A 288,358-nucleotide genomic window follows, 5' to 3' on the forward strand; every position below is an offset into this window, starting at 1 on the left:
CATACAAATGCAGAGTTATGAAAACACGTAATGCTCAAATAATCAGCCAAAAAAATCACTCTGTATGGCAAGCTATAGAGCATAGCTACAGGACATCTCCCTTCGCTCACAGGTGATTGGTGGTTTTGGGTAAGGCAGGTGTTATAAGTAAATGAGACGCCCTCTATGTCTTTTGTATTACAGCTTTAGAACCATTTCGGAGACCAGGCTGCTTTTTTGCTGGAAGTTATTGCAGATTCCTTATCCACTTTTTTTGTTTTCTAGCTACTAGAGCAGGGAGAAAAGGCATTGCTATGGGCAGCACATTGGCGTAGTGGCTAGCACTTCTACCTTGCAGTGCAAGGGTCCTCCATTCGAGTTCCAGCCAGGATATTATCTGCTTGGAGTTTTGTTTGTTCTTTCTGTGCTTGCGTTGGTTTCCTCCCACACTCCAAAGAAATGCTTGTAGATGAATTGGCTCCTGTATAAATTGTCCCTAGTATGTGTATGTATGAATGTGAGATATGAACTTTAGATTGTAAGCTCCTTGAGGACAGAGACTGATGTGAATGTACAGTATGTAAAGACTGCGAGTTGTCAGTGCTACATAGATACCTATGGATCCTGAATCGGGACTTCCCTTGTCGATGCTTAATAGATTGGTGCCCTATTACACTGTTCATCTAAGAGAACATTTGAGGAGGAAATTGCAGGTTGTGCTGTAATTGACTTTCAAAGGAAAAGCTCCAGGGTGGTCATTTTGACCATAGCTTCCCTACTTGGTGATTCATTGACCTGGATCAAGTGTCCAACCAGTGAAGTCACCTTTTACCCTGCATATTTCATGGTCACCATCACTTGACATTGATCACGTATAATAGCAGTGTTGCCTGAAAACTTTGTAGCTTAACCAGAATCCCCTCCTACTGCCTTTTACATTCAAGTAGCAGTGAGAAATCTTGTATTAATAGAAACCCTGCAAAGGTGACACATATCCCTTGTCTGATAGAGATGGATAGGATCTCAGAGGTGAGATTATTTACACAGCTAAGCCAGACTCCACCAATCCTTGCAGAGTGGAGGTACCCTAAGGCAGGCCACAGACAGTGAGAGTTTCTTTCCTGCAACCAAGATAGTGCTGACAGGGAAGTCTCTCCTGCCAAGCAATTGAAGACAGTGATTTTTGCTAGCCGCTATACCAGCCACTAGCGATAATCACAAGTGAATCCATCAGGTTGGTTGTACCCAAGCTGATTGATCGATCAACTTGGTACATTTCTTGCTGAACCTACCAAGATTTAAACTGTCTATAACCAGCCTTAAGATGAATTATGATAAATTGCATGTATATATGAAATACATTGATTATACTGGGTGTGAGGAAATGCCAAAGCCAAAAAAAGGTGTATTGCGCTTGTTTAGTCCATGTATGTGACATATGTGCATCTCAAGTATTGTACAGTACAGTGCTCAAATATATACGGTCATCATAAACACCTAATTCTGTATATCCAATAGAAAGCTGCTCATGTTTGATTAGGTCATATCACAGATTATTCTACAGAAATTCTGGATATTGAATAAAATAAATCCCTTTAAAGATTTTGCATACTTATGTTCTGCAGCAAGAGATTACATTTCTGTCGTTAAGGTTGCCATAGATGGATCGAAATTTTGGATTGGGCAATGGCCACAGATTAATCGAAATTCAGCCGGTGTTAACCAACCTGAGAAGTCGATCTAATCATTTCCTTTGATCATCATTGATCGACAGTGTATTCTGACAGTGGAGGAGGATTCCTCCATCCACTGCACTTGCGTGGATGGGGGAAATCAGCCCATTAGCTGATCCAAAAAAGATTAAAAAAAAAACTGATCCATGTATGGGCCAACGTAAGACCAGTGAAAGCCAATTGGCTCTCAAATGGCATGTGACTTAGCGTTGTCATACTAGTAATCTGCATTTTGCAATAATTATTTTTCCTTCTTTATTATGTAGACATAGATGTATTTGAAGCCACAACATTGAGTCTTTTCATATATATATATATATATATATATATATATATATAAAATGCAGTCTCTTCTGTTTACCTGGATAAGCAGGAAAGCAACGTTTCATCTGCTCAGGATAATTTGTCGAGTTGGTCATCTTCAGGGCTTATCGTGTCATAGGTTTCTATGAGCCCTTTTTCAGCTTGGTATGATGGGGAAGAAACAAATAGTCATCTTCAAGTATGGCTGTGATTTCATTATAAAAAGCCTCTACAAACATTGGAACACAGTGTCCTATAATCCATGTCAGATTCGCAGTACAGCTTCTCTGCTGCAACCAGGGGTCCCCCCTTTTCTAGTAAAACCCCACATCTCTTCCATCCGAGTCATGGTTGGTGCAAAAACCTTCACAGAGACAAAGTGTAGGAACCAGCATACATACTTGTGCCATGATGTTGCTCACTAACAGTTGTCACAAGCTGAATGAAAACGCTGCTTGCCTTTAGCAACTCCTATATCACATGTGCCAGCCCTGAGTGTTCTCTAATGTGTTGAGGTAGAAGTGTATGGTTGTCAGCACCTCTGACCAATTGGTAGCCTTTTTGGCCCTTCCCCAGTTTGATGGAATAAAAGGTTTTAATATCCAACTGCTGGTACCATTGTTTTGAGTCATGTTGTTACATGAAACTGCTTCAGGTTGTCCTTTGACAATTCACTCCATGATACAATTGACCAGGGGCGGACTGACAACTCATGGGGCCCCCGGGCAATAGGGAATCAGGAGACCCCTGTGTCCTTGCCCAAACTCAAAAAAGCCTATGAAAAAGGTACCAGGAGCATCTCATGGGGCCCCCTACTGACCTCGGGCAGTGCTTGAGTTTCCAAATGGTCAGTCCGCCCCTGCAATTGACAGAACTCATTTCCACTCGTGAGCTTCTTGGAAATTCAACAAGCTCGCAAATGATTCAACTTGGTGGCTTCAATCAAACTACCCACTTTAGGTTGACTGTTTCAATGCCAGTTTGTAACTTTGTTGTGTAAGTTGCAGGAGAAAGAGACCTCATTCACACTGGCACTGTCTGTGTTTTATATACATTGAGATTTTCTAAACACATTTAAATGCTGTAATGATTTTCAGTGGTGACATTCACACTATGCAGTCAGTTTAGCTGCACTTAGAGAAAATAGGATTCTGCAGGTCCCAGATCAGATTGGGTACTCTAAAGGCAGGTAAAGCAGGAAAATCTATATGCAGGAAAACCTGATTAAGGCTGGCCATACATTATACAATTATCTGCAGATTTTTGGTTTAGATTTACCAAAAACCATATAATAGGAGGACAAACCTAAACAACACTTTCAGTTGTATCCAATTAGGCAGGCCCTTGCACTACATAGTTGAAGGTAAATCTAAAGGAAATTGGGCAGAAAATCTGCAGATAATTGTATAATGTATGGCCAGCCTTAGGAGACGCAAAAGTTTTTACTTTCTGGATCACCAGTGTGAATGAGGCCTTAGAACTTTGTTTCGTCATAGTCTACTTAGGCTCATCCTAAGTGTACAGTTATTTGTGATATAAAGTATCAGTTGCTTCAGCGTTTGCTAGAAAAGCATTATTGTCCAGTTAAATTATAGGAATAGAAGTTAACAAAAGAAAAGTGTCAGAAATCTTGATCTGTTCTTCTTTTAAAAGTCAAAAAGAAGGTGTTGGGTAAAATTAGAGGCTTACAAGTGTTGGGTGAGGAACACGGAAATTAAGGTCTTGATTTTTGTAACGGTCCCAGGCCACACTGCCAACCAAGCAAGCTTTAAGAGAAAAGAGAGCATTATGGGGACCACTTAATGCAGAACTATACTCCTCTCCAATCCCTAGACGTGCTGTCCTGGAGCTCCCTGCCTGGCCACTGACACCTTTGGGCGGCTGGCTTCCAGGTCCCGAACGTCAGCTGCTGTCATTGGCCGGGCAGGGATGATGTCATTCCCGCGCATGCATGGGAGTTCCCTCAAATTCAAATTTGTACAGTGGGCCCTGCCTGTGCAGCTCACTGTACAGGGGTGGGCAAACAGGTAGGTAACTTTTAATGTAAAAGAGACATGCTCTGTCTCTTCATTAAAGTCCTGCCTGTCTGCCCATTTTTAATTTTTTTTATTTAAAGTTCCACTTATACCTAAAGGACTCCATTGATCCTCTCCTGCCGAGCCTTTAATAGGAAGTCACGTTGTGTATTTCTGAGAGACAAAGATAAAAACAGGACCTTTGTGCACAGACCTAACTCCTTACCATTCAGCATATTCACAACCTTCCTTCCTTGTAGACTGCCACCTCTTGACTATTTAGGAAAGAAATTTGGAAGGGTAATGCTGGAACCTTACAATTATCCTATTGTTATTGGGGGGCATAGACCGTATTTGACCAGGATGTCTGGAGTCTTGGGGCTGGCAGCTCTCCATGTCCAAAGGACTTCCACTGTCTCCTTGGATCTGAAGTTGAAGTGCCACAACAAAACTTATTCATCATAGTATATTTATTCCAATGTAAGATATAAGGCTTTGTCATAAAGCTAACACGTTTCAGTGGTCGGTGCCCCCTTCATCAGGGCTTGAAGTGAGACATAATAGATCCTGGACTGAATACAAACATGTGCACCTTTTATAACCAACTTGTTGAAGTGCAGAATCTGGTTTACACCCTGATGAAGGGGGTGCTCCCTGATCCTAAAACATGTTGGCTTTGTGAATAAATCTATATCTGGACAATTAAAGTGTGGTGCATCAGTCTCAGATTTTTTCAGTCTCATGCTTATTTCAGCCAAAAAATGGCTACCTTCACGTTTTTTTTTTTGGCTCTCTCTCATGAGCTGAACTATAATGGTTCATTTTTAGACAATCCAAATAGAATGTTTTAAGCGTTCACCCGTTAAACTACAATCAAACCCCTTTTTCCTTTTCTAAATGTTTTATTTGCCTTTCCCCTTTTTTGTAAATGTTAAACCTTTGCCTATAACTGTATAACAGAGAGATCTGTTCCAGTAAAACAGTACTTCAGCCATTTGTGGCCCTAGCGAGTCGGTGTGTTATTGTATGTTTTGTTCATGTAAATAAAGCTCTTTCAATTGTCATGTTCAAGGCCCGAAGCAAGGTTCTAGGAAGGAAATTTCAATAGGAATAGACTATTTTGATATTGTTCTTTAAGAGGTTGATATATGTGTACATATCTATATTGTATATATGTGATGAAAATGGATTTGGCTCGTTTTTGTTTTACTTTAAATGTTTTTTGTTTTTTCCTTTTTTTGTGCAACACTACCTTTCTCCCTGTACTGCTGTTTTACAGTCAGTGTTTTAATGTTTATACTTTTTTGTTATTGCACGGTTTAATACATTTGCTGAATAAGACACAGCACAGGCGCTTGTTAAACTGCAGTGCTGTCAGATTATTAAGTGTCAATGGGATTGTTGCTAACAGACCTGATATGCATGAAGGGCACTTAAAAAAAAAAAATAATAATAAAAAAAACTTGCTAACAGCCTCCTTCATATACTGACATCTGACTGTTTTGTTCATCATTCTATGTTTATGATCCTGAATATAAGCATATTGCCTAAGATGGTCACATTTTTACTGCTGTTCCCCATTTCCATTATTGTGTACAAATGTGTGTATACTCCTTCTAGTGGTTATCTGTATATTGGAGCATGGGATGAGCATCCTGCTTCAATACAACTGTCACAAACCGAAAAAAAAAGCATCAACATAGGTTACTCTTCCATGAAAATCCCAATGCATGGATTTCTTCTGGGTGCTCCACTTTCCTCCCACAATCCAAAGACATGAGGGTAGGTTAAGAAAAAACTCTCAAAGTTTTGGCCATGCTCTTCTTTTTTTGAGCACTCTCCAAATAAATGTGAAAAAATAGAAAATGTGTAATCATAAATACATCAATAGATTGTCCATATAAATCTTCATAAAGTTCATATTGTGAGCAGTGCAAATATAATCCCTACAAAGGGAGATAAATGTGTGCCAACATAAAAGGGTGATAAATGTGTGCCAACATAATCCGTGCTTCTCCTCTCCACCACTCAGAGGCACACCGCTCACCACAGGGTATTGACTTCCTTAACTAAAAAGTTACCATTCGCTTTCCCAGTATCAACTGGTCATCTCCAGGGACAGCTGTTGTGCTCCAATCGACCTCCAACACACTTGTACAGATTTATAAAGGTAAGGACCACATGATTTAAACTGTGCTCTTGTGTCTTAAAGAGGACTGAGTAATATGCCCAGCTCATGTCTGTAATTGTGGATGTGATTGGAACAGACCTCTTTGTTGCAGTGCTTTTCCTACTCTTGCTTACTTTCCAAGCAATGATGGTAGGTTGATTGGCCATGGTACGTGTGTATGTTTGTGAGCTAGGGACCTTAGAGTGTAAATCGCTACGTAAATTGTCAGAACTATATAAAGACTAATCATGTCAAATGATCTGTAGATTCAGACACACAAGCATACAGTTGTGCTCAAAAGTTTGCATACCCTTGGAGAATTGGTAATAAGTATAGAGTATGTACCATTTTTAAAGAAACCATGAGTGAGCCGGCAAAACACATTTCTTTTTATTATTAACCACTTGCCCGCCAAAGGATTTACCCCCCCCCCCCACCTTCCTGACCAGGCCATTTTTTGCGATATGGCGATGCGTTACTTTAACTGACACGGTCATGAAACGCTGTATAATTATTATTATTATACAGGATTTATATAGCGCCAACAGTTTGCGCAGCACTTTACAATATAATGAAATTTGTCATTTTTTTCCACACAAATAGAGCTTTCTTTCGGTGGTATTTGATCATCTGTTTTTAATTTTTTTTGCTCTGTAAACAAAAAAAAGACAATTTTGAAAAACAAAATAATATTTTTGAATTTTTGCTATAAAACATATAGTATCTCACAGAAGTGAATACAACCCTCACATTTTTGTAAATATTTTATTCTATCTTTTCATGTGACAACACTGAAAAAATGTCACTTTACTACAATGTGACGTAGTGAGTGTATAGCTTGTATAACAGTGTAAATTTGCTGTCCCCTCAAAATAACTCAACACACAGCCATTAATGTCTAAACTGCTGGCAACAAAAGTGAGTCCACCCCTAAGTGAAAAGGTGTTGTCGGGCATATTGTAACCGGGCTTTTTTTTTTTTTTTTCCGAGCCTTTGGCTCAGTAAAGGCTTCTTTCTGGGAACTCAGCCATGCAGCTCAATTTTGTCCAAGTAGTGTCATATTGTGCTCCTTGAAACAACAGCACCATCCTTCTTGACAGTTCTTTTCTGTTCCCCGTGGCTCAGTATCCAGCCTGCTTAGTACAACCATGGGAGAGCTAACAGACTTATTGACTATTTATACACAGACACTACTTGCAATTTAATAATCCACAGATGTGGAAAATTAACCTTTAATTGCCATTTTAACCTGTGTGTGTCACCTTGTGTGTCTGTACGAAGCCCAAACATTCTAGGGGATGGAAACTTTGGTCATGGCCATTTGGGGGATTTCTGTTATTAGGTTTTAAAAAGAAGCCAGATGACTGTGTGATAAATGGCTTCATATGATCACTATCCTTAAATAAAAGACAGATTTTTAATATCAATGCCAACATTTCACAATTTCTGCCAGGGTATGCATACTCTTGTGCACAACTGTTTTATTTATTTTTTTTTTTTTACTTTTCCTGTAACTGTTTCCTGAGCTATTCTATTGGTCAGTGAGGCCACTATCACATCCAGGGCCCATTCACACCAGTCTGCTGGGGTGTGTCAAATGAATTCTATTTGTGACTTTTCAAATTATCAGTAATATTTGCAAATACCATACAGCGCTGCATAATATATATCTGTATCCACATTAGGATTTTATATGTGTTTTCCTTGAATGTTCCGCTGCTGATTTTTAGGAGCGCTCACTGTAGCATCTTTTTTCTATACAAATGCATGCATGTTGCACTAAGCCAGCCTATTCCTTTGAGAGTGCTGCCCAATGTACCAAAAAAGACAAAAAAATAAATAAATCATTCATGCATTTTCAGCAGTGCATCACAATGCACATTGGTGTATTGGTGCACTACAACACCATTCAGAATGCTTTGCACTACAGCACACCTACACAGTGGGGTAAGTGGGCCTGCAAGGACTGACACCAGAGCTGGTCCAAGGTCAACTTTTTGGCACCTTGTACATGAGGGTGTCTCGCTGCTGTTTGCCCTCCGAGCACTTTAGTACACCCAGGAGGGCCACGTCTGGCTTCCAGACTCTCTGACTGCAGCATATCAAGGTGTAAAGTAAAAAAACAAATGGCTTTCCATATTTCAGCAGCATCCATGCATGAAAGACACCCAAAATTGGAGGTGGTTTATTCTTACACAGCAAATACACTTTTGCATGTTGGTTACGGACTAGTAGTCCAGCATTTCTTCTCCCTCATTTTCTCTCCCCCACGAGGCTAATGTGATGGGGGGGGATCAAACAAGGATGCTGTGCAGGTGCTCGATGTCCTCCTTATCAACCAATGATGTCAGCAGTTGTTAGGCTGCAGGCGGCTGGCCTGCTCAGTGTCCAAGATTGTAATTTTGCACAATGAAACCCTGTGGTTTTGTGTGACAAAAAATGCAGGCATGATCCACCCGCTGGTTTGTACACACTTCTAGGGCAATTTCTGCATTTTGCCAAGGTGCCCTTAAATTAGCCAGAGGGCAGCCTGATTGAAAAAGGCTGACTTATTAAAGCAAAACTAAACCTGCCAATATGTACCTCTGCTCCAACAATTCCACATCAGGGGGATCCCTTGCTTGTGCCAACATTTTCTCCTCGACTTCTTCCAGGTTTGGGTCTTCAGCTGTCTTGATTGGCCATGCTGAGAATGCCTTGGTGTGCATACACGCCGTGTACATTCCAAAGAAGATCATGAATAGTGAGTTTTGTTTCATTGTGTCCCCTCTAGAAGAGAGTCTGTCAGTTTTTGCATTCCACTTTGAGAACTATTAGGATATTCTTATTTTAGCCTTTTAGAAAGTCTGTTTTCTTTCAAGTCACACCTAAGCCATAGACTTGCTACCATTCACAGCCAATGGAGGTTAGAATGATCACATGGCTGGAAATAATAAATGCCCAACTCTAAGTAAAAATGTACATAGTCCTTTGTGCATCGATTACCTTACTTCCCATTCTGGATTGCAAACATCCTTCAGTGTCATGGATTCAAGTCTCAGTCACTATGAGCAAAGCTAACATCTTGTCCTGGGGACCAGACCTTTTTCCCATGTGGGTTGTCCTCTTTCACACCAGTTCCCTTACCACCCCTGAGTTCTCCTGCCTCTGAACCTATGACAGAAGGCTCAGCCACTGGAAGTGTTGCCTCCACCGATAGGAGATGTCCATAGCAAGTGGGTAGTGAGGTTCTCCATACCAGCACTTAAGCAGGCCATAGACTGGTTGTTTATCAGTATCAATATTCACGCCGTTAGTGGGGCAATGCCGTCGGCCGTTTTTCGCGGATCTTCACGTTTATTTTTTATCGGTCATGCTGGAAAATCCACAAAAAAGGCTGTTTTTCGTAGACATTGGTGGCAGCATCGGCAATGGCAACAACCGATTTTTTGTTTATCAGCCAACAATTCGGCCAATGAAACGGCCCGTCTATGGCCAGCCTTAGTTGGAGAGGTACTAATATCCTCAACATATAAGCCTCAGATATGAAAACGATGTTTTTAAACTTTATCACTAACTGATAAAATTCTTTAAAGCCAAGGTAAGTGAACTGCCTAAAGTGTAGTACACACAATCAGAAAATCGCATGAAAAATACCGCTTTCTAAGCAATTGTATAATCTGATTGTTAGTACACAGCTTTCGCCTGAAATTATTGGAAGGGACAAGCATGAAAATGTTTCTCATACGATACCAGATCATACAATTTTCATTTGTTCAGTGCAGTTTTCATCCGAAAATACAATACAAATACATTAAGTCACTTCCGAATTTTCTGAGAATTTTCTTTCTATGATATTTTTTGGAACATAAGGCAACCGTTTCACTTTCGAAATGAGACTAGCATGCAAACAAAAACTGGATGATCATTTGTCCAATATTCTCATCATGTGTATGGGGCGTTAGTCTAGGGTTCCCTATTGAGGGTGCAACTCGCAAGCATTCCTGCATCCAAAATGTGCTGTTCTGTAGCAAATCCACAGGGGTGCCATGAATTCTTAATGGTACCCCACACATCTGCAAATGCAGCACTGTTTCAGGTGCCCTGTGGGTGCATTTGGAAAACAGTTCAGGGACTTTTTCCTCTTTGTTTTGCACAGATACAGCAGCCCATTCAATTGAAAGGGCTGATCTGCCCACACAACGAGGCATGAAGGACCTGCAATGGTGTGGACCTAGCCTGAAAGGATACGTTCATCTTACATAACATGTTACACCAGGGGTGGACTGACAACTCATGGGGCCCCCGGGCAATAGGGGATCATGGGGCCCCTGTGTCCTTGCCCAAACTCAAAAAAGCCTATGAAATAGGTACCAGGGGGCCCCCTACTGACCCCAGGCCCACGGGCAGTGCCCGAGTTTCCAAATGGTCAGTCCACCCCTGTGTTACACCCATATTCAGGGTGTAACATGTTCTGAAGGGACTGGTTCCCACTCCCCCTGCTAGCTGTCAAAATCTGAAAAAAAAAATACACAGCTATGCGGGGCTCCACTCACCTGGCCGCGTCACTCATTCATAGTATTCTGTGAATGAGAAAGCTACAAGTCCTGAAAGCCTTTGCGGCTGTCGCCTTGTAGTTCTCAATGAACTTCCAGGGTGCTGTGATAGTTCATTGATTCTTCCTGCCAGTAAGTATTGGCTTTCCTGAGCACACTTATATACTGACAGGTCTGCAGGGGACCTGCATAGCACCAGTGATCTGCTGATTGCTGGTGCAATGCTTTTTGGACTCCTAGCACAAAAATTAGTGAATGCACATTTTTTTTATCTGCAAAAAATGTGAATTTATTATTTTTTGTGAAAAGGCTACATAGTCTGGCTGAAAAAAGACAAAAGTTCATCCAGTTCAACCATTAAAATAAATAAATAAAGTTATAATCCTATACCCACAGTTGATCCAGAGGAAGGCAAAAACCCAGCAAAGCATGATCCAATTTGCTCCTGCAGGGAAAAAAAAAATTCCTTCCTGATCCCCCGAGAGGCAATCAGATATTCCCTGGATGAACTTTACCTATAAATATTAGTATCCAGTTATATTCTGTGTATCCAAGAAAGAATCCAGGACTTTTTTTTTTTTTTTTTTAAAGTAATCCACTGAGCTGGCCAGAACCAACTCTTGAGGGAATCTATTCCACATTTTCACAGGTGAACTTATCCTTTAACCACTTGCCTAGAGGGCACTTATACCCCCTTCCTGCCCAGGCAAATTTTCAGCTTTCAGCGCTGTTGCACTTTGAATGACAATTGCGCGGTCATGCAACACTGTACCCATATGAAATTTTTATAATTTTTTGGAGACAGAGCTTTCTTTTGGTGGTATTTAATCACCTCTGGGTTTTTTATTTTTTGCCAAACCAAAAACTGAAAATTTTGAAAAAAAAAGTTTTTTCTTAGTTCTTGTTTTAAAATTTTGTAAATAAGTGATTTTTCTCCTTCACTGATGTGCGCTAATGAGGCTGCAGCGATGGGCACTGAAAGGCAGCACTCATATATGGCACTAATAGGTGACACTGAAAGGCAGCTCAGATGGGCACTGATATGTTACATTGATGTGCACTGATACATTGACAGGTGGCACTGCTGGGGCTACACTGATCATCAGTCCCCTGATGATTAGTGTACATGTCCCCTCCGAGGAATGTCGATTACCGGCTCTCCTCTTGAGCTGTCAGCGTGACAGCTCGTGAGGAGAGAAACGCCGATAACCGGCATTTCCCAATTTACATGCGATCAGCTGTGATTGGACACAGCTGATCACATGACCGAGCCAGAATCTTTGGCTCGTTCCATTGATCGGTGATCCGTTCTGTCCAAGGGACACAGTGCACTACCGATCGCCGCGCTGCCAGAGCTGCGCACATGCAGTTAGAGTGGGAGGACATCATATGACGTCCTCCCAGAACGAGAGAACTGCCTTGCCTTTTCTATGCTTGTGTTCATATATGTGTATTTCATAAACCATATTCTCTACCATCTTCATGTACATCTTCCAACTGAAGGACCTGGCCAGTTACCTTTCTTCCTTGTTCCAGATTGACCACACAAAGTACAGAAGCTGATCTGTGTTCATGTGGTCAGTTTTCTTCATTTGGCTGACCATTCAGAGGTCAGGAAAAGAGGGATGCCTGTATTAGGTAGTTTGTTCAGCCACCACGCCCCCCAACCAATCACAGCCTGCCTCATGAACACACCCTGTGCTCACATGCATCCTGAACACACCCGTGACCCTGCTGTCTGGGCTTTATAGCCTGTTTTTCTAAATGTGAATAATTTTTATTAAATAAACCCTTTTTATAAATATTGCACTATGGGGAATTCTATGTTTTCCATGAGCCTACTGTAGGGATAGGGATTGCACCCCAGGAGAATTTAAACCAGCGGAGATATGAACCCCAGAACCAGAAACTGCAGGAGTCTTAAAGGGGAATTACCAAAGGAATCCCACATAAGGGAAAAAGGCGCATAAGACCTGTAAGTGACCAGGTCCACGTATGGGGGTGAGCACGGTGGTGGACACAACCTGCAGTGTGCTGATTAACAAGTTCCCGCCCGGCTGCCATCTGGCTATAGAAGCTCGTCCCGCCGGGTGGACGCCATATGGTGTCCTTTCAGTCATGCGCAGTTTGCCTGCCGGCAGAGCCACGCAGCCTGTCACCGGCCGTGTACCTCGGACACGGCCAATGACAGATCTGTGTACCGGCCCTGTTGCCAGTACTATGTGGACTGCTGTGTCCAATCACAGCAAGTCACATGACAGTTGTATACAATGGATGGCTTTGTTTCATGCCATCCATTGTATACAAGTGTGATTAGCTGTGAATGGTCCCAGCGATCACATGCACAAGCTGGGCCAATCACAGCCCAGCTGTGTTATGTGATTAGCCGTGGCCAAATCACAGCTAAGCACAAAAAAAAAAAACGCTGAATGAATCGATTTCATTCAGGTAAATGCTTGCTTATAGCAAAGAAATTATTTGCTGTAAGAAAATTGTTTAAAAAAAAAAATACTGATCACTTCCCCATAGTACAATGTTACTATGGTAACACTATACTACTTTGGTCATAGTGAAATATGAAAAAAAAAGTCAGTGTCCCTGATCACCGCCATGCCAGTTATATGATGGCGCTGTACTGCACTGGTGACAGTATGTAAAAAAAAAAAAAAAAAAATAGTGAAAATTATTTTTTTTATTCATTTCTGAAAAATTATGACAAAAAATGACAACTTAAAAAAACTCACCATGCCTGTTATGCAATACATCGGACTGTCTACTTTGCAAAAAGGGGTCATTTGGGGGATATCTGTACTGTTCTGACATTCTTGGACCTCAAGAAATTAGACTGGCTGTCAGTACTTCAGGATTGATCAATTTTCAGATATATCCCATAGTTTGTGAACTCTATAACATTCCTACAGACTAAATAATACATCCTAATTTGGGTTATTTTCACCAAAGACATGTAGCAGAATACATTTTGGCCTAAATTTATGAAGAACAATTATTTATTTGCAAAATGTTATAATGGAAACAAAGAAAAACGTGTTTTTTTTTTCAAACTTTTTGGTCTTTTTTTTCTTAATTTAGCAAAAAATAAAAACCCCAGCAGTGATTACCATCTAAAGAAAGCTCTAGTTGTGTGAAGAAAATGATAAACATTTAGTTTGGGTACAATGTTGTATGACCGCGCAATTGTCATTCAACGAGTGAGAGCGCAGAAAGCCAAAATTGTCCTGGGCAGGAAGGGGGTAAACACAGGAGGCGCTATATAGATTATGTGGTGAAGGTCACATCTTTTGCAGCCACAAGATTATTGTGATATCTGAAGAGACTTTTTATGTTTATTTACTTACCTATTCCTTCTGTACTGAAATGTATTGTTGCTGTATTGTCTCCCTTATATTGTAAAGTGCTGCGCAAACTGTTGGCGCTATATAAATCCTGTATAATAATAATAATTTACTTACAAGGACACTGTAAGAATACGTTTCTATTGGTAGAGTGTTGTATATTTATTTAGATTGATATTGATTTACACACTATGTTAAATTGCTATGTTGACGTGCATATGGATTATGTATTTATGGAGTAGGAGGGAGGCGCAGCATTCCTGTTTAATGTTGTTACACGGTCAGAACACTTTGCTGCTTGCAGCCACCCTATAGATTACACCTTATTGTGCAGCGTCATCAGTGCCTCCTCATCAATTCCCATCAGTGCGGCCTATCAGTGCCTCCTCATCCATGCATATCAGTGAAGGAGAACAATTACCTGTTTGCAAAATTTTATAATAGACACAAAGAACATTTTTTTTTTTTTAATTTTTGCTCTTTTTCTTGTTTACAATGCCAAAAATAAAAACCCTGTGGCGATTAACTTCTTCCCGTCCATCCTATAATAGAATTACTGCTACAGGGTGTAAAATGGGACTGGGTGAGCGCTCAACATAGAAAGCAGCTGATACACGAAAAAGGAAACCATATACCTTCTAAAAGCAATATAAATGTAAAACATGCAGCGCTAATAATAGAAATAGGGATATAAATATATAATTACTCCCCAAGTAAGTAACGTGCTTAGTTAATACAATAGATACTCAGTAGATAATCATTCAGTGATTAATCATCATATTGGGTAGTTTATAATAATGTCCAGATGTGCAATGACTAGAATATATGCATAAAAAAAAATAAATAATAGTCCCAATAAAGTTCAGGAAATACAAATGTGAACACACTCTTGTGATCTCAGTAGTATCAATGGAATATTCCGGTGACCTGCGGGTATGGTAAAAATGCACACTCACTGGATGCACATTTTAAATGCACAGTGTGTAAGTATATTGCAGTCAGCCCAAGTCCCCTCGTGGATGGAATGGAATATCGCCCGGTCTGGAAATTTCTCGTCTGGGGTAATTAGGAGTCAGCCAGAGGTCCCCTTTAGGGGGGATAGAATGCAGCCTAGTATTCCTTTTTACTGGCTTCCAGAATAGAGTAAAACAGGAAAGCTGAGCCAGACTCTGGTGAAAAGAGAGAGGAGAGGAAAAGAAAAAAAACCTTTCAGAGATCCAAAAACCCCCTTTCTCCTCCTACCTCTGCTACAGCGTGGCATGGGTGCACAAAACCATATGTATGTGATTTTGCACTTCCGGGTAGCGAGCACGTGTGTGGCCATCAATCACTGGGTCCCGGCCAGTGATTGCCGAGGATCTCCACCGGGAAGGAGAACTGTTTGTAAACTTCTTGTGCACACTACTTTGCATGGCTGTACACAGCACATCCATACAAAGCAGTGTGCTTACAGTGAAGCACAAACACACAGCCCCCCAGTAAAACACACCAAGCACACAGTTAACCCTTTGATTGCCCCCTCATGTTAACCCCTTCCTGCCCAGTGCCATTAGTACAATGTCGGTGCTTTTTTTTTTTTTTTTGTAGCACTGATCACTGTATTGGTGTCACTGGGGATGTCAGTGACACCAAGTCAGTTCCCCCCCAGTGTCAGAATGCCCGCCGCAGTCCCGCTATAAGTCGCTGATCGCTGCCATTACTAGTAAAAATAAAAAAATAAGTTCCAGTAACTATTCTGCCATTTGTAGACACTATAACTCATGTAAACCAATTAATTTACATGTATTGGGATTATTTGTAGCAGACATGGAGCAGAATACCTTTTGCCCTAAATTTATGATGAAATTTGATTTTTTTACTGGCTATGTTTATTAGCAAAAAGTCAAAAATATTGTTTTTTTTTCTCAAAATTGTCTTTTTTTTATAGTGCAAAAATGAGTGCACAGGCGATCAAATACCACTGAAAGAAAGCTCTATTCCTGGGGAAAAAAAGATGTAATTTTCACTTGGGGGCAACGCTGCATGACTGCGCAATTATCAGTTACATTAACGCAGCGCCGTAATGCAAAAATGGCCTGGTCAGGAAGGGGGGTAAATCCCCTGGAGAGCAAGTAGTTAAATACCACCAAAAGGAAACTCTGTGTGAAAAAATAATAAACATTTCATATGGGTACAGTGTTGCATGACCGCACAATTGTCATTCAAAGTGCGACAGCGCTGAAAGCTGAAAATTGGCCTGGGCGGGAAGGGGGTGAAAGTGCCCGGTAGGCAAGTGATTAAGGAGGAATTGCACTCCATATCCCTATTGGCTGCCTTTAGCAATCACTGCACTGCCTTCCCTTACACATTGACAGTACTGGCATTTGCCCGAATCAAGTATGGCGGCCGGGAAGCCCGGTCACGCCGGAAGTGATGCAGAACCCGGCAGTAGCGCCTTGGAAGGTGACAGCTCCGCAGGGCAGGACTCATCATGGTGGAGCAGCTCCGGCGGGACTTCGCACCCCCACAGGTCGATGTGGAAGAGGCGGGCCGGATTATGGAGACGTTCTCCCGGGGACACAGCTCGGAGGGGCGGCGGGTGGTGCTCATCACCTCGGGGGGTACGAAGGTTCCTCTGGAGTCCCGCACCGTGCGATTCCTGGATAACTTCAGCAGCGGCCGGAGAGGAGCCGCCTCAGCCGAGTACTTCCTCAGGGCCGACTACGCCGTCATCTTCCTGCACCGGCACCGCTCCCTCTTCCCGTACAGCCGCCGCTACAGCAACCAGAACTGGCTGGACAGTCTCCGCCTACTGCCCGTTCCCGCAGGGGAAGAGCCCCGGGTGGAGGCGGAGCCGAATTGTCTGCCCGGCATAGTGCCAGTCCTGGAGGAGTATGAGAGGATGAAGGGGGCGCGACGGATGTTGAGTCTGGAATACCACACCCTCTCCGACTACCTGCACCTCCTGCTGGCCGCCGCCAGGGCACTCAGCCCGCTAGGTGAGAGGGGACCCCAAACACAACACTGCACCCAGGGTCACCCCCAACACCCAGGACATGACTTCAGATACCTATCTGGGAGAGACAGTCCACCTGCTAGGGAAGAGGGTGACCCCAAATACCTACCTGCCCAGGGGATGACCCCCAATTGCTTACCTGTCTTAGGGGCATGGAGCCAGTCGGCCCGCCTGGTGGTCATTAAACCCACGGGGTGACCCCAAACACCCGCCTGCTCCTGTCTGGAGAGGGAAAGGGCACTCAGCCCCTTGGGTGGGGTGACCCTGTTCACCTACCGCCTCTTCTTGTCCATACAGATATGGGTCCTCAGTCTGCTAGGTGGGCATTATACCCAGGGTGACCCAAAGCACCCGCCTCACCTTCCTGTCTGGGGGGCATAGAGGTCCTCAACACAGCATGTATGTATTTTACTTGAAAGGTAACCCCAACCAACTGCACCTACCTGTCCAGGTGTTATTGGGGTCCTCAGCCTGCTAGGTGCTCACTATACTTAAAGGGTGACGCCAACCAACTGCACCTACCTGTCCATGTATTATTGGGGTCCTCAGCCTGCTACGTGGGCATTATACCTATGGTGACCCCAAACGCCCATCTTCCCTTCTTATCTGGGAAGAATATAGTGGTCCTCAGCCTGCTAGGTAGGCAGTACAGTCAGGGTGACCCCAAGCAAACACCTACCTGCTCCTTTCTTTCCAGATAGTATAGAGGTACTCTGCCTGCTAGGTGGTCACTATACTTAAAGGGTTATACTTAAAGGGTGTTCTAACCAACTGCACCTACCTGTCTGGGTGGTATTGAGGTCCTCAGCCTGCTAGGCAGACATTATACCTATGGCTACCCCAAACACCCATCTTCCCTTCTTATCTGGGAAGAATATGAGGTCCTCATCCTACTAGGTGGGCATTACACTTAGAGTGACCCCAAACACTCTGCTCCCCTTCCTGTCCAGGTGGTGTAGAGGTCCTCAGCCTGTTGGGTGAACATTACACCCGGAGTGACCCCAGACACCCACTTCCCCTACCTATCCAGGAGTTGAGAGGTCTTTAGCCCCTAGGTGTGCAATATATTTAGAAGATGACCCCCAAAAATCCACCTTCTCTTCCTGTCTGGTTGTAAAGGCTGATATAGAGGTCCACAACCCTCCAGTGAGGCATTACACTGGGGGTGACCAGTCAAGGCTTAGTCTTCCTTCCCTTAGCCTGCTAGGTGGGAATTATTATACAAAAAGGTTGACCCCAACCAAATACCCCTCCTCTGTCCAGGTGGTATAGAGGTCCTCAGCCCACTAGGCAAGAATTATACTTGAAGGGTGGCCAAAAGTCCTCAGGTGGAAGGTACATTAAGGTGGCGCCAGCCACCTACCTGACTATACCTGTCTAGGTGGTATAGAGGTCCTTATCCTCCTAGATGTAGATCACCCAGGTTGACCAAATCAACTCCCCTTTTCTTGTCTGGGTGTAAAGACTGGTGAAGAGGTCCTCAGACCACTAGGTAGGCATTACACCCGGGGTGGCCAGCCAAAGCTTAGTCTGCCTTCCCTCAACCAGCTAGATTACACCCAACAAACTGCACCTTCCTGTCTTTGCCTGTGTCCTGTAGAAGCCCTCAGCCCACAAAGTGGTATTACACCCAGGGGTGGCTTACAAGATGTAGTATTACATATTTCAACCTGCGAAGTGAGCTTTGCACCTGGGACGACCCCAAACACATACCTGCCCCTTCCTGCCTGGGTCTAAGGACTTGGAGAGAAACCCTTAGCCTGCTAGGTGGGCATTATATGTTATACCTTTCCCCTCCTGTGTGCAGGCTGTAGAAGTCCTTAGCCCACTAGGTGGGCATTACACCCGAGGGTGACCTGCTAAGGTGTAGTTTTCCTTCACTCAGTCCCTTAGGTGAGCAACACACCTTTGGTGATCCCAACCACCTACCTGCCCCTTTCTGCTTGAGTCTAATTAGGATTTTAGAGGTTCTCAGCAAGCTGGGCATTATGTATGGTGGATGACCCCAACCACTTGCCCCTTCCTGCCTGGGTATAAGTGCTATAGAGACCCCTAGCCCTCTAGGTGGACATTACCCCCAGGGCTTACTTGTCCTCCTTGCCTGTGTGTGCTATGTGGGGGGGGGGGGGGGGCACAGAGTAGACATTATTATTAGTGCTGTAGAGGTCCTCAGCCGTCCAGTTGGACATTACATTGGGGGGACATCTATTACCTCCTGCCTGGGTGTCTGCACCATAGTGGGCACATGTCAGGGATGATTCATAGTACATCTTCCAGGTTTATCACTTCCTGAATGCTGGTGTGTAGTATAGAAGTCTCCAGCCCTGTAGGTGGGTGTAGTGGTGGGTTGTCACCTCCTGCTCGGGGGGTGTGCAGTATAGTGGGCACAGCTCGGGGGAAGGGACAGATGTAATACTCTCTGATTTGTGCTCCTTATAATGCAACAGGTGAATGCCAATCCCCAGTGCTCTGCCCACCTAGCGGGCTATGGACAGGACATCCATCAGGACAAAGAAGGTGAGGGGGTGTCAAACCCCAGTAGTGTGATGCCTACCTGTCTGGGTGTCTGCATTGTAAGAAGCACAGATCTGGATGTGCAAGGAGTGATCAGACACAGGTAAGTATGCATCTGTCAGTCCCAGTGTTTTCTGTGTACCAGTGAGTAGTAGTACTTCTGAGTGTCAGCCTTGGCGGTAGCGGTAGCTTTCCCTTTGTGACTAAATGTGTGATAAGGGGCGCATGGCTTAGTATACAGGGGTGATCACACACTGCCTGCCTGCCAGTCTCAGTATGTCTTCCATGCCATGGAGTAGTGTTGCAGTTTCCAGATTAGCGGCATAGTATTGAAAGCCGGAGGTAGCCAGGCATTTGGCCTTTTTTTGTAGAAAGAAAGTCATTATTGACAGCGTCTTCCCTTTAGGGGCCTCAGAGCCAGATTCCAGGGAGCACTCCAGCTGACTGCGCCAGCAGCCGGAGATCGTCGTGTATGGCAGAAATGTATAGTATGCAACGGAGATCAGAGACAGGCAGTGCATTAGGAGAGCTGCCCATCTAGACTGGTGATTGATGGAGAAAAGGTCTTCTCCATATCCTGGTGATAGGCAGTAGGGCCAACGCTGGCAGCTTGCTTAGGAACAAAATCTTAAATTGTGGTTATTTTGTTTTTTAAATATTTTTTGTATACATCTAATTTCCGTTGTTTTTTTTCCAGGATCAAACGCCATGTTCTACTTGGCTGCAGCAGTGTCAGACTTCTACATCCCAGCATCAGAGATGCCAGAACATAAAATCCAGTCATCTAGTGGTCCATTGCAGGTACCCTCTACACTCACAGTACACCAGAATTGATCAGCACTTACATTGTCTGAAGCACTTTACTGAGTCCCTTGACTTCAGTGACAGTACATGTATACAGTGCAGCCAGCTTGTTCCCTCAGTACCAGTTTTCTTTTCCCCAGTGGAACCAGCTAACCTAGCTGCACATTTTTGGATGACACCCAAAATGATTGTATTTAAGTGGGACCTGCCCTGATAGACCATGCAGGCTGCCATGTTGGACCTCTTCTGAAAACACTGGACAAAGCAGGGTTTGGCAATCTGTCAGGTTTTTACGGCTGTCTTTGTTCCCAATGAAAGGAACACAGCACATTTTAGTGGCGTGAGGAAGGGTTAGAACTCCTGACAATATTTTAAAGGTGAACTCCAGCCTTCTCTTCTGTCTTGCATAGTGGTACAGGCTCATCTCATCTGTAGCAAGTTAGAGAGCCCACCTCACTTTACGGCTGGATGACGTTGAGCATCATCTTTTTCTTGCCCAGCCTGACTGTCCCTGACCCTCACCTGAGTTCAGGATGGTCTGGAGCGGGGAGAGCCTGCACTTGGGTAGGCCGGTGAGAAGAGAATTACAGTAGTCAAGGCGTGAGATGATGAGGGAGTGTACTAGACATTTGGTGGTGTCAAGGGTGAGGAAGGTACGTATCTTGGCAATGTTGCGAAGATGGAGCCTGCATGTGTTTGTGAGTGATTTGACATGCGGTTGGAAGGAGAGGTTCGAGTCAAGAATGACGCCAAGGACTTTGGCTTGCGGGGCAGGAGTGATAGTGGAGTTGTTGGTGATGATGGATAGGATGGGGGGGGGGGTGTTGGCAGGGGGAAAGACGAGGAGCTCGGTTTTGGAGAGGTTGAGCTTGAGGAAATGTAGCGACATCCAGTCTGAGATGTCATTTAGGAGGTGAGTGATGCGGGCGGAGATAGTGGGGGTGAGGAGAGGGGTGGAGAGGTAGATTTGGGTGTCGTCGGTATAGAGGTGTTAGTTGAAGCCGTGAGAGTGTATGAGTTTGCCCAGGGAGGAGGTGTAGATGGAGAAGAGAAGGGGTCCAAGGACAGAGCCTTGGGGGACCCCAACAGAGAGGGGGAGGGAGGGGGAGGTGGCACCATTGTAGGTGACACTGAAGGAGCGTCGGGATAGGTAGGATGAGAACCAAGAGAGAGCAGTATCTCTGATGCCAAGGGAGAGTAGTTTATTAAGGAGGAGGGGGTGGTCAACTGTGTCGAAGGCCGCAGAGAGGTCCAGGAGAAGGAGGACAGAGTAGTCGCCCTTGGCTTTGGCGTTTAGTAGGTCGTTAGTGATTTTGGGGAGGGCAGTTTCAGTGGAGTGTAGGGGACGGAAGCAGGACTGTAGAGGGTCAAGGAGGTTATTGTCTGTAAGGTGGGAGCTTACTTCTCATAACTTTTGCCACATTTTATTATGTTACAGCCTTATTCCAAAATGGATTAAATTAATTTTTTTCCTCAACATTCTACAAACAATATCTCATGACAACATGAAAGAAGTTCGTTTTGAAATCTTTGCAATTTATTAAACATAAAAAACGAAATAAAAAAAAACACATGTACATAAGTACAGCCTTTGCCATGACACTCAAAGTTGAGCTCTGGTGCATCCTGTTCCCACTGATCATCCTTGAGATGTATCCACAACTTGATTGGAGTCCACCTGTGGGAAATTCAGTTGATTGGACATGATTAGGAAAGGCATAAACCTGTCTATATAAGGTCCCACAGTTAACAGTGCATGTCAGAGCACAAACCAAGCCATGAAGTCCAAGGAATTGTCCGTAGACCTCCGAGACAGGATTGTATCAAGGCACAGATCTGGGGAGGGGTACAGAAAAATTTCTGCAGCATTGATTGTCCCAATGAGCACAGTGGCCTCTGTCATCCATAAATGGAAGACGTTTGGAACCACCAGGAATCTTCCTAGAGCGAGCCTCCTGGCCATAATGAGCGATCGAGGGAGAAGGGCCTTCGCCAAGGAGGTAACCAAGCACCCGATGGTCACTCTGAAAGAGCTCCAGCGTTTCTCTGTGGAGAGAAGAAAACCTTCCAGAAGAACAACCATCTCTGCAGCACTCCATCAATCAGGCCTGTATGGTAGAATGGCGAGACGGAAGCCACTCCTCAGTAAAGGGCAAATGGCAGCCCACCTGGAGTTTGCCAAAAGGCACTTGAGGGACTCTCAGACCATGAGGAACAAAACTCTCTGGTCTGATGAAACAAAGATTGAACTCTGGGCTGCATGCCAAGCGTCATGTCTGGAGGAAATCAGGCACCGCTCACCACCTGGCCAATACCATCCCTACAGTGAAGCATGTGGTGGCAGCATCATGCTGTGGGGATGTTTTTCAGCTGCAGGAACTGGGAGACTAGTTGGGCTTGCAGGACAGATGAATGCAGCAATGCACAGAGATATCCTTGATGAAAACTTGTTCCAGAACGCTCTGGATCTTAGATTGGGGCGACCGTTCATCTTTTAACAGGACAACAACCCTAAGCACACAATGGAGTGGCTATGGGCCAACTCTGTGAATGTCCTGGAGTGGCCCAGCCAGAGTCCAGGCTTGAATCCGATTGAACATCTCTGGAGAGATCCGAAAATGTCTGTGCACCGACGCTCCCCATCCAACCTGATGGAGCTTGAGAGGTACTGCAAGGAAGAATGGGGGAAATTGCCCAAAAATAGGCGTGCCAAGCTTGTAGCATCATACTCCAAACGACTAGAGGCTGTAATTGATGCTAAAGGGGCTTCAACAAAGTATTGAGCAAACGCTGTGAATACTTATGTACATGGGGTTTTTTCTTTTTAATAAAAGTGCAAAGATTTCAAAATGAACTTCTTTCACATTGCCATTATGGGTTGTTTGTAGAATGTTTGAGGGGAAAAAATGAATTTAATCCATTTTGGAATAAAGCTGTAACATAACAAAATGTGGCAAAAGTTAAGCGCTGTGAATACTTACTGTATGCACTCCCGAGATGGGGGTGGGGGGTTCTCAGACTGGAGTAAAGTTAGGGTAGGGATGTAATCCTGCTTCATTTTGCTGCAACAAAAAGTTGTCCATTTTGAATTATTTCAGATTACAATGAAGATGGTTCCTAAAATGCTGTCGCCATTGGTGAAAGACTGGGCCCCCAAAGCCTTTGTGATTTCTTTTAAACTGGAAACTGATCCAGAGATATTAATCGAGAGAGCTCGGAAAGCCCTGGAAACCTACCGCCACCAGGTTGTAGTGGCCAATGTGCTGGATACACGGAGGTCCTATGTAATGGTTGTGACCAACACAGAAGACACTAAGCTATTCGTGTCTGACAAAGAAGAGAGCTTGGGCATAGAGATTGAGGATAAGATTATCAATGACTTGACCTCCCGTCATACAAATTTCATTAAGCAGACCAGCACATACTCTCAATCCAATCAGGGGTTGTGATGATTCTCCATGGGTCATGGCACTCTACTACATCTCAAGATTACGAAGGTGTCATATATTATGATGTACTATGCAACCCCCTTTACAAATATTTCACAAGTTTGCTCAGCAACTTGTCTATTCCGTCCATGATGAGGCATTTGTACCTGTTATACTGCCTGTCAGTTTCTGGAAAGCACAGAATGTCTCTGCTAATTTAGCTAACAGGAGAGAGATGGCAGAGATACCAGCAGGGAGATGAAAAGAAAGCAAATTCTAGTAGACAGTCTAGGAGGCTAAATCTGACCTTGGGGAATCATGATATGAATTTGCTCATACCTGTGTATGCTGTGTACATCTGTATAAAATTATTGTAAATATTACAACTAAAATATCAAAATCCGTATTTTTGTAATGTTTGTGTTGTGGATCAGAACCGGTTCTATTTCCAGTACAGACCAACCAAGAAGTAAGAGCCACCTGTATTGCCTGAAGTGGCTCTCCTTCCCTTTCATTATTTAGGCTGCTGTGGACAGCAGATATTTCTTCATGGTTTAGGCCACCAACTTTTACACCCATGTTTAACGTGTAGAATGTAAAATGCACCCCCCCCATGTGACAGCAGAGAAAGGAATCTTCTCTCTGCACAGGCTGTCACTCTTTGAAAACAGCATGGATATCAGCTTGTAATTTTCAATGACCTGCGAGGGTGCTGGTGAGCGCTCTTGTAGTTCAATGATTCTTCCTACAACTCAGCAACTGTCTGCTCATAAGGGAGGGTACGGGAAGACAGCTGAGTCTTTGGGATTCCTGCCTGTGGTTTCCTGATAGTGGGTGCAATTCTTTACAGGCTGCAGTGTTAAAAAAAAAAAAATATATATATATATATACACACACACACAAAAACCTTAGCCTTTAAAACACCACTGTCATTGTATTAGTTTTACTTAACAGGTGAAACTCAAAAAATTTTAATATTTTTGCAAAAGTTCATTTTTCAGTAATGCAACTTAAAAAGTGAAACTAATATATGAGAGACTCATTACATGCAAAGCAAGATAGTTCAAGCCGTGATTTGTCATAATTGTGATGATTATGGCTTACAGCTCATGAAAACCCCAAATCCACAATCTCAGAAAATTAGAATATTACATGCAATCAATAAAACAAGGATTGTACATAGAACAATATCGGACCTCTGAAAAGTATAAGCATGCATATGTACTCAGTACTTGGTTTGGGCCCCTTTTGCAGCAATTACTGTCTCAATGCGGCGTGGCATGGAAGCTATCAGCCTGTGGCACTGCTGAGGTGTTATGGAAGACCAGGATGCTTCAGTAGAGGTCTTCAGCATTGTTCGGCCTCATGTCTGTCATCTTTCTCTTGGCAATGCCCCATAGATTCTCTATGGGGTTCAGGTCAGGAGAGTTTGCTGTCCAATCAAGCACAGTAATCCCACGGTCATTGAACCAGGTTTTGGTGCTTTTGGCAGTGTGGGCAGGTGCCAAGCCCTGCTGGAAAATGAAGTCAGCATCCCCATGAAGCTCATCTGCGGAAGGAAGCATGAAGTGCTCCAAAATCTCCTGGTAGATGGCTGCGTTGACCCTGGACTTAATGAAGCACAGTGGATCAACACCAGCAGATGACATGGCTCCCCAAATCAACACAGACTGTGGAAACTTCACACTGGACTTCAAGCATCTTGCAGTGTGTGCCTCTCCATTCTTCCTCCATACTCTGGGTCCTTGGTTTCCAAATGAGATGCAAAAGTTGCTCTCATCAGAAAAGAGGACTTTGGACCACTGAGCAACAGACCAGGTCTGTTTTTCTTTAGCCCAGGTAAGAAGCTTCTGACGTTGTTTGTTGTTCAGGAGCGGCTTGACAAGAGGAATACGACATTTGAAGCCCATGTCCAGGATCTGTCTGTGTGTGGTGGATCTTGATGCACTGACTCCAGCCTCAGTCCACTCCTTGTGAAAGTCCCCAACACTTTTGAATAGCCTTTTCCTGATAATCCTCTCCAGGCTGCGGTCATCCCTGCTGCTTGTGCACCTTTTTCTTCCACATAACTTTCTATTAATCTGCTTTGATACAGCACTTTGGGAACATCCAACTTCTTTTGCAATTACCTTTTGAGGCTTTCCCTCCTTATGGATGGTGCCAATGAAGGTTTTCTGCACAACTGTCAGGGTCAGCAGTCTTTTCCATGGTTGTGATTCCTACTGAAGCAGACTGAGAGACCATTTAAAGGCTCAGGAACCCTTTGCATGTGTTATGGCTTAATTAGCTGATTAGAGTGGGACACTTTGAGCCGAGAATATTGCACCTTTTCACAATATTCTAATATTCTGAGATTGTGGATTTGGGGTTTTCATGAGCTGTAAGCCATAATCATCACAATTATGACAAATCACGGCTTGAACTATCTTGCTTTGCATGTAATGAGTCTATCTCATATATTAGTTTCACCTTTTAAGTTGCATTACTGAAATAAATGAACTTTTGCACAATATTCTAATTTTTTGAGTTTCACCTGTATGTAAGAGGAGTGTACACATTAGCTTTTCCCATAGCTGGAATGGCAAAACTGCTGCAATCCTGAGAAATCTTCAGAGAAAGACAATTCTGGGAGTATCAATCAACATGGTTCCCCCCAACAGCTGTCAATAGTTTTGATTCCTCCTGCTGCCCTCCATACATTAAAGCAGGGGGCCGGATGTGGCTCTTGGGACACTAACCCACTTCCTCCAAGTGACAATAATGGGACATAATGCCTACAACTGACCCCAACGCTGGGGCAGCTTTCCTTTACCTGACACCAACAACAGTGCACTATTCCTCCTAACGCCACTGATGAGGTATTTACTCCTATTGCCACCAGAGATATGTCTAGGCACAATGGCCACAGTCTGCCCCTTCAAAATCTGATGGACAGTGAACTGGCCCTTTGTTTTGAAATTTTGAAGACTCCTGCATTAGAGGATAACAAAGATCCCAGCTACAATCAGCCATAGGGGCAGAAGAAAAGGTGAGTGTTTACATTCTGCATGTGTCAGATGGCTGCTTCCCCTGGTGCACACTTTGGTATCACCCACCAATTTCTACACCTACCGTGGCATATAAGCTCAACTCATGGTGGGGGATGTAAGCATTCAGCACACCTGAACATGTTGGATAAGAAAATTCTGTTATAGGCTCTGCACTACAGGGTACAGGTAATGCTTATTCCTCTTCTTTTGCAGGGTACTTTTTAAATTCAGGCCTTGCCCATACAGCCTGCAGCAACTTAACAGTAATTTGAATGGCAGTGTGTACAGCAAATATCATGCAGATTTCCTGGAAATCCAACATCAGCTACAACTACACACATCTTATGGAGATTCCTGGCCACCATTTTAAACACTACAAACAGACTGCAGCACCCCATGAAGCTGGTCTCACTCCTAACAGTACATACCCAACTGTATAACCATCAATCCATATATTCTTCAGTCAAATACAAAAATTTTCAAAAGCATGTAAACAACCCAAAAGAGCCACTTACAAATAGAAGACAATTTTAATATAAAATATAGTGCAATATAATCCACAAATGTGTTATTTAAGCTTGATACTCTTCTTAACCCCCGCACGGATTCCAGATATCTCTCCGGAGTACCTGACCTCCTCCTTGCGAACCTCTCGAACCTGGAAGATGAATTGAAGAAAGGATTAGCCGTAGACACAGGCATTTGGATGGAAAGCAGGAATAAAATGGCCTGCTGCCTACATGCAAGGAGATTAAAGCGGAAATTCATTCCTACCCCCTCTCAGGTGCAACCATTATGGCACATGCCAACTTGTCCAGCTTTTGAGTCCTGGCAGAGCCACACTCTGTAGCTGATTTACAACACATGCAACGAGAGGGAAGGTTTTGGACTTCTCTGGTAGCAGTCATTGTGCATGCACTGCTGCACATGAGCAGATGGCCAGGAAAGCTGGCACATGCACAAATGTGGCACATGGCTTCTTGAGACCAGAGTCCTGCAGCACATCTGCACAGAGGGCAGGGAAAAATTCTCACCTAGGCAGACATACTGCTTTGCAGCACAAATTAAGCACATTACAAAAGGAAAAAAAAAAATCCCATTTTTATGGAGGGGGAGGCAGGCCAGCACAACATGCTTTTTAGTGTGAAGGTCCACTTTTTAAAAAAGAGATCTGTGCTGACAGAAATATATCAAACGGCTATTGACTCAACCTTCTGAAAATTCTAGCTGTCATACTGATCCCATGCCTTCCATCTAAGTTGCAACTTTACCAATTGCATATTTGTTTCAATCAGCGACTCAAAAAAGCTAAAGATGACCAGACAACGAGCATTTTCAGAAGGGAGTCCTTAAAAGAGTAGTACAGCCAAAGCTTGTTTGCACTCCTGTGATCCACAGGAGAAGTACAGCCAGTTTGTTCTGCAGCCGTGACCCATTTTTAGCTGTCGGCTTACGTCACAGAGCCGGTCTAGGCTGGGGAAAAATTGTAACCTTATGGTTGGGACCCACCCGGGAGCCTGGGCAAGCACCTGGCTTCTCTGAGAGCCTGAGGCAGAAGCTCCCACCCCTTCCACAGCTTGGCGCTCCAGTGAGCGCTGGGGTCGGCAAAGCAGACAGCAGTGACTTACAGTCACACTCTCTGCTCAGAGCATCAGGGAGAGCTGAGCGATCAGCAGTGTTTGATCGCTCAGTTCTCACTCTTAGGGCTGGCGAGAGACAGATTCAGCATTGTATCGATACTGCATCCACCGAAGTAGGATTTAGAAAAAAGAAAAAAAAAATACTACTCTTAACATAAGCCTAAATATTTTTTAGTCTGTTTCCTTTTAGAATGGCTTCATTCTAAATACGCCAGTTACCATTAAAGTGTATGTCAACCCTAACAATGAACTTCCCTTATTGCTGTTAGTTACAGTATTTAAATGAGGTTTGCTATACCAAGAGCATGAAAAAAAGAAAAAACACCTAGTGGATTGCCAGAAATCCAGTGCATTCTTTGAGGCCTTGTCTAGGTCATCCCTCCACCTACAGATTTCTCCCCCCTGCCTCCATATTAAAGAGGAGAGGGGTAGTTGTTCTGTAGTCTTCACACGTCCTGTCCTAGGGTGACAGCTCCTCTATGGATACAGTACAGTAACAGCATTGTCACCCCAGAACAGGAAGTGTTACTGCCAGGATCCGCAGATGAAAATAAAGGGGGGGGAGGAAAAACCAATGCAGCCACCATCTAAGAAATAGTAAGATATCTTTAGTTCTTGGGTTAAGATACATTTTAAGGCTGTCAAGAAAGGGTTAAATCTCAGGCCAGTAAGACATTAAAGGGAATCAGTGATATTGTTTGTTTTTTTTTAAGTGTGAAAAAGGTGCTGGAAGAGGTTGCAAGGAATAGATTTTACAGGTGCGGGCTCCATGGCTGCCACCCTGGATTTATGACCCAATAAAATATTGCAGACAGTAAAATCTAAACTTATCCATCCTAAGTGAATCATTCAGTAGTGATGACAGCCCCAGAGTCAACATTGGCAGCCTCAAGGTATCACTTTACGGTCTGACGTGCAGTTGAGTCTGTGGAAGTCTGGAGGACAGCTCTGAACTGGGTAGACAATGAATATATTTTCCCATGACTTGACGGTAGCCATGAAAAGGGCCCCCCCTAACATGAGATGATCATTGCCATGGCCAGCTGAGGACTGATCTCTTCAGGAGCCTGGTCAACATTAATTAGGGGAGGAAACTAATCTGAGATTTTCCTGCATGATCATTTTCACATTATAAGGACCTGTGTTGAGGGGGTTTTGTTTGCATCAAACCTGCATCTCTCCCTATGCACACCTATGGGACTATAAAATCAACATGAAGCAGGTCAAGCGCACCTGTCAAATCCTGACGAATCTCAGAAGCATCTCAAACTAATGTCACAAAGGGCTGCATGTGCTCATTGACACAAAGTCAAAGCTTGTTAACTCAGGCCTTTCAGCTGGAGTCAGCACAAATGTTCTACAATGATCACACAAAAGAACCTGTTACTGGACCCTAGAGGAGAGAAACTGGCCAGCGGATCACAGGTGATGTTCAAAATTGCTGACATTTGTGGTCACATTAACACTTGAGCCGTGAATCATTTACACTTCAGGCAAACACTGATGGCTGTAATTATCCTTTAATCTGCACTCAGGCAACCATCTCTGTTAATCTTTCAGTAATGTATTTATTACGTCCTAATAAGCTTAGTGTTGAGGATGGAACACTTAAATACGTGATGCAAAGAGCACACATAACTAGATTACATCTAATAAAAAAGAAGGAAACTCTATAGAGTTTTTAAAGTAAAACAGTAATATTTTAGGCAGTTTGGCTTCATCGAAGTACAGTAGGAGGTGAAAGGAGAATGAGAGTCAGTCCCCCGAGCAGTTTTAAAATACTATTCTGTGCAAAGCTATATAGGACAGCCACATAGTATGCAACATTACCTTGGGCAACAAAGCACTTCAGTTCTGGCACTGAGCCCTCATAGGTTTGTATGGGAGTGTTCCAGAACAAAGGGGCTGCTTCCCAGGATGCAACATAAATGTTCACCAGCACACCACAAATCTTCAATTAAGTGAATGTTTTTTAATTGAAGATCGATCACAGTGTAGTGCAACGTTTCGGAGCCGCAAAGGACCCCTTTGTCAGGCATGTGATGACATTGCATGCCTGACAAAGGGGTCCTGTGTGGCTCCAAAATGTTGCACTACACAATGTGATGTGATCGATCTTCAATAAAAAACATTTGGATTTAATTGAAGATTTGCGGTGTGCTGGCGAATATATATACTTTGTATCAAGTATGCTCCAGTATCCAGCTGGTGATCACTTCAGCACCCAGTACTTTTAAGAGCCCATTCCAGGAACGTGTGATGGGAATATGGACTGTTATCTGCTTCCCAGGATGGCCCCATACAAATCTATGCAGCCACAGCAGATTCCTGCCCGAGATAAAGTTAATAAGTTAATATTGAACAGGAAATGGTTCTGCTATCCAGATCATGGGCAGGGGGGGGGGGGGGGGGTTTGGGCAGGTTAATTCAGGAGGGGTGGGGGGAGATTAGAGAGGATAAAAGTGTGGTAGTCCTGGAATACATCTGATGGACCATAAACTCGTAGTATAGACCCTTAAGACTAGGGCCCTAAACAGGGTCGCTAATGGTCAGACATAATATATTTGATGAGGTTTATCAAGCAGCACATTGATAGAGTCCTGAAACAATGAAAAATTGACAACTAGTGGTCCAGGACTGGACCTTGGTCGAGCCTCTGGTTTAGACTATAAGTGGTTTACTTGATAGGAACCCTGCCGTAGCACATGTACACATGGCTGTCAAACATACCTGGCCCTTTCTGCGGATTTTGGCACGCCTGAACTTCTCTCTGTGTTTAACCCTGGGGTTTCTGTCAATCTTCTTCCTTTTAGGTGTAAGTCCTTTATTTTTCGCAATCTGAAATTATCAACAGCAACAGATCAACAAATCTTACCTTGTTTTCCTCAGGTTTTATGCCACAAACATATACAGAAACACTATACTGAATACTATGGTCATCTTGCAAAGGATTACTACATCCAACAGTGATATTTCATCTATAAGTGGAATCTGGTTGGCTTAGCTGCCTGCTAGTTTCCAACAGACCATGAAGCCAACATGTACTGCAGGGCATTATGCTCTAGCCTGATTATGGATAATCCAGTTATCCTGCAAACTGTCTTAGTATTGTTACCTGGTAAGTAATAGCTCTCTTTGCATTGGGATCCATTTCTTCTGCTGGCACCTCATCACTAGAAAAACATAAGTAAATCTTAGAAGATGAAGCTGTCAATTATAAAATACATCACAGTACACCAATAATACATACACTGCCTCTTTTTTCCCACGCTTCCTTTTTTCTAGTAGTTTCCTCTCCATCATCCTGTAATAACTCAGAGCATCTTCTTCATCCAGATCTGAGTCAATGTCTTTCGGCTCCTCTAGAGGACGCTGTGTAAAACAGAAGTATGGAATGAGTAGCACTTACCAGGTATTCTATACAAACAATAGCATCTGATTTTTAACAAATGCATTTGAAACAAGAGCTCGCTTCTCAAGGCAAAGTGATATGTTTAGGGCACGTACACTATGGAGCCAACAGTTTGTGAACTCCTGATCATCACACCTACACTATAGAATGATTTGGGTTCAGGTGTTCTAGGGAAAGGGACTGTTTAAAACTACAGCATACAAAAAACATTTTAGACAGTTCTGCCCTTCCAAGTTTGTGGTAACAGTTTGGAGAAGGTCCTTTTTTCCAGCATTACAGTGCCCCGTGTACACAACCTGCTCCATAAAGACATGGTTTGGTGTCAAGGAGCTTGAGTGCCCTGCACAGAGCATTTACTTTATGCTCGTAAAGGATAAATTCACCAAAGTTCAAATTTTGGAACATGCTCCACATGTCAGTGTGACAGAGGGCAGGCGATCTTCCCCTCGGACCCCCTGTAACGTCTTGAAGAGTGCAGTCATGCAGGGCTCCACCCACACAGCTGTGTCATTCATTTACAGTTTCCTGTGAATGAATGAACTACAAGTACCATCAGCCACCACTGCTGACAGCTTGTAATTCTGAATGAACTGTGAGGGAGCTGATGAGTGCTTTCATAGTTTATTCACAAGCCCTGCAGCTTTCAACAGATAGCCCGTATGAATGTGCAGGCAGAAAGCTGCAGGGCCTGTCTACAAAAGCTTGACATTACACAACTGACCCACTGATCATGGATGCAATGTTTTCCAGGCGCCTGCAAGAAAAAAAAATAATAAATGTAATAAATTCATTTTTATTTCTGCAAAAATATCTGCATTTATTATTTTTATTGGACCTTATCCTTTAGGCCTACTGAACACCTTTGGCATGAACTGAAACACTGGATGGGAGCCAGGGCTTCTCATCCAACATCAGTGCCTGACCTCACAAATATTTATTTGGCTGAATGGACACCAATTCCCACAGACATGCTCTGCAATCCTGTGGAAGCCTAGCCACAAAGCATGGAGAGGGTAGGGTCAACTCAATATTCCGACAGTTTTGGAATGGGACATCCAACAAGATCATGCACGTGTCATGGTCAGGTGTTCATAAACATTTAGCCATATTGTCTACTCAATATATTCAGAAACCGTTCAAATAAACAGAGAGAAGTGTTATAGAAACAACTAAATAGTGCTTTAGATCTAAAGCTAAACACAAAATACATGATTACTGCCAAATGAGTTGTAGGTCTGTCCATCCAGTCTTGTGATACACATACATCTCTTCATTAGCAAGATCACTCTACAACTTCCTAGTTTACTAGTTCCCCTAATGTCTCATGGGTGGTGATAATGCTAATTCATTGTGTAATAAGCAGGCTGGGGATAGAGAGCTGACACAGAAAGTTGTATTTCTGAAGCAGGAAGTGTGTGTTAACTGCCTGACTGTGCAGTGCTCAGAGGGGAGTAAATCACAAGACTGGCTCAGCAGATTCACAAATCATTTGGCAATCAAAATCTATAGATTTCTACTTTTTATTAGCAGTTTGCCTATTGCTAAATTTGTCATTCACCAATTCTGCAATTTACCTTGACAGCTGCTTTCTTGGAAGCTTTTGGTTGACCTTTTTGGAATTTAAATGCACCAGTATTTTTCCGGAAATCTTCACTTAGAAGCAAACGTATTTGTGCAGATAATGTCTGATCCACAACCGCCAATTTGTTTATCAGCTGAATGAGAAAAGTATATGGTGTAAAGCTTTGCAAACACATTGATAGAAATGATAAATTACAGTAGAATGCCAGGCTATACCTACCTAACCTTGAAAACAACCCCCCCCCCCCCCCAACACATATGTCAGCGGCAGCTGCAAGGGAGAGAGCGCTCAACAAAGGATAATTATACCAGGGAGTGTTGATGTTACCCATAGGCTCTTATGGCCCATCCATTGTCGGCACTCCCTCCTCTCCCCTGCAGCTGTCTCTGTCTGACAAGGGGAGCTGGGTCATGTGGCCAGACTAGAGTGGTGTGAAAACAGGCAAGTACATAAATCCATCTTTCAAAGGTCAGTCAACATAGCTGTTAGGAGGGGAGAGGGAGCATTTTTAAGATTAGTTAGGTATAGTCTGGATTTCCACTTAAACACAAATGCAACAACTTCATATGTATCAGAAAAAAAAGAAGACTAAACATTCCCTTTGAAGAATGGGATACTAGATTAAAGAAGCCTTGAAATAAAAATGGTGCAGTGGGAAAAAGGTCATTACTGAACTAAAACAATATACCAGAGGAGGTAATGAGGATACGATATGTGGTACACTCACATTTCTGTATGTAACCAGTCTTTCTATGACAGGGTGCCCAGTGATAGGCAGTCTCTTGGCTTTCAGAAACAGGTAATAGCTGATATTTGTGCAATAACTAGAAAAAGGAATAAGATATAAATTACAAGTTGTGCACAGAGAAAGATAAAATCACTAAATAGAAGCCCATTAGGGTACTTACTTCATATAAAGCTGGAATTTTGACTTCAGGTAGGCACTACCCTGAAAAACACAATTATGTCACTCGTTTTATCACATTGCATCAAATAGAAATAAACAGACATGCCATGTAGTGATTGTCCATTACTGTTCCTCCCCCCTCCTTCAGTAAAGGTCTATCAGTTTGATTAGGCTTATCATAGAAAATTATAGGAGCTTGGAGTCAGTTTTCTACTTTATTAATTTTTTAAACGCATAATGTAACTTCTAGAAGTTAGGATTTAGGATGATTTATTAGCTAACTAGACTGTAGCGCAAGCTTTCGAAGCACGTTTGCCTCTTCTTAAGGCCTCATCATGCACACAGGACATTTTACCAACTCTTAACAAGTGCCAAGCATTTTTTTTTTTCTGATAAAATGTTGCTGCCAGGAGAAAAGAAGTTAATGCATGAGACACATTAAGGAGCTTCAAGCACTTGGGATTTAATTAGTTTCATTGACCAGAAAATTAATTTAACGTATTCTGGCCACTAAAACGAATGCTCAAGCATTAAACGAGTCTAGCGTTTTAGGCATGTCAAGCATTTTTTTTCCTGCCAAAATGCCACTGCTCCTGGACGTGCTGGAAATTTGTTTTTTCTCCTCCATCTAAATGCCTGTGTGTGCGTGGATGCAAAGGCTAACGTGCAGGGGCATTTAGAGGCAGGAAAAAAAGAAAGATCAAAAAAATGCCAGAAGCTCCAAGGAGCAGCATTAAAAACATCCACTGTGCATGAGGCCTTAGGCAATATGAACTGATAGTGAGAAGCATACATTTTATATATGTAATAACAAAGAGATGCAGATGTATTCCACCTCGTACACAAATGGCAGTGGGTGCTTAAACAAATGATACTATGTATATAATGTATGCTTCTTATGGTTATACAGGATTTACATAGCACCAACAGTTTGCGCAGAGCTTAACAAAATGACTTCGTACTTACTGCCTGAAGAGGCTACTGTGCTCTGATAATTTACTTTTCAATGTAGCCAATAAATGAAATCCCCCTAAATCCAAACTTTTACTTTTGTTGATGGCTGCCATAACACTGTGCTGCTAAGATTTTTGTACTAGTTATATAAAATCTTTATTTTACAAAATGTAAAATAAAGGCTGCACCAAGCTTTTTAGCTATTCAGCTCTATAAACCTGACGTGTTTCAACAAAGCATACAAAGACCAACTTGGAAAAAAATATGTAATATTCATTGCCTGAACCCGAAATTAAAAAAAAACAAAAAAAACAAAAAACATTAATTTGGACTTGGATACTATTAAATTTCTAACTTTTGTATTTCTTCAAGTTTACGACTTCCTTTCAGAATCCCTGCCTCTCTTTGATTTAAACATCACATACCTTTCCTTTGGGGATGGTCCCGTTTCTCACCATCTGCAACAACGGTTGCAATTCATCTTTCACTTCTCCTAACTAAAAAAAAAAAAAGGAAGAAGAAAGAAGGATTGGCGCCATAGTATACCAAATGCTGCAGACAACAAAATGCCACCTAATGATTAATGAAAACTGGAGCACAAGAGAATGAGGGAAGGGTAGGCACAATCTTATTTTCAATGACTATATTGTCCAACTGCGATTGTTACGTATACTTTTTATAATCTCTTGCTGTTCATCAAAATATAAGAAACTGGGCAGCACAATGGCTAAATGGTTAGCACTTCCGCCTGGCAGTACTCAGGTCGTTGGTTCGATTCCCAGCTGCGGCACCTCCTGCCTGGAGTTTGAATGTTCTCCCTGTGCCTGCGTGGGTTTTCTCCAGGTACTCTGGTTTCCTCCCACACTCTAAAGACATGCTGGTAGGTTAATTGGCTCCTGTCTAAATTGTCCCTAGTATGTATGAATGTGAGTTAGGGACCTTAGATTATACACCCCTTGAGGGTAAGGGACTGATGTGAATGTACAATATATATGTAAAGCGCTGCGTAAATTGACAGCACTATATAAGTACCTGAAATAAATAAATAATAAATATAAAGTGGAACTAAGCCCATTGATTTAAGTGTTTAAAAAAACAGTTACATTCCTGGCATGCTGGGAATATTAACAGTCACATTTGCTTGTGATCTCAACTAAACTGTCAAACCATCAAGTGGCAGGTGTCATAACTGATCACATGTGCAGCACCAGTTGCAGATCAAGCAGAAGCTAAGATGGCAGCTTCCTTGGCTGAAAAGGATAGAAGGGTTTATTTCTGCTTTAGTGCAAACTGCCGAATTTCAGTTAAAAACAAAAGTGTCTGCTTTATCTGCCAATAGGCTTGAGAAGAAGGCCTAAGCCAGGGATAGGCAACCTTGGGATTCATGCCTGTAACTGTCAGAGTGCTGCAATGCCTGTTGGGACTTCGAGTTCCTGACGTGCCAAGCTTTCTTACCCCTGGCCTATTCAGTTAGATGGGTTCTGTAACCCAATAGTGGTGGGAAGATACAAGCAGAACAATGCTCAAGGTGGGCTTCAGTGTGGGGAATAGCAGAGCAAGCTAGCATAGTTAAGTATATTTAAAATATTGTTTAGCAATATGCTAAAAAAATGACACATAAAAAGTATTATGATATGTGCATATAAATCATTTCTTAAAGGTGGCTAGAATGTCAGTAACCTCACTGCTATAGCTGGTCTTCCAGCTGGGAGAAAATTGCATGTTGTACACCTAGCTCCCAACAGTGTGTGTCCTCATCAGACCCATTTCAGGGGTCGCCTGTCAATGTGGTGACATCCAGCAGAAGCCCAAAGAGCAAACAGGAGGCATGGCAGTAGTACAGAGGCTGCAGATTCTGAATAATGTTGTCAGCCTCCTAATGCTTTGAAGCCATATAAGAAAAGCAGCTGTGATTATCGTATAAATGTTGGGGACAATTCGATCCAACTACCAGTCTCTACGGGGCAGACCAAAGTGACTCCTTCAAGCAATGGTAGTGATAAGAGAGAGACAGTCTGTTTTTACTCCTACACTTACAAGGATAAGTTCACCTTTTAGAAAAAAATAATGCAAATTTTTTTGCAGGTAAAAAAATGTGCATTTATTATTTTTGTCCAAAGGAGCCTGGAAAGCGTTGCAGATGCAATCAGTAGATCACTGATGCCATGCAGGTCTCCTGCAGACCTGTCAGAATATCTGCTTGCCATACAGGATGTATGGTCAAGCAGATTTTCTGACAGGAAGCTTTAATGAACTACCAGGGCACTCCACAGCACCATGGCAGTTAATTGAAGACTACAAGCCAACAGCTGCTAAGGCGGCCGGTACTTGTAAGCACTCATCCGCAGAACTCTGTAAATGAGCGACACGGCCATGTGGGCGAGACCTTGCATGGCCATGCTGTTTTCAAAACCGACAGATAGTACGGGGAGGATCCTCTCTGTCTGGGGGGGGTGGGGGCAGGCGCTGCTGTGGCTATGGAAACATGTTACATGTTCCACCCTGAAACCGGGTGAAACATGTTCCAAAGGTGAACTTATCCTTTAACATGATGTCAGTACTTTACCTTAAGCTTCAGATCCTGAATAAGTTCCAGCAGCTCTGGAGATTCCTTTTTCAGCAATTTGCGTTTTTCCTTATCAGACATTTTCTGCAAATCTTTTACAATCTTTTCTTCTGACAGCTTCTCATCGCTTGGTTTTTCACCGAATTCCTGCAGGAAAATGAGAGATAAGAAAATCCTAAAAAGATACTTGGAAGGTCTATTTATATAGATTTACTTCCATACAAGATATACTTTCAGCCAGGGTTCAGAGTTCACATGAAGATCTACAGTAGGCAAAAAAAATCTGCATCAAACACTTCTGACATGTCAGATGCCTGATTCCCCACTGCATTCTGCTAGCCCCTACTTCACTGGAGAACATAATAGTGACAGAGGGAGCTGGCAGATGGGACCAGGCATCTGACACTCCCAGAAGTGTGTCAGGCGCAAAAGACTAGTGGCGTGGCAGTGCAACAAGCAAGTACGGAGTCATCTTTATAGGCAGAAAGAAAAATCGAGTCTTGCATTAACGAGTCCTGTCTCTGCAACTAGGGATGCAAAATACTCACTGCTTTCATATCACTTGAAAGAGGCTCCCAGATTATATATGCCAATGTTTTCCCTATACACACAGAAATACAAATTGACCTGCATAAACGGTTGTGTAGGCAAACATTGTGCTTTCAGATTCATAGCAGCTGAATTGTCTTCTATTGCTCCAGTTATAATATCCACTTTGCAGGGATTCCATACCCAATCTGGCATTCAGCCTTCTTGAGCCCTGGATACAGAGATATTTTCTATCGTGAAATGTAGGCATCATCATTTTACCTGTATAAAATCCAGGCCATAATCTTCCTCACTGAGGGTCTTTGCCAACCGTTGCTGGATATTTTGTGCTTCCTCTTCCTCTTCTTCAGCTTCCACCTCTAGCTCCTCTTTGCTTTTTTTATTTTCTTTATAAATGAAACAATTTTTTTTTTGACAATGTTAACTTTATAAAACTGAAAAAAATTCAGACACTCACCTATTGCTACTCTAAATCTGGCCATGTACTGACTGATAACATGGACTGGACAGATATCGATCAGTGTTTGGCAGGAATCAATTGATCAACTTTTGGGACATACTGGAAAACTATTTTGGATCAGCAGCTACACCAAGGTCTGGTGGAAGGGGAGACCGTGGATGTCCTGCTACATGTAATCTTTTGTGAAAAGCATTTTATGACTAACTTGTTAATAAGGGGGCATAACTATCCAGTATGCCTTTTACCTATCCTGGAAAAATTGAGCATGGCGGTAGAAAGACTGTCAGATTGTTTAGCTAAGAAATATAGACTTTATATTTTATTACATGGACAATTTATCACGGATATCTATACTGGATTCACTATATTTTTGGTTGTCTATTTTGCACTAGTCTAGTCTTCGCACTAATGTAGTTGTGTGATTGGTTTATGATTTTTGTCACAAATGCAAGCAGTGTTAACCCTTTGAGGACCAAGGGACATCCCATGTTTGTAATTGCGTGTATCATCTGATTAAGAACTTAAAACTCTTTTTTTTTGGTTTGAGTCAAAATATTAGTTCTTATCAACAAACAACAAATGGATCTAGCTTTTTGCCAATTATTTCATGAAATGGCTTAGTTACAGCAACTGAAGTGTACAAACTTTAAAAACAAAAAAATTGATTCTTTTGGCGTTCCAAAACTTTACGGTCCTCAAAGGGTTAAGCCACAGTAATAAAAGACCATCTGTGGTCACCAAGTGTTTTCTTCACATTGGATGGACTTACTATTTAATGGGACATAAACAACCTAGAAGTGGATTAAGAGATATTCCTCAAACAGCAGAAATGTTACAGCAACATATTAACATACATATCTGTTATCTGGAAGACCAGAGTCAAATGGGTGTGACCACCTAAATCAATCCAAAATTCATTAGAGTGGTGATCAGTGAAAAATACAAAAGATGTTTGCCTTTGTGTCTACACAAGTGCTTCAGCAACTCCTGACACTAACAGAAACATACATACTTTTACTGTATTCCTTGTAGTCTGTGTCATAGTACAGTTTCTTCTTCTGTCCCCAGGCCAAAGCATCCGGCAGACCTGAAACCACAGATCAGATTATATTGTAAGATAAAATATTCAGTCGTGTGTTATTGTTATACTTGGAGCCAAGTTGATGTCACCAAATCTAAAATAAGATATACACTGAAAACAGAAAAGTTTAATTTAATAGTTTCATTAGCATGATGATAAAGAGGGGGGTGGAAGGAAGCAAAATATAAGCAGCTTAAACATCAGTTTTAAGTTTACACGTATAGATTTGCTCTAAGACACCTTTCACACTTACATATTGGGAACTGACTATCATTCTCTTAATAAAAGATTTCCTTTCTGAAGAGTTCTTTCATTTATTATTAAATCACAATTGCCCATTGTTAGGCTGTGGGGTAAAAGACACCACAGAAAATGCAATCAATACATATCATGCTTTATTACAGTATAATATTATGAATGGGCCCTTATGCAACTCTACAAATGTCAGATCCTTGCAAATCACAGAAGCTCTGAGGGCAATACAAATAATTTGTATAGTTGGACCAACCATCATTTGAACGATCTTCTAGGTCACTTCCCATTGAAATACGATCATCTTCATCCTCTGCCTCGTCTTCGTCATCCTCTTCATCATCTTCCTCCTCTTCAGGAATATCAAGAGGCATAACCTCATCCTACAGTGAATTAATTGAAAAACTGTGAGAGACTGTATAAGAGCACAACAAATGGCATCTCAGCTTAAAACAATATAATTCTAAAGTGCACCTGTCACCTACATTTTGAGGGCTAACAAATTATTAATGTAAAAGCAGCCTATCCATTCAATACATATACTATATTGCCAAAAGTAGTGGGTCACCCCTCCAAATCATTGGATTCAGGTGTTCCACTCACATTCATGGCCACAGGTGTATACAATCAAGCAGCTAGGCATGCAGACTGCTTCTACACACATTTGTGAAAGAATGGGTCGCTCTCATGAGCTCAGTGAATTCAAGCGTGGTACCGCGATAGGTTGTCACCTGTGCAACAAGTCCATGCGAGAAATTTCCTTGCTACTAAATATTCCACAGTCAACGGTTAGTGGCATTATAACATAGTGGAAGCAACTGGGAACATAGCCTTCATATTAACAACTGGGCCTTCATATTAGCACAACAATAATGCGTAGAGAGTTTTATGGAACGGATTTCCATGGACAAGCAGCTGCATCCAAGCCTTACATCACCAAGTGCAATGCAAAGCGTTGGATGCAGTGGTGTAAAGCACGCCGCCACTGGACTCAAGAGCAGTGGAGACATGTTCTCTGGAGTGATGAATCACGTTTCCCTGTCTGGCAATCCAACTGAAGTGTCTGGATTTGGCAGTTGGCAGGAGAAAAGTACTTGCCTGACTGCATTGTGCAAGTGTAAAGTTTGCTGGAGGGGGGATTATGGTGTGGGGTTGTTTTTCAGGGGTTGGGTCCTTAGTTCCAGTGAAGGGAACTCTTAAGGTGTCAGCATACCAACACATTTTGGACAATTTCATGCTCCCAAATGAGTCTCCATAGTTTTACTTTATTAGAACTTGATATTTAAAGGCTACGTTCACCTTTAGGACCAGGTTACAACCATATTTAGAATATAACATGCTTGTATGCACCCACCTCCTGCCCCCAGCACTCCCCTCTCTGGGACAGTGGGCAGGGGATCTTCTCCCTGCATTGGCTGTCACAATTTGACAACAGCACAACTGTGTGGGGCTCCACTCACACAGCCATATTGTTCGTTCACAGGTTCTTGTGAATGATTAGACTACAAGTACCATCAGCCATTGTAGCTGATGGCTTAAAAGGTGAAGTTATCCTTTAATACTTCAACATCCCTATGTATGCTTTTCCACATTTACCTCGCTGTCGTATTCTTCATCAGCGTTGTCAAATTTGACTCCTTTTTCCATCAGACTCTGAAAGCACCATTAAAAGTTTGAATTACATGAAAGTACAGAAATCACAGCAAAAGTTTATCATGTCTTTTTTTAGTAATAACATCCTATGCTGACAAAAGTAAAGAACATTTGAAAAAGGTTCTACACGATTTACAACAGAAGATACTAATCCTGTTTGACCAAATGGGATGCTGTCCTTTCACTCTGGCCACTGAGCAGCCTGCAAGATCACTGGATCTGGTATCCGATATGAAACAGCAGTTTCTACACAGACCTGAATGTAATGATGTTCCCATGAAGCCTATTATCTCCATAATAAAAAGTAAAACTTCATATTTATAGGATTCAGGTTATCATGTTACTGCTAGACTAAATTTAACTCCTTTTGTGTGAGGTTTGTTTTCTAGCAAGGGATGTGCAGACAGTCTGAGCCCAGCAAATCTCATATCAGAAAAATGTATGAAAGTTTTTCCTGCCTCAATGAGTCAATAAAACAGCATTTCTGTGACTAGAAGTAGAAAAGTCATAGATGTGCCCAACTGCTTTTAAATTTATTATACTCCATGCAGCCATGCCATTTACAGCATAGCTTCCAGTGTATTTAGCACCGTTTTTTATACTTGATTTTTATGTTTTCAGGCTGGGCATCAGTTAACCTGGAAGACTGAAAACATCTGGAAAAGACTTAAACATGGTGGAAAAGAATTACTGGGGAAGGGACAACATTGGAGAAAAGGCGAGTATTGCAGCTAGGAGAGTATTTAAGCACCCTTCTGGTGGCCTTTTAATTTTGGCTTAGGTTGGGCTGTGCGCAAAACCTTTTCTTAGACCTGTTGCCACTGTTAACAACCTATACCACTAAACAGCTCATCCACTCCCTCATCATATCACGACTCGACTACTGCAACTCCCTCCTCACTGGCCTGCCTCTCCGCTGGCTATCCCCGCTTCAGTCGATCCTGAATACGGCTGCCAGACTCATTCACCGCTTTTCCAACATTTCCAACCGCTCTGTCTCCGCCACCCCCCTCTGCCAATCCCTCCACTGGCTTCCGATTGCGCAACGGATCAAATTCAAAATCCTAACACTGACGTACAAAGCTGTCCACCATACTGCCCCAAACTACATCACTGACCTAATATCCAAGTACCGCCCAGCACGCACACTCCGCTTCTCACAAGACCTCCTTCTCTCTAGTTCCCTGGTCTCCTCCTCCCATGCCCGCCTCCAGGACTTCTCCAGGGTGTCACCCATCCTCTGGAACTCCCTGCCCCAACCCATCAGATTATCACCTACTCTCCTCTCCTTTAGGTGCACCCTGAAAACCCATCTCTTCAGGGAAGCCTACCCCACCCCCTGCTAACTTGCCGACCTCCACTCTTCCTACCACTCCATCCCCCACAGCTATCTCCTCCTGTGCCATCATCCCCTCCCTCCTAGACTGTAAGCTCGAAAGAGCAGGGCCCTCAATCCCCTCATGTTTTGCATTGTATTGGTATTGTTCTGTCACATGTTCTGTCCCCCTTTGTAATGTACAGCGCTGAGCGAACTATTGGCGCTTTATAAATACTGTATAATAATAATAAATAATAATATACTGAACCTCTGGCTCAATGATTTGGGTCACTTCCTGTGGGGAGCAGAATTCAATTTTGGAGTGAAGATCCATTCTAATATATTAAAGCTACAAGGTCAGCAAGACATCCAGTCAACTAGCATTGGCAGAGTGACATAAACCTTACAGACTGCATATGAGTTTACAGAACCTCATTACTACATACAGACTTACCTTAAACTTCCCCTCGTGGTAATCATCAATTTCATCATTATAGTACTTTGAGGAGAGCTGCAATAGGACAAAACCAAAATTATTTTACCAGAATACAAATCCACATTACAGACAATAATGACAGACTGGTTGGTAGGTTTTACCTCCTTCGTGGAAGGGATATCTGCTTTGGACAAGGATTCATCATACACAAGTTCATCTACTTGGGCTTTTTTGGGCCTCTGATTCCTGCAAGATGATTAAACATTCTCTTTAAACAATAGATTGATCAGATATTAAGAGAATAAAACATTGACTGCATTCTATGTTTACAGTCCAGCCATAATAGAGCTGATAGAGCAGAAGCTCTGATGAAGATGATCCTTCCACAGCCGGACAAAGATCTAAGCACACTACAGATGAGTGTCCTCAGGAGTACCCAGGGCTGAAGGAAAGTGCATGGATGGGGCATAGCTGTGCACATTTTATTTGCTCTCACTAGGTAAATATAAAAGCCATGATCATTGGGAATTTGCTTGAAGTAGGGATTGCATTTTAGTGAGTGGACACATAGGGCCAATGGCCAGAACCCCCAGTGTAAGGGCTCACTGACAACAGCAGTAATTTTGTAAGCTGTTCTCGGTCACTGCAGTGCTACATGTCACAATACCCAGTCTAGCAGTGACCACATGCAGTTGTAATACTGTGTATCTGCTACTCCACTCAGACCTCTGTGTCTGGAATTGCTTCTATGGTTTCTTTTCACCTCTATCAAGTGATTTGTCATGAGAGTCGAGGGTGAGTAAATGCTTCTAGAATTCTGCCAAAAGCCAGACACACAGGTGTGAACTAAAACGACTAAAAATAATAATTTTGTTTTCTAAAATAACAAACGTGTTATACTCACTTGCTCTGTGCAATGGTTTTGCAGTCAGCAGCCCCAATCCTCCTCTTCTTGGTTCCCCCGCCGGCGATCCTGGCTCCTCCTCTTCTCTGAGTGCCTCCACAGCAAGCCGCTTGCTATGGGGGCACTCATGTGGGCTCGATCAAAGTGTGCATCTACTGACACACAAAATGTGGCTCAGCCCGGCCCCCTGCTCTCTTTGATTAACAGCTGCTGCTGTTGAGCATACTTTGGGAAGAGGGGAGAGGAGAGCAGATTTGCTGCAGACAGGCATAGTGCTGAATCAAGAATAAGCTCAGGTAAATATTTCAGGGCGGGCTGGGGGAGTTGACAAGGAAAAGTTTTGCTACCTTATTGCAGAGAATGCAGTAAGGTAAGGGAAAAAAAAACAAAAAAAAAAAAAACTTACCTTTACAACCACTTTAAGGTAGCAGTATTTTGTAATTCAACACACCACTGTACCCCTATATAAATGTATATATGTATGAATAAAAAAATCATTGGTGTTTGTCACCTCCATGACCACAGGTGTATAAAATCAAGCACCTAGACATGCAGACTGCTTCTACAAACATTTGTGAAAAAATAGGTCACACAACAGCAGCACATAGAGAGCTTCATGGAATGGGTTTCCACGGCCGAGCAGCTGCATCCAAGCCTTACATCACCAAGTGCAATGCAATGCATCAGATGCAGTGGTGTAAAGCAAGCCGCCACTGGACTCTAGAGCAGTGGAGACGTTCTCTTGAGTGACAAATCGTGCTTCTCTGTCTGGCAATCCGATAGACGTGTCTGGGTTTGGCGGTTGCCAGAAGAACGGTACTTGTCTGATTGCATTGTGCCAAGTGTACAGTTTGGTGGAGGGGGGATTATGGTGTTGGGTTGTTTTTCAGGGATTGGGCTTGGCCCCTTAGTCCCAGTGAAGGGAACTCTTAAGGCGTCAGCATACCAAGACATTTTGGACAATTTCATGCTCCCAACTTTGTGGGAACAGTTTGGGGATGGCCCCTTCCTGCTCCAACATGACTGCACACCAGTGCACAAAGCAAGGTCCATAAAGACATTCATGAGCGAGTTTGGGGTGGAGGAACTTGACTGGCCTGCACAGAGTCCTGACCTCAATCATAGAACTCCTTTGGGACAAATTAGTGCGGAGACTGCGATCCAGGCCTTCTCGTCCGACATCAGTGCCTGACCTCACAAATGTACTTCTGGAAGAATGGTCAAACCTTCCCATAGACACACTCCTAAACCTTGTGGACAGCCTTCCCGGCAGAATTGAAGCTGTTATAGCTGCAAAGGGCGGGCCAACTCAATATTGAACCCTGCGGACTAAGACTGGGGGGCCATTAAAGGTCATGTGTGTGTAAAGGCAAGTGTTCCAATACTTTTGGAAATATAGTGGGTGAGTGTGTATGTATATATCTATATACACACACACACAGCTTGACAAATTTGCTTTGAATCTAGGAGCCAGCTAAAAAAGTTAAGAACCAGTTTTTTTGATGACGGAGATGGCAGATCTTGAATTTTGCACATATAGGGGACTGGAGCCGGGAATGCTTCTGGGTGGGACAGCTTGTTGGTGCTGATATTAGTGATATGTGTTTTGAGGTGAGGTGGGGGGCAATTTTTGTGTTACCCAGGGCAGCACAAGACCTAAATACACCACTGGAATAGAGGGGAAATCTTCATTGGGGACACTAGTGCTGGCGATGACCAGGGAGTTCCTCTCACTTCCTGTTTGGCTATGGGACAGGAAGTGAAGGGAAATCTCCCCAAAGGGACACATGGCAAAAAAACTGACCGGGGTTATAACCCTCCCATACTATATCCAAAATGTAAAACGTTTTGCCTTTAGATGTACTTTAACTAGTCAGCATTTAGGTAGAGGTGCCCACCCCAGACATAAACCAGGGACAGCTGAGGGAGAGGGTAGGGGTGCAGAGGGATATGCTCCCAAATGAGGACCAGTCCCTCCAAATGAGGCCCACTACCACCCCACGGTCCCAGCCAAGTCCCCCGATCATCACTCACCTGCGAGCCTTCCCCATCCTCCCCTCTTCTCCAGGCTCCGCTCACACGTGTCTCCCACTTCCGGTCCGCCACCTAATGCAGCCCCTCCAGAAACACAACCCGGCACTTTCGTTCCTATTAAACTGTAGACATCTCTTCATTAGTAAATAATGAATGTGTCCTCCGAGTCTGTAATGGCTGTGCCTAGTCCTCATTGATTGGAAGGTCCTTCTGGGACTTCCATCCATACCTTTCTTCAAGTTTCAATTAATTTCACAAAATAGAGTGTATCGGAGTGTATCGGGGTGATGAGCCATGTGTGGGGGTACCTGTGGGAGACACTCAAGTCTCTTTGTCCAATTCCGAGCAAGTACACACATAATATCTGTCTATTAAATACAAGGCCCGGGGTGGCTAACCGTCCGTCACCCTCACAGTATACTGTGACCGATGACAGAAATGTTTGTTTCGATTGGAATTTCCTTTTTTTGTCACTTTGTATCCGTTCTGTTTGTTCTGCCGGCGAGAATTGTAGGTTGCACGCGGCCGGCTTCCACTGTTGCTATGACGACGCCCTCTGCTGCCATATATGGTCAGGAGGTGGAGGAGGGAGTCCCGGCTGGATCGGAGGATTTGTCCTGATCTTCCAGGCACTGCAGGATCTCTGCTACCTGTTGCTGTGCTCAGTGTACGAGCCGGGGGTGGAGGAGGACTGATACTACAGGGGAGATCAGGGAGCCTGGAGGACGACTGACAACTCTGGAAGAGTCCAGGAGCTGAGCTGGAGGATGTGTGGATGACTTGGGTCCAAGGATGAGGATCTGATGGGTGAGGGGCACCTAGGAGGCTTTCCTGGACCTCAGTGACTTGGCCCTGGGCTGTGTCTTCTGATTGAGCTTCTACTTCATCTGGAACTGAGCACGACTGGCCATTTTCTGATGGTGGGACTCCGCTGGGACCTGGGGAAAAGCCTGGTGGATAGAGAAGCTTGGATGTGGTTTGGACCTGGACAGCATTGGTGGAGGTGGAAGTGAACAGCAAGGTTTGGAGATAACCTGGAAGGTCTAGTGTGGAGGTGCTGTGAATAGACTTTAGTTATTAAGGTTAGTAGGTCTTGGGCGTGGCGTGGACATGCTCTTGGACCTGGCCAATGACTGAAGAATTACGTTTTTTTTAGAATTTTTCTCTTTATGATGGGGTTTTTTACTCCTTGGCCTTGGATATAGGGGTCTTGAGTCTGCCTTATCTTGTCATATCCTGATTACATGTGAGTGGTGGGACTCACATGGGACTTGGGGTACAAGCCTCATGAATGGAAAAGCCTAAATGTGGTGTGGATCTGGACAGCAAGGATATAGGGTATCTTCATACTTGTCTTCTGGTTCATTTGGAGCTGGACCCCTTTATGGTGGAGTTTCGAAGTGATTGCCTTTGGATATAAAGGTCTTCTGGTTCATCTGGAGCTGACTGAGGACTCGTATAAGACCTGATTAAAATGCCTACATGGTGTGGAGGTGAACGGAAAAGGCTGGAAGAACCTGGAAAGTAGGTTTTGGAGGTGCTGCGAACAGGATTTGGTTATCCTGATCAGTAGATCTTAAGCGTGAAGTGGACCTGCTACTGGATCTGGCCACTATTCAAAGAATTAAGTTCAGTATATTCCTTTCTCTTTATGGTGGTGTTTCATAGTTGTTAGCCCTGAATATAGGAGTCTTGAGACTTGTCTTGTGGTTCATCTGGAGCTGGGTATAAGTGGATATTGAGTGGCCAGGACAGAAGACTCCTATGAGACCTGGCTAAAAATCCTACATGGTGGGGAGTTGGACAGCATTGTCAGGGAATGACATGAAGCTGAATAGAAGGATTTGGGGGCGACCTGAAAAGTAGAAATTGAAATTGCTATTATAAGCAGAGCTTGAGTTATCCCAGTCTTTGATTTCTGGTTATGAAATGGCCCTGGATGTAGGAAGTGAGTTTTAGGAGTGATCTGCTCCAGTATAGTGGAGCTCAGTGGACCTGTTCCTTAATCTAGTTACTAATAATAGGGTTTGAGGGCAACCTAGAAAGTAGAGCTTGGTGGTGCTGTGATCAGAAAGGATTGGGTTTTCCTGTTTACTAAGCCTGGGCATGAAGAAGACCTGGTCCTAGAGAGTGGGAATAGGGATAGTGGGGCTTGGTGGTCCTGAATCTGCCTACTGGTCGTATGATTTTGTAAGTAGGAATTGAATGTGTTATGAACTGTGGGGCTTGAGTTATCCCAGTCAGTAGGCCTAGGGTGTGAAGTAGACCTAGACACAAAGCTTAAAGTGCAGGAGTGACTTTGTCTACAACAGCGATCTCTCTTTTTACAGTGGGGGTTCAGTGTGATTTACATAGGGCATAGAGATTTGGTGGGAATTAAAACCTCGGAAATTGAGCTTGAGAGTCTCCGGACCCCATCAACTGTCCAGAGCAGAATGTTGGCCTGTTGAGCTGGCATGGTCTGCTCATGCTTTGGATGATCTAACCTATATTTCTCAGAGCTGATGCGAATTTGGTTGTTATTGAATGCTCTTTAAAAAACTAGGTTCATGGAAATTTAGAAGGACCTGGGACAGTTTGAATTCCCAAAATAAAAAATCCAGATGTTCTCATCCTCTAGCCCCATGGTGTATATACTTGCAGCGTCCTTTCAGAATACCTCTGTTGGTTCTGGACACAAGACATGGACTGTGGTAAAGCCAGACCTGTCTCCCGGTACATTCTCTGCAACTGGTTCTTGCACTGAGAACATGAAGACGGGGAGTTAACGAATACAATGGATAAGGTAACGTTCACCACCTGTTCTGTGCTCTTGTTAATAATTAATTATAACAATTCATTTACCTTTTCTTTTGTTTTCATGACGTTTTCTTGAGAGCATTGTTGTCATGTTAAAGTTGAGTCCAGTTTTGGACACCGGTGTTTATTGCTGACAGTGTCCCTGTTTGGGAGATTTGCTTTAATTTTCTGTTCCAGTGACAGAAGAGGATGTTATGTCTCCTTTATACATTATAGTACTTATCCCTTGCCACTGAAGAAAAAAGTCCCCACTTTTAAAAATGCCAACAAGCTTATTATTTTAGTTGGGCCAGTTGGTTGTGGAATTTCTGAAGTATGTTGTGATGCTTAAAGCTATCCATGCATGGCTGAATGAAAGAATCTAAAAGTGAAGCTTTAGCCTCTTTATAGGAGACTGTTTGACTTGAATTGTAAAATTATACCTGATGTGCAAGAATGATATCATAACTGAGTTCCTGCTAAAATTGCTGATTGGCTGGTTGGGTCTGGGTTCAATGCTTCGGAGATCTGATGGTAACGACTGTCTAATGGCATTATCCTCATTTTGTAGAGATGTCCTCTCACTTCCTGTTGAATCTCTAGGAGAGGAAAAGCAAGAAAATCTCTCTGCGACCGCAAAAAATAAACTGACAAGGCTTTTAACTTTTCCCTATTCTATTTAAAAACAAAAAAAGGTTTTAACTATACGTGTTCTTTTAAAGGTTGCTTTATTCTATACCAGGGTTTTTCAACCAGAGATCATGAAACCCTAAGGTTCCTCCAGAGTTTGCTAGGGGTTCCTTGAGCAATAGCTGCCTCTCAGATACGTTCACACTGACACCATTGATCATTTTTAGCTATCTGTAAGGGGTGATTCTTCCCAATGGCCACAGTTGTAAGGAACATTCTTGTCACTGCTCCTCACCCTAACCAGTCATGAGTTGTAGACAGTAATTTTTAGCAGGGATTCCCTGAGACCAGAAAATTAATTCAAGGGTTCCACTGTGTTGAAAAGGTTCAGAGATGCTGATCTATACTTCTAGTTTAGTATTGTGAATCTATTGCCAAACTCAATCAATAACCAGCCTCTTGTATCTCTCATGGACATCACTGGTGAAATGTTCCTAGTGTCATCAAACTGCCTGACTTCTTAATAACAGGTCATGGATTACCTGAAGTGCAGAGTTAAAGTGGAAAACTACTTCAGAAGTTACAAGTACTGTAGCTGCTAACTTTTGAAAGACACATACTTAACAGCCCATGAAGACCAGCACTTTCCACAAAGCCTGATTCTTTGCAGGGCTTCTGAACTTTCTCGCTGCCATCTTGCATTCAGGAGCTGGCTGTCACTTCCTGATTACTCAGTCAGCCCCTTACTGTGCACGAATGAGACAACGGACTGCGCGGGGGGGGGGGGGGGGGGACAGGTCCTGTAGTCTGCTGGGATGTGTACCCCAGGAGGCTGAAAGAGTGGGCTGAGAGTATGTCTTCCTCACCAAGCCGAGGAACAAGTACCACCACAAAGGGTACTGTGTTTTCCTATAACATGGAGGGAAGGGTCAGAGTGAAATCTGCTGTCAAGAAATCTTCAATATAGGATGTGCAGCGGGATCATAAAGGTACCAAGATGCAGTATAGCCCCAGAACTTTGACCACAATAAGTAATCCTTTCTAGCACAATATTTCAAACCAGTCCCTTCTCACCATAAGATGATCTGAAATATTGTGATTCCTAGATATGAGAAACATTGGTTCTAAAATATCAGGCATCTGCTGCTGCCTTTGCACTAATTGCCTTTAATAGTCCATGGAAATACTAATGCCGGCTTAAAGATGCAGGCCCCTGACAATGGGCCTCATCACATTGCTTTATTCATGTAAAGGGAAGCAATTCATATCATACCCAAAATTCTACTGTTCTTGGTTATCAGAACTCCATTGTGGCCTGAACAAATTTTAGAGTTGAGTTTGGAGGACTAACCTTTTTGAGTCTAGAGCAGCTGTTCTCAACCGGGCTTCCTCCAGTGGTTGCCAGGGGTTCCTTGAGCTGTGGCTATTAAACCCCCCATTTGATGATGCTGTAATAGTTCCTGCAGCATGGCAGGCACCAGTAATCTTTCAGCCATGCAGAATAATGTAGATAACTGCTCATAATGTCAATGGGCCCTTAGCTTGCTTTTTGTCTTTTTTTTTTTTTTTAAATCTTGCTACATTTGTAGTGCAGGTTTGGTGCGAATAAAAAAAAAAAACTTGCCCAAAACTAACCTTCCCATTAAAATGAACAGAAAACACATCAAATGCACCTGTGTTGTGTGTTTGGTGTGGTTTTTTGTGTCCTGTAAAAAAAACACACTGCAAATGCAGCAAAAAAGCAGCATATGCTTTTTCAGTGTGGAAGTAGTCATAAGTGGGTATTCTTGCTACTTGCTACCAATGTAAGAGGCATTTTCTCATTGACCTCCAATGCATTGGTTTTAGCAGGCGTTTCTCAAGACTCTCTGATTTCTTTAAACATTTCAGCTATGTTCCCTAAGGTCTGTTTAATGTTGCTGATTGTTAATTAGAGAAGATTCATAAGTATGGAAGTTTCTACTCTGATTACATACTTCATTTCCTGGCTGATGTTGAAAATTAATTTCAGTCATTCAGTTGCTTAATTTGCACTTCTAAAGGTGTGCACTGTAGACACTGCACATTAAGGGGCTGCCCATTGCTTAGCAGTTTGCAAGTGATAGTTCATATAGACTTGAAACACACTATATTGCCAAAAGTATTGGTCGGCCTGCCTTTACACACACATGAACTTTAATGGCATCCCAGTCTTAGTCCGTAGGGTTCAATATTGAGTTGGCCCGCCCTTTGCAGCTATAACAGCTTCAACTCTTCTGGGAAGGCTGTCCACAAGGCTGAGGAGTGTGTCTATGGGAAGGTTTGACCATTCTTCCAGAAGTGCACTTGTGAGGTCAGGCACTGATGTTGGATGAGAAGGGCTGGTTCATAGTCTCCGCTCTAATTCATCCCAAAAGTGTTCTATTGGGTTGAGGTCAGGACTCTGTGCAGGCCAGTCAAATTCCTCCACCCCAAACTTTGCTCATCCATGTCTTTATGGACCTTGCTTTGTGCACTGGTGGGCAGTCATGTTGGAACAGGGAGGGGCCATCCCCAAACTGTTCCCACAAAGTTGGGAGCATGAAATTGTCCAAAATGTCTTGGTATGCTAATGCCTTAAGAGTTCCCTTCACTGGAACTAAAGGGCCAACCCAACACCTGAAAAACAACCCCACACCATAATCCCCCCTCCACCAAACTGTACACTTGGCAAAATGCAGTCAGGCAAGCACCATTCTCCTGACAACCGCCAAACCCAGATGCATTCATCGGATTGCCAGACAGAGTAGCGTGATTCGTCACTCCATAAAACACTTCTCCCCTGCTCTAGAGTCCAGTGGCGGTGTGCTTTACACCACTGCATCCGACTTTGCATTGCACTTGGTGATGTAAGGCTTGGATGCAGCTGCTCGGCCATGGAAACCCATTCCCGTTCGCACTGTTGTGCTAATCTGATTTCCACACAAAGTTTGGAGGTCTTTAACTGTTGACTCTGCAGACAGTTGGCAAATTCTGCACACTATGTGCTTCAGCATGCACTGACCCCACTCTGTCATTTTTACGTGGCCTACCACTTTGTGGCTGAGTTGCTGTTGTTCCCAGTTGCTTCCACTTTGTTATAATACCACTAACAGCTGACCGTGGAATATTTAGTAGCAAGGAAATGTCACGATTGGACTTATTGCACAGGTGACCACCTATCACGGTACCACGCTTGAATTTACTGAGCTCCTGAGAGTGACCCATTCTTTCACAAAATTTTGAAGAAGCAGTCTGCATGCCTAGGTGCTTGATTTTATACACCTGTGGCCATGGAGGTGGTTGGAACACCTGAATCTAATGATTTGGAGGAGTGACCCAATACTTTTGGCAATATCGTGCATATGCTTGTGCAACTTTTGAAACTGAAAGGCACTGGTGGATGTATGTCAGGAAAAGTGTTTAAAGCTGTTTGACTTTCATCCTAAATATAAACTTCCTTACCCCCCTCCCCTTCACATTTGAATATAATTTTTTTAACCTCATAGGGTATTTGTGGTACAATAGAGACTACACATGCCTGTGAACTATTGCTTAGTCTTAAACTGATGTCATTCCCAATCTTCCTGCTCACTGAAAGATCTGTCATCACCCACCCATCCAGACATGACCTCACCCTTCCACTGAATCACAACAGGAAATCATTTATACATTTTGAATAAGAAATAAATAAAATAAGTTTTGTTTCTGAAACATTAGCTTTGTAGAAATGTGTTGCTGTTCTAGTTCCCATAATATTCTTATGTCCCTCCATTATAATAGATAAAACACCAAATTGAAGCTTTTTGACTCCCTGTATCTAAGCACCTCTCCAGTGTTTGTGTTTACCGCTTGTTGGTGGGCAGACAACTCAAGCTGAGTGGAGTTCCTTCTATGATCAAAAAAATTAGAAGATACAACAGTAGTTATTGATTGTGTTAGCAAAGTACACGTTCAGCTCTGATTATACACTGCTCAAAAAAATTAAAGGAACACTTTCTAATCAGAGTATAGCATCAAATCAACTAAACTCCTGGGATATTGATCTGGTCAGTTAAGTAGCAGAGGGGGTTGTTAATCAGTATCAGCTGCTTTGGTGTTATTGAAATTAACAGGTGCACTAGATGGGCAACAATGAGACGACCCCCAAAACAGGAATGGTTTTACAGGTGGACGCCACTTACATTTTTTTTTTTTTTTTTTTACCCTACTCATCTTTTCTGACTGTTTGTCACTAATTTTGCATTTGGCTAGGGTCAGTGTCACTACTGGTAGCATGAGGTGATACCTGGACCCTACAGAGGTTGCACAGGCAGTCTAACTCCTCCAGGATGGCACAGCAATACGTGCCATTGCCAGAAGGTTTGCTATATCTCCCAGCACAGTCTCAAGAGCATGGAGAAGATTCCAAGAGACCGGCAGTTACTCTAGGAGAGTTTGACAGGGCCGTGGAAGGTCCTTAACCCATCAGCAGGACTGGTATCTGCTCCTTTGTGCAAGGAGGAACAGGATATGCATTGCTAGAGCCTGAAAAAAAATTACCTCCAGCAGGCCACTGTTGTGAATGTCTCTGACCAAACAATCAGAAGTAGACTTCATGAGGGTGGTCTGAAGATCCGACGTCCTCTAGTGGGCCCTGTGCTCACTGTCTGGAACCAGAGCTCGATTGGCATTTACCATTGAACAACAGAATTGGCAGGTCCACCACTGACGTCCTGTGCTTCTCACAGATGACAGCAGGTTCACCCTGAGCACATGTGACAGACATGAAAGGGTCTGGAGAAGCTGTGGAGAACATTACGCTGCCTGTAACATTGTTCAGCATGACCATTTTAGTGGTCGGGCAGTGATGGTCTAGGGAGGCATATCCATGGAGGGACGCTCAGACCCCCACAGGCTAGACCAGTGTTTCTCAACCTTTTTTTCAGTCAAGACACCCTTTAAAATTCTGAACAATCTCAAGTCATCCAATCTAAAATGTGAAAAACTATTCTACACTCATCCAGTACACCCAACATTAGAGGTGATTTATTCTTCCAAAGCAAATACACCTTTGTACACTGGTACTGACTATTATTCCAGTGTGTCTCTCCCATTTTCTCTCCCTCACTCTGCTAATGTGACCCCAATGCTGACAGAGAGGGTCAGGGGAGGGCCAAAAAAAGATGATGTGCAGGCACCCGACGTCCTTATCAACTGATGACAATGGCTAAGAGGCTGGGCTAGACAATGGCACCCGAAATGGCACCCTGACTGGCACCCCTTTCTAAACTGTGAAAAACTATTCTAATAGTTTTACATAACACCGCAACATCCACACATGTAGGACACCCAACATTAGAGGTGACTTATTCTTCCAAAGCAAGTACACTTTTGCACACTGGTACTGACTAGTACTCCAATGTTTCTCTTCTCCCTCCAGTTTTTCTCCATCACTGAGCTAATGTGACCCCAGCACTGATGGAGAGGGGAGGGTCAAACTAGGATGCTGTGCAGGCAGCTGATATCCTCCTTATCAACTGATGTCATTGGCTGTCAGGTGGCTCAAAGGTCGTAATGGTGCTCAATGAAAACCTGTGATTTTGTGTAACTAAAAGGCAGGCTTGTTCCACCCGCTGGTTTGTAGACAAGTTTTGGGAAATTTTTAGAGCTTTTGCCAAGGCACCCCTGAAGAAACCTCAAGGCGCCCCAGGGTGCCTGGACACCCTGGTTGAGATAGGCTGCTCTAAAGGATTCCCTTAGCTCCTAAAAGGGAGCTACATAAAAGGTGATGTAGGAAAGTGAAGAGATAGATGGAGGCGATGGGCCACCGAAGACACTCTAAAAAGAAAAGAGGTGCAAGGAGGGAGGGGGGTTTTAGGCAATTGACTCTTCTTTGAGGAGTCAAGTTCTCTAGTTTCAGAGATCCATTGCAAGTGACTGACCGCATTTAATGAAAGGAAAAGCACTGCAAGTAAGAATTTAAAATACAGATTGTTCTGTGCTTTAACCTGAAATATATTTTAAGTTGGTGACGGTGGTTTCTTTCAGCGTTGGACACTGTCTGTAGAATTTGTGCATGTTTTCTCACATTCCAAAAATATACTTGTAGGTCACTTGAATTCTTCCAAAAACTTGGCCCTAGTGTGTGTATGAGTGTGGTGGGGACTTTAGATTGTAGGGGGAAAATGGTTCTATCCACTCTATTAAAGCTTAATCAAAGTATAGAAATTACATATACGGGTCAAGTTTCAAATCTCAATAGTTTCATCCTGTTTCTTAACCTCCCTGGCCGTATTCCCGAGTGTAGCTCGGGGTAAAGTTTCAGTACCACAAGCGGTAACCCCGAGCTACACTCCTTACCATGCTTACCATGCGGCGCTGCTCCTGGATCCCTCGATCACTTACCTTGTCCTGCGCTCCCGCGATGTCCCTCCTGCAGTGTCCCCAGCAATGTAATCCGGCGGATGACGGCATCTGTCATCTGGGTTCCGTCCCCTGCGAGCGTCGGGACATACAGGGATGGAACTGGCGGGAAATTTGAAAATGACAAAAAGTGACATTCACTAAAATCACCAGGTAAAACATTACTGTATCAGACCATTTCACATACATTTTGTCCCGAGTGCTTTGTCCTGTGCCCTGCCTGCATTTTTACTGTTCTTTCCGCCTGGAAACTGAGACATGTCCATGGCGTCCAAAAAGCGTCCCTTTAGGTCAAAAGCGGTTTTAGACCGGCTAGAGAACAGCGATAGTAAATCAGAACCACTTGCAGAATTGAGTGATAATGATTTGTGGGGGAAATTCGTCATCAGACACTGAAAACGATTCTGCGACTTTGCTCAGTGATGTGCGAACTTGGCGCTATATTTCAATTTTCAGTGTTTTTGGTTTGATTATATTATTGAATTAAATTTATTATTATTTTTCATGATTATTTATTAAATTATAATTTATGATTTTGTGTTTCAAGTTTTATCACACCTGGGATGTTTACTAGACTCTTGTTCGGACAGATTTCAGTGAGTTATTCCTAAAAATTACAGGCCTACAATAAAAAAAAACATATTTCCATGCAAAAACATTTACCGCTTTGAGCACTGAAATATGGACATAATCAGACCGCTAGGGAGGTTAAACAATCTCTGTACATTTTAGCCCCAGTAAATACCTTAGAATCAGTCCAGAGATCCCCATCTGCTTTATATCTGTATCTGCATTATATTCTGCTCTCTCAATACCTCTTTTTTGTAGTCACACATTAAGATGCACACATTTAGATTTAGAGCAGAGAGTAAGTGATGATCCTAAGTGAAAAAACACAGTGCTGGCAAACCTTTAGACAAGCATGTTGGCACTGGGAGGTGCAGATTTTAGTTGTGCTGTGATGATTAGTTGCTTGATTATTGTTCCAGATGCAGGTCTGAGAATGTAATCAAGCAACTGATGGGCACACTGCATAGCTAAAGTCTACACCAGTGGTCTCCAAACTGCGTCCCTTTGCTTGCTTTTATCTGGCCCTTAAGGCAATATTTCTGCCACCGACACCAACAATGGGGCATAATTCCAGCCACTGATACCAACACTGGGGCACTATTCCTCCCACTGACACCAATTATTTCTCCCCCTAATGCCATTGTTTAATCCCACTGGTCACAATCCCCCCACCACCCTAACATCGGAAGGACAGTAAACGGCCCCCTTCTTTAGAAAGTTTGGAGACACCATCCTGGGTCCAGCTCCTTCCTGGAATTTGCATGTCTAAAGGGTGTCCAGAGGATGTGTTCTTTCACTTTTGCTGTCAGCATTTTGTGTCGGTGAATAATGCCCTTTTATTATTAAAATAATGAATGCTACCCAAGTAATTCTTTTAGGAGCTTTTTTTAACAGCTCTATAAATGGTTTGCAAGAAGGAAGAAGGTGCTGTGGTCAAAGGAGACCCAAATTTAACTTTTTGGCCTAAAATCAAAATGCTATGTGTGGCGGAGAACAAACACTGCACATCACCCTGAACACACCATCCCCACAGTGGAGCATGGTGGTGGCAGCCTCATGCTGTGGGGGTTTTCTTCAGCAGGGACAGGGAAGCTGCTCAGAATTGATTGGAAGATGGATGGAGCCAAATACAGAGCAATCTTAGAAGAAAACCTGTTAGCCTGCAAAAGACCTGAGACTGGGGCAGAGGTTCACCTTCCAGCAGTACAATGACCCTAAACAAACATACAGCCAGAGCTACAATGGAATGGTTTAGATGAAAGCATATTCATGTGTTAGAATGGCCCACTCAAAGTCCAGACCTAAATCCAATTGAGACTCTGTGGCAAGACTTGAAAATTACTGTTCACAGACGCTCTCCATCCAATCTGGCAGAGCTTGAGCTATTTTGCAAAGAAGAATGGGCAAAAATTTCACTTTCTAGATGTGCAAAGCTGGTAGAGACATCCCAAAAAAGACTTGCAGCTGTAATTGCAGCGAAAGGTGGTTCCACAAAGTATTGACTCAGGGGGGCCACACTTGCCAGATATATTTGTAAAAAAAATTTGAAAAACAATTATCATTTTCCTTCCACTTCACAATTATCTGCCACTTTTGGTCTATCACATAAAATCCCAATAATTACGTTTTTGGTTGTAACATGACAAAATGTGGAACATTTCAAGGGGTATAGAATAAAATAGCAATAAAAGTGAGTGCTCTAAGATAAGCAGCTGGACACTCAAGGAAACCAAATAAAACCTCGTCATAAACATATAATAGAAAAGTGCAGCGCTGATCAATAAAAAAAATAGAGTATAAGTATTGTCCCTAATAATAACAGCATATCTTAGTGACAGTCTATATAGTAAAGATAACGTGGTATAATAATTCAATCCCGTGGTGGTGCTCCCAGTGGTAAGTTAAGAATTACGCACTCACCAGAAGCGTAATTCAATTACGCAATATGTAAAACAACACGGGTCTCCTTCACAGGTATAGGTCCGGACTGGAACTCCCTCAGGGTGGTAAGGTTATGAGCCCTCGGAGGTGTAGAATGATCCAGCTGGCCAGAGGTCCCTTTTAAGGGATAGGTGGGTACAGATGCCTGCTTACAGGAGCTTCCCTCTCTGGACATGATGGACTGGTAACTGGATCACAGCAGGGCTCTAAATAATATAGCTCCTACACACGTTTCCTTCTTAGTTCACTAAGAACTGGCTCCACCATCTTGGATACAGGTGCCGGCTATGGCTTTCTGAGCAACCACTGCTGGCTCCCCACTGCAGATGCCTAAGCTTGGACTTCGGACAGGCAGGGCAGGGGAGTTCATCCTCACCAAGGCGAGGATTGTGGGTGTGGGTACCACTAAAAATCAGTACTCTCCCCCCTTCCCCAAAAATGCCTGTAACTCTGGCTGGTGGAGGGAGAAAACCAGCGGGACTTCACTTTAAGTAAAGTTCCGCTTTAAGAAGAATTGCTTCCTTCCTGCTTTGCTTCCTATTATAGAAATGCAGTCTTCATCCAGGGAAAGTAACAGAGGAATGGAAACTCAGCCAAGATATAATCATATGACGTCTCTTCTTCTGTTCTATTTCCAGTTCTCAACTGAGTTTCAGAATAGACCATATTCCAGAACACCGGACTTGTTATTAGAGGAAGATTTGATGGTGGGGTTAATCTAAAGGTATACAGGCCCCTGTGCTGAGTGATGGGCTGCGTATTCAGCCCCTAACTATATTATTGCCAGAAGAAACCTTCATCAGATCAGCCAAAATCTTTAAAGCTCAACTCTGGGGAAAGTTAAACCCTTCCCTTGCAGTGGGGCTGTCCCCACACCGCAAGGGAAAAATTTTGCATAGGTCTTTGGGGGGGGTGCAAAAAGCAGTTTTATTTATCTGATGCTCCACTCTCCAAGGCTTCCTTCGTGCTGTTAGACTGGTTCCAACAGCCTCTTCTCTCCAATGCTGCAGTGGTTGCAGGTCCTCTGATATTATCATATCCAACAGAGAGCCTATAGCTTTGTATTGGTTGGGGGGGGACGACTGATGGAGCATGGGGAAGCAAATGAGAATGCCGGCTGTCCAGGAAACGGGATCAGGTATGTTTTTCACAGCCCCCTACCCTAAAGGGGCACTTATTCCTTGCTGGTCAGGGGTAGTCCCACTTGAAAGGTGTTTTTTTTAATTGACATTTTCATATGCTTGCTTTTCCACACTTTCTAATTCTATTAAAGTAAAACTTTATGTATGTCATGTGCCTCTTCCTCCCTCTTGCAGTTTTTTTTTAACTGGTGTTTATTTTTGATCACCTAAGTGATAATCGCATTCCTCCCCCACCTGCACATGTCTTGCAGGGCTTCAAGTCCCAAGCAAGGTACTTTTGCGGGTTTCCCTGTCCATCTGGACACGTGCAGGGATTTATGTGCATGCACAAAGACGCCTATATAGGAATTCTGGAGACTTTGCCATCTTTGTTCATGCTTGGAAAATCATCTGCGCATGTACAGATGTCCAAATACATGAAAGTCATTGCTGTTACATCCCAGTGTCATCTACACAATCCATATAACTAAAGAAAAGCTGCCACTCCAGTGTATACTCTGTTTATTGGCGGGTAATGGGTGACTGCCACAAATGTCAATGCATTTTGACTCCATCATGAAAAGGCCAGTTTGGCTGAAACGCGTTGACATTTGTGGCTGCCATCTGTTACCCACCAATAAATACAAGTTTGCAGAGGATACACTGGAGTGCCGGCTTTTCTTTGCTCACGCTAAGATGTGCTGAAGGGCTATACCAGGACCTGAAGGCCAGGCTGAGCCCTCCGGTACATCTGTACATGCACTAAAATGACCACACTGGATGGGGGCGAAGCTGGTACATGAGCGGAATGGAATACTTGAGAGAGCGTCAGTGGCTCAATGCAATGAATTAGTCTTTCTCATATGGCCTCATTCACATAAATGCATGGAATGATCTTGTATGTATCATCCATACTGCACATTCACCTGTGTTCAGGTGCATCTAGGTTACCTGTGCTTGGAGAAAATAGAAATTTGTCATCTGGGGGCAGGTTAGATCCTCCAAACGCATATAAATGCAGGAGAAAGTGAACTGGAAAGTGTTACGTTTGTTTATACTTCCCTGATTGATAGGCGTAAGTAAAACAAACACAGAAAGTACTAGTGAATGTAGCCTAACTACTGAGAAAAGGTATCCACCACCCCAGGACACGCCCCCTGCAGAGTCAGACCTAGAACTCTCCAATCAGCAAAGCTCATACTCCCGGCTGATTGGAGAGCACTAGTTCCAAATGTGTTGGATCTTTTCAGAGAGACCACTGCTTCCACAAAGAGCAAGGGTCCTTCTCTACAACAGCCTTTTGTACTTGGCTTTTGGCTTCTCTCTAAGGAACACAAGATTCTAAACACCTTGGGACAATCCAGTAAAGTATTTTCAACATTTTTCTGGTGGTATGCTTTCTTTAAAATGTCATGTACTTAACAAAACTGTCGCAAGACTTTCACGAATTAAGAGTTTTGACACATGCCACAGATTCAGGTAGGTCTTGTTTGCATCACTTCAACCATGTGCGGCTATTACTGTGACAAATTGTAATTGAATCGCTACAGGTTCATAGATAACAAAGCTGGAGGTAATTGGGACAAATATTGAAAGGTCGGCACTCTGGAATAAAATGCAAATAAAGAGTTCTTTACCACATACCCATTGGGATGATAAGGGATCCTATGCATCTTTTGTGTATAGGATTTCTTTGTATCCCAATGGGTATGTCATAAAGAACTCTTTATTTGCATTTTATTCTAGGGTGCTGACCCTTCATTATTTGGATATATATGTTTGATGGCCTGTCTAGCTGCAGTCTTGACACAGGTGGAACTTTGCTATACCGCATAAAGAATATAGGGGTTGCAGTACCACACCTCATTGTTATGGATTCCGTAATTCAGACAAACACTTGGTGTGCAGGACCATGCCAGTGCTCAGAGTGGGGCCGCTATGTAGTAGAAGAGCAGGGCATGTCTGTGTGGGGATGCCATCATGAATATGATAGCTTTCCGCTCAGAGTATCTTGGCCCCTTTCAGCTTCCGGTCAGGAGATTCCCTGTTCAGTGGCTGAATGTTAACAAATTGGCTAGGGATTCTAGCTGATGCTATTAACCAAATATGGCATTGACTATATTTGGTCATTAGCGTTGGCCAGCATCTATGCCCCTTTGTTTACATTCAGCAGGTAGGGAATCTCCTGGCTGCCAAATGAATGGGGCCAAGGATGCTTTATTGGTTGACGTCATTGGGATGCATCATTGGTTACTAGGGCAAGGGTGCTGTGCGGATCGGATATGAAAACATGGTCTTCAGCACGCCTCCCACCATGCCTCCAAGCAACATATTTTTGTACCTGTGTCCGTCAGGTATATGAATCTGTTGAAAGTACCAACATTTGTTGGATGGCATCTTAAGAATGTCTACTACACTCCTTGGCATTTATTTTCATACACATGAAATGTATTTAACTGATTTAAACTGAAAGTTCAGTTGCAACTTTGTCAGCTGGTTTTGTTTGCTTCAAACAGCTTTTGCATTCCTATACAAGTCTAGTGGAATGAAAAATCACTGGACCATCTGAAGTCACAAGGAGATCAACTGCTGGTCAATGAATTCTGAAGTGTCTCTGAAGTGTCTGAAAGTCACACTATCTTCACCTGGTCCTTCTGGGTTTGTGGGCTCCAGCGGCTTAAATGGCTGAGCCACGACGACACTGTTTATGGCACACAGCTCTGAAGGAATGGCACGGGCATGCCCTTCCTTCAGAGCGCATGTGCCGGTGTCTTTTACAAGTAAATATCGCCTAAACGGTACACTTCGAGGAGATTTTTACAGTACCTACAGGTAAACCTTATTATAGGCTTACCTATAGGTACAAGTGAAAAAACTAATTTACTACCACTGTAAAAAGAATCTGCCATTAAAAAAATAAATATTTTTTTAAAAAAGCTGATGTGTATATACAGTAGTTCTACCTGGAGATGCCTACACATTCCTAAATGGCTTTCTACTTTCACACTCTGCCCAAAACCAATGCCTTTCTAATTGGGGGAAAAGCTCTGATACTTCTTGAAAATGTTGAAGCTTGCTTGCCCACTTCTGGATCCCAATACATTCACCAAGACTGGCTGTCTCACTGAACAATAGAAATTTTTGGGAGGCGACCAGCATGCCTCCACACTACCAGAAACATGCACTGCTTGCTGCCCTCAACAGACCGGGGTGGTCCAACTTCACTGAATGCAAAATAGAAAAATAAAAAGGGCGCACCGACCTAGTGCATTATCGTTTAAAATATTTATTGAAAAAAATCAAGGTAAGTATTATACTCACAATGAACACAGGCATATCACACCGAACAAGATAATGTATCCAAGCAGCACCTGAGTCCATACGATGGAATCTTGGATGACCAACTGGTAACGCGTTTCGAGGCCACAACCTCTTCCTCAGAGCTGAAAGACTAACCAAAACCTGAAAGACGTGGAAGAAAGCGAAAAACTACCATTCGAATGGATAGAAGAATAGCCAAAATGGCAAGGACTCAGCCAACAATCAGCTCCAGGAAGATCAAAGAAGGTGTAAAGTTACCTGTGAGTACTGTTACAATTAGAAGACGCCTATGTGAAGCCAAGCTATCTGCAAGAAGCCCCCGCAAAGTCCCACTGTAGAAAAATGACATGTGCTGAAGAGGTTACAATTTGCCAAAGAGCACATTGACTGGCCTAAAGAGAAATGGCGCAACATTTTGTGGACTGATGAAAGTAAGATTGTTCTTTTTGGGTCTAGTGGCCGGAGACAGTTTGTCAGATGACCCCCAAACACTGAATTCAAGCCACAGTACACTGTGAAGACAGTGAAGCATGGTTGTGCAAGCATCATGATATGGGGATGTTTCTCATACTACTGCCTATGTGTTGGGCCTATTTATCGCATACCAGGGATCATGGATCAGTTTGAATACATCAGAATACTTGAAGAGGTCATGCTGCCTTATGCTGAAGAGGAAATGCCCTTGAAATGGGTGTTCCAACAAGACAACGACCCCAAACACACCGGTAAACGTGCAACATTTTGGTTCCAGACCAACAAGATTGACATTATGGAGTGGCCAGCCCAATCCTCGGATCTTAATCCAATAGAAAACTTGTGGGGTGACATCAAAAATGCAGTTTCTGAGGCAAAACCAAGAAATAGAGAAGAACTGTGGAATGTAGTCCAATCATCCTGGGCTGGAATACCTGTTCACAGGTGCCAGAAGTTGGGTGACTCCATGCAACACAGATGTACAGCAGTTCTCAGAAACAGTGCTTATACAACTAAATATTCATGAAGTGATTGAAAGGAAAGCAAAATCTTCAAACATTTCTCAGTTTATATAGTGAATGTTTGAGTTTGTAAAGAAGAATACAAACACTGTATTTTTTTGAACAGTCTAATATTCACTTTTCTTCAATTTTTTTTAGAGGAACAACACAAATTTGATATATTTTTCTTCATGTTTTGATTTGGAATAGAATGTTTAGGAATCCCAATGCATTTGTGTGTATGGAAATAAAAGCTATTAGAAGGATTTTGAGCTTTATTCACTTTTTTCAACACACTGCTATTATTTTGAACACAACTGTATGTAAACAACTACGCCACATATGTAAGGTATTTCCAAAAATGGCAGAATGAAAGCCATCATTCTAGAGCCATAAATAATGGTTAACTCTAAAGTGCAAACTAGTAAAGGTTTTTAAAGCTTTGCCTCTGGACAGTTTTGGGTATCGTAGTCCTTTTCACCATTTTGTGGTTTCACAATTTTAAGGCTTCACATGTTTGCTTTCTACTTGATGCAATCTCTTTTTATGTTTTACAAAAAAAATGCATTCAAATTAATTTGTGTATGTTCTCTGGGAAATATGTGTTTGATAAACAGATGTGCAAAACATTGCAACGTCCACCATTTTATTCTACAGGGACATTGCTTTTAGAAACATAGCATTGTTTGGGGGTTTTCAGTAATTTGTCTAGAACAAATGCAGATTTTATTGTGTTCTTGAAAAATTTAAAAATTGCCTTGGTAAGAAAAGTGGTTGAAGAGGAACTTTTAAAAATTATATATGTATGTATATATATGTGTGTGTTTATACTTACAGTACCTGCTCTGTGCAATAGTATTGTAAAGAGTGACCCCTTCTCCTTATCTTCTCCTGTGTTCCCCCACCAGCTCTCCTCTCCTCCTCTTCTGCCTTTTCCCCCATAGCAAGCTATGTGCTATGGTGGGAACCGGTGTTGGGTGTTCTTCTGAGCAGGGCTGTGTGCTTTCATAGACACACACAGCACGTCTTGGCTCCACAACTCCCAACTCCTGCCGCTTTCAGTAAGAGAGCAGGAAGAGGGGAGAAGAGAGATTCAGAAGAGAGAGGCACAGAGTTGGATTGGTACAGGTAAGTGTTTAGGGGGGAGCACAGCAAGTGGTAAAACATCATTTTTTTAATAATTTTTTTTACTGTAATGCGGGGAACACACTAAGGCAAAAATTTTGTTTTAACTTTAGAACCAGTTTAAGTCCTGTGAAATTTTTCCCCCAACCCTCCTTTGTGGTGCTGCATCTTTAGGTGTCTGGCGCATGCACAGATGTGTCAAAAGGCATTGCCAAGTCTTTAGAACCCAGCAAAGATCTGCGTCACATCTATACACACACTGGGTTGTTGGTGAGGGAAGGGGAAGAGCCAGGAGAAAGAAAGCTAGAGTTCCACTTTAATATGATTATAATTTTATTAATATTATTCCAGGAAATACATTTCAGAGCTCTGACGGATAGTTCTGTCTATAATAATAATAAATCCTCCTGCGCTTCAGTGGATGATCCCTCACCCAAAGCTGCTCACACCCAATCCTATACAAAATAAAATAAAAATGGTGTAGCGCTAATCCATTAACACATATTAATTATATACATAGAAAATAAATGTAAACAACATGCACATAAATAATAAATGGCAAAACTGTAGTGATATAATCCATTCAGGATCCAATGGTGAAAATATACAAGGTGAAACGTGAAATACCAGGAATGTTCCTGTATGAGTGAAAACACAAATACACAAATCCTCAAACCCCCATATCCCCAAATGAGGGATCAAAAGGTACAAAAAATGGGGTGTACACTTAAGTGAATCCCCTACCAGGGGGATATAATATTCCGCTTTTTTTAATTCCAAATGGGAATACTTTTTGCCTAGTTTTGAATTATTAGTAATTCTAATCAAATTGTTATGACATAAATCTCTGCTCATAAATTTCCAAAATGTGTATGGAAAGCACCTATACCTGCCAAATTAAATATTTAACATTGCATATATATTTGCTGTTCAGCATTTTAGGCTGGAAGTGACCACTGGATGTTTCTTTCTGATGATTATGTATGTCTGTTCTATTAGGTGCACTATGAGGTGGAGGACATTGTCAATAAGTTAGAGGAAAAAGGTCTAAGTCCTGGAAACTCCACAGAAGAATATTTGGCCTTCTTGTGGAACCTTTACCAAGTAGCAGAAATAAATTTACTGGATGCAAATAACAGTTTGGAGGAGCTGAAACAGCAACAGGCAGAAGAAATGAAAGAGGTGCGTGTACCGATATACAGTATAACCCCAGGCTTAAGGGGTGTGAAGGTATTAGGAAAGCAACACCCCCCGCCCCCCTTATTTTTTCTGACATGTAAAAAAAAAAAAAAAAAAATTGGATAAATGTGTCAAGCATTCTCCCAGCTCTGACCATGTTTTCCTTAATGCAGTGGTGTCCCAGGATTGTCAGCTCCCTCTAACAGATTGTGATATTTCAGAAAAAATACTGCTTTGTCCACTACATGGAGCTGACGAGCATAGGAAAACACTGCATTAAAGCAGAACTATACTTCCCTCCACTGCAGCAATGTGGTGTCCAGGATCTCCCTGTCAGTCGCTGACATCTGTGGGAGTTTTTTTTTTCTGGATACCCTATATCTCCATAGAGCTAGTGAAGTTGGGTATACCACCCAAATGTTTTGATTCCTGGGTAGTTGTATATGTATAGACTTTTTGTCTATGAGATCTATACGTACTAAAGGCTGGTATACCTGACATGGTACTAAAATACGTGTGTCATGTTCTTATTCATTCTGTATAAGGTGGAGAACTATGTGGCCCATATCCGTAGCCTCACCGAGGAGAGGGAGGCCCTCACCACAGACTTTGAGAAGGAAAACGTACAGCTACGGATTGAACTTGAGAAGGTGCAGTTCCAGCAAGGTGTGTTCTCTGTATGTATGTGTGTATATATACAGTGGGGACAATAATTATTTGATCACCTGCAGATTTTGTACGTTTTCCCACTTACAAAGAAATGAAGGGTCTAAAATTTTTATCATGGGTGTATTTGAAATGATAGGTACAGAATATCAACCAAAAATCCAGAAAAAAAAACACATGATAAAAATAATATAAATTTGAGTTGCAGTTCAGTGAGTAAAATAGGTACAGTTGCAAGAAAAAGTATGTGAACCCCTTGGGATTACGTGGAGTTTTGCATGAATTGGGCATAAAATGTGCTCTGAACATCATCTAAGTCACAACAATAGAAGAACACAGTCTGCTGAACATAATACTACACAAACATTAGATGTTGCCATGGTTTAATTGCACATAACATGTAAACATTCACAGTTCAGGGAGGAAAAAGTATGTGAACCTTTGGACTTAATAACTGGTTGACCCTCCTTTGGCAGCAATAACCTCAACCAAACGTTTCCTGTAGTTGCAGATCAGACCTGCACAACGATCTGGAGTAATTTTAGACCACTCCTCTTCACAAAACTGTTTCAGTGTAGCAATATTCTTGGGATGTCTGGTGTGAATCGCTCTCTTAAGGTCATGCCACAGCATTTCAATCGGGTTGAGGTCAGGACTCTGACTGGGCCACTCCAGAAGGCATATTCTGTGCTGTTGCAGACATTGTTTTGTTGAATTACTTGTATGCTTTGGGTCATTGTCCTGTTGCATCACCCATCCTCTGCGCAGCTTCGGTTGGCGGACAGATGGTCGTACGTTTTCCTGCAAAATGTTTTGATAAACTCTGGAATTCATTTTCCCATCAATGACAACAATCCGTCCAGGCCCTGAGGCAGCAAAGCAGCCCCAAACCATGATGCTCCCATGTTTTACAGTGGGGATGAGGTTTTGATGTTGGTGTGCTGTGCCTTTTTTTCTCCACAAATAGTGTTGTGTGTTCTTCCCAAACAACTCAATCTTGGTTTCATCTGTCCACAGTATATTTTGCCAGTAGTGCTGTGGAACATCCAGGTGCTCTTTTGCAAACTTCAAACGTGCTGCAATATTCTTTTTGGACAGCAATGGCTTCCTCCGTGGTGTCCTCCCATGTACTCCATTCTTGTTTAATGTTTTCCTTATTGTAGATGTGTCAACAAAAATGTTAGCACGTGCCAGAGATTTCTGTAGGTCTTTAGCTGACACTCTGGGATTCTTCTTTACCTCATGTAGCATTCTGCTCTGTGCTCTTGCAGTCATTTTTACAGGACGGCCACGCCTAGGGAGAGTAGCAACAGTGCTAAACTTTCTCCATTTGTAGACAGTCTGTCTTACTGTGGACACCTGAACATCAAGGATTTTGGAGATACTTTTGTAACCCTTTCCAGCTTCATGCAAGTCAACAATTCTTGATCGTAGGTCTTCTGAGAGCTCTTTTCTGCGAGGCATGGTTCACATCAGACAGTGCTTCTTGAAACCAGTAAACCCAAAACAGGTGTGTGTTTTTTAAGGGCAGGACAGCTGTCAGCAACACATCCAATATCATCACACTGATTGGAGTCAAGGTTGGCTCACTCCTGGCTCCAATTAGCTCTGGGAGAAGTCATTAAACTAGGGCCTCACATACTTTTTCCTCCCTGCACTGTGAATGTTTACATGTTATGTGCAATTAAACCATGGCAACATCTAATGTTTGTGTAGTATTTTGTTCAGCAGACTGTGTGTAAGGGACCACCTGGCGGTACCACTAGCACTCCACTGAATAGGCGTCCCCAGCGCACGGAATCTAAGTCCCAGGGTGCTTGTTCACCAGGGCCCCAGATGGTGGGGATGGACTTGGAGCCCCCCGAGACCAGGTCGTGGCTACTGGGTGCGTCCGTCAGTGGTAGTGGTATGCGCCAAGGGCTCCCACGGGGAAGAGTCTGATGTGTGGAGGTCAGAAGACCCCACTGCAAGGGATGAATGGATGGATGAGCAAGGTCAGAGACGGGCCGGGTCGGTAACAGAGAGGACGGCAAGGTACAAGGCAGCGGGCATAGAATGGTCGGGTCACACGCCAGGTCAGCAACAGCAGGTCAAATCCAATCAGGGGCATTCAGGAGAGAGGTCAGGCAAAGCAAGGGTCAGAATAGGAGAAAGCAGCAAGGTCAGGTACAATCCGGGTCAAAACTTACAAGGTACAGGTTCACAGGTTCACAGGATGCAGGGAAGACCAGAAGGCACTGAATGACAGCTCAGGGCCATTTAAATATCCCGCCCTGCGCTGCCATTGGTGCCCAGCGGGCGGCCGCGGCTTCTACTGCGCATGCGCGAACTCGAACGCCGCGGCCGGCCCGGACCTAGTGCCCGTGTCCCTGCACAGGGCGGTGCACTGCGCCTGCGCCGGGACCATCGCGGCGGGGATCGAGGAGATCCCTGACACTGTGTTCTTCTATTGTTGTGACTTAGATGATGTTCAGAGCACATTTTATGCCCAATTCATGCAAAACTCCACATAATCCCAAGGGGTTCACATACTTTTTCTTGCAACTGTATTTGATCCCCTACCAACCAACAATAATTCTGTCTCCCACAAACTGGCCATGTGCTCTTGTGGTACACAGATTGGTCCTTTCAATTTAAGAAGGCGCTCAAAACGACAACTTGCTATGTGTAGAAAGGTACCTGTCCACAAAATTTCTTTCTTCCATTCAAACCTCACCACCATGGGCAAATGACCAAAGTGCTGTCAAAGGACATCAGGGACAAGATTGTAGACCTGCACAAGGCTGGATTGGGCTATAAGACTAAGCAAGAGGCTTAGTGAGAAAGAGACAACTGTTGGAGTGATTTATTCGTAAACGGAAGAAATACAAAATAACCATCAATCGCCCTCGATCTGGAGCTCCATGCAAGATTTCGCCTCATGGGGTAAGGATGATCATGAGAAAAGGTGAGGGATCAGGGCAAAACTACATGGGAAGAGCTTGTGAATGATCTCAAGGCAGTTGAGACCACAGTCATCAAACAAACCATTGGTAACACAATACGTCGCCATGGATTGAAATCTTGCAGCACCCGCAAGGTCCCCCTCCTCAAGAATTCACATGTACAGGCCCATCTGAAGTTTGCTATTGAACATCTACATGATTCAGAGAAGGATTAGGAGAACGTGCTGTGGTCAGATGAGACTAAAATTGAACTCTTTGGCATTAACACGACTCACCGTGTTTGGAGAAAGAAAAATGTTGACTATGACCCTAAGAGCACCATCCCTACAGTCAAGCACGGAGGTGGAAATATTATGCTTTCAGGCTTTTTTCTGCTAAAGGTACAAGCGGACTTTGCCGCATTGAGTGGGTAGTGGACAGGGCAATGTATTGTGAAATCTTGGATGAGAACCTTCTTCCCTCAGTCAGAACACTGAAGATGGGCCGTTGATGGGTCTTCCAGCATGGCAATGACCCAAAACATATTGCGAAGGCAACAAACGAGTGGCTCAAGAAGAAGCACATTAAGGTCATGGAGTGGCCTAGCCAGTCTAAAGAACTTAAACATGTAGAAAATTTATGGAGGGAGCTGAAACCTTCGAGTTGCCAAGCAACAGCCAATAAACCTTAAGGATTTAGGAAGTATTTTGGTCCACTATTCTTTATAGATCCTCTCAGAGATATGTGCTAACCTGATAATCAGCTACAAGAAACAACTTACCTCTAGGCTTGCCAATAAGGGTTTCTCCACTAAGTACTAAGTCATTGTTTCCTTGGGGATTAAATACTTATTTTACTCACTGAACTGCATCTCAATTTATAACATTTGTATCACGTGTTTCTTTTCTGGATTTTTGGTTGATATTCTGTCTTTATCATTTAAAATACACCTATGATAAAAATTATAGTTCTGTCATTTCTTTGTAAGTGGGCAAGCTTATAAAATCTGCAGGGGATCAAATAATAATTTTCCCCACTAAATATATGTAAAGTTATGTATTGCTTGTATGTTCATTAATTTAAAATTAAAGTGTTCCTAAACCCCGGACCCTGCATTCACTATATCTGATCTCCCACAGTACACACAACATGAAAATTTATTTTTTAGTATTTATTATTTTAGTAAATATAAACTGCTAGATACCTTTTATCATCAGTAGTATATAGCAGTCTTGTGACCTCTGTCAGTGTCAAGCAGAGCACAAGTTAAAGCTTTTAGGAGGATTTTTCATTCTCCCCTGACTGTCCTATGAGGCTGCAGGAACCCTGACCCTCTGTTTTGACAGTGCTGATTGGCCCTGTGTTGATCACATGCACTTTACCAAGAAGGAAAAAACTCTAGTAGTACACACCAAACTGAGCATGTACAGCTTGCCCCCAAGGCTCTGTTTTATCAGCAGATGGTTTGGGGATAGTAGAAGGGGAGGATCAGAGAAGACAGGATCAAACATCCTTTTTACACAATGCGCAGGATTAACCCCTTAGGTTCCACAGTGAGTATAACAAGCATGGTTTACTGCATATACAGACTAATTTTACTGTTGCAGGTTTAGTAATACTTTAATGAAAGGAAATTGTTCAAAGACAGGGGGTAGGGGGTCTGTTATTCTAACCAATCAAGTTTAATTTTTCTTCCTGGAGACTGGATCACCTTTTTTATGTTCAATTCCTCCTGTTAGAGTATCCAAAATATAAAATGAATATAAAATCTCAACAAGGGAGAGTGGGGACCCCCTCACAATGGCTGCATTAGGAGACCCAGGAGTTCAAGCATGGGGATCCCACCACTGGATCTTCAAATGAATTGACAGGTGGTTCAACTCTACAGCATCTACCAAATGCTGAAGTATCAGTTTTGGGTGGATGGGCCCTTTTTCTGCCCCATATGTTTTTTTATTCTCTCAGGAGAATTTTATTATGTCTGCTTTTCACTCAAGAAAACTTTAGAAAGTTTTTCACTGCACACTGTCAGCTGTTATTCAGCAGCAGAAAGATGACTAAATTAAATGGGAATGATGAGGTCATGTAATTTCTCCGGAGCTGCTATGCATTAATTAAAATGTAGCACATCTCTGAATGAACTGAAATTTAGTTGTCAGATCTAATGAGTGTCTTATTGTTGTGGCATAATTTCAGAATCGCAGTTGAAGGAAGTTGAAGAGATGTTGGAGCAAGAAGGCTTGAGTGAGATCGCCCAGAGCAGCCCTAGTGAGCAGGTGGCCTATCTGCTGGTGGAAAGAGCCACACTGTTAGAAAAGCTGGAGGCCCTGGAGCTAAGGTTGGACTCCCGTTCAGAGAATCTCAGCAGTGAGAAGCGACAGGTATAGTTGCTGGGAATTCTGTGTCTCACCAAAAGCTATAGGCTACCCTACCTATTAATGATGTCTTACCATCATCTGACGTATTGAGTTCCTCAATGGCTGCAGCTGATCATGAGAGAATCCGCTCTTGAAGTTCCTTAAGTGCTACAGTTGACCATGAGAGAACTAAAAGATTGTTTACAAAGTATGAGTGTGTACATCAAGTTTGAAACAAACTAGAGAGCATGCCACCATTTTGTAAGTTATTTATTGAATTAAAATTGAATTGAATTAAAAATCAAAATTAAAGTAATGCACTCCCTAGATGTTGGATGCAATCAGCAATCGGATAGGGTCATCTGTGACACTGCAGAGGTCGGCAGGGAAGCGGCTGGTTGAAGCAGAGTTTGGCCGGGAAGTGGCTAGGTGGAGGAAGGCCACTATTGTTCATTAGAGCTGAAACGCAAGCTGTCAAGGTGGCTCTGTGGCTTCCGGATGCCTTCAGTCGGCTCCACTCTGGGAGGCTTGTGATTAAGTCACATTGCACCGGGGGTGTGGTTACATGTTTTGGGACTCTGCCCCTTTGTCAAGCCAAGGTAAAAGGAAAAATGGAGCCCCAAAACAAAGGTATCTGGAAGCCGCAGAACAGCTTTGACAGCTTGCGTTCCAGCTCTAAGCACTAGGGTCTGGTTTGTTTACTTAAGTGCATCAGGTTTACTCAGGACCTGATCTAGGGGAGATGCAACCGTCACTCAGACTGTCTTTCATTTCCTTCCCCCAGTCCCACATCCTTTCTTTTCCTTACTCTTAGTTTTATCCCACCCCTCCCCCCCCCCCCCACCCTTTTTTTTTTTTTTGGGACAGTACTACCATAGTTTAGCCCAGGGGTAGGCAACCTGCGGCTCTCCAGCTGTTGCAGGACTACAAGTTCCATCATGCCTCTGCAAGTCATAGCTGTAACTATCAGTTTTCTAATGTTGCAATGCCTCATGGGAAATGTAGTTCCACAACAGCTAGAGAGCCGCAGGTTGCCTACCCCTGGTTTAGCCTATTATTCTATGCATTACAATCATACTTGGTATACACAATATATTGTATAGAAACAGAATATTATATATACTTTGTGTAGAACTAATGTTCCATTTGCCTTTCTGTGTGTTTTTAATTTGTTCCTAATTTGTTTGCAAAGGAGTTCCCATCTTTGCCCCTCTGTTGCTCATTGGTAAACTTCTTTTGGAAATGTTAGTGACCTTGATGTCTTTGTGATTTTAATACTTGCCAAGTCAGTGAATTTTAAATAAACTGACCTTACAATAGTGGTTTCTTAGGCCCCATGTACACGGGACACTTCTGAATGATGGAAACTGACTGCTGGAAAACGTAGGTTAAAAAAACGTCTGTTTAGCCACGTTTGCATAACGCGTTTATGCGCGTTTACATTTAGAAGCATTTTTTAAAGATAAGCACAGGAGTACCTCCCAAATGCCCAGGATGCACTGAAAAGTAGTAAATTATTACCTATTTCAGACTGTTTTTCAGAGGAATAAAGAGAGTAGCAGCAGAGACAGCAGTATGTGTTGAGATAATTAAGTGGGAGTTGCTCATTAACATTTCTTTTGTTTCCAAGGGTGGGAAAGGTGTCTGGTGGAGAGAGCCATTAAGGTCACCTGGCAGGGGGTCTTCATGAGGAGGTGTGAATGGTCATTAACATATCTTTTGTTTCCAAGGGTGGGAGAGGTCTGAGGTGTGAATTGGTCAATGTGTGACAAGCTTGGTAGGAACATCCTGTGTTAAGTGTTTTGTCCATCTGAGTAGGGAAGAGTTAAAAAAAATTGCAAACGCTTATGAACGCAATTTGCCCCGTTTAGACGCGTTTAGCGGGGTTTACAAGCATTTTGCATTTGAAACACTGATAAAATCGACGTCTGAACGCAAATTTGTTGCGTTAAAAAAAAATTACTGTAAACTCAACTGCCTGTAAACGAAGATGTGTACATGAACACATAGGAAACCATTCGGGTGAGTTCAGGGGCTGCTGAAAAAAACAATGAACAGCTCCTAAACGTCAGTTTAGCAGCTGCAGTGTACATGAGCCCTTATGTTGTAACAAAGGTCACATCTGCATATTATTGCATCACTATTGAGGTCTCTGGAATGTGGTTTCTGTCTTAATCTATGGAGGTGCCAGCACCAAGACCCAACTAGAAATCAGAAAATTGACAATATGCTTAACACATACAGTTGAGACTTCATCATACTTTCGGAAGCAGATTTAATCAGGGAACCAGGTGCCCTGATGGGGATGGTTCACCGCTGGTGTAAGAAACAATTCAACCTGGCAGAAAGGAACTCTAATTGAAATCTTAGTTTTATGTGGACTTAATCCTGTAAGGACGTGTTAAGAACACATGCCAATAAGAATAGTGCAAGTTGACAGAAGCTGTGTTTGACTCTTCTTCATTGAAAGGCATTAAGTTACAGCTAATGGTTGTGTTTTGTAGGATGAATTGGAACAAATTCATCGGACATTAGAGGAGGAACTCTATCAGCAATGTGAATCCATGAGACGCACCAAGGAAACCCTGAATAAGGTAGATTCTTATCCCTAGAGCAATGCAGAATAACCAGTTTCTTGGCTTATCTAAGCAGGAGAGGGTCTGACCATATTAAAATAATTTCATCTATAAAGGGAACCTGTCTCTATGCTTTGTAGACCAGTCTTAGGGAAGTTATAAATGACACAACAACAGCAGGCAACTCTTGCAGACTGACCTCCCAAGCAATTCACAAATCTGGATTTCAAAAGAGTTCATTATTGCACAGGATTATGGCTACTCCTCTTCATCCATGGCCCCTTTAATTGACAAATTCTGGTGTCCAAATATGCAAGTGCATAGAGCAGTGTGAGGCTGGTACTGCGTCTGAGCAATGGCCCACTATGCCTGCTTGAAGTAGTAGTTGTCTCCTGAATTCTTCTCTTCAGCCGGTTAGTGGAAAGGAAGCAACACCTTTAACTGGAAGAGCGTCCTCCAGTAACATACCAGATGTTCCCATGCATAGTAGATTCCTTCTACGTGCAAAATGTTTTTGATTTTTTTATTTAACCATTAAATCTGTGCAATCCAATGTGCTTCTATTTGTGCTTCTTGGTCTAGTTAAAACGCAACTCAACTTCCGATTAAGTCAGCTAAATATATTCTATTGGCATCTAATCAGGTGCAAAGCCTTTGTTTTCTTCCAGCCACAAAGTAGCAAAGCCTGCCCCCTACCATGCATAATATGTAGAAGGACCCTTGTTTTTTTCATGGAAACAGTGGTCTCACTGAAAAGGTACAACACACCAGAGCAGTGCGGTTCACTTTGAATCTGATTAAATTTTCATTATTCAGAGATTCGGATGTTTTCGAATTTCCAAATTATAATAGTGGCGAATTTTAAACAAAATGAAATTTTGTCTGAAATAAAAAATAATTCTAATCGAATTTGAAACTAATTAAAAAAAGAAACTGAATTCAAAAACAAATTTGAAATGTAAACATAGCTGTTTTTCTTCAAAGACTGAGTGTATTCGTATTAGATTATAGTCTTATTTAGAAAGTAATAGAATAAAACCGAATAGAAAAGAAAGGAATAGAATATAGTCATCTTTTGAATGGAATAGAATGAAATAGAATATAGCTTTCTTTTGAAATTCAAATTTGTAAAAGAATAGAAATAAATAGAATAGAAAATAAAGGAATTGAGTTGAAAATAAAATAGAATAAAATAGAAATTAGAAAATATAGCCGTCTTCCAAAATTCAAATTTTGAATAAAATAGAATATAGCCATCTTTTGAAATTCGAACAGAATAAAATAGACTAGAATAGAGTAAAATAGAATAGACTAGAAACTAAAAGAATAAAACAGAGAAAAAATAGAAAATAATAAAATAGAAAGTATTTAGCCATTTTCCGAAGTTCAAATAGAATAGAACGGCTATTCTTTACATAAATATATAAATATGCAGCGCTAATAAATAAAATAATAAAAAATTGCACTATATCATATTAAAACAACTGAGTCCATTATTAGTGGTACAATTAAGTGTTGTGTGCAAGCATTAATAAATCCGTAATAAAGGAAATCTGTGACTCTTGTGCTCGTGAAGATGGACAAACATTTCACTAACCAGATAGCGCAATTAATGCACGTGGAGCAAATAAGACCTGCTCCTGGTACTCTGGATGTGTAATACCATGGGGATAGGTGTCATCAGGCCACTAGGTGTCATCCATCTAGGTATACCCTCTAGTCTCCAAATATGCCAGTCACAGCCACCAGGAGGAGGATCACACACCAATCCAGGCCACAGAAAACCTTCAAAAACGGGCTCCCAAGGGAATGATGAGCCCAGAGAAAGCCTCCAATAGTGCAGTAGGTCTTTATTTCACAAACATTCCAGCATAAACAGATTAAAGGAACGAACTTACATCCAGATCCAATATGGCCACCGGCTGTCATTCAGGATGGCCTTGCGGTGTATGCACAGTAGTCAGGGGCACCTCTCTAACGCGTTTCGTGTCCTTACACGTCCTCAGAGGGATTCTTTACAATTTGTATTGGTGCAATATTTTTTATTTAAATTCTATTCGAATACTTCCAATCCATTAGAAAAATTTTAATCTGGTTCAAATTGAATAAACTAAACAAAAGGAATTTCGTTACAAATGCAACAAAATGAAATTTGTAATTTTAATGAATCATTCCAAATTGAAATGAAACAAATGTTTTCATTCTGCACATATCTACAACAAACCCCCCTAAGTCAGGGCTAGTGCTCTCTCCGAAAAGCAAAGCTTATGCTCCCTGCTGATTAGAGAGTTCAAATCTAGCAGGGATGTGCAGAGAGACCACTGCTTCCAGACACCGCACAAAGGACCTTCTCTGCAGCATTCTGACAAGGGACAGGCTTTTCTACTTAAAGTGTGGTTGCTTTCTAAAGAAAATGAACTGTAAGGCTTTGCACAATGTTCGTGTTAATGCATCTTGGATGTTTGTAACTTTTTAGAATGGTAACTCCACTTTCATGGGAAAAAAAAAACAGCAGATAAAAAATAAAAATAATATAGCATATGCAATTGCTACAAAAGCCATGTTGGAAGTGTTTTACTAAAATGTACTTTTCCTTTTCAATCTGAAGTGCTGTAATTTTCTGTAAAATTCAATGCAATATGGTAACCTGGAGACCTTCTCTATACCATGGGGCACAGGACACCCCAGAAAATGTCATCTCCTGCTTGTGTGATTTGCTCACTGATCTTCCCAGAAGCCTGTACCAAGTTACAATCAGATTTTAGGCATCTTCTTCAACAGAAGAATATATAATAAGGGCATGCGCTAAATAAAATTATATATCATCATATAATTAAGTGTCCATAATAAATCTGTGCAAGTCCAAAACAAACTCAGAATATCCTCTGTGAATTCATAACACTGTGAATAATCCACCACCAAATGAATTAGATGGACTCACCAGAGCTAAATGCTGATCAAATTATAGACCAGCAATAGCGCTTGTGCTCTGGGAATGATGGGTAAACGATATTCAGGTATTAGATATAGTAATTCTCACAAATAGTCACATCCAGGTGATCAATAATGGTAATCAGCATAAAGGACAGCATATCACTACCAGAAGCAATACTCTGCAGCCAAAGATCTCATGATGAATCTCTCCATTTAACTCCGTATCTCCATATACAGTGGGGATTGAAAGTTTGGGCACCCCAGCTAAAAAAAATTGTATTAATGTGCATAAAGAAGCCAAGGAAAGATGGAAAAGTCTCCAAAAGGCATCAAATTACAGATTAGACATTCTTATAATATGTCAACAAAAGTTAGATTTTATTTCCATCATTTACACTTTCAAAATAACAGAAAACAAAAAAATGTCGTCTGCAAAAGTTTGGGCACCCTGCAGAATTTATAGCATGCACTGCCCTCTTTGCCAAGCTGAGACCTGCCAGTGTCATGGATTGTTCTCAATCATCATCTGGGAAGACCAGGTGATGTCAATCTCAAAGGTTTTAAATGCCCAGACTCATCTGACCTTGCCCCAACAATCAGCACCATGGGTTCTTCTAAGCAGTTGTCTAGAAAACTGAAACTGAAAATAGTTGACGCTCACAAAGGTGGAGAAGGCTATAAGAAGATAGCAAAGCGTTTTCAGATGTCAATATCCTCTGTACGGAATGTAATTAAGAAATGGCAGTCATCAGGAACAGTGGAAGTTAAAGCAAGATCTGGAAGACCAAGAAAAATATCAGGCAGAACAGCTCACAGGATTGTGAGAAAAACAATTCAAAACCCACGTTTGACTGCACGATCCCTCCAGAAAGATCTGGCAGACACTGGAGTTGTGGTACACTATTCCACTATAAAGAGTGTCAGGGCTCCCAGGTATGACCAGAGGTGTGTGACTGAAGCAGGGAAACGCAGACCTCAGATATGTTATAAACAATATAATTTATTAACACTAACAGTACAAACATAAACGCAGTGCAATACTAAAACATAATACAGTGCAAACAAACCAAACCAAACCACCCACAGATAACAGTATATACAAGCAAGCGTCGTCAGGCAGGCCGGGTCAATATCAATTGGGCAGGTAGGTACAGGGGGAGCAAGCGGAGAATGGTCGGGGTCACAGGCCAGGTTCAGCAGGTAGCAAGCAGCGAGGTACAGAGGGTCAGACAGAGGGGTGGTCAGGGTCACAAGCCAGGATCAGAGCAGGAGAAGTCAGCAGCAGTTCAGATCAGGGTCAGCGAAGGAACAGAAACAGGATGCAGGACAGATACAGGGCCCAGGACAAACACAACACCAAGGCAGAGTCTGCAAGTCTGGCCATCCCTTAAATACCCCAGCATCATCAGTTCCAGGTGTTAGCTGGCTGAAAGGTTGAGTCTCTGATTGCTGGGAGCACCCGCTGGCCAGCCCTGGTACTGCAGATCAAAAGGCAGGTGAGTCCCACCATTGCTGGCCAGTCCATTCCTAACAGTACCCCCCCCTCAAGGAGCGGCCTCAGGACGCTCCAAACAGTCCTAGCTGGGCAAAATGTTCCACCGCCCGGGTCTGGCAACTGGCGGGATATCAAAGACTGGCACACCGGGCAGGACTCCGGGCAGCGGCACACCGGGCTGGACTCCGGGCAGCGGCACATCGAGCAGAGGCACATCGAGCAGAGGCACACCGGGCAGAGGCACATCGGGCAGGACTCCGGGCAGAGGCACATCGGGCAGGACTCCGGGCAGAGGCACATCGGGCAGGGGCACATCGGGCAGGACTCCGGGCAGAGGCACATCGGATTACCAGGCGAAGCAGCAGGCAGCGGGCCACCAGGCGGGGCGGCAGGCACCGGGCCCCCGGGCGGGGCGGCAGGCACCGGGCCCCCGGGCGGAGCGGCAGGCACCGGGCCCCCGGGCGGAGCGGCAGGCACCGGGCCCCCGGGCGGAGCGGCAGGCACCGGGCCCCCGGGCGGAGCGGCAGGCACCGGGCCCCCGGGCGGGGCAGCAGGCACCGGGCCCCCGGGCGGGGCAGCAGGCACCGGGCCCCCGGGCGGGGCAGCAGGCACCGGGCCCCCGGGCGGGGCAGCAGGCACCGGGCCCCCGGGCGGGGCAGCAGCACCGGGCCCCCGGGCGGGGCAGCAGCACCGGGCCCCCGGGCGGGGCGGCAGGCACCGGGCCCCCGGGCGGAGCGGCAGGCACCGGGCCCCCGGGCGGAGCGGCAGGCACCGGGCCCCCGGGCGGAGCGGCAGGCACCGGGCCCCCGGGCGGGGCAGCAGGCACCGGGCCCCCGGGCGGGGCAGCAGGCACCGGGCCCCCGGGCGGGGCAGCAGGCACCGGGCCCCCGGGCGGGGCAGCAGGCACCGGGCCCCCGGGCGGGGCAGCAGCACCGGGCCCCCGGGCGGGGCAGCAGCACCGGGCCCCCGGGCGGGGCGACAGGCATCGGGCCCCCGGGCGGGGCGACAGGCATCGGGCCCCCAGGCGGGGCGACAGGCATCGGGCCCCCAGGCGGAGCGGCGGGCGCCGGACCCCCAGGCGGAGCGGCGGGCGCCGGACCCCCAGGCGGAGCGACAGGTCTCGGGCCCTCAGGCGGAGCGGCGGGCGCCGGACCTCCAGATGGAGCGACAGGTCTCGGGCCCTCAGGCGGAGCGGCGGGCGCCGGACCTCCAGATGGAGCGATAGGTCTCGGGCCCTCAGGCGGAGCGGCGGGCGCCGGACCCCCAGCTGGAGCGACAGGTCTCGGGCCCTCAGGCGGAGCGGCGGGCGCCGGACCCCCAGGTGGAGCGACAGGTCTCGGGCCCTCAGGCGGAGCGGCAGGCGCCGGACCCCCAGGAGGAGCGACAGGTCTCGGGCCCTCAGGCGGAGCGGCGGGCGCCGGACCCCCAGATGGAGCGACAGGTCTCGGGCCCTTAGGCGGAACGACAGGTCTCGGGCCCCCAGGCGGGGCGGCGGGCACCGAGTCACCAGGCACAACAGTGGGCTCCGAGTCAACTGATATGACCGCGGGCACTGGGTCAGACATTGGATCGTCTGACTGGACAGCGGGCACTGGGTCACCAGGCATCAGGTCATTTGGCTCGACAGCGGGCACCGCGTCATCTGGCAAGGCCGTGGGCTCCGAGTCAACTGATATGACCGCGGGCACTGGGTCAGACATTGGATCGTCTGACTGGACAGCGGGCACTGGGTCACCAGGCATCAGGTCATTTGGCTCGACAGCGGGCACCGCGTCATCTGGCAAGGCAGTGGGCTCCGAGTCAACAGGCACGACAGTGAGCACCGGGGCATCAGGTACCGGATTGTCTGGCTCGACAGCGGGCATCGGGTCACCAGGTATGACAGCGGGCACTGGGTCACCAGGCATCAGGTCATTTGGCTTGTCAGCGGGCACCGCGTCATCTGGCAAGGCAGTGGGCTCCGAGTCAACTGGTATGACCGCGGGCACTGGGTCAGACATTGGATCGTCTGACTGGACAGCGGGCACTGGGTCACCAGGCATCAGGTCATTTGGCTCGACAGCGGGCACCGCGTCATCTGGCAAGGCAGTGGGCTCCGAGTCAACAGGCACGACAGTGAGCACCGGGGCATCAGGTACCGGATTGTCTGGCTCGACAGCGGGCATCGGGTCACCAGGTATGACAGCGGGCACTGGGTCACCAGGCATCAGGTCATCTGGCAAGGCAGTGGGCACCGCGTCACCAGGCATTGGATCGTCTGGCTCGACAGCGGGCATCGGGTCACCAGGTATGACAGCGGGCACTGGGTCACCAGGCATCAGGTCATTTGGCTTGCCAGCGGGCACCGCGTCATCTGGCAAGGCAGTAGGCACCGGGTCACCAGGTATGACAGCGGGCTCTGAGTCAATTGGCACGACAGCGGGCACTGGATCAGGTACCGGATCATCTGGATCAACAGCGGGCATCGAGTCAACTGGCCTAATAGGATCGTCGGGCTGGATCAGTTCATCCTGCTGAGTAGCGGCATCAGGCTGAATGCAGGCATCAGGCTGAGGAGAGGCTTCAGGCTGAGGAGGGGCATCAGGCTGAAGAGAGGCATCCGGCTGAAGAGAGGCATCCGGCTGAAGAGAGGCATCCGGCTGAAGAGAGGCATCCGGCTGAAGAGAGGCATCCGGCTGAAGAGAGGCATCCGGCTGAAGAGAGGCATCCGGCTGAAGAGAGGCATCCGGCTGAAGAGAGGCATCCGGCTGAAGAGAGGCATCAGGCTGAGTAGAGGCATCAGGCTGAGTAGAGGCTTCAGGCTGGTTCACCGGTTTGGATCCTGGCAGGATGGTATTGGTTGGAAAGAATTTTCGCTTTTTTCTGGTTTTAATTACTGGAGCACTGCAAGTAAACGCAGGTCTGCAAACGAATGGAGCAGCTGGAGACAGAGAAGAACTGGAGGATGGAACAGGAGAGGGAGCAGTTGCTACAGAGGGCTTTTTTACAGGGTTAAAGGCAGGATAGGTGCAGCGAGTGGGAATAGGGTACTGACATGCGGTAGATAGCCAAGTATACTGGGCTGTAACTGGAGGAGCTGGTGGGAATACAGGAGTAGAGTTAGAAACAGGACTGGGTTTTTGTAAGCTGACTGAGGCTGGGTGCAACAAGTCTGTCCATGTCTGCAGTAGGGGTTGAACAAAGCTGAGCTTACACAAAGTCTGTCTGGTCAATGACTGCACTGCGTTTATACAATCTTGCAGTGTCTGTGGTGAACATGTGGAATAACGCTCCAGAAAGTAACCCACATCATCCTCTAATAACCACACCAGGGACTCTACCTGGTCTGCACTAAATGGTGGCAAAAATTCATCCCTGCATTCGGGGGAACCAGATGAAACCAACTCTGCACAAACCTCAATCAATGGCTGCACCTCAGAGAACACTGTGCCCTGATCTACTAGAACATGAGCGAGCCGTATACATTCTAGCAATTCATCCCGGGTATACTCCTTCAGAGTTTGATAAGCATACTCCCTGTCATCAAACACTAGCAGATATAAATACTCAACCTCATCAAGATCCATCCTTCCCATCAACAAGCCAAGATGGCTTCCCTGTGCAGCCACTTCTGGTCAGGATTGGCCTTGGTGTAATGTCAGGGCTCCCAGGTATGACCAGAGGTGTGTGACTGAAGCAGGGAAACGCAGACCTCAGATATGTTATAAACAATATAATTTATTAACACTAACAGTACAAACATAAACGCAGTGCAATACTAAAACATAATACAGTGCAAACAAACCAAACCAAACCACCCACAGATAACAGTATATACAAGCAAGCGTCGTCAGGCAGGCCGGGTCAATATCAATTGGGCAGGTAGGTACAGGGGGAGCAAGCGGAGAATGGTCGGGGTCACAGGCCAGGTTCAGCAGGTAGCAAGCAGCGAGGTACAGAGGGTCAGACAGAGGGGTGGTCAGGGTCACAAGCCAGGATCAGAGCAGGAGAAGTCAGCAGCAGTTCAGATCAGGGTCAGCGAAGGAACAGAAACAGGATGCAGGACAGATACAGGGCCCAGGACAAACACAACACCAAGGCAGAGTCTGCAAGTCTGGCCATCCCTTAAATACCCCAGCATCATCAGTTCCAGGTGTTAGCTGGCTGAAAGGTTGAGTCTCTGATTGCTGGGAGCACCCGCTGGCCAGCCCTGGTACTGCAGATCAAAAGGCAGGTGAGTCCCACCATTGCTGGCCAGTCCATTCCTAACAAAGAGATACTTGTACAAATATGGTCTTCATGGAAGAGTCATCAGAAGAAAACCTCTTCTACGTCCTCACCACAATAATCATCGTTTGAACTTTGCAAATGAACATATAGACAAGCCTGATGCATTTTGGAAACAAGTTCTGTGGACCGATGAGGTTAAAATTGAACCTTTTGGCCGGAATGAGCAAAGGTACGTTTGGAGAAGAAGGGGCACAGAATTTAATGAAAAGAACCTCTGTCCAACTGTTAAGCATGGGGTTGGATCAATCATGCTTTGGGGTTGTGTTGCAGCCAGTGGCACAGGGAACATCTCACGAGTAGAAGGAAAAATGGATTCAATAAACTTTCAGCAAATTTTGGATGGTAACTTGATGCCATCTATGAAAAAGCTGAGGTTAAAGAGAGGATGGCTTCTACAAATGGATAATGATCCTAAACACACCTCGAAATCCACGGGGGATTACATCAAGAGGCGTAAACTGAAGGTTTTGCCATGGCCTTCACAATCTCCTGACCTCAACATAATTGAAAATCTATGGATAGACCTTAAAAGAGCAGTGCGTGACAGACAGCCCAGAAATCTCAAAGAACTGGAAGACTTTTGTAAGGAAGAATGGGCAAAGATACCTCAAACAAGAATTGAAAGACTCTTGGCTGGCTACAAAAAGCGTTTACAAGCTGTGATACTTGCCAAAGGGGGCAGTACAAGATATTAACTCTGCAGGGTGCCCAAAGTTTTGCAGACGCCATTTTTTTGTTTTCTGTTATTTTGAAAGTGTAAATGATGGCAATAAAATCTAACTTTTGTTGACATATTATAAGAATGTCTAATCTGTAATTTGATGCCTTTTGGAGATTTTTCCATCTTTCCTTGGCTTCTTTATGCACATTAATACAAATTTTTATCTGGGGTGCCCAAACTTTCGATCCCCACTGTATGCATGAGTCGCACTCAGGGACAAAGGAAAAGACATAATGGTGCAGTACGTTTAAAAGACATATATATTTATTAAAATACCAAACAACTCACAAGAGAGGTGTCCAGACAGACACCAGCTAAACCAGCAATGCACAGCAATGAAGTAGTGGACAATCCCCGCTCACCGCAGATCGCCTCCGACACACACTGGAAAAAGAGCGCCCTGACGTCAACATCGAGTAGGCCACGTCCAACGCGTTTCGTCACCACGACGTCATCAAGGGGCGTTATGAATTCAAAGAGGATATTCTGAGTTTGTTTTGGACTTGCACAGATTTATTATGGACACTTAATTATATGGTGATATATAATTTTATTTAGCGCATGCCCTTATTATATTTTGTTCACTTTGCCAAAATAATTTTTTATATATTTTTTTGGTTGGGTGTTGCTGCTAACACACAGTTTATTTTTGTTATACAGTGTATTGCTTTTTCTTCAACAGAAGGTTTTGTTGAGATACTCCTCATATGTTAAATACTTTAAAAGTGATGCAGACCTTGCAGCCTTTCTCGTTAGAACACCGAGGGTGCACCAGGTAATGATAATGATCCAGACCCTCTTATTCACAATTAGTTTGCAATGGGCATGGTGAAACAAACACAGAGCATATTTCAGAGCAACAAAAAGAAGGAATCTGCTACAAAGTTTGTTAAAAATCCCTGCAATGCACATTGATCACCCAGAGGAGATTTTTTTTCTCAAAAAAGTGGAGTTACTCTTTAATGTCTACACAAGCAGTACTTTGTCTGTTACCAACTTTTCTACCAAGGTGTTTTCAAAACATACACAACTTCTTTTGGGCGATGTGCATCACACGATTTGGTGTGTGTGATCGCAGGACGCTTGTCGCTCAAAAAATCATACAGCAATCGCCCCTTGTTTTCAGGTGCCATTGAAATGAATGGCACTTGAACACGATGCGTGATTTCACATTTTAACAGCACACTTTGAAATTGCGGGCAGAATTGTGGCAATTCCCCCACAATTTAAAAATGCCTCTATGTGAACAAAGCCTTCGCTCTTCATTTTATGTTTTACTTGCTGAATTTTGTGATTCCAGTCCTTTGTTTATTTTTCATGTTCTTAAAAAAAATGTTTCTTTCTAAAGGAGCCCCTATCCTCTCTTCAGAACCCCTGGAAGAAGTTGTTTGGGACTCGTAAAAATGACTGTTCAGTATGTTAAAATTACTTCCTGATATATCTAACCATATAACTAACATTCAAAGTTGTTGTCTAACCTGCTAACCGTTCAACGTACTAACCATATAACAATCCATCATTAAAGGGCTATGGCTCCAAAAGTGTTTGTTCTTGTTAGGTGACCTGAGTCACTGGGGCATAGTTCTGCCTCTGCTTCCACTCTATGATCCAGCTTTTGCTGTAGTATTCACTTTTCAATCCAGAGATTTTCTCAGCAAAATTTTTTTTTCCTGCTTCATAATGGCCACCATCTTTAAACCCAATTCCCCTGAGCCCAGGTCAGTCTGAAACGCGTTGACATTTTTTTGACTGTACATAATAAAGAATAACGACTCGATTTACACCAATGTGCTGGCATCCTCTTGTGGAATGTGCACTAGTGAGGCTTCAGAAACATTTTGGCCAGAGCACCAGGTTTAAAGCCATATCCAGATTTCAGAGGATGTTCTAGCACTGCACCATTTGTTTTATTCCTGGACAGTAACTGGACAATGAAGGGAGAAGCACATTGATAAGCTCATCTCTGTCACTTTGCTTTCCACTTCTAAAAGCATACCTCATGGCTTCTTGTGCTGCTTCTTCCTCTCATACTTCAGCCCTGCTGTAACTGCAAAAGGCTGATACTAGGTCTAATTCAGATACTTTCAATGCATGCATTTAAAATACTTGTATTTAATTCTGTATTAATGAGTACAGAACTGCATGTGTGTCTTCTCCTTCTGCATAGAGTTCAGCTTTTGCTTATCAATTTGATCTATTAATAAAATGTAATAAAACTTGTCAAGTTATTGCGCAGTTTCAACTTTAAAATAATTTTTCTCTTGATGGTCAATTGGACGCATGGGTGGTAGATTGCTTAGTTTATTGCAATTACTAATTATTTTTTAAAGTACCCAAAACCTGTGATCAACGCAAGATGTAGCATGAATTGGATTAAATACAGTGAACAGGGAGGAGATCACTGATGACAGAAATGTATTGGAAGCCGTGCCAGACCTGCCTTGAGTGTAAGGTGATATATTCAGGGGTAATACTGCACACAGGTGTCATGTAAACCACGCAGTCCTGTGTGTGGAGTGGGGATTCACATACAAGTCATATTTGTTTTTTTAATTAAAAGGTGTGAACAGCTGCAGCAAGCATAATGAAATCTGTCATCTGATGAAGGCATGTTTACATGTGCAAGCCTCATTACACACAGGATAATGTACTGTACATTGTGGATTAATGTCTTCATTCTGCAAACTGCTGATTAATAACTGGCTGTAAGAGCACAGATCTTTGGCTGTTTTGTCTAATGGGAGGTCAGGTGGGCACTATAAATGCAGACGTGTGTATCTATACTAGTTTATGCTGTTCTTCACACAGGCTCAGACAGATGAACTGGCCTTTAACCCTTTTGCTGCCAGAGCCGTGTTTTTGCACACATTTGAAAACTCCTTTTAGGCCTGAAGATTGCACAAGTCCCACATTTTGTATTTTCTGAAAGCAGACATCCTAGAGCGCAAAATAGTGGTAGTTCCAATTTTTTAGATACCACAATATTAGCGCAGAGGTCTACGAAACTCAAAATTTAAGTAAAGAATACACTCATTTTAACAAAAATACAATAAAGTACCCAATTTGATTGGTAAAATATAAAAGATGAGGTTGCGCCAAGAAAATCGGTACCCAACATGTCAAATCTTAGCTTTGCGTTTGCCTGGGAAATGACGACAAACTTGAATATCCTATATTTTCCTTAGGTGACCCTATAGGTCATCAGTTTAGTGTTACAGAGGAGGTTTGCAGCTGGAAATATTGCTCCCACTCCAGCATGTGTGGCGATATGTAACATGTATTTTGCAATCTGCGTTTTCATGCGTAGGCGCCCCCTGACGTGTGCATTTACTTTCTTATGTGCATATATGTGGGGGTGCTCAAAAAGTTTTGTGGGAGGGGGGATTTTATGTGCTTGGGTGTAAATTAAATTTTTTACAATTTTAAACAAAATTCTTTTTTTTATTTTTTTTTTCATCACATAAGAGACAGAAAGTCCCCTATGTGATGATTTTTTTTTTTTTTACTGGTGACAGGTTCTCTTTAACGAGACATGCAGGGTCTAAAGTACCCTGGATGTCTCCCCTGTACTGCTGTAGAATTCAGACTAGGAATATGATGATAAAGATGCCTAATCAGAGATTACCCCAAGGGTAAACCGCATGTTAAAATGATCAGTAGATCCAGAGCTATAGGTCAGCAGTCAAGGAACAGTCCCACGATTCTTGGGGTTCCTTGTAGTAAAATATAAATCTGTAATTTAGACTGGGTATATGATGATAAAACATGCTTATTCAAGGATTACATTCAATGTAAATTGCATGACAAAATGGTCATTAGCTCCAATGCTGTAGGCGGCTTTAGCTCTCTCACCAGATGAGTAATCAGTGACACTCCCATCTCTAGCAATAAGAAGACTTGGAGGCAGAAAGGAGCGGAACCAGCTTGATATTTGCAAAAAAAGTCAGGACTTGCTTATAATTTCAGCTCCCAATATCTCCGTTTTTCCTGATTGTTTATTTTAGGAGGTAGTTTCCCTTTAACATGGGGTGGACTCATCAGTGGATCCACTTGCTGAGTGCAGATCTGTATGCTGATCCCCGCTGAGCAAGCGCTTGACAGATCTGTGTCCGCTCCACTTATGCAGAGCAGACATGGACACAGCCTGTTGTCCTCTATGTGTGGTCGGATGGAAACAGACCTCTTGTCCGTTTCCATCTGCCATCCAATCCGATTTCACGGATGGAAGGGGAACAGATCCCCATCCATCTCTTTTTGCCAGAACTGATCGGATTGGATATCTGCGGGTGTCCATTTACACCTGCCTCTCCATAGAGGAGAATAGAGGCTCTAATGAGGTCTACCTGAAAAATAGACAGGCGGACCGGATTAGAAAAGGGGCCGGAAGTGTAACTTTAGTCAGAAAATAAGTCCTGCTAAATCACTTCAGGCTGGCCCCTTTTGCAAATATAGCTTTTTAAAACATTAAAGAAAAGTTCCCAAACTGTTTTAAATCCAGTAATACATTGTCTCACCCTGCTCTGCACATGTTGCTCTCCTATTTTTCGGCACTGTGCTGAAAATGTAGAGGCTGATCTGCTGACAGCCTAAAGATTCACTGCTGCTCAGGGGCTTTGGGCTTCAGCAAAATGGCAGCCTCCAGCAAGAAGAAACAGGAACAATGCTGGAAACAATTTAAAGCTCACACTAATTTGAAACCATAATTATTCATGTAGAATGTATGTTCCTTGCTAAAGAATGTTAAAATTATTTTTAATGAAGTTGTTATTATTATTATACAGTATTTATAAAGCGCCAATAGTTCGCTCAGCGCTGTACATTACAAAGGGGGACAGAACATGTGACAGAACAATACCAATACAATGTAAAACATGAGGGGATCGAGGGCCCTGCTCTTTCGAGCTTACAATCTAGGAGGGAGGGGATGGTGGCACAGGAGGAGATAGCTGTGGGGGTTGGAGTGGTAGGAAGAGTGGAGGAGGTCGGCAAGTTAGCAGGGGGTGGGGTAGGCTTCCCTGAAGAGATGGGTTTTCAGGGTGCGCCTAAAGGAGAGGAGAGTAGGTGATAATCTGATGGGTTGGGGCAGGGAGTTCCAGAGGATGGGTGACACCCTGGAGAAGTCCTGGAGGCGGGCATGGGAGGAGGAGACCAGGGAACTAGAGAGAAGGAGGTCTTGTTATGGATAAATGTTGGATTTTCTGACACATATAATACTTCTTTTAGTGTATTTAGGCGATTATGAATGAAAGAGCCGTTGAAATAAAAAATAAAGTGTGATTTTATTTTATCACACAATGGCTTAAAATAAAAATGTAAAGCGTATCATGAACAGTTCCATGTAGATAAAACTAAAAATATCGAGCAGAAGTTTAAAGAAAAGTCACCATTATTGTCATGGCTGTCCGGCCATGTGCTGTTTTGTTCTTCATGTGGTCTTGTCTTGTTCAACGCAGCTGAGTCCGAGCAAGAAGACGGAAGTGACATTAATGACTATTTCTTGTCTTGCAGCACCTGTTCCAGCTTCTCAGAATGTTCTTATGTGTGTCTGTTTGAACAGACGTGTGTGTGTGATTGTGTATGAATGTATCTGTGTCCGTTGTCTCATGGTCTTTTATGAGGCAAGTAAGCGTCATAACTTGAGATCTTGAGACCTTGTATGGAAATCAGTACTGCTTAGCAGAGCAATTTCATAGAAGGCAGGGGACGCTACATATATGGAGTTTTTGATTGACAGTACATATGTAATGTCCATAATAAGCTGGTGATGTAACCTCAGCTACTCATATTTAAATGATAATATAAATTAAGAATGTATCTTTACAATATTACAATAATGTAAACCACTAATCTACATATGTAACAATATTACCAACCTATAAATCATAAGCTAAATACTATTAAAATACTTTGTAATAGTTATTCTATTATAAGTCACTACTAATACCCTTGACATTTACTAGAGTCTTCTAACCAGCTGTGCCTTAATATAGAATACTCAGCCTTCAGCTGGATAGCTAGTTCAACTTAACTCCTTTTATTTTACTGTCTCAGCTTAATTTATATCTCAGCTTATTTTACTGAAGAAATAAATATTATCATCGGCTTAAGGCAACCATTCAAACATTTTAATATTAATTATGATTAATCATAAAAAACAAATATTTTGCAAGCTTGCCATCAATATAATATAAGTGCGGAATTATACGTTTGATTTATTAATTTTCTTCAGTAAAGTTCCACTTTAAGGTGGCCTCTGTCTATGAATTTGTTCATCATATGCTCAGTCTATATTTACAGGATTATGACACAATTACTTCATCATTTGCTCAGTCTATATTTACAGGATTATGACACATTTACTTTAAGTATGCTCCAGATCAGTAATCCATAGCTTTCTTGGTAAAATAGTTTTGTTGAGGCATGTATAGGTTGCTCTTCGGATGGGCAGAATACTGAATATGAAAACCTCACTGGCACCTTAGCTGGCTTTATGAACAGGCAAGGCATGGCCCCATCAGTCACCGGCTCTTGTGCAGATCTTCTGTTCTAGCTTGGCTTGGCTTCTAGAAAGGAACAGTAAGACATCCAAGAAAGCTTTCAGAAAATCATAAACAATTAGTAAGGTTGGCATTTCTTTTGTTCTATAGACATTTGATGAAGAGCTAGAAAAAGAGAAGAAAATGAGGGAGTGCTTGGAAAGGGATCTGAACGAAGCTTCCCAGAGGCTGAAAATGGCCCATGACGAGATCCGCAAGCTGACTGATGAATTACTCATTAAGAAAAAGGAAATTACAGAGCTTGGTAATTTGGAACTATTTCAGTCCCTTGTTCATTCTATAGGTTTTCTTTTCTTTGCAGGCTATTGGGTCTACTTGGTGGGCTTTTAAGGTGCACTTATGATGGACAAAGCCCATCCATACCTGATGTGACCATAACCAAAGAAAGTGAGAAGGTTTCATTTCTTCTGCTCCTTCTTTAAAACGTAAATGGAGAACCATATCTTGGTGAGGATGGTGCTGAAAACTGGGGCCACGTAACTGTGGGTTATACACTTCCTGCAGAGTTGGCTGTATATTATTGTTCTGGACCAACTTCCTGATAGAGACATTTGGGAACCATCCCTGCACAATAGTAGTCAGCAAGCTGTTTGTATTCTCCATCATTGATGCATGTGGCAGGGTGATAACCTAGGAGAACACTTTTGGGAGACAGTTTTCACTCAATAACAAGAAGGGCCTAAACAAGGACTTCCATGGAAGAATTACAAGGTATTATTTTACAGAAAGGTGCAAATTTAAAAATAAATAAAAGGATGCAACATGTTAAAGCTTATGAGATTTTACTGATTCTGTTTTAGATTGACTTTAAAGTGGAAGTCTAGACATTAGAGTAAAGGCAGAGTTCTGTAGAAACACATGAAATAAAAACCTTCTGCAAATGTGTAATTGTAAAATTGTCTTCTAAAATCAGGTCACATGACCTGGCTGTTCCTATTTTTCTTTTGTTTTTTTACATCTTATTTTACATGACTGTGACATGACAGCCTCTTCCTATTTTATTACAGAGCATATTGTGGAGAAGAAGCAACACGAGGTAAATGTGCTTCAACAGGAACTTAAAACCCAGAAAGAGAGTGGTGAGTGTTTTTTTTTGTTTTTTTTTAAGTAAACGTTATATTAACCCCTAGCTCTAGGAGTTAAAGTGATATTAAAGGTTTTTTTTTTTCTTTTAAATACCAAACATGTTATACTTACCTGCTCTGTGCAGTCGATTTCCACAGAGCAGCCCCGATCCTCCTCTTCTCTGGTCCCCCTGCTGGCACTCCTGGCTCCTCCCCCTTAACCAGTACCCCCAATAGCAAGCTTGCTATGGGGGCACTGGTGCATGCTCGCTTCCGAACCTCACTCTATGCATCCATAAGACATGGTTGGCCCCATCCCACGCTCTCTCCTCACTGGCTGTGATTCACAGCAGTGGGAGACAATGGCTCCCGCTGCCGTGTCTCAGCCAGTGAGGAGAGAGAGACCCGGGACAGCTGAGGCTTCCATGCACATCGCTGGATCAAGAGGGGGCTTATGTGAGTATTAGTCATGCACATTGGACGTTTTTACAGCGGCTGTTTTTGGCTTTTGGCGTTATTTTTTTCTACAACCAATAAACTCCCCAGCATGTTATCCTATGTGTTCATGCATACATAGACTGTAATCAGTGTGTTTTGGCAGGGCGTTTTTGGGCTGGAAAAAAAAAACATAACTAGTAGGTTTCTAGAGGAGTTTTTTAGCTGAAAAAACTAGGTAAAACACGGCAAACCAGCTTTTTTGGATTTTTTTTTTTGTATTAAAAAAAAAAAAAATCTGAAAAACACAAATGCGGAACGCAGCTAAATGCTATTGTAAAAACTCTACACAGCTAATGTTACCAGGGTTTTTAAAACGCCCCGAGTGCATGGAGCCTTAGGGGCGCAGCCTTTAAAACCACTTCAAACAAAATTTATTCTTGGACCCCCCATAAAATACCTGTTTTTCAGCCTTAGCTGCATCTCAAAACTACTAATCTCTGGCAGCCTTTTTGCAGCCACTTCTGCCTACATGCACTTCTGTGGATTTTCGTATGGTAACCTTTTAGATCATGCCTGTGTAATGTGTGCTGAAAGCCCATTTTACAAGGTGCAACAACACGATAGCACAATAGGGAGACAGGAATAGAGTGATCGGGACAATGGTAGACCATGCCTGATCTGTGCTTGTGAGCATGCCTGCTTGTTGTCTTTGATAAATGAAGTAGACTGGCCAAACACCCCAAGCACAAGAGCACAAACGGGAAGGTTGACTCCTTTCATGCACAATGGTGCTTGATCATGAATAAGCTCTGTTGTGCATTTCACACATCAGCCTTCCTACTTGTTTGTGGTCTTGTGCTTGAGATGTTTTAAGCCTACTCTTGACATTTTAAAAAGTATCCGTTTTCCCAGCGGAGTGGGTGGCCTATCTACTTCATTTATCTGGATCTCAAAGGTGAGCCAGGGACGGGCACCACATATGGGGCTGAGTGTCCTTACGTGAAGTGATGTCACTGTTCATTTGGACTGCTTGTAGTCTTTATCAAGAGTATGTGTGAAAGGATGACAATCCAGGACAGAACTTCGGGAAAACGTTGTTACCCCATAGCAGGAGTGCTTGAACAAAAACCACAATGGCAGGATAACTAGGAATTATTTTCAGAGAGGCATCTGCTCAGGGATATTGAAAATGATATTTGAAAATGCGTTAACATGATGAAGCTTATATGAGATATTAGTAATTGGGTTTACATATACTTTCATGTTCAGTCTGTGATGCACATGTGGTGTACATAGGTAGCTGTCAATTGCAGGCTTTTACAGTTGTACACAGTACAGTTCAAAAACATGTGTTCACGCACAAATGGCAGCATTCTCCAATGTGGTATGCTGTGTTTAGAGAAACACAACACAAAGCTGGTCTAAGGCAGCCTCAAATCCGTCATCAAATCTGCAGACCTGTGTTTGAAATGCACCTGTGTATACAGTCCCTAATTATGAAATGTCAGCATAACTGAAAATTTGGCATGTACCATATAATGGAATGTGTTTTGAAATTGTGTCCTCTGAACTAAATGTATATTGTACATGATCTATATATATGCAGATTCTGCTGATTTGCAAAAAGCCAAAGAACATAACCTTCGATTAGATAAGGAGATTCTCGCCTTACGCCAACGAGTCAGAGCACTGGATTCTGAATGGAAGAAGCACATAGAACAGGTAGAGAGTTGGGATACTGGGGTGTAGGCCATTGTGTGAGAATACTTGAAGGACCACATGTGCCCATTTTTCCCCCTTCATACTGACTTCACTTATTTCATTCTAATTCAGGCCAGCCTGAAATATCTCCCCTCATAGCAACCAATCATCTTCTCCCTTTCATTTTCCAACCTGTCTTAGAAAAAAGGGGAATCGTATAGGTTGTTATTGAAACAATGTTTTTTCTCTATGTGAGGCCTAAGATTCTGTGATTTCATTGTGATAGCTGAGGCCCTGGAAACTTAGGACAATGGTCTTTTTTTATTATTCATATGTGTTCATCTATACTTTTGCAAGTGAAATAATTTTTTTAATAACTGATTATTTTATTACAGAGTGAAAAGAGCGACGGTGACTCCATGTCCACACGCTCGAACAAGCAGGACAGTGAAGAACTTCATAAAAAGTAATTAGAAAGGGAATTGAAAAGGACTATGGTGCTAAGTGGGTAGCCACCATCCCTAAATGTATATGTAAGACCAAGAAACCCCTCTATTAATTTGGACTTTTAAAGGCTACAACAGCCAACAATTTAGTTTTGGTTGTTGATTCATAAAAAGTAATTATTTTTGAATCTGAAAGAAAAATCCTGCAGTTCCTAAGAGTGATATCCAGATATCTCCACATATCATTTTCTAAGAGATCTACCTAGAGATCTGCTATGCTCAAATTCCTAAGAGAAATATCTAGAGATCTCCCACTCACCAATTCCTGGTGGAAATAGAGAGGTATCCTTGTACCAGTTCCTAACAAAATGTATTGAGAGATTTTCCTTTATCAATTCCTTGGGGATATAAAGAGAGATCTCCCCACATCCGCTCCTGAGAGAAATATCTAGAGATCTCCCCGACACCAGTTCCTGAGGGGAAATATCCAGAGATCTCCACACACAAGTTCCTGATAGAAATATCCAGAGATCTCTACACACCTATTTCTAAAGGAAATATCCAGGGATGTCCCTATGCCAATTCCTAAGGGAAATATCCAGAGATCTCCACATTTCAACTCCTGAGGGAAATATCTAGAGATTGACACACACCAATTCCTGATAGAGATATCCAGAGATCTCCACACCTATTCCTGAAGGAAATATCCAGAGATCTCCACATTCCGATTCCTGAGGGAAATATCTAGAGATTGCCACAAACCAATTCCTGATACAGATATCCAGAGATCTGCACACACTTATCCCTGAAGGAAATATCTAGAACTCTACCCACACCTATTCCTGAGAGAAATATCTAGAGATCTTCCCAAACCAATTCCTGAGAGAAATATCTAGAGATCTCACCACACCAGTTTCTGATAGATATCCAGAGATCTCCCCACATCAATTCCTAAGGGAAATATCCAGAGATCTCCCCACATCAATTCCTAAGGGAAACATCCAGAGATCTCCCCACATCAGTTCCTAAGAGAAATATACAAATATCTCCACATTCTGATTCCTGAGGGAAGTATCTAGAGATCACCATACACCAATCCCTGAGGGAGGTAAATTCTTGAGAAATATCCACCCCAGTTTCTGAGCAAAATATCCAGAGATCTCCATAGATCAGTTCCTTAGGAAAATATTTGCAGAGATTCCCATCCCCCCCCCATTAATTCCTGAGGAAAAAATCCAGAGATTCCCCACCACCACCACCACCAATTCCCAGGAGAAATATCCAGAGATCTCCCTACTAGGGTTGAGGTTTGATTTCGCCTGGAATTTATGTCCGTTTTGGCAATGCTGACCCTTAGAAGTGATTTCATCACAAAGCAATAAATCTGTGTAAGAGGCCACAAATGAAAGCTGTTATTTTGACTACTTTAACCTGGTAAATTAGATTGCATAAAGCAGATTTATCATCACTGGATTAATGTCTTTGGCATTTGAGCTGGAAAATCGCTTTAAAACAGACTATGTCATCTTCTGTGTTTCATTGCCCTTGTGACAGACTTGCTGTTAATAGAGACCTGTACTGAGAACCTATAGAGACTGCCGTTACAGATTCTGAAATTGCTTATTGCATGGCTTTCATGCCAATCCAATGACTTCAGTACTTTCTTAATTTAAAAATAAAATGTTTTGAGGAATCGGCACCAACTGGATCCAAATGTATGTTTAAATAATTAATAAAAAAATAAACATAAAAAAATTAATGAGCTGCAGTCACTAAAAGACAAAATTATGAATTCACTTTCTAAATTGACCCCACTTTTCTAATCTATATTCTTGTTCTGGGTCAGTGACTAAGAAAGTACAAAAGCCAGAGACTGCCAGGGAACAATCATTATTAGGAGGTCAGCAATAGCAGCTCATTTAATTCTCCTTTATGGGTTTGATTGAAAGTTGAACTGAACAACAGTCCTTAGTGATGTTGTGCCCAGAACCAATGTATTAAAGTGGCAATTCATTCTAATTTTCCAATTCAGTTAGTCTGGGTACACACAGATCGAAATTCGGCCGATTCAGCAGGGACTGACTGAATTTTGATCTGTGTGTGGCCCACGCTGTTTGACAGCCCACATGGAAGAAATATATAGTTATATTTAAAAAATTTTCATCTCAAATATATTGACGTATATTTGAGATACTACAATTTCGGCCGTATTCCGTATATTTGAAGGAAAAAAAAAAAATAAATTATACATATATATATACCGTATATACTGTCTGTTGAAATGCGTTTTTTATATATTACAAAATATATCACAAATATTTTTAAAAATACATTTCCATATATACTGTATGTCTTTAAAAATACATTTAATCTACATTGTTGGAATGCATTCACAAATATATGTTAAAATGACTTTTTTGTATGTTTAAAAAAAATCTGAAGAATATATTTAAAAAAAAATATATTCTTAAAAATATTTTTCATATATTGTAATATATAAAAAATGCATTTCAACAATATATATATATATATATATATATATATATATATATATATATATATATATATATTGGCCAAAATTGTAGTATTTCAAATATATGTATATATATTTGGTAAGAATATCTTTCAAATATATTTTTCTTCCATGTGGGAGAAGACGATTGTTAGATTGACTTCTGGTGAACAGTCTTGTTTGAAAACCTTCATTGATCAGCAGCAGGCAGACAATTGTCAGAATACAATAGCTCAGTGAAGAGGATTCCTACATCCACCTTACATGCGCAGATGCAGGATTATGTACAGCGGTGGTTGAATGAAAAAAAAAAAAAACTAGTGGCTTGTACCCAGTTTTAGAGTTGCCATTTAAAAACTGATGGGAAATCGGAACTGTAACAATTGTCTGATGAGGAGATGAAGAGGGGAGAGAGGAGATGAGGAGGAGAAAGATGAGGTGAGGTCTATGCTCTTTGTAATCTATCAAAAGAAAGTAGGCAGGGCTGACAAAACATGCTAGGAAACATGGAGCTGTGTTGTCATGTCAAAGAGGAAGGTAAGCATACTAGAACTGGGATAAAACCAGATACAATATCCATGTATTCCAAAGATGCACTGTAAGGCCTGGTTCACATTGGTGCGATTTGAGATGCAACTTGAGTAGCACAGAATCGTGTGACAAGCGAAGTCGCCCTATATTAATGGTGCCCATTCACATCAATGCGGCTTCGTGTAGCAAAGGTTCTTGTACTGCTTTGGTGCAAATCCAGCACAATTTTGGCCCCGTAGAATATGCAAATTACTATCAAAGTATCATCCAAGTTGCACCACATAATCGCACTGAAAGTTGGATCAAAATCTGGTCAGAACAGCGTGAACCTAGCCTAAAGCTGGGTACACACTATAAGAAAATCGGGCGAACGATTGCCTGGTTTTCCTCGATGTTTCACAGCAAGTTGAACCCAAGGGTGGGTACTATTTGTATAAAAATTCTCGGACAAAGGCTTTTTTTGTTTGACATAGAAATATTGTAGTGTAGAAGATTATTGTTGTTTTTATTGTTTCTAATCATGCACAATCTTTCGTATCCAATTATTCTCATGCGAAAACAGTACACATTAAATGAAAATTGTTAGTTCTGTTCACGTACAAGAAGAATTTTGGATTTTGTCCCTTCAGAAATTTTGTCAATTGTGTACACACTATTATGAAAATTGAAAGATCTTCTCATAGTGTGTACCCCACTTAACCTCCCTGGCGGTATTCCCGAGTGTAGCTCGGGGTAAAATTTCAGTACCAAAAGCGGTAACCCCGAGCTACACTCGGGCTTACCATGCGGCACTGCATAGGGATTCCCTGCAGAGCTTACCTTGTCCTTCGCTCCCGCGATGTGTCCCCTGCAGCGTCCCCGGCCATCTCCTCCGGCCGATGACGGCATCCGGCTTCTGTGTTCTGGTCCCTGTGACGTCGGGACGTACGGGCGTTGGAACCGGCGGGAAATTTCAAAATGTAAAAAAATTCCATTTTTTTCTAAACAAATTTTACATAGTAAAACATTGCTGTTTCAAACCATTTCAAATACATTTTGTCCCTAGTGCTTTATCCTGTCCCCTGTCTGCATTTTGACTGTTCTTTCTGCCTGGAAACTTAGAAAAGTCCATGGCGTCCAAAAAGCGTCCCTTTAGGTCAAAAGCGGGTTTAGATCAGCTAGAGAACAGCGATAGTAAATCAGAACCACTTGCAGAATTGAGTGATAATGATTTGTGGGGAAATTCATCATCAGACACTGAAAATGATTTTGTGACTTTGCTCAGTGATGTGCGAACTTGGCGCTATATTTCAAATTTCAGTGTTTTTGGTTTGATTATATTATTGAATTAAATGTATTATTATTTTTTATGATTATTTATTAAATTATAATTTATGATTTTGTGTTTAAAATTTTATCATACCCGGGATGTTTAATAGACTCTTTTTCGGACAGATTTCAGTGAGTTATTCCTAAATATTACAGCCTACAATAAAAAAACTACATATTTCCATGCAAAATAATGGTACCGCTTTCAGCACCAAAAATCTGAAATAATCATACCGCTAGGGAGGTTAAGGTAGATTTCTGTTCACGTCACTGTTGTTGCTTCTAGACAAAGTGATAAATCTCCCCTCAGGGACACAAGCAGCAGGAAGAATATAAGCAAAAATTGTCATTCCACAAAAAAAATCTAAAATTTTTACTGAGATCTCAATGTCAAAACATGTAGTAAATGGTGGTTTTGCTATTGAGATCTCTGTAAAAAAACAAATTGAGATTTGTTTGGTATGCTGACATTTTTTGCTTATGGACTTTTTTACAGTGTTTCCACTGGCCATGCACCCATGAGTAGTTGTGAAAGGTGAAGGATCAGCTACATGATTTTTCTGTTTTTATTAGATGTAGACTTGCGGTTGAAGGAAAGGAATGTGTAAATAAACAGCTCCTCCACAAACTGAAGAAGCTCCAGGCAGAGTATGACGATATAGTGGAACGCAATGAGGAACTGGAATCCATTCTGGGAGAGTCTCAGAACCGAACAAAAGAACAAGTAGATTACTTGGAATCTGAAATAGCTGGGCTCCAGAGAACTGTACGTATTGTATTGGATGCAATGTCCTACTGATGGCATCAAGGTTGTCTACTGGCTTCACACAGTCTGATCCTGCCAAGACTATACACACGGGGTGGGATTTACTAAAACTGGCGCACTCAGAATCTGGTGCAGCTGTGCATGGTGGCCGATTGGTTTCTAACTTCAGCTTGTTCAATTAAGCTGTGACAGAAAACCTGGAAGCTGATTGGTTTCTATGCAGAACTGCACCAGATTTTGCACTCTCCAGTTTTAGTAAATCCCTCCCTAGATGTCTTTGTATATGTTTCAGAAAGATGTTCTCTTTTTTTCCCCACTTCATATTTCTTGATAAAACAGTGATCAGGTAATGAGGTTCTTCCTTCAGTCACCCTAATACATGCCATTGGCATTCTTGAGCTCTGTGTTTAAATAGACTGATGGAATTGTGCAAGTTTCAGTACCCAGAGATACAGTATAGTGGGGGCAGTTTGTTCAGCTGCCTAGGGGCTCCCAGACTCCCAAGGGGGTACATAAGGATTCTAACAAAAAATCTGTACTTGGTGCTCTATACCAGTGTTTCTCAACCTCTTTTCATTCAAGGCACCCTTTAAAATTATGGACAGTCCTAAGGCACCCTTTAAAACTATGAACAGGTTTGAGGCACCCCATTCTAAAATGTGAAACTATTCTAATAGTTTTATATAACGCAGCAACATCCACACATGTAGGACACCCAACATTAGAGTTGATTTATTCTTTCAAAGAAAATACATTTTTGCACACTGGTACTGACTAGTATTCCAATGTTTCTCTTCTCCCTCAGTTTTTCTCCATCATTGAACTACAGTAATGTGACCCCAGCACTGATGGAGAGGGGCAAGGGAGGGTCAAACTAGGATGCTGTGCAGGCAGCTGACATCCTCCTTATCAACTGATGATGTCATTGGTTGTCAGGATGCCAGCGGCTAGAAGGTCGTAATGGTGCACAATGAAAACCTGTGGCTTTGTGTAACTAAAAGGGAGGCTTGTTCCACCTGCTGGCTTGTATACAAATTTTGGGAAATTTTTAGACATTTTGCCAGGGCACCCCTGAAGAAACCTCACGGCACTCCAGGGTGCCTGGGCACCCTGGTTGAGAAAGGATGCTCTATACAGTAATACAGTACAGTTTTCATGGCCTTGCAGTTCTTTTAGATTTTTTTTTTTTTTAGAGACAGGCCAGTCTTTGTTTCTTTCAGTAAAGGTTTTCTTTAAGATAATCAAACAATTATACACATTACATATACACATTTCCTGTACCTGAATCCATTTTATATTACCTGCATGTGAGAGGCAAGACATACATTTATACGCACACGAGTTACCATTATGATTGGGGGCTGGAGAGGATATGAATTGGAAAAAGCTCTAGATCCTATGAATCAATACATTAAAGTTGGTGTAGCAGATCTTGGACATCGTTTAGATAACAAAGCTATTTAGTAATAGGAAAAAAAGATGCTATGTAGTTTGGCATGTGGCCCTAGGGTACTGGGTGTGACACCTACCACCAAGGAAATGATCTGCTAGGTTTGTATGTGATTCTTGTGTTTGCATCAGTTATTATCCAAAAGACATATAGATACATTTATTAGGGATACTTTAAGAAAAAAAAACATTGCTGACTCGGGGGGACCATCTGCCTGCAATGGGACCTAGAAGCACAGGGAGCACAGCTTTGTCTGGCAGCACAATGATTTGTGCAAGTAGCAATAACAATTGGCAAATACATTTGGAAGAAATAATTTTGTATACAATATTGGAAACTTTAACACTCAACTCAGTGTTAGATTCACAGGGTTAAAGACTCACAGCACAGTGGCTAAATGGTTAGCACTTCCGCCTGGCAGTACTAGGGTTGTTGGTTTGAATCCCAACCACGGCACCACCTGCCTGGAGTTTGCATGTTCTCCCTGTGCCTGCCTGGATTTTCTCCCACGCTCCAAAGACATGCCGGTGCATGCTGCCCCTGGTAATGCAGAATATTTTAGAAAGTGACTGAATTCAGCTTTAACTATTGTTTTAAGAATTCGTATTCTGTATCTCTAAAGGGATGGCTTTTAAGATGGAGAACATAGAAACCCGAGGGCCTCTTAAAGCGATCCTGTCTTTGGAGAAGTGCAGGGGTTGCACTTGTTTTCTTTTAAAAATGCATGTTGCCTGAAAGTATTTTGGTGTCAATGCTTTTGGAGTCAGACATTGAACATGCATGCTGTAAATGTATGTAAGAAAGGTGTCAGAATTCGCTATATCTATACTTATTCCAAGGCAGAAACTCAAAGTACTGAAGTCAGGGGATGAGCATGATGGACAGATAACTAGAATATTCAGAGAGAGGTCAGCAATTACAGCCTCCATAATTATTGGACCGGTTTCCTTTAATTCCCCACTCACATATCGTTACAGCCATAGTGGTGATCAATGGGAATGAACTTGGGTGGGTTCAGACATGAGTTGGAACCCACTTGAAAAATCCCACCGGGAAGCCGTCAGTGCAGACAGCTAGTCATAAGGGGCAGAGGTATTCCCTGCGGAGGTGGAGGTATTCCCTGCCCTGCAGCTGTATGCATACACGCCTATTCTATACATGCAGTTGTTAGTGTATTTTATTAGTGGCCCAAGACAATTCCTCTCTTCCAATGTGGCCCAGGAAAGTCAAAAGTTGGGACACCCCTGCCCTGGAGGATCCCTGGTTGGGAAAGGCTGCATTGGATCGTGGTTGAATATATGTGGTTGTAAATCACATGCAGTATCAGCTTTCTTCCGCAAGATGGCAGTGTGTGTTGCCATAGATTCAGGCCAGTAGTCAGCTGATAGTAAAGAGCTATTGTCAGTGCTGGTGGGGGACTCATGAATGGAATGTGGTTACCTAGCAAACACAAACACTATAGTGCGGCCTTTGTGAGATTGTTGTGTTTACAGGCGTAGCAGGGAGCCAGGCAGTGGGAGATGGTCACTATTTGACGTGCAGCTTGTGTCCCCAGTCCCTCCCCTGTCACCATTGTCCAATCTTTGGGTTTCGTGGCTAAACTGTCACCAGAATATTTTTTATTAAAATGCAGCAATGTCGGTTTTTGATTGGTAAGTCTGTCTGGCTTTTCTTTGCTTACCCTTCCCTCATTTTGATTCTGTCTTATTCTTTTTATTTCCACCCAACAGATTATAAATTTGGAGTCGGAGCTGACGGAACTTGTGGAGCAGCGTGAAGCCAAAGATGAGGCCTGCTCTTCAGACGGACTGGGCTTAGATGTCAAAAGGATGTCAGAAATGGAACAGGTTAGATTATTATATGGAGCTGCCTGTGAATGAGATACCATTTCCCAAATTCCTTATGAATGATACAAGATATCCGGGATGTGTCAGATTTTTTTTTTGTTTGCATTGTTGCACCAAGCCACAGCTGCAAGCTAAGCATTTGCCTTGTAGTCCTATTCATTTGCAACAGACAGTGGCACCTGTCAAGCTCAGCATTTCATGTTAAAATTGCTGCAGCAGTGCATGATCACCCAAGCAGCAACATGTGCTTTGTACCTGGGCGGTCAGGGGTGATAAAATGTGGAAATACTGACTGTTTTCACCACCCCCTGCAGCCCATGTGAAAGTGGCATTAAGCAGATCAGGTGTTCTGACTTCACTTTGACTGATCTGCATACTTAATACCAGGGGCGGACTGACCATTTGGAAACTTGGGCACTGCCCGAGGGCCCGGGGTCAATAGGGGGCCCCATGAGATCCCCCTGGTATCTTTTTTCATAGGCTTTTTTGAGTTTGGGCAAGGACACAGGGGCCCCATGATCCCCTATTGCCCAGGGGCCCCATATGTTGTCAGTCCACCCCTGCTTGATACAGGTCAGCATGAAGTATTGAGGCTATAGACAGCCAGGCAGCCAGCATTTTCAGAATGAGGTCAGACATGGCAGGCTGTAGTTTTAGCTCAGTCCAGGTTTTTAGTAAAGCAAATAATTAAACTCAAACAGCAAATATCTATTACATTGCAGCGTACCAATTCTTATTTGTGATGGCTTCCTTTCTTTTATTTTCACCTGGTGATCCTGCCAGGAAGTCTGTTTGTTTTTTTATTAGAACAATCTGTCCTGCAGATGTTGCATTTAAAGGGTTGAGACAAATCTTTTACCACCATCAGCGGTTCTTACAATGGTCCGCCTTCATTTATCTAAAACCTTTGGCCCAAAAGGTTAAAAAAACGGTTGCTGTAACTGCTTAACACCTCCCCAGACTGACCATGCTGCTTTCCAAAGGTGCCCCCTGTGAGCCTTCTTCCAGAGTGGGGGTGTTCTAATACAAAAATGTGTTACTGGCCAGATCACCAGGTGAAAAATGTGTGAAGAAGGACTAAAAAAGAAAACTAATGCAGCCACCAAATCTAATTATTGGTAAGCTGCAATATTCTACATTTTTGGTTTTTCGTTTAATATCACTTTAAGGATGGCTGAACAGAATTACAGAAAATGAGGACTCTTTTTTATTTTTCATTGTAATTGTATTTTTTAATGTGTAGCTGTACATTCTGAAGGACACAGATACACATCTGCTATCTTCAAAAGTTATCTGTCTGGTTGACCCCATTAACAGCCTGTGTGGATGGGCTTTTGTTGAGTTCAAGAGAGTTTTGCATCTCCATGCAAGTCTATTCAAATGCAGCTTGAGGCATGCCAGATGCACCTTTCAGTGATTTCTTTATGATCTCAGAAGCTTCTCCAGATCAGGGGCGGACTGACCATTTTGAAACTCGGCACTGCCCGAGGGCCCGGGGTCAGTAGGGGGCCCCATGAGATGCCCCTGGTACCTTTTTCATAGGCTTTTCTGAGTTTGGGCAAGGACACAGGGGCACCATGATCCCCTATTGCCCGGGGGCCTCATGAGTTGTCAGTCTGCCCCTGGTCCAAATGATATCACCATCAACACAAGACCACAGCTCGTCTACACAGACCCTAACTTCACCTCCCCTCTGAAGCTATCCCCACAGACTCACTGCTCCAGTCATCCAGTGCTGGTCATTTTTCTAGTTGAAATGTGCCCATTGGCTGGAATTAGTATTTAAAGTGGTTGTAAACCTGAGACATAAAATATGAACAAAGCATATTCCTCTATTGTGTGTTTTTGTCTCAATCCAGAGCACTAAATGGCATTTCTGTCTGCTGCTCTGTTGCTCTGCTATCAGCATGACAAGTTGTTCTGACACCAAGAGAAAAATGAGGCAGGAGACGGACCTCCAGCAGATTGACAGCCTCAGCTCTGTTCTGGTGTGCTGTGTGGAGTGGGGGTGTCTCTTCCCTCCAATCAGCTCTCAGAGCTCTCCTAACTGAGCTCTGCAGTGTTTTAATTTCAGCTCTTCACCCCGTTTTCTGAACTCTCAGGCAAGTTTATAAATTCAGCACTTTGGTTGGCTGAAGGGAAGAGATGACTGCAGATACATGTACAACTTATGTAGGAGGATTTCTTTCATCTCTGTATATCACCTGAGGACAGTCACCTCACTGCGTATATGTAAGAATTTACAACCACTTAAATTAATGAATGGGGAGGAGGGTCCGGTGTTATAGGTTTGGTCACATGACCTGTCAAAGTCGTGATCAGCCTCTCCTCCCCTGCAGCATCATGCAGAGAATACTCTGTAACATACAGCAGGTTCCACACATCATTCAGTTATAAAATGCAGAGTGCAGTGTCTGTTGGAGAGCTGATAGCAATATTCATAAATTGGCCCCTCAACATTACCAAAGGTTCCCAACGAAAAAATGACACCTGTGTGTATTCATTCCCCAGCATTTCTTAGCTGACCTAGTCATTTAAACAAAGTAAGCAGTAAGGACCTTTCTAACCATACCAGTAATAATTGTGCAGTAGTGGTGGTGATGCAGGGCAGCTCCCTTGGTCTTACAGCAGAGCGGACGTAGACCTCAAATTATTATGGGATGCAGACTACAATATATTTACAATTGCTGATCTTTTAATCTTTGTGGGAACCTAAGATGCTATCAGTCCATTGTAAATTGACATCTGATTACTTTCTGTGTATTATTGCACTTTGCCAAAGTAAAGTACAGTGGCTAACACTTCCGCCTAGCAGCACTGGGGTTGTCTGTTCTAACCCCAACCATGGCACTACCTGCCTACATGTTCTCCCTGTCCCTGCCTGGGTTTCCTCCGGGTACTCCAGCTTCCTCCCACACGCCAAAGACATGCTGATAGGTTATTAGGCTCCTGTTTAAATTGGCCCTAGTGTGTGTATTATGATTATTATTATTATTTATTATACAGGATTTGTATAGCACCAACAGTTGCAGCACTTCTATATGTGTATGTACGAATGTGAGATAGGAACCTTAGATTGTTAGCTCCTTGAGGGCAGAAACTGATGTAAAGTAATATATATATATATCTATCGGTGTAAATTGATGGTACTTTATACTGTATGTATACGTAAGGGGGAAACCTCCTGCGCTCAACCCTAATATACTGAAAAAAGCTGCTAACACCTGCACCTGTTACCCAAAGTGAAAAACATAAAATTATAAATGATTGGTGTAGCGCTTTTCAAAATCTTTCCCTTATTTATACCGTGAACAAACAATATAATCAAGACCAAATCACAATAGGTCAATCATACAGTGACAAATAAACACAAATTATATATATAGTGAATAAACCACAACTATATCCCAGATCCTGGGAAACATATAGAATCAGTGTTAAGTGCTCTGTGTCAAACCACTTAAATACACATGTGTAACACACTAAAGTGAAAATTCAAAATACAATCGTGAATAACATAAAACAATTTATAAACCCATAAATAACATAAATTCATATAAAATGTGAGAACAGTGTCCACTGCAATGCATTAGCACACACATACAGGTGAATTTTGTGCGTGGCAGGCTCAGGTGCTGACTCCACTTATGGCTAAATTGGCTCCTCACCTCCTTGCTGCGACCCAAAAGGGTCTATAAGCCTTATGGATCTCACTCGGATCCTTCCGGGGTCAGCATAAATCCTCCAGCAGAGATAACACAAGGTTTCCAAATCAAGGTACCAAGATATCCCCTTTTCCAATGGCTCTTACTCAGTGGATCAGCTCTCAAAATAATCTGCAAAGAGAAAAAATCCCCATAGTGTAACACCGTTTATTATGCAGGGTATAAATCAATAACCATAAAACTCACATTGCCAAACTTCTTGTACATAGCCTTTTAGAGCCTCATGTATGGGTGTATCTGCATGGGCTCATCCGAGAGTACAAAGATGGCGTCCGCGCCGGAAATGACGTCACCTACGCGTTGTGTCACTAATCACGTGACTTCATCAGGGTCTGTATGAATGTGAGATAGGAACCTTAGATTGTTAGCTCCTTGAGGGCAGAAACTGATGTAAAGCAATATATATATACAGTCATGGCCGAAATTGTTGGCACCCTTGATATTTCTCCAGGAAATCATGTATTTCTCACGAAACGTATTGCATTAACACATGTTTTGCTATACACATGTTTATTCCCTTTGTGTGTATTGGGACAAAACAAAAAAAGGGAGGAAAGAAAGCAAATTCGACATAATGTCACACAAACCTCCAAAAATGGGCTGGACAAAAGTATTGGCACCCTTTCACAACTGCGGATAAATAAGAATGTTACAAGCATGTGATGCTCCTGTAAACTCACCTGGGGCAAGTAACAGGTGTGGGCAATATAGAAATCACACCTGAAAGCAGATAAAAAGGAGAGACGTTCACTTAACCTTTGCATTGTGTGTCTGTCTGTGCCACACTAAGCATGGACAACAGAAAGAGGAGACGAGAACTGTCTGAGGACCTGAGAACCAAAATTGTGGCAAAATATCAACAATCTCAAGGTTACAAGTCCATCTCCAGAGAACTAGATTTGCCTTTGTCCACAGTGCGCAACATTATCAAGAAGTTTGCAACCCATGGCACTGTAGCTAATCTCCCTGGTCGTGGACGGATGAGGAAAATTGATGAAAGATTGCAACGCAGAATAGTCCGGATGGTGGATAAGCAGCCCCAAACATGTTCCAAAGACATTCAAGCTGTCCTGCAGGCTCAGGGAGCATCAGTGTCAGCGCGAACTATCCGTCGACATTTAAATGAAATGAAACGCTATGGCAGGAGACCCAGGAGGACCCCACTGCTGACACAGAGACATAAAAAAGCAAGACTACAGTTTGCCAAAATGTACTTGAGTAAGCCAAAAGCCTTCTGGGAAAACGTCTTGTGGACAGATGAGACCAAGATAGAGCTTTTCGGTAAAGCACATCATTCTACTGTTTACCGAAAACGGAATGAGGCCTACAAAGAACAAAACACAGTACCTACGGTAAAATATGGTGGAGGTTCAATGATGTTTTGGGGTTGTTTTGCTGCCTCTGGCACTGGGTGCCTTGACTGTGTGCAAGGCATCATGAAATCTGAGGATTACCAAAGGATTTTGGGTCGCACTGTAGGGCCCAGTGTCAGAAAGCTGGGTTTGCGTCCAAGATCCTGGGTCTTCCAGCAGGACAATGACCCCAAACATACGTCAAAAAGCACTCAGAAATGGATGGCAAAGAAGCGCTGGAGAGTTCTGAAGTGGCCAGCAATGAGCCCAGATCTAAATCCCATTGAACACCTGTGGAGAGATCTTAAAATTGCTGTTGGGAAAAGGTGTCCTTCCAATAAGAGAGACCTGGAGCTGTTTGCAAAGGAAGAGTGGTCCAAAATTCCGGGTGAGAGGTGTCAGAAGCTTATTGATGGTTATAGGAAGCGACTGATTTCAGTTATGTTTTCCAAAGGGTGTGCAACCAAATATTAAGTTAAGGGTGCCAATACTTTTGTCCAGCCCATTTTTGGGGTTTTGTGTGACATTATGTCATATTTGCTTTTCTGCCTCTGTTTTATATTTGTTCCAATACATACAAAGGGAATAAACATGTGTATAGCAAAACATGTGTTAATGCAATACCTTTTTTGTGTGAAATACTTGATTTTCAGGAAAAATATCAAGGGTGCCAACAATTTCGGCCATGACTGTATATATATATCGGTGTAAATTGATGGTACTATATACTGTATGTACCTGTAATGAAGTAGAAAACAGTGAAATGTACCTGTCCAAAGGAAAAGACCGGCTGCACAATGCAGAAATTTCAAATTCTGGTAAAAAATGCTAAAGCTCCTTTCCTGATGCTTTTGAGCTACAAGGCTGGCCATAAACCTGGGTTCACACTTGTGCAGTGCAGGAAACTGCATGTGATTCGAATAGCAATCACACCACATACCTATTCAAATCACACGTGGTTCTTTGCAGTGTGATCTGAGTCCATTTATTATGTATGGACTCAAATCGCACCGCACCTGCACGAAAAAGGTGCTGGCATCTTTCTTTTTTTTTGCCACATCAGAATCGGATTGCATGAGTGTTCAGGCACATGCGATCTGATTCAGGAAACGCACAGGTTTTGCTGCATAACCCATAGTGCATATATGTGAGGCTCAGGGTTACAATTCTCCTTTCCAGAAAAAAACCTATGCAATTAAAGGCCTCAGATGATATTAAAAAAGTGCAGCTTTTGTAGAATGTTAATGTAATATTTTGCCATACCTGTAGGCCATTTAGGCCCCCTGGAAGTCTGGCTGAAAAACTCTCAGCAATCCTCACATCCAGCCTTGCTGCTAGGACATGACAAAGTCATTCTTGTTTTTTTGCCAGCATCCAGCAGCTTCAATGTTCTAGCAACATGGCAAGATGTGGGGGTTACTAACTGGGAGTTTTTCATTCAGACTTCAGAGGCACCCAGATGGCCTACAGATATGACAATAAAATTAATTATTTTACAAAACTGTACAGATTTTTAATATTTACTGAGTGCAAAGGCTATTTTCTTGAAAAACAGAAGTTTAATCTATGATGGGTGATTTTCATCTTGCAGGTGAATCGCGTCTGAGGGGGGTCATAAGTGGGTAATCTCTGTTCTTGTTGTCCAGAGACTTTTCAGCATTTCCATTTTCTTTGGAGTGCAGCTGGTCATTGGAATTGTTGTGTCTGTGGGGCATAGGACGAGCCCCTGCTGGCGTTCTGCACCCAATCTCCCATTGGAGATATCTGATTCAGGGCTTGGGAGTAGTGTACCTATTCATTTTGCAGAATTGCCCTAGGAAATCTTCTGCTCTGTGTAGATTGCTATCTGTGGTACATCAGAATGCAGATTCCTAAGTAACTGATTCCCAGCTAAATCTATTGCCAAACTAGAGCACACACCTGTACACATCCAAAATTGTGCCAATCTCCACACCTTAATATTAGATTTCTTTTTACAGTTACAGAGAATGACATGTACTGGCAGGATCAGACTCCACTATAGAATTCGCTTCATTTGTGTCAGGATCCTAAAACGATTCTTGCTCTAGAGCTCATTGTCTGTTTGCATGCCACTTTTGAAGGATTAGTCTCGCCTGCAGCACCAAAATACTTACCTTCAGGTCACTTTAGAGACCATTGGCTCTGTGTCACCCATGCTTGTTCACTGGATTTGTGCATCTTCAGCAAGTTTTCTCTGCTAGTAAGTCACTGTTTGCTCATGGTGTTGGATATTGCTTTCTGATTGTCTGCCAATAGGGGGTACAGTAGTGCAGCGTTTTGCATTTGCCCTTTCAGGCCCAATTACACTATAATGCAGTGCAAACAAAGCATGTTGGACATTTCTTAGCACAAAAAAAGTGCTGCTTTTTTTTTCAAAATGCACTGCACAGATCTTTTGCATCCATGTGCTACAGTGCACTGTATATGTACTTCGGTTGCAATTAATTACTGTAAACTAATGATAAAACTATAAAAGTATGCAATTGTAAAATTAAAGAGTAACTCCTCTTTTGTTGAGAAAAAAAACAAGGATTTTAACAAACTTTGTTCCAGATTCCTACCTTTTGTTATTTTGATGAAAAAGCTGTTTGTCTGTCTGTGTCCATGTGCAGAGTGAATGTGAATAGGAGTGATTTTCATATTTATCAATCAGCTGCTGCACTTGCAGGGCACTGATGAGAAAAGTGGTAGGGTCTGCACCCCTTTAGACCGGATTTCCCTTTGTCACCAAAAATGTGAGTATGTTGCAGGAGATGCTCAAAATCTGACTTAGATCTTAGTGCAGACTTCTGGGAAATCAGGGAGCCAATCCAACAAGCAGGAAATAACAGTTCTAGGGGGGGCGTTCTGTACACCAACTGTGTACAGAACACCTCCAGGTAGCCATATTGCATTTTACATAAAATTCCAGTGCTGCAGATTGAAAAGGAAAGGTCACTTTTTCATAACATTCAATTACAATATGACTTGTGGTGCAATAATATATACTATATATATATATATTTTTTTTTAATTTGCAATTTTTTTTCAAAAGGGGTTACCCCTTACAGGGGCGGACTGACAACTCATGGGGCCCCCGGGCAATAGGGGATCATGGGGCCCCTGTGTCCTTGCCCAAACTCAAAAAAGCCTATGAAAAAAGGTACCAGGGGCATCTCATGGGGCCCCCTACTGACCCCGGGCCCTCGGGCAGTGCCCGAGTTTCCAAATGGTCAGTCCGCCCCTGACCCCTTAAATCCTAAGGATAAAAGGGGTGGTGACAAGGACAGTAAGGCTTGAGAATAAAGGGTTAGTTTATGCTGGAGGTCCAGCAAATGAGGCAGGCTGTATCTGACTTGCACACTGTGAGAAGGTCACAGTGTGCAGTGAAATCAGAGTCATCTCCAAAGACATGCTGGTAGGTTAATTGGCTCCTGTCTAAATTGTCCCTAATATGTATATGTATGAATGTGAGTTAGGGACCTTAGATTGTACAACCCTTGAGGGTTAGGGACTGATGTGAATGTACAATATATATGTAAAGCACTGCGTAAATTGACGGCGCTATATTAGTGCCTGAAATAATAAAATAAATTTCAGTACAAGAGAGGAGCCTGTACAACTGTGCAAAACTGACGGGAAAGCTGGCGTTCTGCTTTAACTCCTTGTGACGCTCAGAGCTCAGGCATTCTCCTGATCTTGTTCTGGGACTGGGGTCGTATTTAGTGGGATAGACATGCAGATAATTGCCTGTTTTGTTAGTGACTTTGTTTTTATTGATATTTGTCAGGAACTGACTGAACTAAAGCCAATGCTGAAGGGTGTAGAGGACCAACTGCTGAGATCGGAGCGGGAGAATAACAATCTGCGTTCAAAAAATGAGCAGCTGGAAAAAGAAACACATTTGCAGGATAATAAGGTGATTCATAATTTGTGAACACTACTGATATTTTGGTTGTGGGTGCACCCTGGTGGAATGGATCACTCACAAGCATGTTGTCTTTTTGGTGTCTCAAAAAACTCTTCGTTCTGATCGTGGAGTGTCATTCCTCTTCCTGAATTCCCCATAATATTCACATTCTTACCGCATGAGAATAGGTGGGCAGAGCAGCACCCCTGCTTTGTTTGGAGAAAAAAAAAAAGCAAGAGATACACATCTTGACTGCCAGGTTATCTCTCACCCCGCAGCAGTAAATCAGTGTGACTACTTTACTACGTTTACTGCCTTTGTAACATTTCTTACTCTCAGCCAGAATAAGGTTCTTTAGCAACCAAAGGGAAAAGGCTATAGTATACGTTTTCTTTATGAACTGTGAACTACCTCCTGCTATTTTTGTTCCCCACCCCCTCTCCTGATTTATAATGCCCCAATGCAGCTGCCTCTTGTGCCTACCCCTTGGTCTGACCCTGCTCCTACTAATGGATGGAGTGGATGGTTTATTGTAATAGCAAATAGGTTCCGAAGTTGTGATTTTAGTCTTGACTCTTTTTTTAGCCTAAAACATATACATAAGTTGGTAAATTTGGCATTTTGTAGTGCTTGAAAACAACATGCCACTTAGTTATATAGTGACAGAGTGGCACTCCTACCCGGATCATGTACCTATCACGTGATCCACCTCTTCTGGGTAGGAGGGGCACACTCACGGTGGTGGTGGTGACAACCTAGCTGTGCTGTGATTAGACACAGCACAAGCTGATCAGTGGGTGATGGCCATTGGATGTCCGCCAGGACCTGCTGATCGTCGAGGAGAAAGACAGAACAGTGCTCTGCCAATGTAAACAAAGCAGAGCTCTGTCCTGTCAGCAGGGATGTGCCAGATTTTGTTTTACTGCAAAGCTGGGAATAAAATTCAGCACATCCCTTAGTGAAAGGAACACACTGTACACACAAAAACACTGGTTAGGCACACATTTAACCCTTGGATCTCCTTAGATGTTTAACCCCTTCCCAGCCAGTGTCATTAGTACAGTGTCCGTGCATATTTGTAGCTCTGATCACTGTATTAGTGTCACTGGTTCCCACAAAGTGTCAGATTGTCCGACACAATATTGTATTCCTGCAGTAAGTTTCTGATCGCTGCTATTACTAGTATAAAAAATATATACCATTGTTTGTAGACACTGTAACATTTGCTTAAACCAATCAATATATGCTTATTGGGATTTTTTTAACCAAAAATATGTAGCAGAATACATATTGGCCTACATTTTATGAAGAAATTTGAATTTTTTTTTTATTATTTTATTGGATATGTTTTATAGCAGAAAGTAAAAAAAAAAAAGGTTTTTTCATTTTTCAACATTTTTGGCCTTTTTTAATTTATAGCACAAAAAATAAATAAAACAGTGGTGAACAAATACCACCAAAAGAAAGCTCTATTTGTAAGGGGAAAAAAAATATACAAATTTTGTTTGTGTATAGCGTTGCATGACCGCGCAATTGTCAGTTAACGTAATGCAGTGTGAAAAAGCAAAAAATGGCCTGGTCATGAAGAGGGTAAATCTTCCGGAGGTCAAGTGGTTAAAGTAGAACTCCAGCCAAAGCAATTTTTTTCTGTTTTGAACAGAATGAGAAAGGGATAGAATCTGAGTCAGATCTTATTGCTCTCTGGACCAGTTCTGGGACAGAGAAAGAGGATACTCTTCCTCAGCAATACTACACAGAGCAATGGAAACCTTGCAGAGGTCCTAACCCTTGCTCTCTCAGAGCACAGGAAGACACATTGGATTTAGGCTCCATTATCTTGCAGAAGTGCTGAATTTCCTCCAAAAGGCAGATATGACATGCTTGATAATGCACCTTGATCATATTTGGTAGATTGATTCAAAAAGTAGACAGACTCTGATTGGTTGTGTGTTTGAACCTGAACACTGTGCCTTCTTACTGAGTATTTTGTGCTTTTTGTAATCAGATTTCTGAGCTGATGGAGCAGTGTAAAAGGCTGAAATTGGAAGTCACTGAAAAGAAATTTCACATAAATAAGCACTTTGTAGAAGGGGGCAAGGATCTGGAAAAGGAAAAGTGGAGGTGAGTATGAAAAGCACACCATAGTGAAAATGTTATATTCTGTTAACCAGATGGGGATAATACCTGTAATTTCTAGTACTCAGTCTGCTTACAGTGTGACAACTCTGTAGTGATTTCACTGCAGAACAAGCATTGTTGTCGCCCTATTAAATGTACATATTTTATAGAAGAATCATTTGAATTTGATGATCACATCGCACTTCAAACTTTAAGGAGTATTTCCAGTTTTGCAGTCACACGTGGGATAACACCTACTTTGTTTGTTACCTGTCCCCATTTACTTTGTATAACTTAATAAAAAAAAAAATTTAAAAACTTCAGCTTACCTTTTAGATGTTTTTTGTTTTTGGAACATCTAACAAATAAACTTTCTGCTTAAAGCGGAGCTCCACTCAAAAGGGGAAGTTCCGCTTTCAGGACTGCTCTCCATTAAGGATTGGCACCTTTGGGGAGTGGGGGGGAGCGGGTACCCGAATTTGACAGGTACCCGCTCCCACTTCTGGTCCAATCACCTAGGCGATCGGAAGCGGAAGGTGTCCTCCCTCCCTGTAGTCTTTTGGGACACATGACAGGCCCCAGAAGACTACAGGACCATTTATGAACCGCAGCGCTACTCGCGCATGCGCAGTGGGTACCCGGCTGTGAAGCCGCAAGCTATCATAGCCAGTTGCCCACACTGAAGATGCCGGCCTCCTGGAATACAGGACAGCCGGTGAAACTGGCAGCGGGGGACACACCAAGGGACCGAAAGACAGGTAAGTGGCTGTTTTTTAAAAGTCAGCAGCTACAGTTTTTGTAGCTGCTGATTTTTATTTTTTGATAGGTCGAGTGGAACTCCGCTTTAAGCTTGCCATAGACAGGCATTTTTTTTTTTCAGCCAGCAGATTCCTCCCTCCATCCAAGTGAAATCTGACAGAAGGACTTGCCTTTGATCGACAGAAGTATTCTAGCATGTCCCTTCAACAGAAATTGATCAAATGATTGACTTCTCTTGAGCAGGCAGGGCCACACACTGATAGAAATTTCTCTGGTCCCTGCTGAACCAGTCGAATTTCAATCCATTTATGACCAGCTTTAGTTCTTTGTTATGTAAGGGGCTGAGAAGCAGCGTTTACCATAATGAACCCTGTCTGGAGGTAGATATCTAATCAATTGTACTAGATATAAACATGGTCTATCTTAACATAAAAGCGACTCTAAAGGTTAATTTTTTTTTTTAAATAACAGACATATCTATACTTATCTGCTGTGTGTGGTGGTTTTGCACAGAGCAGCCTGGATTTTCTTCTCGGGTCCCCCACAGGCTCTTCTAGCCGCTCCCTTCTGTCGGGTGCCCCCACAGCAGGCAGCTTGCTATGGGGGCACCTGCTACTCTGTGTGTCCATTCACTGAGCAGTGCCTTGCCCCGCCTCCTCCCTCTCCTCATTGGCTGACTGTCTATGATTGACAGCAGCGGGAGCAAAAGGCTCCTGCTTGCTGTCTCAGCCAATGAGGAGGCAGAGACCCATGACAGCCATGACTATCATTCACATTGCTGGAATGCGATGAGGCTCAGGTAAGTATTGAGGGGGCTGGGGCACTGCTGTACACAGGTTTTTTATCTTCATGCATAGAATGCATTAAGGTAAAAAACCTTGAGCCTTTACAACCACTTTAAGGGTTCATTAGCTGGGCTTCTCCATTGTATTTTAATAGGAAGTGGACTCAGTTAGTCCCCAGCCCAGCTATTGCAACAGATCATGCTGAGCTAGCTGAGAAATTCTTGTAGTCAGCCATGACACCATGTCCTCAGAAACATCTAAATGGTAAGAAATATTTTTTAAGTATGCTGTGTGAATGGGAACACATAACAGATAATGAAGTATTTTAAAATTGAAAATACACTTTATGTCCACAATTTTCTGTTGTAACACAGTTGTGCAGCTTTCACCACTGGCTCCACTTCTTATTGTAGAATATGGAGTTTACTCTTCCCTTCTATAGACGTGAAGTCTGGTTTGGGATGATGGGATGAGAGCAGAGAGTATCTGGAAGAGAATGTCCCTTACTGCTGAGTATTTGTATCTACACCATAGCTGGAAGTGGGCTCCATCTTTGAGGACCCTCATATCTATCTATCTATCTATCTATCTATCTATCTATCTATCTATCTATCTATCTATAATATATAGTGGGGGAGTTCACTCAATGCAGCGCTTGTAATCAACTTCAGCCAGTGAAGTACATTTCAGAGCTTTTTGCTCACTTTTAAGTAAGGTTCCAAAACTCACCACAAGGTTACCCTTGGGGGGGTTTTCAGCATCACTATTAGAAAACAAATTTCCCAGCCTCCTGACTATCGGGACTGTGTAGTCTCCTGAGCCTGTCATCGCACAGACTCACAATGTTATCACATCCAGGTTTGTGACAAACTGCCTACTTTTGGCTGCACAGGCTCCTGCCTAATCGCAGTTCTTTGAATCTCTTTAGGCAACTGCGTAGCCAGATCACCTCACCTTGAGGCCAGGGTAGGCACTCTTCCAGTGTCTATCCGAACACTCTGCTGCTGCAGCCGTTTTTCAGGGGAAGGAGCCCTGAACTATAGACAGCTCCTTTGACTAAAGGAATGTACCTGCACAATCAGTATGCTGGTTTCTTGTCAAATGTGAACCCAATCCAGGTGTTATCAATCCTGGAGAAAACTGCAAAACACATTTGTCCTGGCTCCAGCATGGCGGCATACTACCGCATGTATGCTACCATGGATTGGTGCCAGGAAAGGAAAATTACGGTAAGTGTTTGATACAATTTTCTGTTTTCTTGGCGCCAATCTAGCAGCATACATGTGGTAATATGCTGCTGTGGATTGGCGGCAGGAAAGGAAAATTATAATAAGTGTTTGATACGTGTTTCCTTTTCTTCACGCAGAACAAACATCCCAGAGCCCCTCAACCTGCTAAGTGAGAACCCTGGGTGACATCTAACCCTTATGACACCATAACAAGGCACAGCACAGTCACAATATATATATATATATATATTTATAACATTTTTTTCTTTTAATATAAATTTCTTTTCTTTTATGGTTTTATAGTGCTGCTTTGTCCGAGCACCAGAGGAAATGTGAAACTCTCCAGAGACAAATCCAGGATGGGCTGGAGGAGAAGCAGCACCTATGGGAGGAGAACTTGCAGCTCAGACAAGAAGTGACAGTTTGCAGGCAGGATCTGCAGGCCAAGAGAGAAGAAATTGCACGCCTAAGACAGGATCTCTTCAATTTGCAGAATCCAATGCCCAGACCTCAGACATGCGTAGATGGAGCTCAAAAGACTGTTTCACAGGTTTGTTAAACTGTTTTCTATGTGTTGGAGGCCTGCTCAGGTCATGCATATTGTCCACCTATGTCATATGGCATGTTCCTATGGGAGTTTGGGGTAGTCAGGATAAAAGAGAGTATGGCTTGGAAAGAGACCCAGATCTGCAGAGGGAAATTTGAAAAGAAATGCACATGTACATTAAGCCTATTTCCTACAGCGCCAGACTCTGTGCCTGAGCAATCTATCAAGCACATTCACATAGGGGTGTGCCTAGCCCAGTGCAAATGCTTAAGTGGAATTAGCATGATTAACATGGGTGGCTGTAAAGTAAAATCTAACAACTTCCCTCATCCCTACAAATTAGATGGATAGAGGAAGCCTGCCTCTGGGAAATTGTATTCTGACAGCTGCGCCCACAGCTGTCAGAATACACAGATCAGCGGCTGCAGCTGATTGACTGCAGTGGCAGATCCAGAAAGATTTTCCAGGACATACCTTCAAAAGAAATTGATCAAGCAACCAAAATGTGTTCGGTCCCTGCCAAACCTGCTGAATTCCAATCAGTGTATGGCCAGCTTAAGAGAGAACACCTATGACCAAACACACAACCATCTGTAACCAGTTAGCCATCTGCAGTCACTTTTCACTTGATGTCCATCAGATAAACATTAAAATCAATTGCTTTTATGAAATATATCCTGGAACAAGGTTTATATTTAGAAATTATTTAAATTGTCTGCAAAAAAAAATCCCCAGCACGCTTTCCAACTGCTTAAAAAGCCCAAAAATGCCTAATTAGACTTTTTCAATGTTTAGGTTTAAAGCCCATACTGCTGAGTGAATGCCCCACTGCAAAGTGTGGTCCCTAATGCTACACTACAGTGTAACACCCTGCCCATGTGCAGCTTACGTGTGCTAAGTATAAATTGATCTGAACCACTGCCATTGTTTGCTTAGTTGATTTTTGTGTTTCGCAGAAACACACTGGAAGTCTTCAACTGCTGAGCTGCAGGTCTGGGCTTCTGTTATGTTGCTTTACATTTGCATTTTCTCTGTACTATTTTGTATATTGCACTTTTCTATTGTGTCCGTTTCCCTTATTGCAAGTTTCAAAAGTTCAGAGCAGCTGCAATTTTTTTTTTTGATGCAAATACGCACTTCTTCAGCTTCCCTGTAAATGTGATGTGTGGGCTATCAGTGTGTTGCTGTATCGTTGGGGCCTGTTCAAACTAGGAATCATACAGAAATGCACTGTATGTTCCTGAGCGATTAACGCGCAGTTCAGTGTAGATTGATTTGAGCCCATTCATTTTGAATAGGCTCAAATCACTACTTTTGGAAACAGACTGCAAAAGGATCGATGGCACTTCTGTACCATGCAGTTCAGTGCAGGCACTGCATTTGTGACCTGCGTTTGGGGTGTTTTTTTTAATTTTGACATCCACTGCAGATCGTAACTGCAGTGTATTTTGAACACAGTGTGAGAAACTCTCACAGAATGCAGTTTTCATGCACGACTTTCTAGCATGAACGGCGCCTTACAGAGGATAGGGCTGACTCCAGGTGAGCCTGCTCTCTGTTTGTGAATTGCTATATATGTCCCATAGTTAAGAAACTCGGTTTAAAGTTGGGTGCCACACTTGGCAGAGGAGCCTCGATGTGGCAGTGTGGCTTCCACATGTATTGCTCCTAAAACCTCGGTTTTTAACATAAGTAGTTGAAGCTGAATGGTTAGTGTGTGTTCTTTTTTTTTTTTTTTTTAACTTTGCTGGCTAGCTTGAAAGTGTGCTAGGGACTCCTTTGTACTGTATTACATATGGCCCTGCCCTTGTACACCTTTCCTTTGTTGCTTTTTTTAAACAGATCAGAGCGGCGGCCATTGTTTGTTTTGCTCCAACTTTGGCGAAATCCACCCCCCAATCTTAACTGAGCTACCCTGCCCTACCCCAGCTGCTTGCTTACATTAGTTCCAGAGGAAGCCATTGCTGGGGTGGGTCGGGTTTGCTCAGTTAAGCTTAGATATGTGGATTTTGCCAAAGTTGTGTTGACAGAAGAAGCCATGGCTCTTGAGCTAAGGTAAGAAATAAATAATTACAGTGCATGGTAATAACTGATCTGAATGGATATGATGGTTTCAATTTTTTTTCATTCGGGGGGGGGGGGGGGGGGTGAGGGACAAAGTGGTTCAAAAAGTTTTACTTTTTTTTTTGTGTTATTTTGGCAGAATCTAGCTGGGGACGCTCTTATCCAGCAGCAATTTGAGGAAATCCGCCAACTCCGCCAAGACCTCAACAGAGTGCACAATCTCTGCAGCTCGGCAGAAAAAGAACTGCGATACGAAAGAGACAAAAACCTGGAAGTCAAAAAACAAAATATCCTCCTGCAGAAGGAACACACTAAGGTAAGAAATCACCCCTGACATGGAGGCAGTACTTTGTTCCATCTTTATCTGTCAGGCAGTCACCTCTTTGTAGACAATACAGAAGTAGGAGAGGGCATTTCATGGGCTGACATTTTTGTAGTCCATACATTTAATAAATTAAAAAACATAAGATATTGGTTATAAAAAACGAAGAGAGGGAACCTATACACAAAGCATTTACCAGTAGAAAATAGTTCCCCTCTTTGTTTTGTTTTTTTTTTGCTCAGAAACTAAAGTCTGATTGGTGGACATGGGCCACATTTTGACATTTGAGCAAGGAAACCTGGACACTTTTTATACATCAGCCCCTAGTCCTTCGCTGGCTCCCATTAACAAATGAATGTTTACCAGTTGATTGGGCAAACTGCTTCTGATTGGTGGCCATGGGTTAGCATTGACTAATGTGTGTCAGAAAGTGCACCACTGCTTGTATTCTCACCTGCAGTCTGTAGATTAATGCTCCCCTGCATGATGCTCCATGGTGAGGGTAGGTTAATCTATATAATCTCTTAGAGACAGCTAGGTTTGACAGTTGGTAGCTGGTGGCCTTGGCAGGAAGGGTGGTATATCTTCTGGAGCTGAAATGGTTAACATAAAGCTACTAGGAGCCAATATGTGCTGCAATGTTTTCTCTTTGGTCAGTCATATTTTGGCTTCTTGCAGTTTGTGTCTGCTTAGTATTGAATAGCATTTTAAATGCATTCCCCTCTTGTCTGTTATAATGTTTGGTGATTGTACATTTCATTTGTATATAATAATTTATCCCCAGTTTTCTTGCACTTCATTCTAATCCAGGTGAGTGAGGAACTAAACCATGTGAAACAGAAGTATGCCTCTGTGACAGCGACACTCTCCAGCCTAGAAGTTGAGCGGGAGCAGCAGCAGCAGAAGATTAAGATGATGGAACTGGAGTTTCTAAAAATGAGCCGCAATTCTAAAGTTCAGAACAGCTGGCAGGAGAAACTGGAGCATGAAAAATGCCGAGCAGTGGATGCTGAAAAACTGGTATGAGATCCAAGCTAGCATAATGGGAAGCAACATTAACCTTTGGAGCCTCCAAGAAACCCTTGAAGCTCTTCATGCTGGATGCACCTGTACACTAACTTTGCCTCCCACAAAGCAATACTCTGTGCCTGAGCAACCTATCAAGCCAGCCATTCTCAACTGAGGTTCTGTGGAATCCTAGGGTTTCTGCAGAGGTTGGCAAGGATTCCCTGAGTGGTGGCTGGACAACCTTTTTTTATAGTGCCTGCATAGTTCTAGAACCAATGCCACTTGGCAAAGCCAACAGCGTGACACCCATACTCTTTTTAGCTGTCTTTAAGGGTGGCATTCACACCAGCACTGTAAGCAGGGGCGTCTCTAGGGTTGGTGTTACCCGGTGCGGTAACACTTGGTGTCACCCCTCTGACGATCCCTGCAGGATGGATACGATCTGCGGATTGAGCATAATGGATCGGAGTCTGATCCATTATGCTCCCCAATCCGCAGATCCGATCCATCTTGCAGGGATCATCAGCTTGCAACCTATACGGGGTTAACTGATCTTTCAACACCAGTCCAGTCTGCACAAGCTCGAGAAGTGATGACAGATGGAGGAGGTTCCTGCTATCGTGGCCGCATTTCCTGGTTACAGACAAGTCCCGTATCTTGCACAACCTTACCTAGATCAGTTAACCCCGTATAGGATGCAAGCTGATGATTCCTGCAAGATGGATCGGATCTGTTTGTTAGGAAGCATAATGGATCAGACTCTGATTCATTATGCTCAATCTGCAGATTTGATCCATCCTGTGGGGATCGTCTGCTTGCTTTAAAACTTTCCTTTTGGTGGAGCTCGTGGAGAGGGTCCAGTGTCACTCCGTGCGATAGATGTCACCCAATTCGCCACGCACTCGCCTAGGGACGCCACTGTAAGGGCTACAATCTTCCTACTGACCACTAACATAAGGGGCATTTTTTTCCCATTGGCCTACAATTGGTTTTAGTAAAGATTCTCTGAGACCTGTAAATTATTTCAGGGATTCCATTGGGATGAAAACATTGTAAAAGGCTGTATCAAGCACTTTCATATTGGAGGGGATCCTACTTAGCCCTTTGTAAATACCTTCCATGCAGTAAGTCGGTATTTGTGTAGGGTATTTGAGGGGATTCTAAGGTGGCAGGAGGTGTTTTTAAAGCAAAACTTTACCCAAAACATCTTGATAAAAAAAATAATCTTCTTTTAGCAAGGAACGTGCATTCCACATTAATAAGTATTCTACCAATATCCGTGTGTGCTGTAAATTACCTCCAGCATTGTTCATGTGTCTTCTACTGGAGGCTGCCATTTTGCTGAAGCCCAAAGCCCCTGAGCAGCAGTAATTCTTTAGGCTGTCAGCAGATTGGCCTCTGCATTTTCGGCACAGTGTCTAAAAATGGAGAACTACTGAGCATGTGCAGAGCAGGGCAAGACTGTAAATTACTGGATTTTAAACAGTATAAGCACTTATTTTTAATGGTTTTACATAGCTATACCTGCAAAAGGGTCCAGCATGAAGAGATCTAGTAGGACTTAATTTTCTGACTAAAGTTCCACTTTAAGGTAAGAACAGGTATCTTATGGTGTCTGCTTTACAATACATAGGTATGTGTAACTTGTGCAAAGGGAGCCTTGGAGTGTTACTAAACCCACAACAGTAAAATCAATCTGTATATGCAGTAAAGCATGCTTGTTATACTCGCTGTGGAACCTAAGGGGTTAATCCTCTGCATTGTGTAAAAAGGACATTTGATCCTTTCTTCTAATTTTTATATTTATTAAAATAATACAATTTCCATGTTCTGTGTACTGTGAGAGACCAGATATAGTGAATGCAGGGTCCTAGGTTTAGTAACACGTTAAACCCCAAATCAAGCATTTTGCTGATTCCCTTGTCTAGCTCAACACAGCTGACAGCAGCCTCAATTCCCAGTGCGTTCAGAGAAGCCAGGGGACTTTTTAAAAATAAGGTCCACCCATATAACATCTGCTCCAAAGAAAAATACATAAAGCATGATATCATTAATTTTTCTTTACATAATGAACATATAGCCTGACCACCCCAAAGCAGAAATTCGAGTTTTATTAGCCAGACAGGTGGATCTTTCTGGTTAAATACAGGTAATAGGTATTATTTTCCTTTTTAACAATCTACCTCCATGCATTAATTATGCTATAGCACAAGTATGAATGTGTTGCGGAATTTCCATGGCTGCATTCCAGGAGACTTGGAGCCCTCTCAATTCATCTTGTTCAAACTCCAAAATCAGCAGGGCGCATGTAATCAAGTCCCAGCATGCTTTGCCCACCAGGAGCTGACAATATTTTAATCCGGGCAAATTTAAAACGTGTATCTGACATTATTGCCCTAAATATATTAAAAAGTCCCTACCACAAAAAGAAACAAACTTTTGAAAGATCCACAACAATGCACACCAGTCCCTTTCTAAGTGAATGAAATCTTTGCTGCCTAGCAAAGCTACAGTAATTGAAAGAATCACCAACACATTAACGGTGCACCGAATTACAGCATTTCGCTGGTATCAACAAAGCCTTAAAGCCAATCTAAACTCAAAACAGAAAACCTCTCCTTTACCCCCTCACTTCCATTTGTTCGGAGCAAGCGGTGCATGTTGCGGTTATGTGCAGCTCTATGTACACCACAAATTCCATGGTCAATCTCGGAAGACAGCAAGATGGGATGGCTACATTTCATTTATATAGAGGGACCATAGCTAATGAATGTAGCCACCCTCTATAAGGAAGTTGGATCACAACAGCAAAAAAGAAAGAACTTTGGAGATTTGGAAGAGGCTGAGAGTTATAGAAGATACTTTTTTGAGTTAAGAGTACATACTTGATTAGAATTTTATTTTTTTTAAACAAGAGTTTTGTGTCACTTTTATATAATGCAGCTTACCATTTCCTTGGTGGCTACCTTTTTTTAGGCCTTTCCCCCCTGTATTTACACTTGTTGATCCAGCCCCTAACTCACTTACTCCATTGTATGTTTGGAAGAGTGGCGCTGATACCTTAGGCTGCGCTCCTGATTTTGGGATACAAACTTCTTTGTTTGTAGCCCCACAAATAATCTCATCTACATTATTACAGGGGTGTTGCTTTGTAGTTCACAGAAGAGATCTGGGAAATCTGATAGCATTGTTTTAAGATTTCATATTGGTACACAGGAAGTTGCAAGGACACAAGGGGGTTGATTTACTAAAGACAAATAGTCTGTGCACTGCAAGGGAAGTTGCTATAGATCTGAGGGGAAGATCTGAAACACGGGGACGCTCTGCCGTATTCTATCATCCAATCATGTGCAAGCAAAAATGCTGTTTTTTTTTATTTTCCTTGCATGTGTTTGCGTATTCTTTGTAAAATGAAGCTTTATCCCATTTACTAAGCTCTGTAATAAGTGCACTTGTAGTGCACAATATATTTGCCTTTAATAAATCAACCCCAAGGATTCTGTTAGCATCAATTAATTTTTCTGTACACATACAGTGCCCTGAAAAAGTATTCATACCCCTTGAAATTTTCCATATTGTCATGTTACAACCAAAAATGTAAATTTTTGGGGGGGGGATTTTATGTGATAGACCAACACAAAGTGGCACATAATTGGGAAGTGGAAGGAAAATGATGAATGTTTTTCAAAATTCTTTACAAATAAATATGTGAAAAGTGTGGCATACATTTGTATTCAGCCCCCCCCCCCCCCCCTAAATCAATACTGTGTAGAACCACCTTTCGCTGCAATTACGGCTGCAAGTCTCTTTGGGGATGTCTCTACCAGCTTTGCACATCTAGAGGGGGACATTTTTGCCCATTCTTCTTTGCAAAGTAGCTCAAGATCTGTCAGATTGGATGGAGAGCGTCTGTGAACATCAGTTTTCAGTCTTGCCGCAGAGTCTCAATTGGATTTAGGTCTGGATTTTGACTGGGCCATTCTAACACATGAAAATGCTTTGATCTAAACCATTCCATTGTAGCTCTGGCTGTATGTTTTGGGTCGTTGTCCTGCTGGATGGTGAACCTCCACCCCAGTCTCAAGTCTTTTGCAGACTCTAACAGGTTTTCTTCTAAGATTGCTCTGTATTTGGCTTCATCCATCTTCCCATCAACTCTGACCAGCTTCCCTATCCATGCTGAAGAAAAGCATCTCCACAACATGATGCTGTCACCACGTTTCATGGTGGGGATGGTGTGTTCAGGGTGATGTGCAGTGTTAGTTTTCTGCTACACATAGCGTTTTGCTTTTAGACCAAAAAATTCTATTCTGGTCTCATCTGACCAGAGCCCCTTCTTCCACATGTTTGCTGTGTCCCCCACATGGACTGGACTTCTTGTGGCTTTCTTTCAAAAATGGCTTTCTTCTTGCCACTCTTCCATAAAGGCCAGATTTGTGGAGTGCACGACTAACAGTTGTCCTGTGGACAGATTCTCCCACCTGAGCTGTGGCTCTTTGCAGCTCCTCCAGAGTTACCATGGGCCTCTTGGCTGTTTCTCTGATTAATGCTCTCCTTGCGTGGCCTGTCAGTTTAAGTGGATGGCCATGTCTCGGTAGGTTTGTAATTGTGCCATATTCTTGCCATTTTTGATTGATAGATTGAACAGTGCTCCGTGAGATGTTCAAAGCTTGGGATATTTTTTTATAACCTAACCCTGCTTTAAACTTATCCACAACTTTATTCCTGACCTGTCTGGTGTGTTCCTTGGCCTTCATGATGCTGTTTGTTTACTAATGTTCTCTAACAAACTACTGAGGGCTTCACAGAACAGCTGTATTCTATTTCCGAATTAGGTGACTTCTGAAGGCAATTGGTTCCACTAGATTTTAGTTAGGGGTATCAGTGTAAAGGGGGCTGATTACAAATGCACGCCACACGTTTCCGATGTTTATTTGTAAAACAAATGTTGCAAACCATTTATCATTTTCCTTCCACTTCACAATTATGTGCCGCTTTGTGTTGGTCTATCACATTAAAATACCAATAAAAAAAAATTAACATTTTTGGTTGTACCATGACAAAATGTGGAAAATTTCAATGGGTTTGAATACTTTTTCAAGGCGTTGTGTATATAAAAAAGAAAACTAATGCAGTCGACCCATCTAAGGACAGGCAAGCTACAATCCATTACATTTTTGCTCTTGGGTTTAGATACACTTTAATCCCAGTAAATGAGAGCAATTGCTTGCTCCACCCTCCCTTCCCCTTCCTGAATCTCTGTGGAGTGCTAGTGGGACTTATGGCTTCCATGCATTCAGCAACAAGACTATGTGCCATGGCCAAGAGCTGTTAAAATGTTTTCATCAATAGCCCCATCTACCGCCATATGACCAAGGACACAATGGGACAGATGGCACTGTTGACAAAAACGTAATATCACCATATACCATTAACTGCTGAATTGTGTACACTGTTCTAAACATTACCTCCCCAGACTGCTGGACTCTGTATGCTGTATTGTACATTCATACCACAAAGATTTTAATTTTTTTTGTTAATTGGTATTTTATCCTATTTATTATACTTTTGATGTATATTTTTATATATATAAACACACATTTATTCAGAAGTCTCTCTTGTGTGATTTATGTATGTTATCAAATTGTGCATTAATACATTTTTAATATGCATTTTGTAGTAGTTTGATGTAAATCCCTAATTCTTGCATCTTCCATAGGTCTCAGATCTGCAGCAACAACTGCGAGCATCACAACACCAAATTCAACTCCTGGAAACCCAGATAGCAGACAAGCGCCACCTGGAGGAAGAACTGAAAAAGATAAGAGAGAAGGAATCCAAGGTGAAAATGGAATTACAGGAGGAACAACTTAAAAGGTAATGGAAATGCTGGACCTCCTCATTTATCATTGGTTATTCATTACAACTGCAAATGACAACTGAAGAGCCCAGGTTTCATTTTTAATGCCTGTGAAGCAACTCAAAACAGATCTTATCAATGATCAATAAAGTCAGGAGGTACTTGCCAAGCAGCATTGACCCCTATTATTTTCTAAGTGATGGTGAAGATATGTTGTACTGGATCGAATGGATTAGAAAACACAGAATGAAAAAAACAGATCTATATCCATGTATTTTATGTCTTTGTATGTGTTCACAGCAGATACCCCAGAGCCTTAGTGAACCTATTTGTGTGTACAATAGATAGCTAGTGCGGTCTATCTGAGACCATAGATATCTTGACCGTTATCTGGTCCTACTCAGTCCCAGTCCAAGGCTCTAATATTCTGTTGGTTATATCAAAGGAGTGTAACAAAAATCCAGTTATGAGTCGCCCAGGAGGAGGAGTGGAAACGCAATGGAGCAATAATTCAAATCTCTACCAGTGCCCTTTTGCAGTCAGAAATTGTTGGCTACCATAATTTTTTTTTTTTTTTTTTTTTTTTTTTTTTTTTCATAGCAAGGGATAGTCTTCTACAATTTTAAACTGGAGTGATGGTACTTTTTATTCTCTCCTAGGAAAGTCTTTGATGAAAGTTTGGAGGTGTTGCAGCAAGAAATTAAAACCCTTCATGAGAAAGAGATTTCACTGACTGAGAGCAATTGTGCCCTTCAAATTAAACTGCACCAGCAGCAGTCAATGCTGCACCACCTGGATGATGAGAGGAAGTCTGTCACTTCTGAGGTCAGTATATGTGCTAATGTCAATACTAATTCCTCCTCTTTATAATATATTGAATAGTGAATTTTTATACAGGCCTTCCTCTAAGACATAGGTCTCCAGACTGCAGCCGAGGGCCAGATGTGGCCCTTTGCTTGCTTTTCCGCAGCCCTTTTTGTACTATTTCATTTACTGATGCCAACAATGGGGCATTATTCCCCATTGGCACCAATGAAGGGGAAGGATTCCTCCCACTGACACCAACAGTGGGGCACAATTCCTGCCATTGACACTAACGAAGGGATACATTTCCTCCCACTGGCTTCAACTATAGGGCACTATTCCTCACACTGATACCAAAGATAGGGCACTATTGCTCCTACTGACCCCAGAGATGGGGTACTATTCCTCCCACTGGCACCAGAGATAGGGTACTATTCCTCCAACTGGCACCAGAGATAGGGTACTATTCCTCCCACTGGCACCAGAGATGGGGCATTGGATTTTCCCACTGATGTCAGGATCTTTTCTTCTCCCAGAGGCCACAGTCTAGAACTCCTAAAGTCTGAAGGAAAGTAAACTGGCCCTTTCTTTAGAAAGTTTAGAGACTCTGCTCTAGGACACTGGGGAAATAGAAAGACCAAACTCACCCACTGAAAGCTATTACATCAAGGAATCCTCCTTTAATGTGATATTTGTCCCTTTCTGCCCTAATCAGCTTAGATAAAAGTTGTTTGAATTCCCAACCTATCCTTACTTCTCCTAAAGCCCGTCTCCCAAGAGTTTTTATTTTAATCATTCTTGCTACTTGAATCCTTTTGGAAGTGGCTTACCTATAAGCAAAATCTTACGGGTATGAGCTTTTGGTAAAAGTAGGACTATATTACCACAATGACACCTGTGGGCCAGTGCCTTGGGTGGCAGGATGAGAGGGGGCACCAAACCCAAAAAGTGACAAACTGTAATAGCTTTTTCACTGTTATTTCCTGATTCAGTCCACTTGTAGACATTTGGGGCTAAAGTCAACAAAAGAATTGTAGAGGGAATGGGGTGCAGGCAGTGGCATAACATAAGCAATAGCAGCCCACACTGCTGTTATGAGGCCTGAGGTAGGAGGTGGGCCCCATTAGGGAGGCTGTTAAGAAGAGAAAACAATACTGTGAAGTTTCTAGTATAGAAAAGCTGCTATCCACAGATCCCTCTGTGCAGTAGGAAGCATTTGCTTATCTGTCCTAGTAATGTAGATTTATTTCCCACTGCACTTCTGCTGCAGACTGACATTAAACCTCTATTCCTAAAGCAGTACAAAAATCCTAGAGTTCTTCCTCTACTGAAACCTTATAGGACAGCTGAGGGGTTTGGTTCTACAATGAAGTTTGTATTAAATTGGTTGTAAACTTTTACATATACCCAGTGAAGGAATCCTCCTACATATGTTGTACCTGTTTATCTGTAGTATTCACTCCTCTATATCAATTCAAAGTCAAGAATTTTTACAGCATTTGTGAGCTTTCAGAATTCAGGGGGTGGGAAGTTGAAGTTACATTCTGCAGAGCTGATTGGAGGGAAGGGACATACTCCCTTGCACACAGGATAGAGCTGAAGCTGTCAATTACAGGCTCTGTGCTGGAGCTCCCTCCCCTATCACCTTTTTATCTCTGGTCTCAGGAAAACCTGTCAGAAGTGACTCATGTTGATAACAGAGGAACAAAGCAGGAGACAGAAATGACACTTTGTGCTCTGGATTGAGACAAGTGCTTACTATAGAGGGACATGCTTTGCTCATATTTCATGTCTGAGGTTTACAACCACTTTAGGAATATAGAGTACTTGTGTGCAAGAACATTATTGATTTTGTCATAATATAATATCAGTGTTGTTGTCATTGTTATTATTGCTACTAAAGCTATGCCTTTTATCCATAGTACTCGTCCCTAAAAGTCTGATGGTTCTGACAGCTCAACTGCTGTCCTTGATTTTGGTATATTTTATGTGGAGATCAATGACAGGTATTGTCACAGTTGACACTGCAAGCTGCTACAGAGAGAGGTACCCATGGCGCCACACCAAAGTTATGCTATGGGACCCCATGGTTCATAGTTGCACCCCAGGGTGCAGGGAGTTCTGAGAGCAGTCAAAAGGCTCTTTATAATTCCAAAAAAATAAACCCTCTCACTGTTGCTTATTTTGGACAGCTTGGTCTGCATGTAAAAGTGGAGACAAATATAAATAATATGTAAAATATTAATAAAAGGAAATACTAAAAAACTATTGTAACATATTTTGAAGTGACCACATTGAAAATAAATATTAAAACTTCTGTTAGTAAGAGAAGGCAATGGATCCTAACCTTTCCCAGGGTCTACACTGCTGTATACTGCTTCCATCATGGACTCTCATGCCCTGTAGTCTGCTAAGAAGCCAACATTTCCAGGAGTGTTAATCTCCTGGGTTCCCCACATCATCTTCTAGTGAGTCCTCCCTCCGACGTAACATCACCACTCTCTTCTGCAGTGATGTGAAGTCAAGGAGGTGACCATTGAGAGCTTCTGGAGACCCATGAGATTGACACTTCCAAGTGTTGGTTTCTTAGCTTACTTCAGGGAATTGATTGTTTTAACAGTATTGTTTACAAAAGGGATACTTTACTCTTTTGCAGTTATCAGATTATAATATTTTTGATTGAGGTCCTTCAAGCCTGTGTTCAGAGGTATTAGCAATACAATGCTGTATGGGGGTCGTAAGAATGTAATATAATATGTGGCTACCTTTTCTCTTATGGAAATGCAACTCATAAAAACAGCTTGGATTGTGTTACAGCGCACAAGTTGTGAGAGCGCCAATCAGAAGCTTCTGGAGAAACTGCAGGATATGCAGCTAGAGAAAGAGCAATTACTGAAGGAATATGATATTCTCCTGAAACGGCTGGATGAATCCATCAGGTAAGGTGGCTGCTAGGGAAATACCTAGTACAGATTTCAGCTATGGAGATATAACACCCTCTGCCACACCACATTTTTTAACTGTCTATAAACCCACATTATGAACTTTTCTTATTTGGTCTGTTAAGTATACCATTTGAAAACATTTTGTTATACCACTTTGATAAAGGTTAAAAAAAATACCTGTTGATCCTGCCAGAAATCTAATGCTGTCCTGTGCACTCTGTAGTGTTATCTCAAGCAATATTATCAACTCTGTCCAGTTCATATCCGTAGACTACCGAACACTTACCCCTATGTTATGGAGATGAGGAGTCCTGTGCTGGGGTGCCATTGCTGTTCCCCCATAGATACAGTGATGTGAGTAAGCATTGTCACCCTAGAACAGAAGTATGCTACTGTCAGGATCACCAGGTCAAAACAAGGGAAAAAGTCTGGAAAAAAAAGAAAACCAATGCAGCCACCATATTGGGGCAGATGTATGAAAATGTCTGCTCTCTCCACATAGAGACATTTTATGAGCTGGCATATAACCTGTCATTCTCCCTGGACTCCTGTGGTCCCTTTTCAGCTACATTTCTGAAAATATTACTTAAATGTACTGAGTTGTTAGAAAATGCTATCCTATGCCATGCTGGCTTCACCCTTTTAAGCCTAGTACATGCTACTATTTTTTTTTTTTTCGCTCAACCCAGTGGGCTGAACGAAAAAAAAAAACCTGATCGCTCAGGAGGAGCCACTGTACTAACTATCTGATAGTAGTACAGCGATCTCCCCCCACTGTGCTAATGTGTACTGACGGGGAGGGGACGGCACTGCTCACCAGAAGCCTCCGGTCAGCGCTTTCAGCCATTGGCTGAGAGTGCTGATCGGGATCCGATTGGCAGACCTTTTTCGGTCTTGCCACTTTCAACAGAAGCCGGCCCAGTTGCTGTACTTGGGCCGAATGTCGGACAGTTTCTATTGAACCAGCCAACATTCAGCCCGTGTGTACTAGGCTTTACTTTGACGTCTCAGTTGGTGCAAAACACTGCACCATCAAGATATTTTTTACTGATCACATGTAAGAGCATAGCTTCTGTTGAAGGAAAGGTAGGTCATACATCTGCCCATCTGCCAGTTGGGGAGTTACAATAGCATATTCATGTAAAAGCCTATTATAGTAGCTAGATCTCATGTGTTGGGGTGCTGCCTTAATGCTTTAAAATGTGTCCATGCTAAGTTCATAACTAATTAAAACATTATATTTACAATACTCCATTATTTCTGTCTAACCAGGAAATACAATGAAATGCAACTACGCCACAAATCCAAACTCAGCCGAGCCAAGGAAATGTATCTAAACGAGCTGAACCAGAAGGACCAGCACATTAAACAGCTGGAAATGGAGCTCAGTGTGTCCAAGAGCCAAACAGAGAAGGTAGGCTGAACTCCAGGCACATCAGTTATGACATTACCATGTGGTGCAAACACCTTTGATAATGACTGATAATGGGGCAAATGGCTATGATAATGGGAAGTAAAAAAAAAAATTGTACTAAAGCACCCAAAACCAACATGCTTACCTGAATGTGCTTTAATGTGCAGCTGTATCTCTTCTGACTGGTTAACAAACCCACTTGCCTATATTCAGGGAGGAGAGGGGTTTATTCCACTAATATGTGCTGTCTGTGGACTACCTCCAGTAAATCCACCCGTATGTGTCCCATCTGGAGATTTCCATTCATGTCCTGTCCTGGTGGCAACATATTCACTGTGAGAAAATCCCCAGTGGGAACACAGGCCTCAATAAAAAGCCAATTTCATATTTCTATACCTGTTAGAGGATTTTAGGACGGAATGTGAGGAAAAATCGTACTTACGGGCCATTGTCTACAAAACATAAACTGACTGGGGTGCTAAGTAACCCGTACTCTATGCAAAACTTGCTTTATATAGAAATTGAATCTAAGACCTGGTTCAAATATATGCGAATTGGATGCGTTTTGAACCTCATCCGATTTTCATGACATGTGGACCAAAAACCTTTTCTATGGAGTTGGTTCACATATGTGCAAGCCAGTCGCAGTGCAATTTTAAAAAGTGTCCGGTACGATTTTCAGCCTGGTTCATGTGTGAATTCCAGTGTCATAAACTTTAACAATTTGCACCTGAATCGCTGAATGAAGTTGCACTGGACAGGGCTAGAAATTGCGCTGCAAACCAGCCCCGTACATATGTGAACCCACTGCTGCTCTGCTAGAACTCTAATGTACTTCAGCTGTCAGTGAGCTCTGAAATGCCAACTGCAGAGAAATCAGGTGCTGTATACCACTCATGCCCAACTAGCGGGCCAGGGGCCACATGCAACCCCTCAGCACTTATTGTGTGGCCCTTGAGGCCATTGACGAAAGTAGCCTGTATTTCAGTGCTTACGCTAGCCAATAAAATATTTTTTAGACTGGCTTCTAGAAGGTAAATGTTTGCTTTGTTTTTTTTCACTGCACTTTAACTTTTTTTTCTTTTATAATGTATCAAATATCAAATGTGGCACCAATAATTTTTAAGAGGGCTGTAGGTAGCACAAATGTAATAGAATTGATTTGTACAGGGGCTGTAATAGCCGTGATCTCTTGCAGCCTAATGTTACATGTCTCCAGTCTATACCTGTCTCCTGAAGCACAGCATGTCAGTCTCAAACTTTATTATTATTATTATACAGGATTTATATAGCGCCAACAGTTTGCTCAGCACTTTACAATATAACGGGAGACAATACAGCAACAATACAGTTCAATACAAGAGGGTAAGGAGGGCCCTGCTCCTTGGAGCTTACAATCTAATAGGGAGGGGCTGGTGGTACAAAAGGTAATAACTGTGGGGGATGGACTGGTAGGAGGAATAGAAGATTCCGTTATTAGCTGAAGGCAGGATAGGCTTCCCTGAAGACATAGGTTTTTAGAGCCCACCTAAAAGTGGGCAGAGTAGGCAATAGTTGGATAGATTGGGGTAGAGAGTTCCAGAGGATGGGGGGGGGGCTCTAAAGAAGTCCCGGAGATGAGCATGAGAGGAGGAGACAAGGGAGCTAGAGAGCAGGAGGTCATGGGAGGAGTGGAGAGGATGGTTTGGGTGATATTTGGAGACAAGATTGGTGATGGAATTGGGGCAGAGTTATAAATGGTTTTATGTTATTGCAAATGTTTTGAATTTTAATTGTTGGGCAATGGGAAGCCAGTGGAGGGATTGGCAGAGAGGGATGACAGATATGGAATGGTTAGTATGGTGGATGAGTCTGGCAGCAGCATTCATGATAGACTGAAGAGGGGATAGCCTGCGATTAGGTAGGCCAGTGAGGAGGGAGTTATAATAGTCAAGGCGAGAGATAACAAGGGAGTGAATAAGTTGCTTAGTGGTTTTGGTGGGTAAAAATGGGAGTATCTTGGACATGTTACGGAGGTGAAGTCTACAAAATTTGGATAGTGATTGGATTTGGGGCTGAAAGGATAGATGGGAGTCTAGGATTATACCTAGCACCCTGGCATGAGGGGAGGGACTGATGATTGTGTTATTGATCTTGATGGAGAAGTCAGGGGAGGGGGCACGGGCTGGGGGGAATAGTATGAGCTCAGATTTAGAAAGATTGAGGTTGAGAAAGTGGAGTGGCATCCATGCCGATATGTCACTTAGTAGGTTAGTAATGTGAGAGGAGACTGAAGGGGTGATGTGAGGAGTAAAAATTTAGATTTGTGTGTCATCGGCTTAGAGCAACTTCTGTATCATGTTTTCAGTCACTAACCAGCTCCTGTAGCATACCTGCAGTCCCTAATCATCTTTTGAAACATGTCCGCAGCCTCTGACCATCTCTTGTTGCATACCTGCCGACTCTAATCATGTTTTGAAGCGTGTCTGTAGTCTCTGACCATCCCCCATTCCATGTATTTGATAATTTTTTCTAACATTACATTCACTGAATATTATGTGTGGCCCTTTGGTGATGTCAGGGGCCGCACTTGAGGCCCATCAAGTATATTGACCATTACTGCTATATTCTATCTGTATCATGGATTTTATCTTACCATTTGTGGAACTCAAAGGAGCCATCAGAAGTTTGAGTTTCTGTTGTTTTTCCTCTGCTAGGAACAGCAGCTGATAAACAGCATCACCACAGTGAATGAGCATTTACATGAAGAGAAGAGACGGCTGCTTCTGGAGATCACTGAGCACGAAGCTTCGGTGAGCAACCTCAAGTGGAGGTTGCGCTCATTAATGAACAGGTATGTAATTGCCCATCAACTTAGTGCACGATGTGATGCAATACAATCCAGATTGTTGAAGCACTGGATGGGTTTCATGTACTGATAAGAGCCTTTCTGTTCACAGAATGATTGTATTGAACTTTACAGAGAATATGCCAGCAATCTGAAAAAGGGAGGTAGATGCAAATGTGGAAAGGAGAATATCACGATGCCATAATTGTTACTGATCTCGTCTATTTAAAGCCTAAGTGCAGTCAAATTCAAAAAGAGAAACACCAACACAAGAGACATAACTTTCAGTCAGTAGGATGTGTCCCTTGTGCTGATTCTTCTTTTGATAGAGGTAGTTCTCCTCCGTCCCGCCCCCTTTTGCCTGTAGAAACCATACTACAGTTTCTTTTGAATGAAATGCGATCTATGAATGGAGGAAGTGGACCTTTCAACCATCCTCCTGTCCCCTATTTATAGATCATGTTTCATTTATAGAAGCTGTAGTATGGTTTCTATGAATGGGAGAGCTGGGCAGAAAGGGTGGGCATAGACCATTAGTGTCATTAGACCATGTTTGCCATTTTAAGAAAAATCTGAACCTTTACAATCCTTTTAACCCCACAGCACCAAGAGATTATGATGGTGAGGATGGAGACAGGACAGAGGACAATTATTACTGAGAGAAGAAGTATCCGCAAAAGGAACACATCCTAATGACTAGAAGTTGTCAATTGTACTGATTTTTCTGTTTTTAATTTTTTTCTTCTGCACTTAGGCTTTAACATTGGAGTTGTAAAAATCATGGTACACTGTACATGGTCTTCAGCAGAGTTGGTCACATACTGGTTCCCAGGTACATTATGTCCCTGGTAATGGTGGTATGAACAGTCTAGACAGCATAGAAACCAGTTTTGAATAGACTCCCTGAAAATGTGGATAACATACAGCAGGATTATATTGCCTGCGCAGACAGGTTTGAAGAGGGAGGACTTTACCCCTGAGTACACACCACACTTGGCCATGTGTATTCTACACATCTGTTCAGAGGTGACCGGTCTCTGTAACACTATGAAACTGGTTTTATAAAAATCCTGTAACAGGTTTCCGTTACATAAAGGTGTGCTACTTGAGTGAGGAATTGACCTAAAGCAAGTTACTACAGAGTAATTCACAGCGCATAGTTAACTCTATAAAAGACTTCATTTCCAAGCCACTAAGATTATAAATCCACTTTGTGTGCACCAAATACCTTTGAAAATCCAGATGTTACTTTGTAAAAGTAGCAGTGATGTCATATCTGTGCTGTACATATCCTGTGCAGAACTTTGGGCCAACAAGCCCACCCACTACAGACTGCCTGCAGAAAACTACAGAAGACAGCGGAGATAAAACCAGTCACCCTGCACAAGAAGAGAGAGCAGCAGTGACCGGTCTTTATCCCTGAACAAAGGTAAGGTCAGGTTCAGAATATTTGTTAATCCTAAAGAGGAAATTATTAAATTACAATTACACTCAAAATGAAGACATAATATAAATCACAATAACAAACAAAAGATAAAAGGTGGCCAATATAACAGAGTTTTTTTAATGCTAGATTACTGCAGAGGAAACCAAGATTCGTGTAGACATACACATGGATGCTGCATTTGATGATGCTTAGCCCAGGCTTCTACTTTGAGCTCTGTACAGTTCATATGTGGATTTGTGAAGCTACTGTATTTCTCTTTTAGGTTTAACAGCCCTAAAATTGTTTGTCTAATTGTGTCACCCTAGGAGTCAGATTCTAGATCATGAAAACCAGCAGCTGAGGGAAAGCGTACTTCAGCTTTATAACCAGATGCGCTCAATAAAGCAAGTATTAAAGAAACTGCAAGCCCTCAACCTACCTGTGAGTATGACAGTTGTAGCATGATGCCATGTACAATGACTGGAAGAATAGATAATATACTTTGGAAAATTGTAGCATAACTGGTCATCAGCTTAAAGTAGCCCTACCTTTAAAAAGTAAAGCTGGCCATACACTAATTGAAATCCAGCCAGTTCAACAGGGACCGGACGAATTTTGATCCATGTATGGGCAACTGGTTGTACATGAGGAGATCTATCGATGGACTTTGGTACAACCTGTCGAGTTTTTCCCGAACAGATCATTGAATTCTGATGGTGAGGAAGACTTCCCAATGTCCGAATACAAAGACTTAGCAGGAAGGATTCCCCATCCACATCAAATGTGTAGATGGGGGAATCAGATCATTGTTTTTTCATTCAACTTGCTGATTGAACAAAAAATAAAATGATCAATGTATAGGAAGCCTAAGTTTACTTGAGAAAAAAAAAAAATAGTTATGTTTTGATCTCAAGAGCCTGACCCAACCATGACATTTTGAAAATGTCAAACTAATAAGGCAACGCAGTGCTGACAATCGGTATGTTGCTCCTATAACATTGTCAATGAACCTTGTGGAGGCAAAGAAACACTGTAGAAGTTGCCACAACTATAGTGAATCTCACTATCTTTCAGGTCCCATGCTGAGTGATTGCCCTGCTAAACACAGGGTTGCTTGCTTGCACGGGCACTATTCTAAGAGTGCCTTGCATTTTCTAAAGTGAGTGCAAAGCTTTCTCTGATTGGATGAGGTAGAGTGGTGACATGTTGATCTCCACTCTGTCCAGTCAGAGAATGCCTTGTATTAATTGAGAAAAATACAAGGTGTTCTCTGAACGGCGCCTGTGCTGATCACGTGAGCCCCTGTGTTCGCTATGTAGCAGGGCAGGCTCTCGGCAGGAAATCCGGACGATAGCAAGGATCACTGCATTAGCATGGATCAGCTAAATATGGCCTATGCGTACTTAACATTTGGTCCTTGCTGGACAATTGTGACTATGCAAATATATTCATACCTGGAATTCAGCTTTAATATGTATTTTAAGAAATAGTTTTATAAATCTACTTTAGAAAAATTTCAGTATTATATCATATGTGCTCTTTACACCTCTCATGAATGGGCCCCTAAATCCCAGAGGGCCCTCATACAATTTCTTAGGCTGCACAAATGGTATGTTTTCCTCTGCCAACAGTATTTACAGGCTACTAAAAACCTGCCATCCTTGCACAGTGAGAGGTTTTAGTGTGTGCTTCAGTGTCCATGAGTTGATCTTACAAGTCAGGCAGCTTCATAAGAGCTTGTATATAAAGTCACATGCAGCCTACTATCAGGTGCATTCACCTTGAAACGTATATCTATGTACATAAGCTCAAATTTGCAATAATCATCACTTATGAAGTAGTGCATAGTCATCGCCAATCCGATTCCAGGGATACTGTGCACATGTGCCACATGCCCAGTCACGGGACTGCGCCGGGGGGGGGGCCTCAGTTTAGCACCATGCTGGAGGACAGATACTGTACAATCCACTTTAGTAGAGAGATTAAAGCCGGCCATGCATGGGTCGAATTCCGAAAGAATTTTCGTTCGAAAATCTTTTCTACGAATTTCCCACCATTAGTGGGCTACAGAAACAGCAAATTTTCAAGCGACCATCGAATTTGAGTAATCGGGCATGTTGAAAATTTTTTAAAAACTAACAAATTTCTAATCAATGATGGGAGAATCGTGCAAGAAATGCAATTGAAAAAGAAACAAGCGTGAGCTCTGACTTGGAAAGAAAAGAAAATTCTTGGCCATGAAAATTCTTTTCTGTGGCAACAGGTGATGAAATGAAAGGCTTAGTTGGTTTAATTTCAAAATCAATGGTGGCACCATCGGATTATAAAACGCAAAAAACTTCTGATTTTCTAAAGAAAATTCATTTGGAATTTGACCCATCTATGGCCTGCATAAGAACCTGATTGGAAATCATAGGGGGGATTTCCCAATCCAGTGTGGGAGAGACCAGAATAAAGTCACTGAGGAGGCGAGGCGGGAGAACAAGTATGACTGTTTGGAAAGGTACCACCTCTGTCCCTGGAGAAGGGTCAACCCACGGACATCCACTGCCTTGTACTGACAAAAGTTTGAATATTTGCTCTGCAAGATAAAATTTCTTCCATTTTTTTTTACTTAGGATATTGCAATGATGATTCCATCTGAGTGGCTATTGAGAACAGATGAAATGATAAATCTGCCAAATGAAAGGTAAGAAACCTTCTCCTAAAATAACATGCTGTAGTATCTCCAGCATTGTCCTGTGCCGTTCTTTTCATGAATTGCTGTAAGGAATTCAGCAAACGTGGGTGAGCAGCATGGGTGTATGAAGATGCTGCTCAGCATAAAGCCAAACATGTAAGATTGTGCATTTGCCTCTTCTAGGCTATGCACTGTTTTCATACAGAGATGCACTGTGGTAACAAAGACTTTGCCTGAGAAAATACCTTTTTGCTGCTTTAGGCCTGTCACGATCGCTCGGTCGCCGCCACCAACATGCTACAATCGCACGACCGCGACTAACAGTAATACGTCACACCCACGGTGTCAGACCCCAGACCTTCTTACCAAACTCGTGACCAAAGGACCGGCCGATCTAAAACCGCAGTGTGACGTGCGTAACAAGGCCCCACCCAGCTGCACCCTGCACAGCGATTGTCCAGCTAATGGGCTACAATCGGTGCCTGCAGCCTGAATGCGCTTGTTACTGGGTCGGGTTAATTACGCAACTAGCCCTTCTACTGCCACCACCGTCTTGAAATGTACAGAGAAGACGGACTCTGTCAGAAATACACACTATAATGATTGAAAAGTCACCTGTCCAATATGGTCAATTGGGCAGGGAGTAAACAAACATAGTAGCGTCTCTTCAAAAGGCAGGAATTCGTGAATTGCAGGTAAGCGCTTAAAAACAGTTTAACACTTTCAGAAAGAAAGATTTATTACTAAAAGAGTAATAAGAGTACAAAGAGATATCACAAAAATATATATATATATATGTATATAAAGACACAGCAGAGATAATAGGAAGAAGATTACAGGGTTAAGTTACTTGCCCTTAGCCTGGGTTTGCAGATACAAGTTGCAGAGCAGGATGATTCTTTATCTCCTCCTTCGATGTTAGCTGGGAGATCTGTGTGTAAAAACTCTAACTCTCAGACTTGCTATCCTGTCTCTTTTTAAAATCCCCCCAGCAAGGGGGGGTGGCTCTGCGTCTGCCCAATACAATATGTTGGCCAGGATGTCAGTGGACTCTCAGTTAAAACTAACAGCTTCATAATCCATGACATGAAACATACAGTTGACCTGAGGAATGTTCAATTCGCTTTTAAGTCTGGGAGAGAAGCCATTATCTGTTTTATGATGGGTGAAAAAGGTTACACTTACACAAACGGCTGGTACCAAACTAGGAATGCCTAGCCTGTGTTGACCCCCCACCATCTGTCAGGAGATAACATTTGCCTCTCAGGAAGGGAGGGGGGTAGGGAATGAGGGCTGAGGAATGCTTCCACTAAAAGAAAAGGAAAAGGGGAGCTCCGCGTCCAACTCTGATGAGCTAGTTTGCTACAAGGCCCCTTTCAGACAGTAGATCCGTTTGCTCAGCAGGGGATCTCTCTACTGATCCCTGCTGAGCAAGCTGATGACAGGTCTTTGTCCACTCCGCTGCTGCAGAGCGGACACAGCCTGCTTTTTGCTATGTGGCGGTTGGATGGAAACCGACCGCCTGCCCATTTACACCCGACTGTCATCTGACTCATTCTGCCAGACAGATAGGGAACGAATCCCCAGTCTGTTTTTGGCTTATAGGATCAGATCAGATTCCTGCGGGTGTCAGCTGACACTTGGCTGCTGACACCTGCCGGTCCATAGAGGTCTATGGACTATCCGATCAAGTCCACCTGAAAAATTGACAGGCAGAACCGATCGGACCGTCGGTGTTAAAGGGACTTTAGACATCATTATTGGTAATATTTTAAAGTTTTTCCCTGAACATACCTTTTATACATATTGTTTTTTAGAAGCCGTCTGCTACTACACAAACTGCTTTACTCAAGAAGGCAGCACAGTGGCTAGCACTTCTGCCTCGCAGCACCAAGGTTCTTGGTTTGAATGCCAACCATGATGCTACCTACATGTAGTTTTGCATGTTCTCCTTGTACCTGCGTGAGTTTTTTCCAGTTACTCCGGTTTCCTCCCACACTCTAAAGATAGTAGGATAATTGTCTCCTGTCTGAAATGGCCCTAGTATGCTTGTGAGGGAGGGGCCTTAGATTGTAAGCTCCTTGAAGGCATGGATTGCTGTGAATGTACAATATTTATGTAAAGCGCTGCGTAAATTGTTAGTGCTATATAAATACCTGTCATAAATAAGTTGCAAGACTCCCTGTGTTGATGCATGTGATAATCTAATCATCAAAGCCTAACTCTTTTCATTGTTTCTTTCCAGCTTTTCAGAACTGGCACGCCAGAGCTCTCCTGTGATTAAAGTTACTGAAGATGGAAATGTGGAACAATCTCCAGAAAGCACTTTTCCACTCCCAGTATCCCGCTCTGATACATCGGAAGTTGGATATCTTAATGTTCCTTCTCCCAAGGTCCCCATTGCAGCCTCAGAGGACCGTGGAGCACCAGAGCCAACCATTGACAATGTATAAAACTACTTGTAATGTTCTACTAAGAAGAACTGACTGGTGATAGTAGGAATGACCACTACGTAGCTCTTTCTGGACTGACTTAGGTGCCTTCCCTTTTAAAAGTGTTCAGTTCATGCTGCTAATTGCACATTGAGGTTGGGAAGTCGCAAATGACTCCACCATGTAAACATAATATATGACTGCTAATGTTTGTATTTTTGTTAGTTTATAAAAGATTTTAATAAGACTGCCTGAGATTTTCCTTCATGCTATAATTCATGCATGTTCCGTTTTTAGAATGGCTTTAATGATATCTTATCAGGTTAAAGCAGAACTCAACTGTATCTTTTGTAGTTTTTTTTTTTTGTTGAGATCACTTTGAAAAACACTCTGCTAGCATTTCTAACCATTATTATCTTGAGTGGGGCATATTATTCTTGTAGGAAGTAAATTCCTGGAATCCATCTGCCCTTAGCTCAGGCATGCAGGCCAGAGGGTGTGTTTAGCTGAAAAGAAAACCCTCCTCCCAGTTGAAAGAAAAAAAAAAATGCCTCTGAACACTCCTCAAATGTATGACATCATTTTGGACCAGGCCAGAAACCAGGAAGAAACTGAAGAAAAGAAAATAATTTAAACCAGTAAATAAAATATCTCTTCCTATCTATGTACTAATGCTAACAGCATATAGATTAAAAATTAGTTATTGTTGATTTGAGAAATCCTAGAAATTGAGTTTAGTTCCACTTTAAAAAAAGAGGCCAAACAAACCCTGCTCCCAAAGCACAAACATATTGTAGTGCAATTACCTTTTTATTAACCCCAAATGATGTGTTTTCCGGAGAAATCCCTCCGTTCCCAAGTGTTTGCATTTGATCAGACAGATCAGAACTCAATGCCCTTGTAAAGTAAACACCTCTGTTAGCTGATGAGGCTCTCACATTGGATTGTTGAATAGCAAAAGCCAAAGTAGACCAGAAATCAAGCATTTTCCAAACAAGACACATTTTAAAGACTGAAATATTGAAAAGGTGATGGATTTATTGTAAAGGTAAAGTTTTTAATTTGCATTTTCATCTGTAGTAGTTCTTAACCCCCCCCCCCCCCCCCCATCCCGACGTTTTCATGATTATTTTCAGCCAACATTTTTTAAGGATGTACAGCACACAATCTTGTTCACAATCTAGAATTCTAGAACAATCGTTTCTATAGGCTGTACAGGTGGCATTGCTATAAATTAGTAGCTGTTATGCCACTTCTGCCTCCATGGCTCAGAGCGTGCACTGAAGTAAAGCCCATCAGTGACATCCTTGCCTTTCCCCTTTCCTCACCCAAACTGATTAACTGTTGAATCAAAGTAGTTGAAATAGTTCATTTGGAAGAGCATCAGAATGAAGATTTAAAAGTTTCTGTTTTGTTAACAGGTTTCAGCACTGTGTTTTTAATTTGGCACCCCCAGTGGTGTTCAATGGTTAAAGTCCTCCACAAGTATCTTATACCTGTACACATGACCGTTTGTGAAATCATTTGGAAAACCTTTCTATAAGTAGCCAAAATAGCTCAGTTGGGAGCAGGGGCGGACTGACCATTTGGAAACTCGGGCACTGCCCGAGGGCCCGGGGTCAGTAGGGGGCCCCATGAGATGCCCCTGGTACCTTTTTCATAGGCTTTTTTGAGTTTGGGCAAGGACACGGGCCCCATGATCCCCTATTGCCCGGGGGCACCATGAGTTGTCAGTCTGCCCCTGGTTGGGACAGTGCTAGACTGACAATCTAAAGGTCCGTGGTTTGATCCTGGGCTTTTGCAAGTTTTATTTTTCCAAATTCATGTAAGGCACTATTATTATTATTATACAGGATTTATATAGCAATAAAATATTGCACATCACTTTACAATGTAAAAATAGACACTACAGTTACAATACAATATAAGAGGGGTAGGGGGGCCATACTCTAATAGGGTGGGGTTAGTGAAACAAAAGGTAATAATTGTGAGGGATGAGTAGATGGAAGAACTTTTGTTGTTGGGTGGAGGCAGGATAGGCTTCCCTGAAGACATGAGTTTTCAGGGATCACCTAAATGTGGGCAGAGTAGAAATAGCCTAAGCACAGACAGAGGTAGAGAATTCCAGAGGATGGGAGAGGCTCTGAAGAAGTCCGGAGATAAGCATTGGAGGAAGTAACGAGAGAGGTAGAGAGCAGGAGGTCTTGGGAGGGGTGGAAAAGACGGTTTGGGTGATATATTGAGAAAAGATTAATGATGTAGCTTGGGTTTGTATGTTGTTGTTTGCATTTTGAATTTTATTTGTTGGACAATCAAAAGGGAGGTATTGGCACTAGCCAGTCTTGAATCCATGACAGTCTGTACAGGAGGAAACACCCTCTCTACTGTCCTGCAAATAGCATTCCCACAGTAGTATTATATATAGGTTGGTGGTTTATATGAGAGGGCCAAGCATGAGCCTTGTACACAGTAGCAGCCATGTCATGGCAGCATATGGGTGAGATTTGGGGCATTATCCGGAGGCCCAGTGAGGATTTATGGCTGAAGTCAAAGAAGTATTGGGATAAACACTTTTACATATAGCTTATATGTATGGTGCTGTTTACCCCCCCCCCCCCTTTCCCCTAAAAAAACAAAAAAACTTCAGTCTTAAGGGTTGTGATCGACTAGCAGCACATTTATGCTGTGTTGCTATATCTCTGCACCTTCTCACGCTCTCTACTTGCATATCCTACACCACTGTGCCATTTGTAATGCCTATACATTATACTCTTTTCTCTGTACTTTATATGTCAGTACTAATGAGGTCTGTATGACACCCGAGGCTGATCACTGAGGAAACCAGAACACGTCTGTGCCTCTTTACATAGCAAATAGGAATAACTTGTGGTCTCTGGAAGTTGGTAAGCACCTAAATGTTAGGGATCTTAGATTGTGCTCCCCTTGAGGGTTAGGGACTGATGTGAATGTACAATATATATGTAAAGCACTGCCTAAATTGACGGCACTATATAAGTACTTAAAATAAAATTGTATCTCACAGAACACAGAGCTTCCTAATCCTGCTGTTGGGTTATAAACTGCCACCTTCAGGTGAATGGAGAGGAAGACCCGAATAGGTCCATCGCCTAATAGCACTGACAAAAAAAAATGAGGAGCCTGCTAGCCTGGGAGGGGTTATATACCTGGGATTTTTCACCTGGAATGTCAGTTATATTTAACCCAATGATAATGTATTCTGGGAGATACAGTACTTTACAATAATGATTTTACAGAGAAGTCAAAATTCCTGTTTTTAGCCATTTTGTCTATCTGTAAAAGCCTCCATTCCTTACAGCAGGGGTCTCCAAAACTACAGCCCTCCAGCTGTTGAAGTACTACAAGTCCCATCATGCCTCTGGGAGTTTTGCCAGTGGCTGTTAGTCTTGCAAGGCCTCATGGGACTTGCAGTTCCTCAACACCTGGAGGGCCATAGTTTGGAGACCCCTGCCTTACAGGATGAATATTTAAAGAATTGGCAGTGGTGGGACTCGAACCCATACCTCCAGAGAGACTGGAGCCTTTATCCAGTGCCTTTGGCTCCATACACACTGCCTTATAAAATGCTGCTTCTCTAGGAGTTTTGTGTTTTGCTTGTAGAAGCAGCTCAATGTTATCCTGTGTGTCCATGAACATTTTGAGGCATATTTTAAGCTCAGTGTTTAGAGGCAGCAAAAAAACCCTTCTGGTTTGCATTTTTGATTGGAGTTTTCTGGCAGAAAGAACTCTAAACACTCCTAGACGCACCTAAATGTGTACAAAAGTGCTCTGTATGAGTGTTGTGTTTTTTTTGTGCCAAGGGAACTGGTGTTTTGTTTAAGCCCAGTGTGCATGGAGCCTTAGACTGCTTGGCCACTCTACCTTATGAAAAAAGTTAAACATCCAAGAAAGGAACAACTTTAACTAAATTGAGTGTAAATTCCTATTATTCTACAGCGCAACAGTACAGTTACAATACAATTCAATATAGAAGCATACAATCTAATAAGAAGGGGTAAGTGGTACAAAAGATAGTAAATGTGAGGGATGATGGGAGAATTAAATGTTCAGTTGTTAGGTGGTGGGATAGGCTCCCCTGAAAAGATTAGTTTTTTGGGATTGTCTGAAAGTGGGCAGAGTAAGAGATAACCGGACAGATTTAGGTAGAGAGTTCCAGAGGATGGGAGAGGCTCTGGAGATGAGAATGGGAGGAGACAAGGAAGCATGAGAGCAAGAGGTCTTAGGGGGAGCGGAATGGATGATGCGGGTGATATATTGAGACAGGATTGATGATGTAACTTGGGGCAGAGTTGTAAATGAATTTCCATGTTTTTGTTAGGATTTAGAATTTTTTCATTGGTCAATCGGAAGCCAGTGGAGGGATTAGCAGAGAGGGGTGGAGGACACTGAGTGGCTGGATGAATGGATGAGTCTGGCAGCAACATTCATGATCTATCTTAGTGTTAAGTGGTGTTCGCTTTACCGGTTGTCACGTGCACCGTATGATCATTTGCATGTATCAATATACTTAGTTAGCGCTGCATGGCTGTTCGATATATTGTATTGTTACTGTCTTGTCTCATGTTCTGTCCCCCTTGCTATTGTACAGCACTGAGCATACCCTTTGGCGCTATATAAATACTGTATAATAATAATAATATAAGGGTCTGCCTGACTGCATACAATTTTTTTTTCCCCAGGAAGTGACATTTACAGCTTGTCTGCATTCCTCTCCGCCAGTGACAGAAATGGCGGTGCCGGCTTCCAACCCTAACAACCCCATCGTCTTCTTCGATATCACTATTGGGTTTAGGTTTGACCTCATATTAGATGGTTTTGGTAAAACTAAGGAAAATAGTACAAGAAAATTGTACAATGTATGGCTATCCTTAGGAGTGTCCTTCGCCACTGACCAACAATATAAGGGGGCCCTTCTCCCACTGACCACCAATGTATGAAGGCCTTCACTACCGGCCAACAATATAAGTGGGCCCTCCTCCCACTGACCACTAATGGAAGAAGGCCCTTCACCACTGGCTGTCAATGTAAGGGGGCCCTTCACCACTGACCACCAATTTAAGGGGGCCCTTCACCACCGACCACCAATGTAAGGGGGCTCTTCATCACTGACCACCAATTTAAGGGGGCCCTTCTCCCACTGACCACCAATGTATGGAGGCCTTTCACTAACGGCCAACAATATAAGGGGGCCCTTCTCCCACTGACCACCAATGTATGGGGGCCTTTCACTACCGGCCAACAATATAAGTGGGCCCTCCTCCCACTGACCACTAATGTAAGAAGGCACTTCACCACTGGCTGTCAATGTAAGGTGGCCCTTCACCACTGACCACCAATTTAAGGAGGCCCTTCACCGCCGACCACCAATTTAAGGGGGCCCTTCACCACCAACCACCAATGTAAGTGCACCCTTCACGGCTGAGAGCCAATGTAAGCATGCCCTTTACCACTGACCACCAATGTATGGGGGTCCTTCACTACTGGCCAACAATATAAGTGGGCTCTTCTCCCATTGACCACTAATGTAAGAAGGCACTTCAGCACTGACTACCAATGTAAGAGGGCCCTTCATCACTGACCACCAATGTTAGGGGTCCATTCATCAATGACCACAGATGTAAGCAGGCCCTTCACCAGTGACAACCAATGTTGAGGGTCCCTCACAACCGATGTAAGGGGACCCTTTACCACTGACCACTAATGTAAGGGGGTCCGATACAATCAATGTGAGAAGGCTCTTCACCTCTAACCACCAATGTAAGGCAGCCCTTCACCATTAGTCAACAATATAAAGGATCCTTTCTCCCACTGACCACTAATGTTAGTGGGTCTTGCTCTTACTGACCACAAAAGCAAGGAATCCCTTCTCCAGTGACCACCAATATAAGAGGGTCCTTCACCACGGGCCCTTTCTCCAATTAACCATTAATTTAGGTGGGCCCTTCTCTTACTAAGGGGACCCTACATCACAGATGCAAGGTGCACTCTTCCACCCACCACCAATGTAGAAAAATAGATATTGATGACCATTGTCTATAAATAATCGTTCCCTTGCTGCCATTGTCATCCTCAGACTTCAACACCTTCCAAATCGGAAGTCTGGAATAACTATGCAAATAAAACGATGACGTCACTATGAGATCAATCAATCATATACATATTTATTGTGTACATCAAGAGTGCAGAGAGTCCCGCCCCAGGACTGGAGCTATGACTCTATCCGGCCACTTGGGGCCGTCCGGAGCTACACCTACTGCCAAGCTCAAAAATGCACATGCGCCTTGGGGGGGGCTTCCCCCCCCCGGAAGTGACGTTTACAGCTTGTCTGCGTTCCTCTCTGCCAGCGACAGAAATGGCGGTGCCGGCTTCCAACCCTAACAACCCCATCGTCTTCTTCGATGTCAGTATCGGGGGGCAGGTAATGTGCAGCATACCGGGCTGGAGCTCCTTCTCCCCCGGTGTCCGGTACTTTCCTGCTGTCATGTGTTGTACAGACCAGCAGAGCCCACTTCTCCGTGCTGGAGCCCTGCAGTCACGTGTGCAGCCCATTCAGTCCTGGTAGTATGGTCCATACAGGGCAGCTGGTGGCTGGGGACACCCGGGCCAGATACACAGATCGGGACAGTTTATTTGCTTTGATGTGAATAGTAGCAGCTGAGAGATCAAGATATTAACTCTTTCCCTTCCAGAGCTGGTTTTGAATTTTTTTGCACACGTGTAAAAATAATACTTTTAGGCCTAAACATTATGTAAATCCCCAAAATGTGATCTGTTGTCTGAAAGAAGACACCCTAGAGAATAAAAAAGTGGTCCCAATTTTTTTATGTCACACAATATTAGTGCAACAGTTTATGAAATGCAAAGATGTTAGTGAAAAACACACTAAAGTTAATTTTAGGGCCCAAAAATGCAATAAATTACTTCATTTTTGGTAAAATATAGAAGATGAGGTTGCAAGGAGTAAATAGATACCCAACATGTCAAGGCTCAAGGTGTTTTACCTTCATGCCCCTTAATACCCACCTAAGCCCCCTCTCGATCCAGCGATGTGCACTGGAGTCTCAGCTATCCCGGGACTCCCTCTCCTCATTGGCTGAGATAAGCGGGAGCCATTGGGCTCCCACTGCTGTCAATCACAGCCAGTGAGATGAGAGAGGGGGTGGGGATGAGCCACAGCTCTGTGTGAATGGACACGCAGTGCAGCAGGTGCCCCCATAGCAATCTGCTTGCTATGGGGGCAACCGACAGGAGGGTGGGGCCAAGAGCACCAGCAGGGGGGACCTGAGAAGAGGAGGATCTGGGCTGCTCTGTGCAGAACCACCACGTACAGTAGGTAAGTATAGACATGTTTGGGTTTTTTTCTTAAATTAAAATAAAAAAGCCTTTAGAATCACTTCAAAATTGTGTACACCTGTAAAACACGTCACATGTCTGATGAAGGGGTCCTGCGAGTCTCTGAAACGTTGCCCTGCTGTAACTATGTGATCGTTCATTAAAACCTTTGGACCCATATTGGTGATCCTCGGTGTGTTGGTGACATTCTCCCTTGCTGATTCTGTTCGGTTCCAGCCGACGGTCGCCGCAGCACCCACTTACCCCTGGTTCACATATATGCGGCCATGCAAGCACAAGAGCCCATTCATTTGAATGGATTCCCGTGACACACAGAGAAGAAGTCCTTGTACTTCTTCTGAAAACGCAGCCCACACAGGAACCTCAGTTCCCAGTACGGTTGTATTTTCCCGTGCGGGCGGTGTGCCATTAGAACTATTGGCACCCGCCCGCGGGTCCGCATTCCTCTGTGCGGGTGGTGCGGCTGCACGGATTTTTGTGCAGATCCACAGCTGCACCACCTGCACAGATGTGAACCTAGGGTTATACACACAGCCATTTGTAACGCAGGAACGTGTGCGTTTGGTTTGTACACTTGCATCTGTAAAACAGTGACAAATTTCAACACCGTATATTTTCCATAGATGACACTTTACAACCCCCTACAGGTCATCAGTACAGAGTTAAAGGATAAGTTCACCTTTTGGACAAAAATAATAAATGCACATTTTTTTTGCAGGTAAAAAAATGTACATTTATTATTTTTGTCTACAGGAGCCTGGAAAGCATTGTATCGGCAATCAGTAGATCACTGGTGTCATGCAGGTCTCCTGGAGACCTGTCAGAATATCTGCTTGCCATACGTGATGTACGAACAAGTAGATATTCTGGCAGGAAGTTTCAATGAACTATCACAGTGCTCCACAGCTCCATGGTAGTTCATTGAAAACTACAAGCCGACAGCCACTAAGGCTGCTGGGACCTGCAGTTCATTCACTCATGGACGTCCTTGAACGAATTACGTGGCTGTGTGGGTGGAGCCCCACACAGCCACACTTTTTTCAAATTTGACACATAGTATGAGGAGACTTCTCCCCATACTATCTGTCAGAGGAAGGGGGTTGCGGCTGCGGCTATGGGAACATGTTACATGTTCCACCCTAAAAACGTGTGTAACATGTAACATGTTCCCATAGGTGAACTTCTCCTTTAAGCCTTAATAATGGGCCTAGAATTATTGCTCTTGCTCCGGCATGTGTGGTGATATGTAACGTGTAGCGCAATTGATATTCTCATGCATTGGTGCCCCAACTCGTGCCTTTACATTTGTGTGGAGGTGGGGCTCAAAAACGTGGGGGGGGGGGCATTTTAGGGAGGATCTCCATCCTCCCAGCCATGTTTTTTAACCCTTGCTTGCCGGCTTGCGGATTTTGCACAGTGTAGATACTCACCCACCCATTGGATCTAGCGTTGTCCTGCTGAAATCCTCTTCTGTCACCAGTCAAGACCTGCACTGCCATTTTGTGTGACGTCATCGGGAGGCTGCCGACTCTTCTGGGAGCGTGTGTAAAACCCCCCCAAAGCCAAAGCTGTAGTTTCTAAAACGGTTAAAGCCTAATTCAACTTGTATACATTCCATGGACACTCTGGATGCCACCCTACTTTTGCTTACTAATACTTCTACAACCAATGGAGCAGTGGCTCGGCCGCCATCGTTCTAGCCACCTCATTGGTTACTAGTAGAAATCAGCTCAGGCGTGTTCAGATCCTAGGCCAAACCCACTTTAACGAGAGTGCCAGGAAGCTGTCACTGGATATCACCAATCATAATTGAAGCCACATTATACAGGTGAAACTCGAAAAATTAGAATATTGTGCAAAAGTTCATTTATTTCAGTAATGCAACTTAATAGGTGAAACTAATATATGAGAGACTCATTACATGCAAAGCAAGATAGTTCAAGCCGTGATTTGTCATAATTGTGATGATTATGGCTTACAGCTCATGAAAACCCCAAATCCACAATCTCAGAAAATTAGAATATTGTGAAAAGGTGCAATATTCTCGGCTCAAAGTGTCCCACTCTAATCAGCTAATTAAGCCATAACACCTGCAAAGGGTTCCTGAGCCATTAAATGGTCTCTCAGTCTGGTTCAGTAGGAATCACAATCATGGGAAAGACTGCTGACCTGACAGTTGTGCAGAAAACCATCATTGACACCCTCCATAAGGAGGGAAAGCCTCAAAAGGTAATTGCAAAAGAAGTTGGATGATCCCAAAGTGCTGTATCAAAGCACATTAATAGAAAGTTATGTGGAAGGGAAAAGTGTGGAAGAAAAAGGTGCACAAGCAGCAGGGATGACCTCAGCCTGGAGAGGATTGTCAGGAAAAGGCCATTCAAAAGTGTTGGGGACTTTCACAAGGAGTGGAGGCTGGAGTCAGTGCATCAAGAGCAACCACACACAGACGGATCCTGGACATGGGCTTCAAATGTCGTATTCCTCTTGTCAAGCCGCTCCTGAACAACAAACAACATCAGAAGCGTCTTACCTGGGCTAAAGAAAAACGCTCATGCAAAAACACAAAACACACTGCAAAACGGACAAAACACAAACTGCATTAGTGTGAACCAGGCCTGAAATGCATTGAAAACGCAGCAAAAATGTATAAGAAATGCACGTGTTACGCTTTTGATGCGTTTTGTGTATTTAATCTGCCCAGCAAGTTGGCCAAAAAAAAATAAATTTAAAAATGCAAAACATAAAAAATGCGTCAAAAACACGCATGCAAAAATGCAAAACAGATAAACCGCAAAGTGCATTGGTGTGAATCAGGCCTGAAATGCACTGAAAACCCATCAGAAACGCGTTTTGATGCGTTCTCTTGTGTCATATGACCTATAAAAACTGTACCCTAAGACTGGGTTCACACTAATGCAGTGAGATTCCTGTGTGAATTACATGCGATTTCCTATGCGGTGCGGTTTGAATCATATTTTTTGTATGGTTCAAATCGCATCGCATCTGCACCACAAAGGTGCAGGACCCTTTTACTATTGAACTGACTTAGCGCATAATTTGCTTAATTATAGGGTGATCTGCAGCAATTCTTCAGCCTGACTCAGGTTGAATTACAGATTGGGTGAATTGATTCACTTATCAGTAACATTATACCAGGGGAACCAATAGCCTCACACAGACTCATGTGGCATAGATAGAGGGGGCGTGTCTAGCCAGTTATGTTACTGAGAGCTGATTACTGAGTGCACTGCAACCTATCCTGGTTCCTATTGAACTGTGGAGTCAAATTTAGACCCTCCTGGACATCTTGTAATGCTCTATTAATGTTTTTTACTTTCAGGAAGTTGGACGAATGAAAGTGGAGCTTTTTGCAGATGTCATTCCCAAAACAGCTGAAAACTTCAGGTAAAACACCAGAATTGACTCTTGCCCCAGTTCTGACTTTTTGTTTAGTCTAAAAGCTGTTGAGGGCTGGAAACGTCAAAGAGAACTCAAACCAATACATAGTATCCAGAGTGAAAAACATTTCACCTGCTGGTTATATTTTCAGAAGAAGGAATTTCTATCTAAAGTTGAAAAATATTTCAATGTCATCCCATGTGAAACTGTAAGGGCTCATGTACACTGCAGACCTAAACTGACGTTCAGGAGCTGTTCAGCGTTTTTTTCAGCAGCCCCTGAACTCTCCCTGATGTTTTCCTCTGTGTCCATGTACACATAGTTGTTTAAAGTCATTTACAGGCAGTTAAGTTTACAGTCGTTTTTTTTAATGCACCAAACGTTCTGGAGTAGATTTTACTGGCGTTTCGAATGCCAAACACGTGTAAACTCGGTTAACCGCGTTTATAAGCGTTTGCATTCAGAAGCGTTTTTTTAACTGTTCCATGTCCAGATGCTGTCCAGAGCCTTTTTTCATCAGAAATGCATTCCAAGCATTTTCCATGTATTCAAATGGACCCGGTACACCAGCGCAGTCAGTTCCAGGTTTTGCATGAAAGAAAAAATGGTAGAACGTGCCGCATTATGCTCATGATGGGATCCATAGTGAATACAACCAGAAAAGACAGGTCATCTCAACACATAATCCTCTCTCTACTTCTGCTCTCTCTATTCCTCTCCAAATGTCTGAAACAGTTAATTATTTACTGTTTTTCAGTGCATTATGGGCATTTGGGAAAGTCTCCTGAGGTTATCTTTTAAAAACGCTTCTAAACATAAACGCGGTATGCAAACGCGGCTAAACTGACTTTTTTAAGCTACGTTTTCCAGCAGTTAGTTTCCATCGTTCAGAAGAGTTTTCCAAACGTCCCGTGTACATGACCCCTTAAGCAGAACTATACTTCTGCTACAGTGATGCAATGTCCTTAAGCTGCCTTACTGGTGCTGACATCTTGTACCAAGGTTTTTCTGGGTCTGACATCTTCAGCCTTCTTGACTGGCCAACCAGGGGCGACGGCGTTACTCCTGCACATGTGCATGGGAGTCAGGGCCAGGACAAGGGGTGGGCGGAAGGGGAAGCTGCCCTGGGCTCAATAGTTTGCTATAGAGAAGGGGGGCGTCTTCCTTCTGTTACAAGGGACAGGAGTAGTGACAATGGCAGTGATTTTGACAAGCGAGTGACTGTTAGGCATAGGATTACCAAAGCTTGCACATCATGAACTGGATGGGGGTGCAGTTTGGCATCTTTGCCCTGGGTGCTGGATGACCTTGTCCTGGCACTGATGGGAATTCATTCTTCCTGCCATACAGCAGATGGCAGAGTTGTACACTAAGCTGTGAATGCACAAAATAGGAAGGTAGGAAATCTTTATTGCAGAACAAGCTTTCAATTCTATCGCACAGCAAGGATAAACAGGAGCAATGAGACAGTTTGTGTGACAGGTTTACCCAAAGGTTACATCTTGAGTTATGAATTGCTTCCCCCAGCTGCTCTAAAGTAGCACTTCCAGAATTAGTTATACGTCTATTTAGAGTAGTGCTGGTAACTTTCTTGATATAAGGGCCTCAAGTACAGCCCCCAACATCACCAAAGCGATGCTCCTAAAATTCAGTGAATATTCATTATCAGAGATAGCAGATGCAACAGGCTATAGTCAGACTGTAGGCATGATATCAGAGATGGTCAGACTGTGGACAGGACACAAGAGATGAGAGATTGCAGACATGATACAAGAGATGGTCAGAGACAATTGACATGCTGTAGTAGACTGTCTGAGACTACGAACATGCTATGGGAGCTTTTGGAGACCGGGTCATGCTTCAATCATAGACTGGAAGTATATTTAATGAGGCTACTAGAAATAACTATTATAATAGGGAAACACAGATTAGTGTTTGCTGGGACCCTAAAGGCTGCACATACAGTGCCTTGAAAAAGTATTCATACTTTCAAAAATAGTTAAAAAAAAAAAACAAAGTTTTGTGTTTACAAAAAAGTCCCTGACCCATTCCAAAAACACAGCAGCTCAAAAAAGCACAGATGTGAATATGTTCCATAGGAAAGCATGCTGAATGGACTGTAGTGCGTTTCTGCAAAAAGCCCTAAAAACATGCATTGGTGTGAACCAGGCCTCAAAGGAGAAGTGTTTTTCTTTTTTTTTTAACTCTCCAAATATGCACCAGAAATACGGCAACCAGGATTTTTTAACACTGCAGGGAAATGCAACATACCAGTGTGAATACATACACTGAATTTAAAGGGATGCCTTTTTCTTGAGCCTTATTGTTTATTTTGAACGCAGAAGCGCTTCAAAAACTACTGTGTGAAAGCAGCCAATTCCCAGAAAAGTGCTGAAAATAAATTCTTATTCATTTAAATTCATAATATTAATTAAAAAGTTGAATACAATACAAATTATATATATATATATATATATAAAAATTGTTTAAAAAAAAAACTGTTTATTTCGGTTACGGTTTACAGCCAAAATGCATCCTAAATTTTCTGTTTTCGGTCCAAGAATTTTCATTTCAGTGCACCACTACTAGCAACTAATTAAGCTACAGTGCTTTGAAAACGTATTCATACCCCTTGAAAACGTAAATGTATTTTATTGGTATTTTATGTGATAGACTAACACAAAGTGACACATAATTGTGAAGTGGAAGAAAAATGATAAATGGTTTTCAAAATTCTTTACAAATGAATGTCTGAAAAGTGCAGCATGCATTTGTATTCAGCCCAACAGAGTCAATACGTTGTAGAACCACCTTTTGCTGAAATTACAGCTGCAAGTCTATTTGGGGATGTCTCTGTGGTTGTAACATGACAAAAGGAAAATTTTCAAGGGGTATGAATACTTTTTCAAGGCACTGTAAAACGCCAAAGGTCCGCAGGTTGGGCACAAGGTTTAGAGTGAAAATCTGTCTAACTACAGTGATACATCTGTCTCAAGCTTTTGCAAAGTGTTGAACTTGGCTGCCCAGGAATACAGGTGCACTGGTTGCAAATATATTGAGGACATTTATCAAGCAAATTATTATCACCACACTTAGACAAACATCAGCCTGCCTCTATTTTAGCAGAATGTATGGCACAGTTTTCCAATATATTTGTGACCCCTGTGGCTGTAATCCTGAGCAGCCAACTGCGAAAGAATTATTACTGATTTCCACTCCAAAGACATTCACAATTAAGACGTGGTTGGGTGTTATTTTGTCACATTGCTGCACTAAAGCAATTAAGGAAGAAATTAATAACTCAATCTGTAACCTTGTAGTAATCTCAATCTGTCGCATATTCTGTATCATTGCTCCTGTTTAGCTGTGCCTTGCAGTGCGTCAGAGTTGATAAATGACGGTAAACTTGTGGCAGAGATGTTGAGTGAGAGGTGGCTTTATGTGCAACTTATTATGTCTCTAGTTTGCTTGATAAATATACCCCTAGGTATGTCTCCTCTAAAAAAAAAGAAAAATATCCCAAGTTTTGAACATCTCACAGAGCACAGTTAAATCCATCATCCATAAATGGAAAGAGTATGGTACAACTGCAAACCTACCAAGACATGGCTGTCCACCTAAACAATTAAAGAAAAAGAAATCAGCCCCTAGCTTTGTTTGCTGAATAAGAATGCTGGACAAACTGAGATTCATTTTGACTTCATTGTAACATTTATTTATTTTTTTTTGCTATCAGAATGTAACGTGTATCTTTTCCTACCTTTCAGGCAGTTTTGCACTGGAGAGTTCAGGTATGTGTCATTTATCATTTTAGTACACGCTGTAGTGATCACAGCACAGCAATTTTTATTTAAGTGGTCTCGTTTGGCAGGCAGTACAGAATCAACCTAAATGGCATGGAATTCCCATTCAGAATCACTGTTTGGCTGTGAAACAAAAAAAGGAGTGTTGCCTCATGAGTTCCAGGCAGCTGCTGCTCTACCGCACTCTGAAAAGCAATGCTGCTCCTGTAAACAAGCCCTACATGTCATCATGAATAAATGCTTGATTTGCTGGACCAAAGAGTTACTAAACCCAGGACCCTGCATTCACTATATCTGGTCTCCCACAGTACACAGAACATGGAAATGCAATTATTTTAGTAAATATAAACTGCCAAACACCAGCAGTTAGAGCAGTCTTGTGACTTCTATCAGTGTCCAGCTAAGCACATGTTAAAGCTTGTTGCAGTTTTCATTCTGCTCTAGGAAGATGCAGAACCCCTGACATCTGTCTGGACAGTGCTGATTGGCCCTGTGCTGATCACATGCATCCTCCCAAGACAAAAAAAACCCTCTAGGAATACACACCAAACTGAGCATGTGAAGATTAACTCCACATGATATGTCTTATCAGGAGATAAGAGGGGAACACTGGAAGAAGGAGAGGATCAGAGATGTTAGGTTAAACTGTTTTTACTCAAATAGGGGATTAACCCCTTAGGTTTCACAGTGAGTATAACAAGCATGCTTTACTGCGTATACCGACTGATTTTACTGTTGTGGGTTTAGTAACACTTTAAGAAGCAGTTGTTCAGCTGCAGTTCAGTGACTTTACCCTGTGAACTTCTGCATACTGGCTTTGACTCAGAAGTCCATAGGAATGAATTAGATTGCAGAATGCATGTGCAGGGTCGACCAAGGAGATGTTTGACAAGCAGCTGGACAATTTAGGTAGAAATATCTAGCTAGGATCTAGGATGCATCTGAGTAGATTTAGAAAGGGGTGCACTACACTTTAACCACTTGAGTACTAGCCTGTAATACCACTTCAGTACCGGAACCTTTTCAGTGCCATGATAGTTTGACTGGTAATTACTCAGTCACTGAAGCATCACTGTACCCAAATGAATTTTGTTTTATACAAAGGTTTAAAAAAAATTGTACAATCAAATTACACCCCCCCCCCCCTCACACACACACACACCTTCCCTAAACAAATGATCCTTTCTTTGTTCATTAAATCCTCTATTGTGAGAAAGGGAGGCCTATCAAGTGTAAATGGAAGTGTTTACATTTGTGATTGGCAATCACAGAGCGTCTGATTAGCCCTGGGCATTATGTCTGTGTTTTACTTTGTCTAATGATACAAGTCATAAACCATGGTCGTCCAACATTTTTACTTTCCTGGGCCACATTGGAAAAGGAATGGTCTTGGGCCACACATAAAATACACTAACAATCAGGATAGCTGATGAGCAGAAAAAGTCAGGCAGTTCACAATTGACCGATCACTGATATAGATAATGTACCTATCCGAGTAATAAAACTTTTTTTTTGTAGTTTTTTTTTTTTGTTATTATAAAGGTAAAAGAGGACAACTTAAAACTAGTGTGATATTTGGCACTGTTTTTGAAAACGAACGCATCAATATCTGGTTCGAAGGATGTAGTAGCAATCCTCAATAAATTCTCAAGGTGCTAATCCGCTATTTTGGTTCTAATTTTGCCCTTTGCTTCATCCTTAAAAAGAGTTGCTCACAAATAAAGGTGCTGCTGAAAACTGATGACATGAATAAGGTGTGATTGTGAAGAGTGGGAGATTTGTCTTTAGGAGGATAACTTGTGAAAGTCCAGTAATGAGACACTGTCAAATTGTTCTTCAGCCATGTTCACTAAGTGTAAATGCAATTTTTTTTTAATTACCCTAAAAAATCCAACATTTTTAAGTAAATCTACAATTTTGTGTTGGGCCATATTCATAACCATCTTGGGCTACATGTGGCCCTTGGGCCAAGGCATAGACAAGCTTTTATTAACTGTCACTTCATACTCCAGAAATCCACGTCCACCTACCTGCCAATGAGTGAATTATTCAAAAATTCAATTCGGCTGATTCGCCGAATTTGCAGAATAAATTCGATTCGATGCAAATTTATTCGCTGCGAATTTAACTTATTAAAAGGGTTTCTAGGCTTCAGAGAGCCTTTATATTAGTGCAGAACACTGTACCTTTAATTTAAATGCCCTTGGAGTCTGCTGGGGAAGAGAAATAATACTGTCAGTCAGTATGACATGCAGATGAGTGCCGTCGATCTTAGAATCACCGCACACTTCACTCATTTGGGCAGTCACGGGGCACGACGAAGAAGATGATGAAGAAGAAGAAGAAGAAGTATTCCAGTACAGCAAAAAGTGTATCTGCAGAGAGCTCCGCTATTTCTGACAGTTCTCTGACAGTTCCTTCATATTTACAGCGGTTGAAACATTGTATCTATTTGTTTCCGAATAAAAACATCTGTATCCTAAATGGAAACAAATAGATACAATGTTTCAACCGCTGTAAATGTGAAGGAACTGTCAGAGAACTGTCAGAAATAGCGGAGCTCTCTGCAGGGACACTTTTTGCCGGCTGTAGAAGGGATGAAAATCGGCCGATCGGGAAAAATTCGATTCGTGCATCCGAAGTTTGCTAATTTTCGGATTCGGTGCGAATCAAATTTTTCCTAATATTCGAAACGAATTCCACTTCGCCAAGTTCGATTCGCTCATCTCTACTTATGTCTATAGTAAGGTGGGTTTAGTGATAGTCTCCAGGGGTACTTGGGTAAACATAACTAGTTCAAAATCCACGCTTTCATTATCATTGGGATCTTTTAGGTGCCACAATGTACATCAGACATTAATGTTTTCATTTAAAGCCAGTCCTGCCAGTTACTGATCGTTAGGGGTGCCAATAGCTGTTTTTGACAGCTCGGTCTCTGCTCTGGGAAAAGGCGCTCTCAGCGCAGAAACTTCGACTGCCCTGGTCACAATATGTGTGGTGTGTGTGGATGATGTGTTACGTAGGCCACATATGTGTTACGTGGGTGCCAACAGGTTAATGTTTGATGTATTTTTGGCACCTAAAAAGCACTACTGAAAATGAATATGTGGATCTTGATATGTTAGGGATGTGGTGCCCATGATTACTCACCAGTTGGTTTGATATAGTCTATACACACACTTGGTTATGAAGGGATTTGTTATCTAGCACCTCCTGTTTTATAAAGAGCATTGTGTGCTCTGTAAGGCTAGGTTCACATCTGTGCGGGTGGTGCCGCTGCGGATCCGCATAAACATCTGTGCAGCCACACCACCCACACAGGGGAATGCGGAACCGCGGGCGGGTGCCATTAATTCTAATGGCACGCCGCCCCCACTGTAAATTGCAATCGTACTGGGTACCTGTGCGGACTGCGTTTTCAGAAGAAGTGCAGAAACCTCTTCCCTGCGTGTCCCGGGGCATGGGAGTCCACTCAAATGAATGGGCTCTTGTTCCCAAAATGTGGCCCGCAGGAACGCAGATATGTGAACCAGGGGTAAAGAAATATTGACTAATATTTATTTTCTGTATGTCTATAGAAAAGATGGCGTTCCTATAGGATACAAAGGCAGCACCTTCCACAGGTTGGTATGAATGTTTTTTTTGTTTTTTTAACAGAAGGATTGTTTATTATTTTAATAAACCATTATACGTGTAAATCGAAATAACATTACTACAAAATGAGAGAAACGTGAGTTTCACAACAGAATCATCAACTAACAATTGCTTACTTCAACCAGTCAACAGCAGGTCACAAAGAACCAACAAACAGCACATTACATGATAAAACAATACAGCCTGGGTAGGAGAGGAGGAAGAAGGAAATGTGGGCAGTAAGAGGGAATATAGAATTAGAGAGACGGAGAAACAACAGGCAGAAATAGGGTAGACCAGAAGGAAAGAGTATAGCTAGGGAGGGACATACATACAGAAGACTCACTTAGAGAGGTACCAGGGATGGGAGGCGACTAAGTAACCAAGGGGAAGATAGCGCTCAAATAAAGTGTCACAGCACGAGCTGTCTCCACCCAGGATAACCAAATCTTGCTAAACTTTTTAGGGCAATTATGTCCAATGTAGGACTGCTTGTACTGTACATAGGCAAAATGGCATTGATCATGGAACGCCAGGCAAAAACCATAGGAAGCTCTGGCAATTTCCATTTGGACAAAATAATTTTCCTTGCATAATGAGCGGCATGGAAAACAAACAGTTTGGTATGGGTGGTGGTAGGTAGGTTATCGGTTACACCCAGTAATAAAATCAAGGGGTCCACTTCTAAACGAAGGCTACTAATCCCGTTCATGTCAGCCACCGCCTCTCGCCAAAAGATCTGGAGTAGGGAGCAGGCCCATACCATATGTATAAAAGTTCCCACCTCTGGCGGCATTTAGGGCAGACTGCATCAACGGTGCGGTAAATGACCGACAACCTCTGAGGTGTATAGTACACCCTGTGATGAAACTTTAATTGTATAAATCTGTCTTTAGCTGTAATCATAAGGGGAATATATTGCTGTAGGCCTTCGGTCCAATCTTCCTCAGTTAAATTAGGGACATCTCTCTTCTGGGCAAGGTAGGTCCGCGACGTGCTATTGGTGCCCCTGCAGGTCAACCTTGGATACGGATATTTTTTAATGTAATGAGGGTTTTGTTTGGTTGTACGTTACTTGGTTCTTGTGTGACACGTTCCAGTACTGTGAAGCTACTTGAGCTGGTTTTTCAGCTGCCGCAGTTGGGGATAGTGCAAACCTTTTGTATTTTCATATGTGAATTAATTTTTTCTCTTACAACAGCATTTTATAATAATGAAAGCAAAGTGTCTGCATATCAGTCAGAGGGCTGCCTTTATTTTTTAGCCTGGCTTCTTTTTCACCAGTTTTTATTGAATGCCATCATCTCATATATGAGGACCTTTTAGCATTTTAGACGTACCTAAACCCAAAAGTGTTGGAAGCCCTGTTTATTGCTGTTTGTGTTCTCACTGGGGAGATTCACCCCTTCTATTTGTCCTGGTGACCAGTATCTCTGGGAATGAAAGGGAGAATACTGTATATATGAATTTTTAAGTTGTCACTGGAATGGGAATTGAGGTGATTTTTCTTTTTTCAGTGGAGACACTTGTTTGGTAAAAATTGTCCAAGGGGATTTCCCTCACTTGAGAGATTTCCCCTCATTTCCTATCATGTCATCATAAGAGATGGCAAAAAAATGGCCGGGTTATCGTTCGATGACATTTAAGGGCCTGTTCACACTAGAACGTGTTGTGGGAAACCCAGTTCCATGCATGTTTCCCGCACCATGTTCAAACCAATCTGCTCTTGCGATCCGCAGCTGGTGTCCATGCAATCTTGACAGCACCTGAAATGCAAGTCACAAATGCAGTACAAAAGTAGTGAATGCGGTACTTTTTGTGCAGTGCAATTTCAGCCATTTTAAATAAATGGGCTGAAATTACACCTCACAGAACTGCATGTGAATCGTGCAGGAATGTGCAATGCGATTTATAGTGTGAATGGGTCCCTAAATCTTTGAACCTTCTATGGTGAGACACTCAGATGAACAAAGACGCTGCAGGCCAAGTTTGCTTTGATACAGCAAGATACCTTTTACAGTTGGACTCCCTGACATTTTTTGTCTTTCGGACTGAGCTAACCCTCTTGTCACTGACCTATGCACTTTGTCTTTGCAGAGTTGTAGCCACACTGATGGCTTCCATACATCACCCTTACCGTGGGTGTCCCCAACCCCCCCCCCCCCAGCGCACACCCCCACCATTTTTCCCATTATTAGATGGGCTTTGAGCTTTGCACTCCAAACAGCAGACCCAGGACTGGCACTGTGTTTCTGCCCAGTAGATGGGAAGGAAGATCAGCAAGCATTCACAAATCTCCTTTTCCTGTTACTGACCTGGAAGCGACATGTAATGCTGAGACCTGGTGTATCTTTCCTCGGCCAATATGGCAGGGGAAGAAACTAATACAACGCCATCTGTGCCCCAGTAGTTTTGGCGGACAGGTGAGGCATCAGGGGTCTTTTAGACCCCCTGATATCTCATTAAAGAAAACTGGTCACCAAAAATGCATCACATAGGAGAGTGTTTGGGTAGCTGTGCTATGCTGTTTGTCTTGATGCAATAGCATACATTTGGAAGACAGCAATGAAAAGCAAGTGGAAAAAATAATTGGTCACAGAAGTGGTTGACCATCTCATACAAGTTGGTAGAGGATGGTTCTCCAAATGTTCTCTATAGAACATTAACCACTTGAGCTCCAAAGGATTTACCCCCCTTAATGACCAGGCCTCTTTTTGCTACTCGGCGCTGCACTAATTCAACTGATAATTGCGCGGTCATGCAGTGCTGCACCCAAACAAAATTTACGTCCTTTTTTTCACACAAATAGAGCTTTCTTTTGGTTTAATTTGATCACCTGTGCGCTTTTTATTTTTCACGCTATAAACAAAAAAAGGCCAAAAATTTTGAAGAAAAACTATTTTTTTACTTTCAGCTATAAAAAATATATAGTAAACTCAAAGTTGGTTATAAATTTAGGCCAAAATGTATTCTGCTCCATGTTTTTGGTAAAAAAAATCCCAATAAGTGTATATTGATTGCTTTGTGTGGAAGTTATAGCGTCTACAAACTATGGTATAAATCAGCAATGGGCAAACTACGGCCCGCGGGCCGTATACGGCCCAGCGGACCTTTTAATCCGGCCCGCGGAGCTAGGCTCCCGCTAGGCTCCTCTCACAGTCCGCCCTGTTTCCTATGAGGATCTGTCCCCCTCGACGTATCTGTGCATGTGCCGGAGATCGCCGATCGGCTGCTAATGCCTGAAACTGGCACATGCGCAGATACGTCGAGGGGGACAGATCCTCATAGGAGACAGATTTTCATGCTACACCGAACGGCGCGGGAACAAGAGGAACAAGAGGAACGCGCGGAGAAAAGGTAAGTGAATTGACACAGGGGGGACTTGGGGACTTAATATGGGGGATGAATTAATATGGGGAATGAATTACTATATGGGGGATTAATTACTATATGGGGGATTAATTACTATATGGAGGATGAATTACTATGGGGGATGAATTACTATGGGGGATGAATAACTATATGGGGGATGAATTACTATATGGGGGATGAATTACTATATGGGGGATGAATTACTATATGGGGGATGAATTACTATATGGGGGATGAATTACTATATGGGGGATGAATTACTATATGGAGGATGAATTACTATATGGGGGATGAATTACTATATGGGGGATGAATTACTATGGGGGATGAATTACTATATGGGGGATGAATTACTATATGGGGGATGAATTACTATATGGGGGATGAATTACTATATGGGGGATGAATTACTATATGGGGGATGAATTGCTATATGGGGGATGAATTGCTATATGGGGGATGAATTGCTATATGGGGGACGAATTGCTCTATGGGGGACGAATTGCTCTATGGGGGACGAATTGCTCTATGGGGGACGAATTGCTATATGGGGGACGAATTGTTATATGGGGGACGAATTGCTATATGGGGGACGAATTGCTATATGGGGGACGAATTGCTATATGGGGGATGAATTACTATGGGGGACGAATTACTATATGGGGGATGAATTACTATGCTTACTATGGGGGAATATTACTATACTTACTATGGATGACACATACACATCATTCATCTACGCTTGGTCCGGCCCCCGGGTCCAATATATGAACCCATTGCGGCCCTCAAGTCAAAAAGTTTGCCCACCCCTGGTATAAATACTGCAATTTACGCCATTTTTCTGCTATACAGCGCTGCGCTAGTTTAACGGACAATTGCGCGGTCATGCAATATGGTACATAAATGAAATTTACATCATTTTTTCCCCACAAATTGAGCTTTCTTTCGGTGGTATTTGATCGCCTGTGCGGTTTTTATTTTTTGCGCTATAAAAAAAAAAGGCTGACAATTTTGAGGAAAAAAAAACAATAATTTGGACTTTTTGCTATAAAACATGTCCAGTAAAAAAAAATGCAAAAATCAAATTTAGTCATAAATGTCTGCCAAAATGCATTCTGCGACATGTCTTTGCTAAAAAAAAACCCAATACGTGTAAATTAATTGGTTTACGTGAAAGTTATAGCATTTACAAATGGCGGGAAAGATACTGGGATTTTTAGTTTTTTTTTTTTTTATACTAATAATGGCGGCGATCAGCGAATTATGGTGGCGATCAGGGACTTATGGCAGCGACTTATGGCGGGACTGCAGCGGACATTCTGACATTGGGGGGTACTGACTTGGGGTCACTAACATCCCCCAAAACACTAATACAGTGATCAGTGCAAAAAAAAAACACTGACACTGTACTAATGGCAATGGGGAGGAAGGGGTTAACTTTATTTTGCAGGGAAGGGTTATAGGAGTGAGGGGAGTGTTTTACTAGGGGGCGGGGGTGTGTACTGGACGGGACAAGGCTGATCGAGAACGAGAAACTATTCTTTCTTGATCAGCTCATCCTCGAGCTGACAGGGAAGTGACAGCACAGCTACTGCAGCTGTGCTCTCTGTCACTGTTTGCCGCCGATCGCCGGGGAACAGCTGCTAAGGACCGGCTGTGACGCGGCGGTGATCGGTGGGACAGATAGGGCGGCGGCGCGCCTCGCGCGCGCCCCCTATTTGTTTACAAAACACACGTTTTAAAACGTGGTTTTGCCTGCGAGTGCCGCCCTGCCGCCGTATATCTACAGTGGCTGGGCGGCAAGTGGTTAAAGCAGTATTAAACCCAAAAATTTATTATGTTGCAGATTACCAATCATTAGATGTGTTTTCTTTTCTTTGGCTTTTTTCCCTTCTGTATCCACCTCGTGATCTGGACAGTAACACATCTCCAGTATTAGTGAGACACTACTCTGGATGAAGGCGCACAGGGGGCACCTGTGGACAGCAGCATTGTCAGTCTGGGGGGAGGGGAGTGTTAGATGTTTTAGCAGATTTAATTCACTAACAAATTGAAGCCAAACTCCAGCTCATACAGTACTTTATAAGCAGTTACAGCAACACTTGTTTTCCTTTTGGGATAAAGGTTTATGTAAATTAAAACTGATAATTGTAAGCACCCCTGTCAGTGGTAAATGGATTGTCTCAGCCCTCTAACTGCTACATCTTGAAGACAGCTTGTTCTGTTGAAAAACAACAGATTTGCTAGCTAGATCCAGGTGAAATTAAAAGAAGACAAGACTAAAAGTAAACTAATGCAGCCATCACATCTAAGGATTGGAAAGTTGCAATATAATAAATGATTGATTTGGGGTTTAATATTGCTTTAAAAGCTGAACAGCTGGCAGGCACCTAAATACACAGAATACATATATATATTGTACAGAGTTTTACCTGCCAAAAGATTTGTATTTCTCCAGTTCTGAGATTTACAGTTGCAAGAAAAAGTATGTGAACCCCTTGGGATTACGTGGAGTTTTGCATTAATTGGGCATAACGTGATCTGAACGTCATCTAAGTCACAACAATAGAAGAACACAGTCTGCTGAACATAATACTACACAAACATTAGATGTTGCCATAGTTTAATTGCACATAACATGTAAGCATTCACAGTGCAGGGAGGAAAAAGGATGTGAGGCCCTAGCTTAATGACTTCTCCCAGAGCTCATTGGAGCCAGGAGTGAGCCAACCTTGACTCCAATCAGTGTGATGATATTGGATGTGTTGCTGACATCTGTCCTGCCCTTAAAAAACACACACCTGTTTTGGGTTTACTGGTTTCAAGAAGCACTGTCTGATGTGAACCATGCCTCGCAGAAAAGAGCTCTCAGAAGACCTACGATCAAGAATTGTTGACTTGCATGAAGCTGGAAAGGGTTACAAAAGTATCTCCAAAAGCCTTGATGTTCATGTGTCCACGGTAAGACAGACTGTCTACAAATGGAGAAAGTTTAGCACTGTTGCTACTCTCCCTAGGCGCGGTCGTCCTGTAAAAAGGACTGCAAGAGCACAGCGCAGAATGCTGCATGAGGTAAAGAAGAATCCCAGAGTGTCAGCTAAACACCTACAGAAATCTCTGGCACATGCTAACATTTTTGTTGACACATCTACAATAAGGAAAACATTAAACAAGAATGGAGTACATGGGAGGACACCACGGAGGAAGCCATTGCTGTCCAAAAAGAATATTGCAGCACGTTTGAAGTTTGCAAAAGAGCACCTGGATGTTCCACAGCACTACTGGCAAAATATACTGTGGACAGATGAAACCAAGATTGAGTTGTTTGGGAAGAACACACAACACTATGTGTGGAGAAAAAAAGGCACAGCACACCAACATCAAAACCTCATCCCCACTGTAAAACATGGCGGAGGGAGCATCATGGTTTGGGGCTACTTTGCTGCCTCAGGGCCTGGACGGATTGTTGTCATTGATGAGAAAATGAATTCCAGAGTTTATCAAGACATTTTGCAGGAAAACGTACGACCATCTGTCTGCCAACTGAAGCTCCGCAGAGGATGGGTGATGCAACAGGACAATGACCCAAAGCATACAAGTAATTCAACAAAACAATGGCTGCAACAGCACAGAATACTGAATAGAATACTGTGTTCTTCTATTGTTGTGACTTAGATGACGTTCAGAGCACATTTTATGCCCAATTCATGCAAAACTCCACGTAATCCCAATGGGTTCACATACTTTTTCTTGCAACTGTATATTGCCCTGCCTCACAACACAGCTCTCTCTGGCTAGGCAGGAGACCAGGTTTTTTTTCTGCTGCAGGTAAAGGAAATCTATGGTCAGAGCATACCCTTTCACTTTATAACATCACATTATTTTTAACAATCCAATATAAGCTTAATTTCACAAATCTAGTTTTATGATGTGACTTCAGCTCGTCTGCCTACTCTTTCCACAACTGCCCTGATTTCCACATGCCGTGATTCCTCTGTTTGCTGTCAATTTTTAAGGACTACATACCCCATGGAACCTTGCTGCCTGCAAGCTGTGATTCCTGTATTGACTCCGCCTCCTGAAACTCCTCCTGTCAGCGCCTCTGTATTTCAGAAGGCAGGCTTTGTGAAATGTGTGACACAGCAGTGCCTACGCACAGGTCATAGTGAATACATGTCACAGAATTCAGGAAGGTAAATGTGTGGGAGTCTTCACAAAGTTCACCTCACATCAGTTTCAGGATCAATTCACACTACTGCGTTGACCTGCATTTTAGTGCACTGGTAAAACATGGGACATACAGAAAATGATTGTTTCCTGTGTGTCCCATTCACACCGCAACACAGCCCAGAGCTGCACTGCAGGGTGCTGTGATAGAATGCAGACATGCTGCATTGTATCGCAACGCACAGTACAGGATCACATGGCTCTGTACGGCAGCACAGAGCATCGCCTTGCGCTGCTGTACAGTGCCATGAATTTAAATAAATTATGTACAAAACAAAAAAAAAAGGAGCCTCATGATGCACTGAATCATGCACCACGCTGCCCCCTACTGCAGCTGGTAACAGGCAGTTAAAAAAGAACTAAAAGGTCAGTGCTTGGTGTCAAGAAAAGCAGCAGCTAGTACAAAAGTTCAATAAACAAAGACTTCAGAGTAAAAAAAGTAAGGCCCCTTTCACACGGGCGTTCCATTTTTTTTTCATCAGTTCAGTCATGTTTTTTTCCAAGAAAAAAACAATCAGTTCACATCAGTTTTTCATCCGTTCGCATCTTTTTTTCGTCCATTCACATCCGTTTTTCGTCCGTTCACATCAGTTTTTTTTGTCCGTTCACATCGGTTTTTTGTCCACATCCGTTTTTTTTTGTCCATTCACATCTGTTTTTTTTGTCCATTCACATCTGTTTTTTTTGTCCATTCACATCTGTTTTTTTTGTCCGTTCACATCTGTTTTTTTTGTCCATTCACATCTGTTTTTTTTGTCCGTTCACATCCGTTTTTTTTGTCCGGTCACATCCGTTTTTTTTGTCTGTTCACATCTGTTTTTTTTGTCTGTTCACATCCGGTTTTTTTTGTCTGTTCACATCCGGTTTTTTTTGTCTGTTCACATCTGTTTTTTTGTCTGTTCACATCTGTTTTTTTGTCTGTTCACATCTGTTTTTTTGTCTGTTCACATGTGTTTTTTTTGTCCTTTCACATCCGTTTTTTTTTGTCCGTGTACATCCGGTTTTATCCATATACATCCGTTTTTCATCTGTTCCGTTTTTAACGGAAGAAAAATAGGGTTTTCTTCCGTTCAAAAAAACGAATGTAAACAGATGATCATCAATTTACATCCGCTAATCCATAAAAATACATGGGTATCTGTTTTTCATCCGTAAACGGACAGGTGAAGAACAAACACACAGAACGCCCGTGTGAAAGGGGCCTAAACACAGTGCAGTGCTCCGCTGTTTCCCTTTTTTATGGGGAACAAACAGCCGCTGGAGCAGTAAAGCGCTCTGGCAGCTATTTGCTATAGTGTTATGCTGGCCTTATAGGAATAGGCTAGAAATAATTGAAATACAATGTGGAAATGAATATATGAGTTTACATTTTGACCGTAGATACACTTTCAGTGACACTTGCGGGTCTTGTCCCTCCCCCAGAATCAGCAATTGATGAGCTCATCTCTTGGTCCTTCTGCTCTCACTTCCTATTAGCATGTAATGTATTAACATAACTGTTTGTACAGCTGACTGGCTGTTTGTAATGATTTTCCCTCTCCCAGTCTGAGTTCTGGTTCTCTCTTCTCGCTTCTGCCAGCTTTCATATAAAAATATACATTTAAGGACACAATAATGGTTACAGAGCTGCATTAATTTGTGTCTTTTATGCCTGCCTGGATTTTTGTTCTACATTAGATCCATATCAGCATATGATTCATAGAAAAGTGTTGGGAAAATGTTGTCTCAGAATGCTTTTGAGAGGGAGCTGTCCCATTAACAACCATTATAAGCACATTCTGTTTTTTCATTTTATATTATGTTCCAGTGTGTTTTGGCAGGCATTGAGCGTGGGGGGGATAAAAAACCTTTTTCAAAACATACGTTTTAACAGCCTCTTAAATGCAGAAGTGGGACTGGGCCTGAAATAGGTCACATGCATTGTAGAAAACGTGCCCAGATATCACATGTAGAGCGCTGGAGCGGGATCCCTTTGTACGGCTTCTCTGAAGCTTCTGCTGGGTGGTGATGGCATTGATTTCTGACCTAGAATGTAGTAGGCATTTATGGCCAATTGTACCAGCTGATACTTTTACTACATCCTCTATTTATTGTTCCCCGCAGGGTAATAAAAGACTTCATGATCCAAGGAGGAGACTTTGTCAATGTGAGTTTCCATGACAACGCAGCATCATTGAAACTGTTTAGAATGTGGTAGTTTAACAAGGATTGTCTGGGGGAGAGGAGAGTGTTGTGGATCTGATTTAGTCTGTGGATGGATAAGTATACAGAGATAAATAGAGAATGTATTCTGTTAGCTAGTTTATATTTTATGTTTATTTCACTGTGTCTGGGCCGTTAGCATTTTATCCACATCAATACCTCGTGGTTATACCAGGATCATGACTGCAGATACAGTAACAATTGGTATTATTATTATACAGTATTTATAAAGCGCCAATAGTTCGCTCAGCGCTGTACATTACAAAGGGGGACAGAACATGTGACAGAACAACAACAATACAATGCAGAACATGAGGGGATTGAGGGCCCTGCTCTTTCGAGCTTACAATCTAGTATTGTTTTTTACTATTGGCGATTCTTTACAAGATTACAGCGAGTGGATCACTTTTACAGGCGGTGGAACGGGGTCCCCTGTCCCCTCCTGCCGATGCCTTTACTGAGCTCTGCCAAGTGATCAGGGAGCCTGGTAAGGATGCCACCAGCGGCAACGGCTTCCCCGAACACAGAGGAGCTGATCTTGTTCCTCTCACTGTGTGATGTCAGAAACCGGAAGTAACGAGGTTTTTGTCACTTCCGGTTTCTGATTCTTTGTCTACATGCCATTACCGGCTTGTGAAGCAGCAGATCAAACCAATCTTAGTTTGATCCTGCTGCTTTGGAGGCCAGAGGAGAGCTCTGCGGTCCCCAGATCTCTCCATAAAGAGGACATGTCACGACCCATGCTATCACAAGGGATGTTGTTCATCTCTTGTGATAACAATAAAGGTGATAAAAAAAAATTTAAAGTACTGTGTTAAAATAAAAAATAAACAATTGAATAATAAAATAAACATTATTATTATTATACAGTATTTATAAAGCGCCAATAGTTCGCTCAGCTCTGTACATTACAAAGGGGGACAGAACATGTGACAGAACAATACCAATACAATGCAAAACATGAGGGGATTGAGGGCCCTGCTCTTTCGAGCTTACAATCTAGGAGGGAGGGGATGGTGGCACAGGAGGAGATAGCTGTGGGGGATGGAGTGGTAGGAAGAGCGGAGGAGGTCGGCAGGTTAGTAGGGGGTGGGGTAGGCTTCCCTGAAGAGGTGGGTTTTCAGGGTGCGCCTAAAGGAGAGGAGAGTAGGTGATAATCTGATGTGTTGGGGCAGGGAGTTCCAGAGGGTGGGTGACACCCTGGAGAAGTCCTGGAGGCGGGCATGGGAAGAGGAGACCAGGAAACTAGAGAGAAGGAGGTCTTGTGAGGAGCGGAGTGTGCGTGCTGGGCACATTTTAAAGTGTCTCCATTCCCCCCACCCCACAGTCATCAGAGTTAGAACAATAATTTTACTGCCAGATCTCCTGTGTAACTGTAAACTGGTTACCTGTAAATGCTTTTCAAGCGTCACCTATGGATAATTTAATGTACCGTAGTTTGTCGCTGTTCCACTGGCTTGTGAAATTTTACAGCATATGTTTGGTACAGGGGTAGGCAACCTGCAGCTCTCTAGCTGTTGTGGAACTACATTTCCCATGAGGCTTTGCAACATTACAAAACTGACAGTTACAGCTATGACTTGCAGAGGCATGATGAAATTTGTAGTCCTGCAACAGCTGGAGAATCGCAGGTTGCCTACCCCTGGTTTGGTATCTGTTTATTCAGCATAACATCATCTTTTATATTTTACCCAAAAATTGGGTATTATATTGTGTTTTGGCGTCAAATCAGCTACGATCCGGGTATAACCACTTCTTATACAGGATGTTTGTATACATATACTGGACGGGAAGTGGTTAATAAGGAAGGTGAAACAAACTTAAAGGCTACATTCACATGGGTGCACAGGGGCAGCCAGGAGTGTCCATTGAAGAGAATCCTTTTTAATCACTGCCTGCACACATTGTGTGTAAATAGCAGCGGCTGTCACAATTGTTCTCCTTAGAAACCAATGTCTGTTAGCACCATTGCTATGCACATGTAGCCCCGCAGCTGAGCGTTTATATGTAAATAGAGCCTCCAATAGGGTTTGCACTTATTCTGGCTACACACAAACTGTCCACACCTAATCAACCATTGTGTATGTGACTATAGCACAGAATGTTGCTGAGTCCAGAGGAGACGTTTAATCATCTTGGAACTCAGCAAGTTATTCACCCCTGGCTGCCTATGTGAATGTAGCCAAGGGCATCTAAACCTAGAAGAAAATAATTTATATATTGCAGCTTAAAGATTCTTAAATGTAGTGTCTGCATTAGTTTCCTTTTTTTAGGCTTTTTTATTTATTTCACCTGGTGATCCTGCCAGTAAGATTTATATTTTTTAACTTCCTGAACCAACCTGTGCAGGAAAAGTGGCGTTAGAGGACTGAGACCATTTACTGCTGACAGGGGTGCCTACCATAGTCTGCGTTTATACATCTGTGCATTACCTTTACACCAAAAGGAAAAAAAAACTGTTGCTGTGGCTGCCTATAAAGTATTAGCTGGAGTTTGGCTCCAATTTGTCGCTCAGGCCCATCTAAATATCTAATCCCCCTCCCCAGACTGACATTGCTGCTGTGCAAAAGTGTCTCTGTTGCTTCTCCATAGAGTGAAGCCACTCTGAGACTGGGAGTGTGTTTACTGGTTAAAATAAAGGAAAAAAGCCAAAAAAAGAAAACTAACACAGCAATGATTTTAAAGTATAACTCTTTTTTTTTTTGTTAAGTTTTGGACAGAGTGGAGAGGGATTAGAACGCCTTTCAGTTTTGTATTGCTGTCTGTGCCCTCATTAAGGAGATTCACCCTCTGTATGTCAATATCATTGAAAGTGGAAGTAAACAGGATCCCAAACTTTGAGTTGTCCCCAGAAAAGTATTAGAGGGGAAAACTTCCAATGGGGACACTAGTTCTGGTGACCTGGGAGTCCCCGAGGGATTTCCTTAATTTGCAGGGATTGCCTTTCACTTCTGGTTTGGCTATGGACAGGAAGTGAAGGGAAATCTCTGAAATGAACACAGGTGGAACTCCTGACGCTTTAGGAGTTCCCTTCCACTGGAACTAAGGGGCCAAGCCCAACCCCTGAAAAACGACCCCACACCATAATCCCCCCTCCACCCAACTTTACACTTGACACAATGCAGTCAGGCAATTACTGTTCTCCTGGCAACCACCAAACCCAGACACATCCATCGGCTTGCCAGACAGAGACTCGTGATCCGTCACTCCAGAGAACATATCTCCACTGCTCTAGAGTCCAGTGGCGGCATGCTTTACACCACTGCATCCGCCGCTTTGCATTGCACTTGGTGATGTAAGGCTTGGATGCAGGTGGTCGGCCATGGAAACCCATTCCATGAAACTCTCTGCCCACTGTTGTTGTGCTAATCTGAAGGCCACATGAAGTTTGGAGGTCTTCAGCTATCAATTCTGCAGACAATTGGTGACTTCTGCGCACAGCGTGTGCTGACCCCGCTCTGTCATCTTACATGGCCTACCACTTCATGGCTGAATTGCTGTTGTTCCCAGTTGCTTCCACTTTGTTATAATACCACTAACAGTTGACCGTGGAATATTTAGTAGCCAGGAAATGTCACGGATGGACTTATTGCACAGGTGACCACCTATCACGGGACCACGCTTGAATGCACTGAGCTCCTGAGAGCGACTCATTCTTTCACAAATGTTTATAGAAGCAGTCTGCATGCCTAGGTGCTTGATTTTATACACCTGTGGCCATGGAGGTGATTGGAACACCTCAATCAAATGATTTGGAGGGGTGTCCCAATACTTTTGGCAATATAGTATATCTTAACAGCTACTTAATGTTATACCTAATTTTATTCGGGACAAATATGGCCATCATTTGGTTGTAAATGGCAGGGGTTATGGTCTGGTTTGTATTTTTCTCAAAGGAATACTGGCCCAAAATAGAAAAACAAATATGTTTTTTAAACTTTGCTATATATTTCTTGCCATTACTGTCACCAACCACCTAAAAACAACTAAAAATAAAATCTCCTTCTAACACCTATCTATTATTTGTTGTTTGTACCTATAGTAGGACCCAGAAACAATAGTGTGCATTTTGCCTTCTGAGAGGGCAATGAATCCTATCCTACACTGACTGGCTGTCACAGTGATCACATGATCAGGATTCTGTCCTTCCGACCCCTGATTGCCACTCTGTGACTGGGAGCTGTGGGTGACAGTGCGATCACAGTACCCACAGTGACAATATATTGTCTGCTAGAGGAAATATTTTGAGGTATAACCGATTTTTTTTTTTTGTTGAAAAGCGTATTTGTGTATTCTAAAAGCAAATGTAAAGCTCTTGAAAAATGGACGGTCTTGTAAACTGTCTCCTGTTCATTTAATCCTGTATTCAACTTCCCACAGGGCGATGGCACCGGAGTCGCTAGTATATACAGAGGACCATTTGCAGATGAGAACTTTAAACTAAAACACTCGGCTCCTGGCCTGCTGTCTATGGTATGTATGGGCATAGCATGTCTTTGTATCCTGAAGTGGCTAGCAGAGCCATTCAGTTTTATCTCAAATATCTTTTCGTCTTAGAGCTACAACAGTTAAAAAAAATTATATATATATATATATATATATATATCCAGATGTAAGCCTTATTCACATGGACGCTGAGGCCCCTGGACTGTAACAGGGCCCTTGCGTATGTGGCTTGAGCCACCAGATGCTGTGTGCAGGCAGCCCATGTAAGTGTATGGAGATGCTTTGCTATACGGACACAGCTGCTTGTCCTAACTTGATGTGGATGTGTGGGCCCGAACGCACACTGTCTGCATTCTGGACCACTCACCCACATGCTTGTTAAATTAGGATGAGTGGCTGCATCTATACAGCAGCTGCATCCCCATGCACTTACATGGGCTGCCTGCACGCAGCACCTGGCAGCTCAAGCCCTATAAACATATGGCCTATTCATGGTCTATGGATGGATGACAGCACCCATGTGAATGAGGCCTAGAGTTGGAACTTCAGCATAAACTGTTTTCTCTGCTTTGGATAGAGTGGGGGATAATTAGAACCATTGTTATGTTTTTATTGCTGTCTTTTCTCCATTGGGGAGATTTCCCCTCACTTCATATCCCAGACACAACAAGAAGTGAGAGAAAATATCTTCACGTTAAGGGGAAATCCTCCATTTGACCATTGTCAACATGTGGCCCCCATAAAGAACATTTCCCTCTATTTCTGGTTCTGTTGCAACAGTACAACTTAGGATTTCCCCTTCCCTTTTGGGCAACATTGTCACTGCAACCACGAGTAGCAAAACTTAAAGTGTTACTAAACCCACAACAGTAAAATCAGTCTGTATATGCAGTAAAACATGCTTGTTATACACACTGTGGAACCTAAAGGGTTAATTCTCTGCATGTATAAAAAGGATGTTTGATCCTGCCTTCTCTTATCCTCCCCTTCTTTTACTGTCCCCAATCCATCTGCTGATAGCAGAGAGCTTTAGGAGTCACTCTGCACATGTTCAGTTTGGTGTGTATTAGTAGAGAGTTTGTTTTTTTTTGTCTTGGGAGGATGCATGTGATCAGCACAGGACCAATCAGCACTGTCCAGACAGGGTCAGGGGTTCTGCAGCTTCATAGAACAATCAGGAGAGAATGAAAACTCCACCTACAAGCTTTACCAGTGCTCTGCTGGACACTGATAGAAGTCACAAGACTTCTCTAACTGCTGATGAGAAAAGCTATGTAGCAGTCTATATGCACTACAATAATTGCATTTCCATGTTCTGTGTACTGTGGGAGACCGGATACAGTGAAAGCAGTGTCTTGGGTTTAGTAACACTTTAAGAGGTTTTTTTTTACCACTTCTCCACTCTATTCAGAACTAAAAAAAAATGGAGATACCCTTGAAGGTGTTTTTCAGCTTGTTATTTTTTAATATAATAGGTTAAAATTCTATTTCTAGATTTAAATGGCAGATCTTGGCTGGAAATTAAATTCAAGCTCTGTGTCTCACTATTGTGATTAGTAATGTTCACTGTTTTTCCACATAGTTTGTAGGAGGTGGGACATTTGCACTGAGTCTGCATAACTGCATGCTTCACATACCAAAAGCAACACTTTGACACCATAGTGCTAAGGGATTCTTGGGAAACAGAATGGACTGTAATGGATGGTAACCATCAGCTCTCTCCCAAGACAGGAATGTTGCACCATTGCTGCCCTCTTGAGACCGGGGAATCTTGAATGACACAAACACAACAAAAGGGTGCACAGACCTAGTACATTGCCATCAACATTTTATTAGAATATAAAAACGGGTGAGTACATACTCACAGGAACCAAGTTATATTATCATTGTACAAAACCCAGAAGACAATGGTATTCCAGATGGTGAACACACAAGGTCCTGACAAGTCAAACTGGTGCTGACACATTTCGAGGGACATGCCCTCTTCAGAGCAAACTCAAGTTTGCTCTGAATAAGAGGGTTTGTCCCTCGAAACAAGTTGGCACTAGTTGTGAGTTTATCTTCTGGAATATCATTCTGTCTTCTGGGTTTTGTGCAACACTGGTAATCCTTGGCTCTCTTTAGTATGTACTCACCCATTTTTATTTTCAAATACAATTTTGACAATAATGCACTAAGATTTCTGCTTTGTTTGTATAACTGCATGCTTTGTAAAATTATGTCACTCACCTTTGCATCTGACTCAAGATTGTATACACTGTGTTACAAATACTTGTATGTAATATATGTGTTTTAAACTACGTATTTAGCTATTTTCTAGGATGCAAAGGCAACTTGAAGGTGACAGTGTTAATGTGTTTTCATATTGTAATAATCAAATACAATTACAGTTTTAATGAATATTTTATTAAAACGTGGACAATATATTTAAACCATTTTTGTACATTTTGTAAACCTATATTAAAAAAGATTTTTATGTCCTTCAAAACATGTAACAAAGGTTAGCTATTCAAATTAGTCTTAGAGTTGACTCATACCGACATTACTAAATTTGGTATAGGCATCAGTGATCTCACTTTATAACGGGGGTACTAATTAAAAGAAACAACACAAAAGAATGTTGATCTGGGAATATCTGATTGTCCTAGTGGATTGGGAAAGCATTTTTTCCTGTTAGAGCAAATTAGACAAGGCTAATAAGGGATTTAGGCTTTATAAGGGATTTTTTTTTTGCCTTTCTCTGGATCATATGCATGGATAACCTCGATGGACATGTCTTTTTTCTCAACTTGAGTAGCTATGCTCTTTAGGTCTATTGTATCTTTCAGGGCACGTACAAATTCATAGTGATGAAAATTTCTAGCATCAATTGGAGGCATTGGAGCGTAAAATTGTTTGCTAAGTTAGCAACTGACTGAATCACTGAAAAGACCCTGCACGTGTCAACAATAAGAATGGCAAAGCTCAGAAACTGGGCATTGCAAGGAAAACACCTAAAACAATTTGAGCTTTATAGCTGGACTGCAGGCAAACTCTTAAATACATTGCTTAAATACATTCAGGCTTCATGCACACTTGAGCTCAAAAACGTGTTTGGGGTTTGTTTTTTTTGGGGGGGGGGGGTTTGCCTCTAAACGCCCCTCTGTGTTAGCCTATGTGTCCATGCATAAATAGAAAAAAATATATATCACTTGTGTATTCAAGAGGGAAGCGTTTTGGCAGAAAAAAACCCACCAAACTTGTGTAAACGTGCCTAAGCGTTAGGCCTGTTTAGCACTTGAACTTTTTTATTTTAATGGCCAGAATAAATGAATATTTTAGGCAGTGAAATAAATGTCCACACCCTTGACGTGCCTAAGCGTGCTTGCAAAAATGCAACTTTGGCACGTTTTTTCTTAAGTTGCTTTTCTCCTGCTAGGAAAAAAGCCTTTAAAAAACCCTAGGCATGAAGCCATTTTGGAGTTATTCTCTTTACATCCCAGGACACAGGGTATCTTCATCTCCAGGTGATGGAACACTGACAAAAAGACAGGAGGTTCCCTCACAGCTATAACTCCCTCTCTGTTAGGCAGGACCTTAGTTTTTTTTTTTTTATAGTGTCTTAAAGGATGGTTATCTCTGTGCACAAAAGTGTAGCTAGCTTTTCAATGGTTCCACGTGGGATTTCTCTTCGCTTCATCCTCCACCTCTCTGTGGGTGAGTTGCACACAATTGGGCAGCTAGAGGCTGTTGTGAGAACCACTCACCCATAGAAATGAATAGGACATGTTCATATTCAAATGTAGGTGCAGAGCTGAAACAAAAGTGACAAAGGCAATCATAAAGTGCATATGTGAATAAGAGTGTTCATACGATATTCAAGTGACATAAATCTAATAGAACATCTCAGATCATATAAAATCATAGAATCATAAAATCTCTTAAAATATGAACATGGTGAATATAAATAGTCCGTGGCACTACAGGTCACAGAAGTGCCAAGTGGTGCGTGAGCACTTTTCAGCAATAGTAGTGATCATAACTAGTCTATGGCACTACAGATCACAGCAATGCCTGGTATTCGTGGAACTACAATGTGCAGCAATACCAGATGGAATTCTCAAGAGTGCTCATGATCCAACACGGGAATCCACCACCTTATATGGATGTGCACTCACCAGTACGCTACTTGTATGTTCGCGTTCATGCTGATCCTTATGGGGGTCTCAGGAAGCCATAAATAGGGACCGGACTTCTCCAGAGTCAAGGCTATGCAAAACCAGCAAAGGATCCTCCTAAGGGGGAGAAGATCTTTGGAATGTAAAATGGCATCTTCTTGCATCACCATATTTCTGGCAGCATGGCCAAGAAACTTGGAACTCCGCGATCTTTTCAGCACTGTTTGGTGAGGGAGATGACGTCAGCCCTGCATGTGCTGACCACCTCGGTGAGCAGTCCCTTCACCGACTGCCCGTACTTGCAAAGCAGCGTGCAGGAGCTGACAGGGGAGAGATCTGTATTGTCTACATATAGTTCTCTTTCCCCGTCGGTGATACATGGCGATCGCTGGGTGCCAGCGGGGAATCACCGGCCAGGACCTGGTGATCGACAGGTGAGGCCACCAACGCACACACCCTACCCTGGTATGCAAAATCACGTGTGTGTGTGTGTGTGTGTGTGTGTGTATGTATATATATATATATATATATATATATATATATATATATATATATATATATATATATATCCTGCCTGGAGTTTGCATGTTCTCCCTGTGCCTGCGTGGGTTTCCTCCAGGTGCTCTAGTTTCCTCCCACACTCCAAAGGCATGCTGCTAGGTTAATTGGCTCCTGTCTAAATTGTCCCTAGTATGTGTATGTATGAATGCAAGTTAGGGACCTTAGATTGTACGCCCCTAGAGGGTTAGGGACTGATGTGAATGTACAATATATATATATATATATGTATGTATGTAAAGCACTGCGTAAATTGACGGCGCTATAGAAGTACCTGAAATAAATAAATAATTTTGCACACCCCTGCCACCCTGTAGCAGTATTTCTGTTATAGGGCGACATAAAAGCGGTTAAACGACCAATGTATACAACTGTGTTTATATGTACAGTTGCCTTTTTTAGGTAAATAGTGCGATAACATAGCAAAATATGTTGTCACAGGAAATACTCTTTACCTATCAATGGACTAGAGGTCTTTGATAACCATCCAAACTTCTCCTGCAGTTTTGTTCATAATGTGTCTGCTTTTACTGTACACAAAATCATGTCCTCTGTTCTCCTCTGCAGGCCAACAGCGGCCCCGGAACCAATGGCTGCCAATTTTTTATCACTTGCTCAAAATGTGATTGGCTGGATGGAAAACATGTGGTTTTTGGTGAGTGTTGGGTTACACAATAGCTCAGGCCACACAAACACATTACATTCTCTAGAGACTTGGAACAATGCATGTTCTTGTAGTGCACATACTACAATACAGCTGTTGTAGTCTCAGCAATTGGCTGAGTGGAGAAGCAGTATGCAGGCTCTATAGGAGAATGTACCATGAGTGGTATTGCCGCACTGGCTGTTAGGAGTACTTTTGTTGCATTATAGAGGTTTAAAGTGGTATTAAATCCAAAAAACAAAAAATGTGTTCAAGTACAGGTTACCAATCCTTAAATGTTGTGGCTGCATTAGTTCTCTCTTTTTAGGCTTTTTTCCTTTTACTTTCAACTGGTGGTCCTGCCAGTAACGCACTTCCTATTTTAGGTTGTCCCCACTCTGGGGAAGAAGCAGCAGAGACACCTTTTGGATAGGATTGTCAATCTATGGAGAGGGTAGTGTTTGCAGATTTACGTGGACTTGACTAACAATTTACAGCTGAACTAATGCTAACAATCTTTAAGCAGTTACAGAAACTGTTTTTTTTTTTTTTTTTTGTTTTTTTTCTTTTTTGGATAAAGGTTTTACATAGATGACTAAAAGCTGACCATTGTAGCACCCCAATTAATAGTAAATGGTTTGTCTCAAGCTTTTAAGGCCCCTTTCACACGGGCGTTCTGGTTTTTTTTCATCTGTTCAGTCAAACGAAAAAATGGATCAGTTTACATCAGTTTTTCATCCATTTTTCAACAGTTTCCATCTGTTTTTCGTCCATTCTCATCTGTTATTGTCCGTTTTTATATCCTTTTTTGTCTGTCTACATCCATTTTTCGTCTGTTCCGTTTTTTTTTGTTTTTTTTTTTATGGAAGAAAAATAGGGTTTTCTTCCATTCAAAAAAACTAATGTTAACGGATGCGAACATTAACGGATATAAACAGATGATCATCCGATTACATCCGCTAGTCCATAGAAATAAATTGGTGTCTGTTTTTCATCCGTAAATGGACAGATGAAAAACGGAACGCCTGTGTGAAAGGGGCCTTACTGCCACTTTTACTTCCCAGCTTGGTCTGTTAAAGGAAGTTGAAATATAACAAACTTAAGCCTTGTTTTCACTTGTTTTGCTGTTTGAAGCGTGATCTACATTTGGATCACTCTTCAGGGAGGCGCTGAGAAGGTGATACAGTGCACACCTGTTTTAACCTCCTAAATACTGGACAACTGCAAGTTGTGTTTGGTTGAAGGGCAGTTGCAGCATAGCCCTATTCACCTGAATGGGTGGCAATTGGTGGTCGCTACCGCACCCACAAACCATTGCGGGTGCAGCATGGGTACACCCATGGCTGCTGCCTCAGCAGCAAAAGGGGGAGCGGTTGAGGGTGGCGAAAATGTGGCTTGACCTCAGAGTTTTACCACTCCCCATTTGCAGGTGTATAAGAGCCCTTACTAGCAAGATCATCAGGTGTAAAATGGAAAAAAAAAATGTCTAAAAAAAGAAACTAATCTAATCACTACATCTAAGAATTGAAAGGCTTGCAATATAATATTTTTTTGGTTTAATACTGCTTTATAGGGCAACTACTATGTTAGCCAGCTTGTACTTAGAATGGCCATAGACAGGCAGATTTCCCCTTGAGAATGGCAGGTGGGGATGTCTACTCTTGACTGTACCTAGACTTGTTTATTTTGTGACTTTCCTGCAGTCAGTCCAATTGCAATAGATAAAAAGGGGGTGTAACGAGCGCTGGATAATATTAGAGCAAAATATAAAAGCAGCTGGCATGAAAGGCAAGCCTCCAAAACGCCTCGTGGTATAACAGTCACATACAAAAAACATGCAGCGCTAGAGTATAAAGATCTGTCTCACGATAAGGTGTGACCACCTAATTAGGTATAAACGCAGCTAGCATAAAGGTAATGGTCTAAGCAACCAATACTACAACATTCTCATGGTTAAGAAGGTGTAAATGGTGATATAGGTGTCAAAGTCAATATATCATAGGAATGACGTAAATAAATCTGTGACATCTGTGGTAGGAAGTGTGGCTGTAGAATGCACTAACCGGACAGCGCAGATATTAGCACATTAGAGTAAAATGACCTACTCCTGGTCAATGGATCAGGGAACCTGCCGGAGTGGTGGTCGTCTCTGCTGTGGTCACCAGAATCGTCTGCGTCCTCTCCAATTATGGAATTCCCAGGTGTCCAGTGGAATAAACGATCATCCAGTATGTAGTGGAATCCTTATGTCAGCGCCCTCCAGGGGTGCGGTGTGCGCTCAAGGAACAGGAATCGCCTTCAGGGCTCAGAAATAAACCCAAAAGAGAGGCTTCCGATAGTGTGATAACTTTTATTAAGGAGTAATAGACAAATAAAGCACTTACATGGTGCAATACACAATTCCAAAGATGGCCGCCCGTATCAAGGTGTAGACCATGTGGGTAGTAGTGGTAAGTAAAGTAGCATCTCCCTAACGCGTTTCGTGACAACGTGCAATTGCCACGAAACGCGTTAGAGAGATTCCGATAGGAAGCCTCTCTTTTGGGTTTATTTCTGAGCCCTGAAGGTGATTCCTGTTCCTTGAGCGCACACCGCACCCCTGGAGGTTGCTGACATAAGGATTCCACTACATACTGGATGATCGTTTATTCCACTGGACACCTGGGAATTCCATAATTGGAGAGGACGCAGACGATTCTGGTGACCACAGCAGAGACGACCACCACTCCGGCAGGTTCCCTGATCCATTGACCAGGAGTAGGTCATTTTACTCTAATGTGCTAATATCTGCGCTATCCGGTTAGTGCATTCTACAGCCACACTTCCTACCACAGATGTCACAGATTTATTTACGTCATTCCTATGATATATTGACTTTGACACCTATATCACCATTTACACCTTCTTAACCATGAGAATGTTGTAGTATTGGTTGCTTAGACCATTACCTTTATGCTAGCTGCGTTTATACCTAATTAGGTGGTCACACCTTATCGTGAGACAGATCTTTATACTCTAGTGCTGCATGTTTTTTGTATGTGACTGTTAGTCCCATTGCAATATATGCACTAATGAGCCTTTCCAGCATTGGAAGCATTCGTTATTGCCCGCTAAAGAAGGATAAACAGCCCTAACCTAACCCTCTCACAAGTATGGATTGTTCTGGAACGAGCGTCAGCCCATGAAGCGGGCTTCAAGTGGGACTATAGCAGCCTCCAGTACTGGTTGGCAGAGTGGAATGGCACAAGTAAGAAGGGAAGTGACAGTTTCCTTTATAAAGTGAACCACTGTTCAGGAAATAAACCATTATTGTCTTTAATACAGGCACCTATAGTGCATATTATTTAAAGTATACTTTTGTCGAACTGGAGCTCTAGCACTCCCAATGGGACCTTGAACATGGACACATGTTGACTTCTAGATTATCAGGCAGGGTGGTGTTCCTCTAGTGAACTAACAGTACTCCAAAGACTCAAGCAGAATAGAAATGTGTATTGTATATATTTGTTTTCTTTTTTAGCTGTGTTTAACAGTAGCGATCTGACCACCACTGTAAGGGTTGCATTCTTCCAATTGATCCCCAATGTAATGGCCATTTCCCATTGACTCACTATTAATTGGTCTTTGTCAGGGTTTCCCAAGACCTGAAAATTATTTTAGGATTTCCTCTGGAGTAAAAGGTTGAGAAAGGCTGCTCTCCGTTTTCAGGAGCAGTAACAAGTGCATAGCCAGTGCTGGGCTTTCTTTTATGAAAGCCCCAGCAAGCATTGCACACACTAAAGCATGAATTCACTGTATTAAATATTTATTTATACAAATAATAAAAATCATATGTTTGCATATAAATTCATAAACCTATTATTAAAAACCACTTTAGTTTCCTTTGGACCTTATTAAGCAGAAGGAGATTCTGATTCAGCAGCCAGGTACTTATTTGGCTAAATGCTGGTCTAGACAAGATTGGGCCAAGTGATCTGATCTGCTTTTTCATGGCCAGCTTCCATACTGGTCAATGGGTCATTCGAATCGGAGGAGAGTAAAACATGCCTGCAGTTACTTTGATCCGTTTCCATTGATACGAAAGTGCTTTGCATCACCGTGCACAAATGTACTCTGTATAACATAATGTACATGTTAAGATATCATCTTCCTTATTTTTCTGCTTACAGGTAAAGTGATTGATGGACTTCTTGTAATGAGGAAAATTGAGGTAAAACATTGCACTGTTCTTTCTACTGTAACCTAAAGTGATCTGCAGCCTCTTGTCACGTGACTCTGTGCTCTAAAATCTCTCTCTCTCCCACTGGTTTCAGAGAAGAGGTGCTGCATGGAGCAGCTCAGATTTAGGACTTCAGAAAATATTTGCACATCTAATTTTTTAACAGCATGCCTGTCACCTTAGATTGTTTTCTAAATGCCCTTGCTTTGAGGCTGCGTTGTTCTAGCAGTTTTAATAGATGTGATGTGAATGAGCCCTTAATAGGAAGTTAATTTATAAAGCATATTGATTTATATTACAGATGTGCCTAGTGCTCCACTGGCTTTGGGACTATGAATGCAGTGTCTGCTCTGCTTTATAATTTCCCCTAATTCATTTTATTACTGTGCTGTGACTAGGTATGCTTTGATCTGGTATTTGGAATGCACAGCTGAATGACTCATGGAAGGGATGCCCTTCCCAGTTCATGTGTCTTTAGTATGAAGTTTCAGTTTACACTGTATGCACGGTTTCATAAATCACCCTGAATTAAAGCGTAAGTTCACCTTTTCAGAAAAAATAAAAAGGCGAATTTACACACTCCTCCCCCAGTCCCCGCTGCATTCTCCGTGGGTGATGAGCTGTCAGTGACCACACAGCTGGTTCAGCGGTCTAAGGATTTTAAATCCCTGCTCTTCTCTGTCTTCTTTCTGCAGGGCTTAGAATATGTATCGGAGTGATTCTGAGCGGTTAGCACCAGCACAGAGAATCGCTTTGATCCATCTTGGAAGAGCCGCAGCTAGGAGGGGGAGAAGGGCAGGTATTTTAAATCCCCAGGCCACTGCACCCACTGCATGGGCACTGACAGCTCATTCTCCGCAGTGTAAATATTATTATTATTATACAGTAAAAAAGCGCCAACAGTTTGCTCAGTGCTGTACATTACAATGGGAGACAGAACATGCGACATTACAATAACAATACAGTGCGATACACGAGGGGTTTGAGGGCCTGCTCCTTGGAGCTTGCAATCTAGGAGGGAGGGGATAGTGGTACAGGAGGAAAAGCTGTGGGGGATGGAGTGGTAGGAAGAGTGGAGGAGGTCGGGATTTAGCAGGGGGTGGGTTCCCTGAAGGCTTCCCTGAAGAGGTGGGTTTTCAGGGTGCGCCTAAAGGAGAGGAGAGTAGGTGATAGTCTGATGGATTGGGGTAGGGAGTTCCAGAGGATGGGTGACGTCCTGGAGGCGGGCATGGGAGGAGGAGACCAGGGAACTAGAGAGAAGGAGGTCTTGTGAGGAGCGGAGAGTGCCTGTTGGGTGGTACTTGGATATTAGGTCGGTGACGTAGGTTGGGGCAGTATGATGGACAGCTTTGTACGTCAGTGTTAGGATTTTGAATTTGATCCGTTGGGCAATCGGAAGCCAGTGGAGGGATTGGCAGAGGGGGGTGGCGGAAATGGAGCGGTTGGTAAGGTGGATGAGTCTGGCTGCCGTATTCAGGATCGACTGAAGCCATACAACAGAGACCCTGGAGGTGGACATGGTGTACAATGTTATTTCATATTTTTGGGGTTTTTTTTTTTTTTGAAAGGGTGGACTAACCAGCCATGCAAGAAGATGATATGCAAGTAATGAATACAAAATGTTATAAACTTGTAAATCTTAAAATATAACTAAAAGCAAAACTTTTTTTTCAGTTATGAATAGAGTGGAGAGGGATTAGAACCCTGTCAGATTTTATTGTTGTCTGTGCACACGTTAGGGAGATTCACCCTCTATGTGTCCTGTTTACCATTCTCATTGAAAGTGAAAGTAAAGAACATCACACGTTTTGGGTTGTCCCCAGAAAAGTAATAGAGGGGAAATCTTCCAATGGGGACACTAGTTCTGGTGACCTGGGGTTCCCCAAGGTATTCCCAGGGACTTCCTCTCACTTTGTTTGGCTATGGGACAGGAAGTGAAGGGAAATCTCTGAAGTGGGACACATAATGGCAGAAAAAAAAAATCTGCTGGGGGTTATAACCTTCCCTTATGCAGTCCATAGACGGGTCGAAAATCGGCCGATTTTGCGGCTGAAAAAAAAATCAGCCGATTTTCGCACTGTTAGTGGGTTAATTGGTTGGCCGTTTTTCAGGGTTTTGGCACATTTTATTTATCGGTAAAGTTGGAAAAAAATCGGCCGATTTTCCCGGCAATGATGGGCAAATCGGCCGATCGTTTTACCGATAAAAAATCTGCGCGTGAGCCGTGACCTGCAAGAAGAAGAAAAAGAAGAATTCCAGTCCGCTATTATATTTGACATGAAAAAGTATTGCGGCTGCAACAATGTATCTATTTGTATCCGAATAAAAACATCTGTATCTGAAATGGATACATTGTTGCAACTGCAATACTTTTTCATGTCAAATATAATAGCGGAGTGCTCTGCAAGGCACAGAAGTAATTAAATGCTGGCCGTAGACGGGACAAAAATCAGCCGATTTTTTTTTTTTTTTTTTTTTTTTTTTTTTTTTTTTTTTTTTTCTTTACCATTGGTGGTAACGTCGGCTTATTGAACGACCGATTTTTTTCATTATTGTTTTTTTTTTTTTGTTTTTTTTAATCGGCCGATTTTCGACCCGTCTATAGCCTGCATTACGCTATCCAAAATTTAAAAAAAAAAGTTTTGCCTATAGTTATGCTTTAAAACAAAAACAAAATTGACCAGAATCATTTGTTTCCCTTTAATTGAACCCTTAATAAGCTCATTAAATACTCACCTTGTTCATAAAAGGAAATTGTTTATGACTAAGGATAATAAAGTAGTTAATAGTTATCACATTCCAAGCGCTTTCTGCTGATCTTTAGCAATTTCACTTGCTGGCCAGAATAAAAGCGTAATGACTGTCATGAATATGCGAGGCAACATAAAGTGATCTTTCTCGAGTGTTTCAGCCCCAGCTGATATGTGTACTAAAGGAGGGAATTTGTTTATTTTGCTTAAAAAGCAAATTAATTTTTGTTTGATTTGAATATGTGCCATTTTTACTCCGAACAGCTTTACATAAACTGACATCCCAGGCAAACGTCAGCATTTTTCATTGAAACCTATCCAGCTTTCTGTAGAAGTGATCTAATTTCCATTCTGGCATTCATGTTGCGCAGCTGGATTCACTTTTACCTAAATCCCTATAGGTACCGGTATCCTCGGCTTCAGAAAGGCCGAAGTCTGAGAATGAGAAAATGATGGCCGGTGTGTTCCCTGGTTCATTTACTGCGTTCTTTGTGATCCCAGCGCAGCCCCGTACACTGGAGACTGTACTGCACAGACATGTATCAAGAGGCTGCTGTCCTACCTAGCAGAGGTTATATAAACCTCAAGTTACAAGTGCACTGAATGGGCTTTCTTTAGCTCTGGATGGTGATAGCAGCTTAATACTTAATATGTTACGTAGCTCCAATACTATATTTAGAGATGTATACACTCTCCTGTGACAGATAAAAAGCATATCATTTGCACTGATCTGTCAGTTTTAACTAGGAAAGTGTATTCATTCTTTGAACAAGTATTGCCATGTTTATGCAATTAGAGTGCAGTAGACAGCCGAATGCCAGCAGAATTCTTTTGAAGCCCAACGTAGGGCTCCCTCCCAAAGCATGCATTTATTATACTTTAGTTTTTTTAATACTTATGTTTTTTTCCCAGATGGGTTTTAGACTTGATATAGGAGTTGATTTACTAAAGCTGCAAAATCTGGTGCAGCTCTGCATACAAACCAATCACCTTCCAGCTTTTTGTCAGAGCTTAACTGAACAAGCTGATGCTAGAAGCTGATTGGCTACCATCAGGGGCGGACTGACCATTTGGACACTCAGGCACTGCCTGAGGGCCCGGGGTCAGTAGGGGGCCCTATGAGATGCCCCTGGTACCTTTTTCATAGGCTTTTTTGAGTTTGGGCAAGGACACAGGGGCCACATGATCCCCTATTGCCCGGGGGCCCCATGAGTTGTCAGTCCGCCCCTGGCTACCATGCACAGTTGCACCAGATTTTGAGTCCTCCAGTTTTAGCAAATCAACCCCATAGGGTCTTCTTTGCCTCTTCTGGGGCTCTGCCCAGTTCTTGAAGCCTAACTCAACTGTATCTAAGCATCACAAACTGAAAACACTAATTAAAGTGTTACTAAACCCATAATAGTAAAATCAGTCTATATATGCAGTAAAGCATGGTTGTTATACTCACTTTGGAACCTAAGGGGTTAATCCACATTGTGTAAAAAGGCTTTTTGATCCTGTCTTCTCTGATTCTCCACTTCTACTGTCCCCAATCCAGCTGCTGATAGTACAGAGCTCTAGGAGTCGCTCTGCACATGCTCAGTTTAGTGTGTATGGCTAGAGTTTTTTTTTTTTTTACTTTGGGAGGGTGCATGTGATTGGCACAGGTCAAATCAGCACTGTACAGAGAGAGGGTCAGGGGTTATGCAGCCTCATAAGACAGTCAGAGCAGAATGAAAACTCCTCCTACAGATTTTAACCAGTGCTCAGCTGGGCACTGATAGAAGTCACAAGACTCCCATATACTGCTTATGAGAAAAGGTGTTTAGCAGTTTATATTTACTAAAATAATTGCATTTATATGATGTGTGTACTATGGGAGACAGATGTAGTGAATGCAGGGTCTTGAGTTTAGTAACACATTAATTTTTAATATTCAAAGTAAACTCCCCCCATCCATGTCTCCATGCTTTATTTTTTTTTTGAGAAATTGCTTTGAAAACACTGTGCTAGCATTACTAGCTGTGGCCATCTTGTGTAAGGGCAAATGATTCATGTAGCATTTACTTCCTAGAATCCAGCTGCCATTAGCTCAGGCATGCATGCAGGAGGGTGTGCCTAGCCAAGAAAAAAACCCTCCTCCAGATTAAAGAAATAAAATGCCCACATTGACTTCTGGGATGTATGACATCAGTTTGGCTTAGAACATGTTAACGTTTTTTGTTTTTTTTTAACAAAAGTAAATATAATATACATTCCTATCTAGCAGCATAAAGTAGAACTATAGGCAAAACTTTTTTTTTTTTATAAAGTAATGGAGGGTTATAACCTCTGCCAGTTTATTTTTTGCCATCTCTGTGCCATTAGGAAGATTTACCTTCACTTCCTGTTCCATAATTAAAACAGGAAGTGAGAGGAAATCCCTTCAAAATTCATTGGGGACCCCCAGGTCAGCAGAACTAGTGTCCCTATTGGAAAATGTCTCCTCTATGACTTTTCTGGAGACACCCCAAAATCTGTGTTTTTTGTTTTGTTTTTTTTACTTTAGATGATAATGGTAAACAGGACATATAGAGAGGGTGAATCTCTCTAATGGGGGCACAGGCAGCAATAAAAAAAACTGACAGGTGTTCTAATCCATCTCCATATCCAAAAATAAAAAAAAAAGCCTTTAGGTATACTTAAGGATCAAAAATAGTTAATGTTGATTGACAGAGTTTAGTGCTGCTTAAATGACCAAAAAGCACTATTGATTTCTTACCGCTGTGTTGGGTTGCTAATTAAACCCTCACCTTTCCTCATCCAGTCCAAGACTACAAAATAAAAAAATAAAAATTGTTTTTTGCATAATTTATTTTTGCACTTAATGATGATCTCCCCAGAGCAGCACTCCTCTTGAGGGGTGGGGTCCTACACTGACATGATGTCCTCAGTCTTCTGTTGAATGTCCATGACTCCCAACCTTCACATCATTTAACCCAGAAGATGGAATCTAGTGTCAAGGGAATTGCAGCAGGGAACAGCACCTTGAAGGAAATGAGTATTGGAGCCATCGCTGCATATTTATTTTATTTTGTACCTTCTGGTCACCTTAAAAATGCTTGCAGTTGGGTTTTAAGACTGCAGTGGACAAGCCAACAAAGAGATCTATTACGTGAAACGCAAGACAAACATGGATTACAACTGTACTACCTGCCAAAATATTAGATTTTTCTTTTCTTATACCAATCTTGTAGTTTCACACCTCTGCCACAATATATAGTCAGGATAGCGATACCAGTATTCACTACTGCATTTTCTGGTTTTCCTTTGTCACAGTTTTGCTCAATGTACTGTTCTTCACACTTGGGGTCCTCCCTGTGTCAACTCCTCCTAAAACTACTAGAAAACCTTCGGTGCCTGACAATATTGGGGAGATTTACTAAAACTGGTGCACTCAGAATCTGGTTCAGCTGCCAGCTTTATCCCCCTCATGGAACCAAAGGACAACACTATCAGTGTCCTCAACCTGATCCATGCCGCCAGAACTTCCAAGAGCAGACTCATTCTACTGTCTACTGATACCAAAAAAGCATTTGATTGGGTAAACTGGCAGTTCATGAAGGCATCGTTGGCCCATATAGGCCTCGGAACATCCATGCTGCACTGGATCATATCTCTTTACTCCTGACCTATGGCTTCCATCAAGGTCAATGAGACCAGATCGAATTTCTTTCCCATATCCAATGGGACACATCAGGGGTACCCATTTTCTCCGGTGATCTTTGCCTTGATGCTGGAACCTCTGCTCTGCAAGATCCGCACTGACCCCCGACATCACCGGTTACAACAAATCCTTGGGGGTGCATAAGGTAAGAGCCTTTGCCAATGACCTGATCTTCTTTCTCACAGAACCCCTTCATTCCTTACCTAACCTCCTGCAAGCGCTACAAGATTACGGTACTCTTTCATACTTTAAAATTAATCTAGTGAAATCTTCATTGTTAAATATCTCCGCAGATCCCTGCGTGATCAGGCACCTCCGTCCCTTTTATGCTTTCAGGTGGGCCTCTGATTTGATTCGGTACCTAGGTACCAATATTACGCCTGATGTTTCGCATCTATTTACTGCACATTTTGCCCCCCTTTTACTCGAAATTAAGGAATACTTTATCCATTGGTACACCCTCACATTGACGTGGTTTGGTCGATGTAACGCTCTGAAATTACCATTCTCCCCCAATATACTATACCTGCTACAGGCTCTGCCCAACAAACTACCTATGCATTTTTTGAAGAAGATCAACGCAATGTTCCGAACCTTTATATGGTACCATAGGAAACCTCATCTTGCCCTACATCTCTTGACCCTACCCAAGATAAATGGGGGGTGGGCTTGCCGGATTATATAGCTGTCCATCTCTCACATCTTGTTGACTGCCGTTGCCACGGTGACACTAAACTCTGGGTTGCTATGGAGTTGCAGGACTCCCATGTCACCGCTCAGAGCAGGCTGTGGCTGCCGTGTCCTTTACCTAGGGACCTCAGGGCACATCCTACCCTAGGCACCACTCTGGAGGTGGCCCGGGAGATGTTCCGTTGTATGGTCCTGTCCCCTTCACTGTGTCCAATGGCTCCTCTGCTGGGCAACTCTGATTTCACTCTGGGACTGACCGATCAGCAATTCCTCCACCTTACAAACAGTGGTCATACCCATATGACAGACTTCCTAACTGTTTCTGGAGCGCAAACCTCAGCAGATTTTACCATGCTAGTGGACCCCCCTTCTCAGATTCTGGGGGGGGGGCTTGCAGTTACGGTCATACCTCCGCTCACTCTTGCACTCATCTGGCATAGCTCGCCCTCTGATGGCCCTTGAGACCTTTTGCCATAAGGGGGAACCAATATGACATAGCTTCACTACTCTCTCATCTGCCCGGCTCCTGACTTTTCCCCTTCCTTCCTCTCTCCCTCTTTCTCCTTCTGGCCTTTTCTCCTCCTGACCCCCCCTATCTCCCTCTAGCCTTCCCTCTCTTTCCCCCCTTGTCTTTACAGCCTACTCCTACAGGCCCTCCACCCAACCCCTGCACTGTACACCAGATAGTCTAGTATAGTGGGTTGCTTACGCTTCCATGCTGTTTTAGAGATATCCGCTGATTTCACATGCTATTACCGTATTTTTGACCCATGACATTTTTCACAATATCTTTTTTCAATTGTGATCCTTTTTCGTATACTTACACTTATTGTTACTGGTTTGTCAACTTTTATTTATAATGTTCTGTATGTTGTGGCAATTCTGTATAGTTTCTGAATATATTTTTCACTGATTTTGCCTATATGTACATTTCATTTGTACAAATAAAAGGAATTACAAGGAAAAAAAAAATTATCTGGTCCAGCTGTACATGGTAGCCAGTCAGCTTCTAACTTCAGATTTATTTTACAATAAATGATTGGTTTCTATGCAGAGGTGCACCAGATTTTGCACTCTCCAGCTTTAGTAAATCTCCCCCTATGTGTTAAAGACAGCCCTGGATGTCTCATGGTGCATAACCTCAGATATATTTTAGACAATTATACTAGCAGGGATTTAAAGTGGTTCTTTGCCCTGTTTGAAAAACAAATACTGTAGCTCCTAACTTTTAATAAAAATAACCGGTCGAGGGATCAAGCACTTCCTCGCCTGAACTGGTTCTTTGCCGCTCTGTGGGTCCCCAGTGCCGGCATGTTTACTGTGGGCAGCCAGATGTGATACCTTATGGATTCACAGCCAGCTTCCCACTGCACATGCCCAAGCCGTACTGCACTTTGTGAATGGTCCCACAGCCATGTCACAGGTCCCAAAAGGTTTCCGACACTCAAGAGAGGGAGGAGAACTTCTGGTGGATCTACCGCAGCAAACTGATGGGAAACCAGGTAAAAACCAGGTACCTGCTCCTCCCCAGAAAAGAAAATTTAGAGGGGGGAGGAGGGCATAAAGCAGAACTTCCCTTTTTTTTTTTTTTAAATAATCGGACTTTGTGATGATTTTTAATATTTGCATGAATTTCTGTTTTGGTCAGTTCAGTTGTCAATACAAAGGGTTATTGCTGTGATGATAATACCAAAGTATGTAGTGTATTTAAAATAAATCTGATGGCTGCACTTCTGAATGTGATGGATGCCTGGCTGTCCCTGGTTCTTGTGGTCACTAAATTACAAGAAGCAAGCAGCTGGAGTAAAGTCAGGACTTATGCTTTGCCAAGATTTTCGTTTTACATTTTTTTTTCCCCCAATCTGTATAGACCGACAGATATATGCACAACAGCAGAATAGTTTCTGCACCTAAGGGCACCCATACATCAGCCATAATAATAATATAAATAAAATATAATATCATATAATAATAGCCTCTTCACCTAATAACATGTTGAACAGATTGATATTAAAAGTATTGAGCTGGCCAAAGAATGGATCAAAATTTGGTTCAGCAGGGACTGGAAAAAAATTTGATCCATGTGTCTCTGTGCACATGTTCAATAGAAGTTGTTCGATTGAGTTTTGTTGAATGGAATGTTTGAAACTTATCGATCAGCGGCTAGAGCCGCTGATCAGTGTATTCGGACATCAGAGAGTCCCGCTGTCAAAATACAATGTCTCATTGGGGGAGATTTCTTCATCCACCTTCTTTTTGTGGATGGAAGAATCTGCTTGTTTTGTTTTTATTCTTTACCAAAAATTTTATTGGATGGAAAACAACATGGCACATACATGAATAAAGCCATACACATAGCATACCACTTAAGTCATTGGATGGTCAAAAGACAGAAAACACATCCAAGCAGGGGTGGATAAGAACATTCTGAGACAAATGAGAATATACAACTTAAACAAAAATGAGAATGTAGGAGGGACCCGATCAACAGAAAAATAAGGCAGACGTATAATGTAGAAAAATCTACACCAGTGTCCCATTGTGGTCAACCAAAGGAGGTAGGCAAGAAACATTAATCAACAGGCCCAGCCGGTTGGTTGACAAACAAGTATTGGATAAGGAAGGGGCTCTGTGGCTCAAAGTTGGCGGTAAGATATACAGATAAAAATAGTGACCCTCAAGCGAAAGGGGGAAGGTGGAGAAGGGACCCCTAGAGCCAACAGAAAAAAGACAGGAGGGGAAGGAAGAGAGGGACTTTGCTTCAGGGACAACAGTTTTCATTTTCAAAAACAAGAACAAAGTAGGGGAACTACAAGCATAAGCTCTCGGATCACAAGTGGAGCTACTGCATAGTAAAATGGGAGACTGGTTGATAATCAAGCCAGGGCTGCCAGACTGCTCATTTTTTTTTTTTAAACCCATTATGGACAGCTTTAGTCTACCTAAAACTAATATTCCAATAATGGAGTTAAACCGCGTATAGCTTCTCATATCTCCCATTAAGTATTAAGACAAGATCTCTGATCCCAAGTTCCCAGCTCTGCTTCCAACTTTACAAAGGGTTGTCTCTCTGGTGGATTTTATGTGCATCTTGTATTATGAGGAATGCATTGTCAAGTCAGCTGGTGATTTGGCCCACAATAAAGGACATGGAAAGTTTTAGAGGAGTGGGATCCAAGACAAAGTTTTGAATTGTGCAGGGATCGTAAAGGGCCCATTTAGGCCCCATTCACATAGGCGTAGTATAGCTTATTACACTGTTTGCATTCCATGCACTCGCACTCATGCAGCTGTCAAAATGGGAGCAGCGGCTGTGTCCCAATTCACAGCAATGGCACTGCCTGCATGGGGATGCATGGAACTCCTGAGCATCCCTGTGCAGGCAAACATGGTCCTCTCATGGGCATACGCTATAGTATGCCCATGTGAATGAGGCCTTAATATTTTTGTGATCTCTTGCTGTTAAGGCAGCTCATTGATTATAAATGGGCAGCCAACACACCGCAAAGGATCAAAACAAGCAGAAGCTTCCAGGGGAGGATTGAATCTGGTTGTTTATACAGGAAGCATAGAGAACAAGAGGAAGGGAGGGGGAGGGGAATTGCATAGCACAGGCTTCTGGAAGTACCCTCGGACTGACGCTGTGTGGAGCTGTGCGTGCCTATTCTGCACAGAATTACACAGAACGCAGATTAAGGTCAGTAGGATGCACTTACAGACAGTTTAATAGATCACTAAATGTTTTCACTTGTTGCCTAGAATTTCTCTTTAAAAATTCCAGTTTTGTAAAAATGGCAATGTGATTTTTTTCAAATTAAATTTCCCTTTTAATCTGCAGCCAGCTATGATTGTTTTTTAAATATTGCCATAATTTATTTATTTATTTCAGGTACTTGTATAGCGCTGTCAATTTACGCAGCGCTTTACATATATATATATTGTACATTCACATCGGTCCCTAACCCTCAAGGGGCGTACAATCTAAAGTCCCTAACTCACATACACATACTAGGGACAATTTTTTTTTTTCTTTAGACAGGAGCCAATTAACCTAACAGCATGTCTTTGGAGTGTGGGAGGAAACCGGAGTACCCGAAGGAAACCCACGCAGTCACAGGGAGAACATGCAAACTCCAGGCAGGTGGTGCCGTGGCTGAGATTCGAACCAACGACCCTAGTACTGCCAGGCGGAAGTGCTAACCATTTAGCCATGTTTTTTCTTCTGTGTAGTCATTGTATTCTGTGTACAAAACATCACAGAAGTCTTCTACCCTTGTTTGTGTAATTTGCTTGCTTCTTACTGCTTTTCCCAGAAGCCTTTGAGGCATTGCCCCACCATTAGTAGCACCATCCTTCAGTTTTCTGAGTTGTCCCTCTCATCTTTGGTGAGACACTTGCCAGGGGTGCTACACAACAAGAGGCATACTGGGCGAGTGTTTGACTACAGCATGGAGGATCATCCACATCAATAAATCCAGAACACCCCACTTATTTGCGTTCATCCACCAAGTATCTACAGACCTGAAGTGGGCAGTAATCTGGCCTGACGTTTGCAAAAACCAATTGCAATGTACTGTATATGGTAGACCTGTGGAAGGGATTTTGTTTTTTGCGCAAAATCGGCAGTAGAGGAATGGGCTAACGGCAGCAAGGTCTTATGCCCCGTTATTTTTTGTTTGCGCCACCTTTATGCCCTTAGGTTTCTTTTAATGCAAAAATACAGTGCAGTGTGCTGCACATAATCCATTTCCACTGGGCTTTGAAAATTATCAACATGTTTTTGTGAAAGTACAGGTCACCTGCTTTCTGGCAAGCATCCATCTCCCTCGCTAATGATAGCTTAGCTGTAAAAGAGCAATAGATTTAGCTTAAGTGCTGAGCACATGGAGCTTCCTTCGTCCTTGTATCATGGTAACCGGCATATTGGAATATTCTTGTTGAATATCTGTAACTGACAAAGGCAACGGATAGGGCTGGATTAAAGCTGAATTGCATGCAAAAAACTAGAAACCACCCCTTAGTCAAATTAGGGATTCATTAAAGGACAACAACAGTTTTGTTAAAGGATAAGTTCACCTTTTTGACAAATAATAAATGCATATTTTTTTGCAGGTAAAAAAATGTACATTTATTATTTTTGTCTGCAGGAGAAAGCATTGCACCAGCAAACAGTAGATCGCTGATGCCATGCAGGGCTCCTGCAGACCTGTCAGAATATCTGCTTGCCGTACGGGATGTACGAGGAAGCCGATATTCTGACAGGAAGCTTCAATGAACTACCAGAGCGCTCCATAGCACCATGGTAGTTCATTGAAAACTACAAGCCGACAGCTGTTAAGGGTGTCAGGACTTGTAGGCACTCATTCATAGAAATAGAAACAAACTCTCCTGCGCTTAGAGACACAAAGGAGGTGGAAAGATGGAACCAGAACTTGAAAAAATTCGACCACCTGTGCAAATGGGGTTGTGCAGCTCCAAACAAGGCTGGGGAAGCTCTGATGAAGAAGGGACACCCTTTGAAACGCTTCAGCTGTTCCCTGAGTGTCCACCCCTATGATGGGACTCGCGCAGGTTCTACCATTCCATAGTTCCTCTGAGAACTTACATGCTTGAAATACTTCATTGTTTGTGAGTATATCTTTGTATTCAATAAAATGTGGTTTACCGAGGTAATGCGCAAGGTTGGTGCGCTTCTTTTTTGTTTTTGCTGCACTCATTCATAGAACTCTGAATGAGTGACGCAGCCATGTGGGTGTAGCCCCGCACGGCCACACTGTTTTCAAATCTGAGAGATAGTCCAGGGAAACCTCTCCCCATACTATCTGTCAGAGGGGGGGGAGGCTGCAGCTATGGAAACATGTTACATGTTGCACACTAAAAATGGGTGGAACATGTAACATGTTCCCAAAGGCGAACTTATCCTTTTAATGTTTTTAGGTACATGTGGAAGAGCTCAGCCTAAAGCGAAATTAAACATGAAATGTAAAAAACTGTTAACACTTATTTATGATAGAAGAGAATTTTTTGTCTTTTCTGCCATCATTTTTTTTTTTTTTTTTTTACGAACATTGACAGCCTTGCATGTGCAGAGCAGTGTACAATTGCAGGATCTAATGCATGCTGAGTGTAAAGCTGGCCATACACACAAGCAAGGTGGATGGCGGCATCCCCCTTCTCTGGGACATTGTACTCTGACAGCGACTGATCATTTGAACATTTTCCACTATAGGGTTGATTTACTAAATCTGGAGAGTGCAAAATATGGTGCGGCTGTGCATGGTAGCCAATCAGCTTCTAACTTCAGCTTGCTCATTTCAGCTTTGACAATAAAACCTGGAAGCTGATTGGTTTCTGCACCAGATTTTGCACTCTCCAGTTTAAGTAAATCAACCCCTATGTCTCTTTAACAGAAGTCAGTTAAACATTTGACTTCAGTATTTCGGCTCCCCCACTTGACAGATCAAACTTCAGCATGTCCCTATTGTACCCTCTGAATTTAGAGCAGTGCATGGCTAACTAGTCACCCCTGCCTAGCCAAGCAGTGCATATGAAGACTCAAGAAGACGGAGAAGAAATGGAATCGCCACCAATGAAAATCATCCTGGATGTCACATCCCTGGAGTGTGGTACTTTACATGATAAGAGCACCATTTGTACAAGTATTCTGTGCATAATTGTGCACATGATGCTCCTGGGGCACTTTAATGCAACAATTCTTGCCATGGGGGAATGCATTAACAACATTGTTTTTTTGTGCATAGTTTGTATTGAAATGGCCATATTTGTTTGTTATGTATGCAGACACTTTAGTATGCTTAGTGGTGTTGCACAATGGTTGTGCTTTGTTCACCCTTTTATCTTATTGTCTGTCTGCTAGGAGGCTCATTTCATTACATTATTTCATTAAACCACTAAGTATGTGTTATCTTCTGTAATTCCTTTTTTTTTTTTTTTTGCTCTGACCGTGTGAGTGTGCTTTTCAGTGTTTATTGGCTTTCATTGCTAAAAAATAAATGTTGTTATAGCAATTAAAGATTGTTATAGTTTATTAATCTGGGCCTAAAGTCTGGTATAAAACAAGAGAATCTGCAATTTTCAATGATGTGCAATGCTGCTGGTAGCCAGAGACCATGTGAGGTATTTTGCTTAGGCTTTAAGACACATAAGGGGGCTTAGGAGAGGTAGTTTTTTTAATTTTATATATATATTTTTTATTGTACTCTTAAAATATTGTGAGTTGATAATGCTGGCATGTGCCCTGTTGATTCATGTGAACTGTATGCATCTAGAAGAAAATGGATAAACTCAGCAGGGTGTGATCCTCATCCAAAGTTCATTGAGTTGGTGCAGGATGTTGCAAATCTGCAGCAATGAATAGCGGTGTCAAACTCCTGTCTATGCAGCTTTGCAGACGGAGGGATGAATCAAAAAACTGGCTGGACAGAATTATTCGGCGGCCCACTGCAAAGATAGATTTTGTGCAGTTCCCAGAGTTCAGCTATAGGGCTGGTTCACAATAGAACACTGTGCAAGAAAAGTGAATTCCATGTGCATTTCCTGCACTGCACACGCTGCCCTTACGAGACATGCGCAGGTGTCTTTAATTGGTAATGGCACCTCCAAAAACATCTCCCATACCATGTGGTTTTGTTCAGTGCAGCTTACAAAATTAGTGCCTATACTAATTTTTCCAGGTTCTGGTACGTTTAGCAGCCCATTGAAATGAATGGGCTGTCAAAACAAGAATGCGCATGTTCTAGTGTAAACTGGTTATTAAAGTGATTGTAAATTAAAATTGAATTTTGTAGATAACACACGTCATACTTACTCCCTCATTGCAAAGAGTAGCCCTGAGCCTCCTTATCTTGGGTCTCCCGCCACCACTGCTCCTCTTCTTCATGTGCCACTATAGGAAGTTGCTTTCTATGGTGGCACATGTGCTACTTTGATCCCTAGCCAGGCTGTGTGTGTTTATATACACACAGTGCGGCTTGGCTCTGCCACCCGCTTCCTTGTCACTGGATTTGATTGACATCTGCAGGAGCCTATGGCGCTCATTGCTTTCACCGAGTCCAGAGTGCCACCACTCTTAGGCACAGCACTGGATCGAGATCGGGCTCAGGTAAGTATTTGAGGGGGGCTGGGTGGGGTGAGCTGACAATAAAAGGTTTTCTACCTTTTAATGCAAAGAATGCATTAAGGTTAAAAACTTTCAGCCTTTACAACCACTTTCAAGAATATGTCATAAGGGAATAAGCTGGCTGTCATTGTCACTGACCCAGAACTCTTGAAGTTGGAGTGAAGTCAGAACTAGTGATTTGGATACCTGATCCTGCTAAACAATCTGTTTCAGAAAGGTAGATTGGAAGTGTGAGTATATATATAATTCTTTCTGCTCACATTTCCACAAACAGAAATATCCATTTCAGATGTTGTTTTTAGCACAAGAATGTTTGCAAGTTGAATTCCTGTATATAGTTTGTGTTGTCGTTTTGTAGACTTTGATTCTAGGATGTGTGGTGAGGATGCAGCACTCCCTTACACCTATGAACGCTAAAGGTGATAAGGAACTCTCTTTTATGGACATGTGAAGAATGTGACTGGTAGAGTTGTATGAGTCAGCCAAGTGTATACATTGGACTATCTTTCACCTGTAACCGTCTTCTCTTTCTCCTAGAATGTACCAACCGGTCCCAACAATAAACCCAAACTGCCAGTGGTTATCGCTCAGTGTGGAGAGATGTAATTGCAGGTGAGTGCTGAAATAAAAGTGCATGTAACCCCTACCAAAGAACGTCTCTAATTTGCTGTCCTTTGGCCCATTAAATATACCATTAAAAAGTGTGTTATAGGTGCTTTTCGTCAGCGCAAAAATACCTGCTGATCCTGCCAGAAATCTTGTGAACTGATAACTTACTTTCTTTTCTAGGGTGACAACGGTGCTTCTCCATAAATACAAAATGGTGATGTCACCCTAGGGCAGGAAAAGTGTTACTGTCAGGATTACTAGATGAAAATAAAAGGGTAATTGCCTTACAAAAGATCAGCCGCACACCTAAGGACTGGTTAGCTGCAAAATGTACAATTTGTATTCTTGGATTTAGGTACAATGTAAGAGTTGTGTTTTCCTATACTATCAGTGGCTGCCTCCTTGTATAAGTCTTTGCAAGCATCACTCCCAGGCCAGCAGAAGATGGATAGATTTTGCACCAGAAGTGCCAGGCAGTAAGACATCTGCCAGCCCTCTGACCCACCAGGGTATTAAAGCTGAGGTTTAATCTGCTTATACTTTGCCTTCTCTGGTTTTTCTTCCCCACCCCCTCAACATCCTGCTAATAACATTTTTAAATAAGATCTGTTTTCATTACATACTTTATTTTAGACCCAGTGACATTATCCTTGGGTCATGGTATTTCTCTATGCAACACAGGCAAACTGACTGGTGGAGGGAGCCCTATAGAGCCCTAAGACTTGATACAAGCAGTGGGCTGGATCTTGGGAAGCTTTATGGAGATGTTAATTTTGCTTTGATGAATGAATATCAGTCTGAAGGAGTGGGCATTCTTCCGCACACTGGGGGTTATTTACTAAAACTGAAGAGTGTAAAATCTGGTGCAACTCTGCATAGAAACCAATCAGCTTCCAGGTTTTATTGACCAAGCTTAATTGAACAAGCTAAAGTCAGAAGCTGTTTAGCTACCATGAACCGCTACACCAGATTCTGAGTGCACAAGTTTTAGTACATCTACCTCATTGTCCTAGGGTAAAGCCCATGTGTGATGCTGAGCCTCCTTGATTAAAAGAACTCAAATCCAATGAGTAAAAGAGCGAGCCAGGGATCGTCAGGCTGGGGAGGAAAGGGGTAGATGATGCTGGACAGGTGGGCTCTATCTGACTTGCTGCAGCTCCTAATGCACACTGCAAAAAGCTTACAGAGTGCAGTGAAATCAGAGTAATTAATTTCAGTACTGGAGAGGAGCCTGTACAACTGTGCTAGATTGATTGGGAAGGCTGAAATTCAGCTTTAACCTGAACTTGCATCCTTAAACCTATTGCCACCAGCTGTATGCAAATATGTGGCAGGAGTGCAGTGGACATTAACAACTTGCTACCACATACAATGGGGAAAATAATTATTTGATCCCTTGCAAGTTTGCCCACTTACAAAGAAATGAAGGGTCTATAATTTTTATCATAGGTGTATTTTAAATGATAAAGACAGAATATCAACCAAAAATCCAGAAAAAACACATGATACAAATGTTATAAATTGAGTTGCAGTTCAGTGAGTAAAATAAGTATTTGATTCCCTACCAACCAACAATAATTGTGGCTCCTACAGACTACCTATGTACTCATGTGGTACACAGATTAGTCCTGTCAATTTAAGAAGGTGCTCCTAAGGACAACTTGTTATGTGTATAAAAGACACCTGTCCACAGAATCTTCTATTCAAATCTCACCATCACCATGGGCAAATGACCAAAGAGCTGTCAAGGGACATTAGGGACAAGATTGTAGACCTGTACAAGGCTTGAATTGGTTACAAGACCATCAGCAAGAAGCTTGGTGAAAAGGAGACAACTGTTGGAGCGAATATTCGCAAATGGAAGGAATAACCATCAATTGCCTTTGGTCTGGAGCTCCATGCAAGATTTCACCTCACGGGGTAATGATTCTGAGAGGAGTGATGGATCAGCCCAGAGCTACAAGGGAGGAGCTTGTGAATGATCTCAAGGCAGTTGGGACCACAGTCACCAAACAAACCATTGGTAACACAATACGTCGCCATGGATTGAAATCCTGCAGTGCCTGCAAGGTCCCCTCCTCAAGAAAGCACATGTACAGGCCCTTCTGAAGTGTTCCAATGAACATCTAAATGATTCAAAGAAGGAAAGGGAGAAAGTGTTGTTGTGGTTAGATGAGACCAAAATTGAGCTCTTTGGCATTAACTCGACTTGCCGTGTTTGGAGGAAGAAAAATGCTGACTATGATCCTAAGAGCACCATCCCTAAAGTCAAGTACGGAGGTGGAAACATTATGGTTTGGGGCTGTTTCTCTGCTTAAGGCACAGGCCGACTTTGCCGCATTGAGGGGCCAATGGACGGGGCCATGTATTGTAAAATTTTGGATGAGAACCTTCTTCCCTCAGCCAGAACACTGAAGATGGGTCGTGGATGGGTCTTCCAGCATAACAGTTACCCAAAACATATTGCCAAGGCAATAAAGGTGCCACACCAAATAGAAGCACATTAAGGTCATAGAGTGGCCTAGCCAGTTTCCAGACCTTAATCCATAGAAAATTTATGGAGGAAGCCAAAACTTTGCGTTACCAAGCAACAGCTAAGAAACCTTAGGATTTAGAGAAGATCTGTAAGAAAAGAGTGCACCAAAATCCCTCCTGAGATGTGTGCAAACCTGGTAACCAACTACAAGAATTGTCTTACCTCTGTGCTTGCCAACAAGGGTTTCTCCACCAAGTACGAAGTCATGTTTTGCTTGGGGATCAAATACTTATTTTACTCACTGAACTGCAACTCAATTTATAACGTGTATCTTGCGTTTTTTTTCTAGATTTTTTATTAATATTCTGTCTCTAGCATTTAAAATACACCTATAATAAAAATCATAGACTCTTCATTTCTTTGTAAGTGGGCAAACTTACAAAATCTGCAGGGGATCAAATAATTATTTTCCCCACTGTATATGCATACAGTTAGGAGCACTGCGAACAAGCTGTCACTAACAGCTCCGGGTCTCTGTTTATGATTGGGAGCCAGTTGGATAGGCTCCTGGTCACATGACCACTGTGGCAGTCAACCACATTGATCTCATCAGGAGACCACCTACCTGCCTCCAGCATAAAGAAGCTTGTAAAGTGCTAGTGGGAGCCAGTGAAAAGGGGTTAAAGTGCTACTTAAAAAATAGCTAGGAAATAAAATTTTCTAGCAGAAGAAAGTTTTCATGTTTCTTTTGCTAAAAACAACCTTTTCCTGTCTCTCTCCTAGCAATTTTGTTTATAGTGAGCACTGCACACACTTTTTCATATGTAAAATGTGATGGGGACAAATGTGTTACACCCCTCATAGACCATACAGTTGTACCTCGGTTTACGAACGCCTCGGTTAACATTTACATATGAAAATCCATTGAAAATAATTCTTCGGTTTTTTTTTTTCGCAATACGAAGTTTATGTCAGTGCTTATTTTTAAATACAATTGCCAGCTTTTTTTTTCTTCACTATAGCTCACAGAATTAGCTGTCACTTTCCCTGGAGCTAAAGGATACTTTGTTTCTTTTATCTCGGGAGACAAACTAAAAGGAAACATTGTTTCTTTTAACTGAGGGAAATAAACTAAAAGGAAACTTTATTTTAGCTGGGAGGAAAGTGACAGCTGATTCTCTGAATGAAGAAAAAAAAAAAGCTGGTATTACATTCAAAAACCAGCACTGACCTATTGTGACAGCGACTTTTTTTGTAAATTTTTTTCTGACCTCTGGAACAGATTAATTGGTTTTCATTGCATTCCTATGGGAAACCGCGTTTCAGTTTACGAATTGTTTGGAGAACGCACTAAATTTGTAAACCGAGGTACACCTGGAGCCCATTTGCAGCAGGGAACACTGCCCTAAAACATATACAGTTGTTTTCAAAATAATAGCAGTGTGTTGAAAAAAGTGAATAAAGCTCAAAATCCTTCTAATAGCTTTATTTCCATACACACAAATGCATTGGGAACACTACACATTCTATTCCAAATCAAAACATGAATAAAAATATATCAAATTTGTGTTGTTCCTCTAAAAAAAAAAAATTGAAGAAAAGTGAATATTAGACTGTTCAAAAAAATAGCAGTGTTTATATTCTTCTTTACAAACTCAAACATTCACTATATAAACTGAAAAATGTTTGAAGATTTTGCTTTCCTTTGAATCACTTAATATTTAGTTGTATAAGCACTGTTTCTGAGAACTGCTGTACATCTGTGTTGCATGGAGTCACCCAACTTCTGGCACCTGTGATCAGGTATTCCAGCCCAGGATGATTGGACTACATTCCACAGTTCTTCTCTATTTCTTGGTTTTGCCTCAGAAACTGCATTTTTGATGTCACCCCACAAGTTTTCTATTGGATTAAGATCCGGGGATTGGGCTGGCCACTCCATAACGTCAATCTTGTTGGTCTGGAACCAAGATGTTGCACGTTTACTGGTGTGTTTGGGGTCGTTGTCTTGTTGGAACACCCATTTCAAGGGCATTTCCTCTTCAGCATAAGGCAGCATGACCTCTTCAAGTATTCTGATGTATTCAAACTGATCCATGATCCCTGGTATGCGATAAATAGGCCCAACACCGTAGTATGAGAAACATCCCCATATCATGATGCTTGCGCAACCATGCTTCACTGTCTTCACAGTGTACTGTGGCTTGAATTCAGTGTTTGGGGGTCGTCTGACAAACTGTCTCCGGCCACTAGACCCAAAAAGAACAATCTTACTTTCATCAGTCCACAAAATGTTGCGCCATTTCTCTTTAGGCCAGTCAATGTGCTCTTTGGCAAACTGTAACCTCTTCAGCACATGTCTTTTTTTCAACAGTGGGACTTTGCGGGGGCTTCTTGCAGATAGCTTGGCTTCACATAGGCGTCTTCTAATTGTAACAGTACTCACAGGGAACGTCACACCTTCTTTGATCTTCCTGGAGCTGATTGTTGGCTGAGTCCTTGCCATTTTGGCTATTCTTCTATCCATTCGAATGATAGTTTTTCGCTTTCTTCCACGTCTTTCAGGTTTTGGTTGCCATTTTAAAGCATTTGTGATCATTTTAGCTGAGCAGCCTATCATTTTCTGCACTTCTTTATATGTTTTCCCCTCTCCAATCAACTTTTTAATCAAGGTACGCTGTTCTTCTGAACAATGTCTGGAACGACTCATTTTCCTCAGAATTTCAGAGAGAAATGCACTGTAACCAGCATGTACAACATTTGCTGCCTTCCTTCCTTAAATAAGGGCAATAATTGCCACCTGTTTTTCACAGAATGAATGAGCTCACTAATAGAACTCCACACTGCTATTATTTTGAACATTCCCCTTTCAATTAGTGATTCAATTACACAGAATCAGCAGCATGCATGTCATGACTGTTGGGTCTGTTGGATTTCTATTACTCTACTACAGCTGCTAGTAAATTATTTGCCATGTAGAAATATCATTTCTACCAAAAACAGTGATTGAACAGGTTAGTGATGTCTGACTGCTATTATTTTGAACACAACTGTATGTGTTAAGCAACCCATTAAAAAAGAAATGGAAACACAATGCATAAATGCTTGTAAGCTGCACTTCCGCATTTTAGTAAATCAAGTATATACAGGTGGAGGACAGGGTATCCTAATGGAATTTTTATAGCTGCCCAGAGTTCAACCTTAAACTTTCCAGTTGTGATTGTAGCTTACATTACAAAAGCCCTCATTTGCTGTGCATCATACTTACTGATTAAATGTGGTTATACATCACCTGGAGGTTCTGTTACAGGCACACTTTATTAAAATGATTCATGTTCTGTCACAAGGCTCATTGCAGTAATTATTCACCATGTCATTTCATTTTCTAGATGTCCTTCACCAGGTTTTCCATGGAGCGAGCCGTTGTACGTTCACATGTATGATGCAGTTGTACATAAATGAGGTTCTATTTTCTGCCGCAACGTTGTAAATTGGACTAAGGAGCAGGACCAGTGGACTGTTTGAAGCTTCTACATACAAAAACCTGCACTGAGAAAAAGTGCTCTAGCTGTCCTCTTGCTGAAAGTGCTAGTTTCCTGGCAGTTTCAATACCTTCTGCTATATAAGCAAAGAAGGAATTTGCAGGCTAAAGCTGGATACAGCTGGCCAAAAAGTGTCCGAAAACGCTTGTGTATTCAGCTGTCTGTCTGACAGAAGCTGGTCTCCCTACCAGCTTCTGTCGAATGAGCTTGCTGGAAAACCAGCATCCGATCAGCACTCGCAACCAGTGGCTACGAGCGCTGACCAGTGTGTCCTGGGGGGGGTGGGCAGCGGCAGCCCCCTGTCAGAAAACAACTCGGTGTGAGAGAACGCTGTAATAAAATTGCATAGTTAGTACAGCGACCTCTCAGTTTGTTTGTTTTTTTTTCATTCAGCCCACTGGGTTGAACAAAAAAAAAAAACTTTACATGTGTACCCAGCATAAGGCAAGCCATAGATTATGCAACTTTCTTTCCTTCCATGCTCGATGCACAGTCAATGTTAATGGGGGAATCCCTCCTTCAGAGCTATTGTGTTCTGCTGGCGGGGAGCCTTCCCTGCCAGCAGACCACAATGATCATTGCTATTGACTATAGCTACCGGCAGTGATTGAAGGTTAAAAAAAAAAAATCTGACAGGCTCACTGTACGGAAGACCGTAGATGTCCCTGATTAAACCTGCTGAGATTTGGTCCATCTATAGCCAGCTTAAGACACAGCCTTAAACAAAAACAAAGGCAAAGGGAAGGCAATTGATTCCTTCGGAGTCACTGACCAGGGTAAACATGCAGCCTGTAAAATCAGAACTTGATGACTCAGAAAGCATTGAAGCTTAGGGAGCAGCATGACAGCTAGACATCTTGCCTTTTCAGAAGCAGTGATCAGCAATGTTGGTCTGCCATGTTTTCTCAGTGCAGGTTTCCTCTCCTGACAAATTAAATTTTCTTTACAACACGTGACCCTTCTTTTTTACATTTTATTTTCTAATAAAACAAAAAAAAAAAAAGCTGTGTGTTGTAATGGAAGATATATGTGTTGGAACAGTACAATGAATGTGTTTTTCCCTATCCTTTTATGAATATCAAGGCCTCATTCATGCAGGCTATAAAACCGAACTCCAGTTTTATTTCTTTCTGGAGTTAACATTTCTGCCAAATTTTCTGACTGTGATATTTTCCCTTGCTTCATGTCCCTGTGACACACATATCAGAAAAGGGGAGTCTGGTTGTCACCGGTACAGAAAAGTAGAGACTAAAGGGGGCACTTGGTGAATGTTTCTGGTACCCCCCTCCCCAGCAACCCCTCTACCCCAACCCACCACCATTACCTAACACTGGGATTGAAAGATTGCACCAAGCTGATCAGTTCAGTACACATAACCATGTTGAATTAAATTCAGCACTAGACCATAACAGAAAACCGCTTCTCCCAGTGGGAGAGTCCTAGAGGAATGTGGCTCAGACTAACATATGCTATATGCTCTCTTGTATCTGTATGTGTGAGCACTTAAAGGTAAACTAAAGGCAAAACTTTTCTTTTTCATTTCAGATAGGGTTAGGCAGGGTTTTTGTCACCTGTGTCCCATTGGGAAGATTTCCTTTCACTTCACTGGTCAGAGCTTACCACTGGCTATAGACACGTGTAGCACATGCTGCTTTTAAAGCGGAAGTTCACTGCATTTGAGCACCACAAGCCAAAAACACTGTTTCATTCATTTTTATTATTCAAAGCAAAGTTGCCCATCCATCCATGTCTCCATGCTTTATTTTATTGAGAAATCACATTGAAAAATACCCCCTAGCATTTCTAATCACAACCATCTTGAGTAAGGGTGGATGATACATGCAGCATCTACTTCCTGAAATCCATCTGCCCTTAGCTCAGACATGTAGGCAGGAGGGTGGGCTTAGTTAAGAAAATCCCTCCTGAATACTCCTGGGATGTGTGACATCATTTGCCTAGGCATGGAACCCAGGAAGTAGCTGAAGAAATTTAACAAAAAGCTTAAAACTGATAAATATGATATACTTTCCTATCTAGTGTATTTACCAATGCTAGCAGTATAAGGATTAACAATAGTGTTAACTGAGGGCGAAGTTCCGCTTTGACTTTAAAGTATTTTAGACACTGCTAAATAGGTAGTATTTTCAGGAGGGAGACCTCAATGGCAGCACCCCATAGATCTCTCATAAAGAAACTGGGGGGGTTGATTTGCTAAAGACAAATAGACTGTGCAGTTTTCAGGTGCATTTGCACTAATTTCCCCAGAGCTTAGTAAATACAGTAACGCCCTGCTGATTTCCATCATCCAATCATGTGCAAGCCAAAATGCTTTTTTAAATTTTCTTTGCACCTGAATGGGTATTCTTCACAAAGTGAAGCTTTACCACATTTACTAAGGAAAATGACTGCAGCTGCACTTGCAAAGTGCACTGTCTATTTGCTTTAAGTAAATCAACCCCATAGTGTTACATTCCCCATTCAACCGATCTCTTACTAGCCCACCTTACCTGTGCTCCCCTGACATTCCGTTTCTTTCAAGAATCAACGTGGGTAAATTCTGTGTTGGTGTCCAAGGTTGATGATGTCACCCCTTTGCTGTGACATCACCCTCGCCTGACAATTGGCCACTTAGACCCAAGCTTTGTATTCTAGATGGAGGTCACATGCTCATCTATACCCAGAAGCACTGGGTATTTGCAGGGTAGCAGAGTATTAGTGGGTCAAATTGTGGGCTAGTAAGAGACCGCACCTCTGTGCCCTGAATTAGCAAAGTGACAGGTTCTTTTTAAAGCAAACCTATTGCTCAGTCTTAAATGGAGAAAAAGCACAGGTTTGCTTTAAGTGGCACAGTCCACATTGGTCAATGGCCCTTTAAATCGGATCATTATTGGCCTATTGCCTTACTGCCATATCCTGTATTGATTGACTTTTTGGTCTTTGGTTTTAGACTTACTTGGTCTTGGGTATGGTTTAGTTTATTAGACAGAACCAACTTGGGACACCAAAATCTGCCCAAGTGTTTGGTTGGGGGCATTAAAGTCCAGTGACTATGAACTGTAGACGTTCTCTGTGTTTCGGTTGTTGCACAGCAATCTGCTGTTTACATAACCTACTTGGCCGGCCGGCCTGCCAGAGCACACCTGTACCAGAGGGCAGGACGGGAGCTGGCTCAAGGTTGGTCCTTTATTTTCCCTCTATGCCTTTGTGACATCTGGACTGCCTTTATACTTTCACACCAGTGCAGGTAGTAATGTAGGTTGAGCTGCTTTACTTTTTGATCACTTACACACTGACATCTCCTATAAACTGCATAGATATGTGAACTTGAGGGAGGCTGAAGTATACCAGCTCAGGTGTAAACTGATAATATGTCCACATGGAGCTGTGGTGATATGGAAAGCTGATATGTGTTAGAATGAGTGTAAAGGTGATCTGTTCAGGCCATTCATTTATCTCTATAGTAAAGTGTTCACATTTAGCACACTTCCTGTGTTAACTAAGATTGCCTTGTTCAGTTATGTTGCTGAATATCTTTATCAGTTTTATGGGGCAGATCACTCATTCTGGAAATGCTGGTTGCTTGGCTGTCTTTTTATTTCAATGGTTTTTATTAATTTTTTAAACAGTATAAAACAGAGGCAATAAAGCACGCCCAGGCAGGGGCTATCAATTGCACAGATAAACAAAATGCAAAATAAAAAAAAAGGAAAAACAGTGCTCTAACGCCAACAGGGCAAAAGGTACGCCCACGCAGGGGCTATCAATGGCACATAAGTTACAAAACATTAATGTAACTGACTATAACAACTAAATGCAGCTGTCCAGGCTTGGCTGTCTTTTTTGACCTTGAACAAACATACAGATCAAGAAAACAGGGATGTGAGAACTTATCTGCATACTTGTTCCAGGTCAGTGCAGGAGAAAGTGGAGCAGCGTAACAGCCAGGAAACTAGTATATCTTAATTGTACAGTACAAGACAATCAAAGTACTCCTAGACCCTGGTTTATAGGCCCATGCCTTCAAGTGATGGGACACTGGCAAAGCTTTTGGGCACCTCCCCTATAACCCTACCCCACTCTGTGAATCCTCAGTCTTGTGGTCGTGTCCTAAGGTGATGGACTTCTCTTTCATAGAGAAAGAACTCTTACCTTAACTAATTTATTCCTATATTATTTTATCGTCAGACTCCAATTAACTCACTGCCTTCTAATGACACAAAGTGAAGCAGTCTATCCAGATTGGTGCACCTGGGTTAACCTTGGGACCCGTACCTGTACCCCAAGCTGTAGGGACAGCCTAATGTTGCTCCATGCACTGGATTCTGCATGGTTGCTCTCAGGGCCTTCTTTAATATTGATTAGACCGTAGGCAAACTTGTTCTTGGTCCCCCCATTCACTTTTGCACCCCCATCATTACACAAGCCCCCTCCCTCATACTGCCCCCATTATTACACAGGATCCCTTCCCCATCATTACACAAGAGCTCCCCCCCCCCCATACTACCCTACGTTATTACACACAATCCCCATCCCTCATCCGTACACAGGACTCCCTTCCTTATACTACCCCCTTCATAACACATGACCCCAGATGGTGGGGAGGAGGTTATTGTTTAGGGTGGAGGGGGTTGTTTAGAGTGAAGAGGTGGGGGAGGGGATTATTCTTTAGGGTGAAGAGGTGGCGGTCGATCAATCCTGGTTTCCAGACTTCACAAGCACCTCTTCTCTTCCATATTCTGCATTCTGCTGTGGAGCAATGGCTGGGAAATGCAGGGGGGAGGGGGTGAACCCCACAGCCATTCCCTGTCCCGAACTACAACACTCAGCAGCCCTGTCCTCCCTCTGCAAGACGTTCTGCAGCAAAGTTGTCAGAGGTGGGGGGAGGGGGAGCTGGGCTCAGGGTTGGACACATTGTCACCGAGGGACACAGACCACTCACCTGGCAGAGTGGAGTCACCCGGCAGCCATCAACAGAGGAGCCCAGGAAGGGGGAAGGGTGCAGCACGTCGCTGGGGAAGAGGCTAACTGCAGTGAGCCTGAGTTGGGGGGGGGGGGCATTACTAGGGAGGGACGCTGCGGGACACTTAACTTGTGGCAGGTACCAAGAGGGAAAAACTGATGCATTTAACTTATCAGCGTGGGCTCAAGGGACAGCTGCTTTGGGCCCCACATCAAAAACTGGGTCCAGGGCAGCTTCCCCTTTTGCCCCGCCTTAAAGACGGCCCTGGTCGCTCGCCTTGACCTTCAGCGCAATGGGTATAGTCAGTTTGCTATACAGGTCCAGAGCCATGGTGCATTCCTATGGAATCCAGTTTGTAACGGAACCGGACCCAGACTGCACTTGAGTATTTCCGTTATACTCCAGCTTCCCTGTCCGAACACAAATCCACGAACCACACCCGCTGATCATGCAGGAAATAGACAGCACCAGACTCTTCGTAAAACAAGAAGTAAACTGCTTTATTTGAACACAAACACAACATATATACAGAGGGCGGAGAAATACAACCAGCAACAGGAAACACATCAGCAGGCCCTCCCATCAGGGGCAAGGGCTACAGGAAACACCCCCCACTAAACCAAGACACAGAACAATGGGATGCAGCACATGGCAGTGAACAATGACCAACCCCCACACCAATACACAAACATTACATCCCATAATAGTTTGCTAGAACACTGGGATGCAGCCACATGGCAGAGAACAATGAACAATGGAACAACCAACCAAGTGGCAGTGAACAATGGACAAACCCCCCCACCCCACCTATACATGTCTACACCATATCAGGACGGACCACCCTGTACCCTTAACAGGCACAGGGTGGGTCACACAAGAGGAACTTGGGGAGATGATACAGGGGTCCCCCCACCCCCAAAAGTCACTCCCATCACACAGTCCCTAAAGACCCCTTCGGGGGTATGCTTAACAAAACAGGTGAAGCCCAAACAATGTATAACAGTGCAGCATGTGGATTGGTAAAATAGGGTCATCCTGTATGCTTCTGAATGTTACTGTAAAAGACTGGGATATATATAAATTGTATTCACTACTGTATAAACTTTTCAAATTTGGTGCTAAAACTCAGCCACCCAGATCTTAGTCTCAAGTGGATGACCAGGAGTTAAATCACACCACTGGTCGTGCACTTTACCACCACTCAGTCTGAAGCCCTTTTAAGGTACTCAAGCGCTTCTTCCTGCCCTTTAGCCAAGGAAATCTGCTACAGAACTGTCTACACTCGGGTTTCTGCATTCTCCATCTTGACACACTTAACCTACTGTATATTCCACTCCCTATTTCATGAGTACTGCACAGGGGAATACCCTTACACATAGCTTAGACAGAGAACAGGCAAATGGCTGCCATTGCAGAACCTCAGGTGAAGATTCACACTGCCGAAAGCTCCAATAAACCTCAGTTTCAGAGTAACAATGTGTCCTTTGCACTGGAGCAAGAGCCAGCTCTAACACCAACCTCTGCACTTGATTCTAGCTCTATTTCAGGCATGCAGCAAGAAGCCTATCTGACAAAAGCAGAATGTTCTGCATTTATGCCACAATTCTTTTGACAAATAGGCTTTAATACAGCCATCTTTGCCTAGGGCTCAAAACCACTACACGCCTCTTCTACTCCTATATCTCTACCTGAGTCAGATCAACTTATGCCTGCCTTGAATGAGGCAGACATACACTGCTCAAAAAAATTAAAGGAGTACTTTGAAAACACATCAGATCTCAATGGGGAAAAATATCATGCTGGATATCTATACCTATATGGACTGGGTAATGTGTTCGGAACATAAGGATGCCCCATTGTTTGATGGAAATGAAAATTATCAACCTACAGAGGACTGAATAAAAAGACACCCAGAAAATCAAAGTGAAAAAATTATGCAGCAGGCTAGTCCACTTTGCTGAAATTTCATCGCAGCAACTCAGAATGGTACTCAGCAGTTTGTATGGTCCCCATGTTTTTGTATGCATGCCTGACAACGTCGGGGCACGCTCCTAATGAGACGGATGGTGTCCTGGGGTATTTCTTACCAGATCTGGACCAGGGCATCACTAAGCTCCTGGACAGTCTGAGGTGCAACCTGGCGGCGTCGGATGGACCGAAACATGATATCCCAGAGGTGTTCTATTGGATTTAGGTCAGGCAAGCGTGGGGGCCATTCAATGGTATCAATTACTTCATCCTTCAGGAACTGCCTGCACACTCTTGCCAAATGAGGCCGGGCATTGTCGTACACCAGGAGGAACCCAGGACCCACTGCACCAGCGTAGGGTCTGACTATGGGTCCAAGGATTTCATCCTGATACCTAATGGCAGTCAGGGTGCCATTGACTAGCCTGTAGAGGTCTGTGCGTCCCTCCATGGATATGCCTCCCCTGACCATCACTGACACCCCCCCAAAACGGTCGTGTTGAACGATTTTACAGGCAGCAAAATGTTCTCCACGGCTTCTCCAGACCCTTTCACGTCTGTCACATGCTCAGGGTGAACCTGCTTTCATCTGTGAAAAATACAGGGCCCCAGTTGTGGACCTGCCAATTCTGGTGTTCAATGGTAAATGCCAATCGAGCTCTATGGTGCCAGGCAGTGAGCACAGGGCCCATTAGAGGATGTTGGGCCCTCAGGCAGCCCTCATGAAGTCTGTTTCTGATTGTTTGGTCAGAGACATTCACACCAGTGGCCATTTTGTAGGGCTCTGGCTGTGCTCATCCTGTTCCTCTTTGCACAAAGGAGCAGATATGGATCCTGCTGATGGGTTAAGGACCTTCTACTGCCCTGTCCAGCTCTCCTAGAGTAACTGCCTGTCTCCTAGAATCTCATCCATGCTCTTGAGACTGTTCTGGGAGACACAGCAAACCTTCTGGCATTGGCACGTATTGATGTGCCATCCTGGAGGAGTTGGACTGCCTGTGCAACCTCTGTAGGGTCCAGGTATTGCCTCATGCTACCATTAGTGACACTGACTCTAGCCAAATGCAAAACTAGTGAAAAACAGTCAGAAAAAATGAGTAGGGGAACAAAAAGGCAGTGGCCTCCACCTGTAAAACCATTAATGTTTTGGGGGTCGTCTCATTGTTGCCCATCTAGTGCACCTGTTGTTAATTCCATTAACCCCAAAGCAGCTGAAACTGATTAACAACCCCCTTTGCTGACCAGATCAATATCCCAGGAGTTTAATTGACCTGATGCTAAACTCTGATTAAACTGTGTTCCTTTACTTTCTTTGAGCAGTGTAAAAGGGAAGGAAGTGGACATTGAGGCAGTATTGGTGGAAACTGCAGAAGATTTTTCTTCCCAAAACTGACGCATTGTTGAAGAGAGAGCTGGAAAAGCTCATTGCTGCCATCTGAGCACCTAATCATTCTACCCGGACTTTAACTTCCAAACCTAAATTCAGCCCTCTTTGTCACCTGTGGAAGCCAAGCTTCCCATCAACATCCTGAAGCTCAGAGTAGTTTGGATGGCTGTGCAGCACTTGACCCTCCTTCTGTGAGCACACCCATTCAGGGTGCAGTCAGACAATGCCACAGCTGTGGCTTACATAAACCTGCAAGGAGGCACTAGGAGTCTTGCAAACTTGAGGGAAATAAACCAGATACTCTCCTAGACAGTCACTGCTGTTCACATCCCAGGAGTGGACAACTGGAAAGCAACCTTCTTTACCCACCACTGTTTGGATGAAGTGGAATGTGCCCCTTACCCAGTCATCTACAATCTGATATGCCAGAATTGGGTAACTTCGCATGTAGACAGCCTAGCCTCCAGATTCAGCTACAAACTACCTCTGTTCATAGTCAGAACCAAGGATCCAAGCAAGATGGAACTGCTGTTTCAGGGTCCTCTATTCAATCCTGCTTCTCAGTCTCTGGCTTTAACATCATGGCTGTTGAAGCCCACATCTGAAGACAGAGTGGTTTCTGAATCTGTGATTTCTACCATGCTGAATACAAGACACGCCAGTTCTGGGAATATCTACTATCATACCTGGAAATTCTTTTTTACCTAGTGTGAACATAGACACTTTAGTCCCAGAGATTACTCACATCGCCTCACATTCTGGCCTTCCTACAATCAGGACTTGACCAGAACTTAGCCTTAAGAACTTTAAAAGAACAAGTTTTTGCCTTGTCCATTATTCTTCAAAGACCTTTGGCTTTGTTCTCCCTTATAAACACTTTTCTTCAAGGTGTATCACGCATTAAGCCCCCATTAGTTTCTTGAGATCTCAACTTGGTTCTCTCTGATCAGCAGAAACCACCCTTAGAACCCATCAGGGATATTCCCCTAGATTATCTCTCCTACAAAGCAGCTTTTTTGGCTGCTATCACATCTATCGAACATGTCTCTGATTTGGCAGCTCTTATAAGCAGCCGTCCCTCGTACCTCACAAAGAAAAGGTTATCTTACACCTCAATGAGGACATGGTCCTACCATGCTTAAGCCCTGCTCCATCTAAAGGAAAACTCTGTTCATTGCCTAAACATAGTCAGCCATTATAATCTATCTCAAAGCTACAGCTGTGATCAGACAGATGGATTTCTGATTTGACCTGTCCTCAGGACCTCGCAAGGGACACACTTCTTCCAAGCCAACCATTGCAAAATGGATTAGATATCTAAATGCTAGAGTTTACACTCTCCCCTTGTGCTTTTACGCACCCATTCCACCAGATCAGTGGGTGTATCCTGGGCACTTGGGAACTAGGCCTCTGTAGCCCAGTTATGTAAGGCTGCCAGCTGGTCCTCTCTTCACACGGTTTCAAATTCCTACCTGAAGTTGGATCCTTTTGACTATTGCTGTTGCTGGGCCTATTGGTACAGTTCTGTTTACCAAGTTGTTGCCTAGAATTAGTCAGAGTCATTAAAGTCTATCTCAAAGCTATAGCTTTGACCAGACTGGTGGATTCTATATTTGCTCGGTCCTTAGGACCTCGCAAGGGACACACTGCTTTCAAGTAAACCACCCTGAGATGGATAAAAAATGTGATAACTAGAAATTACATTCTCAAGGACATGTCTCCACCTGTGCTTTTATGCACCCATTCCACCAGATTGGTGGGTATATCCTTTGCATTTGGGCACCAGGCCCCTGTAGTCCCACTATGTAAAGCTTCCATCTGGTCCTCTCTTCACACATTTTCAAATTCCACCCAGGTAGCTGCAAATGCAGTTTTTGGCTGCAAGCTTCTTAAGGCTGCCCCCTGAAGTTGGATCTTTTTGACTATTGTTTTTGTTGGGCATATGGATATTTTGGCTGTGTTCTGTACTGTATGACTGAAATGAAAGAAATTTTGACTTGCCTATAAATTCCATATCTTGGAGTACAGTACAGGAAACTTAGAGGACATTTACAGGAATGTGGTAGGGTTATAGGGGAGGTGGCCAGGGGGCATGCCCTCAGAAGCTTTGCCAATATCCAATCACATGAAGTGATGAACCTTTATCCCGGGGTCTATGAATAGTTTGCCTGTGTCCTGTACTGTACTCCAAGATATGAAATTTACACAAGTCAGAATTCCTTGTTTTTTAGACACCAGCAGATTAACAGTGCTTGGAGAATATGGATTATCTGGAAAATACATCACCATCACTTCTGGTCTCCTTGTGATAAATAGTACCAGCAGCATCGGCTTGTGATACTCACCTCCTCCCTGTCATGTGGAAGCACTCGTAGATATTGTTTTCCCCATCTAAAGTTTGTGGGTACCGGATATCGTATGTACTCTCCAGCGCCTCAGGATATGCACAGCCAAAAGGGAAGCCAAGGGTACCAGGACAGCGACAACCAAAGGAAATGCTTCAGGGGTGCAGCCCTCCTCAGATGGGGAAATCAGCCACTGGATAGAGAGAAAACAGGTGGTGCACACACCTAGTGCATTATCCAAGGTTTATTGTAGGAGTGAAAGAATAATAAAAACATACTCACAGACGAAGCATGTATCTAAAAAGCATAGAAAAAATGACAATGGCCACAACAGCAGGCAAGGTGTTCTCACTGTCAGTGCGGTCAAATGGCTGACACATTTCGGGGACGAATCCCTTTCCTCAGAGCTGATGACAAACCTCTGATGCTGATGTATGATGAATGGAAAGTAAGAGCCTTGCTGTTGATGCCTGAGTGGGATGGTGTGGGAGTGTGCTTTATGCCTGTGGGGAAATGGCTGCTGGAATGCAAACCATGAGACAGGAAGTAAACTCCGGATGACTCATGTCTGGTATCCCGAAACGCGTCAGCCATTTGACCTCACTGACAGTGAGAACACTTTGCCTGCTGTTGTGGCCATTGTAATTTTTCTATGCTTTTTAGATACATGCTTCGTCTGCGAGTATGTTTTTATTATTCTTTCACTCCTACAATAAACCTTGGATAATGCACTAGGTGTGTGCGTCACCTGTTTTCTCTCTAAAGTTTGTGGGTAGCTTAAAAGTAACTCTTTTACTAAAACAAAAGCAATGAAAAGTGTGCCCCTGTAATAAAGTAATGTAAAACTCACCTCTCCTACTGCCCATGCTGCCACTCTCTGCTATATTCTTTTTCAGATACTTCAGAAACTGGCATTTCCCAGGAATGACAATCTATTGGTCCCCTGCCACATGCTGTGGTTCCTCCTACTGAGCCCTATGTCATCACAGTGTCCTGTAAAGACATGGGGGTCAACTGAAGGAACAACAGCATATGGCAGGAAATATTAAAGGTTAGCGGGAGGAACCACAGTGTTGTGACGAAGAGATTGACGCTCCCACAAGTGTTGGATTCTAATGAATCACCATGGTAAATGTTGATGGTGCAGGCAGCAGAAGAGGTGACTATTACATTTCTTCTTACAGTGGGCACACCTTTCATTGATTTCCATTTTAGCAATTTTAGAGTCACTTTATGAAGAACCTGTTAATTTTGCGTAAAGTTTTTATCTGCCGATATTTTACCTTCATTGGTTCAGCACTCCATGCTCATCCAATGCCTTTAATACTTTAAGACAATACCTATCAAAAGAATAAGAATCGGGGACAACAAGGCAACTACTATTTTGCTTATTACAATTTTTTTATGGGGCAAAACACAAAAGCGGTGAGTGTGTAATCAAGAGGAGTTGCAAGACTTTCTGCAGCTCAGGTAACTTGGAAAAGTCTTTCCATGTGCCTGTGCTGTATTGTGCACTGTACATGTAAATAGCAACTTATAAACAAAACAACGTGCTTCCTCTAACAGGGCATTCTTGTTTTTCTGCAAAAGGAGGTGGTGCCTGTTCCAAAGGGTGTCACATTTGCCTTAGGCGGCATGGTGTATAAATACAGCTCTGCATCTAATGATATTAATAATGTGTAAATGAGTTTGGTTTATGAGGTCAGCAGTACTGCCAGCTCCAGAAATTGCAATAGATCTGTAAATAGATTATATCTGGAGATGTGAGGGGTTCTGCCTATAAAGACTATGAAAGTTTGTGTGTTTAAACTAGGTTTTTATTAAGGCTGAAGTTTATTTAATTTTTTTAGTACAGCTTTAGGGACAAAGAAAAAACTTATCTATAATGAAGTGTGTCTCATGTCATGCTGATTGCTCTTTAATGTAAACATTTTTCTAGTGATGACAGGTCCTCTTTACAGCGCTAGAGCTATATGAGTTAACTGTCGGAGGTCTAACATTGCAGTACACTGAACATGTCCCGATGGCTGCCTGCTCCTTCCTGTCCTTTCCTTCGTTCATAGAAATAATTGCATTGTTTTCATTGAATGCAATGAATGGATAGGATTCTGTCATTCTTCCGCCTGTTTTCCATTCGCAGAACATGTTGAATTTAGTTAATACAATATAAGGACTTTTAGGAATGGAGGAGAAGGCAGGAATGGTCGGCAGCCATCAAGACTGTTTCTGATGTACTGCAATTTAGACCCAAGGAAATTAACCCATACAAATCAGGATGTTCAGCACAGTGAGGAGGAACTGTGATCACTGGATAAAAGATTTCTATAGTAGGAGCAATCAGTAGGATGTGGGATACACTCCATTTACAGGTGTGTTTTGTGTCTGAAGCTGTAGGCAGAAAAAACATTTCCAACTAAACTTTAAATTATATTAATTTAAAACAAACCTTAAGTTTGACATCTGTGCGGGTGATTATCGCTGCGGGAACACACCTGTTCCCAAATCCGCAACCACCCGCAGAGAAAAATGCAGGAGCCATGTGCAGGTACCAATAATGCTAATAGCATGCTGTACACACCGGAAATCACTCCCACATGGAGAATTGCACTGTATTTGCAGTTCCCATGCGGGCTGCGATTTCTAAAAACATTTCCAGCTAAACTTCAGCTTTGACTTATTAACGTAAAACAAAACTTAAGGTTAGGTTTACATCTGTGTGGGTGATTACTGCTGCAGGAACGCACCTGTTCCCGAAGCCACAATCGTCCGCGCAGAAAAATGCAGGAGCTATGTGCGGGTGCCATTAATGCTAGTAGTACGCACTGGAAATCCCTCCCACACTGAGAACCACACCGCACTGCACTTGCAATTCCAGTGCAGGCTGTGATTTCTAAAATGCTGTAGGGACCTTTTCCCTGCATTTGAAGAAGCAGATCTGCACAGATGTAAACCTAGCCTATGGACCCATTCACACCAGGTGTGGAGGGGCTACTTTGGTTGGTAAGGCAAGGTGGAGTGTAGTTTCTTCAGATGTTTTTTCTCCCTTTAACGATTTCTTACTGAATCTCCTTCCAGTATGATTCAACATATGGCGATATAAAATATAAAAGAAAATGCCAATAGTACCGGATGAGGGTCAAAGAAAATTTTCTTAACCACCTTCCGCCCACCATATAAGGAAATGACGGGTGCAAGGCGGTTCTCTCGTTCTGGGAGGATGTCATATGACGTCTTCCCATTCTAACCAAGCATGTTCGGCTCCGGGAGCACGCAGCGCGGCGATCCCTCGGACACAGCGGATCACCGATCAACAGAAAGAGCCAAAGATTTCGGCTCGGTCATGTGATCAGCTGTGTCCAATCACAGCTGATCTCATGTAAATAGGGAAATGCTGGTTATCGGCATTTCTCTCCTCACGAGCTGTCACGCTAACAGCTCGTGAGGAGAGGAGAGCCGGTAATTGGCATTCCTCGGAGGGGACATGTGCACTGATCATCAGGGCACTGATTATCAGTGTGCCCTGATGATCAGTGTAGCCCCCGCAGTGCCACCTGTCAGTGTCCATCAATGCCACCTGCCAGTGCCCATCAGTGCCACATCAATGCCACATATCAGTGCCTACCAGTGCCCTTCAATGCCACATATCAGTATCACATATGAGTTGTATTTCAGTGCCACCTATCAGTGCCACCTATCAGTGACAGTCAGTTCCGACTATCAGTGCCACCTAACAGTGCCAGTCAGTGCCGCCTATCAGTGCCACCTATCAGTGCTGCCTTTCAGTGCCCATCAGTGATGCCTGTCAATGCCCATCAGTACCACCTACCAGTGCCTCCTCATCAGTGCCACCTATCAGTGCCCATCACTGCAGCCTCATTAGCGCATATCAGTCAAGGAGAAAAATCACTTATTTACAAAATTTTAAAACAAAAACTAAGAAAAACTCTTTTATTTCAAAAATTTCAGTTGTTTTTGGTTTGTTTAGCAAAAAAAAAAAAACGCAGAGGTGAATAAATACCACCAAAAGAAAGCTCTATCTGTCTAAAAAAAATTATAAAAATTTCATATGGGTACAGTGTTGTATGACCACGCAATTGTCATTCAAAGTGCGACAGCACTGAAAGCTGAAAATTGGCCTGGGCAGGAAGGGGGTATAAGTGCCCAGTAGGCAAGTGGTTAAAAGACCTTCATTACACTCACATTAGGTGGCTTTAAAACGAACTTCCATGGATTCACATGCCTCCCAAACAACCGATAATGATCCCTCCTTAACTTCCTCCAAGCTCTCACTCATGGATGGATGGATGAGGGTGATTCGATGAATTTATGACCGGCTTATATGAACAAAAAAGCCTCCCAAGCTGCCTCTAATGATTCCTCCTTGATTTCCCCCAAACTCTCGCTCATGGATGGATGGATAAAAATGCAAGAGAAAGGATACAAAATAGCGTATCACTGCATAAAAAACGTTTAATAATAAAGTGATGCTTCAAATGCACTCACATTTTAAAACTGAGTAACAAGCCTTTTTAGTAAGATCAGGACTCCTTTAAACAGGCTCCAACAGCCCTCCTGACATTTCCAGCTAAGTAGACACAATTGACCAGCATTGGCAGTGAAGAACTGGCAGTAGTGGAGAAATCAGATCAATTTTCCCACACATAAGATGGCCGTGGAACGTCGCATCAGCGTGCATTCACACTCACCGGATATGACATCGCACATTCAAGGTTGGGACGTATTTCGTCCTCCCACAAGGCGTCATTACAAGTTTGTGTGATATTTTTATTTTGTCACATTTTTGGGACACTGTACTTTAATTTGGGACTTTGTTTTTGGACTTTTTTTTTTTATTTGCGCTGTGTCACTTTATGAGTTTTGTTTGATGTTTAGTCATTTTTTTGAACAGCAGCATTTACTTTGATTGATTTTTATTTCTTTGGCGCAAGGTTTCAATTTATACCATATATGCGTATGGCCAGCAGAAGGTTAAAGGGATTTGTTAGCAGCCCCGGTAGGAGCACTGACATGATTGGCTTCACAAAGAAAAGCCAATATTTTATGTGCAAACAGTTTTGGTTGTAACTATTTTTTTTCTTTTTTATTGAAGTGCCTCTTCAGTCCTTTTAATACACAGTTTGGTATCCTGCAGGATGTCAAGATGCTGCTTAATCTGTATGTATTCCCACTGTCACAAAGAGATCTTGTGCATGTCTGTTCTCGGCTCTGCACGCTTCCACCACGATTATTGCAGGAACAGTGTGTGTGTGACAGGCCGTGCACAGACCGTCTGTTTTCCAGTGGGGGAGCTCCGCGTACAGATCTGGTTCCTAGGTGCCACCTCACTTCTCATACAATAATACCGGTTTGGTGACTCCATGAGGAGATACGGGGTAAGTCAGGAGTGGGAGCTGTCTCTGCGTGATTGCAAGAGGCGTGGTGGTGATTCATGAACTGAGATACCCATCCTGTACTATATACAGCTGCTGCTTTGCTAATCACTTTGGTTTTTTTTTTTTGGTTTTTCTTTTTGGGTTTTTTATGTAGCATTGTGACAGCATGTACATATACTGCTTCCAGAAAAATGAACCGGTATTGCTTCTTTTCTAGTGTTGTGTGACGGTACAAATACCTCTACTGAAACCTAAAACTGATGACGCTTTTTCTCTAAGGGCTCACCTAGACAGGCAATTAAACCCGTCGTCTGTGCAGAGCCGCTGGCAGATGTGTGTTCATTCACCTCGGAGCTGTGTGCAGGCATCCCATAGAAGTGGATGCATACTCAGCGCCAGCATGGACACAGTCGCCTGTCAAAGTGTGACATGGGGCAGGAACGGGTGCACAGATCTTATCACAGTGCCTCTGTCAGTGGCTCTGCATGGACGACAGACAGGGGCGGACTGACCATTGGGTCAGTAGGGGGCCCCATGAGATGCCCCTGGTACCTTTTTCATAGGCTTTTTTGGGTTTGGGCAAGGACACAGGGGCCCCATGATCCCCTATTGCCCGGGGGCCCCATGAGTTGTCAGTCCACCCCTGACGACAGACTTAATCGCCCATCTGAAGAAGCCCTAAGGTGTAGTTTACAGTTGATTTGCTCTCTGAAAAACGATCTGCAGTGAAGATCGGTAAAGTGCAGCAGCCAGGGACAGGGAAAGCATGGTGGCCGTAGCATGTGTACAACCACATCCAGCTGCTTAAGTGGTATTAAAGTGGTTCTGAAGGTTGAAGGGTTTTTACCTTTATGAATTCTGTGCAAGAAAGTAAAAAACCTTCAGTGTGCAGCTTCCCCCCTCCGCCCCTGCTCCCAATACTTACCTTAGCCCCTCCTCCCAATACTTATCTTAGCCCGATCTCGATTCAGCGACCTGCACATGAGCAGTGGCTCTCCTGAGTCTCTCCCTCCTTGTTGGCTGGGACACAGCAGTGGGAGCCGCTGCTGTCAATCACAGCCAGTAAGAAAGGAGCAGGAGAAGGGTGCTGAGCCGCGCTCTGTGTGTCCCAAAGGGAGCGAGCATGCACAAGTGCCCTCAGAATAAACAGCTTACACTGAGGGCACTCAGCAAGGAGAAGGGGCCAGAAGCGCAGGCAGGGGATTCAAGAAGAGGAGGATAGGGGCTGCTCTGTGCAAAACCATTGTACAGAGCAGGTAAGTATGATGTGTTTATTATTGTAAAGAAAAAAACTGGGGCTTTAGAACACTTTTGGCTCCATGTGCACGGGATTAAAAAAAACGCTGGTGCTCATGGCAGAAAAAAACGCTAATGTAGAGCATTTTTTTCGTACTGGTGTTTCTGAGCTTTTAACATTTTTTTCTGGCAGAACAGAACGCAAAACAGAAGGGTTTGGGTTTTTTTGCCACTAAACGCTGAGCTTAAAAACCGACTCTAGACCAGTGTTTTTCTATCTTTTTTTTGTTCAAAGCACACTAAATCTCGGGGCACCCCATTCTAAAATGTGAACAACTAAACTAATAGCTTTACATCTTTCCAAAACTAAGCTCTTAGTATTCCCTCCAGCCCATGCCCCCTCCCCTGACTTCTCCATCAAGATCAATAACACAATCATCAGTCCCTCCCCTCATGCCAGGGTGCTAGGTATAATCCTAGACTTCCATCTGTCCTTTCAGCCCCAAATCCAATCACTGTCCAAATCTTGTAGACTTCACCTCCACAACATCTCCAAGATACACCCGTTCCTAACCACGGAAACCACTAAGCAACTTATTCACTCCCTGGTTATATCTCGCCTTGACTATTGTAACTCCCTCCTCATTGGCCTACCTCATCGCAGGCTATCCCCTCTTCAGTCTATCATGAATGCTGCTGCCAGACTCATCCACCTTACTAACCGTTCTGTATCTGCCACCCCTCTCTGCCAATCCCTCCACTGGCTTCCCATTGCCCAACGGATAAAATTCAAAACATTAACAATAACATATAAAGCCATTTATAACTCTGCCCCAAATTACATCAACGATCTTGTCTATAAATATCACCCAAACTGTACTCTCTGCTCCTCGCAAGACCTCCTGCTCTCTAGCTCCCTTGTCTCCTCCTCCTATGCTCGTATCCAGGACTTCTCCAGAGCTTCCCCCATCCTCTGGAACTCTCTACCCCAATTTATCAGACTAACACCTACTCTGCTCACTTTTAGACAATCTCTGAAAACCTCTCTCTTCAGGGAAGCCTATCCTGCCGTCAGCTAATAATGGAATCTTCTACTCTTCCAACCAGTCCATCCCCCACAGTTACTACCTTTTGTACCACTAGCCCCTTCCTCCTAGATTGTAAGCTCCAAGGAGCAGGGCCCTCCTTTCCCTCTTGTATTGTTGCTGTATTGTTATTGTATTGTCTCCCGTTATATTGTAAAGCGCTGAGCAAACTGTTGGCGCTATATAAATCCTGTATAATAATAATAATAACATAACACAGCAACACACTTAGGACACCCAACGTTAGAGGAGACTTCTTCCAAAGCAAATACTCCTTTGCACAATGGTACTGAATAGTATTCCAGTGTTTTTCTTCTCTCTCATTCAGCTAATGTGACCCCAGTACTGATGGAGAGGGGTAAATGAGGATGCTGCACAGGCACCCAGCGTCCTCCTTATCAACTGATGACATCATTGGTAGTTAGGATGCTGGCAGCTGGAAGGTTATAATGGTGCACAATGAAAACCCGAGGCTTTGTGTAACTAAAAGGCACTCACTGGGTTATATACAATTTTTAAGCATTTTGCCAAGGCACCCCTGAAGAAACCTGAAGGCACCCCAGGGTGCCGGGTCACCCTGGTTGAAGAAGGCTGCTCGAGACTACCTAGTGTGCATGAACACAATAACATTACATACATTACATGAATAACATTAGTTGCTTCTACAGGCAAAAAACTAAACTCCTTGAGGAACAGCATTTTTTTAAGCCAGTGTGCATGGAGTCTTAAACTTAAAAATAAAAAAAATACTTCTGCCTGGCAGTACTGGGGTCTTCGGTTTGAATCCCAACCACAGCACCACCTGCCTGGAGTTTGCATGTTCTCCCTGTGCCTGTGTGGGTTTCCTCTGGGTACTCCGATTTCCTCCCATACTCCAAAGACATGCTGGTAGGTTAATTGGATCCTGTCTAAACTGGCCCCAGTGTGTGTGTGTGTGTGTGTGTGTGTGTGTGTGTGTGTGTGGTGCTGTGTAAATTGACGGCGCTATATAAGTACCTATAATAATAATAAAAAAATACTGACAGGCAGCCCCTGTTGATATCTTCTCCCATAAATGCTTCCTCCTGCCTGTCAGCCATTTTGTGCACTGAGCCAGGCATGCGCACACCACTCTGTGCCATGATGAAGTGATTCTTGTGCTCATGTGCAGGAGTGATGTCATAACGGCCTGGCCATTCAAGCAGACAAACATTAGCAAACCCAGCAGGAAGACCGGGTGAAAATGGAAGCATCCGAGCACTAAGGTCTTCTCTTGACAGGTAAGTCTGCCAAAATGTGATAGTAAGTGGTGCTTACTAGCACTTTTTGGCATAAAGCTACAGGGGGCCCAGATGTAAAAAAAAAATGTTAAGAGTTCAATACTGCTTTAGGGGTTGGTAAAACTGTGGATCAGTCACCTATTTTTACCACCCACTTACCACACTTGTAAATGAGCCCTAGTATTCTGTGACAGTACATATTCCACTACTAGAAACTACTGTAGAACTGGTGCTTCTATGTGATGTCTCTGTGTACCAGAAAACTAGTACGTTTCTGGCACCAGGAGCCCAGCATAGTAGTTCTTGGTACAAGACTTTCAGAACCAAATTGAAGAAATATAATAAAGTCCTGAATACTGTGCAAAAAAGTGACTGTTGACCACGTCAGTAACTCAGAGCTGTCCTGTGTCCTGCGCATACTTCCTGTGTTACTTAAAGGGGAGCAATGAGCCCTCCTGGTCTTTAATTTGGAACTACAGAATGATCAGCCTTTATATTGTGGAAATGGGAATGTGAGTGGATCTTCATTTCTTTTATGACTTTTATTATTGCTTATTTTATTTAATTACTATTACTTAAAATAATTGTCATATAGAATAGGTGTCAGATACCCAATGTATGCCTCCTTTCTTTTTCATTTATTCTTTCTTGTATTTCAACTTTTTGTTCACACTAGTGTCCCTTGAGCTGTACATATAACATTGTTACTAAGGGGGGGTTCTCTGAGACCTTAAAGAAGGGCTGGTCCAGCTTATTGCAACCAAACTTCTTTTTATGTTTCATGTGGAAACTAGAACATAATAGAAAAGGATTGCCTGCTTGGGGCTACAGACTGGCCCATACAGTACATTCATGCAACCCATTTTTGTTTATACTCTCCATGGTATATGTGTATTTAAAGCCTGTCTAGCAAAGGAAATGTGGTGTCCAGTTTCAGGGTGGTGCTGTACTGGCAACAGATAACCAACAAAAACATTTAAATTAGGTGAAACTTTTAGTGGTTCAAATGCAAACTAAGTAAACCTACAAAGATAAGCAAGGAAATACAGGGCATTTTAAGTGTGTGTGAATAGACATACACTGCTCAAAAAAAATTAAAGTAACAATTTGAAAACCCATCAGATCTTAAAGGGGAAAAATATCATGCTGGATATCTAAACTGATATGGACGGGGTAATGTGTTAGGAATGTAAGGATGCCCCATCGTTTGATGGAAAGGAAAATGATCAACCTACAGAGGACTGAATTCAAAGACACCCCGAAAACTAAAGTGAAAAAAATGATGCATTAGGCTAGTCCATTTTGCTGAAATTTCATTGCAGCAACTCAAAATGGTACTCAGAAGTTTGTATGGCCCCCTCGTGCTTGTATGCATGCCTGACAACATCGGGGGAGGCTCCTAATGAGATGACGGATGGTGTCCTGGGGTATTTCCTCACTGAGCTCCTGCACAGTTTGAGGTGCAACCTGGTGATGTTGGATGGACCAAAACATATCCCAGAGGTGTTCTATTGGATTTAGGTCAGGCGAGCTTGGAGGCCTTTCAGTGGTATCAATTCCTTCATCCTCCAGGAACTGCCTGCACACTGTAACCACTGCACCAGCGTAGGGTCTGACAATGGGTCCAAGGATTTTGTCCCGATACCTAATAGCAGTCAGGATGCCATTGTTTAGCCTGTAAAGGTCTGTGCGTCCCTCCATGGATATACCTCCCCAGACTATCACTGACCCACCACAAAAATGGTCATCCTGAACGATGTTACAGGCAGCATAATGTCCTCCACGGCTTCTCCAGACCCTTTCATGTCTCTCACATGTGCTCAGGGTGAACCTGCTCTCATCTGTGAAAAGCACAGGACGCTAGTGGCGGACCTGCTAATTCTGGTTTTCAATGGCAAATGCCAATCGAGCTGTATGGTGCCAGGCAGTGAGCAGAGGGCCCATTAGAGGATGTCGGACCTTCAGGCCACCCTCAAGAAGTCTGTTTCTGATTGTTTGGTCAGAGACATTCACACCAGTGGCTTGCTGGAGGTCATTTTATACGGCTCTGGCAGTGCTCATTCTGTTCCTCCTTGTAGAAAGGAGCAGATACCGGTCCTGCTGATGGGTTAAGGACCTTCTATGACCCTGTCCAGCTCTCCTAGAGTAACCACCTGTCTCCTGGAATCTCCTCCATGCTCTTGAGACTGTGCTGGGAGACACAGCAAACCTTCTGGCAATAGCATGTATTGATGTGCCATCCTGAAGGAGTTGGACTGCCTGTGCAACCTCTGTAGGGTCCAGGTATCGCCTCATGCTACCAGTAGTGACACTGACCCTAGCCAAATGCAAAACTAGTGAAAAACAGTCCGAAAATATGAGTAGGTAAACAAATGTCAGTGGCTTCAATCTGTAAACCATTCCTGCTTTGGGGGTTGTCTCATTGTTGCCCATCTAGTGCACCTGTTGTTAATTTCATTAACACCAAAGCAGTTGAGACTGATTAACAACCCCCTCTGCTACTGAACTGACCAGATCAATATCCCAGGAGTTTATTTGACTTGATGCTATACTCTGATTAAAAAGTGTTCCTTTAATTTTTTTGAGCAGTGTATTTATGTATATATATTTACCCATCTAATTAAATTTACCACTTTCCCTCCAGAGGATTTACCCCCCTTAATGAGCAGACCTCTTTTTACTACTCGGCGCTGTACTAATTCAACTGATAATTGCGCGGTCATGCAATGCTGCACCCAAACGAAATTTATGTCCTTTTTTTCACACAAATAGAGCTTTCTTTCAGTGGTATTTGATCACCTGTGCGCTTTTTATTTTGCGCGCTATAAACAAAAAAAGACCAAACATTTTGAAGAAAAACAATATTTTTTACTTTCAGCTATAAAAAATATATAGTAAACTCAAAGTTAGTTATAAATTTAGGCCAAAATTTATTCTGTTACATGTTTTTGGTAAAAAAAATCCCAGTAAGTTTATATTGATTGCTTTGTGTGAACTTTATAACGTCCACAAACTATGGTATAGATACTGCAATGTACTCCATTTTTTTGCTAGACAGAGGTGCACTAGTTTAACAGACAATTGCGCGGTCATGCAATACGGAACATAAATGAAATTTATGTCCTTTTTTTTCCACACAAATAGAGCTTTCTTTTGGTAGTATTAGATCACATGTGCGCTTGTTATTTTTGGCGCTATAAACAAAAACATTTTTGAAGAAAATTTTTTTTTTTAAAAAAAACAATATTTTCTCATTTCGTTCATAAAAAATATCCCAAAAAAATGTTGTCATAAATTCAGGCCAAAATGTATTCTGCTACATGTTTTTGGTTAAAAAATCCCAATAAGTGTATATTAGTTGATTTGTGTGAAAGTTATAGCGTCTGCAAACTATGGTATAGATAATGGAATTTACACAGCTTTTATTTTCCGACTGCTTATAACATTTCTTGAGGTGCTAAAATACCAGGATAGTACAAACACCCTCAAATGACCCCTTTTCGGAAAGTAGACACCCTAAGCTATCTGCTGAGAGGCATATTGAGTCCATGGAAGATTTATTTTTTTCCCACAAGTTTCTGGAAAATGACAAAAACATTTTTTTTTTTACACAAAGTTGTAATTTAAATGATTCTGCTACTTCTACCAAGTATGGGGATACCACATGTGTGAGACTTTTTGGGAGCCTAGCCACATACAGGAGCCTGAAATCCAATGATGGGTGCTACAATTTTTTACGTCACATAGTACTCATGCAGCGATTTTTCAAAAGCAAATTAAAAAAAGAAAATACACTTTTTTTACTTTTAATGCACAAAAACACAATATATTGGCCAATTATTTGGTAAACTATAAAAGATAATGGTATGCCAAGTAAATAGATACCAAATATGACATGATTTAAAACTGCGCATGCCCCGTGCAATGGCGACAAACTGCATACAATTTTAATATCCATGGGCAACGTTTAAAAGCCTTTACAAGCTACCATTTAAGATTTACAGAGGAGGTCTAGTGCTAGAATTACTGCCCTTGATCTGACGTTCGCAGTGATACCTCACATGCGTAGTGCAACTGCTGTTTACATACCGGCGCAGGGTCAACGTTCGTGCACACAGGTGTGCGCGCGTAAAGGGGGTGAGGTTTTCGGGGTTTTTTAAGTTATTTTGATATTTGTAAATATTTTTACACTGTCCCTTTCATTTTTTTTTTTTTTATCACTTTTAATGCTATCACAGGGAATGCAAATATCCCCTATAACTTCAATGGGCATTGTCATATATTCTTTTTTGAGAAATCTGGGTACTATCAGACTCTAGATATCTCCTCTGCCCTTACATTATCTAATCAAACCAAAATCGGTGTGATCAAACGCTTTCCCAATTTACAAATGGCGCTGTTTATATCCTGCGAAACTGAAGTGATGAAATGCTCGTAGCTTCTGATTTCTTAGACTATAGAGATGATTGGCATCTCGGAGCTTACAATCTAAGAGGTATGTGAAAGACCAAGATGTACTAGGCCACTGGTGCTCGCCAGTTCACTAGTGCGTGGCACTAGTACTGGCACTCTGCTGCATATCAGAGTCATCAAAATTTACCGGCAAGTGCTAAGAGAGATCAGGCCTGATTCTGCGAACACTGTGGTTTTGTGTGCAATGTATCAAGTGACAATGACCTACTGACACTGCACTTGCTGGGGGAGAAGGGGGGGTAAGAGTAGGGGCTAAACGCACGTACTGGCAGGTGCCGGGGCTGATCCCGCTAACGCTGCGTTTTTGGGGACACTATACTAATGTGAACACTGTTATAGTGCTGATCTGATCAAAGATATTGATCCCTTCAGACACTATACTAGCAATGGAGGTTTATTGTGTATGAGAGTCTTCCTGGCAATTGAGGGGTTAAATGTGATGACTGGTGTACTGACGGGCAATCTGATGCTATCTGGGAAGGGCATGAAAACCATGGGAGCGTGAATCACGTATATATATGTGATTTTGCACACTCGTGCCACCCTGTAGCAGTATTTTTGCTATAGGGCGGTCAGGAATCGGTTACAGAAGTGGTTTTTGTTACTTCGCTGTGTTACTTTAACTGACAATTGCGCAGTCATGCAACGCTGCACCCAAATTAAATTTACGTCTTTTTTTCACCACGAAATGAGCTTTCTTTTGGTGGTATTTGATCGCCTGTGTGTTTTTTTATTTTTTGCGCTATAAAAAAAAAAGACCGAAAATTTTGAGGAAAAAAAAATTTAGGACTTTTTGCTATAAAACATGTCCAGTAAACAAATGTAAAAATGTAATTTTGTCTTAAATTTTGGCCAAAATGTATTCTGCGACATGTCTTTGCTAAAAAAAAATCCCAATACGTATAAATTAATTGGTTTATCTGAAAGTTATAGCATTTACAAATGAGGGTATATATACTGAAATTTTAATTTTTTATATACTACTAATTGCGCCGCTCAGCGACTTATGGTGGCGAACAGCGACTTATGGCAGTGATCAGCGGCTTATGGCGGGACTGTGGCGGACATTCTGACACTGGGGGGAACTGACTTGGGGTCAATGACATCCCCAGTGACACCAATACCATGATCAGTGCAAAAACAAAAACACTGACACTGTACTAATGGCACTGGAGAGGAAGGGGTTAACATTTTTAGGCAATCAAAGGGTTAACTGTGTGAGGGGAGTGTTTTACTAGGGGGCGGGGGGGGTGCTTCACAAGAATACACTGACCCGGAAAGCTGAACTCCGCTCTCCGGAATAGTGTGCTGGAACCTGACAGGGAGCAGAGCTGCATTGAAAACAATGCAGCTGTGCTCCGTGTCAGTGTTTGCCGGCAATCGCCGGGACCCGGCGATTGACACCTGCGGCCGTGATCGGCAGCGCATGTAGGGTGGTTGCACCCCCTACCCAATATGCGAAATCACGTATATATACGTGATTTTGCGCAGCGGTGCCGCCCTGCCACAGTATATATATTGTGGCTGATTGGCAACCGGTTAAAATACTAACAACATCTTGCAAAGCCACAACTCTGCCCCCAGCTACATCTCTAACCTCAAAATACCAACCAAATCATTCTCTTCTTCCTCCCAAGACCTCCTGTTCTCTAGCGCTCTCGTCTCCTCCTCCCATGCTCACCTCCAGGACTTTTCTCAAGCCTCTCCCATCCCCTGGAACTCCCTACCCCAATATATCCAGGTATGTCTTACTCTGTCTGCTTTTAGACAATTCTTGAAAACCCTTCTCTTCAGAGAAGCCTATCCCACCTAACAACTGTACTTTTATTTTCTCCACCAGCTCATCCCTACAGTTATTACCTTTTGTATCATTTGACACTCCCTGTTAGAGCTCATTTACACTTGGTCAAAACTGGACACGCTTTTTTAAAGCACTCTGATAACCAATCAAAGCAACTATCACTAAATAAAATGGTTAGCTTGCAGTCCTGTTTACATGTTGTGTTTGCTTTGCTTCAAAAATTATACCCCATGTCGCTTTAGTGGTGCTTCAAAACATATTCAAAGCCTCCATGGAAGTCTATGACAAAGCTCGCTTACAGCACCAGCAGCTTTTGAGAGGCTTTTTTTTTAACGTATTTCTGGTATGAAATATCAACTGGCACAGGGCATCCTCCAAGGTTCCTAAAAGCTTTTTTGAAAATAAGCATCATCGAAACACCACCAAAGCATCATAGAAGCATCAAAAACACATCAAAAAAGCATGTTAAAGTGGTAGGCACTTTAATGTGTGTTGAAGTTGAAGCAAGTGTAAACCAGACCTTACAGTATAGGCTCGAATGAGCAGGGCCCTCTGATTCCCCCTGTATTGAGTTGTATTGTAACTGTACTGTCTGACCTCATGTTGTGAAGCTCTGCGCAGACTGTTGGCACCCTTATTAATCCTGTATAATAATAATATATACCTCAACATAGACGTGGGTAACATATATAGGGCCATGGGTGGATTCCAAAACATTGCCAATGGTGTATAGTAAAAATAGGGATGCTACACAGTTTTACTGCTAATTCTTTCATTAGTAGCCTATATGGGCAAGGGTTTGTGGACACCTGACTATCACACCTACATTATATGGTCAAAAGTATATGAACACCTCTCCACATATGGCCAAATATATAAGGAAATCCCTCCAAATTGTTGCGTGAAGGCATTTCCAGATAAGCGTACTGTGAAATCTCAGCAGATCAGCAGTTTTTGAAATACTCAGACCAGCCTGTCAGGCACAACAGCCAAGTCACCTAAATCCCCTTTCTTCCCCATTCTCATGCTCGGTTTGAACTTCAGCAAGTCATCTTCACCAGTCTACATGCCTAAATGCATTGAGTTGCTGCCATGTGATTGGCTGATTAGCACTTTGTGTTGTTATTATTATTATACAGTATTTATATAGAGCCAAAAGGTTTGCTCAGCGCTGTACATTATAGTGGGGGACAGGGCTCAAATGAGCAGTGTTACCAAGCAATTGAACAGCTTTACCTAATAAAGTGGCTGGTGAGCATAGACTTTTAGTTTCAGCCATACACTTGCTGAATTCAGGTAGTGGTGGTATTTACACCTGAACACATACATTTAGCTTTTTCCCTGAACTTTCCAAAGAACTAGACACACAATGAACAATGACTGAGGTGGAACAAAGCACACAAGCATGAATTTAGCTGGATTCTTTTACACCTCCTGTAACTGAATAAAGCTTTTTAAATTCAATTTGTGATGCCCTCAGGGCATCCATTATGTTTACATTTTCCTTTCACAGCTTGCCTGGTCTTTCATTGTGCTGCACCACATTGTCTTGTAGAATGATTGTTTACTGTATTTCTGGCTGGACTGGCCATAGAGATTAATTCATGGTTCTCCTCTCTTAGCACTACCCAGCCGTCCTAAAATGTCTGCCTCAGCATTAGCCTTAAAGCCTAGTACATGCAATCCGAAAATCGTGCGAAAAATACCGCCTTCAAAGCGATTGTACGATAATCTGATCATTAGTACACAGCTTTCGAAAGCCGATCAGGACAAGTCATGAGAAATTATCCGATGGGACAAGCATGACATTTTTTTATCATATGATACCAGATCGTACAATTTTTGTTTAATGGCTTTCGGACCGCCCTATAGCAGATATACTGCACCAGGGCAGCATCTGTGCGTAGGATCATGTATATATACGTGATTTTGCATCTCCAGGTAGGGGGCGCACGTGAGCCCTACCCGCGCCCCTATTCATGGCCGTGGATGTCAATCACCGGGTCCCAGCCGGTAATTACCCGCCGGCGCCCGGTGATTACCTGTCATGCTACCCATTGTATACAATTATGTTGTTAGCTGTGACTGGTCAAGGCAGTCACATGATATAGACAGGGCCAATCACAGCCCATCTGTATCATGTGATTTTGCATCTCCAGGTAGGGGGCGCGCGTTAGCCCTACCCGTGCCGCTATCCGTGGCCGTGGATGTCAATCACCGGGTCCCAGGCAGTAATTACCCGCCGGCACCCGGTGATTACCTGTCATGCTATCCATTGTATACAATTATGTTGTTAGCTGTGACTGGTCAAGGCAGTCAAATGATATAGACAGGGCCAATCACAGCCCATCTGTATCATGTGATCAGCTTTGCCCAATCACAGCTAATCACAACAAAAGACTGAATGAATCAGTTTAATTCAGTCACAATGATTGTAAATATCCATGAAATACACTGATATTAGCAATCATAATGTGTTAAAAAAAAAATAAATCCTGATCATTTGCCAAGAGTAGTTCAATGTTACTATGGTAACATTGTATTGCTTTGGTCACAGTGTGCTGAAAAATAAAATAGTAAAAAAAAAAAAGTAATAAAAAAATAGAAACATTTGAAAAAAAATCAAATTCAATTATTATTATTATTTTCACCAAAGAAATGTAGCAGAAAACATTTTGACCTAAATGTATGAAGAAATGTTATTTATTTGCAAAATTTTATAACAGAAACGAAGAAAAGTACGTTTTTTTTCAAAAGTTTCAGGTGTTTTTGTTTTATTTAGCAAAAAATAAAACACTCAGTGGTGATTTAATACCATAGAAAGAAAGCTCTACTTGTGTAAAAAAAAACAAAAATTTCATACAGGTACAGTGTTGTATGACCGCGCAATTGTCATTCAAAATGCGACTTCACTGAAAGCTGAAAATTGGCCTGGCAGGAAGGGGGTATAAGTGCCCGGTATTGAAGTGGTTGAACACTTGCACACTATGCAAAACTGAAAAAAAACATACACTGTGAAACAAATAAATAAAGTTTGTGTGTAACATCTCTCCAGTGTGTGAGTTGCACAATCCGATCCATATTGCAACCATGACAGTCCAGTCTTTGTTACAGAGTATTCACAAACTTTGCAGTAACCCCTAGCAACCACTGATATCTTCCTTGTGCAAATCTACCCAAACAATGCTCTTCAGCCCGGGTTCACACTGATGCGGTGCAGAATTTCCACCGGTTTCTGTGCGAATTCTGCACCGCATCATAATCGCACCTCATTCATGCGAACCACCGCAGGTGTGTATGTCAAGTTAACAACACCCGAAATGGGTTCGCAAAACACGGTGCGATGTGCAGAATCTAGTGCGGACAAAAAAAAAAGTATCCTGCACCTTTTTGGTGCAAATGCAGTGTGATATGAACCATACAAAATGCATGGCTCAAATTGCACCGCACATAAATCGCATGTAATTTGTACAGGAATGCGGTGCGGTTCCTGTGTGAATCTCATGTGATGTGCCGCATCAGTGTGAACCATGGCTAAATGATATCACAGTTCAATCCTCATGGTGGCCACAAATGCTTCGGTTTTGTTTTTTGATCAATGTGCGATTTAATCAAAACAATCAAATCTGCAAACAATTGTAGATCTGTAACTTTCCTTCTGATTGATTTAGATTTGAATTCGATCATATTTGATTAAATCGTCCAGGATTGAATATTATTACTTGTTTTACATCAATCAGCAGCCCTGAGATAGTTTGTTTCTGAATGCAGACGTATTGCGATCAGTCTGGTTATGAGATTACATAGTGGAAACAGAAATGTGATCAATAGCTTGCGATCTCAAAGCCACCTCCCCCGTGTGTGGCATATCGATTGAATGGGTTATTGATCCATCAGGGCCGTCCCTAGGGTTCGTGTCACCTGGTGTCACCCCTGCAACGATCCTTGCAGGATGGATCGGATCTGCGGATTGAGCATGATGGATCGGATCTGCGGATTGCGCATAATGGATCGGAGTCTGATCCATTATGCTCCCCAATCCACAGATCTGATCCATCCTGCGGGATCGTCGGCTTGCAACCTATATACGGGGTTAACTGATTGCTCCACAAAAAGGTAAGTTTTAAAGCAAGCCGACGATCCCCGCAGGATGGATCGGATCTGCAGATTGAGCATAATGGATCGGAGCCAGATCCATTATGCTCCCCAATCCACAGATCCGATCCATCCTGCGTGGGCGGATCGTCAGCTTGCAACCTATATATGGGGTTAACTGATCGCTCCACAAAAAGGTAAGTTTTAAAGCAAGCCGACGATCCCTGCAGGATGGATCGGATCTGCGGATTGAGGATAATGGATCGGAGTCTGATCCATTATGCTCCCCAAGGCCCATATGATTTTCACTGCTATAGGATGGGCCTACCCAAGGAGAGCACATACGTGGCAGAGTTCACCATCACTTAAAACAGCAACTGGCACTGTTTTTGGTACATTTTCAAAAGACGTCATCAGCGGTTGCTAGGGGTTACTGCCAAGATTATGTTCACGTATACCAAAGACTATATTGTGTTATTATATCAGTGCAGTTTTATTTGCTTGTAATCAAAAGGTTTTTCACAATCTTGGATCTCCTACTGTTTTTGGAATATGGCGCTGTGATGGAGAAAAGTTTATTTATTTGTTGTGTTGTGTTGTGTTGTATAGAATGTCTATTTTCTATTTTTGTATAAAGTGTACAGTTCAGAAGTTCACATCCATGATGTGTATTTTCAGTGATGTGAAATGATTTAAAGTAACATTTTAATATTTTTTTTACCAGAAAAAGAAACATAAACAAAATGTATAAATGTATATATTTATTTTTTTGTTACTGTTGCATAGAATTTTGATATGCTGCATTTGAAGTCCATTTAGATGTTTCTGCTATAAGGCGTGTTTAGGTTCACTGACGGGCACACAGGATGTTTTAAAAATGCTTCTCCTCTTGGCAGCAGCATTTTGGTAGAAAAATGCCTGATGCTTGCAAAAGTGTCTAATGCTTTTATAACCATTTAGGTGCATTTACAGGCGTCAAGCACCTGAGTATTATTTCATTTAATTGGCCATATTAATAATTTATTCTGGCCATTAAAATGAATTAACGTTCAAGTGCTAACTGCACCTAGCATTATCGTGTGTTTAGATGCGTTTAACCGCGTTTACACGCATCAAGCATTTTTTTCTGCCGCTGCTCCTGGACGCACTGTCAGTGTTTTATTTTTTACAGCTCCTAAAAATCCCTGCCACTGAAAGCTTCTAAGTCCTCATGGACACGGGATGTTTTTACAGCAGCTGTTTTTGGCTTTTGGCGTTTTTTCTACAGCATGTTATCCTATGTGTCCATGCACACAGTGGTGTATTTAGGTTTTGTGCTTCCCTAGGCAACAGAAAAATCGTCTGCCCCCATGGACACCAACCAACACCACCCCCCCTCCCCCTCCCGCGGAGAGAGCCGGACATTGACCAACAACACCCCTGCCCCCCCATTTATAGATAGAAAGAAAGACACTCATCTGCACAGCTCCGGACATCCCTGGGAATGAGAATCAGACTCTACTAACACCAACAAGCAGCCTCTCTCAGATCCCACCTGGTTCCCATCACGCATGTCCCTTCTTCCATCTCTTCTTCTGAGGGGAGGTGCTGCCCCCCTGAAAAATGCCGCCCTAGGCAAGTGCCTTGCTTGCCTTGTGGTAAATACACCCCTGCCTGCACACATAGACTGTAATCAGTGTGTTTTGGTAGGGGTGTTTTTTGGCTGAAAAAAAAAAACAGAACTAGTGGATATCTAGAGGAGTTTTTTAGCTGTAAAAACATTGTAAAACGCATAAAACCAGCATTTTGGGGGGGGGGGGGTTAGCAAAAAAATTTTCTGTGTAAAAAAAGCTACAAAACGGAAAAACGCGGCTAAATGCTAATGCAAAAACGCTGAAAAACAATAGACTTTACACAGCTAACACTACCAGCGTTATTAAAATGCCCAGGGTGCATGGAGCCTAAAAGTCTGTGTATGAACACATAGGATAACATGGAGAGGTGTGTAGAAAAAGAAAAGCCTGCCCCCTTAAAAGTGGCTGAAAAAAGCCCTGTGTGCATGAGGCTTTAGTCTGCTTTTACACTGCTGCAATGCAAAACACAAATATGCTTTTTGGCCACATTTTTGGTGCTTTTTCTGAGTGCCTTTTACCCAGCATGCACCTGTGAAACTTGGACATGTGAAGAAAATGCACCAAAAAACCAACGCAGGTGCATTTCTTGAGTTCAGCTCAATGGGGACCTGTGGTGCGGTTTTGAAAAGCGCACTAAAGATGCAGCAAGCAGGTCTTTTAAAAACGCACCACACCCGCAGCACAGTGATGTTAAGAGTCTCATAGAATATGGGGGGATTGCATTTTTGCTGAGTTTTTAGCACACGCAGCAAAAGCACATCAGTGTGAAAGCAGCCTAAGTGAAAACAAACTGACCGCAGCTAAACGCACAGCACGAATAGCAACGGTGGAAAAGCATTGCGTGCATTTAGAAATTTCCTATAAACACAGGTTTGCCAGATATACTGCTACAGGGCAGTAAACTCCAGGAGTATATAGTGAGTCTTGAAATTCCAGAGAAATGCTTAAAAAACGCATTACAATTGAACTAAACCCATTAGATTTTAGTCAACTAAGATGTACTTGGGATTTTAGTCGACCAAAATACGACTAAAACTAAATTAATTCAGATGACTAAAATATGACTAAAACTAAACTGAAATTTGGCTTCCAGATTAACACCGCAGAAAAGGTGGCTGCTGTCCTGATGTTGCATCACACCGATCCGACTTTCAAATCACTGGAAGTCCAACGATTTCAAAGTAGGATGGTATTCCGACTTGATGTGCGACTTGCAAGACATCTGCAGCTTGCAAGACACAGATGTCTATGCAAGTTGCACCAAAAGTAGTGCATGCACTACTTTAGAAATCAATGTGGCTCTGACCAAATCAGAATCGTACTGATATGACCGCTGTAATTGCGTGCAATAGGGTGAGACTTGCCATGCGATTTGCAATCTGATAACTGAGAGCTGTTCCTGCTGCTTCAACTTCCTCAATCACAAGCCAAACCATCCAAAGGGCAAAATGCTATAAAAACGCTTGCACTACATTAGTGTGAACGCATGCGTTTGAGTGGTGTTATTTTTTTTTTTAATGCAGATTGCAGAGTCCTAAAAACAAAGGCCTAATGGTGGCCATACAGACTTTGATAAATGGTTGATTTGTTTTCAGAAAGATCTCTTTCCGATCAGAATAACTGACTGATATGCCACGCAGGGGTCGATGTACTAAAACTGGAGCACTCAGAATCTGCTGAACCTGTGCATGGTAGCCAATCAGCTTCTAACCTCAGCTTGCCCTCCAGAGAATTTACCCCCTTCCTGACCAGGCCATTTTTTGCAATACAGCACTGCGTTACTTTACCTGACAATTGCGAGGTCATGCAACGCTGCATCCAAATTAAATTTATGTCCTTTTTTCCCCACAGATAGAGCCAGTGGTGTATTTAGACTTTGTGCTGCCCTAGGCAACACAAACATTTTGCTCCCTCCCCCCAATGAGAGAGCTAGAGAGTCAATAAGTGTGTGTGTGTGTGTATATATATATATATATACAGTGAACAAAATAAGTATTTGATCCCCTGCTGATTTTGAATGTTTGCCCACTCACAAAGAAATGGTCAATCTAAAAATTGAATGTTCGGTGTATTGTAACACTGAGAGACAGAATAGCAACAAAATATTCAAAAGAAATGCATGTCTAACAAATTATGCACTGATTTGCATGTTCATGAGGGAAATAAGTATTTGATCCCCTTCACAAAACATGACTTAGTGCTTGGTGGCAAATCCCTTGTTGGCAATCACAGAGGTCAAACGGTTCCTGTAGTTGGCCACCAGGTTTGCACACATCTCAGGAGGGATTTTGGCCCACTCCTCTTGGCAGATCCTCTCCAAGTCATTAAGGTTTGGTGGCTGACGTTTGGCAACTCGAACTTTCAGCTCCCTCCACAGATTTTCAACTGGATTAAGGTCTGGAGACTGGCTAGGCCACTCCAGGACCTTCATGTGCTTCTTCTTGAGCCACTCCTTTGTTGCCTTGGCCGTGTGTTTTGGGTCATTGTCATGCTGGAACACCCATCCATGACCCATTTTCAATGCCCTGGCTGAGGGAAGAGGGTTCTCATCCAAGATTTGACGGTACATTGCCCCGTCCATCGTCCCTTTGATGCAGTGCAGTTGTCCTGTCCCCTTAGCAGAAAAACATCCCCAAAGCAGAATGTTTCCACCACCATGTTTGACAGTTGGGATGGTGTTCTTGGGGTCATAGGCATCATTCCTCCTCCTCCAAACACAACGAGTTGAGTTGATGCCAAAGAGCTCGGTTTTGGTCTCATCTGACCACAACACTTTCACCCAGTCCTCCTCTGCATCATTCAGATGTTCAGTGGCAAACTTCAGATGGGTCTGGACATGTGCTTTCTTGAGCAGAGGGACCTTGCGGGCACTGCAGGATTTCAATCCTTGTCGGCGTAGTGTGTTACCAATTGTTTTCTTGGTGACTGTGGTCCCAGCTGCCTGGAGATCATTGACAAGATCCTCACGTTTAGTTCTGGGATGATTCCTCACTGTTCTCATGATCATTGATACTCCACGAGGTGGGATCTTGCATGGTGCACCAGACCTAGGGAGACTGACAGTTGTTTTGTGTTTCTTCCATTTGTGAATGATTGCACCAACTGTTGTCACCTTGTCACCAAGCTGTTTGGTGAGAGTTTTGTAGCCCAGTCCAGCCTTGTGTAGGTCTAGAATCTTGTCCCTGACATCCTTGGACATCTCTTTGGTCTTTGCCATGGTGGAGAGTTTGGAATCTAATTGTTTGATTGCTCCTGTGGACATGTGTCTTTTATACAGGTAACAAAATGAAATTAGCAGCACTCCCTTTAAGAGACTGCTTCTAATCTCAGCTTGTTACCTGTATGAAAGACACCTGATAACCAGAAATCCTGCTGAAGGATAGCGGATCAAATACTTATTTCCCTCATGAACATACAAATCATTGCATCATTTGTTAGACATGCATTTGTTTTTAATTTTTTGTTGCTATTCTGTCTCTCATTGTTACAATACACCTACCATTCAAATTTTAGACTGATCATTTCCTTGTGAGTGGGCAAACATTCAGAATTAGCAGGGGATCAAATATTTATTTCATTCACTATATATATATATATATATATATATATATAATTCTCTCTCTCTTCCCTCTCTCCCCCCTCTCTCTCTCTCTTCAGCCTACTCACTGCCCTCACTCTCGCCCCCCCTCTCTCTCCCTCTACCTCCCTCTCTCTTTTCCCTCTCCCCTCTCCCCCCTACCTATCTTCCCTCTCTCTCTCTTTTCCCTCTCTCCCTCCCCTCCTTCTCTCTCTCTTCCCCCTCTCCTCCCTCTCTCTCTTCACTCTCTGCCCCCCCTCTCTCTCCCCCCTCTCTTCCCTCCCCTCCGTCTCTTCCCTCTCTCTTCCCTCTCTCTCTTCGTTCCCTCTCTCTCTTACCTCTCTCTTCCCTCACTCTCTTCTCTCTCTTCCCCCCTCTCTCTTCTCTCTCTTCCCTCACTCTCTTCCCTCTCTCTCTTCCCCCATCTCTCTATACCCTCTCTCTTCCCCCTCTCTCTCTTCTCTCTCTCTCCCCCCTCTTTCTTCCCCCTCTCTCTTCCCCCTCTCTCTTCCTTTCTCAGATCGTATGGGACTGCACACACACCTCCTCGAAGGGCTGCTGATCTCCATGCAGCAGGAATGGGGGGGCGGGGGAAGGTGTGTGCAGTCCCATATGATCTGTCAGTGTAGGGAGGGAGGCAGGGAGATCCCACAGAACACAGCACAGCTCACCTCCTCCGGGTCCTCTCCCTGCTCCAAGCTGTCCCCTGGTCCTGGCTCGTCAGCTGCTGGAGGGAGAGGTACAGGAGCATCGCTCTGCAACTGCCCTCCCCTGCATCGATCCTCCTGCTGTCCGGGCCACTGCAAGAGTGCCGAAGGTACCCCTCTGATGGCGGGCCTGCATGGCTCTGTCTGCTGCTTCTCAAAAGGTCCCTTCTTCCAGGGGGTGGTGGTGTAACACCCCTAAACATTGCCGCCCTAGGCAAACGCCTTGTTTGCCTCGCGGTAGATACGCCCCTGAATAGAGCTTTCTTTCAGTGGTATTTGATCATCTGTGCATTTTTAATTTATTGCGCTATAAACAAAAAAACCCAAGGACTTTGAAAAAAACAATATTTTTTACTTTTTGCTATAAAACATGTCCAGTAAAAAAAAATCTAATTTCTTCATAAATTTAGGCTAAAATTTAATCTGCTACATGTCGTTGCTAAAAAAACAAAATACCAATACGTGTAAATTAATTAAATTAAAGAAGCAAAACAGAATCAAAGAATGCTGCTGCTCGAAAGATGATAAAACATTGAAATACAAACAAAAATAAAGGCAGCACAAACCAATTTTATAAAAAAGAAAGTCCAAATAAGTGCCAGATAAAAGTTTCGTTTTTCAAAAAAACTTGCTACAAATATTGCGATTCCCAACGTGCTCAAATCATCTGTAGTGGTTCAAATATTCACTCACATTCACCCAATCAGGTGATTTCCCAGGTCGGTAATAGCTTTAGGAATCAGAAACACACTTTGGAGGTGGGATGAGATCTCCACAGTTATAGAACACTGAGCGAATCTCCAATATCTTCAATATCTTTCTGAACAATCCCTCTCAAGTGGATGAAAAACAGAAGAAAAGAAAACACAAATCATGTAATACTGCATAAACTAAAAAACAGAACTAATTTTCATCATTACACTCACATTTAAAAATTGATCACAAGCTTAGATGGACATGAAGTCCTCCCAAAGCAATCCTTCACTGGCGATTTGCAAACTCCCACTCATGGATGGATGGTGGATGCAAACAGGGGCGCCCCTAGGGTTGGTGTCACCCAGTGCGATAACAATTGGTGACACTCCCTCCGACGAGCCCCGCAGGATCGATCGGATCTGCGGATTGAGCATAGTGGATCAGACTCCGTTCCATTATGCTTCCCAATCCGCAGATCCGATCCATCCTGGGGGATCGTCAGCTTTCTTTACAACTTACCTTTTTGTGGAGCGGGTCCGGCGTCACCGTCACCCCGTATAGGTCGCATGCCGACGATCCCCGCAGGATAGTTCGGATCTGCGGATTGAGCATAATGTATCGGAGTCCGATCCATTCTGCTGCTCAATCCGCAGATTGGATCCATCCTGCGGGGATCGTCGGCTTGCTTTACAACTTACCTTTTCGTGGAGCGGGTCCGATGTCACCCTGTGCGGTAGGTGTCACCCGGAGTGGCGCGCACCCCCCACACCTGCCTCGGGATGCCACTGAATGCAAAGAAAAAAAGGGGGGGGGATGCCAAATAGCGTAATACTGTATAAAGCCTTTATTATAAAAAAAATAATGCCCATATCGCACTCACATTTTATAACCATAAAACAAGCCTTTGGTAAGCAAAATTCCTTTAGACAAGCAGAAAATCCATTGTGGCATATACAATGATCATAGTAGGATAGAGAGTAATGAACTGGCAGCAAGCAGGGAGATTTGCCTATCTTGCCCACATCAAATATGGTCTTGACGTAATTTCTGTTTTTTGATCCACGACGTGTGACATCCGGTGAATGGAACACAAGCTGGTGCGGTGTTCCGTGGCCATATTTGATGTGGGCAAGATAGGCAAATCTCCCTGCTTGCTGCCAGTTCATTTCTCTCAGTGTTATATAATGGTGGAGATCTCATCCCACCTCCAAAGTGTGTTTCTGAATCCTAAAGCCTGGGAAATCATCTGATTGGGTGAATGTGAGTGAATACGTGAACCATTACAGATGATTTGAGCACTTTGGGAATCACAATTTTTTGTAGCAAGTTTTTTTTACACACTAGACTGTTATTTGGGACTTATTTGGACTTTCTTTCTTTTTTATAAAATTGGTTTGCGCTGTCTTTATTTTTGTAGGTAAATTAATTGGTTTACATGAAAGTTACAGCGTTTACAAATGGCGGTATATATACTGGAATTTTTTATTATTTTTTTTTACTAGTAATGGTGGTGATCTGACACTCCCAGTGACAAAAATACAGTGATCAGTGCTAATAAAAAGCACTGTCACTGTAATAATGGCACTGGGCAGGAAGGGGTAACATCTGGGGCGACCAAAGGGTTAGCAGTGTGCTGTGTTGTGTTTTACATAGTGCGCTGTGTGTGTTTTACTATGTAAACATGCTGCTTTGTATTGCTCTGTGTAAAGCAGCATGCTCGTGCTGACACGGGAGAGGTCTGTGTTGTTTACACACAGACCTCTCTCCTGTCAGCTCTGCCAACGATCACGGAGTCCTGGCTGAAAATCAGCAGCCAGGACTCGGTGATTGACATGCCGAGGAGCCAGTAGCAGTGCGGGTGGGTAGTGTGTGCGCCCCCTACCTGTAAAAATGCAAATCGCATATATACGTGATTTTGCGCATCCCTGCTGTACTGTAGCAGTACTTCTGCTATAGGGAAGTCAGGAAGCGGTTAATTAAGCTTTGGCAATAAAACCTGGGACTAGTGTGTGAGACATACTGGCGCAGTCAGAGGGCATGGCTGGAGCAGAGGCTGAGGCCATTCCATATACCGGACTCCACAGGCGGTCAGAACGGCGTCCTTTCTTAGGCTGTATGAAAACCTGGAAGCTGATTGGTTTCTATGCAGAAGTGCACCTAATTTGGCACTCTCCAGCTTTAGTAAATAAACCCCACAGTACCTGGATTTCCATCGATAGTTAAGATAAAATCGCAACGTACAACCATAGGTTATTGATCATATATCTGTTTCCACCATGGAACCTGACACTGATCACTCAAAATACAGTCGTATTCATGAACAAAGTATCTCAGTGCTTCCAATCGATGCAATAAAATCAATAATTTTCTAAATGGATTGGAAGGAAAGTTATGGCTATTTGATTTTTTTCCAAAATCGATCATTTTTATTGAATTGCAGATCATTGGTTGCCAAAAAATGGACGCAAGTATGGCCAACCGTAGACATATTGCCACCTAGTCCATGCCGGCCCTGTGGGTTGCCATGTGTTATTCTGATGTATTGTTGCTCATTCCAGGCTTACTAATGAGATGGCAGAGCCTGACAAAGTGCATGGAAAGGTGTAAATACAGCCCAAGGGCCCACACTTACCAATGCACTGTGGTAACACACATTACAGAGCTGTCCAAAGCATTGGCGTTCATTTTAAATGCCCCACCAAGGCAACACATTGGAACACGCTTTTGTTTCAGAGAGGTGTAACGTAAAGATGTGAGCCATGCATTTAGGTAGAACTAAACTAGCCAAAAAGAGCGCCATCTTAGCCTTTATTTAGTCCTGAAGAGAGCGCCATCTTAGCCTCTATTTACTGCTGAAGAGAGCGCCATCTTAGCCTTTATTTACTGCTGAAGAGAGCGCCATCTTAGCCTCTATTTACTGCTGAAGAGAGCGCCATCTTAGCCTTTATTTACTCCTGAAGAGAGCGCCATCTTAGCCTTTATTTACTGCTGAAGAGAGCGCCATCTTAGTCTCTATTTACTGCTGAAGAGAGCGCCATCTTAGCCTTTATTTACTGCTGAAGAGAGCGCCATCTTAGCCTCTATTTACATCTGCAGTTGCCATGGCGCTGCACACGTGACCAGCTGTGACAGCAGCCATTTTAGGGCTTGAAATTTCAGATAAAAGCTGACATAAACACGCTAGTACCATGACCATTATCACCAGAGGTGTGTCTTGAGTGTAACGGATTTAATATGCGTGCGATAACACATTGCAGTCGATCAGAGCAGTGTGAATGAGGCCTAAAAGACATCTGTCACTGGGCGCCTTGTGTGATGGCTTTGCAACATGAGGTGTCAGGGCTTACGCAGGGGAAAATGTCACCAGCACACCGAGGATCACCAATATGGGTCCAAAAGTTTTAATGAACGATCACATAGTTACAGCAAGGAAAACGTTTTGGAGTCTTGCAGGACCCCTTCATCAGGCATGTGATATCACATGCCTGGTGAAGGGTTCTGCGAGACTCTGAAACGTTGCCCTGCTATAACTATGTGATCGCTCATTAAAACTTTTGGACCCATATTGGTGATCCTCGGTGTGCTGGTGACATTTTCCCTTGCTGATTCCGTTCGGTTCCAGCTGACAGTCGCCACAGCACCCACTTATACACACAGCCATTTTTAACGCAGGAACATGTGCGTTTGGATTGTACACTTGCATTCAGGGCTAACGCAGGGCCACATCCGATGGCTGCGCTGCTCAATGTAGGTCTTACACAATAAGCTGAAATTGACTGTTTCCAGTAGGCCCAGTTTACACCGCGATGATGCGTACTTGGCGATAATGGAATATGCTGCATTTAGGGCGGCTTTCACGCCATTTAGCATAGAATAATGCTGACTAAGTCAGCATTATTCTATGCGTTTTCTGTTGCGTTTTGCAGAAACGCAGTACAGTCCATTTAACATGATTTCCTATGGGACAGGTTTGCATCTCCGCGTTTTTTGGAAAAGGTCAGGGACTTTTTTAAATACAAAAACTTTGCATTTTTGGTTCTATAGACTTCAATGGAGAGATTTTGGTTTTATAGACTTCAATGGAGACGCTGCAGAAAAGAATGAAGTGTGTTTTTGATGCATTTTAATTGGCCGAGCAACAAGTTGGGGAAAAAAACCCGCAAAACGCATCCAAACCGCATGTGCAAAAATGCAAAATGCACCACAAAAAGCACTGCAGAAACAGATCAAACGCAAACTGCCTAGGTGGGAACTTAGCCTAAATGCACTTGATTTCCAGTGATTGATGTGCATTGTTAACGTCGTGAGGAACATTTTTCTTTTCGCAACAGAAGCCAAAATCTGTTGGGCCCCTTTCCATAAGCAGATCCCCTGCTGAATCGGATCTGAACGTGTGACATCCGTGACCATTCAGTGTTACCCTCCCAGAGTTGAAGGCCTCATTCACATAACCTTATGCCCACAGAGGGCCTTATTTACCTGCACAGTGACGCACAGGCATTCCATGCATCCCTGTGCAGGGAGTCCAATTGCTGTCAATGTGAGATCTGTGTGGGTGCTGGTGCATGGCATGCTGGATGCGTTCAGGGGCCATGCAACCACACGGATGTCAGATTGGAAGCAGCAGCCATGTCTAACCTTCCATGGGCTTACGGCTATGTACGCCGTGTGTGAACAAGGCCTAACAGACCCATGTTAAGTCTATGGGAAGGCAGCTGGAAATGTACATGCGCCTGTTTACATTCAACTACCTCAGATCCATCACGTTTGTACAAAAAAAGGACGGAGACCTTTTCCATGTTTTTCCGACTTAGACAGACTCCGAGGTAATCGAATGTAGGTCCGTTTACATCTGGCTGCACATTGACTAACATGGAGATTCCATTCAGAATCACCGGAAAAACTGACAGGGGCATCTGATCGGCAGACTGCCTGCGTGAAAGGGGTCTTATTTTGTTTTTGTTAACGTGCCCTTCAGCCCTGCTTTTCATTGCCACATATTCCATTTTCAATTAACGCACATCAAAGCGGCATTTTAGTGTGAACTGGGCCTATTTAAAACAATGGATTTCAGCTTTAAACAATGCAGGCCAACACATGTGGTGTGACTGGGCCCTGAATGTGTCACAGCATGCGTGAAGCAGGACAAAAAGTATTATGCCTACAGCTGTGGAAAAAAGATGCACATTGAGGAGACAGATGCATGAAAGTGTACATCAGCTCAAGCGTGTTTAATGTGCATTAAATGCAACGTATGTGGTGTGACTGGGCCCTGAGAATGTCACAGTGTGCAATACATGGAACAAAAATGATATTTCCCTCATGCCGTGTGCACATTGATGTGACATGATAAGTCAATGCATGTCAGTGCACGTCAGCTCAAGTGTGTTTAATGTGTGCTAAATGCAACACATTGGACCCTGAATGTGTCACAGAGTGTGTTAAGCAGAACAAACAGTATTATGTCTTCTGCTCTGGAAAAAGAAGCACATTGATGTGACACGATAAGATGCATGGCAGTGTACGTCAACTCAAGTGTGCTTAACGTTCACTAAATGCAACGCATGTGGTGTGACTGGGCCCTGAATGCGTCACAGCGTGTGTTAAGCAGAACATAAAGTATTTTGCCTTCTGTTGTGGAAAATGATGAACACTGATGCATGTCAGCGCACATCAACTCAAGTGTGTTTAATGTGCGCTAAATGCAACGCACATAGTGTGACTGGGTCCTGCATGTGTGGTGTCGTGCAGCTGTGCATGTTAAGCAGAACAAAAAGTTTTATTCCTTCTGCTGTGGAAAAAGATGCACATTAATGCGACACGATAAGATGCATGGCAGTGCACGTCAAATTAAGTGTGTTTAACATGCGCTAAATACAACGCACATAGTGTGACTGGGCCCTGAATGTGTCGCATCTTGCAGCTGTGCATGTTAAAGCAAAACAAACAGTATTATGTCTTCTGCTGTGGAATAAGATGCACATTGATGCAACACGATAAGATGCATGGCAAAGCACGTCAACTCAAGTGTGTTTAACATGCGCTAAATACAACGCACATAGTGTGACTAGGCCCTGAATGTGTCGCATCTTGCAGCAGTGCATGTTAAAGCAGAACAAACAGTATTATGTCTTCTGCTGTGGAATAACATGCACATTGATGCGACACGATAAGATGCATGGCAGAGCACGTCAACTCAAGTGTGTTTAATGTGCACTAAATGCAACGCACATGGTGTGACTGGGCCCTGCATGTGTGGCATCTTGCAGCCGTGCATGTTAAGCAGAACAAAAACAATTTTTTCTTCTGCTGTGGAAAAAGATGCACATTGATGCGACACGATAAGATGCATGGCAGTGCACTTCAACTCAAGTGTGTTTAACATGCGCTAAATGCAACATATGTGGTATGACTGGGCCCTGAATGTGTTGCATCTTGCAGCAGTGCATGTTAGCAGAACAAAAAGCATCATGCCTTCTGCTCTGGAAAAAGATGCACATTGTAACGACACGGTAAGATGCATGGCAGTGCACGTCAACTCAAGTGTGTTTAACATGCACTAAATGCAATGCATGTGGTGTGACTGGGACCTGAATGAGTCACAGTGTGTGTTAAGCAGAACATATTTTGCCTTCTATTGTGGAAAACGGTGAACACTGCGGCATATCTGTGCACATCAACTCAAGTGTGTTTAAAATGCGCTAAATGCAGCGCATGTGGTGTGACTGGGACCTGAATGTGTCACAGCGTGTGTTAAGTAGAACATAAAGTATTATTTCTTCTGCTGTGGAAAAAGATGCACATTGATGTGACACAATAAGATGCATGGCAGTGCACGTCAACGCAAGTGTGTTTAACATGCGCTAAATGCAACATATGTGGTGTGACTGGGCCCTGAATGTGTTGCACCTTGCAGCAGTGCATGTTAGCAGAACAGAAAGTATTATGCCTTCTGCTCTGGAAAAAGATGCACATTCAAGCGACATGGTAAGGTAATGCATGTCAGCACACGTCAACTCAAGGGTGTTTAATATGCGCTAAATTCAATACATATTGTGTGACTGGGCCCTGTATGTGTCGCGTCTTGCAGCAGTGCATGTTAAGCAAAACAAAAAGTATTATTTCTTCTGTGGAAAAAGATGCAAATTAATACGACACGATAAGATGCATGGAAGTGCAGGTCAACTCAAGTGTGTTTAACATGTGCTAAATGCAATGCATGTGGTGTGACTGGGACCTGAATGAGTCACAATGTGTGTTAAGCCGCACATATTTTGCCTTCTATTGTGGAAAACGGTGAACACTGATGCATGTCTGTGCACATCAACTCAAGTGTGTTTAATGTGCTCTAAATGCAACACACATGGTGTAACCGGGCCCTGCATGTGTCGTGTCTTGCAGCCGTGCATGTTAAGCAGAACATAAAGTATTATTTCTTCTGCTGTGGAAAAAGATGCACATTAATGCGACACGATAAGATGCATGGCAGAGCACATCAACTGAAGTGTGTTTAACATGTACTAAACACAACGCACATGGTGTGACTGGGCCCTGCATGTGTAGCGTCTTGCAGCTGTGCATGTTAAGCAGAACAAAAAGTATTATTTCTTCTACTGTGGAAAAAGATGCAAATTAATACGACACGATAAGATGCATGGCAGTGCAGGTCAACTCAAGTGTGTTTAACATGCACTAAATGCAATGCATGTGGTGTGACTGGGACCTGAATGAGTCACAATGTGTGTTAAGCAGAACATATTTTGCCTTCTATTGTGGAAAACGGTGAACACTGATGCATATCTGTGCACATCAACTCAAGTGTGTTTAAAATGCGCTAAATGCAGCGCATGTGGTGTGACTGGGACCTGAATGTGTCACAGCGTGTGTTAAGTAGAACATAAAGTATTATTTCTTCTGCTGTGAAAAAAGATGCACATTGATGCAACACAATAAGATGCATGGCAGTGCACGTCAACACAAGTGTGTTTAACATGCGCTAAATGCAACATATGTGGTGTGACTGGGCCCTGAATGTGTTGCATCTTGCAGCAGTGCATGTTAGCAGAACAGAAAGTATTATGCCTTCTGCTGTGGAAAAAGATGCACATTCAAGTGACATGGTAAGGTAATGCATGTCAGCACACGTCAACTCAAGTGTGTTTAACATGCGCTAAATGCAACATATGTGGTATGACTGGGCCCTGAATGTGTTGCATCTTGCAGCAGTGCATGTTAGCAGAACAAAAAGCATCATGCCTTCTGCTCTGGAAAAAGATGTACATTGTAACGACACGGTAAGATGCATGGAAGTGCAGGTCAACTCAAGTGTGTTTAACATGCACTAAATGCAATGCATGTGGTGTGACTGGGACCTAAATGAGTCACAGTGTGTGTTAAGCAGAACATATTTTGCCTTCTATCGTGGAAAACGGTGAACACTGATGCATGTATGTGCACATCAACTCAAGTGTGTTTAATGTGCTCTAAATGCAACGCACATGGTGTGACCGGGCCCTGCATGTGTCGTGTCTTGCAGCCGTGCATGTTAAGCAGAATATAAAGTATTATTTCTTCTGCTGTGGAAAAAGATGCACATTGATGCGACACGATAAGATGCATGGCAGAGCACATCAACTCAAGTGTGTTTAACATGCACTAAATACAACGCACATGGTGTGACTGGGCCCTGCATGTGTGGCGTCTTGCAGCTGTGCATGTTAAGCAGAACAAAAAGTATTTTTTCTTCTACTGTGGAAAAAGATGCACATTGATGCGACACGATAAGATGCATGGCAGTGCACGTCAACTCAAGTGTGTTTAACATGCGCTAAATGTAATGTATGTGGTGTGACTGGGACCTGAATGTGTTGCATCTTGCAGCAGTGCATGTTTAGCAGAACAAAAAGTATCATGTCTGCTGTGAAAAAGATGCACATTGATGCGACACGGTACATTGATGCATGTCAGCACACGTCAACTCAAGTGTATTTAAAATGCGCTAAATGCAGCGCATGTGGTGTTACTGGGACCTGAATGTGTCACAGCGTGTGTTAAGTAGAACATAAAGTATTATTTCTTCTGCTGTGGAAAAAGATGCACATTGATGCGACACGATAAGATGCATGGAAATGCACGTCAACTCAAGTGTGTTTAACATGCACCAAATGCGACGTATGTGGTGTGACTGGGCCCTGCATGTGTCGCATGTTGCAGCAGTGCATGTTAAGCAGAACAAAAAGTATTATGCCGTCTACTGTGGAAAAAGATGCACATTGATGCGACACGATGCATTGATGCATGTCAGCACACGGCAGGCAACTCAAGTGTGTTTAATGTGCTCTAAATGCAACGCACATGGTGTGACTGGGCCCTGCATGTGTGGTGTCTTGCAGCCGTGCATGTTAAGCAGAACAAAAAGTATTATTTCTTCTGCTGTGCAAAAAGATGCACATTGATGCGACATAATAAGATGCATGGCAGAGCACGTCAAATTAAGTGTGTTTAACATGCACCAAATGCAACGTATATGGTGTGACTGGGCCCTGCATGTGTTGTGTCTTGCAGCAGTGCATTGTAAGCTCGAAAGAGCAGGGCCCTCGAACCCCTCGTGTATCACATTGTATTGTTTTCGTACTGTCGCATGTTCTGTGTCCCTTTGTAATGTACAGCGCTGAGTGAACTGTTGGCGCTTTATAAAAACTGTATAATAATAATGTTAAGCAGAGAAAAAAATATTATGCCGTCTGCTGTGGAAAAAGATGCACGTTGATGCGAAACGGTACGTTGATGCATGTCAGCACACGTCAACTCAAGTGTATTTAATATGCGCCAAGTGCAATGCATGTGGTCTGACTGGGCCCTGAATGTGTCACAGCGTGTGAAGAGCAGAACATAAAGTATTTGCCTTCTGCTGTGGAAGAGATGCACACTAATGTGACACGATAAGAAGATGCATGGCAGTGGACATCAACTCAAACTGCAAATATGCACTAAATGCAACGCATTTGGCGTGACTGGGCCCAGAGAATGTCGCAGCATGCATGAGGCAGAACAGAAAGTATTGTACCCTCACGCTGTGGAAAAAGATGCACATTGATGCGACGCAATAAGATGCACGTCAACTCAATATGCGCTAAACACAACGCGCGCAGTCTGAACACAGGCAATGATTGGCTGTGATGCGATGCATTTTGCAGCAAAGGTGTGATTCATGGAGAAGAGAAAATCCTTTGTTTGCTGTAGGGCCTGTTTATCGCCCCACATTGTTTTACATGCTTTGGCGTGGTTAGACTTTCAAGTCAACGCCATTTTTTAGCAACGCATCTGAAACGCAAGCGCTTGCGTCGCCCTATATCGTGTCATCACCTCACGATAAGGACAATCACTGATACTAGACATCGCAAATAAAAATTGGTGTCGTTATCTTTACTAGTTGCGTCTTTTGTTCGTGTATTACAAGACATCGAGGGATAATGGGGAAGAAAAATGGTGAGTGTGGATTTGAACTTAGCACGTTGTCTTCTCCCCCCCCCATCACCCTGTTAGTATTCAGAGCAGCTCTGGAGCCGTCTGAGGCCATGGTCGAGACTAATGCCCGCCAATCCTCCTGACTGACATCCTTCTCAGCCAATTGCGTCCGTCCGCGAAAACCCTCCCGCCAATGGCATAGCGTCTGGGCGCGCGCCGACAAATGAGACACCGAAAGCTGGAACTGACTGAGCGGCGAGCCAATGGGCAAGCGCGCGGGGCGGGCCGTCTGCAAGGATTAACCTGTCTGTCACGTCATCCTGGGCAGTTCGATCGGTAGCGGGAGCGGAGAGCGGACAGCAGGGAGCTCGAAGGCAGCAGCCCCCCACCGCCGGCCTGAGTTACCATCAACACCCGGGGAAGGAACAGCGAGCCACACCGCCGGCCCGAGTCACCATCTCTGATAGGCAACCAGAACCGTTAACAAAAACCCAAAAAAACCACCATGAGCGACGTGGAAACACAGCAGCAGCCAGCCGCCTTGGAAAACAAGTCCGGCCCGGAACCGGCGGCCACTGTGGGGGAGAAGAAGGTCATCGGTAAGTGGCGGGAGGGAAGGGGTTAATGGCGAGCGGCCGGGCCCCGGGCTACCCGTTAGAGTGCCACGCGCTGTGAGTGAGCGGCGCGCACCCCCCCCCCTTCTCCTCGCGGCCGTGACGTCATCGCTTCCTGTGTCCTCGCAGCATCGGGGCTCTCAAAATGTCCGCCCGTTCCTCGCGGCCTACCCGTCCCTTCCTAGACCCCGCCTCGCTCAAATCCCCCCACCCCCAGCCGTCCTCTGCCCGCACACGTGGAGCCAGTCTGGGGGGTGCACGTCTCATTGCAGGGCCCCGCTTTGATGGCGGACGAGCAGCCTAGTAGTTGGCCCGGCTCCAGCCACGTGGTTCCTCCGTAGTGCTTTCTAGTGAAGGATCGGCTCATCCCTCTCCCATAGGCCCAGATCCAAGCCGCCTGGCCTCGCTTTATTTCTGGCCTCTCCCTTGTTTAATCAAAGCATTGTACGATGGACTTTAGTCCTGATTCAATAAAGACAAGGTCACGGGGCCCTATGGTCTCATCAAAACACTCCCGGATGTAGTGGCTGAATTTATTCATGCTTTGTTTTTGTTTTTTTTTCTCTTTAGCAACCAAGGTTTTGGGAACTGTCAAATGGTTTAACGTGCGTAATGGATATGGATTTATTAACAGGTGAGTGCTTTACATGGAGATCTGTTATGATATGAAGTCTGTGGGTGAAACGGATTTATTATAAAGTGGTATAAAATAAAGTGTAATTATTGCATCTAATGCATTTTTTTTTTTTTTTTTGGTGTGGCTGCTTTTTTTTTTTCTTTTTTTTTTTTCTAACCACCACAAATGCAGCCAGCAGGTTTAAAGCGTAAATCGTTATGCTCCATAAGAGTACGCAGTCAGACGTCTTACTATTTGAACACAAGTAGGGGAACAGATCAGTGTGAGAGCAGCCTTAGATTGCCCCCAATCTGGATGAAAACACACAGGGGACCCCTTTTGGGCAGCATGGTCAGCCTGGGGAGTGTTAAGTCAGCAATACGTGGATCAAAGTTCAGCAGGGACTGCCTAAATTTCTTTCAATGTGTTTGTTGGGTGGTTGTACAGACATCAATCCACTGATGTCTGTACAACCATCAGCAAACTTCCATGTGATCGTTGTTACTGGCAGTGCTGATCAGTGTAGTAATGGGGAGGTCTCCTTGCTGTTTGAATACAAAGGCTTAGTGGGGAGGATCCACTGCAATGTGTTCAGTCCACTGGTTGAATGTGGGAAAATCCTTTATGGGCTTCCTACAATGTAAATTACTTACTGGTTAGATCACGGCTTTAAAAGAGCCCCAAAAAATTAATGCAGAATCACCTCTAAGAATTGTTAAGCTGCATTAAGTTTGCTTTTGGGTTTTGTACCATTTTAAAGAGGTTTTTTCTACACAGGATTTCTAGAGAAGGACAAGGGGGGGGGGGGTGAGCTAGGGTTGTACAGGATGTGGAGTCTGATTTTTAGGTTTCCAAACTCTAGTCTGATTTCTGTTGGTGATTCTGCTTTTGGTGTTCAGAGCATCTTATAATAAAACATCTGAATTCTTTCAGAAAGGGGGGGGGGGGTGGTAAATGGTCTCCAATGTTCAGTTTGGATTGTATCTAAACTTTGTAAAGAATCACATGTAGTTGGGGTTTATATCATAGGTCTTTTCCTAGAGGCATGTGCGTGTTGGGGATATGACTAGGCTGTAAAAGATCATGATACATGATTTGGTTTGAGTCCTACTTGCAATTTATTTATTTTTTCTGTTCACCCCATGTGACCATGTGGCTAGTTATATAGTAGTGTCACTCTGCCAGTAACTGAAGAAGCTCTAAGTGAACAGATCTGGTCAATGGTAGACTGAGCAATGCCTTGATTTTGGTCAAGTCTTATTTTTTGTGGTGGTGGAGGGGGTTGACTTGTCAAAGGGGAAATGTTTGTGGTCCTAAAAGGATTAGGAAACGGCTAACAAATGTATGGGCTTTAACACCCTTGTGCTGCTGGGCAATTGCCTATCTAGAATGCACAGACTGAGCTGTCTAGCCTAATATTTGCAGCAGAGGGGGCCAGCTTCTGATTTGACAGTGGCCACATGATCACTGATCCTTCCTTTCCTGGGTGTCCTGAACCGTTTAAAGGGATGGCAAAGTGGATGGGAAGTAGTGAAATAGGTTTTTTTTTTTTTTTTTTTTTTTAATAAAAAGCAAACATTGTTAGGGCAGGATGTTCAAATCTAGTAATCCAACTGATGAGACCTGGCAGCACAGTACAGAGTGTTTAATTTGTGACTGAGGCTGTAACAAATATAAAGTAGGTGTTATCCCAGTTGTCTGCAAAAGTGGAAATACATCTTGAAACAAAGCTGTTGGTATTGGTGTAGATACATTTTAATTGTCACTAACGGTTTGTAAATATTTTGGAATGGCTTCAAGTGTTTTACCTCTAGGGAAGTGGGATTAGGCACATGGAAGCGTTTCATTTCATGCTGCTGAGAAATGCTACAGATGAGCTGAGCACCAGCAGAATATACCATAACTTTCTTTGTTCCAGGGAAGTTGACTGTCAGCATGCTAAGCCTTCAGGATTTGGGTTAATATGCTGTAGTGTTCTGTTTTTAGCTGTTGGTCTGTCTCTGTAGATCTAGAAATGTGTGGGTATGTGACAACCAGAAAACACATGGCCAGTGAATGTAGACAGGAAAGGTAGCTCTATAAAGGGTATTACAATTGAAACAGTTGTGCATGGCCACCAATCTTGGCTGGATCTCTTAAGCTTTAGAAATAAGCAGTTTGATTGCCCCACCTTGCAGTGTTGTATACTTCATATGTTTTTTTTTTTTTTTTTTGCATCTGTTAAAGAATTGTCTATAACCAATCAAATTACATTAGGATAAAACTGTAAACTTGCTTTAAAACTGATCTCTGCTCAATCTTTGCATTCTAGGAATGACACCAAGGAAGATGTGTTTGTACACCAGGTAAGAACCCACTTTTTGCTCCTGCTGCCAAAATTTTAAGCTAGTGATCCTGATCAAACCAACATACATGCAGTATGTGCAGTATACACTTGCAACTGTATTAATACATGCATAAGCATATGTAGGAAGCTTGCACTTCCACTCTAGTTAATGTGCAAGACATGCATTTCATAGGATGGAGGATTGAAGACACAAACCTATATCAGAAGTGCCATTCCTGTCAGCAAGTTCAGGACATCTGTGGTACTGTAAAGTGACTTGGTTGCTGTAGCTTACTGTGCTTGGTAGTTTTGGAAAGTCTTATTCTATAAAAGAAAATCTATAGTTGTAGTGGGAGGCTAGCTTGTGACTTTTTCCACTCTGTCAGCCCTTCGCACAATGCAACTTTAGGTGCAATTTGTAAATTGCATGACACCTGAAGTCGCATCTAAAGTGTTTCTATGACTGTCTTAATCCGTGCAATTCAAATTAGCACAATTTTGAGAGTTCCTGCACTGCATTTTCACCACTTTATTGTAATTGGGCTTCAGACTTATCTAAATGGCACCTGTCTATCAGTGCTACTTTGACATCACGCTTTAAATGGGACCAAATCACACCACTTCTGATATCTCATGCAGTGTGAACCAGGGCTCAGGAAAACTTGTCAGCAGTGACTTGTGCTGATGGCAGAGGAATGAGGCAGTAGACAGAAATTACACTTTTTAAGCTGAATTGAGATAAGTGCACACTATAGAAATGCTTAGTTCATATTTCATTTCTCAGATTTACAACCAAAAGTCAGTAAAACATTGCAAACTGGAAAATGTCCATGTAAATGGGTTTCTTTTTTGGACAACTGTCATTGGTGTGTTTTTGTAAATCTGAGCTATAACCATCTTCACCCCCTTCTGTCTGGGCTTTCAGGACTTGTACACAGAAATGTTGAAGCCAGACTGTTTAACTTTTTTTTTTTTTTTTGTCTAGGTTCACAGCTATGCAGTTGTTGCATTTTGCAGAAACACAGCAGTCTATTTCCCATTTACTATAGGACAGGTTCACATCTCTGCAAAAAATGCACCAGGTTAAAATGCAGAGATGTGAACCTGTCCTATAGTAAATGGGAAATAGACTGCTGTGTTTCTGCAAAATGCAACAAATGCATAGCTGTGAACCTAGACAAAAAAAGTAAATTTTTGGTTCTATAGACTTCAATGGAGATGCTACAGAGAAGAATGTAGTGCAACTGATGCGTTTTAATCTGCCCAGCAAGTTGGTTGGGTACAAAATGCATCAACCCAAGTGCAGAAACAGATCTCACTGCATAGGTGTGAACCTAACCTGAAGTAGAATAAAGTGTTGCACAACTAGTGTGCCATTTGGCCACCATGTAGCTTGCCACTCTTGCTATACAAATTCTTTAACAAGGCTAGTATGTAGTGTATTTACTAATTTTATATGGTTTAATTTCAGACTGCAATTAAGAAGAACAATCCAAGGAAGTATCTTCGCAGTGTGGGAGATGGAGAAACAGTAGAATTTGATGTAGTGGAGGGAGAAAAGGCAAGTATTTCAAAATTGTCTTGCTGCAATACTCGAATGTATTAACATTTGGGAGGTAATTTTGTTATCTAGGTTTAAAATAGTGAGACGAGACTATAAAAGCAATTCATCAAGATCAAAATAGAGATCGGCTTGACAGGTGGACTCTATTGGGGCCAATTTAAAACTGCAGATACTGCTCTGTACATGCAGTGATTACTGCATGTGGAGTGTGTGAATTTTTTATGAAAGGTGGTGTAGACTTGCAACTTCCTATAGTGTTCTCTGAATATCACCCTGTCACATAGCCTTTGCCATTTTGATGGGTTTCTTCCACCCTGTAACTTTTTTTTTTTTTTTTTTTTTTTTTTTTTTTTTTTTTTTTGAATGGAGCTTCAATTAGTCTTGAAGTGAGCTAAAGAGCACTCTCAAACACAAATTTTATAATTGTGCTGGATCTGTCATGGCAACGGGTAATGGTCATGTTTGGCAAAGGACCAGAGCAATCTTGAAAGCTTACTTTTACATTTTTAGGTAGATTAAATGAGCTGCAAAAACATGTAAGCAGACCAATCATTGCTGATCTTTCTGGTGTAAGGGCTCTTTCACACTTGACTAATTTCTAACTCTTGCCAAACGCCCCTATAGTGTTGAAGCGCTTTTAACGCTCCCCAAACGCCTTATGTTTTTGAGATGTTTGATAGGAGTTTACCAAGCATTAAAACTGCACCACAAATGCCTATAATTTGTTTAATGGTATTAATGCTCCTCAAACACCTGTCAAGCGTTTGAGGAGCATCACTTTAGACTTGAATGGGAGGCTTCAACTTCTCCTGACTACATGTGTCAATTTTGTCACAACACTAAAACTTCATTGTGAACAGTACTGTGTGCTGCCATGTGTGGACTTTTCATAGGCGTTTGAAGAGTGTTAACTCTTCCCTAACACCTCCTAAGGAAGCTAGTGTGAACTTGGCCTTGCCCCGCTGCCTTGCAGGACAGTTTGCTGCTTTGGAGATGCACAGGTGTTGGGTGCATCCCTGTGTGGTCTGTCCCATAGATGTCTATTAGGACTTGCAGCTGCACAGTCATTGCACCAAAAATGACAGGTGAGTATCTGGACATGCACCCACATGTCATATTGGGACTCAACAGCTGTATCCATACAGGGGCCTGTCCTAATAGACATGGGACTTCTGACAGATGGATGCATGCAAGTTATTGCCTGTGTGAATGAAGCCTATTTCATGTCCTGCTTTAGGGGCATCAAGTGTAAGGATGGAATGGGTTTTTCCTTTTATCTTTGACAACTGGTCCCCTCATATCTCATTGATCAGATAATGAAATCTCCAACAGCAATTAAATTAACAGCAATTTTTTTTTTTTTTTTTCCTACAGGGTGCAGAGGCAGCTAATGTAACTGGTCCTGGTGGCGTTCCAGTCCAAGGCAGCAAATATGCAGCAGATCGCAATTATAGGCGCTATCCACGTCGTAGAGGTCCTCCACGCAATTACCAGCAAAACTACCAAAATGAGGGAGGAGAAAAACCAGAAGGAACTGAAGGAGCAGCAGACGTAGAGGGTGCAAATCAACAACGGCCTTTCCGGAGGCGTCGCTACCCACCTTACTACTTCCGGAGACCGTATGGGCGCAGACAACAATACTCAAACCCCCCCGCACAGGGTGAAGGCGGAGAGGTAGAATTTGAAATTCTGGTAACTTGTTAGGTTCATTTTATTTATGGTATGGGGGGGTGGGGGGCTGAAGTCTCTTGCTTGCTCTGACTGTGTGTGTGTGTCACAGGCAGGGTGCAGTAAATGCTACAATTGTGTTTAGGTCTACAGAAAACCATGCCACAGTGCATAGCCAGGAGAGTGGATGGTGTGCTAGTTGTTTTGCTCCAATTTCTAAAATGGGTGATATCACTTCTTCTCTAAGGCTTTCCTTTGTGTCAGCACTATGCAGTGAATTGAGCATAAATGCTGATCTTGCTACACCAATTTTTTTTTTTCTTTCTTTTTTCTTTGACTCCCACAGGGATCAGACAACCAAGGTTCAGGAGACCAAAACAGACCAGTGCGACAGAATTCATACAGAGGATTTAGACCAAGATTCCGCAGGTACAATACGTCAGTACACTTTTTTTTTTCCTTCCATAATATATGGCTTGCATGCAATACAAAACCTATGACTGTGGGGAGGGGTTCTGTAGAAGGGGGTTGCAGTTTTTGTGCAGTAATTGTGTTCTACATGCTGACAGTAGAAAACTAGTGGTGTTTGTTTTTATTCTACAGAGCACATTAATGCATGGATTTTTTAAATATATAATATACATCAAATGGTCCTGACAATGAATAATTTAAATTTTGGCCCTTGAGTTTACCATCTTCCCTATTTATTCAGGGGACCACCTCGTCAAAGACAGCCCAGGGAAGATGGAAATGAGGAAGACAAAGAAAATCAGGGTGAAGGAACCCAGAGTCAGCAGCCACCTCAACGCCGGTACCGCCGTAACTTCAACTACAGACGCAGACGCCCAGAAAACCCTAAACCACAAGATGGTAAAGAGACCAAGGCAGCCGAAACATCAGCAGAAAACACGTCCGCTCCCGAGGCTGAGCAGGGCGGGGCTGAGTAAAATACCGGCTTACCACCTCTACCACCATCCGGGTTAGTGTCCTGATGAGCACGGTTGCCATTCTATGTTCAGGAGACTACAGTTAAGACTTTAGTGAATTGTTGTTGAATAGGGATTTTCTTCTTTTTCAGAGCTTTGTAGCATGGCAGGTGCTAAAATAGCTTAATTTCAGGGCCATTTGGCAAACTTGGTAAAAATTTTTTACTCTTCTCAAATGTTTTTCCATATAAACTTTAGACCAACTCTTTAAGGAAAGTGTTTTTAGTCAATTTTTTAAAAATTGGATTCAATTTTAAGCAACTTGTTTTTTCTTGCAGTTTTGTCATCAAAGTCAAGATTGAAAATTCCAGCAATAAGAAATTGAACAAAGAATCGGAACTGAAGACCTTAAGTGCTTGCTTTTTGCTGTTGACCAGATAATGTCCTCCTGCATGGTTTCTTGCAGGGATGGGGGTTTTATTTTTTATCTAAAGTCTCCTTTTGGGAATGAGAATTTTTTAAAACATATTTTTTCGCAATCTACCTGCAAAAGGTTTTTAAATTGTTTCTTATCTGGTCAAAACCAAGGATTTTTAAGAACCTCATTTTTAATTTGTAATAAACGTACACCTGATTTTTTTCAAATGTCAACAAATTGCAAGCATCTGTTAATAAAGGTCTGAACAATACCTTGTGTCACTGGTTGTAAGTGTGGGGTAGTTTTTGATTGGATGCAAAATTTTTAGAAATTTGCATAGAACTTGGAGTCTGTAAATTTTCTATAAAGCTTAAATGGGGTTTAAAATGTTTGGCAGCACATTCTGCAGTTGTGGAGGTTCCTTGCAAGAAAATGCTTGACTCACCTGAGCAGATAAGTATGGGGGGCCATTTTGCAAAGCAATGCTAGACGGGGGCAATGATGGGAATTGAGTGATTTTATTGCATTTAAAGCGATCACAAATTCCTGCTTTAGGCTAGGTTCACATCTTGGGCCACGATTTGTGTAAGTATTGAGACTATCCTCCAAATCATTGGATTCAGGTGGTTCTATCCCCTCCATGGCCACAGGTGTATAAAATCAAGCACCTAGACATGGACTGCTTCTATAAACATTTTGTGACAGAATGGGTTGCTCTCAGGGGCTCTGAATTAAAACTTGGTATTGTGATAGGATCTGAAGCTTCCTTGATACTAAATATTCCATGGTCAACTGTTAGTGGGATTATAACAAAGTGGAAGCAACTGGGAACAGCAACTCAGACCAGTGCCTTGCCTACAGTCAAGCATGGTGGTGGGAGTTTTATTTTTTATATATATATATATAATTTGGTTACCTTGATGTGCTAGCTGCTACACCATGAAGCGCTCACTTTGTTTTGTTACTATTTTACATGGTGTTGGGAGTGTCATGGTCTAGGGCTGCATGAGTGCTGCCAGCACTGGGGAGCTACAGTTCATTGAGGGAACCATGAATGCCAACATGTACTATGACATACTGAAGCAGAGCACAATCCCCTCCCTTCAGAGACTGGGTCACAGGGCAGTATTCCAACAGAACAACCCAAAACACACCTCCAAGATGACCACTGCCTTGGTAAAGGTGGACTGGCCAAGCATGTCTTCAGACCTAATCCCTATTGAGCATCTGTGGGTCCTCCCCAAACAAGGAGGAGCGTAAGGTCTCACACCCACCAGCTTTGTGATGTCATGGAGGAGTGAAAGAGGACTCAAGTGGCAACCTGTGAAGCTCTGGTGAACTCAAATGTTCAAGAGGGTTAAGGCAGTGCTGGAAAATGATGGCCACACAAAATATTGACACCTTAGATTTGGACATTGTCACTTAGGGGTGGACTCAATTTTGTTGCCAGCAGTTTGGACATTATTGGCTGTTGTGTTTATTTTGAGGGGACAGCAAATTTACAGTTTTGCAAGCTGTACACACTACATCACATTGTAGCAAAGTGTCACATCTTCAGTGTTGTCACATGATAAGGTGGAATAAAACATTTACACAAATGTTGGGGGGGACACTCTCCTCTGAGATACTGTGTGTGTGTGTGTGTATATATATATATTATGTGTATATATTCTCGAATCTCTTCCTTGGCACTGCACGGCACCACGCCTCCTTTCCAAGCATGCGCATGGCTTCTATGTGCACTGTTATCTGCTGCTGGGCTGACTTGGCGTGCATGCTGATAGAGATGTGTTATAGCTGTAAAAGGGTTCACCAACTCAATATTGAATCCTACGGACAGACTGGGATGCTGTTAAAGTGCGTGTAAAGGCAGGCACCTCAATACTTTTGGCAATATAATGAATATAGTATAGCCTAGTGTTCAGGTGTAAATAAGATATTCCTGCACTTTTTTGGAGTGGTGTGATTTGAGCCATACAAAATGTGTGGCTCAAACTGCACAGAAATCTCGTGATTTGCACAGGAATGCATTGCAGTTCCTGTGCGAATCACATGCGATGTGCAGCACTGCATCAGTGTGAACCCAGGCTTAAAAACTGCTTAAAGTTGCCCAAGTAGCTGTCAATGGATAGTCTGAAGCATCTGCTGATCTTGGATCTCTGCTCAGAAACCTGAATATCTGCTCCCTTTTAGGAATGGTATGGCTCAATGTATACAAGCTTTTAGCTGTATCTGGCACTGCCAGAAGTAACAAGGGCATTTGATGCACATGCTACTACTGTTCTAAAAAAAAAAATGCATACTCGTTACAACTTTGCTTCTAGCGTAAGTATAGCACACTTGGTTTTTAGACTGTGGAATTAAAATACCAAATAAAATGGTCTATGAGGTATCATAAATGTTCTCTGAACTCTGAAACATACCATCCTACAAAAAGCAGCTAGCATAATTTTTATGGTCTGTTAAACAGCTGTAACCATTAAAAAAAAAAAAAAAATCTGAATTTAATTGTTTTTGCACTAAAAAGAACTGCCCTATGTCCTTTGCACTCTTCTCATGTTACTTCAAAGAGCCTACGCCTAGTTCTCATAGGGTTTCTGACTGTCATTGGCTGTCACAGTGGTCACATGATCGGAAAGCTCCCGATTTGCAAGTCCGCCAGGAGCATGCTCAGCACAGGTTTTTAGGTACGCATGTATGTGGCCTCTCGGCATTAGAGCCCAATCTCAATCCAGCCACATGCATGAGAGCAGCATTTGAGCAGATTGATAGTCAATCAAATTCTGTGATGGGGGTGGAGCCAGACCCTACACCTTTGCCCCCATAGAAAACGGTCTTCTAGAGTTGGCATTTGTTGAAGAGTAGCCAGGAGTGCTAGTGGGGGACTTGAGAAGAGGTTTGGGGCTGCTCTGTGAAATACCAGTGCACAGAACAGAAGTATAACGTTTTATTGAAAAAAAAAATTGAATCCTTACTATTCCTTTATAGAATCTTTGTAAGTCTGCTTATCCTTTTAATTTTTCCTAGGCCAAATCTCAACACCATAGAAAAGTCCTTTAAATTGAGATTACATTTAATAAACACATCCCCTCCTCATTACCTCTGAAAAGTTATTTGCTAACTTACAAATAGGCTTTCAGTTGTTGCTCACTTGTGTACAGTCCATCCAACACTACACCAGGGTTCCTACAGAGGTTGCTAGGTGTTTCTTGAGCAGTGAGCAATTTCTGCCTCTTGGGTAAGTTTCTATGGACATCATTGATCTTTTTAGCTATTCATAAGGGGGTAATTTCTCTCAATGGCCATCACACTAATGTATTGTGAATTTTATATACAATACATTTTGGCAAGGTTCCCCAAGACCAGAAAGTTATTTCAAGGGTTCCTCTGTGTTGAAAAGGTTGAGAATGGCTGCTCTACACTGATTGACAATGTTGCTGTCCAAGGGTGGCTACATAGGTCCTTCACAGATGCAGTGTTTGTAACCACCATAATCCAGGAAGCGTTAGTTGATTGCCAGGTGAAAAAAAAGGAATAAAAGCTTAAAAAAAAAAAAAATCAATGCAGAAACCACATCCACTGGTTAGTAAGCGTCAATATATTACATTTCTGTGTTTAGTTATACTTTCAAGCTCCATGCTTACTAGTGTTTTTTTAAGCTGCTAGAAGCTATTCTCAGCATATATTTGTTTCTGCTCCTAGAAGCTACAGTGTTATCCTGTGTCCATACACACTACTTTACAAAGAGAACGACAGGCACATAATGTAGCAGTCCATGTGTATAATTGATAGAATGAGTTCAAATATGGGCAAGGGCGATCCAATGTGCACTAGGGCAGGCTACAATGGAGTGAAGCGAACTCTGGAGTAGAAGAGACAAAGGACACAGTGCCTCTAAGTACAAACTGTATAACACATTTCATAAAAAAGTAAGCTTAACAACTCACATCTTCAACAATAAAAACAGGCTCATAGGGATGTGTAGTGGTACGTCTGTCACCAGATGTAAAAGCTGTTCCAGAGAGGGGTGGACCCTAATCGGTCAGCAGGAGGCGCTGCACTGTAAGGCAAGGATGGTGAGGCCTGGCTGGGTCTCCACTATGTCCGGAGCTGTACACGTTGGGTGTCTGATGTCATCAGGATGTGATACGTTTGAGCATGCGTGGGACCAGCGTCGGCCAGCATGCTCTTTCATCAGACAAGGTGGAACAGCTTTTTTTTTTTTTTTACCCTACATGTACTTTAAAAATGCTACTAAAACCACTATTACAAGCAGTTTTTATCCAGGGTTTTTTGAGCTTAAAAAAAAGCTAGTTTGCATGGAACCTCAAGTAACTACACCTTGCCCACCCACCTGCTCATTATGTCCTCTGCCACCGGTTCTCTTCCAGGTGACATCCACCATTTCTTCCACATTTGTAAGCCTCATATGTCATTGAACACACACACTCTGGGGTCATTCCCCTAGATTGTAAGCTCGAGAGAGCAGAGCCCTCAATCCCCTCATGTTTTGCATTGTATTGGTATTGTTCTGTCACATGTTCTGTCCCCCTTTGTAATGTACAGCGCTGAGCGAACTATTGGCGCTTTATAAATACTGTATAATAATAATAATTAACCTGGTCCAGGGAGCTACAGCTTACAGGACCAGTCATTGCCAATGCTGGAGGAGTAGGAGCTCCCAGCTCATCATAAGACTGGTTGAAAGACACCTGAATGTAAGGTACATGGCCTATACATTTTTCAAAATTAGGTGTGAATCGGGGCTAGTAGTGGTGGGGGGAGGCTGGTAAACGTGGGATTGGATTTTAAACAAAAATCCAGTGCTCCAAAGAGGAGGGGGTTGTAATAGTCATCTCATTGGATGGTGGCTGGAAATTGGCTGGTGGCATTTAAAAGTATTGGGCACATCTGAGCCATTGGAGGTCAAAGGCTGCTGTAGTGCAGTGATCTCCAAACTGCGGCCCTTTGCTTGCCTTTATACGGCCTTTGAAGCATTATTCCTGCCATTAACACCAACAATGGGGCACGATTCCTTCCACTGACAACAAAAATGGGGTACTATTCCACCCACTGACACCAGCGATGGATCGTAAATCCTTCCACTGACACCAACTATTTAACCACCAATATCAAAGATGGGCAATTGTTTACTCCCACTGGGCACAGTCCGGCCCCCTAAAGTCTGAAGGACAGTAAACTGGCCCTTTAGAAGGTTTGGAGACCTCTGCTTTAGAGTATTGCAAAACTAATGTTTTATATCAGTCCCAGCAAATGTTTAGCAAGTATCTGCAATACAAAACATTGCTGTGGCCTCTAAGAAAAGCCAGAAAGGAATTCAATTAGATACATAACTATATCTGAAAATCACTTTTATACTTGATCCATCAGATGATGGTATGGAACTGAAAATAAAAACTGCTTGTGATCCTCCTGTGTAGAGTCTATAAGGAAATAAGGTGTATAGAATGTGGAGGCGAAAAAATGCTGGGTGTAGAACGTCTGGGAATCTTCAGCTGCCCACACACAGATTGGTTACACATTAGCCGTCCCTTTCCTTCTACTCCCACAGAACGCCTAAGGGCTTAGTTGTTCTCACCCTCCACACTTCACAAGGTGGTGTGTGTGTGTGTGTGGGACAAGCATCCTAGCAATCACATCTAGCATGTGAAACAGATTACAGCTGAACTCCAGGTCCTATTTATCATTACTTAAAGTGTATGTCAGTGAAAAAAATCTGTACATTTCTGCAATATATTTATCACTCTAAAGACCCTGAAAATACAGAAAAATACTGTCACGTACCTGATTGGAGACTGAAATGACGAGGTCACTTGTGTCACTAGCCCTGACCCCACTGGAGGTGGAACAGAGGGTGTCTAGGGACCAGGGGAACAAGAGTGCTAGCAGATGTTGTTTGCAGCTCTTGCAGTTGGAGACTTTGGAAGACTGATGAACCTCCGATTCGGGATCAGTAGTGATATGCAGAGCTGGTATGGTAGATCGCCAGGTGTGCACCAGAGTAAGACAGGAAGCTGAGATGGGAGACAAGAGCAACGTCATAGGAATAGCCGGGGTCATCACGGGCGGACAGTGAGGTACCAAATCATAAGCAAGCCAAAGTTAGGAACAAGTATCAAGCAGGAGAGTAATCAGAGTCAGGTCAGGAACAAGCCAGGTCAGCAACAAGGAAATCACACAGGAACGAGCAGGAAACGGGGAACAGCTGAAGACCAGTCAGCACTCAGCACAGGCAGAAGCACCTTTCAAATAGTCCCTCTGGCGCCAATTTTCGCTGTGCATTTGCACGTGCGCGATCGCACATTTCTGTGCGTATGCGCACGTCTATTCACCAGCCGTCTCATGGGAATTCCCTTACAAATACTTACTAAAGTGACAAAAAAACAGCAAAATAATGAACTCCAGCACTGCTATCATTTTAACCCCTTGACGCCGAGCCCATGCAAATATGCGGCCTCTCGGCGTCTGGGCCTTGACACCGAGTGGCCACATATTTGCGTGTTGTTAGAAAATACATATGTGCTGAGTGCGCGCGCCCCACGTGCTCCCAGCACATGTGTCCGTGACTCACGGAAAGGTCCCGATCTCCCCTTGCAATCGGGACCTTTTCCGATCATGTTACCGCGAATCACAGCAGCCACATGACCCTACAACCCCGCCCGCCTCCTGGCTTCTGAAACTCTTAAAGGGCCGGGAGGCGCCAGCGCAAAGTGGGTAAATAATTTGGGCCAAGCTGCCCAAGTTTTCCTGACACCAAGAGAAAAGTGACAGGGGAGGAACTGCCAGTAAAATTGGCTGCCTCATCTCTGTTCCTGTGAGCTGTGTGGGGGGGTGTCTCTTCCCTCCAATCAGCTCTCAGAGCTCTTCTCTCTGAGCTGTGCAGTATCGTCAGCTCTACGCACCCTCTTTTCTGAACTCTCAGACAAGCTTTATTAGTTCAGCACTTTGGATGGATGTAGAGAAGAGAATACCATAGATAAACAGGTACAATGTATGTAGAAAGATTTATTTGTATCCTCTTTGTATTTTCTGTGTATCACCTGAGGCCAGTCACTTCACTGGATATATGAAAGGGTTCACAACCACTTTAACTGTTTTGGAAAAATTGATGGGTTTTGTTCTGTTTTAAAGTACTTAAAGCCGCAGGAGAGTTCCCTGCTGTTTTTGGTATCAGTAAGCTGCTCCTGATGTCTCCTGTTGGAGACTATTGGAGGAAAAAATACATTGCCTAAGCCGAATCACTGTTGTTTTCCCCCTGACATTCACACTCCCCTCTACATCAGCACCAGCATGGAAGTTTTCCTAGTACAAGTGTCCAGGTTTACACTGAGTGCAATGAGTGTAGTTAGCCACAGTGGCTATACAGGTCCAGGACTATAGTCTATTCCTATGGTTCCCAGACCCTGAAGACCCAGTCAGGGGTATGCCCACTGTGAAGGGCAAATCCTGGACCCATAATGGAACCAGTGACAGGAAAAAGTAAGACAGGTCCATAATTCCTATGGTTTCCAGACCCTGAAGACCCATCAGGGGTATGCCCACTGTGAGGCACGAAGCCTGGATCCATATTGGAACCAGTTACAGGAAAAGGTAAGATGAGTCCATAATTCCTATGGTTCCCAGACCCTGAAGACCCATCAGGGGTATGCTCACTGTGAGGGGCAAAGCCTGGACCCATAATGGAATCAGTTACAGGAAAAGGTAGGATGGGTGCATAATTCCTATTGTTCCCAGACCCTGAAGACCCAGTCAGGGGTATGCCCACTGTAAGGCACAAAGCCTGGACCCATATTGGAACCAGTGACAGGAAAAGGTAAGACGGATCCATAATTCCTATGGTTCCCAGGCCCTGAAGACCCATCAGGGGTATGCCCACTGTGAGGCTCAAAGCCTGGACCTATATTGGAACCAGTGACAGGAAATGGTAAGACAGGTCCATAATTCCTATGGTTCCCAGTCCCTGAAGACCCATTCAGAAGTATGCCCACTGTGAGGGGCAAAGCCTGGACCCATATTGGAACTAGTGACAGGAAAAGGTAAGATGGTTCCTATGGACCTATATTGGAACCAGTGACAGGAAATGGTAAGACAGGTCCATAATTCCTATGGTTCCCAGACCCTGAAGACCCATTAAGGGGTATACCCACTGTGAGGGGCAAAGCCTGGACCCATATTGGAACCAGTGACAGGAAAATGTAAGATGGGTCCATAATTCCTATTGTTCCCAGACCCTGAAGACCCAGTCAAAGGTATGCCCACTGTGAGGGGCAAAACCTGGACCCATAATGGAACCAGTGACAGGAAAAGGTAAGATGGGTCCATAATTCCTATTGTTCCCAGACCTTGAAGACCCAGTCAAGGGTATGCCCACTGTGAGGGGCAAAGCTTGGACCCATAATGGAACCAGTGACAGGAAAATGTAAGACGGGTGCACAATGTAGCTTTACAACAAGTATGAGACTCAGTGCCTCTATTACTAACAGTACACTTATTTAACGTGTTTTTTTTCCCTACCTTAATACATTCTCTGCATTGAGGAAAAAAAAACCTTTTAGGTGCCCCCCCCCACCCCCACCCCAAATACATAACTGAGCCTGATCTAGATCCAGCACTGTGCTGGAGTAAGCGGCTTTCTAGGAGAGGTATGCAGAAGGCAGGAGGAGCAAGGAGCACTGGTGGAGGACCCCAGTAGAGAAGGATTGGAGCTGCTCTGTGCAAAACCATTGTACAGAGCAGGTAAGTATAACATGTTTGTTATTAAAAAAAAGAACCTTTAAATCACTTTAGGTGTACCCTGAATAGTATTCGCTTTGTGACAAACATTTAAGAAGCTGGGAAGTTGTTTGAATTTATTTACTTATCAGGTGTTTAAACTTTCAAACTTGGTGGTAAAATTAGCATCATTCAGAGCTTCAGGTGGATGAGTAGATGTTACATTACACCACAGATCACACTATTACCACCTCTTCCACCTAGAGCCTTTATAAAGTACTCAGACACTTCCTCCTGCCCTTATACTACAAGGATGGTGGGCACCTGAGTTGCTGTGTATCCTTCTACAGATGTGCTTGCCGCATTTCGGCCCCCTACTTCATGAGTGCTCCACCGAGAAACACCCTGAACTGATAGCAATCTCAGAAAGTAGGCAAAGGAACCACAGTAAAAACTCAGGCAAATACCTGCTCTGCTGAAGGTTTGAAAGGCACTCCAGTCACTCAAAATGACAATGTTTCCCTTGCAACAGAGCAAGACACTCTTACCACCAGTTTCTGTATCCTAGCTGCATCTCAGGCACACAAGCTGCATATTTGACCAAAACAGATTTCTCTGCTACTATGATAGACTTTCTCGTACAGCTAAAGGCCATCACTGTCCAAATCTCAAAAATGCAAATAAGTGCCCTCTGAGCAGTCATGAAGAAGTCAAGATGGTGCTGCCTGCAGGTGCAATATTTCTAACTCCTCTACATGTATATGGGCACAGTTTTAGTGACCATTACAAAAGGTGTGAAGCTAAAAGTAAGCAATTAGCATGGTGGAATGTTTTATAGCCCAGGGAATTGCCCAGGTAATGTTGAGACTGTAGAATCACAATGTGTCATAACAGGAGGGGTCAGGTCTGTGTCTCCCAAGGGAACCTCAAGGTGGCATTGTTTCTCCATGCAGCAGATGTACACTGAAATCTAAGTATGCCTTGGCTTGAAGAAAACCAACAGCTGACCCTATAATAGGTTCACCAATTGCCGTCTAATAACTGGTCTATCCAGGGTAATGGCACACATCTGGAGCAAGGTGATATTGGATCACTTTCAGCAGGGGAATCCGCTTTCATCAGAACAAATTCAGACTACAGTATATACACCACATTATAGGAAATCAATACAAAGTCTTAAAATGTACTTCAGTACTGGGTACACAAACCTCTATGAAAAGACATCTAGTGGCCTATTAAAGGGGACCTGAGAAGACAAATGTGGGAGCTGCTTAATGGGTGAAGGCCACAGGTTTGTCATCTTGGTTCTGCCTTCCATCATTAACTTGGAATAAGCATGTAGGAGGTGGTCTCACATTTCAGGCTTCACTGGCTGCATGCTTTTTTCAGCTTATTGATTCCCTATGTAGTTATGCAGAATTAGGAAGACTGCTCCAAATGATGCACCCTTCGCAGCACAATATCCCCACCTGATATCACATTTATTTCTCATAGGTACCTTTTAGTGCTGGCAGTGAAGGCAGTTCTTCAGCGGTGTGCACACTAATTAGAAGGGAGAAAGTAAAGCAAGCACGTTCTACACATTTGTGGGACCTACTGCAACAGTGCTCAAAGGAAATTTCTAAATAATATTTCAGCTGTACATTTCCACTGCAGAAAGAATGCCACAAGTGTATTAGCCTGTTATATCTGCCAAAGGTAGCTGCTTTGATGAATTCACCCAATGGTTTGTATCTAGGAAGGTTATTTGCCCCATGTGGGGTACGAACATCACTCAGAAATTACAATGAGTAGAAAAACATGAGCCTATTTGGGACTTTTAGGGTTCCTTATTAATATAACATCAAATACTTTGTCTTAACAAGTACATTTTTTTAATTATAATTTGTTAAAACTCCTAAAACAGGAAAGAACTGCTGCTGCAGACTCCTGAAAAAACATTCAGTATAACCTTCTCCACTAAAAATGCATCATTGTTGCATATGTCTTAAATGTTTCTTGTATGAATCAAAAAGATATACAGTAGCTGTTCTGAGATTTTAATGCAGTTCGTGGGCTTCTTTGGGAGAACATGGAGGATGATACGTTATCTAAAAGCAATACTGTTGGAATCTGTCACATAAAACATCATCAATTGTGCCATATCTGTGCAAGCTGGCCCAAACTTCCTAGGTCAAGAGGAGAAACCACAGTGGATACAGGACATCAAACACCCAAGACAATGAGTTAGGTATGTGACCAGGGCTGCTGTTAGAAACCATGGGGCCCCATACAGCCAACCTGACAGGGCCCCCTTGAAAAAAACAAAACAGTTTACTATGCTTCAGTTATGAATTAATACAGTGAGTGATTGGTACCAATTGCTCGTGTTCATTCAGGAAAGGAAGGGGCTGGTATATGTGACATATTTACCAGACCCTTCTCTCACTCTACATCCTGAAGAATCCTATTGCATGGCCGCAGCTGCCAGTGGAAAGGAGAGCAGGGAAGACAGCAGCACTGCAGTGGTGGGGGCACACTGGGGGGCCTGGGCAGCAGGGGAAAATGTATGGTGCACAGGGAGGGTGATGGATGCGATGGGGGCAATTACTGGAACCGATCCCCTGTATGGCTGTCTCTGCAGTACCTAAAAGCCAGCTGCTGCAGAGGGGATCGGTTCCAGTAATTGCCCCTGCCGTGTTGATCACCCCAGATAACGTTATAGATCCAAATTTGCAGTGAGTATTTTATGATTCCTTAAATTATACTATCCCCAGTATGTAGACTACAGCTGGTACCCACTTAAAAATCACCATCTTGCTGTAGCCTTGGATGAGAGGAAGTTTCACTGTTTGGTGACCAATGTCCAGGGGTGACCTCCACTCACCGGCTCAGAAATCAACAATGGCTGCTTTGATGAGTCAAAATTTTAGAATGATTTGATTGATTTAATTTTTATCTCCAATTGTTTATTTGTTCTATTATTTAATTTCCAAACACACCAATACATCTAATTGTGTAAAAGTTCAACAAAATGTTGAAAAATGATGATCATCTAAATTTTTGATCAGTATTGTACACAAATCTTCATTTAAAAAATGTATACATCTCAAAAAAGATTAAAAAAGAAATGGACCCAAAACCATTATAGTTCCCTTATACTACACTAAATTGTCTCATACATTTTTAGAATCTTTGAAAAAGTCTGAGACCATTAAAACTTGTATGTGACATGTTTTACCCACAATGCATGGCAACGCACCTGCTCTATACACAGTGCGTTGCAGTGCCATTTATTGTGAATGGAACTCCAATGCATTGTACAGTGGAACCCAACACAGTGCAGAGAGCCACAACCCATACATAGTCCATTAAGATGTGGTACATTTCTAAAAAAAAAAGGGTCCATGTAAGTGGAACTAAACCCTCCTATCCTTTACAGCCAAGAATACTGCCATCTAATTGTTAGTACAGCGACCTCCTTGTGAGCTCCCCAGTGTTTTTTCCCACTGGGCTCAACAAAAAAAAGACTTACGGTAAGTCTTTTTTTGTTCACACAGGCCATTGGCTGCGAGCGCTGATTTGCTGCTGCTTTGCAAGGACCTGTACACATGGGCCAAATGTTGACCGGTATCTACTGTACTGGTTGATTTTGGCCAATGTTTGGCCCATGTGTACAGGGCTTTAGTCTCGGCTTCTGTCAAACAAGGACCTGTACACATGGGCCAAATGTTGGCTGGTATCTACTGTACTGGTTGATTTTGGCCAATGCTTGGCCCGTGTGTACAGGGCTTTAGTCTCTGTTTGACCTGCAGGTGCCATGGTGCAGCATGTGATCAGTCATTTAATCAGCTATTTAATGGCTTGACAGCTAACATAAGCACACTAGTATCCGTAATCATCGTCCATGGAACGCCACATGGGATCATGAAATGCCAGTATACTAACACCATTTCCAAGGTTAAGGGACATAAAGATAAAAGAAGCAAACACAATCCTTACTTTCTAATCTGTTCCTACAGGAAGTAATCCATTTTGTCATACCAATCATTTTCAGTTTCATTTATTAAGATAACGGTACAGTAGACCATTGTTCATAGGTTTGGTGAATGGATGAGTGGCAAGTATTGAGGAGATTCTTGTCAAATCATGTACACATCATCTGTGTGGTGGAGCCAGCAAACCCTTGATAGAATGTGTCGCAAGGTGTCCAGTGTTGAGATCCTTCAGGGGGATTCACAGCAAATCTGTTGCTTTGCCTTAAATGGATAAAACACAGGTTTGCTTTTTTCTTTCCATCCACAAGCTTAATGAAAACTGTGGGATGGCATCAATGTTACCTTCATGTCAAACAAAAGTTAGCCGATGCATACTGGCACTGCTCAATTTTGACTTGGCATCTCAGTTTCGAAGTTTTGATGTGGTTCTAAAGGCTGAAGGTTTTTTTTTTACCTTTGTGCATTCTATGCATGATGGTAAAAAATCTTCAGTATACAGCTCCCCCCAAGCACCCCCTAATACTTACCTGAGCCCAATCTCGATTCAGCACTGTGCACGAGAGCAGAAACTCTCTCTGCTCACTCCCTCCTCATTGGCTCAGACACAGCAGCGGGAGCGAATGTTGTCATTCACAGCCAACGAGGAGAGAGCTGGCGGCGGGGCTGAACTATGCTCTGTGTGTCTTATGAAGCGAGCATGCATGAGTGCCCCCAACAGCAAGCGGCTTGCTACAGGGGTTACTCAGCTGGGGGGTAGAGCCGGGAGCGCCAGTGGGGGAGTCAAAAAGAGGAAGATACAGACTGCTCTATGGAAAACTATTGCATAGAACAGGTCAGTATGACATGTTTGTTATTTAAAAAAAAAAAAAGACTTAACGTTTACAATCACTTTAGGTTTTTCAGATTTAAAGGTTAAAGTAGACTGAAAGATAAGGATTGTATATTTTTCTAACTATTACCATTTCACATACATGTAGATAATATGTACCAATATGGTGCCAATGAATGCTGAATATGGTTATATGGTTAGGTCCTCCCTTGTCTTTGTTGACGTCCTTAGGAATGTGAACAATTACATTATTATCTAGGACTGTTGATGTATCATATGGGAGAACAAAACATCATTGTTCGAGTACTATGTCTGTGTGTGGGTTAATATATGCTGTATAATGTATGGCCATGCCCATAGTATTCCCCATTATAATATGAAAATATACTTATTTGTGTCTCCAATGTAAGATATACAAGTGCCCCACTAGGTCACCCAGGGCTGGATTTCCCAATAGGCCACATACATCCTAAAGCTGGGTATACACTAGTAGATTTTTGTTCAAAATTTTTAGTTTTAAGAATGTTTGTTCAATTTTCTAATTGTCGGTGGGGTCAAATTGATGTTCATTTTCAACCACAATGAAAAGAAAATTCGGGAGCTGGATGGAAATGTTTTCTCACATGAATGAATTTCTAACTGTGTATGTGGTTTTTGTTCAGTGAAGTCCATTGATTCCATTGTACTAGTTATTTTTCAATGCTAATATAAAGCAGATGTAGCAGTGGTAAAGTCCCAATTTAATTTTTATCTCCAATTGTTTATTTGTTCTATTATTTAATTTCCAAATACACCAATACATTTAATTGTGTAAAAGTAAAACAAAATGTTGAAAAACGATGATGATATAAATTTTTGATCAGTATTGTACACAAATCTTCATTTAAAAAATGTATACATCTCAAAAAAGATTAAAAAAGAAATGGACCCAAAACCATTATAGTTCCCTTATACTACAGTAAATTGTCTCATACATTTTTAGAATCTTTGAAAAAGTCTGAGACACACACAGTCATAGACACACACAGCGTGGCTAGGCCCTGCAACCTAGCTGCTGTTTGATCTTCCTGTAAAAAGAGAAAGACAGTGGAGAACAACTGCAGCCGGGCACAGCGCTGGATAGATACAGGACTTTGGTAAGTTTTTTTTTTTTTTTGTGGGGGGGTGTCTACACACAGGAAGTGGCAAAATGTTGTTTACCATAATGTAGGGAATACATTAGGGTAAAAAAGCATTTTGGCTTTAGAACCACATTAAAGGGTCTAGTTATAGAAAAATTGCATCCAGCATTTGCACAACTGTCACAAAAATCATTCTATTGTGTAAGTATATTTCCTATGATCGACAGCTCCATCTAGTGGATGTAATTGGGTATTTTCCTGATTGAGGTATTTCAGGAAAATATCGCATTATCGTTACTAGATGGAGCTGATGTTCTTAGGAAACAAACACTGTACACAAAATGGTGATTATTTGTCTGTCTGAATGTTTAAGACGATCGCACATTGAATTGTTTTATAAAAGGACCCCTAACTGTGCAGTTGAAGTTCCAATTAAATTATAGCATCTCCATAAAACAAGACTCGGGCATACCCCATTTTTCCATGCTATATCCTATTTTTATAGTTCCTTGCTTTTTTTTATCTATTCTACATTCTTCAAAATCATGGTGGTTATTGTAAATATGTAACATTTGTGAGAGCCAACGCCTTTTGTCAGCTCAGTGATAGCACTAATTCCCCAATGAGCTCCAGGATCACAGCAGGTCTTAGCACAGGAAACACTCAGCATTTTTGAGACTCAATTCTAAAATTGTTTTCTGTGAAGTTCTAATGATTGCAGCCAGGCACAGCATGAAATCCCTGTTACTGAGCTGCCACCGAGCTCCACTCTCCAGCCCTTCATGTCATTTCCAAAAGGGTTTTGCTGAGGCTGACATGGCTGATGTGGATGGGCAGCACATTGGTGGAGGTCATGAGTCTTGTCTTAGGGATCCTATCTTTTCTGTTGTTCATTGTGTGCAGCACAATGGATTGCTGGAGGGTAAGAAACCCTTGTCACTCACTCTTACTGGACATATAGAAGCTCACTTATATAATTATTATTATTATTATACAGTATTTATAAAGCGCCAATGGTTCGCTCAGCGCTGTACATTACAAAGGGGGACAGAACATGTGACAGAACAATATAATCTACTGCAGACATATTTTTAACTGTAATGAAGTCATGTCTTTAGGAATTAGGATTTGTTAAATTAGTCAGTGAAAAGAGCCACAACAATTCGCCAACCAATCATATTTGCATCAGAGCAATAATGGTCGCTGATTTTGGTAATTGCATTTTGCTCATTGCTTTTTTCTATAAGTAATCTATCTCGATGGACTTTACGTTTTGTTTTTACCATGTATTTGTCATTGTGCTGTTCTGTTCTGTCTGTGTCACATTCTGTATTGGAAACTATTTTCTTAGTGCAATGAAAATGTCAGGCTTCCAGCAGAGTGCTAATCTCCTGTTTGAACAAAGTTTTGCCAACAGATATAACCAGCAGTTTCAGTGGTGAATTATCATAAAAATAGCTGTAAGTGCGAATTGTAAATTGCTTTATATTTCTTGCAAAAACAACATTTATGGGAAAAAAAGCGAAAGTTTCTGACCCACTTCTATGACTTCTTGGTACAAAGTAAATATTGTTGGTGCAACATACTGTACATTTTAGAACTAACAAGGAACTGGAGCATAATCATTATGTTTCTAAGGTCATAGTTGCTTAGATATAATCTATTAAACATTTTATTTCAGTTTCTTAAAGCTGAAAGTATTACTAAACCCACAACAGTAAAATCAGCCTGTATATGCAGTAAAGCAAGCTTGTTATACTCACTGTGGAACCTAATCCTCTGCATTGTGTAAAAGGGTTGTATGATCCTTTCTTCTCTGTTCCCCTTTTTCAAGCAACCACCACTTATCTCCAGACTGAACCATAGGCGTGCACATGCTCAGTTTGGTGTATATTGCTAGAGAGGTTTTTTGTTTTGTTTTTTTCTTAGGAGAGTGTATGTGATCAGCACAGGGCCAATCAGCACTGTCCAGACAGAGGTCAGGGGTCCTGCATCCTCCTAGAGCAGAAAGTAAGTTCCTCCTACAAGCTTTAGCTAGTGCTGGGCTGGACACTGAGAGAAGTCACAAGACTGCTGTAACTGCTGATGAGAAAAGGTATTTAGCAGTTTATATTTACTAAAATAATTGCACTTCCATGTTGTGTGTACTGTGGGAGACCAGATATGGTCAAGTGCTACTAAAAGGTCCTGGGTTTAGTAACACTTGAATTCTGAAATATCTTCCTAGGGTCAGAGTTGCGTAGATTTCCAGATATAATCTATTAAACATTTTATTTCAGTTTCTTATAGCTGAACTCTGAAAGGTATCCCTAGGGTCAGAGTTGAGTAGATTTCCAAATATAATCTATTACACATTTTATTTCAGTTTCTTAAAGCGGACTTCCACCCATTTTTGTAAAGTGCATCTCGTGTTGTAAAGCACGATTTGGATAATTTATTTATTTTTTTCATATTATAAATACATTTAAATCCATTTATAGGACTACAGTTCCGGTCCCGGCTGCCTAGGCGAATCGCAAGGTCTCCTGGGATGTCGTGTCCTGTATCCCAGGAGTCCTTTGGGTTCCTAGTGACTTAATATCGAATTGAGTGAATTGAATGAATTGAGAACATTGATCTACAGGTTGCCATAAGGGGGCGGGAACTTCTGTAGTCCCCGCCATTGTTATGGCAGCCTTTAGTATACAAGTCACGCCAAGCAGTGTCAGTACTGTGCAGGCGCGAGATCGAGTGGTGCATGCTGGGATAGCCAGCAGCACCAATTCCAAGAAGTAAAGACCTGTGGGCTTCAGATGCCCACAGCCATCATGGCGCCTGCCTGCTTCCGAGATCCAGGTAAAGTTTAACTTGTTTGAAAGTAATTACAAGGCTATTATTAATAACTTTATCCAATTGATAATGCTAATGGAAAGGAAATCCTGGGTCTGCTTTTAAAAAACTTTATTCTGGGGACTGGAGCTCTGCTTTAAAGCTGAACTCTGAAAGGTCTTCTATGCAGTGGGTTTGCACCTTCACTGTAGGGGTTAGCTGTTTTTTTGGGTCTAGGGAGCATAAAAAAGAAAATATACTTACTTGATCTTCTGCTTCTCCATACTGCTGGACCGGTTCCCACAGCATCTTCTCCCTCATACTCCATTGGTCTAAGGTTGTGATATCATTAGGACCAATGTAGGGTCCATAAGCTTTTAGCATTATTTACAATAGCAAAATGGAAGGTCTAATTAGAGCTGACAATAACGGGGGACCTGGCATACCTGCATCACAGAGACTGACAAGAAGTACAAACCTTTTGGTAGGTGGAACACATCACATACATTTAGTATTTAGTTGCTTGGACCGACGTGGTCAACCCATATGTACTGTATAAGATTTGCCTATCACTGCAGATGCTCAAATTTATTACAAATTGGGCTGACTATCACCAGGAATGAGGATGACCCAATCGTATGTGCACAGCTTTATATACAAAGGAAGGCTTGGAGCTGTCTGCTGCAGTTTGTTAAAGAAAGACCTCAAAAGTTCATGTACTTACCAGGGGCGGACTGACAACTCATGGGGCCCCCGGGCAAAAGGGGATCATGGGGCCCCTGTGTCCTTGCCCAAACTAAAAAAAGCCTATGAAAAAGGTACCAGGGACATCTCATGGGGCTCCCTACTGACCCCAGACCCTCGGGCAGTGCCCGAGTTTCCAAATGGTCAGTACTTAGTTAGCTATAATGAAATCAGAGTCATCTATATCTTATACTAAAGATTACATTGATGATTACATGGAATGTTTCTCTCTGGATGATATCTGTTTGTTGAAATATGAATTTATGACCCCGATACTCTAGTTTTATATTAAGCATCTATGACACTTTCTACATTCCCTACATATGTAGCTGGAGAAATGCCTGGCAATGTTAAAAACTGATCTATTTATACAAATACTGTACATCAGTCTGGTTGCTAAGAAGAGATTATTAGATCAACATATCATAAGGGGATGTGTAACTTGGCCTTCTGTCCAGTGATCACATTCATACTACGCTTCTATTGGTAACGGTTATAAGTGCACATTATTCATCCTTCAGTTGAGTCTTGTGTGGGAAAGGGCCAAGTATGAGTCACATCTTGTCCCTTTGGTCTTCCCAGCTGCTATTACGCTGTCTCTGAGTACATGCTGTTTAAAGTGGACCTAAATTGTGTTCTGTGGATAACCTATTCGACGCCCTTTGCTGTATTAAACAATAAACTGTTAATAAAAGCTGTGTAATGCTTACCAGTTAGCTGCTCCAGGATCTTCCTGGCTGCTGGCACTCCAATGGGTCATGGTGATGGAACATCTAAGTTCAGACAGAACCACTGATTTTTGGGGTGTGGATTAATGCCACTGTTTGGAAGAGAGCACATGTGCAGGGGGGCTATTTCTATTAACAGGTAAATGTTAATCAGCTTCTCACAGCAAATTAGGTTATAGATAATGATAATGAGGTCTGACAAGCCACACATTTTATGGAGAGAATGGTGGGGTAGTACTGAAGGCTGTTAAAATTAATAAAGTGTAGCACTGTTGTTCCTTTAGCCCAGCGTTTTTCAACCACTGTGCCGCGACACACTAGTGTGCCGTGAGATATTGTCTGGTGTGCCGTGGGAAAAATTGCAATTTCATCCATAACATGTGGCCTCGGCTCACAAATAGACCAATCATTAGAACAGCAATGGGCAAACTACGGCCCGCGGGCCGTATACGGCCCGGCGGACCTTTTAATCCGGCCCGCGGAGCGTGATACTGTCAGGATGATCTGTCCCACTCGACGTATCTGCGCATGTGCCGGAGATCGCCGATCGGCTGCTAATGCCTGAAACTGGCACATGCGCAGATACGTCGAGGGGGACAGATCCTCATAGGAGACAGATTTTCATGCTACACCGTAACAGCGAGAGGAACGCGCGGAGCAAAGGTAAGTGAATTGACACAGGGGGGGGCTTGGGGACTTAATATGGGGGATGAATTAATATGGGGGATGAATTACTATGGGGGATGAATTACTATGGGGGATGAATTACTATAGGGGGAATGAATTACTATGGGGGATGAATTACTATATGGGGGATGAATTACTATGGGGGATGAATTACTATATGGGGGATTAATTACTATAGGGGGGATGAATTACTATGGGGGATGAATTACTATATGGGGGATGAATTACTATATGGGGGATGAATTACTATAGGGGGGATGAATTACTATATGGGGGGTGAATTACTATGGGGGATGAATTACTATGGGGGATGAATTACTATATGGGGGATGAATTACTATGGGGGATTAATTACTATATGGGGGATGAATTACTATGGGGGATGAATTACTATATGGGGGATGAATTACTATGGGGGATGAATTACTATATGGGGGATGAATTACTATATGGGGGATGAATTACTATGGGGGATGAATTACTATATGGGGGATTTATTACTATGGGGGATGAATTACTATGGGGGATGAATTACTATATGGGGGATTAATTACTATGGGGGATGAATTACTATGGGGGATGAATTACTATATGGGGGATGAATTACTATGGGGGATGAATTACTATATGGGGGATTAATTACTATGGGGGATGAATTACTATGGGGGATGAATTACTATATGGGGGATTAATTACTATGGGGGATGAATTACTATGGGGGATGAATTACTATATGGGGGATGAATTACTATGGGGGATGAATTACTATATGGGGGATTAATTACTATGCTTACTATGGGGGAATATTACTATACTTACTATGGATGACACATACACATCATTCATCTACTCTTGGTCCAGCCCCCGGGTCCAATATATGAACCCATTGCGGCCCTCAAGTCAAAAAGTTTTTCAATAAATTTTTTTAACATTTTCTAATGGTGGTGTGCCTCGTGATTTTTTTCATGAAAAAAGTGTGCCTTTGCACAAAAAAGGTTGAAAAACACTGCTTTAGCCAAGGTCACAATATCACAGAATATTAAAACATTAGCATGGTTCACAATAAAGTGTACTTATGTGGAAACAGTCTCTCATCCAGTTTCTGTGTTTCTGGTAATGCACACTATATACACATGTTCACCTCCTCTGCACACCCATCCACTAGTTGTGCTCTCACCTTAAATTTATGACCCACATACACTATATTGTGAAAAGTATTGGCACACCTGCCTATACACACACATGAACTTTAATGGCATCCCAGTCTTGGTCCGTAGGGTTCAATATTGAGTTGGCCCACCCTTTGCAGCTATAACAGCTTCAACTCTTCTGGGAAGGCCGTCCACAAGGTTTAGGAGTGTGTCTATGGGAAGGTTTGACCATTCTTCCAGAAGCGCATTTGTGAGGTCAGGCACTGATGTCAAACAACATCAGTCGCAGTCTCCGCTCTAATTCATCCCAAAGATGTTCTCTCGGGTTGAGGTCAGGACTCTGTGCAGGCCAGTCAAGTTCCTCCACCCCAAACTCATTCATCCATGTCTTTATGGACCTTTCTTTGTGCACTGGTGTGCAGTCATGTTGGAACAGGAAGGGGTGATCCCCAAACTGTTCCCACAAAGCTGGGAACATGAAATTGTTCAAAATGTCTTGGTATGCTGACACCTTAAGAGTTCCTTTCTCTGGAACTAAGGGGCCAAGCCCAACCCCTGAAAAACAATCCCACACCATAATCCCTCCTCCACCAAACTTTACACTTGGATCAATGCAGTCAGGCAAACACCGTTCTCCTGGCAACTGCCAAACCCAGAAACGTCCTTCAGATTGCCAGTTGGAGAAATGTGATTCGTCACTCCAGCAGAAAAGTCTCCACTGCTCTAGAGTCCAGTGGCGGCTTGCTTTACACCACTGCATCTGACGCTTTGCATTGCACTTGGTGATGTAAGGCTTGGATGCAACTGCTCGGCCATGGAAACCCATTCCATGAAGCTCTCCACGCACTGTTGTTGTGCTAATCTGAAGGCCAAGTGAAGTTTGGAGGTCTTTAGCTATTGACTCTGCAGACAGTTGGCGACTTCTGCACACTCTGCGCTTCAGCATGCGCTGACCCTGCCCTGTCATTTTACGTGGCCTACCACTTTGTGGCTGAGTTGCTGTTGTTCCCAGTTACTTCCACTTTGTTATAATACCACTAACAGTTGGCCGTGGAATATTTTGTATCAAGGACATTTCACGGATGGACTTATTGCACAGGTGGCAAGTTATCACAGAATTCACTGAGCTCCTGAGAGCGACCCATTCTTTCACAAATGTTGGTAGAAGTAGTCTGCATGCCTAGGTGCTTGATTTTATACACCTGCGGCCATTGAGGTAATTGGAACACCTGAATCCAATGATTTGGAGGGGTGTCCCAATACTTTTGGCAATATAATGTAGATGGGCTGGACAGGGGGCATTAAGGGTGTGTGAACATATTAAAATTCTCTTGCCTACTTTCCCCATCCCTCTTAGACATGTTGATTGGGTGGAATTTATTCTGCATCTTTCTCTCCATGGTTGAAAAAAGCTGTTGAATTTGACAGTTGGAGTTGGCATCAAAACAAGTAAGAATACTGAGAGTCACAGTTTGGAGTGTCGGTGACTTTGCTATATTATTATTATTATTATTATTATACAGTATTTATAAAGCGCCAATAGTTCGCTCAGCGCTGTACATTACAAAGGGGGACAGAACATGTGATAGAACAATACCAATGCAATGCAAAACATGAGGGGATTGAGGGCCCTGCTCTTTCGAGTTTACAATCTAGGAGATGTTATATCAGATTGGATTTATGCTGATCCAAACTCTGCACTGAAACAAAGACCAGGGGGACTTTACTTGTAAGTAATGTAAAGCCAAAACTTTTTTTTAGTTTTGAATAAAGCAGGTAAGAGTTTTTTTTGCTGTCCTTCACTTCCTGTCTTGGGGATGCAACAGTTAATTATAGGAAAGTTAGTGGAATTAGAGGAAAATTAGGGGAATTCCTCTCTTAGACAGTTGTCCCTTGAACAGGTATCCCCATATGTTGGATATCTCCTCACTTTCATCTTGGTGATTATGGTCCCCAGTACAAATAGAGGGGTTAATCCCTCTAATGGGGACAAAGATAGCAATTAAAACTCAGCAGAGGGTCTAACCCTTCCTAAAGCTACCAAAAATGGCTACAGGGAATGGAGGTGGCAAGGGGTGGATGAAATACTGCAGTTTCTTTTTAAATCTGATCAAAGTCAAAAACTGACTTTAGGTTCACCTGCCCAGGTGTTCAGACCAGTCTTCTGGTTTCCCTCTTGTTCATGGCTGAATGTTGGTTCATTGATTAATGTGCTGCCAGAGATTGGACACAGGTTGCCTTTAAGATAAAAGCTATAACTCTAAGGCCTCATGCACACTGGACATTTTTCAGCTGCTCCTAGGGGCAGCTGGCATTGTAGCCAATGGGGTTGAGTTACTAAAGGCAAATAGACTGTGCATTTTGCAAGTGCAGTTGCTCCAGAGCTTTGTAAATGAGAGGACACTCTGCTGGCTTCCATCATCCAATCGTGCAAGCAAATATTATGTTTTATTAATTTCCCATACATGTGATTGGGTATTCTTTGGAAAGTGAAGCTTTGTCTCATTTACTAAGTTCAGGAGCAATTACACTAGCAAAGTGCACAGTCTATTTGCCTTTAGTAAATCAACCCCTACGTGTCCATGCACACATAGGGGGTTATTTACTAAAACTGGAGAGTGGATAATCTGATATAGCTCTGCGTAAAAACCAATCATCTTCCAGGTTTTTTTGGCCAAAGCTTAATTGAGCAAGCTTAAATTAGAAGCTAATTGGCTACCATGCACAGCTGCACCAGATTCTAAGTGCTCCATTTTTAGTATATCTACCCCATAGGTTTTTAGAAGAGTTTAGAGACAGGGACATTAAGAAGCAGAAAAAACCCACTGCCAGTTCATGCTTGAAGAGTGGTGTTTTGGCAGAAAAAAAACGTTTGACACGTGCAAACGTAAGCGAATTTAGCGCTTGAGCGTTAGTTCATTTCAATGGCCAGAATAATCATTTATTCTGGCCAGTGATATGAATTACCACCCAAATGCTTGATGTGGCTAAATGCGTTTACAAGCGCCAAGAGTTTTTTTCTGCCAAACTGCCACTGCCAGAAGGAAAGAGGTCTAGGAGAGATAGAGAAATGTGCATGAGGCCTAAATATGCGTTTTCTGAAAGTAGATGATACTTTCCCTTTACATAAAGCCTTTGGTTTTCCAATACTTCCAGAAAGCACTTCCAGAAATCTGCATCAGTCTGCTTGTAGAATGGAGAGTCACTTTGAGGAATGTTTGTGGAGTTTTGCTGCCACCTTGTGATTAAATCAGAGATGTTTTTGTTTGCTGTCTTCATCAGGTATTCATATCTTGATAATAGAGGAATGAGATGTGGAGGTGCATATGTGTCAGTGGTGCATTGAGGATGCAAACACATATTTAAGGGGAACATTTGGCTTTGTGGTTAGATTCTGCAGTGATCAGTGCAAGACAATGTTGCTCTGAGATTCTTGTAGTGTAGTGCAGGAGGAGCCAGGGGGCACTTTCTGAAGGTGGATTGTACAATATGGAACTTCGCAGGTCTCCCAGACCACACTGCAAGGTGGAGCTTAGATTCAGATGAAAGGAGATCTGTTTTGGGATAAATGAAGGGTGCCATTGCTGACCTCTCCTGAGAATACTAGTGACACTTTAAACTTTTTCTTTCTTTGTCACTCAGCCTAAACAAGCATATTGATAAATTGTTTCAACTTTTTTCTGACTTTCAGTTGGTTCATGCTTGTTCCAGGTCTGTGACTCAAAAGTAATGTGGACTGACAGGAAACCAGAATTGTACAGCATGGGCAGCAATGGCAGTCTATATATGACAGAAGCACTTTAAAGCTTAATTCTAGGCATGGCCAAATCTAGGGGGGTGCTGGGGTGGGCTATGCCCTCCCAGATTTTAGTTGTGCCCCACACCCCCCAAAGCAACCCTAAGTTGGCATTATACTGCCCTAACCTGCCACTATGCTGCCCTATTCTAACTCTATACCACCCTAATCTGATACTTTCCTGCCCAAGTTTGTCACTATACTACCCTAGCCTGACACTATACTGTCCTTGACCGACACTTTGCTGCCCTAGCCTGATGCCATACAGTCCTTGACTGACACTATACTGCCCTAGCCTGATGCTACACTGTCCTTGGCTGACACTATACTGCCCTAGCCTGACGCTATACTGTCTTTGACTGACACTATACTGCCCTAGCCTGAGGCTACACTGTCCTTGACTGACACTATACTGCCCTAGCCTGAGGCTACACTGTCCTTGACTGACACTATACTGCCCTAGCCTGCCGCCATACTGTCCTTGACTGACACTATACTGCCCTAGCCTGACACCATACTGTCCTTGACTGACACTATACTGCCCTAGCCTGAGGCTACACTGTCCTTGACTGACACTATACTGCCCTAGCCTGACGCCATACTGTCCTTGACTGACACTATACTGCCCTAGCCTGCCGCCATACTGTCCTTGACTGACACTATACTGCCCTATCCTGACGCTACACTGTCCTTGACTGAAACTGTACTGCCCTAACCTGATGCTATACTGTCCTTGACTGACACTATACTGCCCTAGCCTGACACTATACTGTCCTTGACTGACACTATACTGACCTAGCCTGATGCCATACTGTCCTTGTCTGACATTATACTGCCCTAGCCTGACGCTACACTGTCCTTGACTGAAACTGTACTGCCCTAACCTGATGCTATACTGTCCTTGACTGACACTATACTGCCCTAGCCTGACACTATACTGCCCTAGCCTGACACTATACTGTCCTTGACTGACACTATACTGACCTAGCCTGATGCCATACTGTCCTTGTCTGACATTATACTGCCCTAGCCTGACGCTACACTGTCCTTGACTGAAACTGTACTGCCCTAACCTGATGCTATACTGTCCTTGACTGACACTATACTGACCTAGCCTGATGACATACTGTCCTTGTCTGACATTATACTGCCCTAGCCTGACACTATACTGCCCTAGCCTGACACTATACTGTCCTTGACTGACACTATACTGCCCTAGCCTGATGCCATACTGCCCTAGCCTGATGCCATACTGCCCTTGACTGACAATTTACTGCCCTAGCCTGACACTATACCGCTCTTGACTGACACTTTACTGTCCTAGCCTGACGCGATACTGTCCTTGAATGACACTATACTGCCCTAGCCTGACACTATACTGCCCTAGCCTGACACTATACTGCCCTAGCCTAACACTATACTGCCCTAGCCTGAGGCGGAGTTATTAGAAGTTTATTATCTATGAAAATGGCCCTTTACCAAAATCCCACTGCTTTTTAGGAGGAGTAACAATTTGCTCTGTGTCATGAGGATGGTGGCGCCCCTCTCAATGTGGTGCCCAGAACACATGCACCTTCCCCCCCCTCCCCCCCAATTTCAGCCCTGGTCACTACAGGCACCTATAAATCATACAATAGAGAAATCCAGGCATCTCTTGCTTCTGTACAAAGTGAAGTCCCCTCCTTTCCCATATAAAGCTGTGCATATGAAGCGTGATATACAGTAATATTCAGGTATTTCCACCCATCCAATGAATGCCATCATCTCTATATTAATATACAGATAAAGTCTGGGTGGGACTTTTTACACATTGCACCTATTGAGATAAATGAAAGTAAAAAATACATATTTTATTAATAACATATCATAAAATTGCATTAAAGACAGTATAGAAAGCCGAACAAAAATTAAATGATCAAAACATATTGGGTACATGCAGTGGTGTATTTAGGTTTTGTGCTGCCCTAGGCAACACAAACATTGTGCATAGCCCCCCCCCCCCCCCCCAATGAGAGAGCAAGAGAGTTCAATAAGTGTGTGTATGCATATATTTTTTTTTCTCTCCCTCTCTCCCCCTCTCTCTTTCTCCCTCTCTCCTCCCTCTCTCCTTCTCTCTCTCTCCTTCTCTCTCTCTCTTTCTCCCTCTGTCCTCTCCCTCTCTCTTTCTCCCTCTCTCTTTCTCTCTATCTCCCTCTCTCCTTCCCTACCTCTCTCTTTCTCTCTCCCTTCCTCTCTCCTTCTCGCCCTCTCTCCTCTCTCTCTCTCCCTTTCTCCTTCTCTCTCTCCCTGTCTTTCCCCCTCTCTCCTTCTCTCTCTTTCCCTCTGTCCTTCTCTCCCTCTCTCCTTCTCTCTTTCTCTCTCCCCCTCCCTCTCTCCTTCTCTCTCTCCCTTTCTCTATCTCCTTCTCTCTCTCCCTCTGACTACCCCCCTTTCTCTCCCTTTCCCTCCCCTCTCTCCCTCTCACTCTCCCCCTTTCTCTCCCCCCTCTCTCTCTTCCTCTCTACCTCTCTCTCTCCTCCCCTCTCTCCCCCACGTCTCTCTCCCACATTCTCTCCCTCCCTCTCCCTCTATTCCTCCCATTCCTCCTAGCAAATCACACCCCCCTTCTCTCTCTCCCCCTCTCCCCCCACCTCTCTCTCCTTCCCTCTCTCTCTCCCTCCCTCTCTCTCTATTTCCCCCTTTCACCCCCCCCCCCCCCAAATCCCCATTACACTTCCTAGAAAAAGTGGAAAAGAGCCAGGAGGAGGTGAGCTGTGTTGAGTTCTCTGGGCTCTCCCTCCTGTCGTCCATGCAGCACATGAGACAGGATTACTGATAGATCGTATGGGACTGCACACACACACACAGTATGATTACGACTTGTTTGCCTCTTGATAAATACACCGCTGGGTACATGAGTCACGGGACACAAGGAAATTGTACCCAAAATGTTTTGATCACAAATTTTTTTTGAGCAGCTATCTATACTGTAATGCAATTTTATGATATGTTATAAATAATATATGTATTTTATACAGCCATTTATGTCAATATGTAGAGTGTCTAGAAAGGCCCATTTAGACTGGCTTCTTTTGTTTGCACCTCAAACAAGTATAATCTGCATTACCAACAATAAAATACAATACGCTGGAGATGCATAACCCCTTTTGTTCATCTTCCCAGACAGCAGCCACAGTTTATGTGAAAAAAACGAATTATTGTAGCCAAGGAGCTTATTTGTGTATTGTGGCA

At 42.7% G+C, this 288,358-nt stretch overlaps 5 protein-coding genes across 9 annotated transcripts; 4 read left to right on the top strand and 1 right to left on the bottom strand.

Moving 5' to 3' along the window:
* Positions 1–16,507: 16,507 nt before the first annotated feature.
* On the top strand, positions 16,508–24,235 carry PPCS (phosphopantothenoylcysteine synthetase). Its single transcript, XM_089659386.1, has 3 exons — positions 16,508–17,066; positions 20,295–20,398; positions 23,500–24,235. The coding sequence occupies exons 1-3, from the start codon at positions 16,559–16,561 to the stop codon at positions 23,848–23,850; spliced, it is 963 nt and encodes a 320-aa protein (XP_089515512.1). The 5' UTR covers positions 16,508–16,558; the 3' UTR covers positions 23,851–24,235.
* Positions 24,236–27,369: 3,134 nt separating this feature from the next.
* On the bottom strand, positions 27,370–46,749 carry UTP3 (UTP3 small subunit processome component). Its single transcript, XM_089659387.1, has 16 exons — positions 46,607–46,749; positions 43,830–43,914; positions 43,687–43,743; positions 41,858–41,914; positions 40,518–40,644; positions 39,941–40,015; positions 38,730–38,854; positions 37,920–38,066; positions 35,779–35,850; positions 34,401–34,441; positions 34,220–34,316; positions 33,485–33,625; positions 31,749–31,870; positions 31,614–31,671; positions 31,229–31,336; positions 27,370–27,516 (listed from the first exon to the last, which is right to left on the bottom strand). Exons 1-16 carry the CDS (start codon positions 46,621–46,623, stop codon positions 27,427–27,429), a joined length of 1,419 nt encoding a protein of 472 aa, XP_089515513.1. The 5' UTR covers positions 46,624–46,749; the 3' UTR covers positions 27,370–27,426.
* Positions 46,750–47,194: 445 nt separating this feature from the next.
* On the top strand, positions 47,195–141,663 carry CCDC30 (coiled-coil domain containing 30). Of its 2 annotated transcripts, XM_089659388.1 has the most exons (25): positions 47,195–49,391; positions 66,468–66,650; positions 67,193–67,313; positions 72,434–72,618; positions 75,099–75,188; positions 85,938–86,003; positions 91,237–91,390; positions 92,154–92,225; positions 94,255–94,370; positions 94,745–94,815; positions 99,720–99,912; positions 103,093–103,209; positions 112,077–112,205; positions 114,202–114,317; positions 117,391–117,637; positions 119,838–120,014; positions 120,831–121,040; positions 126,748–126,905; positions 127,548–127,713; positions 130,510–130,631; positions 131,910–132,051; positions 134,748–134,884; positions 136,631–136,745; positions 138,923–138,993; positions 141,230–141,663. In XM_089659388.1, the coding sequence occupies exons 1-25, from the start codon at positions 49,383–49,385 to the stop codon at positions 141,435–141,437; spliced, it is 3,375 nt and encodes a 1,124-aa protein (XP_089515514.1). In that variant the 5' UTR covers positions 47,195–49,382; the 3' UTR covers positions 141,438–141,663. The 2 variants fall into 2 exon arrangements, with proteins under 2 accessions (XP_089515514.1, XP_089515515.1); XM_089659389.1 differs by lacking the exon at positions 85,938–86,003.
* A 6,059-nt stretch (positions 141,664–147,722) lies between these two features.
* Positions 147,723–206,310, top strand: PPIH (peptidylprolyl isomerase H). Its single transcript, XM_089659390.1, has 10 exons — positions 147,723–147,873; positions 152,149–152,213; positions 155,975–155,998; positions 159,589–159,633; positions 169,346–169,388; positions 173,825–173,917; positions 179,173–179,260; positions 183,418–183,458; positions 199,270–199,344; positions 205,207–206,310. Exons 1-9 carry the CDS (start codon positions 147,724–147,726, stop codon positions 199,336–199,338), a joined length of 618 nt encoding a protein of 205 aa, XP_089515516.1. The 5' UTR covers position 147,723; the 3' UTR covers positions 199,339–199,344; positions 205,207–206,310.
* A 46,428-nt stretch (positions 206,311–252,738) lies between these two features.
* Positions 252,739–260,824, top strand: YBX1 (Y-box binding protein 1). 4 transcript variants are annotated; one of them, XM_089659394.1, is made up of 8 exons: positions 252,739–253,020; positions 253,606–253,669; positions 255,963–255,996; positions 257,449–257,538; positions 258,916–259,215; positions 259,556–259,647; positions 259,922–260,188; positions 260,474–260,824. In XM_089659394.1, the coding sequence occupies exons 1-7, from the start codon at positions 252,927–252,929 to the stop codon at positions 260,154–260,156; spliced, it is 909 nt and encodes a 302-aa protein (XP_089515520.1). In that variant the 5' UTR covers positions 252,739–252,926; the 3' UTR covers positions 260,157–260,188; positions 260,474–260,824. The 4 variants fall into 4 exon arrangements, with proteins under 4 accessions (XP_089515520.1, XP_089515518.1, XP_089515519.1 ...); XM_089659392.1 differs by having other exon boundaries at positions 252,740–253,020; positions 258,916–259,233; XM_089659393.1 differs by having other exon boundaries at positions 252,740–253,020; positions 258,916–259,233; positions 259,556–259,638.
* The last annotated feature ends 27,534 nt before the right edge of the window (positions 260,825–288,358 follow it).

This window comes from Staurois parvus, unplaced genomic scaffold, assembly GCF_062004578.1.
Source record: "Staurois parvus isolate SC_StPar_1 unplaced genomic scaffold, SC_StPar_1.0 ptg001151l, whole genome shotgun sequence".
Lineage (NCBI taxonomy): Eukaryota > Metazoa > Chordata > Amphibia > Anura > Ranidae > Staurois > Staurois parvus.

What these genes read in the sequence shown, in the direction of transcription:
- UTP3 (XM_089659387.1), bottom strand. An exon ending in AGAAGATCGTTCAAATGATG is followed by an intron (nt 40,016 to 40,517) that starts GTTGGTCCAACT and finishes CTGTGGTTTCAG; the next exon opens with GTCTGCCGGATGCTTTGGCC. An exon ending in CTACAAGGAATACAGTAAAA is followed by an intron (nt 38,855 to 39,940) that starts GTATGTATGTTT and finishes TCATTTATAAAG; the next exon opens with AAAATAAAAAAAGCAAAGAG.
- PPIH (XM_089659390.1), top strand. Translation starts at nt 147,724, where the DNA reads ATGCACATGCGCCTTGGGGGGGGCTTCCCCCCCCCGGAAGTGACGTTT. An exon ending in TTTTGCACTGGAGAGTTCAG is followed by an intron (nt 155,999 to 159,588) that starts GTATGTGTCATT and finishes GTATGTCTATAG; the next exon opens with AAAAGATGGCGTTCCTATAG. An exon ending in TTGTAATGAGGAAAATTGAG is followed by an intron (nt 183,459 to 199,269) that starts GTAAAACATTGC and finishes TCTTTCTCCTAG; the next exon opens with AATGTACCAACCGGTCCCAA.
- YBX1 (XM_089659392.1), top strand. Translation starts at nt 252,927, where the DNA reads ATGAGCGACGTGGAAACACAGCAGCAGCCAGCCGCCTTGGAAAACAAG. An exon ending in ATGTAGTGGAGGGAGAAAAG is followed by an intron (nt 257,539 to 258,915) that starts GCAAGTATTTCA and finishes TTTTTCCTACAG; the next exon opens with GGTGCAGAGGCAGCTAATGT. An exon ending in AGGTAGAATTTGAAATTCTG is followed by an intron (nt 259,234 to 259,555) that starts GTAACTTGTTAG and finishes TGACTCCCACAG; the next exon opens with GGATCAGACAACCAAGGTTC.
- PPCS (XM_089659386.1), top strand. Translation starts at nt 16,559, where the DNA reads ATGGTGGAGCAGCTCCGGCGGGACTTCGCACCCCCACAGGTCGATGTG. An exon ending in CAGGGCACTCAGCCCGCTAG is followed by an intron (nt 17,067 to 20,294) that starts GTGAGAGGGGAC and finishes TTTTTTTTCCAG; the next exon opens with GATCAAACGCCATGTTCTAC. An exon ending in CATCTAGTGGTCCATTGCAG is followed by an intron (nt 20,399 to 23,499) that starts GTACCCTCTACA and finishes GAATTATTTCAG; the next exon opens with ATTACAATGAAGATGGTTCC.
- CCDC30 (XM_089659388.1), top strand. An exon ending in CTCGTAAAAATGACTGTTCA is followed by an intron (nt 86,004 to 91,236) that starts GTATGTTAAAAT and finishes TTTGTTCTATAG; the next exon opens with ACATTTGATGAAGAGCTAGA. An exon ending in GGAAGAAGCACATAGAACAG is followed by an intron (nt 94,371 to 94,744) that starts GTAGAGAGTTGG and finishes ATTTTATTACAG; the next exon opens with AGTGAAAAGAGCGACGGTGA.